Source organism: Accipiter gentilis, chromosome 33 (genome assembly GCF_929443795.1).
Source record: "Accipiter gentilis chromosome 33, bAccGen1.1, whole genome shotgun sequence".
In the NCBI taxonomy this organism is placed as follows: Eukaryota; Metazoa; Chordata; class Aves; order Accipitriformes; family Accipitridae; genus Astur; species Astur gentilis.
The window spans coordinates 17,202,351-17,435,468 of NC_064912.1; the positions used below are offsets into that span (position 1 = coordinate 17,202,351).

The 233,118-nt window shown below is 53.1% G+C and overlaps 8 protein-coding genes across 32 annotated transcripts; 3 read left to right on the forward strand and 5 right to left on the reverse strand.

Annotated features, from left to right (window-relative positions):
- The first annotated feature begins 911 nt into the window (after nt 1–911).
- On the forward strand, nt 912–89,078 carry MPRIP (myosin phosphatase Rho interacting protein). Of its 9 annotated transcripts, none has more exons than XM_049791351.1 (27): nt 912–1,116; nt 12,330–12,407; nt 14,504–14,569; nt 36,097–36,248; nt 39,314–39,398; nt 43,858–44,068; nt 45,067–45,226; nt 45,314–45,583; nt 51,549–51,690; nt 52,230–52,346; nt 54,957–55,013; nt 56,430–56,498; nt 56,726–56,815; nt 57,274–57,383; nt 58,330–58,368; nt 61,815–62,400; nt 63,323–63,439; nt 66,466–70,335; nt 73,264–73,411; nt 74,024–74,141; nt 74,880–75,039; nt 75,175–75,294; nt 75,787–75,873; nt 76,532–76,694; nt 77,118–77,203; nt 78,392–78,457; nt 81,218–89,078. In XM_049791351.1, the coding sequence occupies exons 1-26, from the start codon at nt 997–999 to the stop codon at nt 78,422–78,424; spliced, it is 7,254 nt and encodes a 2,417-aa protein (XP_049647308.1). In that variant the 5' UTR covers nt 912–996; the 3' UTR covers nt 78,425–78,457; nt 81,218–89,078. The 9 variants fall into 9 exon arrangements, with proteins under 9 accessions (XP_049647308.1, XP_049647309.1, XP_049647305.1 ...); XM_049791352.1 differs by having other exon boundaries at nt 78,392–78,453; XM_049791348.1 differs by lacking the exon at nt 78,392–78,457.
- A 429-nt stretch (nt 89,079–89,507) lies between these two features.
- PLD6 (phospholipase D family member 6) lies at nt 89,508–91,389 on the reverse strand. Its single transcript, XM_049791381.1, has 2 exons — nt 90,969–91,389; nt 89,508–90,858 (listed from the first exon to the last, which is right to left on the reverse strand). Exons 1-2 carry the CDS (start codon nt 91,387–91,389, stop codon nt 90,617–90,619), a joined length of 663 nt encoding a protein of 220 aa, XP_049647338.1. The 3' UTR covers nt 89,508–90,616.
- Nucleotides 91,390–91,859: 470 nt separating this feature from the next.
- Nucleotides 91,860–105,118, reverse strand: FLCN (folliculin). 7 transcript variants are annotated; one of them, XM_049791360.1, is made up of 12 exons: nt 104,938–105,118; nt 103,747–104,025; nt 102,784–102,930; nt 101,884–102,105; nt 101,239–101,399; nt 100,373–100,464; nt 99,427–99,617; nt 98,080–98,193; nt 97,599–97,722; nt 97,090–97,221; nt 95,410–95,515; nt 91,860–94,615 (listed from the first exon to the last, which is right to left on the reverse strand). In XM_049791360.1, the coding sequence occupies exons 2-12, from the start codon at nt 103,993–103,995 to the stop codon at nt 94,414–94,416; spliced, it is 1,740 nt and encodes a 579-aa protein (XP_049647317.1). In that variant the 5' UTR covers nt 103,996–104,025; nt 104,938–105,118; the 3' UTR covers nt 91,860–94,413. The 7 variants fall into 7 exon arrangements, with proteins under 7 accessions (XP_049647317.1, XP_049647316.1, XP_049647318.1 ...); XM_049791359.1 differs by lacking the exon at nt 104,938–105,118 and adding an exon at nt 104,811–104,871; XM_049791361.1 differs by lacking the exon at nt 104,938–105,118 and adding an exon at nt 104,819–104,865.
- A 1,258-nt stretch (nt 105,119–106,376) lies between these two features.
- On the reverse strand, nt 106,377–121,450 carry COPS3 (COP9 signalosome subunit 3). Of its 5 annotated transcripts, XM_049791366.1 has the most exons (12): nt 121,351–121,450; nt 118,604–118,733; nt 116,755–116,867; nt 116,604–116,653; nt 115,634–115,726; nt 114,738–114,917; nt 113,350–113,490; nt 111,995–112,168; nt 111,022–111,108; nt 110,570–110,683; nt 109,894–109,974; nt 106,377–109,637 (listed from the first exon to the last, which is right to left on the reverse strand). In XM_049791366.1, the coding sequence occupies exons 1-12, from the start codon at nt 121,403–121,405 to the stop codon at nt 109,584–109,586; spliced, it is 1,272 nt and encodes a 423-aa protein (XP_049647323.1). In that variant the 5' UTR covers nt 121,406–121,450; the 3' UTR covers nt 106,377–109,583. The 5 variants fall into 5 exon arrangements, with proteins under 5 accessions (XP_049647323.1, XP_049647324.1, XP_049647325.1 ...); XM_049791367.1 differs by lacking the exon at nt 113,350–113,490; XM_049791368.1 differs by lacking the exon at nt 111,995–112,168.
- A 340-nt stretch (nt 121,451–121,790) lies between these two features.
- On the forward strand, nt 121,791–132,102 carry NT5M (5',3'-nucleotidase, mitochondrial). Its single transcript, XM_049791380.1, has 5 exons — nt 121,791–123,833; nt 127,252–127,352; nt 127,836–127,896; nt 128,314–128,428; nt 128,636–132,102. The coding sequence occupies exons 1-5, from the start codon at nt 123,570–123,572 to the stop codon at nt 128,791–128,793; spliced, it is 699 nt and encodes a 232-aa protein (XP_049647337.1). The 5' UTR covers nt 121,791–123,569; the 3' UTR covers nt 128,794–132,102.
- Nucleotides 132,103–158,369: 26,267 nt separating this feature from the next.
- Nucleotides 158,370–163,145, forward strand: MED9 (mediator complex subunit 9). Its single transcript, XM_049791382.1, has 2 exons — nt 158,370–158,636; nt 162,321–163,145. The coding sequence occupies exons 1-2, from the start codon at nt 158,473–158,475 to the stop codon at nt 162,535–162,537; spliced, it is 381 nt and encodes a 126-aa protein (XP_049647339.1). The 5' UTR covers nt 158,370–158,472; the 3' UTR covers nt 162,538–163,145.
- Nucleotides 163,146–165,051: 1,906 nt separating this feature from the next.
- On the reverse strand, nt 165,052–167,102 carry RASD1 (ras related dexamethasone induced 1). 2 transcript variants are annotated; one of them, XM_049791372.1, is made up of 3 exons: nt 166,700–167,102; nt 166,640–166,648; nt 165,918–166,331 (listed from the first exon to the last, which is right to left on the reverse strand). In XM_049791372.1, the coding sequence occupies exons 1-3, from the start codon at nt 166,983–166,985 to the stop codon at nt 166,045–166,047; spliced, it is 582 nt and encodes a 193-aa protein (XP_049647329.1). In that variant the 5' UTR covers nt 166,986–167,102; the 3' UTR covers nt 165,918–166,044. The 2 variants fall into 2 exon arrangements, with proteins under 2 accessions (XP_049647328.1, XP_049647329.1); XM_049791371.1 differs by lacking the exon at nt 166,640–166,648 and having other exon boundaries at nt 165,052–166,414.
- An 8,277-nt stretch (nt 167,103–175,379) lies between these two features.
- Nucleotides 175,380–221,835, reverse strand: PEMT (phosphatidylethanolamine N-methyltransferase). 6 transcript variants are annotated; one of them, XM_049791379.1, is made up of 9 exons: nt 219,030–219,059; nt 217,671–217,743; nt 215,962–216,069; nt 195,390–195,505; nt 187,112–187,257; nt 182,598–182,709; nt 178,454–178,528; nt 177,601–177,661; nt 175,380–176,833 (listed from the first exon to the last, which is right to left on the reverse strand). In XM_049791379.1, the coding sequence occupies exons 3-8, from the start codon at nt 216,052–216,054 to the stop codon at nt 177,607–177,609; spliced, it is 597 nt and encodes a 198-aa protein (XP_049647336.1). In that variant the 5' UTR covers nt 216,055–216,069; nt 217,671–217,743; nt 219,030–219,059; the 3' UTR covers nt 175,380–176,833; nt 177,601–177,606. The 6 variants fall into 6 exon arrangements, with proteins under 6 accessions (XP_049647336.1, XP_049647330.1, XP_049647335.1 ...); XM_049791373.1 differs by lacking the exons at nt 217,671–217,743; nt 219,030–219,059 and adding an exon at nt 220,538–221,835; XM_049791378.1 differs by lacking the exons at nt 217,671–217,743; nt 219,030–219,059 and adding an exon at nt 219,410–219,534.
- Nucleotides 221,836–233,118: the final 11,283 nt, after the last annotated feature.

Sequence of the window (233,118 nt, forward strand, 5' to 3'; positions counted from 1 at the left end):
AATGCATGAAGGGGCCTGGGGGAGGCAAGGGTTTTGGGAGGGGGCCGCGTGTGTGTGTGTGGGGGTCAGTGCAAGGGGTGGGGGGTCAGTACGCGGTAAGAGGGGGTCTGTGCACCCTGAGGGGGGGTCTGTGCACCCTGAGGGGGGTGTCTGTGAACCCTGAGGGGGGGTCTCTGCCCCCTGAGGGGGGTGTCTGTGCACCCTGAGGGGGGGTCTCTGCCCCCTGAGGGGGGGGGTCTGTGCACGGCAGGGCTGCGCAGCTGAGCGGGAGGCCCCCACGCAACCCCTCCCGGGGGGGCTGCGCCGAGCCGAGCCGAGCCGAACCGAGCCGAGCCGAGCGGGGCCAGCCCCGCCCCCAGCTGTCAACGCCCCGCCCCTCCACCGCACGACAGAGGGAGGGGCCGAGGCGGCCCCGTCGCGCCCTCCCCTCTCCTTGCATCCCATTGGCCGGAGAATCCTTTTGTTCCGACGGATGCCCGCCTCCATTGGTAGGCGGGGACGTCCTTCCGCGCCGCGACCCCGCCCCTCCTCTTTTCCGCCTGCCTCCCCCGACGCTGGAAACTTTGCGGGCAGCGCAGTCGGCAGCGGCGCCCGCAGCGCCGAGCACCCACCCGGACCCAGCGGGGCCCCGCACCGCACCGCCGGGCACGGCACAGCCCCGCAGGGCGGGCGGGGGTGGGAGGGGGGGCACCGCGGCCCTTTGCACGCCCCTCCCGGCCATGCGCGCCCGCTGAGCCACAAGCGGAGGCGGGCCGCCTTGCAGTTCGCTCCCCGTCCCCGGTTTTAATTTTCTCTATTTATTGTGGTTTTTGGGTGTTGGTTTTTTTTTTTGGGGGGGGGGGGGGGAGTTTGGGTCCCCCCCCGCCGCGGTCCGCAGGCGCCAGGCGGAGGCCGCGGCCCGCGGTGGCGGCGATGGGCGCGGTGGCGGCGGCGGCGGCGGGCGGGCGCTCCGCGGGGCGCTGAGCGGGCGCCTTGGAACGGGAGCGGGGACGCGCCATGGCCGCCAAGGACAACCCCTGCAGGAAGTTTCAGGCCAACATCTTCAACAAGAGCAAGTGCCAGAACTGCTTCAAGCCCCGCGAGTCCCACCTGCTCAACGACGAGGACCTCAACCAGGTGGGATCTTACTTACCACCCCCCCCCCCCCCTTCCCCAAAACCCACTTTTTTCTCCCCAAAATCCACCCCCGGGGCTCCGCCTCCTGCCCGCCCCTACGGCGTCCGGCCCCAGGGAGCCCTGGCTCCCCGTGGGGTGTCCGCTGGCCCCGTGGGTAGCCCGGGGTCCCGTGGATGGTGTAGAGCCCCGTGGGTGCCTGATGCCGCCCCCCCCGGTACCACTGGGTAGCTTAGGGTGCCAGGGGAGCCCCCATGGATAGTATAGGGTCTTTCGGATAGCGCAAGGTCCCATGGGTGCCTGCTGGCCCCATGGTTAGTGTAGGCTCCCATGGGGTCCCCAGGGGTCCCACGGGGTGCCCGCTGGTCACGCAGATATCGTAGGACCCTGTGGGTGCCCGCTGCCCCCATGGGTAGCGTGGGCTGTCAGGGCTGGTGTGGGGTCCCATGGGGTGCCCACCGGATAGCACAGGGACGCACAGGTATCTGTGAGTGCCGTGGGGTGTTCAGGAGCCCCCATGGGTGCTCCCTGGTCTTGTAGGGAGTCAGGGGTCCCATGGGGTGGCTGCTGACCCCATGGGTGGTGTGGGGTCCCATGGGTGCTTGCTGACCCCACCAGTAGCACAAGGAACCACAGGTATCCGTGAATCCCATGGGGTGTTCAGGAGCCCCATGGGTGCTCCCTGGTCCTGTAGGGAGTCCAGGGGTCCTATGGGGTGCCTGCTGACCCCATGGGTGGTGTGGGGTCCCATGGGTGCTTGCTGACCCCATAGATACCCAGGTGTCCCATGGGGCACCCAGCGTCCCCACAGTGCTCACCAGTCCCTTCAGCCATGGCCCACCCCAGTGCCTCCTCCCTTGGGGCCTCACCCCTTTCCTGAGGTCCTTTGGGGACCAGCACCCACATTTGGGGTGATTCCAGCCCCTCTTAGGGTGCACGGTGGCAGGTGGGGGGGTATCCTGGGGGCACCATCAGAAGATCCCGAAAGTCCTGGGGAAAAAAAACTCTGTTGCAAACAAAACATTCCCTCCTGGATGTGCCGGACATGGCCTCCCCGCCCCCCACTTTCCTGGGGGGACAGGGAAGTGACCCCTGCCCCTTCCTGGTGAGGACCCAGTGTGGGCACTGGGGGGGCTGCTAAGGGCTGGGCCTTCCTCCTCCTCCTCCTCTTCCTCCCAGGCCTGATGCAGGCCCTGAGGCCCATGCACCCATGGTGGGGGGTATTTTGGGGTGCGGGGGTCTGTCCGCGGTGTCGGGGTGCAGGGAGCGGGGCCACCCTCCCTCCTCCCACACCTTTCTGGGCCGGGGCTGACATCCCCGCTCCCGATCCTATTATGGCAATGAGATCAGACATATTGCTGCACTCGCTGGGGGGGCGGGGGGGGGGTGTATAATGAAATCTGAGGGCTAATATGGAAAAAATGTAACTGGAAAAAATGCCGTGGTGTGTGCGGGAAGGGGCGGGCGGCGGGGAGCGTCGCGGCCGTGCCCAGACAAAGGAGCCGTCCCGGAGGGGGCTCGGGAGGAGCCCCCCGCTCCCAGCCGGTTCCTTCCCGCTGCCTTGTCTGGGGTTTTTGTTGCCTCCTGGGTGTAATGATTTTTTATTTTTTTTTTTTTTAATTTTTATTTGGGGGGGGGGGGGGTCAAAGCATCGTACGCTGCCCTCCGTAGTGCCCGCCTGCCCCGGCTGCGGGGGGCCTGCCACCTTCCCTGGGGACCCAGGGCCCAGATCCGTGTTTCCCCTCGCTCGCTTTGTTCGCATCAGGGTGGTGGGTGGCCCTGGGTCGTGGAGGGGGGGGTCTGCCACCACAGCGGGTTCCCGTGGGGCTGGGGTTGGCCCCGTGGCCAGATCCAGGCCCTGCGTGTGGGGGCTCCGGTTGGGAAAACAGCGCGATCTTGCTCGGCTTCTCCCTCGCAGCTGGGCTGAAGTAATCCCGCTTCCCAGATAAGATGGTGGCTCTGGTAGCGTGTGATGCACGCACGTACCCTCCCGCCCCGCCACGCAGCCCACCCCCCCCGTACCGAGGAGCCCCCGGCCACTGCCGGCCCGGTGCTTCCCCACCACCGTGCCCACCTCCCCTCCGAATTCGTGCCCCTTGTCGGAGGAGGAGGAGGCAGCTCCGAGCTGCGGCGAGGAGCCTGGCTGGATGTGGGAGTGTGCTCGCTCCGAAGCACACCCAGGAATAACGGTTCATTTAACAGCTCTGAATTTTTTTGCCTTTTTAATTTTCTTTTTTAAGTTCGGTTTGGGTAGGGGGGGATCCCACAGCATAGCATGGGGGCTCCGTGCTCAGCATGTCCTGCTCATCCCGTGGACAGGGACCGTGTTGGTGATTACCTAGAGTCCGGCTAGAAGAGTGTTTTTGAGTCATCTGACCTTTCTACTTGGCTTGCAGGAAAGGTGAAGGTACTTCACACTTACGCACTTGTGTCTTTTTTGGATTTTTATTATATAAAAATACCTGTGTGGGTGTTGGTGTTAGGAGCTGCCCCTCCTGCTTCCCGGGGTGCTCCGGGGTGCTGGAGCTGCTCAGGGCAGAGACTGGTGCGTGCTTGCAAAGAGTCACAAATATTTGATAGTGGATTCCCGTTGTGCTCGGGAACCGAATTAGGAATGGGGCTGGGAGGGGGGAATCCAGCCCCAAACATCAGGATTAATGAGCTGGAGCTCTCTAATAATAATCAGACTTAGTGCTTCCAACTTCAAAGGACTGCGTGGACGCTAAATCCCTAATCCCGGGAGCGCTGCGTTCACGAGTTGTTTTTGTGCGTGGCTGTGCTGCCGGACGGGGGTCGGTGTGATTTGGGACGGCTACGTGTGGTCCCACCACCTGTTGGAGCCCTGGCTGTCCCCCCGCCCCGGGGCTGCAGGTGGGAGGTGATGTGCCCTTGACCCCCCTCCCCACTCCCCCAACCTGCATTTGACCTTCTGGGGTGCCCGCATAACATGGGAAAAACTGGGTCAGTCACCGCGTCTACTTCCCCTTCGGGAAAATCTGTTGCTGTGGGTCTGCCCCAATGAACCCGAGCCCCTGCGTGGGTGCTCAGAGCCCAGTGGTCCTGTGTGGTGGCAGGATCTGGCCCATGGTCCCTGGCAGACATGGTGCTGGTGACGGCTCTGTCCTGGCTGCTCCACCCACCCATCGCCAGCAACCCTTGTGCTGCCCCTTTCCCGTCAAGGGAGAAATTCCCTTTCCATGGGAATTCCCTCTTTCCTGGCAAGTTGTGCCTGCACTGGCACCGCAGGGTCCCCTTTAACCTCCTGCAAACCTTGTGTGGAGGTCTGCTTTCCAAAGCCAGCTCCAAGAAGATGGACGGTTCGCGGGGACCCTCTTCCATCTCCAGGAGAAAGCTGGGCTGACCAGCGGGACCTTCTTCCCAAGGAAGCCACCCAGGGCTCTGCAGGGCCATGGGGGTGTCCCCATGGGGTCCCTGCTCTCTACACCGCCTGGCCTGGACCGAGCCGTGCTGTGCACACATGCTTTTAGTTCATAAGGAAGGTGAAGCCCCCAACAACAGGAACAGGCTGGGAATTAACCTCAAAATTACGCTCGGCCTGAATTGGAGGACAAGCAGGGTGTAAAGCAGTTGCTTTTAATTTTCTCCATGCATGTGCTCTCTCGGGGCATGGGGACTGGCACAGATAGAGGAATTTGAGGACGTCTTTCCAGCTACCAGTGTCTTTTTTTATTTTTTTTTTTTTTTGAGATCATGGCATAGATGCCCAGAGGACCACCCAGTTAGAAAATGGAGCTCGCAGACTTTTCCCACTGCCTCCTCCCACCCTGGCCCGTGACACCCCTGCCCAGCAGCGGGGGGGTGTGGTTTTTTCCATCTCTCCTCTGTTGGACATTATCACTTTCCTACTGTTCTGGATGCTGAACAGCCGGCCGCCAGCAGCCCTGAGGCTGGAGAGTGTCAGCATTGGGTCGCAGGCTTGGCTTTGCTCTGGGGCATTGCATCGATGGGGCCGCAATGCCCTGCGCTGGGGTCTTATCCTGGCTCTGTGTGTTGTCCAAAGGGCAGTAGGGTGAGGGATCATGTCCCGGGCATGCTTTTGCCTCCACCCCCTGCTTCTTGGGGGAGGAAAAGCCCCCTCTTTCCTGGAAGGCAGCCCCCGCGCTTGCATTCCCTGCTCCCAGCTGCTTGTATCATGCTGCAAAAATCTGCCTGTACTTGACTAATTATTAGGACCGAACAGGGGGGAGATTCTCTGCAAATGTCAAACCCGCCTCTGTCGGTGGCTGCAGTGGGCAGGACTTGGGGGGCACGGGCAGAGGAGCTGGGGTGGGCAGGGTCGTGGTGGCTGTCCCCCACGGGCAGCATCCCACCCTGGGGGAGTGGCGTGAGGGCGGCGGGTGCTTGGGAGGGATTTCAGGTTGGGTGCCAGGGTCAGCTTTGGGTGCGCTTAACCCTCTGCGTGGCACAAGGGAAGGGGCATTTGGGTGCTGGAGAACTATCCCCTTTGCACACTTATTTGCTGCTGGGTTTTTTTGCATGGCACCGCAACTTATCTGCTCTGGCACCCAAGGAAGCGATAAATTCCCTTTCCAGCACTCTAGAGAGATGTTGTGGCTTCTCCCAGGCGCCGAGGAAGCCCCGTCGTGGGAGGTGGTTAGATATGCCTGCTTGCTGTGGGGCACGGCAGGCTTTGGGGCTGCTCGAGGAGGGGGAGCTGGGATTGTGAAGCCCATTCCTTCCCACTTCCATTTTGCTGCCACTTGACAAATTGTCTGTGCGCGCCGCAGCCAACCTCTTCCAGCTCTTGCTCTGACTGCCCGAGCCGATGGCAAGCGCTCCGACCAGAGTGCAGCCACGGGGCCGGGGCCAGGGTATTTGCAGAAGGAGACGGGCTGTTTGCACGAAGGGTGAATTCAACCTTTCCCCTTCCTGTTCCTCTGGTCGGTCGGTCACTCCCGCTGCCCACGCGGCAAACTGCCCGGGCAGCTCCTTTCTTTGGGGTTTGCCGACGGCTGGGTCAGGGCTGCTGGTGTGCCGGGAGGGCTCTTCCATCCACGGTGCCTACCAGCTGCCCCACGGCCATGGCACCTTGCGTTCCTCATGCCCCAGGTTCCTTCTGTCTGGTCCGATTTGTCCTCTTCCAGCGCGGTGAGGTGTGTTGGTGGTGAAAGCCTGACCTGGTTGATTTGCAGCTTCGGCAGCAGCCGGCTCATGCCCGTACCTGTGCTGTGCAAATGCGCTTTTGCAGGAGAGCAGGAGGTGGATGGAGAGGTGGCTGTCCTCACGCATCCAGGGGTGTCCCCAGGAGCTGCCAGGGTCTCAGGCTGGAGAAAGCTGAGCTTGGACCCAACCCTGGGACAGAGAGCAGCCGCCTGGATGCGAAGCTGGGGGATGGAGAGTGCTTTCGTGCCAGGAGCGGTTGTGGACGCCCACTGGCAGCACAGCAGCCTCCCGTGCTGGGGTTTGGCCCTGCTGTGCCGCGCGTCGCCAAGTGACATACAGCGGAGGGGGAATACTGTACGGGCAGAGGAAACCGAGATGTAAGAGGCTTAACTGCCGAGGCTGGGATATGTCCCCGTGCCTTGGGATTGCTCCTGGAGCATGGGTTTGCACGGTGGTGTTTGCAGAGCCTCCCACTGGCTGGGGTCGCGGGTGTCCTGCAGTCCATGCGGCATCCTGCTAGGAGCACGTAAAACATTAAGCAATGTGGGCTTCTCAGTTCCTAGAAGCCGTGCTGTGGGCAGGAAAGCCTGGTTGGGTATCGCATCCCATTCCCTGCCTAAGCACCGTGTCACCTTCCCCATTCCTGCCAGGTGACGGCTGCTCCGACTCACCCGTCAGTGATGTTCTCTCTGGCTCCAAGGTGTGCAAAACCGAGAGCGGAGCTGAAACCGCCCCGATTTCTTCTTCTGAGGTTGCAACCACAGCGTTTGTGGTGACTTTCCCCTTGAGCTGTGCCAGAAACAGATCCATGCCTCTGGGGAGCCCCGAGTGGCTCAGGAGTTGGTGCCCAGGGGACGATGACCTTGCCATCTCCGCTCTGGGACCACGCTCTCCTGCGGGTCTGGCTGAGAGCTATAGACCCTGTTCTTGGTGCTGGGAGCAGCAGGCACTGCTGTTGCTGCTTTTGAATATTGGGACTGAACCCATAAAGGTGGTGGGGTGAGAGTTACCATGGGTTCCCCCACGGCCTGGGCCATGCTGGGGACATGGTTTTCTCGCAGGGCTGCTGGAAGCCCCAGCACCGTTTCCCCAGTGCACAAGGCGCTCTCATTCAGTGTTGGAGGCAGAGGCTAAGCTCCGCTGCAATGGTCCATTTTTTTTTTCCCCTTCCCGCTCAGTTGCCAAGCCTAAACAAAACAAGCCCTGCCTCCACCCGCGACAGGCTGATTACGTCTGCCGGCAGCCTAAACAGATTATCCCTCCTGCCACGCGCTTGGAGCCAGGAGTCTGTCCCAGCGATGGATTCGGACTTCCCTCGGAGCACGTTGGGGTGGGTGGATACTGGCTGTGGGTGCATCCCTAGCCCACCCGGGTGTCCCGGCATCCCAATGGGAATGTGGGTGCTCTGCCGCAGGGCTGAGTCTGGACCCTGAGAGGAGACGTGGATGTCGGCAAAGCTCTCCTGTTCCACCTTGTGCAATGAGCTCCTGCGGGTGCTGCTAAGCACCCTGATCGCCTGGCTGGTTTGTGTGCGGGAGGCAAGAGGTGAAGGTACCGGCGACAAAACGCAGCAGGCGTGAAAGCGCATCCAACGGGCACGCTGGTTGGTGTCAGCCCACCTCCGGCCCCCTGAGCTGGTGTTCTGTGGGCTGTCACGCTCCGGTAACCCGTCCTGCCTGCTGGAAGCGGGTGACTCTGCCTTCCCTGCCCTGCAGCCCTGGGGATGTGCAGGGATTCCTGTATCACCCTGGGCTTTGGGAAGTGCCGAGTGGCTCTGCACATCCTTTGAGCCCGGTCCCCCCGGCTGCTGGGAATCGTGTTCCCAGCGCTGGTGGAGCTAGTTGGGGTGGGGTGGTTTGTCCGTGCCTGGGCAGCATCAGCGCAGCAGCCTGACAGCTTTGTGTAAACCGAGCTGGGGCCGCTTCCTTCTCCGTTTCCTCCCACCCGCCATGCTGCCAGCGCTGGCTTGGGGCGCTAGGCTGGACGCATCATCTTCCCCCTCCTTGATGCAGCGCAGGGGCTGCAGGCCGAGGGGATGGATGCGGTGGCCGGGGCAGCGACCCGAGAGGCAGGTGAGGGGCTGCGGAGCACCCGCAGCACAGCTCCGGTGGCAGGTCCTGAAGCTAAGCAGGGCCGGGCGGGATGGGAAGCGGGATACCTGGGCGTTCCCAGAGGTGCGACAGGAACCGGAGCGGTGACGCAGGGGCGTTTCTGCCTGACTCAGCCTCCGCCGGTCCCACGGGACTGGATGGAACTGGGCAATTTGGGGCTCCAACCTGGCCGCACCTCCCACCACGCGGCGGTACCCCTGCAAGGTGCTGTGGCTGTATCGCTTTATTTGGGTGGCGAGGCGCCTACGGATCTCTCCCAGGGCGGCGTGGCAGCGGCTTCGGCACCTCCCGGCCGAGGTCGTGGCGGGCGGTTGGCTTCGTCACCGCGAGCCGTGCCGGAGGAACCGGCTCTCCTCTTCCTGCCCGCCCTGTGAGCGTCATCCCACCCCACCCCAGACGTGGATGCATCGCGCTGCCAGCAGCTGCCCTCCGCTCTTGCTTTCCACGTCCTTTTGCGGCTCGCCCTTCAGCCAGGTACCGTCTGGATAAAAGCAAAGCTGCCCAGCGCCTGAGCATCCCGTGTGGCTGCTACCTGCGGGGAAACCGCCCAGAGCTGCCCTTTGGACATCGCCGGAGCTCGCCAGAGGCAGACAGGGCTCTGCCTGGTGAAAGGCATCCCGGGAACCCTGGGGTTGCTCTAAAGCCATCCCTTAACGTGAGGTTGGACAGATCTGCTTGGACAGGGAAAGATTTTGCTCTGAGCTCTTGCTCAGTGCTAGGCGTTGCGTTTTCCTCCTCTTGCTGAGCTCTCCAGAGGAAGCCAAGCTGGTGCGAAGTGACGTGCAGCTCCAGCTCCATCCTGGTGTGGTAACGCTCCCCTGGACCCGCTTCCCGCAGCGGCATCGAGCTGGTTTATTTTAAACCTTGCTTCAGCAGGGCCATTCCAATGCAGGTGTGATGGGTTTATTTCAAACACTTTGCACGCTAATTCATATCCCTTTTATTTAGGCTTGTACCTCTCTGGGCATTTGCTTGATTTTACCAGTAGCTTGCTCTGGTTTGGCTTTAAAAAGCACTGCTGCGTGTTCATCTGTTGGCGGGTGGAACTGGGCTGCCCACGCCGGCTGGCTCTAATTCATACCTTTCAGCTATTTTGGTTTCAATATCTGAAATTGGACGCTTCTGCCGAAACAAGTATAGCCCACTGGTGCTTTTTTATGATGCCGGTAAAGGAATGACCGTGCTCTATGTTAAGGGCATGTATTTCAGGTGCTCAGTGCTTTATATACGGTCAGTTGAGCCAAAATTGGAGTGGTTGAGGGCAAAATAATGTGTGCCGAGGGGTGTGAGCCGGGCTGAGGGTAGGGCAGGGCTTCACGCCTGTAAAACTGGATTAAGGCTGTTTGTTGCTGACCCTGGTGATGGTGTCCCCTGTTTGGGTTTCGTGGTTATCGCATTCCTGGTGTGGCACTTGGACTTGCCTGTTGCTTGTCACACTGGGGGCTATGCGGGGCTGGATGCTGCTGGGGTGCTTGGGGTTGAGTGGGACGGTCCTGCCAGGAGGGCTGGAGTGCTGTGGCTTGTGTCGGAGAGAGATTTTGCTCGTGGGGCTTTGCTGAGTTGAGCGCTTGGCTGTGCCCAGGCGCTGTGCTGGGGCACGGCGGGGAAAATTGGGGGACGGAGGAGGGCTGAGCCCTGCAAGCAGCTCGGCCACCTGTAGCATCACCGCCGAGGGCTCCTCAGGGTGCCGCCCCGGTGTGGTAGTGCCAAGCGTTGGGAACGCCGTGTCTTGCCTTCCCTGTCATCCTCTTCCCTGTTCCTGGGTGGCGGAGGCTACTCGCAATATCTTCTCGAGCGCTGCAGCTGGTTGCTCAGGGCTCACCACGAGTGCCTCTTGTGGGAATTTGGGGACCCCTTTCCCTGCCGCAAGGACCCACTGAAGGCGCTTCCCAGCTCTCTGGTGGGCCATCTTCAGTTACTTATTTTCAATTTTCCTTTTCCCTCCTGTAAAACAGAAGAGAAATTCAGGAAAGACCATTGCAAGCGACCCTGCCTGGGCCACACGGCTGGCCGTGGCCACATCCCGGCACGGCGAGGAGCGGTGGGAGCCCCCGCTCCAAAGTCCTCCCCTCGCGTGGGCACGGGTGCGTCACGGGCGCCTTTGGGTGGGGGCACGGGGCGGGTTGCCGGTGGGGCGCGCCGGGGGAGTGGCGGAACGCGGCTCACCCCACCGGGCGCCGGCAGCGTGGGCGGCACGGAGCCGGGCGCAGAGCGGGTGCCGTGTCGGCTGGAGGTGGGGGGGGGGGGGACGGCATGGGGGCCACGGGCGAACAGGGTGCCAGCACCCAGGTGAGCAGGACGGGGGGTGGTGAGGAGGGGGAGGACACACAAAGGGGCTCTTCGCCGAATCCGGGGGGCTGCGGTGTTTGCGAGGTGCCTTTCGGTGCCAGCAAGGCCCCAGGAGGGAAGGGAAGCAACTCCCCAAAATTGGATCCCGTTCCCAGCACTCCATTTTCATTGTTTTTAATCCGCCTTTAAAGAGAGGGGGAAGGAAGGAAGGTCTTCTCAAATCATGTTTTCCCAGCTGCTGGGAGAGCAACACCTAGAGCTGATATGTCATGTTGGGGGGGGGGGGGGGGGGGGATAAGGGATTTTGTTATTTCTTTTCACTTTATAAACAGTAAGAGGGCTCCTCCGGCTTGTTTCCAGTTTGCTTACTCAGTGCTTCATGCATTTGACAGTTTTTGGTGCATAGGCAGTTTCTTCTATTGTTTGCAGGGATTTTTCCAGAGGGGAAACTTTTTTTTAACATTACAAAACCACAGAAACTGGCAGGAGGAATCTAGGGGAGGTACCGAATTGGAAACAGTTTTAAGCTTTAAGGAAAAAAAAAAATAAAAAATGAAAGCAACAAGATTAACCAAATAATTTTGTGAGGAGCTGGGAACGTGTGTCCTTGTTGCTGTGGGGCTGGGCTTCGGCCGGGTGTGCGCGGATGTTTCATGGTGGAAAGCAGCGTCCCTGGACCCAGGGGCTCCTGAAGCTGGATCTGCCCTGGGTTTCCTCCCTCCTGCCCTGTCCTGGTACCTCCGTGGAGCCGCCTCACCGGTGTGGCAATGCCTTGCCGCTCTTGCACCAGGATTTGGCCCCAGCCCTTGCCAGGAATGAGGTTGGCTAATAGTTTGCAGCTTGACAGGCAGCAGGAGCGGTGCCCATAGGACTTTGCAGGGGAAGACATGCCTAAGTGCCTGTCCCCATCCCACCGCTCGCCGTCGTGTGGGTCTGTTTTGTGACGGCCGTTTCTGTGCCCAAACCACCGGTGGGAAGAGCCTGGATATTTTTTTTTTTTTTCCATTGATGAACGGCAGTGCTGTAAGGCAATTTCTTTCCGGGTATTCTTTCCCTTTCTCTTCCCGGCTGGCTGAATGAGCTGTTTTCCCTCCGCCTGACTCTGACCTTCCTGCGTGCTCGGCTGTGGGCTGCTGGAAGCTGCTGGTGGGGAGGAGCGGGCTGGCAGGGGCCACCCCTGCGGGGAAATGGGTGTTGGATGTGCACGGCATGGGAAGTGGCTGCGAGCTGGAGAACTGCCAGCGCTGGGTAGTTTTTCCTCTCTTAATTAACAAAAGGAAAACATCGAGCTCTTCTTTGAAGTATGTTTTTGCTTTGGAGTAGAGGCACGCTGCCGATGGCGAGGGGAAGAGCTGTCAGTGAGGACGGGCTTTGCAGCTTAGCAGTACCCGGGAGGTTGGCACTCTCGGCGCAAGAAGCAGCCGAGTTTGGTGTTTGCCGCTGGGGTTTTACCTCTTCCCGAGTCCTCATCTCGGTCCCGTTTGCACGCAGCCTATATAACACCACAAGTTGCCATCAGGCATAGCGTTCCCCGCACTAGCAGGGCTGAGTTTGCCTGTGTGCAGGAGCCTGAACTCGTGCAGCTGCCTTCACGCTGGGTCGTGGTCCCCGACCATCGATCCCCCGTGGTGCTGGTCCACAGTAAGGTCGTTTTGCCTGTGCCTGATGTGTTTCTCTGTTGTTCCTTTGCAGGCCAAACCCATTTATGGTGGCTGGCTGCTGCTGGCCCCAGAAGGAACGGACTTTGACAACCCCGTCCATCGCTCCCGGGTAAGTGAAGCAGAGATGCCCTTTCCCTGTGCCGGTGGTGGCAGGAGGAGCGGTGAGGGCTTGTCCCTGCTCCCGGAGGCAGCTGCAGCCCTGGGAGTGCCACAGGCACCTCCAGGTACCCATCCCCTTGTGCAAACCGGGAAGCCAGGAGATGTTGCCTGCAGCAGGGCTCTGATGCCTTCACCGGGAGCACTGCAAGTGTTGGTCAGGCTCAGTCCGTGCAGTTTTATTGCTTGCTGCTGTTGCTTTTTGATGCCTTGACGTTGCTGTGGTTGGGGTCTGGTTGGACCGACACGTGCCATGCTGACGGGAAGGCTCTCAGGCTGGTGGGGTGTGGGCTGTGCAGCTCTGAGCCATGCTGGGACCATCAGCAAAGCACCCGGTTTCCCTTTGGTGCTTGGAAACAACTACTTTATTTTCTGCAGCTCATCATGGGTATGCCCAGAGCCCTGGAGGGAGTCTGCACCCCACTCCCTAATGTGGATACCCCTGTGTCAGGCACCAAGAGGTGATTCCCTGCAGAGCTCTGAAGCCAAGTGCACTGGCAGCAGAGACCCACAGACAGAGCGGGGCACGCTCAGCTCCTGCCCAAAGGGGTTTGCTCGTGCCTTGCAGAAACAGCAGCATCATGTGGGGTCAGAGCATCCCCCACTTTCCTGCCCTGGGGGGTGGGAGGCCCAGAAGGATGTGGCCAGGCTGATGTCCTTTCACCACTGGCTTGTGACGAGGACTCCCAGCCTGTCCCCAAGCTGCTCTTCCAGGGAACTTGCTGCTGAGGCTGCCAGGACAGGGCTGTCTTGCGCGTGGGAGGGATGGCAATGGTCCGTGAACCCTCTGTCACGCAGCCAAAATGCTCTCAGAGCTGCTAGTAATAAAAAAATCTCTCCCGAGTGAACAAGAATTGGGTTCTGAGTTCAGCCTGGGGTATATGGGTCATTATTTGGAATCACAGCTAGTCACGGGCTTGCTGGCCCAACTTTAAGGGGGACGTGGGACTCGGATGGCAGAGGCTGCCTGCTAAGCTGGGGCATGCGGAGGTCCGTAGGGTCCTTGGTAGTTTTGCTTGTCCCTGAGCACCTTGGACTTTGCCCGAAGGGCTGAGAAAAGCAAGATAAGAATTGCTGCACTGGGGCTATGAATCTAGGACCTTTTTTATTTCAGCCTGCTCAACCAGTTTTTGCTCTTGGCTGAAAACAACCTGGCACACACAAAAAAAAAAAAAAAGGCAGTTTTCCAGCCAGATCAGTTCTCCAATCTGGTTTGCTGTGTGGCTGCAGAAGCAGCAGTGCCAGCCCAGTGCCAGGGGAGGCAGGACCGCCTGGACAGTGCCACCCCCAGAGGTGCTGCCACCATCCAAACTGAGCTCATGCAGTGCTGGGGGACATCTAGTGTGACACCCTGTCATCCTGCAGCACTGGGTGCTGGAATAGACCATGCAGAATGTAGCTGAGGGCTGGGAGCACTTAGCTGGGGGACCCTTCTGGTGTCCTGCAGGTCTTGGGTCTTTTGGAGAGCAGTGATGGGGCTTGTGAGCATCCTTTAGGAGAGGAGGAGGAGGAAAGTCCTTGTTCCAACCTAGGAGCTGGAGTCTTTTGTCTCTGGTTATTTTTGTCCCCTGTATGGTTAAAGCAGGCCAGCTTGGGGTCTGTCTGAATGCAGAGAGGAGCGCGGTGGGGAAGTAACCCCCAAACAAAGCTGCCTCTTGGGTGCCCACGAAGCCAGGCAGTAAATTGGCATTCAGCAATGTGTGCTGGGGTGAGCAGACCTCTGGCAAAGCCCTGCCAAGGTGGCCTGGCAGAGCCTTGCTTTGCAAAGCCCATGTCACCCTGAACGGGTGGGTTTGGGGCGCGAGGGGCTGAGCAGAAATGCTTCTGCAACATTCCTCACCCTTTAGGAACGGTCCCCACAGTGCTGGGGGTTCTCCCCTACTTTTTTTGGCAGCTGTGATCTGGTGCTCAGTTGTCACAGGTCCCCTGCCACGAACAGGTTTCGGTGCCTTTTCTCTGCCCTGGCTTTGCGGTGCGCAGCTCCGGTGCCCTCGGAGAGCCATGGCTGGCGGGCACTGCCATGACCCACCTCGCTGTCTTCTCTTGCAGAAATGGCAGCGTCGGTTCTTCATCCTCTACGAGCACGGGCTGCTACGCTACGCCCTCGACGAGATGGTAAGTGCTGCCCGGCGGAGGTGCGTGGCCGTGTTCGGGCTGTGGGGATCAGCCGGGGTCGCCTTTGCTGCCCTTGGAGGAGGCTGGGGTGATTCTCCTGGTCCATGGCGTGGGGAAGCCTGTGCCAAACTGGTGAAGAGTTGTGCTCGCTGGGTTTGACTTCATGCCAGGCTGGGTTCGCATGGGAGCTTGGTGGATGGTCTGTGGAGGGTGGTGGGTGTTTGAGGTGTGTGGGCCCTGCCTGGCACAGGATTGAGGAGTTCCCGACAGATCCCGTTCTGGCAGGGAGGGCTGGGGTGGGGGGGGTCCCCAAGGTCGTCTCCCCTCCTTTTTGCCCCGTTCCTTGGTGCCAGCTGGGGTTTGGTGGTGGTGACTTGCCTTGGCAGTGCCTGGGAAGGAGGCCCTGCCTAACGATGCCTGTGGAAAGTAGGTCAGCTGGAACGCCTTCCCACCGCTTGCCCGCCCCGGAGCTGCGGCACGCCACTGGCGCTGCTCCCGTCAGTAAAACAGAGGAAGGCGGGGAGACAAAAGGAAGGAAAACCCATCTGCCGCGAGCTGCGAAGTGGGGGCCGATGAGCCCGGTGGGGTCAACCCTGCTGTGACCGCCCAGGGCTGCTGATTTATCCTCCCAGCTACAGCAAGCCCGTGGGAGGGTGCCCGAGGTTGAGCGTGCCGGCATGGCAGGCGCCCACGTGCTGGGATGCGCCTGGGCGGGAGGTTTGCGAAGCCAGGCGCGCCGGGATGCCGGGCAGTGCGAGTGCACACGTGGGGCAGGAACGTGCGGGGACCTGGAGGGTCCCTGCGAGGGCGGTGTGCCTTGGTTCTCCGCTGATGCCTCCTGCGAGGGCACTGTGGGACGGGGAGGCACGGCAACACAGCGAGCGTTGCTTGAGTTTCATGCCTTGTTTGTTTGTATTTTTTTTTTTCTTTTCCTTGGGGTTGATCCAAGTGCCCTAAATAATTTAAATGTCTCGTGTATGAGCAGTGGAGGCTTTTAATACATTTTTAGTGTCTCAGCAACCTGGCTCTGCACTGGGCTGGTGTTTCATGTCCTATGCTGACATGAGAACAGTGTGCAGCTGGTTGGAGTGGGGAGATGCCCCAATCTAAGGTAGAGATGCAACAATGTTGGGAAAGACAATTTTTAATTTTTTTTTTCCTGCTTTGCATCCTGAGGAGGTTGACCTGCCTCAGGTGCTACTGCACCTGGGCAGGAGCAGACAGGCAGTGCCCCAGCCCTGTGCCCCGTGGCACCGCATGGGACCATTGCTGGAGAGCACGCAGAGGTCAGGGGGAGCATCCCACAGTTCTCCAGGCACCTCTTGGGCTTTTTTCCCCTTTAGAAGGGAAAAAGCGGAAAAAACCCCAAACGAAAGGGAGCGTGCACACGTGCAGCGCGGGTTGGTGTCTTGGGCAGCACGCCGTATCACTGTGCTGACACCTCTCCCTGCTGGACCCTTCCTCAGCTGCTGCCAGGTCCCTGCACCGCTCCAGCCCTGTGTGCCCAGTGGGACGGTTCTGACCCAGCAGAGCACTGCTGGGATGGGGCACTGGGATTTGCTGCCCCTGTGGGCTTTCGTGGTGCCGTGGGTCCCACTGGAGGAGGGCAGGAGGACTCGGTTTGGCCTTGCCGTAGCCATAGATGGAGGAGACGGTTGTGGCTCCCTCCTCCTCATCGGGGTCTGACACATGGTGTAAAAATACCTTCCTGACCTTTCTGTAGAGCACATCGCTGCGTGGGATCCATGCTGCAGTTTCCACCAGCTCTGCTAAAGGTGTTTTCTGGCCAGAGTTGGGCACAGCCTCCCCCGGTCCCTTCCAGCCCGCAGCATCAGAGCATCCTCTGCGGCGCTGGCCAGGCTGGGGCAGGAGAAAAAGCCCCTGAGCAGGGTTTTTTGTTGCTGCTCAGCCCATGCAGGAGCAGGGCTGTGGGGCTGAGGAGGAACAGACAGGGACCATCATCTTTTGCACGGGAACATGTCCTGCAGCGTGTCCTCTGCTTGACTTTGGGGGAAGTTGTTTTTCTGCCAAACCACCAGTCCCTGACCCCTCTGCATTGGGTGCCAGTGTGGCTCAGCTGGTGGGACCGGGGCACCTCTCTGGCAGCCCGTGAAGCCCCTGCACAGCCCTGCCCTTGCCCTGTTCCCTGTGGCAAGGCTCGGCTCGCTCCCTGCATGCCAGGAGGCTGCATTTACAGCAGGTCAGGTAACTCCTGCATGGCTTTTCTGCCAGTCCCTTTCAGGTAATGTGTGCCTGTTACAATGCAGGTTTCCACTCCAGCAGGACCCTGATCCCAGTACCCACCAGTTCACAGCAAGCCCCCTTATACCAGAACCAAGTGTCCCCGCAAGTGTTAGCCCTCAGCCCTTGGCTGGTCTGCATGAGGAGGGGGGGACCTGTGGGGAGTAGCTGGGTGCAGTGTGTCGAGCACATCGGGGCTCAGCTACGGTGCAGCTTTCCTGCCCTGGTAATGCCAGAGCCTGGCTCAGAGGGTGCCGTGGCTCTGGTGGGTCTGGGACCCACTGCCACCATCCCACAGCCTCAGGCTGTGATGGCTGAGTGTTGGGGGTGTTACTGGAGGGCACTGGTGGCACTCAGGTCGGGCTGTCGGCGGGGATGTGAGGACCCAGTCCTGTGCCCATCACACCTTGGGCATTGCTGGCTGGGGTTGCTGGGGGACACTGGTTTCTCCTCTAATGTGCTCTCCACCAGTCTGGCTGTGCTGGCTCCTTGCCGTGTCCCTACCACCTCTGTGGGCCAGGGACGAGTAATGGGGTGGGTGCCTCTCTCCCGCACAGCGGGGATACTGGTTTTGTGCATGGGGGATCCACTTGGCACCCCATGCAGGGATGATCTACCCCTAGCGTGCCCCAGTTGCCCCCCTCGGGAGCTGGCTGGGGGTCCTGCGGGGGCCTCGGCACGGGAGCAGCCTCCGCAGCGTGCTGGAACCTGGGCGGCAGCTGGCCGGAGACCTCCCAGGCAGTTGCGAGCAGGGATTGAATTGCTCTGCCTTAAACCTTTTAGACGTTAATTTTGTGGGTTTGGCAATTTCTGGTCTTATTAAAAGGGGGAGGGGAGGGAGGGGTGGGCTTGGGAGGAGAGCCCTGGGCTGGTGGTGGTGGCAGAGATGCTCCTGTGCCCGGCCAGGGAGACTCTGCTCCTCATTCCTGGTGGGTTGGAGAGCAGCGGGGTGTGGAAGGGTGACTTGAAGCCCAGCCATGAGCTGGGGAGACCTTAGGGGGTCCCCAAAGGTGTTGGTGCTGCAGTGCACAGAGACCATGGGACAGGGCAGCCTTGGGCACAGGAGCCTTTTGCTGTGGGGTGCGTCAAGTTTGGTGTTGGATTGGAGATTTTGGGCATGGAAATCCCTTAGCAGAAGGTGGGACAAGCGGGCACCAGCTGCCTCGCTGGCATCTGGCTCCCTCCTGAGACCTACCCATGGATGTCCCTGCCATGTTGATGCCAAGTCTGTGCTCCTGCTCGGCTACCTTCTTTCTGTATGTCCATCCTTCCAGCTGTCTGTCTTTTCTCTGCCATATTTTCACTCTGAAAACTCAAACCACTTCTGCATGATGGCTGCAATGGGGTCTGTGCACGGTCTATGGACCTCCATCCCCTCGGATCCAGGCTGAGCTGTCAGACTCACTCCCCGGGGTCTCCCTCTTTCACATTGGGTGCCATTCCTGCCAGCAGCCCCAGCCTCGTGCCAGCACCCAGAGCCTGCCTGGCCACTGGGAATGCCAAGCAGAGCACATCCCCTTCCCCTCCGCAGCGAGCGTGCCAGCAGCCATTCCCGGCTCTGCCCAGCCCTGGCTAAGCCGAGCCTGCTCAGACGTGCAGAAATTCCTCCTTCCTAACCATGGGTGGATGTGGGGGTTGTGTGATTGCTTGGGGTTGCCTTCCCATGCTGAACTTCTGCGATTACCCCTTGGCGCTGGCTTGCTTCTGCTATTTGATAAACCTCCGTGCTGGGTCAGATGATGTACAGGGGTTGACGTTTCTGTGCAACAGCTGGAGGATGGCAAAACTGCTCTTGCATTGAGTTGAGGGAAGGCAGGAAAGAGGGTGACAGGGAGTCAAGGACAGGCTTGGGGATGAGCTGCTGCCTTTTGAGTGTCCAAGGATGTTTGTCCCTATGTGCTCCCCAGTCCTGTGGCACTTCCTTGGTTTTCCCCAAGAGATACGTTCCCCGATTTCCCATTGCACGGAGTGTGAGACAAAAGCCCACCAAAAAACCTAAGCCAAGCCAAATGCATCCAAATGCTTGTTTTGGAGGTGGAAGAGTCACCCAGAGAGCTTAGACCTTTGGTACTTCAGGATATTTGAAACTAGAGAGGATAAAGTCCTCAGCCTGTGGGGAAACAACCCTGTCCGGGCTGGGAGGGATCACGCTCCATCACTCGAGGGGACGAGGGGGAACCTGTGCCAGGATGGTGAGCAAAACCTCCCCTGGCTGCTGCCTGCCGGGCAGCTGTATCCCAGCCTGCTCTGTCCAGAGGGAGATGCCCAAACTGGTGCTGGCGGCTGCACCCTCTGATGTTGCCTCATGCTGTGCAATGTCTTAGTTCTCCTGGTAAAACACCCCGCGGTCCCCAGTGAAACCACCGCTGCTGCTGCAGTGGGAGAGCAGCCTGGCACCACGGTGCCGGGGCGGTTTGGGGGGTTTTGGTTGAGGTATGAGAGCTGCCACAAAAATAGTGCTGGGGTAAGGGGATGGAGCCAGAGACTGGCAAGTGCAGAGCATTTGGCTCCTTTTGTTTTGATCGCTGTGATCTATAATTAGCGGCCAAGGTCTCTATAAATAGAGCCCTGCTGCGTGGGAACGTAGTGGAGAGGCAGTGGGTGCGCAGGAGGGGATTTGCAAGGACGGAGAGCACTGTTCTGTCCCTCCCCGGACCTGCGGGTGGGTGATGGCTTTGGCGCTGCCTGGGGATGGATCCAGCCCTGTGGCTAGAGCAGGTCAGAGAAGAGAGTCTGGACTGCAGCCCAGCTTCTTAATGTCCCATTACATGTCTGTGGGCCAGGTCTAGTCTCTGTGCTTCAGTTTACCCCTTTGCCACTTCCCTTAGGGTGGGATATATACTGGGTTGGCATTTGTGCCAGCGCTTTGCTGCCAGCGAGAGCTGCAGCCTGCCTGGAGATATTCTCCATCCCACCAGCCCTCCTTTCAGTGGCTGCCTAAGAATATTAATTTTGGTTTTTTTCCTTTGTGGATATGCTGGTTTGAAAGCAGGACAAAATTCAGGCTCACCTGGGAGCATCTGAAACTTGCTGGTGTTGTGGATAGCTAATGCCAAGGTGAGAGCATCTTCTGGATGGGCTTTCCCAGCTCCCCTGCGGGGCATCAGGAGGAGCATCCCTGGGCACAACGTATCCTCCCAACAAACTGGCCTCGCTCCATGTCTGGCGCTTTCCAGCGTGGCAGGGCAGAGTGTGAGAATGGGCTGTGAGCCCTGCCTCTACCCTACCCCTTATTTGCTGGAATCAAGTTGCTTTCTAAGACTGGGGGGGGCATTAAGACCACTGTTTGGGGGCGGATGCTTAAACCAGTAGTCAGCCGCCTCTGTGCTAGCGTTTGATCATGCATATGGGGTTGGGTGGGCCCATTCTCCGCAGCAGCGTTGCAGACCCTTCTTGGGCTCACAGCACAGTAGTCCTGCTCCTAAGTCGGGAACTCGGGCGGATTGTAATAGCGTTAACCTCAATACAATGGAGCAGACACCGCTGCTCCAGCCCGCGATGGCTGGGACGGAGGTCAGGAGGGAGTTCGGAGCTGATAGGACCGGGGTGGGATGAAGAGCAAGACCAGCCCAACATCTGGCAATGGTTAGGGGAGCACCGGGACCCCTGGACTGGGTATATAAATAGAAGAGAGGCCAGCTCAGAGGTGGGAGGTCTGGCACTGCATAGGGGGCTGCTGGGTCACATCTGGAGCCCCGCGTGGCCCCAGGCCCCGCTCCCGACCGTGGAAACGTAAGGAATTGATCAATGGATAAAAAAGGAGAACGGTGTAAGCGTTGGTGGCTGCTGGTGGGGGATCGGAGAAAGGGAGGGGTGCGTGCCCAATGATGCTGTGATGTGTAGGCTCGTGTAATTATTGTTTCCTAATTGACCCCCCTCCAAAATCTTCTTGATTTGGAAGAAAGGGGCATTTTAAAATGTCACCGTCAGCAGAGCTGCGCTGCGTTAATTTTCATCGTAGTTCCCTCCTTTGTCATCTATGTTGTTTTAAGAAGCCAAGAATCTGTGCGTGTGTTTTTCTCCTCCTTTTCAGATCAAAGCAGTTTACTTCAGTCTTGGCACAGAATGGAAATTCATTGGCAGGGATTAAAAACGAACCTTAAACATCCTGGCCTCTCTGTCCTTACTTTTTCCACACGTTTTGCCACTTAAGTGTTTCCAAGCTCTCCCTGCCCCCTCCTTCATGGAAGCACAAGGCTTTACAGACCCCCATTCCCCTCGTCCCTGGTGTTTCCCCCGCCATGGACAATTTTGCCAGTGCCTCTGTTCACCAGATCTTCAAGACTTTCAGTTTCTGTTTAGCATAAAAAGCTTTTGGCCTAAATCAAAGCGTGTTTCAAATTTAAAGCAAGCTGAGAGAGAAAGGGCTGGAGGGGAGCAGCTGTGTGAGGTTTGGACAGTGGCAGGGACCCCCACCCCAGATTTTTTCCAGGACGTGGGTCTGACTTGGTCTTGCAGTGCGAGAACTTTCTGCCTGGCTCCTCTGGTTTTCGATTCGACCTCAATGGAGGGGGGGAAAGCGATCCTTTGCACGGCTGCATCCTGCGACGGTCCAGAGGTGGTGTGTCTTCTCGGTGAATGCTGGTGATAGTGCCCTGCCAGTCCCACCAGTTTATGCAATGGTTTATGCAAGTGGGGGGAATGGCTCCATCCAGGAGCTCCTGGATTCATGGTCGTGGTGTGGATGGGAAATCATGCAGGATGTGAGCTGGCTGGGATGGCAGTGTTGGACAGCAGTGGGAAGCAGAGCTGGGGAAATAAGCGGTTTGGTGGGGAGCAGGGTGGAGGATGATCTGTGGGGAGGTTTCACCTGGGATGTTTAGTGCATATCTCAAAGATGAAGCAGTACAAGTAAGGAAATGTTGGGAATAATTGGGGAGGAGTGATCCTTTCTCCTCCAGGAGAGCTGGGCAGGAGAGGGACCCCTGAAGTTAGGGTGCAAGGAAGAGGGGACAAAGCACATCTTTGTGATTGCTCTACAGAGGTGAAGAGACAGCACAAGTGCTAGTGGTTCCTGACGGAGCTCAGAGATCTTTGGTGGATTTGTTGTGTTTAATTTTCAATACTGCTTTTGGGGGAAAAAAATCCATGAACCTACAGGGATCCTTGGGAATTCGTTCCCCAGGACATCGCTGAAGCTGGGACCAAGCAGCCTTGAAGGGGTTGGGAGGATATGCAGATCTTCATTTGCGGTCTTTCTAATATTAATGTCTTGCTTGATGCTGATCCAGTGTCATTTTGCTTACTGGGGTGGGGCGTGGGGATCCCATAACGGCGGCTTCAGGGGGGTTCATGTCTTCCCTTTTCTGTCTGCTCAAAGTCTCTGGCCCCAGTTGCTGCTGGAGGTGGGTCCTGCTGTCAAGACACCTGTGGGCACCTCCATGAACAGTTTCCTACCCTATACTCTTCTATTTTACCTCTTAGTTTGGTTTAGTGTGGTGTTTGGGGAAGTAAAACTGCTGAGCTGCAGAAGGGCGGTTCATGGGGGCTGAGGGAACAGGGAAAGGCTCCTCCAGGGACGGCTCCAACACTGGTCCTGGCACCTGGCTCTGTGGCCAGGGACCATCGCTGGGGCCCCAAAAGTGCCTGGGTTTACTGTGAGCTTAGGTGGATCAAGCTGGCTGTTTCTGTTCATGTCTTCTCGAGCGTGGACGGAGGACGCTGATGTCCACATCCAAGCCCCCTGAGAAGGGCGGTTGGTGTCTGCAGGACCCACTCGGGAGATGCCCCGGTGTGAAGCAGTCTGTGGTGGGAAGTTTGGGAGTTAACAGAAGGCGAGAGGATGAAAGTGGAGTTGGGAGAGCTAGATACAGCCAGCGACCTCCCAGTGGACGAGCGGCTTTGATGACCTGGCCCAGGTGCTTCCTTCCTGAAAAGAACACAGACCCTATTGTCTTCTGTGGGCTGAGCTGCAAAGCTGGAATTGCTCTTACGCTGAGCGACGAGAACAGGTTCAAGTGGCTCTGTCCCTTCTGCTTTTTCCCTACTCCTCCATCTCTTGAGACCTAGCAAAGATGTTTGTGTAGAAGACAGGTGCAAGAGCACTGAGGGAAATGAGCTGGATTTTAAGTTGTATTTATCTGGTTTATGGGAGGCAGAGTGATACAGGCGCTTGCAGCAGCTGGAGTTTCTTCTTCGTGACTTCTGGAAACCTGGGCTCCGTACCCGTGGCCTCCAGCCTGGCTGCAGGCTCTCGGCGAAAGAAAAATCGTGATCTGCTGTAACATGTTAATGCAGAAATCAAACCCGCCTCTAACGGCATTTAGCAGTGAAGATATCAGAGCTGGTAGCGAAATGACACAGCTAATTCCTGAGCGCACGATTACCCTCACGCAAGCACTTTGGGCCCCAGCTGGTGTTCCCACCCTCCGCCTCGCACGGTGGCCTCGGACCTGCCTTTCCTCTGCGTCCCACCGTGCTGTAAATATCTAACAAAACACAGCACTCCAGCAACGGCCCTGAATGCTGCAGCGGCGAGTGACAGATGGTAGCACTGGTATTTACTATGGGCAGTTGCTCCAGTTGCTTTTTCCATTTTTTTTTTTTTTTTTTTCTTTCTGGTGGAGTGGTTGAAATGAAGGCAGCGGGAGCTCTGCTGTAGTCCCTGCAGGCAGCTGAGCAAGGGGCTGCAGCGGTGGGTGCCTTCGGTGGGTGCCTGATCCCAGCTCTCTGCAAGCCAGGGCAGCACTGGGCTCCCAAGCATCCCCTGGTCCCTGGGTGGCCGTACCCATCTGCGGAGACATGAACGATCGACCCACCCAAGGAACCAACAAAACCACAATTTTTTGGCCCCATTGTTGCTTGGTGCCGGAGAAGGGGGTATGAAATGGGCTGCCTGTGGCACAGCCCCGTACCTGCCGGCTGTACCGCGTGGCAGTGGGGATGGGGCTGGTTTGAATTCTTTCCAGCCCTGTCACGGGCCACCGGCTGAGGTTGGTGAGGACCACCAGTGGGCTGTGGGCTATAGGCTGGGTAACGCTGGGCAATATCACCCCTTTTCCCATTGTGTAAAGGAATCTCTAGAAGAAGTGCCATCCTGGTGGCTGGCAGATCCCTGTTCCTGCCAAAAGTCCCATCTCTGCCGGGTCGTGTGGGGTATCCTGGCCTCGCCTGGTGGGATTTGGTGCTGCAAAACCCTTAGTGACAGCTTGGAGAGGAGGATGAGGACATGAATTGAACAAGGCAACAAAGCTGCTCCAAAAATCAAAGCATGTTCCCCCTTTTTTTTCTCGGCAGAGATCCTGTATTCATTGATTGTTGACATGACATATGTGGGTTGGAGAAAGGCAGCGGTGGCTTCTGGCAGGGGAGGAAGGGGCTGGGGGGGCCGGGGGGGGGCTCTGCAAGCTGAGATGCTGATTACCAGGGGCAGCAAATAGCTTGCAGCTGCCTCCGCTCAACATGCTCTTTGTGGCGCTTGCAGCCACTCTTTGGACGCAGCTATTTTTAATTTCCCCAAGCGCGCGCACAAAGCAAAGGGGGTGGGTGATGCCGCTGGCGTCCCCCCTTCCTGCCCCCTGCTCCCACCTCCTTCCCGGTCAGCCTTGCACTTCCCGGTCTCCTCCCAGCCTCTGGGGAATGGGGGGACCTGCCCTCTCCCCAATTTCTTTTTGGGTCCGCCTTGGGAGCCAGCCTTGGCTTCTCCCCCCCCCCCCCCCCCCCCCGCCCTGCGCCAGTGTGTGCGGGGAGCTGGGAAAATACAGAAATAAATAAATACGCAATTAGGCAGGCGTCCAGCCATGGAAGGAGGGGGGTGCTGCAAAAAAGAGGCTCAGGCCAAATTTTGGAATGCCTGAGAAAGTGGCTGGAGCTGCAGGCGAGTGCAGGGTTGTGGGCTTCCCACCGCTGCTCTCCTCCCGGCGGAGAAGGGGCGGCTGCGGCCCCCCAGGAGGAGGAGGAGGAGGAAGGAGGGTGGCAGCTCCCAGCCTTGCTCTCGGCAGGGGTTTTCCCCCATCTCTGCATTTGCAGAGTCCAGGACAAGGCATGTTTGTGCTGGAGGTGTGATGAGAGCAGGGGGTCTCAGCCAGCCCTAGGCGTGTTCTTGCCACAGCTAAAAAGTAAACTTTCAGCTGGTGTTTTTGGGGCCGAAAGCCGAGGTGTGCACTCTGTTCAAGCAGCAACATGGTTTGGGGTTAATAAATTACTTATTTGCAGTCCTTGTTTCTCTGTTACGGTAAGCCTTAGTGAATATTATATTTCTGCTTTATCCCAGACATGCATTATTCATCAGGTTTGGAGTCTGTAGAAGGGACATTGTCAGGTTAAAACTTGCGTGGAGAGAAGCCGAGGTCTTCAGTGAGGTTTTGTAAACGGCTTTTCTCAGGGTTGCTGAATCCAGGGTTTTTGCAGAAGTCTTTCACCTTTTGTCTGTGCTGTTTTGAGGCATTTCTGGTGAAAAATGAGAATTCCCAGGCAGGTTTTATTATGGGTCTTGCTCATTGAGTTATTATGGGCTGCAAGATACATAAGGTAGAAAAAAAATGCCAGCAAAAAACTGCTTGTCCCTCATGCCAGACCAGGTAACAGCGTGTGAATGTGCTTTTGGTAATACGTATTTTGTAAGACCTTTTCATTTTGCTCCCTCCCTTCAAAGCTGCGGAAGAGACTTCCCTGCAGTCACTGAAGTCTGACTGCAAGTAGGCAACGAGATAAAACAGCCAGTCAGTCTTGCTGAAAGTTAAAATTACCATAGGTAAATCACGTGTGCAGCAATTTAATGTTACCCTTCACCTCCTTCCCGCAGGATCCAGGAGCTGATTTGTCTGCGTACGTTAACGTGGCTCGCACCCTGCCACCCGCCGCGGGCAGCACGGCTCCTCTGCGACCTCTTCTGCTTTTAAGGGAGGGCAGGTCCCTGGGGCAGAAGTGCTGCGTGTGGGCCTTGGGCTGCTCTGGGGGCTGGCGAGAGCTGGGGAAGGCTCCCACCTACCAGGGAAGATTTTTTTTTCCCCTGTTTTCCTGGCATGCACCCCAGGGCCATGCCATATCTGCACTGCCGTTGCACCGCTCGCTGTGGGGATGCAATGCTGGGAGTCCCCACTTGCATGCCCCGTGCTGTGGGTGCTGTGGCTTCAGGTGCTGTAGCTGTGGCTCTCCGTGATTTTATGCCCAAATAGCGCCGTGGGGACCCGCAGAGAGGCTGTGGGCTGCTCTCTTGCTGCAGCCCACGGTTGTCACCGCTCTCCTCTTGGTTTCCATACAGCGATGCTTGCAGTGTTTCCTTTGCCGTGGGTGACAGGGTCCCTGGGGAGAGGAGGCGGAGGGGACAGGAGCACAGGTTGGTTTTAGACATGTCCCGGCAGCACCCTGAGCTTGCACGGGATTTCCACCCGTTGTTATGCTTGCGGCTGGGGAGAAAGGGTGGGTTTTTGGAGCACGCCCAGCCTTGGCCCTTTCCTCCTTGTTTCATCAGCCCTGCTGCAACTGCATCGATAAAGTCACAGCAGATCACCGGGGCACTGGGGAGCTACTGGGATATAATTAGGATTTTGGTTCGCTTTTCTGGCTGCTTTCCCATTAGGGGAGGGACGAGGATTATGGACAGAGCAGATGTGTGGAGGAAGGGGGTGTTTGGTTTGCACGGGCAGTTAATGCCATGCACAGGCTGATGCTGGGGGGTGAAGTCTCTTGTCCCAGGCATGGGGGATGGAGAAACCTCCTCGGGCTCATCCCCTTCAGGTGCACCAGCCCCAGATTGCTTCTCTCCGATGGGGCTGAACGGCTGCTCCCAAAGGAGAGGTTGCGGGGAGTGCTCCTGGGAGCAGCTCACGGCCATGAACTCGCTCCTCTCCCTGAATTCTTCTGCAAGTGCAGGAGCCAGATGGGAGCAGCAGGTTCAAGGAGAAAACGCTGATCCCCTGCGACATGGGGATGGTTCTGGCAGCCTGGTATGTTATTCCCAGCCTTTGTCCCTGGCTGTTGCAGGTGGCCAAAGCACTTTTCCCCTCGGGTGCCGTTTGCCTTTGAACCCGGCGGTGCCTGCTCAGCTAAGACGGCTCTGCTGTCTGCATCAGTGCCTCCACCACAATCTTACATATGGCAGCAAAGCCCACCTTGAATTGTTGCCGGGTGGTCTCTTTGCCCTGCAACAGCTGTGTGTACCTGTTGGGAGCTTTCCTCCGTGGGACTGCTTTTCTTGGCCAAAAAGCCTCCCATTTTGTGCCATTCGGTGGGATGGCTAATGGTCAAAGGTTGGAAAATGCTCTCCAGCTGCTTGCCTTGGCTTTTGGGAAAGTCTGCAGAATCCAAGCTTGTCTGGAAGCTGCTGGGAGCAACGCAGAGCAGGTATGGGTTTTTTTTTTTTATAGGGTTGAGGCATGGGGTGCAGGATGCGACAGCTGTTTGGTTGACCAACCCAGCCCAACGCAACCTCTTCTGCTTGGGTCGCCCTCGCACCTCCAGCTGCAGAACCCTGAGCGCCCTGGGAGCCCGGCTGTGTGGTATTCCCAGCCCAGCAGGAAACTCTGCAAAGCTCATAAGAGCAATGCTGGGGAATAATGAGATTTCCAGGCTAATTTGGCCGGATTCAAGAACTTCCACTGAAGCATCTGCACCCGTGGGAGTTGCCTGAGCCTCCAGCGGATCTGGTGCTGCCGATCGGCTGCGGGGTTGTCCTCTCCTCGTTTGCAGTCAGTGAGCGCTGGTGCAAGATGCTGTATTGACAGACCTCGGGGGTGAAGGTGGGGGCTTGGGGGAAACCCCACCTTGGTGTCAGTGCCGTAGTGCATGGTTCCTGCAGGAGATATCCAACGTGGGACGTAACCGGTGTCCGCTTTGCTGCAGCCAGACTGGAGCCCGCTATTTCCCAGCAGAAGGGAGAGCAGGCGGGCATGGGGTGACCTGTGTAATGCATGGTGGGGTGGGAGGTGTTGGCCACGAATAAATTGCCTTTATCCACTGTAAAGCAAAATCTGCTGAGCAAATCTTCAGTTCAGCTGAGCCCAAAAGCAGCCAAACTGGGGAGAAACCGCAGCCATGGCCCTGTGGTACAGCATTGGGTCAACTGGTCGGATGGAGTTGGGTTGAGTGGGTCTAATCCTGTGTCCTATAAAAGTGTTCAGCAGAGCTTTGCTGAGAGGCTTCTGCTGACTTTGTCCATTGCAAGTTAGTGCTTTCCTTCTTCTATTTCTGTGTTTTAGTGAAAAAAATGAAAATTTGTAATTCATGTGAAACGGAAAGTTTTTTCTTCTATTTGGACACCGGGAAATGTCTTGCCATTTTATTTGCTCTTATATTGGTGCTGTAAATAACGTTGAAGCTAACATCAACTGCAGTTATTTTCCCACTTTGCAAGAAAACTGGCTTCAAAATCAAGCACTGAGGGAGCTTTGCGCTGGGTTCATTTCCTAAGGTTTTCCCCAAGATGCAAAGCCCTTTTCACTTAAATGTCTTTCGCACCTTTGCGTAGCTGCTGTAAGGATCCTGAGTGAGGGCATTGCCCCTCTCACCAGTTTTTCTACCCAACTCTAGGCTCAAAAGCAAAAGGTCTCTGGAGAGTCAATGCAGCAGTCTCAGCCCTGGCGTGACGGGTTAATGGAGCCAGCCTGGGCTGTTGGGCAGAGCCTGCCCCAGTTCGGCCTCGGCTCTCCAGCACAGCCGATGTTGGGGCAGATGCTCAGGCCATTTCCCTCACCCCCATGAAGCAGAAATCCAGTTCTAGCTGAGGTTGAACGGGGCTTGGGTGGCTGGTCAAGACAGGAGGAGATCACCCTCCCTCCATCCAAGCTTTCCACCTCCTGGGCTGTCTCCAAAATTGGCATCACTGTGTCTGTGACCCTCAGCGTGCGGGTGACCTTACGAGTCCTGCTATGGGGATGTGGTTTCTGATGTTTTGGTGAAGCCCTTTGTTCCTGGGGAGGGACGTGTGAGCCGGCGTGCACGAAGGTGGTGGTGAGCCCCCGCACGTGTGTGCCTGGCAGCGTGCGGTGCAGGGACAGCCTGGGACTTGTCTCCTACACCAAGGGGGTGGAGAATAAAGTTGACAAGGCCAATTTGGAACAGTGCAATTTAAAATTCAAATATCAAGATGCAAATGAAGCCCTCCTTTCCTTCCCTTCCCACCCCCAAACGACTTAGTTTCCCTCTCTACGCAACTTGTCTGCCATAGTCCCTGCACCAAGCTCTGGTCCCTCACCACATGTACCGTCCTGGCACGTGGTCTTGCCGGGCTTTTGCGATCGGGCTGATTACCATGACAAGTCGCTTGAATGCTGCAGATATTTGCTTCCCCTTGGCTGTGTAGCTGTTGTGCTTGCATGTCGGGGAGTGGAGAAGATGCCACGCTGGCAGCTGTGAGCAGATGGGGTCGGATCTGTTATCATGTATTCCTCCCACCCCCCTCCTAGGAGGGGAGGAGGACATTTTGCATTTTAAATGCATTTGAATCCTGGAGAGGGAAGAATAACTCTTGGGTTTGCAGGGCTGCGAGATGGTGCCTGCAGCATGGCTGGGCTGGCAAGTGCCTTTGCAATGCTGGTCTTCTGCTTTGGTCCCCCAAGAGCTGAGATGTGGCTTGAGCAGCTGCTCCGAGCTCTTTGTGCAATGCTGGGCTTTTGCTTGGGTCCCCAAAGAGCTGGGGTGGCAGCTCAGAGTGGCTCCTCGACCCCCATTCCGGTGGTACCTTGCTCTTGTTCCCATCACAGTGCCGACGTTCTCTGCATCTTCTGTCCCTCTTCCCCTCCAGCAGCGTTGGACGTGGAGCACGCGTGTGCACGGGTGCAAGCTCCCCTGAAGGGCTCCCTGGATTTGGGGATGCTGCTGAGGACCCGGAGGGTCGGACCCCAGCGCCGAGAGAGGTTGCACCCACTCGGTGACCACTATCGGGTTTGCTGACCCTCCCTGCTTGGTGCGGGTGATTGTGTCAGGACAGAATACGACCATCCCCATCGTGCACAGACCCCTTGGAGGCCGTTCAGCAGGAAAGAGGTTAACAGGAAAGAGGCAGGCTAGGCTCTGGCTGTCAGCTCCCGACCCCGCTTTGGGGTGGGGAGCAGCTGGGAGCTGCAAGAGCGGCGCGAAAATCGCCATATAAGGCCAAGATAAGCCAGCTTCAGCCTCCCGCGCAGCCCCGGTCGGGCTTGCTCTGCTCCAGCGTGTGTTCCCCGCATGGGTGTCCATGGGGACAGGGCTGCGGGTGGGAAGCATGGCCCCAAATTTGCTGCCTTGGTGGCAAACCCCCCCCCAGGATGGGTGCTCCCCGTGGTTTGCTGAGGTTGGTGCTGGGTGGGAGAGGAGCCTGAGGGTGCTCGCAGCCAGTTCGCAGGCAGCTCACGGCCGGCTCGCAGCCTCGCTCAGTGTTTAGACTCGCTGTCTGTGGACGTAAACACCGACTCTGCTTAAAAGTGGCCCCTGGCTGAACTCATCTGCCCAGCCCCTGCACTTCGCCCCCTCCCCAAATTGCTCTCGGGGAAGAAAATTCTTTCCCCCGGGCGAAAATGGAGCTGATGTTGTTTTATCTCTTGGTAGCGGCTCGGGAGGGCTCTATAGGAGCCCGGTGTGCAGGAATAGGCATGCATGGAGCTTGCTAACCCATCCTCCAAGGCCACCTCCCCAAGCTGGTTCCTTGGGGTGGGTGATTTGCGGCTGGGGGGAGCTCCTCCAGCAAAACAAATTTCAGGAGCCTGCTGTCGGTGCCTGTGATGAGCAAGCAGGGGCCAACAGTGGAGAAATGCCGTGATGGGGCTGGGGTAAGCGTTACGGCATTTATCCAACTGGGAGGGTGTTTCTGCATCACTAGCTGCACACCAGGGCAGGTGTCCAGTCCCCTCCTGGCACTGGGACGGGGTGGCTGCTGGTGGCACCGTGAGCCAGGTTTGCTCACATGCCAAAGGCACATCTGCAGAGCACCGGTTGTGCCTCCATCTGTGAAAGGGGCTGACGGCTTCTGGCTGGCTGGAGAGTCCAGGCAGCAGTGAGATGGAGGGACATCTTCCCCTGTTTCTTGCACAGGGGCACGAGGTGCGCATGCAGAGGGATGCGCGTTGCTTGATACCTCTGTTGCGTTCCCTTGCCAACAGTAAAAACCTGCTTTTCTATTGCCTGGTGCACAGCCCGAGCAAGCTGGAGGTTTCTCAGTGGCTTCACTGAGCTGTAGTTGCTGATATGGGAAGGCTGCAGGTGGGAAAGAGCCTGCAGAGGTCGTTTTCATGAGCCTTTGTCTAATTTAATAAATCCAGGATGCTCAGCCTGTTAGACGATCTATAAGTGTAATAAAATCTGCCCACTGCAGAGCTCCGGTCGCGTTGTGGCCATATCGATAGCCTTATGCCTAGTGGCAGGAAGCCTAAAACGCTCATTAAAGCCCTGCTGCTGTGCCAGCCCCGTTTGCCCGGCGCCTGGGCAGCTCGGGGCACATCGTGGCTGCCCTGCCAGCACCGGCAGGCTGGGTGCTCCAGCAGCAGCACCCAGCAGCCATGGTGCATGCACGGGTGCATCCCCAGCTGGGATTTAGGGAGGCCGTGTATAGCCTCGCACAGCTGAAAAGGGAGCTCCCTTTGACTTTTCAAGGAGTTGGTGGTTTCTTGCTGATGGCCTCCGGGTGGGAATGGTGGACGTGGCTGCGGTGCGGGCTCCCCATACCGCGCCGGTGCCGGGAGCTGCCTGTCCAAGCTGCATTGCTGCCCTCGCCCCAAGGCATGGTTGTCTCCATGTTGCTCCGATGCGCCCGTGGCGATGCGGCAGCGGAGTCTTGCTCCCTCCCACGGCGCTGCCCAGCCAAGATCCCGCTCGCATCCCGCCTCGAGCACTGTGATCAGCCGAGCCTGGGCACTGGGGATGGGTGAAGCTTTTAGCGAACACTGCAGCTGCCTTTGCAGAGGACTCGGGAGTGCTGCGAATGAGCAGCGCGCTCGTCGGCAGCCACCCTCATGAATATTTTAGCTCGGAGAATTAACATTTGTCAAGAAGCGTTTATGGAAGCAGCGTGGATGTCTCTTCCCCAGGCGCCGGAGGTTTGCTGCTGCTCTGGGGTGGTGCTGGGAGCCAGGGCAGAGCCAGCCAGAGCCCGAGCTCTTTTCGGGCAACGTCGCAGTGGAGCGGGACAGCAGAGCTGCGATCTCCCCCGGGATGGCCGAGTCCCGGTGCCAAGGCAACCAGCCCGCCATGCGAGATAGACAAATGGTTGTGGTGGTTTTTTTTTTTTCCCTTCCCCTCCTGGTTCTTGGCAGAAAGTAAAATGTCCCTTTTGTTTGGTTTCCTCCTCCCCCTGCCCCATCGCCTTTCTTTAAAGGTTGTGTTCCAGATTTCATTAACCCACGTTGTGTAATAGCTCTGGAGAATGGCGTGGGCATTGGCCGTGTCCCGCCGAGGCCGTGGCAGAGCCGCTCCTTGGGAGCTTGACCGCTGGGTTACCTGTTCAGAAGACATCTTGTGTACAGTTTCTGAGCGAAACTCCCTTGTATTTTGGATTGAGGTCCTACAATGCACACGTGTTAGAAATTATGGGGCAGGTACTTGGAGAAAATTTGGAAATTTTTGAATCTAAATAATCCTGTATTTCTACCTCAGCCCTGCAAAACAGTATGGAAATGAGGGACTCTTGCAGATAAACCATGTTGATTTACAGCATCAGCCCCCGCGCCTGTGAGTTCGTTGCCCACAGAGCGTCCAGCACTGTGCACCCTCCTGCCGCAGCACCTGGGTCTCCCCAGTAATGGGGATTTCTTGGGATTTCTTCCTCTGGGCTTGTAAGAGCTCCCTGTTCTTGCTTTCCCTCCTTTCCACTGTCCAAGGTGGGGGCTGCTGCAGTTGCTGGGCTCTGCATCCTAAGAGCATCCATGCAAAAGTCCCTGCATCTTGTCCGGAGGCTGCTGGGTTTGTGGATGTGGAGAGCACAGCGTGACTTGTGTCCTGGGCACCCAGGAAGGGAGAGGAGGAGGAGGAGAGCGTACTATAGGCTTTGTGTAGTATAGAGGGGGACGCTGCGAGCACGTGTGTGTGTAAATACCGATCTGTCATACCAGAGGGAAACAGCAGCGCAATTGTTTCTTGGCTCTGGTTCTTCTGCTGATACTGGCAGTGTGGAGAGCTGTAGCTGCTCATATGGTGCGGGTGCTGCCTTCCCCGTGCCAGCGAGCGGTGGGGGGCTGCTCCGCTCACCAGGCTCTAAGTGGCCGGTGGCACCGAGGAGAGCTGGTGTTCATGATGGTGCCCGTAATGGTGTCCTCTGCTGGTACACCCTGCTGTGCTTCCACTCCTCCCCCCAGTTAAAAGACATACCCAGGCACCAGATCCAGTGGCGGGGTAGCTGCGTGCTCCATCCCATTGACAACAGCATGGGAAATGGCAAAGGCAGGGCCGGCGCCTGGGGACAGGTCTGTCCCCGAGGTGGGGACCAGCAGAAGCCAGCAGCTGGAGCTGGAGCCGAGCCTGAGCGTCCACTCCTGCCTCACCTGGACGCGAAGCCTCCCCAGGGTCCGATGCTGGGTTTGACCTCGTATCAAAGCATCTGCTCTTCAAAGGGCTGGTTGAAGTCCCAGCCTTGTTATTGTTTTGGTGTCTCTGCTGTATAATACCTCCCTGCTTTTGCATTTATTTATTCCCTTCTAGTTGCCAGAGCCGCGCAGTCCTCACCTGGCCTGGGACCAGCTCTTTTTGTCCTTCCCCAGGGATTCCCAGCCCTGAGAAACCCCCCAGCACAGAAATGGGTGCTCAGAGGCGAGAAAGGGGTCCATGTGTCCTCATCTCCTGCTGCAAAGCCTCTCCCATCTCTCCTGCTCCCATGCCTCCCACCCCACAGCTTTGGCACCACGTCAGGGCTGTCCCTGTTCTCCTGGTTCCTTAGGGAAAGCAGCCTTACGCCGTCAACAGCAACTCTTCCAGGGATCCCCGGCCGTTTTCAAGGTGCTCCTGGGGTGCAGCACTGCCCGAGCCTCGTCCTTTTCCTCGGTGGAGTTTGCATCTGTGCGCGCGCGCGTTTCCACCTCGCACCATTTGCATTTCGCTTTGCTTCAAAGTGCCTGCGCTGCCTCCAAGGAAGGAAATAAATAGTGTAAAGGAATTTACATCCCGAGCAAGGCTGCTGGTCCGTCAGGTTTCATCTGCTGCCGAGAGGTGTGGGGGTGCAGGGGGGGCTGCCATGGAATGGTGGGTTTGTCCCTGGTGCCTGTCCTGTCCCCGGCCATAGATGCAAGGCGGGGGGCAGCCCCAGCTTTGCTCGCAGCCCCTCTCCTGGGATCCTGGCTCGGAGACACGGTGGCAGACGGGGACCCATCCGTCGGGCTGCGTGAGATGCCAGCGTTCACCCTTGCGAGGAGGAGTGTGTTGGCAAAACCACTTCACAGGGCCGGCCCGGCGGTGTGGGGTCCCCAAACCGGCTCCTCCGCTCTGGGCACGCTTGGGTCAGGGCTGGGTGTGAGCGGTGGGGGAAGCCACCCCGAACGCTGCCGTGGGGTTAAAGAGGGAGGAGAGCAGGCGGGTTTTGCAGGGAGTCATCTCCTCCTCTCCTCCTGTGCCAGCTCCCTGCCACGTCCCTGCGGGGCCTCCCGGGGAGTTGAGGGGTGCCTGTGGCAAGAGGGACCGAGTGTTTTGGGGTCCCCATGAGGGACTGGGCCTCCCTCCTGGAGCCGCCCTCATCCCCTTTTTTCCCTGTCTTGGTTGTTTTCCCTGGTGCAAAAATGTTCTGGGTGGGGAAGGGGGTCGGATCCAGGCCTTACAGTCCTGGAGGCCTTGGCTGTGCCAAAGGCCAGCGAGACAAAAACGTTTCTAAGGCTCCACTTGGAACAGGAGAAAGTTTTTCCGTTGGGTTTTTGTAGCTCCCAGAAAATGGGGTTTTATTTTTGCTGTCTAAGACAAAAAAATCCTCTTAGGAGCCGACTATCCGCCACAGTGCAGGGCGGGCGGCTGGGCATGCATCGTGCTGGGGGTCTGGGCTTGGCTTTGCTTCCCCTCCCTCTCTTCATCCCTTGGGGTCTGTGGATGCTGATGCTGGTTTCCACGAAGGAAAAGAGATTTTGGTGTCCCTGATGTACGACCGGTCCCGTTTGTGTGCCCATGCAGGGCACTGATGCTGCAGCACCCGTGATGGCTCCATGTCTCCCCTGGACTGTTGTGGGATGTTTCCACCCAGGCATGCAGATGCAGGGAAAGCCCTTTTCCTGGGGAAGGGGGCTATTTCCTATGGCTCACAGATGGGTAAATCGGAGGCCTCGGGGGGCTGATCTGAATTTCCTGGGGTTGTAGGCTGGGGCCATCGAGCTTTCCTCAATCGCCCCTTCTTTGTGTGGCACAGGCTGCTTTTGGAGAGGTTTTACTGGCAGGGGAGCTGGTTTCCATGGTAAAAACCTTAACGGTGTCTGCCAAAAATCTGTCTCCCCGTTAGCCCGGCCATCTGGAGGGTGCAAGGAAGCTTTAGTGGGGTGAGGAGGTGGCTGTGGGCTGCTTTGGGTGCTCCTTTAGCACTACTGGCAGCTTGGAGGGGTCCCTCCACCCAGTCATTTATGCCCCAGGTTCATCACTGGGATGCAGGGGGGACCCCAGTGTCACCGAACCTGGTGGGGCACAGGTAGGCTGGGGATGAGGGAGACATGACATTGCTGCTCAGGGAGGGAGGGTTACGGGCACCGTGCACTGGGAGCGGGTGGCCGCACTGTAATCGGATGAGCCGCCGCCGCTCCAGATGGACCTGTCAGTTCTTGTCAGTGCTGACACCCCTCCGGGTCCCTCTGCATCCCCTCGGGCCAGGGGGGCCACCGCCTGTCCCACTCCACTGTGTCTGCTGGGAGCAAGGGGGCTGGGAGGTGACTGTGTTTGCAAAGCCCGTCAGACAAACAATATCCCTTCCGTGCTGCGGTCCTTCCCTGGCAAACTCCGTGTATTGTTAATTTTAATGGGAAAAACCTGGCACGCGTGTCTGTCTAAGGTGCCTGAGCCATTCTGTGCTGAGGGCGGTGGGGCCGTGCTGCTTTGCCACCCTCTGTCCCCTGGTGCCACCCCACCATGCCACATGGTAAAATGGCAGCTGCAAACCCAAAGCTGGCGACTCAGTGCCTTGCCTTGGTGTCCCCATGCTGCAGCAGGGCAGCCATCCTTTGTTTGGCATAGGAGAAGTGTCTCGGTGGTAGCAGTGGACTGGGCTGGCAGGGGTCGTGCCTGCTGGTCTCTGTCCCCAGATGTGCGGCACAGGGCTTTGCTGCGTGCCAGCGTGGTGCACAGATGGGCCTGGGTACCCGTGGGCAGAGCATCTTGGTGTGTAGGATCCCACTGTCCACCGTGAGAGGTTTTAGGGTTCAACTCTGCACTCATCTGTTCTTCTCTCCTTAAACATTACTCCTTTCTCCTTTCCCTCGCAGCCGACAACCCTCCCGCAGGGCACCATCAACATGAACCAGTGCACGGATGTGGTGGATGGGGAGAGCCGGACGGGGCAGAAATTCTCCTTGTGCATCCTGACGCCGGAGAAGGAGCACTTCATCCGGGCCGAGAACAAGGAGATCATCAGTGGGTGAGTGCAAGTCTGGGGCTGAGCTGCCATGTGGCTCTTCCCTTAGCTGGGAGGAAGAGGAGGGCAGGCAGGACCTTGCCTAAGGCCGGGTGCTGTGGCAGTTCATACCCAGGCTGATGCCCAAGCGATGATCACAGCCTGCTGCAGGGACAGTCCTGGAGGCTGGCTGTAGCTGCTGCCTTGCAGTCAGCTCCAGTCTCCTCCATCTTTTTGGCAAGGACAGGGTTTCTTTCCCCTTCCCTGCTCCCCTGCCTGGCAGACCCCTGCCATTGCCTGGTGCTCTGCAGCAGAGGGGGGGCCTGAGCCCCCTCTCCAAGCCACCAGATTTATGGTGTGAGCATAAGCACTGACTTCAGCAGAGACCTGTACACCGGCAAATTATTTAAGTCCTTCCTCCACGCCTAGTGTGCGTGTTCAGCCGTGCTGGGCTGAAGTCTGAGGCTTCCCAATATACTGGACACATTTCAGAGCCAGTGCTCAAGGAAACTCAGCCTCTGCTGGAAGCCTTGGCGAGGTGCTGCAGCTAAGATGCTCCTGAGTCACTCGTTACTTAGGAAGGCCACCGTTTTCAGGTCAGTTTTGTTGTCTGCCGTTGGGCAATATCCTGCTCCCCGCTGCAGAACAATGCTCCCAGCGGTGTTTAGCCCCGGATTGACCTGAGCTACACTGGAGCATCTGTGGGATGCTCAGAGGGTGCATCTGATGCTGAGGTGCTCCTGTGCTGCCCATGGCAGCTTCAGCCCCAGCAGAAAGCAGCTATTTACTGACCGGGCTATTTTACTTGGCTGTTGGGTGAACACCAGGACAGGCTTGGAGCTGATGGGTGCTGGGGTGACCCCATGGTGCTTTTAGGACAGCATCCGATCAGGCACCCAGCCTGCCGGCGCAGGTCCTGTCCCCACACCAGCCGCAGGTCCCGTAGTCCTGGGGCTGGCGTGTCCAACCCCGAGCACCATATACCTTCTGGTCCTCGTCCATCCCTGGGCAGACGTGGCCTCCTGGGGCTGCCCACTCTGCATTTACCCCATCCCCATTCAGACTCGCCTTCACAGCACCCACCTCGCCCCGCTCACTCCCTGCGGGCAGGCTGGCAGAGGGGGTGGACGCAGCCCACCCCCCCTGGTCCCAGTGGAGGATCTGACCTCCAAGAACGATTAAAATATCATCACTCACAGGAGCTCCTGCCACTGGGATGCAGTTGCTCAGCAACGCTGAAGATTAGGCCACTAAAATGAGCAAATTGCGGTAGATTTCCTAACTCCAGGTGTTGGATGGTGACCTAGAAACACCCTCGTCCATCGCTCGCATGCCGGCTTGGGTTGAAGCCAGCGCTGGTGAGGGTGCAGAGCTGCAGGAGAGCCGAGCCGCTGGCACTCAGCAACAGACTGCAACAGTGCTGCTGCTCATCTGTGAGCATTTCCCACGTGGGATGTCTGGAGCTTGGTGCCTCCCTCCCAGATTTGGTTGACATTTGAAACTAGAGCAGAAAGTTGAAGGGCTGAAGCGCTCGCTCTTTCCCACTCTTCCCAAGGCACAGCCCTGGCAGCAGCAGAGTCAGTGCTTTCAGTTGAGATGATTTCTATTTCCAAGCCTTTTCTTTGCTTGTGACTCCCCCCGTTTTGGTAAATACCGGTTGAAATAGGTATTTTTCTACCAAGAGCTTGGGATTTTGATCAGATACATGTTTTCATGCGTTGAAACTTCCCTGCTCCACGGAGACATGCGAGCGTGGGTGATTCCCCCTTCCATACACGGCTGCCCCCCCCCAGCCCCATTTGCAGCAGTGGGGTTGCGGCGGCTGTCGAGCCAGGGTGCAGAGGCGTGGGGGGACCATGGCAGGGGGGGAGCTGGTTCCTCTCCCCTGGCCAAGGTGGGAGCGATGGCTGTGCCCCAAAACATGACCAAACCCCATGCCTGGCTCTGTTCTCCCTCTCCCCATGCTCCAGTTCGCAGCTCAGCCTTTTGTTGCCGGTCCTGCCAGCCGTGCGGGAGGGAGAGGCATTGCAGAGCAAGGTGGGGCTGATTTATTGTTCATTGGCCCGGCGCTGGATTTTGAAGGAGCGCGTTTGCTCCTGACTGCAAGCATTAATCATCCCAAAACAGTCCCACTCTGGGTCCAAGCCAGGCGGGTTTCATTTGCAGTTGCAGCACGACAGGAAGATTTCCCCAGCCGGGGGAGAATTTGTTTTACGTTTGTTGCATGCTTCTGGCATTTATTGCTTAACCAAAACCCACTTGATGTGGTCATCTCAAAACGCTTTACAGCAGCAGCGTGCGAAGTGGGGGGAACAGGAGAGGGAAGCAGGGACAACTGAAGCAGGAATGTTTCCCAGCAGTCCACGGATCCCCGTGAGTTCGCAGAGATGCAGGGGCAGGTCGTCAGGCCACAGCGGGGAGGGCACAGGAGGGTCCCCCCAAACAAGCGACTTGTGCAGGGGATGGACTTCGCAATGCCAAGTTCACGCTGCTCTTTCTTGGACAAAAGCGCTTTGTGTGCAGTGTACAGGCATTGGCATCACCGAAGGGGGAAGGTCTTGCTGGAGGCTCTGTCCCTCTCGGCTGTCTTTCAGGATCCTTGAATCCCTGTCCCATGTGAGCCTTGGCCGTGGCCTCACTCTTGCAGCAAGTGGGGTTTGAGCCAAAGCACCCCAGCATCATCCCTCCTCCCCTTCTGTCCTGCCTTGATTTTTCCCCCAGGAGCTGGTTGGGATGATTTCTGGGTACTGTTTACCACATTGACCCTGACCAGGTTGGAGAAACTGAGCTCCTCTGTATGCCCAGCTCCAGCTTGGGGTTGTGCTTATGGTCAAGTTACAAACCCCAGAAGGCTGGGGTTAGGGGTAAACCGCAGATGCTCCACCTCTGGAGCTGCAGGCAACTTGCCCCAGAGGCGGGATGGAACAGTGTTTCAGTGTGGTCAGAGCCACCCATGGTGGGGGAACAGCTTTGGGGTCCTCAGCCTGTGGGAAGCTGCCTTACACCCCGTGGTAGAGCGCGAGCATCGCTCCCGTCCCTGCGTGCTGCCCTTCGGCACAAACCTCACCTTTTCCTTTCTCTGCCTGCAGGTGGCTGGAGATGCTGATAGTCTATCCAAGGACAAACAAGCAGAATCAGAAGAAGAAGAGGAAGGTAGAGCCCCCAACTCCCCAGGTAACCCCAGGGGGACGCATGCTGTTGCCCAGTCCCTTCCCTCTTTCTCAGGGCCACGGCATTGCTCTGCTCCCAGGGAAGATCCCCCCCCAAACCAGCCAGACCAGTGGGCTGCCAGCCCTCTGATGCTGCCTGCACAGAGGGCGAGAGCCTGGGTGAACCAGGGCAGCAGGACGGTGTGAATTAATTCCTGGTCATCGCTTCCCAGGGTCACACGCTGCTGCTGCTGCTTTTCTGGCTGCTCTGGGGCCACGTTTTACCTCCCCGGGTGCTGTCTTGTGGCACCAGCCCTCCACGTGCTGTCCTGGGAGCAGCCGCAATGCCGCGTGGTCCCCGTGGGGGACCGGGAAGAGGTGCTGGCTGTTCACGGGCCATTTCGGCAGAAACAGGATGAAATTCCATCGGGCTCCGGTTACCCCCTTTGAGATGACCCCAGAGATACTGGGAATGAAAGGAAAATACTAAAGGCCAGGGCCAGGCTGGGAGCTCCGGGGGCCGGAGCCAGGCTCTCCAGGGACCCGGCGGTGGCTTCATGCTCACTTTGACTATAAATGGTAAAAAGCGGGGCTGGCCATGACTCACTCGTTCCTCCTGGGCTCCCACGTGGCCAGAGTGGGGGAGAATCCCACAGATGGGGAACGTGACCCCAAGGCCACCCTTGTCCCTTGCCGGGGCTGAGAACAGCCGCGTCCCTGAGGCTGCCTGACCTCCGGGCATGCGTCCCACCGCCGTGGGGGACCAGCTGGGAGGGCTCCTCCGGCCAAGCCGGTCTGCGGCCCTGGGGGACTGAAAATGGCATCGGGGCTCCCCTGAGCCCCGGTTTTCAGGTCTCCTTCGATGAAGTCCCCAGGATGGTCCTGGTGCAGACCTGGCCATGGGTGGGTTTTGTATGGCATTTGTTTGAATCAAGTTTCTACCACTGCACCAGATAAAGAGGTTCTGGGCAATGGGAAAAAAAAATTGGGGGAAGATGATCCTTTTTTGCACACTAAGCTGGATGTCTGAGCCACTCCCTGCCAAGGGCTGGGGTCATCACAGCCCCTTGACTGCTGGCTCTGGTGATGCTCCAGGGAAAATACCTCCTTCCATGGCCAAGAGCTGATGTCTTACGAGTTGCCCATCCTCAAGCCCCAGGGAGGGGGCTGCCATAGCTGGGGCACCCCAGCGAGCTGATGCAGCAGGGCAGGGATGCTCACCCCATCCCTGGTGCAACACTAAACCCAGGCTGCATTCAGGAAGGGGACGGGGCGGAGAGGAGAAGGGGCGCAGAGCCAGAAAAACATCATTCTGGGTTACATTGCATTGCCATGGCAACTTCTTGGAAACCATACAGGATCCGAGCTCCTGAGCACCAAATAAGGGAAGCGGCTGCGAGAAGGATGCTGGCTCCCTGCGGGCAGACAGCCTCCCCAGGTGCTTGGGGATGGGATGAGCACGGAGCCTGGTGGCACTTTTCCCCCCCTTGGCTTAGGGCAGACCACCCCACCCCAAGCCCCATCCTGCTTGCTACCTTCCTTCTGCTCTCTCCATCCCATTGCTTCCAGAAAAAGGCTCAAATTCACTTTTGCAAAACCAATCTCCATGTGGGACCTGCTGCTGGACAGATGCAGAGCTGTGTCAAGCACTCACAAACAACTTGTAGGGGCAGAAGAAGCATCCTTCCTCTGTCTCCCAATCGTGCCAATGCAGGTGGCTGGTCCGGGGAAGGAAAGGGGATGCTGGGGTGAAAATCAGCACCAAATACCCCTCTGTGAAATGGCTTCTCCTGAAGTTGGCTGCTGTTCAGCTCACTCTCTCTGTGCTGGTGGAGAAAGCCTAATTTCCTTCTAAAGACGGCCGCACACTAATCCGGCAGCAGATCGTGTCTGAGAGCCACCCAGGGAGGGACGGATACCTTTGTAATTTAAAAAAAAAACCTTAAACCAATGGATATTTCTGCTTTTTCTCACTCCCGTGTAGTTTTTCCTTGTCTGTGCTACAGCAAAGCTTGGCTGCAGCTGGGCACTCCTGGAGCATCAGGGCTATTTTCAGCTCCCCCCATCATTTTGCATCTTCCCCCTGCAAAATCGCTGGGGTGGGAGCAATGTAGGCGAAGCTGGGAATATTGCTCCAGCTGCAGATTTTTGGACAGGAGTTGTTAGCTGCAATCCTAGAGGTGTTTTCACCTTTGCTTTGCAAGCAGGTTGCAGTCTTAGGGGAAAAAGAGCAGGTTTCTCTTGCAGCTTTTGCTGTATTTTGGCAGCGCAATGCAGGCAGTGGGAGAGAGAGTGGGCTTGCTGCCTTTGCCTGCTGTCCCTGGGAAATCGAGGCAGGATTTGGGGCTGAAATCTGGAGTTTGAGGCGCTGCCCTCTGTTGCAGGACAGGTTTGCACAGGGGTGCGGCAGGCTCAGGTAAGCAGAGCATGCCCAGACATACTTAAAGTAACTGGAGGCTGGTTTTGCTGATTTTGGTGCATGCTCCTTTTTGGAGCTGTTCATACTGCTGAGCAGCAAAGAGTTAATTTCTCTGCTTGCTTATAGACTGCTTTTTGGCCTTCATATCTCTGTCTAATTAAATACATATCTACAAATAATTATATGGGGGCGTGTATAAGGGATGTATAAAAATATATATCCTGAGCTGGTGATTATCTCTGGGCTTTGGGATCAATGAATGAGAGAGTGGTTGAGGTTGGAGGGGACCTTGGAGATCGTCTGGTCTGACCTGCTGCTCAGGCAGGGTCCTCCCAAGTGGGATGCCCACGAACTCTGGATCGTTTACCTCCAACATAGCATTCCTTTAGAGTGACATTTCCCAGGGGATTTTTTTTTTTAAAATTGGGGTCATTTGCTGCTTGTTGTGGCTGTGCACTGAGCCAGGATCCGCTCCCTGGGAGATCCCTTGGTGGCTCTGGTGCAGCCCCGCAAACACCAATTTGGAGGTTCAAGGCTAAAACCCACTGGTGGCTCTGCTGTTGTGGGAGGGGGGATGGAGGTGATGCTCTTCCCAGCCCGTGTCCTCAGCCCGTGCCTGCTGGCGTGGGCGCTCCTGGATTCCCCGTGCCCTGAAAGTGAACAAGCAGCTGGGAAACTTCCCACAATCCAGGGAGTTTGGAGTGGGTTAATTGTCATTGATTTATTGATGGCTTTAAGGAAAATAACCTGCTAATGCAGAAGCTTAATACAACAACAGCAAAACATCTGCTAACGAAGAAAGCCAAACCCTAAATGAGTTGTGAAAGCTGCCGCCACTTCTGGGGCATGCACTGAACCTGGGCTGCCCTGGGCTGCAGCCACCAAAATGGCATCGATATCTGATGGACTCCAGAGCCCCTTGTTAGCTAGAGAAGCATTTCAGATGATGGGTATTGTTTTAAAATAGCATTAAGCTCAACGTGTTGTTGTATTTCCTTTTTAAAACGAGCAGCCTGTTAGGTAACCGAAGCACCCGGGAGGAGTACAGCCCCGGCTGGGTTTTGTTCTTTTTATCAGTGGCCCGTAGCAAACCAGCTGTGACAAACAAACAACATAGCTGCTGGTGGCAGAGAATTAATTTTCTCCTCCATCCCGTGTCCTTTAGCCTGATTTCTTTTGGGTTTTTTATGTTAGTTATAACACTGAGAAAATTCAGTCCTGGCAAATGGGACCCAAGAGAGAAGCCTGGTATTGGTCTGTCTCTGTGAAAGGCAGTGGCTGCCCATGAGACAGCTCGTGGAAGGACCAGGGACATGCAGAAGGACCGGGGACATGCAGAGGGAAATGGGAGATGCTGTGTTTTATCAATTACAGAGTCACCCTAAACTGGGTTTTGGTGGAGGTGAGGGGAGCATTTCCAGGTTCCCTGTGAGTCAGGACCTGACAGACCCATTTCTCTGTGGGTCTACTACGGTGTTGCACGTGAATTCAGATGCAGAGCACCAAGCGTGCACTGGGCTGCTTTTGGGAAGAGCTGCTGTGCTGGAGAGTAAGTGGAGCCGTGTGGGACCCTGCGTGCCGCAGAAGAGCCAGGGCTTTGCTCTGCTTGGGGCCAGGCTGCATGAGCACAAGATGAGCTTTTCCCAAGGAGTTACGTGTTGGTGGCTGCAGCATCGGCCAAAAGTCTCCTTCGTTTGTCAGCTTGCCTTTGCTCTGGATCTTTTCCCAGCTGGATGCATGGGGAGGTGCGGCCAGTTTCGGGAGCCCTACCCAGGGAGGGACAGCGAGGGACGTTTCCTCTCTCGCCGCGAGAGCGGCGACGGTCCCTTTGGCCAAGGAACTCCTGACCCATCGCCCCGCCGCGCTGCCCTCAGGCAGGGTTTCCACCTGCGAGCTTGTCCCTTTGGGAATGTGGCGGTGGCACATGGCTGAGCAGCCCTGTCCCTGTCCCCATTCTGTCGTGGCAGGCGTCGTGGGCAGCACCCAAGCCATGTGGGACCCACGCCTCTGGGGACCCTGGGTGCAAAGCTGGGGCTAACCCTGCTCTTTCCCCCATTCTCTTCAGGAGCCCGGTCCTGCTAAGATGGCCGTGACCAGCAGCAACATCCCCAGTGCAGAGAAGGTGCCTGCCACCAAGTCCACACTTTGGCAGGAAGAAATGAGGGGCAAAGACCAAGCGGACGGAGGCAGTGGCATCAGCCCAGCGCAGAGCCCAGTTCAAGGCCAGGCTGGGGCTACCAGCTCCCTGAAGGATCCCATGCTGGACAGCAAGGAAGGTGAGAGACAGAGGTGCCAGCACTGGTGTGACGCTGCGATGACCCAGTTTGGGCAGCTGAGCTGGCAGAAAACCACCGTAGAGAGAAAAGTTTCCTGCGGGTTTGGTTCCTGGAGCATCCCAGCAAGGATGGGGAGGCAGACCTCGTGCCTGCTGTGCAGGGACCGGAGTGAGGCATTACGGGCTGGAGTTCAGGAAGGAAAAAATTGGCATCACGTGCTGGAAAATCACAGCGTGGGGCCTAATCCTGCCCCGGCAGGGAGACGGGGCTGGCAGCCCTCACAGGCGATGTTGCCCTGGTGCTGAGGGCAAAACGAGGGGGAAAATGCCTTTTCTAGCCCCTCTGCGTCCCAGCCGGGGGCACCCGCAGGGTGCAGGGCCATGCTGCGCTCAGCCCGGCTGTCGGTGCTGCAAGCCCTGAGTGCCGCTTCCTCCTGGCCCCTGCGTCAGGGTCCTGTTTACATTTGGTCTCCCTGATGAGTCCCTGGAAGGCGCCGGGGCTGTGGCATTGTTTTCCCTGGAACAATAAGGGCTGGGGACTCTTCCTGCTGGGGCCACGGACAGGTCCCATGCGCTGCGGCCGTTTCCTTTATCTGCCTGCTCGGATGGGGGATGCTTTCCGCCCGCTCCTGGCTGCCAGCAGCAAGGTGTCCATTGCCTTGCGCCCGCAGAGCTGTGGTCAGTGCTGGACTGGGAAGGACAGAGATGGAAACGGGTGCAGAGCGGTGACTGCAACTGTCCATTTCTTGATTTGAAGGTTTAGGTCTTTCATCTGTGCAAGCCCAACCCAAGGGTTGGACCAGCATCCCCAGTTCCCTGCAGACCATCCTGCCATCGCCATGGGCGTGAAAAGCCAAGGGTGCAAGAGGTGGCACAGCGTGAGGCTGGGGCCCAGACCGTCTCTGCTCTTGCTTCCTGTCCTGGGTGGAATCGGCATGTTTTTTGTTAAAAGCAGAACTTTGACTTGAAACCAAGCATGGTGACTTTTCTGTCCTTTAGATGAGAGCTCCATGAACGGAGACCGGATAGACTGTGGGCGGAAGACGCGTGTCGAGAGCGGGTACTTTTCCTTGGAGAAGACCAAGCAAGACTCGAAGCTGGAAGAGCAGCAGCTGCCGCCCCCTCCGAGCCCACCCAGTCCCAGCACCCCAAACAACAGGTACAGTTATCCCAAATCGCCCTCGCAGGAGCATGCCCAGCCCTTTCCTTCCCCAGGTACCCGATCAGGCGACCGAATGATTCACAGCTTCTCTCTGAACTCCTTGGACTGGAAGAGCAGTTGCCCCATGCACAAGGACTCCAGCAGCAGAGATGTAGGAAAGGGAGCTGAAAAATCGGGGCGTCCCCTTTCTTTTAAAGCCAGCCGGCAGTACACCACCCTGGCCGACGTTCCCAAGGCCATTAGGATCAGTAATCGTGAGGCCTTCCAGGTGGAGAGGAAGCGGCTAGAGCGGAGAACCCGGGCCCGTAGCCCTGGGAGAGAAGAAGTGGCCCGGCTCTTTGGCAATGAGAGAAGGTAAGGGATGAGTGGCTAATCTCCTTGCATGCTTGCAACGGCAGCGACGCTGCGTCCCCGCCACAGCCCTGGACAGAGCAGGCAGTATTTGCCAGGTGAAGCCCCTTTGTATTACAGCGCTTCTGGGTTTAAGGATGCCCATCCGCACCGACCAGGCGGTGGGATGTCCTTAGTCGTGCCATCAGGCAGGTGTCACCCTGCCTGGCTGCTTTGGGGACAGCTGGCTGTGGTGGGTGATGTTTGGTGGCCGTATTTGCAAGCAAGCCCACCCTCCCCATCCCCTCCCTGGCGCGGCACACGCTGGCAGCTGGCACCATTAATTAGTTAGCTCTCTAAATGGTGTTAGTGCCGGGTGCGTTACGCAACTGCCTAATGAGCTGAGAGAGGTTTCAAAATGTCACAGCATTAATCTGGGAGAGGAGAGGCGGGTGCAGCGCCGAGGCAAGGGCTGCAAAACAGCTCAGTGCGGAGGAGGACGGGGAGGGCATCCGCACGCGCGCCTGCACCGCGCACCGGCATGCTCGGTGCTCTCCGGGCGAGGTGAAGGACGGGCTCGACTTGCCCTGGGAGAGACGCATTTGTGTGGTGAGGGCAGCAGAGCAAACCGGGAGACGGGCCCCGGGCGAGAGGGCTGCCTGCCAGTCTGATTTTTTTGCCCTGGTTTTCCTCCGGGCATGTTCTCTCTTGCACAGTTTCAGCAGGCGCTTCTCCTCCATTTCTTCCCAGCCCCTAAAGGACTGTTTTCCAGCCTGGCTTCCGAGAGCTGGGAGCGGGTCTGGGAAGCACGGCGCAACTTTGTGCCGGTGCTGCCAGTCGGCAGGAGGATCCCAAACCCAGCCCGGCAGCATGCGCAGCGAATGCTGGGCTGGGAATAAAGGAGAAGAGCATGGGTTTGGCTTTCTCTGCCTTGGGAATTGGGTATTCCCCAGGGTGGAGGAGAAGGATGCCACATGGGTCCCTTGGCCACCCCGGCTGGGGATGGGGCTGAGGAAGGGCTGGTGACTGCTGGTTTGCAGGCTGAACTGGTGCAGCATGTTGGCTCAGGTGTGGGTGAGATTGTGTCCCCGCACAGGACACCGTGGCCAGCACCTGTCCCCGGTGTGAGAGGACAGCAGGTTCCTCCGGTGCCGACAGTCCCTCGCTCCAGCCCCGAGGGTATCGTGCAGCATGGGGATCCAGCACCGAGCTGGGATGTGCCAGCCGAGGACAGGGAGGAGCAGATTTACAGGCAGATAACGGGGCCTGGGAGAGGATGCTGCTGCCAGAGACTGTCCTTTTTTAATGTCAGCCCCACTCATTGCCTGCTGACGAGTGCCTTTTCCCAGGGAAAGTCTGTTTTTTCCCAGCCCAGCTGGGCTCCTGGGGCTGTTAACAGGTTTTTATTGCCTTATCAGTAATGGCAAAAATTCCACTATGTCAGCCCAGGGCCTTTATCAGAGCAGGACGGGTGTAGGGAGACGAGCGCGAGCTGTACCAGGCACAGAGGTCTTGCTGCCCATGGGGCTGAGCCTGGTCCAGTATTTGGGAGGGGGGTGATGGCAGAGAGCAGGGCAAGGGGTCCCCACTTGCCGGAGGGTTTGGCCAGGGATCAGGGATCACAGCCTGTGGCGCTGGAGGAGCATGCTGTGAGCAGGGACGGCTCAGCGGGCAGTGTTTAGGGACGGGCACGTTTGCTTTCTCCTCTGGTAACCTGGGAATTGGCCCATGTGGGTGGTGTGGGTGGAGAGACTGCGTGTCCCGGAGCTTGGCTGGACTCGGCATGGCATGGAGAGGCAGTCCAGTGTTGCACCAGAGAATTAACATTCACCAGCACCCTGCTCAGCTTGGCTTGGCTGCTTTTTAAATTTGAGTTTACTTAGTCCACGTATCCCTCTCATTTTTCTCTTCCAAGCTCAGCCTGTGCTGTTTGAGGTTGAGCAAATATAATAACTCACTTCGATGCTGTGGGGTCAGCTTTTTCCCCCGGGTTTAACACCATTTCTAATAATCCTTCTCAGTAACCCACTAACAGGTCCGGGAACGCTTGCCTGAAATCGCTTGCCCACATGCCAACCCCATAGGCGCCAGCCAGGCATCGTTCAGATCTGCCTTTCATCTCTCCGTGCAGCCAAATGAACTCACTCTGATTCTGTTGGTATTTTCAGCTCTTCCTCCGGGTTTTTTTTGTTTACCCACCGTAAATCAGTGCAAGTGTCAGAGCTATGGATAGAAAAGAATTATTTTAGGTACCCAGTGCTGCATCCTGGGTGACACACCTGTAGGCTTTGCTCCCAATAAAGCTGTTTTTCAAGGCTTCTTGTCCTCTTATAGTAAGAGATATTGTGACTTAAGTCCAGGACTGTGCTAGAAATTTTCTGTGTTGACCACTTACACCTGACGCTGACTCCACGCCTGATGCAGATGCCTGAGCTCGCAGCCACTCAGAAACATGAATCAGAAAACAGGAGATAATCTCCATGATTTTGGCGGACCGGCAGAGTGCGAGTTCCCTCTGCTGGCACGCAGCAGGACGGGGCTGCCGGCATTGTGCAGGGGTGCCCGACCAGCCTGGGGGACAGAGTCTGTGTCCAGAGAGGTTGAGCCCTGCCTCCCGTCTCCCATCTCAGACCCATCCCTAGGGTAAAAGAGCAGGGGCAGCTCTTTGGAAATCCCATGGATGAATCTCGAAGCCTGTTTTGCACACAGTATCGCAGCTGAAGAGGGCTGCAGGGACGTCCTCGGATATCGGTCCCCGTATCCCAGCGGGGCTCTGCAGCTGCAGGGATAAATCCTGGCACATCTCAGAAGGGTGCCAACGGCTTTGGGAAGGAGACCACCATTGGGTGGGGAGTCCTTGGGGTGCATAGAACTGGAGCCCCTTCCTCTGGGTATGCTGCTGCAGGCTCACCCGCCTCCTGCAGCTCCCCGTGGAGCGTCAGGATTTCTGGTTGGCAAACTCGGCTTTTCTTGCACACTTCCAGGGATGCAGCCTCTAAAACCGTGGCTTTCCTGGTTGACCCCACGTTTTGCTCATGCTGGCAAGAGTCCACTGTGGCATCTGCCAGACCTGCTGTAGGAGTGTGGTCAGGGGGTTGAGGTGTATTTCTAGCCTCGATAAATAGCAGAGCTGCCTGAAATTGCTTGAAAGACTTTTCTTTCTCAAATTCCTTCTCTGGAGCTTCTTGAGACATAAGGCTATGCTCTGAATGCTGCTTCTACCCATAGAGAGGAGTGCCTGCTCTCCCAAGTATAGTTTTTCTTTTCTTGTAAAACTATCCTCTTCATTTTTGTGGACCTCTTGGGGAAATTCCTCTTCCTTTTCCTGACACTCGCTGTCTTTCTTGCTGCTAAATAATGAATGAATCCAATAAAAACAAGCCCTTTCTTCCAATCAAAGAAAATCACTTTAACGATAGCTTGTGCTGGTCTTTATAGCTTTCCTTCCCACTGCACACAGCCCTCCACCTAACAACCAAGATCTGCAGCTTGGGTTTAGTGGCCTGGAAAAGATTAACAGCCTGCATGGCCAAAGAACTCCTTGGGATGAGCTTTGTAGTTGAGAAGGCACTAAATGGCACCGCAGCTTTTAAAACGCTTCTTCGTACCTGTCTGCAGCCTTGTTTTATCAACACGGAGCTGCTGTTCAGAGGGAGCAGCTTTCTCCTCCACGTGGTGGGGAGGAGAGGAGAGCCCTTCCCCTCCCCGTCCCCCCAGGATCTCTAGCAGTAACCTCTCTGAAACGTTGAGCTAATGGGAAAAAACCGATTCTTTCCTGTAATCTGGATGATATTAACCCTTGGGGCTGTGATTTGGTTGCAGTGATTTATTTTTCTCCTCCCTTTTTCAATGACGAATTACTGGAATGATTTTGATTTTGTTTTGTATGTAGATGCAGATATATAATTTCCTCTTCTGTTCATTCATTTTCCAGCCTTGTTTTCTTCCAGGTCTTGTTGCTCTCCACCTTCTCCTGCTGTGTTGCTGTGTGACGTGTCCGCCTTTACTTCGCCTGCTTCGCTACCATCTCATCTCAATCTCAAGCCGTAGAACAACCTGGTGGTGCAGCCCCTTTCATGAGAAATCAACCTGCTTTTGATTTTGTTTTATGTTTTTTGGTTGGGTTTTTTTTTTACTCTTGATTTGTTTTTCTTCAGGCCTTCACCTAGTAGGGTACAGACAATGTTAATTCATGGACCCCTTACTCCCTCCTAAACTGAGACTCAGAGAAGGCTGGGCCAGTGTAAAAAGGGTTAAAAAACAGTGACTCCAAAACAGTTCCCCATCTATCAGTGAACAGAGGACGTGGATTTATTCTCCGCAGGCTGGCTTATTTGAATGGACATCTCGTGAGCAGAACATCCCAGGGGGATGGGGAGCTCTGTGCGAGCCTGGGATCTGCCCGCTCCCAGTCTGCAAACTGGGAGGTAGCAGGGGCTGAACAGATGTCCCATAAAAACATCAGAGATGTTTGAATTTCCAAAGCAAAGTCTTGCCCACCGATTTTGTCCCTTTCTCTTTGGTTGTGGGCTTCAGCGCCCAGTCCTGGCAGCCTGGCTCTGAGCAGCAGTGGGGGGCATCCAGCCCACTGGGGGGACGTGATGTACTCAGACTATTTGTCTCATTTATGGAATTTGGTGCAAATGTTGGTTGAAAACTGAACATCTCATGTTTTTTGAGTCCTTAACAAGCTGTTCCTTTTTGTGGGAAGGGTTAAAAATGTTTTTTTTGGATAACGTGTTTTCCCTCATGTGATTGCTGTTGTGATTTTCATGCACATTAGAGGTTCGCATAGAGCAAGCAGCCCTGAGTTTAGATGCGGCACGTGTGGGTCCAAATTTTGTGTCAAGAACCCACCCAGATTGAGCATTTTGGGGAGGTTCAAAATTGAGCTTTAAACCTCACAGCTGGAGCTCAGCTGGTGTGTGTGTTGGTGGTGGGTTATTGCTTCACGTTCCCAGGTTGTGATTAAAGACCTGAGGTTGATACTTGCCCGAACGCCTGGGCATGCAAACTTAGACACCAGCAGGCCCTTTGAAAATTCAAGTATTTCCTCTCCTGTGGGTCAGTGAGCAGCTTTTCATGCTGAAATGGCGCTTTTAATTCCACCTGCAAAGGCCTGTTGTTTGCTCGTTCTTAGCAGCATCCCATTTGGGTTTGGTCCGGGGTCGGCTCCTGCTCCATCCACATTTCTTCATAGTTCTCCTCCATCCTCAGAGACATGCATGCCACGGTGTGATGGGCCACCGAGGCGGTGTCTAAGAGCCCAGGTTGTGCTCCCTGCTGTCCATACTGGATTTGCAGACCAGTTTGAGAGGAGGGTAGAGCCCCGAGGTTTTGCAGGGGATGTCCTGCTATGCCTGCCCAGGCTGCTCCTCATCTCCTCGTGCCTCTTCGGCTGGCGCACCTTGCGAGCCAGACCCATCGCCTGGAGGCACCTACGGACACTCCTCACTCAGTGCAATCCTGTGGAAGTTACCTGTGTGGGGCTGAGTTTTTAGAGAGTATCTATTGCCATGAACACGCAGGGTGACCCGTAGCCACCCGTTACCTCTGCACCCCAGCTTCGTCTTATGTGTCTCTGCTCTGTGGTCTGGGGGGCCGTCGATAGCTGCAGTGCTAGAGAGTAAAGGCAAAGCTTAAGCCAAAGCTGCTCAATAATCCCTGCTTCTCAAAGGGCTGTAAAATTTACAAAGAAAAAGTTATTTCTGGTTTTGCAAGGGTTTTCTAGATATTTGAGCAGATACTATTTGGGGAGCTGAGTGGTGAGGTTTTTCCCCACTTTGGCTGCAGGTAAAATGGTGTATGTCAGATTGGGGCATTTTGCCCCGATAGAGCTTGCAGAGAAACGGTGACCAAAAGCCAGGTGTGCATGAACACTGGGTCAAGCAATTCTGCAGCCTTAAATTTGTGGGATTGTACAGCTCAGCGCAGTTGCTGTTCTTGTGTTTAAAGTGGCTCTGGTTTCCCCTTTCTCTCTGTTTTCCAGGCGATCCCAGGTAATTGAAAAATTTGAGGCATTAGATATTGAGAACGCGGAGCACATGGAAACGAATGTGTCGGCCGGTGCTGCCCTTTCCAGTGAGACGCGGCAGGGCAGGAGCGAGAAGAGGGTTTTCCCACGGAAACGGGTAAGCTGCTCAGCCGAGGTCTTGTGGTGTGGTTTGGAGGATGGCGTCTGGGATCCAGCAGCCCAGGACAGAGGGTTTAGCTGTAAGATTTAGTTACAGGGTTTGTCCCTGCGTAGAGAAGGGGATCTGGAGTCGCAGGCAGGCTCATGCAAACCGCTGTGTGTGCTCAGTCTGTTCAGGTTTGCTGCTTTCTGTTCTGCTCCCTTGGCCCAGCTGCAGGTCAGAGTGGAAAATCAGGCTGTCTTTTCTCCTTCTTCCAAAATAGAAAGAGAGAAACTTCAGATCTGTCATAGCAGGACACATCAGGATGGGGTAGAGTAACAAAAGAAACAGGCAGTCTTGAAAGTCCCAGATACGCTTAGATATATTGGGAACAAATTAATGCCTGAGAGTACAAAAAAAATGTATTGCCAATGAAATGACACTTATTCTGAGCCCGAGATGCCCCTTAAATATGTGGATTTTTATGCCGTGAGCCAAGAGAGTGGGACTCGCTGTCCTAGTTCCTGCGCTGATCTGGGCTAACGCTGTTTACACAGGACTTCACTTGCGAAGGTTCCGCTGTGGGCTCCATCCTGGATGTGTCTGCGTCTCCTCTGTCCCCGCATCGCCGGGCAAAGTCTCTGGACAGAAGGTCCACAGAGTCCTCTATGACGGTGAGCCGCCGGGGCCGTATCCTCTCCCTTGGGGGAGGACGTGAGAGACCTTTCCTGGGCAGGTCTGGTGAAAACTGTCTGCTGCTTTCCCCATAGCCAGCACGTAGGACATAGGATACGCTCAGATTCGGAGGAGGTTTCAGTGACTTAGCTTCACACTTCACGCTTGGCACGTTAAGGAGAGCTAATGCATGGCCTAGTTTTCTAATGCCGCTTCCTTGATGTTTATGCAGTTGCAAGTGGGTGTGAGTGGGAGGAAGGCTGCGAGGAAGGGCTGAACCTGCCCTCCTGAGCTTTCCTCCCTTTGCATATTTCAAATGCTCACCAGACCTGGAGGCAAACAGTACAGAACAAACACAAAATGCTTTCCTCTCACTTGCCACCCTTCTGTAGGAACAAAATAAATACACTTGCTAATCTCTCAAAAAGATTACACAGCCATTGTAAATACAAGCTGCATTTTTCGTGGATGGACAGCTTCTATTGAAGTACTTCTCAGAAAAATGCAGTAGCTTAGCATTTCTGTAGTAGCTTTTCATGTAGACTTGTACAGCCACAGGAGCGATTTTTAAATTCTTGGTGGTAATAAAAAGGTGCAAGAAGTGCATATTAAGTGGCAATGCACATCGTCTAGTGAAGGCAAGAAAATCATGCAGTCAGTGGGAAGAAAACCTTTTCCTTGCATTAAATATGCTTTTATTGTGCCACTCCTGCTATAAAAGTAGCAACGTAAGAAAAACCTGCATGTCTGCTGGCTTGCAACCGTGATTGCAAGACTCTCCCCTGCCCGTCGGGTTTGCTGTGTCAAATCAGATCAGATCGGTTATTCATCAGGGTAAAAGCCAAGGGAGAGTTCATCCCTTGTTAGGCTCAGTGGGTTACAGCAGAGCTGTGGCTTGCACTGCGTGGGTATCTCTTCCATCAAGTGCTTCATCTGTTTTTGGTTTCTAATGTCTACACCCTTCAGTGGCAGCTGGTTGCACACTTTTTGTGCTCCAGCAGCTTTGCAGCTTCGGGCAAAGCCTGTGCTCTCTTGCCTGCCCAAGCACTCAGAGGAAAGCAAAGGGGTTTGCGTGGAGGAGTGGGACCTGCAGGAGAAACCTTTCCGCTCCAGGTTCTTCTCTAGTGTCTCACGGCAGCCCAGTCTGAAACGTGTGCATATACTGTTTAGCAGCCTCTTTCCTCTCTGGCTGCTTCTATGCCTTTGCTTAAATTTTAAGGAAACTGAGAAGTGTAGTATGAATGCTGTTAAGGAGGGGTTTATCTGCTTTTGCAGAAGATTCTTGCCCTGTGATTCTTCTCAGTTGATAAATAACAAGCCCATGAACAACTGTAACTCTTGCAGGCCCTCAGTTTTCCTTCTCTGCAAAGTGCATGGCTCGGAGCTGGTTATTTTTGATCCAAAATGTATATCCTTTGCTTGATGCTTTCCGGTTGTACAAGTAGGAGCTTAAACAGGACCCAGATCCTGGAAGCCTGATCCCACCTGCACTTCAGCAGAGGAGAAGCAGGCAGGTGGTGGTACTGCTCTCTCAGGGTAAATTAGGGCTGAGATTAGGACGCCCAGCTCTCATAGCCTACTTAAGAGATGGATGTAGTCATTGCAAATGCAATTTTCTCTATAGTTTGTTTGTGGCTTATCGCTGCCTTGTCAGCAGGTCCTGGTGGGGCTCGGCGGGTTTATTGCCTGCAGCCACATCACAGCCAGGGCTGCTCAGGCTGGCGTCTGTCCGCTCCTTCCTCCAGTTCGCTAGGGATTCGGGAAGGGCAAGGTGGCCTTTACTTTCCCCTGTGTTTTTGTGGAGCAGGGCTGGGTTCCCGCCACTGTGGGAGCACTCAAACGTGGGATGTGGTGCCCCAGAGCATAGGTTTAATTGAATAGGCTTCCAGACTCCAGTTTTCCATTGCTCCCCTTGCTATAGCTCATTTCAGAAACTACAGCTGCATTTCACACACTGCTGTCCTTTCCTCCTCCACTCTGCAAGCACATGGAGCAGCTGGAGGAGCTCAGCCTCGAGGGAGTGAAAGCATTTCCACCACATCCTTCCCTGCGTGCGGGCAGGGCTGGGAGGAAGGGCTGGCAGGATTTATCCCACGCTGTCTTGGTTGCTTTTCTCAGAGCTTCAACATCCTGATGCACCCACTTTGGAAGAAAGAGCAGGTGTCGTTTGGGTGGTGCAGTGCTGGGATTCCCTGTATTTCCAGCCTTTGGAACTCAGTCTTGTTTTGAACCCTGCAGCCTTGCATCAATAGCACGTAGTTTGTCCTTCGTGATATAAAATAGAGGGACAAAACTGCCTGCAGTCTTGCTAATTCCTTGCTTCTCCTTCCTCTGTAATGCTGCTGTAGCAGTAGGAAATTACAAGAGAAGTGCTAGGAAGGGGACAGCCTGAATAAACTGTACAGCAGGTCTCTGTTCCTCCTGGGAGCGAATGTTTAGCCACCACGCAGTATAACGATCCAATTTGGATCCAAGGTCCCTTCCAACCCAAACTATTCTATTAATTTAACTGTTGCTGGTCTCTTTTGTTGCTGTGCTGTGTTTTATCAAGGCGTTGCTGATAAGACATTTCTTCCCTCCCCTCTGATTGCCTCTCTCCTTTCTTGTAGCCCGACCTGCTGAACTTCAAGAAGGGCTGGCTGACAAAGCAGTATGAGGACGGGCAGGTGAGTCTGGGGAGTGCTCTGCCCTTCGCCTTGGTCTTTGGAGCTGCTGTTTGTCCCCATTTCTGGCAGCTGACACTCACTCCAACATCCCGGCTGTTCAAGCTGTGCATGGGGCTGCCCTCGGCGCTGACAAAGCCCTGATGTCCTTGCACCGTAGATCAGCATTGGGCCATACTCCAGATGGGGGAAACCAGATGTAGGTGCTTGGGCAGAGCAGCGACAGGGAATTTGTACAACTCTGGAGCCACGCAGCAGTGGTTGTGTGCGAGCCCTGTGGAAACGGTGTTTGTCTTGGCGTGGGAATAGCTGGTGCTCTGTCCTGGGGAGGTTTCAAAGCCCCACAGCTGGATATCGTGTCATGGGTTTTTAGGAAGCTGGGGCAGCTTGGATAGCAGCACTGGTTTCGCGTTCCCATTCTCTTGTTAGTCTCATCTCCCTTGCGACCCAGCAACCTCTTTGGAGTCAGTAATGAGGCTCAGATAAGGTCCCCTGAGTGCTGGGGAAATGGCAGGGCCAAGAAATAAATAAATGCCTCTTGAGTTGGCACTGAGGGAAGCAGCCGCGGCCGCTTCCCTCCTGTCCGTTCCCGGAGAGATGCAGGATGTGCTGCTCTATTGGAGCCTTAGAGATGGGCACTGATGCCAAGGTGGCCTGGGTGCCCTGGCTGCTTGCAAACTGCCCCTTCCCTGGATTTCCTTCCCTCCTGCTCAGCCCGTTGAGGGAAAATGGAGGTGACTCGCCCATGGCTGTGAGCGCCATGGATCAGGCTCCACTGTGGGTACCCACTAGTGCGTTGGGCCTTGGGGCCGAGGGCACGTCTGTAGGCAGCCAGAGGGGGAATCGGCTGCTGGAGCAAGTGCTTTATTAACTGAAAGCTGCATTGGGTAAGACTGTGCCTCGCTGGGAGCATGCAGAAGGCCTGTTTGTATAGAGCAAGGGCCAGGAATAGGCTCCGACTTAGGTACTGCAGATAAAACATGAATGTTTTACTGCTTTTTAAAAATTTTTTTAAAAAAGGTCCCTTGAAGGCTTTAAGTGCAGTCACTAAAAGCATGGTCTTGCCAGTGGAGCTAATGGGAAGGCTCCGACTGCCCTTGTGGCACTCTCAGTGTTTCACCATCACATGCAGGGTTGGTGCCACTGAGGGTCCAGCACTCTGCCAGTGCGGCAGCGCTGGGGAAATCAGTGTCCTGGCAGTGCAAATGATCACGGTGTCCCTTGCATTGCTGCCTGTTCGGGTCTCCCCTTCCTCCCAGGAAGGCCTCTCGGTAAAGCCGGGTGCGGAGCTGGGAGGGGAGAGGCTGCGAGCTGCCTCCCTGCGGGGAATCTCTGCTGAGTGACCTGTGATGAGCTGCCCGGGCGGCACTGGTGGGGAAGAAGCAGGATTATAACTGCCCCATCTTGGTTGTTTCCTAGTGGAAGAAGCACTGGTTTGTGCTGACCGACCAGAGCCTGAGATATTACCGGGATTCGGTGGCGGAGGAGGTAAGTGTCTTCTCCCATCGGTGTTCAACCCATCGCTCTGCACCCCTGGGAGTCCCAGGTGCTCCCAAACTGACCCCGGGCAGGTTGTCTTCCCAGATGCCAAGGTCCTGGAGCACTGCTCTTCAGGGCTTTGTGCTTCTCAAGGACCTGCTGCATGCCTCCCTGTGAGCCCACCGCACTTTGGGATCGCAAAGCATTACGGCTTATTTTACCTCTTCCCTCTTCAGGCAGCTGACCTGGATGGAGAAATTGATTTATCCACGTGCTACGATGTTACCGAGTACCCGGTTCAGCGAAACTACGGCTTCCAGATCCATGTAAGGAGAATGTGGGGAGGAAGAAGAGTCCAGATGCAGGACAGCAGACAGGGCTGCTCCCATTGTGCCGCTGCTTGGGGATGCTCATCTGTGGCAAGGGAAACATTTCCCCAAAAACCTGAGAGGCCACTGGGCATCCCCCACAATGCTCCAGAGAGCTGTGGCCTCGGGTTTGAGAGCCAGTTTTTTGGTTCACAAAAAATGGGGAGGGGGAAAGGGTAGGTTTTGTATCAGCCTTAGGGTCTCGGCTATGGCAAAACTAGCCTGATTGCTGAGAAATGTTAATTCCCACCGTGAGCGTGCTGGAGGATGGAGGGGCTGGGTGCGACCTCCGCGTGGCTGGCAAGAAGTGCCCCAGCGCTGGGTGCATGGGGCTGGATGCTGGGTGGTACTGGAGGGGTGGGAAGGTGCTGATGGGTGCAGTCAGCTGCTCTGAGCTGGTCCTCCTCTCTCGCTAGACGAAGGAAGGGGAGTTCACCCTGTCCGCCATGACATCGGGCATTCGCCGCAACTGGATCCAGACCATCATGAAGCATGTTCGCCCTACCACTGCTCCAGATGTAACAAGGTAAAGGGGGGAGTTTAGCAGCCCCTGCAGTTGTCTGGTTTGCTGTGCAGGAATAACTCTTCCCTTATCCCTTTCTTTCCTCTTCCTGAGCCTGTCCGTTCCTGGAAGCTGCGGCTCTTTCTCACATCCCTCTCTGGGCTTAATTTGGATACGCTTTGTGGGGATGCTGATATGCTGAGTTACTCTTACGCGTGCAGATTTCAAAGCGGGTTGAAAATGTGGCTTTAATTTGTGCATAGGAATATGAAATACTGTTCCTATATCAAGGCTCCTCTGGATTCCCACCAGGTATTGTGAAACCACTTGGATTCAGTTGTGCTGGGTTCCCCCTTTCCTCTGGCTACTGTTCAGCACGAGCTGCCCATCCCCTCCTCGGGTCACGGCAGCACGAGCCCAGGGTTCAATTTAGAAGCTGTTTGGCTCTGATATATTTTAAACTCCAGCCAGCAAATCGTCTTCCCTCCTCTTTTGATCTTCCAGATAGCTGCCGCAGCTCATTCCCCTTACGCGTTAGTAATGCTCGCGTCTCCTCCTGCCGTCAGTGCCAGAGGAAGGGACCCCCCCGCTTCACAGAGTACCTTCTGTGAGCGCTTGCAGCTGCGGGTAAAGGGTGTTTGACCTCCTCACAGCTAACCGCGCCAGCCACACTCGTACGGGCCACCTCTTACAGGCTTCATGGACACGGCCGCACCATTAACTCCGTCTCCTGTCCTTACCATAGCTGCAACGAGCAGGTTTTTGCCAGGTTTGTCCCTGCATTGATGGAATGGCTCTTCTCACCCGGTGCTGTTGACCTGGAGATGCTCCAACCTCTCCTTCCCCATCCCGCTTGGCACTCGGCCACCGTTTCCCAGCCCTGCCCGAGCTCTGGTGGATCTCGCGGGGGTCTCGGGGAAGCCGCCTCTCTCCTCACTCCTGTGTATGTTTGATTTCCATGCAATCCCAGGAAAAACTTCTCTTTGAAACTATCCGTGCTGAAGCCCAGGTTGGAAAACTGTGTTCTCTCCTGTATTAACGTTTTGTGGTTTGTATATCTCGTGATTCACTGCATGCTTCTCCTTTTCTGCACCTCGGATGGGAAGTCCTGCAGTTTCCATTTATTTTTCTTTTCTTTTTTTCCCTCCTTTTTTTTTTTTTTTTTAAATAAAAGCCAGAGAGAAGGGAAGAAGCAACCTGGTCTTGACACTTGATTTCCCCACACTGGTATCTTCCGATGTGACTAGATGTGAAGATGAAGACCAAGGAAATTTGAGGGGACTTGTCTGCCTTTAAAGAGCCAGATATATTTACAGCCTAACAGGTTACTGCACCACGGTAGTCCTGTGCTCACTGTCTTTGCATCTGCCCCAAGCCCTCGCGAAGTGGTTTGACTTGGCTTACCCTTGTGAGAGGGTCCAAGCGCAGGCACCAGTTGGGCAGTAACTTGTTATGCTGCATAAATAGACTGTGAATCTCAATCCTGAGCTGGGGAAAAGGAAATTATAGGTGCACTTCTGTCGTTTTCCACCGAGCTGGTTTTGGATGGGGTAGAGTCTGGCATGGGTTAGTCACTTTGCTGAGAAGTTGTTGCTGTGAGCTGGAGGGCTGCACCGTCTGTGAAGCAGGGCTGTGTTCACCCAGTGCCTGCTTGCAAGCCCTTTGCCGCGGCGTGGGGTATTCCAGCCCATCCCACCTGGCTTTGGGCACATCATTAACATCCACACCTGGGGAGCATCTTGTCAACAGGGCTGCTGGAAAGCTGAAGGACAGACTGCCAAAGGCTCATGATGGAGAGGTGGCAAACGTCTGCACAGCGTGGCCAGGGTGCAAGAGGGACGTTAATCTGGGTGCTTGGCTGTGCTGGGAGGGCAGTAGTGTTTGCCCCGTCCCTGGGACCAGTCCGACTCCACACACTCCTGCAGCCCTCTGCTGTGTGTCTTGTTAACCTGCTGCCTTGTCTCCACCAAGCCAAACACACTTTTTCTCGGTTACTCAAGTCCTAATTACTGTTTATATTGCTGCGTGTGTCAGCACCCCAGGCGGGAGGGGGGGGTGTGTGTGTGCAGATGCTGCACTGCTCCCTGCCCTCAGCAGTGCCCTGCAGTCTGCAGAGACACTAATTACACTCTGCTAACGATGACCGTGCAGATACAAAATACCCACAAGAAAGAAGGTGGCTGCTTCAGCGCTGGGTCCTTGTTCAGCTTGTGGCCCCAGTGAGGCTGAGCTCCCCAGCGCTCCCCCAGTTCCCTGCAGCCTTTGTGTGCTTCTCGCACGCTGCCGCAGCGTGCTCGGCTCGCAGCTTGCACCACTCCCACAGCCACCCATATTAAAAAACACAACTTTTTGTTTTGACCTCTAAATACCATTGTGAGGCAAAGACACCCCCCGCCCCATGTGATGTGAATTAATTTGTCTGGGATGGAGGCGATGTGAAATGCTTGAGCAGAATTAATAGCCATGGGGTATTTGCAGGAGATGAAATGAGAAACTTTGGGTCAGTCTTCTGAGTATCTTAACTCAGTTCCCAGCGGCCATCCCTCTGCTCCCTGACATACATCCCATGCCCTTTGGAAAGCAACAGAGGAGAAATGAGCTCGCGAGAGTTGTCACCTCTAGAAATGCCGAGATTCTTCCATGTGGTATTTAGAGCAGCATAATTTCTGTCTCTCAACAATGTCCGAGGGGCCCCAGGACCCCTTTTTTTCCTAGCGCTTTTCTCCATTTTAAGACTCCATCTCATCCCCGCTTTCCTTATTTAAAATGCAGCTGTAATCACTAACTGACTCCAGATTGAGCGCCTGGCTGTGGAGTCATGCAATATCTTCTAATGGTTGAGGAGTGAGGAGGTTTCATCGTGGTGCCTTTTGGGTTTATTTTATTAGCTGCAAGTGACAGAACTGAAGAAGGAATTATCTCTGAGCTGGTTTTAGCCTGTAACTGCCAGAGTTTCTTGAAACCCAGCTCTACTGAGCCCGTGGTTTGATCGTGGATGAAAGTGCATCGGAAGATACTAGCCCCGGACCCGTGCAGAGTCATCTCTTTGCTCCATTCTTTGTTTTGGGCCTATGCACATACGTGAGGTTGTTGGCTGCGGGAGCTGGGGTGTGTTACCAAGGCAGGAGGAGAAGCCGTGTTGCTGCTGCTCCCTCCCGGTCGCAGCCGTCTCAGTGCATGCGGTCCCGTGGGTCAGAGCCCCGTTAGCGGTGATCCGCCTGCAGCGAAGGGCCCGGGGACCTGCTTTCCAGCTCTTCCCACTGCACCCTTCTAGAAAGCTTGTGGAGGCTGCGCTGGAGGCTGGAGCCCAGGGGGATGCTGTGGGTGTACTGGAAGGGGGGAGAGCTAGGAGGCAGCCTGAGCAGCAGGGCTGTGCCTCGGGAGGCATCTCGGGGGCTTCTGATAGCAAAGAGGGTTCAGCAAATGCCTGCCGCTCTCTCAGGATGGGCTTCCTCTGCAAAGTTAGCATACTGCTATTTTCTTTTTTTAATTTCGATCTGCATGTTACAAGGCTGGCATGTCTACGTTTAATAAGCTAATACTGCATTATGGATTATCCTTAGGTTGGAAACGGTATTGCCTTCCCCCGTTAACTTTCCCTGCTTGATGAGTATGTTTCCCCTCTCAACCTACCACCTTCTAACTCAGCACTAAAAATCATTCCTTGCTTGAGAAACCGGCATTTTCAGTGACTTCCATGGTGTGCTGAATAACTCTTGCTCTCCTTGCTGCACCGACAACTGCACATACGGTGTGCAGCCCCCGTGCCGGGGCGGCTGCCCGTAAGGCTGGTTTCCCCGGGGGAGATCTGTGCCTTCAGTGCAGATAGTGGCACGGAGAAGTTTTCGACCCGTTCATACCCCAACTTTGCCAAGCTCGAGGAAAAACTTCCCCCTGTTACCCAAGACCTCTGGGAGCTGCTCTGTGCTTCTCCGCCCCGCAGCTCTGAAGCCAGACTGACTTTGGTGGGACTGGTGGCATCTTCCCCGCAAGCACGTGATTATGGCCGCATCGACCGGCGTGTGTGCATGGACCCCCAGAGCTGGTGGGCCCCGGAGGAGCTTTTGAAGCCTCTTCCCCACCTGGCACGACAGTTCGGGGTTGCTGCCTCGGCCACGGGCTGCTGCTGGGTCGTGGTTGTCGGCCCTGGGGTGGCCGCCGAGGAGATGCGAGGTCGGGATCGGCTGCTCTCCGGGGGTCCGTGGGTTGCCCAGGAGCAGCCGGGGCCGCTTGCACCATGGCTTTGCACACCAGCGTGATCCCCGGGGAAGGGCAGCGGCGGCTCCTGCGCCCGAGAGGTGATGGGAGACGGAGGGGCAGGGGGGGCACCCACGTGGCATTGGCTTGGGCTTCCAGCAGCCCCTTTCCACCCAGCTCTTCAAGGCATGCGTGGGAGTGCCCGGCCGTCTGGAGCACCCACTGATGCTTTCCTTCACCCTCTCTCTGTCCTCGCAGCTCCCTGCCAGAAGAGAAAAGCAAAACAAGCTCTTCCTTCGAGACTGGTCCAAAGCCGAGCGAGAAGCCAGATGCGGAGCAAGCTGAGCTGGACCCGGAGCAGAAGCGGAGCCGTGCCAGGGAGCGCCGGCGAGAAGGACGGTCCAAGACCTTTGACTGGGCTGAATTTCGCCCCATCCAGCAAGCCCTGGCGCAGGAGCGTGCAAATGCTGCAGACTCCTCCAAGAGCGGCTCTGCCGCCTTCCCCAGGGATGCCAGTGCCACCGATGCCGACCCGGGAGAGCTGGAGCGGGAACGGGCCCGGCGGCGAGAAGAACGGCGCAAGCGCTTCGAGATGATCGATGCCGTGGACGGGGCAGGGTCGGAAGAAGCACTGAGAATGGAGGTGGACCGGATCCTGCCCGTCCCGGCGGACATCAAACCGCAGAACGTCCACGTGGAGATTGAGCAGCGCTGGCACCAGGTAGAGACCACCCCGTTGCGGGAGGAGAAGCAGATCCCCATCGCGCCCCTGCACCTCGCCCACACCGAGGACCGGGACGAGGGGCTGACAAAGCAGCACTTGACCACGCTGCTGGAGAAGGAGGTAAAGTCGGATGTGTGGGGTGCAGGCTGCCTGCCGAAATGGCCTTCAGGCCACTGCAGGAATTGTAGGAAGCCTGAGCAAGGCTTAAAAAAGATGCATTTATTCCTGCTTTGTAATAGCAATGAGTGGGGATGCTGTAGGTTCCCCTGGGGAGCTGGCAGGGCGCAGATCCACGTCCGTTCCCGTTCAGCCCTGCTGACAGCTTTCATGTTCCCACGGCTGCAGAAAGGGCTGTTCTTGCAAGAGTGGTACTTCATTACCCCCTCCCAGCCAATGCAGCCTACGCTTCTGTTGGTCGTTAGCCAGCCTGCCTCTGATGAGATGGGTACGATTGATGTGTATCGGCCAGACTCTAAATGCAAATTCATAATTCTGTGTGCCTCTGCAGCTGTAGAAATTTGGGTCTTCAGTTACGTCTGCAAAACTACAAACTGGCTTGAGTTGTAGCACACACCACAAAGGTTCCCTTTTTGTGGAGCCTACATTGAACAATCTTATGATTTTAGGAAAAGAAAGGAGACTCAGCTTGCTTGGAAGAGGTCCATGCCTGGGATAACAAAGGTGGTTGTTTGTTGGGATTAAGGTGTATTAGCAGGAATGAAAGGGGTGCAGGCGTGGAGTAAGCAGGAGTATCACCGATCTGAACTGGGCTGGGATTTGCTGGGGTCATGCCTGGCACGAGCTGGTGCCGTTCATCCTTTGCTGCAGTGAGCTTTAGGAATTAAACTAACGCGTAACTTAGTTCTTTCAGAGGGGAGGGATTTTGCCTGGCAAAATGAAATCCAGATCCCAGAGCGGAGCAAAGCAGCGGTGCCATCAAAAGCCCCGTTCATTCTGCTCTACGTCCCCTCCACGCCGCTTGCTCCTTATGGCTGACCCCCTGCCCACTCCCTGGACGCTGTCTTTGTTCGTGTCCTTCCAGCTGGAGCAGAAGCAGAAGGAGGCCCTAGAGCTCCTGGAGCAGAACCGGCACCTGCAGGACCAGCTGAAAGTGGCACTGGGCCGGGAGCAGAGCGCCCGGGAGGGCTACGTGTTGCAGGTAGGAGTGTGGGGAGGAGAGAGTGATCCGTCTTCCTCTGTGTCCGAGGGGGACCCTGGTGGGCTTCAGTCCAGCGTGTTTGTGGGGGCATACGGGTTGACGCAGAGGTGTGTACCACTGAGTAGGCTCCACGATATTTGACCTTCTTGCAAATATTGCTAATTCTGTAGCCTTACCAGGATCATCTGCTTAACAAAACCTCTGATCTAGGAGGTAGTAGACAGAAGATAGCATTACCTACTAGTGTCCCCAAGGGAAAATAAAACACAGCCATGGTAGACAGATGGGACCTCAGCAAAGTCCACCTCTGATCCATCCTATAATGTGTTTGCTTATGCAACAGCCGTTTCCCCCTTTCTGTGCCCCAGATATTCCCCTCAGGCAGTGGGGTGCACATAAGGCTTCTTCATAAGCATCTAGTAGCCCAGCAGTTGCTCCTGGCTGGGGAGTTTGTGTGGCGGTTCCATGGGCAAGCACAGCACATGCAGGCGTATCTCCCAGGCACGTTCCCCACAGCCAGAGTGGGATTTGCACGGGGACAACCTGTTGTCTTGGATCACTTTGGTGGTTTCTTCTGTTTCAAGATGCCTTGCCTCAGCAACACCTAGAAGTGTGTTTTGGAGGTTCTGGCAAAAGAGGCGAGAAAGTCTCTTGGGAAGCCTTTCCTCCCCTCCTCCAAAGAAAATGGACTTTCTGCAGTCCTTTCTCTGGGAGCATCTGTGCCCGGAGGAGCCGTGATGCCTGCAGGGCAGTTTCTGGCTGCTCTCATGGGTCCGTGGTCCTGTTTTGTGCAGAGGCAGCATTTTGACCTGCTCAAATCTACTTGGCCAAACTGGCTCTGGATCGAAGTGGCCGTGCGTGGCCACATGCTGCGCTCCCATGGCAGCAAACCCGGTGTCAATGCTGAACCTTGCCTCCTTATTTCTCATGGGAGAAATTGCCCCTGAAGAAGTTACACAGGCGGTGGAGCCAGCCCAGGTTGGGGGGCATCTTGTCTTCCTTGCTGGTGATCTCCTTGGAGGAGTTATTAATGCATTTATTTCTGGAGTCCCCAAGCTGACAGTGCTTGCTCGATTGGAGGAATTCCATTTTCACTTGGCAGTGTTAGAAGAGTAACTAACTCCCACTTCCCTGGGGCAAAGGCATCCGACCTCCCTTTGCCTGGAGCCTGAAAAAACCAGGGAATGGGGCTAAAAGCTGGATGCCAAATCCACTGTCAGATTGGCCATGTTGAAGTTGGCTGTAGCACCTCAGTAAGAGGAGGGGGGGGCAAGAGGGGAAGTCTGCAGAAGGGCTGAGCAAATCATTACTCCAGTGAGAAGTGACCCAAACATTGACCTAGAAGTTGGAGAGGGTTTTTGGAAGGGTTGGAGGCTTTTGCTTGCTCCAGTCTAATTGTTCTGGGGATTTCCCTTCTGTTTCCCCGGGAACAGAGGGATTAAAGTCCTGAAGCAGAAGGGAGTAACCCCACCAAACCCTGCTGGGGTGGAGGGAGTGGAATCGCTGCGGGAGTTTCTGCAGCCCCAAACTGCGAGCAAACATCACAGCATTTTTTTGGACAGACCCTCTGAATTTCATGTGCCCCCACCTCCATCATGCCTATTTTCAGAGAGGTTCCTACATTGTCCACAGGGAGGGACGATGAAGGAGCCTGACTGCTGCCAGCCCATCCCTCTGGAACTGCCCAGGGGGGCACCACCCCCTCCTTGGCAGCATGAGCATCCCTGTACGGACCCCCAACCACTGCCCCAACCTAAAAGAGTGCACGTTTCATAAGGCAGCCACTGAGATACCCACCCCGATGCATGTGCCGTGCACCAAAGCCTCTCCGGCCTCGTGTAACCCCTCTCTCGCTCTGAGCTTCCTCGGGATGGGGTACCCCAACTTCGGAGTGGAGAAACGGCGGGGGCTCCTGCTCCTTGCAAAGGGACCGGAGACATCCCCTGGCTCCGATCACGGCGGGCGGGAGGGGTCACGTACTAACATGTCCCGGGCGGATGTTCTTGCATGTTTTTGGTGTAAAGCATGAAATTTAACTTAACGTAACTGAGTGTCACATCTGTGGGCTTTCCTTATCAGCAACCAGAGTACAGCAAGGCAGGCCAAATTCCTAGGCTTAACGCTGTGCTTCTCTTGCCTCTTCCTGTCTGTGTATTTTTTTTAAAGATACATAATTTCTGTCGCCTTTTGCATGACTCTCTCTGTGAGTTTTCTCTTTGCATGCCACATTGCTTTGGTTTGAATCTCACAAAGGTTGGTTTCTTTTATTTTACATTCTCGTCACACCTTTTCCCTCCCTTCACTTGTCGGGCTTTTTATTTTGTCCTTTGTTGGTTTTTTTTGCAGGTAGAGAAATTAGATCCTCCCTAGTCTTAAACTTTAGCATAACAACATCTCTTTAATGCGATGAGCAGCCACTAAGTCCTGTCTGGCAGTCACAGAAATGACATCGCCACGCCGGCTGTCCTGTCTCCCTGCGTTTGGGTGCGATATGATGTCATTTGCTGTCACCTCACTTCCTGTTGTTGCTTTTGGTCGGTAGGACTGTGTTACCTGAACTGTGCACTTTTTGTTTCACAACAGAACGAACAAACACACTAAAAAAGCAGTTCCTTTCTTCTCGACCTGTTCCCATCCCCTTCTCCTTCTCACCCTTCCCATTTTTCTCTTGTCCGTCTGTCTCTGTTTTACGGCTGGTGTTTCTTTTTCATTGTTTTTTTGGTTCTATTTGATTTTGGTTTTTTTTTTTCCTTTTAGCCTGTTACTGTACAGCTGTTTTGATGTTGTGGTCCATGTTTTCTGTTACTGGAAAGCAGTTGTCGCTCATTAAAAAAAAAAAAAAAAAAAAAGTTGGTTAAAACAAACAAAAAAAATTGTGCCAAGAACAAATCATCCCAATTGGAGCATGTGGGTAGCAGCCAAATCGCTGCGAGGAGCTTTTCCGTGGCCTGCCTGGCCAGAGGTGTGACACTCAGAAGGGAGAGCCAAGAGTGTTACTAATCTAGTATTTAATCAATTTTTTTAAGACCGAGGTGGCCGCCTCGCCATCAGGTGCCTGGCAGAGGCTCCACAAAGTCAACCAAGACCTCCAAAGTGAGCTGGAAGCCCAATGCCAGCGTCAAGAGCTGATCAATCAGCAGATTCAGTCGCTGAAGCGCAGCTACGCCGAGGCCAAGGACGTGATCCGGCACCACGAAGCCGAGATTCAGAGCCTGCAGGCGAGGCTCAGCAACGCGGCGGCCGAGCTCTCCATCAAGGAGCAGACCCTGGCCAAGCTCAAGAGCGACCTGAGGAGCGAAAAAGAGAAAGCCAAAGAGCAGCTGGAGGAGTGGCAGCACGGCGAGGCCACGCTCAGCTCCCAGCTGAAGGCCAGCGAGCAGAAGCTGAAGAGCGCGGAGGCTCTGCTCCTGGAGAAGACCCAGGAGCTGCGGGACCTGGAGATGCAGCAGGCTTTGCAGAGGGACCATCAGAAAGAGGTGCAGCGGCTCCAAGACAGGATCGCGGACCTGAGCAGGCAGCTGAATGCCAGCGAGCAAACGCGGATCCTCATGGAGGAGAAGCTGCAGAAGAATTACGAGGCTTTGCTGGAGAGCTGCGAGAGGGAAAAGCAGGTTTTAATACGGAGTCTGAAGGAGGTGGAGGATAAGGCCAACGAGTACGAGAACCAGCTGCAAAATAGAGAGCAGCAAATGGAGATCCTACAGAAGGAGAAGCTGAGTGCAAAGTTTGAAGGCAGCGAGCTCGTCCACCAGCTGGAGGAGCAGCTGGTGATGAAGGAGGCCAGCATCCAGAAACTCGCAGAGCACATCAAGGAGCTCGAAAGAGAGAGAGATCAGATCAAATGTCGGTTCCACGAGCTCATGAATCAGGTTGCCGAGTCAGATAACGAAGTTGCAAAGCTGCAAGCAAAGTTGAAAATGGAAGAGACCAACTATCACAATCTGGAACAATCATTCGAGGAGGTGTCGGATCAGTTCCAGGGTGTGCAGAAGGTGCTGAAAGAAAAAGAAGAAGAGCTGAGACACGTTAAGGAAATGCACTTGAGAATTGTGGAGAAGAAAGATCAAGATCTCAGTGAGGCTTTGGTTAAAATGGTTGCTTTAGATAGCAGTTTAGAGGAGACTAAAATAAAGCTAAAGGCCAAGGAGGAGGCTTTAAAGAAATTAGCTACTGTCAGCACAGGTCCATGTGCTGAGGAGGCAGAAGACCTTGGCCCCAGTCTCGAGGCTGACGAAAGTCATCCATCCCAGCTGGGGCAGCCTCTGCAAACTCAGGATGTCCTCCCAGCTCTGACTTGCGCACTGAAGGAGGAGGAGGAGGAGGAGGTTCTTGAGTCCAGCCAGAGGCAAGCGGAGGAATTCGGCTCCCCATCCAAAGCTGTAGAGCTCCAGGACCAAGAGCTGGTTCAGAAAGCCTTAGCAAAGCCTGATGTAGGAATCATGGGGGCCAAGAGGCAAAGAATCCGTTTCTCGAGCATCCAGTGCCAAAAATACATCCATCCGGATGGATCAGAGAAAAACTGGACAAGCAGTACCTCTTCAGACACGAGCCAAGACAGATCGCTGTCTGAAGAAAGCATGTCATCAGAGCCAGCTCTTGGTTACCCATCGTCAGGGACAAGCGATTCTGAGACCTATCTCTCAATCATCCATTCCCTGGAAACTAAACTTTATATTACAGAGGAAAAACTCAAAGATGTAACGATGAAGCTTGAAAGCCAGCATGGCCATAATCAGGAGACACTCATCGCCCTCCACCATCAATGGGCCAGCACAGAGTCTCAGCTGCGGGAACAACTTCAGACCAGCTTATCCCAAGTCAGTGCTTTGATCTCACAGCTGGAGAGCGAGAGGCAGGAAAAGTTCAAGCTCATAGAAAATCATGTTAGCGAGCTGGGAGGTTTCCAAATGAAAAATGATCAAGCGCTGACTTGCTTAGAGAAGTGCAGGGAGCAACTAATATCTTTGCCCAAATCAGAGAAAGAAAAAGAGGGTGATTTGTTCCTTGTTACTCTGTCCAGCATGGAAGCAACCTTATCAAACGCAATCCAAGCCTTGAGAGGGGCGCCAGTCCCCTTGGAGTATCAGCAGAGTGAAAGCCTTATCGTGGAAAGCCCCGCTCCAGAAGGAGGTTTTTTGGGAGAAGAGGAGCACGTCTCCAAGGAGCAGCGAGTGGAAATGTTTGACGCCGGCCAGCTGAGATGGCTTTCTGAGAGAGTGGCATTTGAGGCCTCTCTCATCAACCAAATAGCAGAGTCTTTGAAAAGTGCAAGCTCTGAGATATCTCGGCTTCTGAGAGAGATCCAGGGAACGGCTGAGGTGGTTTTGTTGGAGCCAGCAAATGTTTCTCATACAGCCATCGATTTGGCCAGCGTCCTATCTAAGAAGCTGCTGCTGGAAGGGGAGTTCTGGAGCCAGGTGGAGGAGCTGAGAGTGCACTTGAGCACCAGAGAAGGAGAAGCTGAGGGCAAAACAGAAACAACAGGTTTGGGCTTTTCTCCCTGTTTTCTCAGTGCTGTAGCAGACGCTACATTGATCAAGGCAGAACTTGGGTTTGTTGCACAGAAAATGAGAGAATCTTTTCATCAGAGATTAAAAACAATCGAAGAAGACCTCCATAATACCAAAACAGCTCTCCAGCAGCATAAATGCATGTTGGAGGAGATCATCAAAGCGTACAGGACTCCTGATTTTGACAGAGTTATGCACCAGATTTCTGAAGCACTTGAAATTCAAAAAGATGCTTCAGAAAGAACCCAAACCTCCTGGGATGGGAGCTGTCTCCAAATGGTGCCGTGTCAGGAGTTAGCCAAGGTGGAGGAGATGGGCAGCCTGCCAGACCGTAGTAGTGAAGCTCTTGTTTCCATTCAGGAAGATCTTGCCCAACAACTAAAGGACAAATCAAATGTTCTGAAGGAGATATCTGTTGCCTTACTCTCTCTGCCTCCTGAGGAGGCAATGAGAGACTGTCAGAAGCTCCTGAAGATATCTCAGAGTCTTTCATATCATTCGTGCATGGGAGACCTTGAACGGTATTCTTCTTTGTTAGTCCACGATGCAATTGTTCAGGCTCAGGTTTGTTATGCCGCTTGCAAAGTCCGACTGGAGTACGAGAGAGAGATGAAATCCTACAAGGAGTCCTTACAGAGCATGGACGCGCTTTGCCAAGAGCGCGTGAAGACGGTCTCTCTCCTTCGGGACGAGTACGAAGACTTGCTTAGAAAGCAGCAGGGTGAGTATGGCGAGGTGATCGCCATGCTCGAAAGGGAGAACGCCGATCTCAAAGCGAAGGTGTCCCAGCTTGACAGTCAGCGAAGGCTCTTGGAGGAAGAAAAGCGTAATCACAGCAAGAGCTTGAGTGAGTTACAGGGACGGTATGAGGAGGAGATTCGAAACGTGATAGAGCAACTCAACAGGACAGAGGATGCTCTGAAGGCCGAGAGGACGGAGGGCCTCAACCAGCTGGACGCCATTGTCCGTGACAAGCAGAACATGGAGCGGTATCACCTGGAGCAGATGCAAATGCTGGAGGACAAGTTCCAAGCCAAGATCAAGGAGCTGCAGGTCATCCATGGCGAGGAGCTGCAGGCGCTGCAGGAGCACTACAGCCAGAACCTGCAGCGTCTGCAGGAGACCCTCGACGAGTACCAGAGGCAGCACCCGGAGGCGTCCCCCGCGGTGGGTCCGGGCGGTGGGGACGCCTGGGCGGACGGTGAGGCGGGTGGCACCGGGCAGGGTCCCGGCGATGACCCGGACTCCATGCACGGCCTGAGGGAACGCATCCAGGAGCTGGAGGCCCAGATGAACGTCATGAGGGACGAGCTGGAGAACAAGCATCTGGAGGGGAACGCGTCCACCTTGAGGGAAAAGTACCAGAAAGACTTTGAAAATTTAAAGGTCTTGATAAGTTTAACGCTTTACGCTTTCCACAGCTGAGTGTAAGGGAGGGTCCGTTCGGACCCGGGGTTTGCTTGCCAAACCAAGGGGCATCCCCCAAAAGAGCCAGCATGCTGAAGCGAGCCCCAGAGTGTTAGAAAGGCCTCTGTAAAGCATGGCGTTTCCCTTTTCTCCATGCTGGGGTATTCTAAATGCATTGCTGAGGGCTTGGGGGGGGTGTGGTTGATTATTGGAGGTGGTCTCTGCTTGTAGAGGGAGGGAGAGTTTCAAAGTCGTTTGATAACGTCACGCTCTCTTTCAGTATGAAGACCGTAGTGTTTCTTCTCATACCCGAGGCGTACATTTCATTCGTGACTTTCCTTTAAAAGCGTTCCTCAGCTCTTGTCTTCCCCAGTCTGATCAAATCTCCAGTTTGTCTCTGCTGCCCTCAAAAACGTAGGATGAAATGGAAACTTAATGCTTTCAAAATGTCTGTTCCTGGGGGAAGTAGCTGCAAACGGATTCCAAATTCTGTAGCAAAGCAAAGCTCCTCTGCACGAGGCCGCGAGGAGAACGGCCCTGGTGGTGTACACCAGTGATTCTTTACACAACAAACAGTGCACAGTTACGGGAAACCCGGACTAGGTGCAGGAAAACCCAGTGGCAATTGAAGTGCCATCATTCGGATTGCTCCACCAGTCAGACTGGCTATAAAACTAACCTGAGATTGTAAAGCATCTAAAAAAACCTCTTGGGTTTGGTGTTTCACTTTTGATCGGAGAGCATTTCCAGTTAGGAAGTGGGTTTAGGGCAGCAGAGGACTCTCGGAAGCACCAAGAGAGGCTTCCAGGTTGAACAGGCAGCCGAAAGGGCAGCGATGCAGCCTGTGCACAGAGGCTTTCATGGAGCAGTCGTTCTTCAGAGTCAGCAAAAACGTGGGAGAGCTTGCTTCCAGCCATGAGATCCTCATCGGGCATTTGGGCTGGGGGTAAAGCGTGGCTCAGCTCCAGCCAGAAGCTGGTTTTAGCCTGGGGAGAGCAGTAGTTCTGCTGCATCCCGTCAGGCGCGAATCGGGTGTCCAGGGGAGGGAGAGCTGCTGGAGAGATCGGAGTGAAGTGGTGGTGTTCACTGAATGCTGTCTCCTCCATCTTAGCCCTTAGGAAGGAAAAGCCCCTCTTAAACCCCCCGCTCAGGTCAGCGGGACACACAGGTAACACCTTGTCCTGCGAACCAGGCACCAAACAGGGTCGCTTGTACCGGGGGATGTTCTTGCTTTGCCAGAAGCAAAAAGGCAAGAACCAAAATAGAGGCTGAAAAATAAGAGCAGGGAATGAACCTGACGTCCCGCCTGTGTTTTCAACTTTGCTCTACCAAAACTCGCAGTTTGCCTGGTGGGAAGGCAAGCAGCATCTTCTGGGAAGAGGGGTCCAGGAGGAGAACAGGACGAAGCAGCCTGTTTGTGCATCTTTGTAGGAAGCAGAGGGACAGACAGCAAAATAGAAACTTCCCTTGGTTAGAAAGCTAACCAGCTGATTGCAAACCTGTCCAATTTATAGGTTTAAATGTGCTTGATTCTTCTCTTCTGAACCTGATGGAGAATGTAACATCAGTAACAGGAGATGCTGGTTTGTACATGTTCAAATGTCCCGGATTTATAGCAATGCATTTACAATACATTAAATACTGACTCTACAGCCAGACCTGTGGAGGAGCATTCGCCATTTTCCTCCAACGTTAGAGGTGTAATGAAGAATCCTGCAAGGCTGCTTTGTGCCACTCTGTAGTCAGCCAAGTCCAGACAGGTTCTGGCACTGAGTTATGAGGTTCAAAAAAAACCAAGGCTGAGAAAGTGAAGAATGCCTCGGGATTAAAACTTAAAGGGGAGGAGAAAAAGCACCAGAGCTGAAAATTGGGAATGAGGATGGCATAGGTTACAGAGCATCAGACAACAAAGTGATGCTGAGGAGTGTAGGTCAATGGTGTTGGACTGTCGTGAGCAGTTCTGTCACTGGGGGGGGTGAATCTGCACCCCTTAAATTTCCCGTGGAGTCCCAGTGGTCCCTAGATGACAGTTCTCACTTCCCCTGGAAAACATGACTGTGAATCAAGAAGAAATCCATTGAGACCAGGAAATAAAGCCAGCCTGTGACGTTAAGAGCCCAGTGCCGTTCTTGGCGTTAGGGTTGCCCCCAGATGTCTGACGGGGCTCATGCACTGCATCCCTGGTGCGTGTCCCTTCCCGGCTCGTGGCTTGAGCCTGCCTCTGGCTTTGCTCTCCTGCCTCTGTCCTGCAGCCGTGTGTCCGTCCAGGATTGCGATGCACTTGATGGGGCAGCCAGGCTGGCAGCTGAACTGGTAACAGGCTTTTGCATTTGTCCCACTGCAGAGGCAGGAGCGGGGTCTGTGCCTGGGGCAGGACCGGGCTGGAATTCAGGATTTCAGAGCTGGTGACTCCTGAATCCCCAGAGCGGTGCTCCCATATCCTGGCCTAAGTTCAATCCTTGTAATTCAATTAGCAAATAATTGCCTATGCGGCATTTGAAGCAACACTCAGTTGGGAATTAAGGTCCCGTTGCTGTCACGAGTCTTTTGTTTTCCACCCCAGAGGTGGCCACATAAACTCAGGCATTGTAAAAGAGAGCAGAAGGGGCACGGTAGGCTTTTTCTTGTTTTTAACATAAATTTGCATTCCCCAATCGGGTCTGACCCCTGACCTCCCCTGTCCTTCCCTTTCACCGGAGCTGTCAGGGATCGAGCCAACAGGACAAGCTCTGGCCTCACGAGGTCCGTCCTCAGCCAGCTCCTCCGTGGTTGGGGAGGGAGAAGACTCCCGCGATGGAACTTGGGTGCCGACCTTCCCTCTGGTGTGCAGCTCCTGGCAGGCTCACCGCCGCTGTGATGCCGACCCCACGTTCCCAGGCCAACACTTTGCCCTCGTCCCTTTTGCAGGCAACATGTGAAAGGGGCTTTGCAGCCATGGAGGAGACACACCAGAAGAAGATCGAGGACCTGCAGCGGCAGCACCAGCGGGAGCTGGAGAAGCTGCGGGAAGAGAAAGACCGCCTGCTGGCAGAAGAAACGGCTGCCACCATTTCAGGTATGGGGACACGCCTGAGGGTCCCCCATGGTGGGGGATATTGATGGGGACATGGAAAGGGCGTTTGGTCTGGTGGGGAGGAGCAGAGCGTGGGATGGAATTAGGGCTGGGTGCGGATCACAGGGAGATAGGAGGGGGTTGGTGGGAGAGACGTTTTGGATGGAGGTCCATCTCCTGGTCTTTCTCCAGGGTTGGTACCCGTATCCTTGGCTGTAATGGGGTCTGATCTGTTTTCCGTTTCATCTCAGAAAGGCATTAGTCGTTCCTGTGGTTAAATTATTGCCGATTCCACACTGAATTGATTCTTCAGTGCACCGGGGAGTTTTAAAGCACCGGAGCCCAGGGTCTCTGCATTATGAGTCCCACAGTTCAGGAAAAAACACGTAAATTGGACAATCATTTGGGCTTTATTAAGAAGTGAGCTTTGCGGAAGCCCCTTTGCCACTTTGCAGCCAGGGGCACAGACTGAAGGGGCTGCAAAGCAGTGGGGGGCTCACTGGGACAACTCGGTTCTTGTTCCTTTAAAAAAAAAACAAACAAAAAAACACCTCCAAAGAAACCTGTTCTTGGGGGACGTGGTGCTGGGTGCTAATGCTCTGCGGTCCCATACAGCCATCGAAGCCATGAAGAACGCACACCGGGAAGAGTTGGAGCGAGAGCTGGAGAAATCCCAACGCTCCCAGATCAGCAGCGTCAACGCCGACATCGAAGCCCTCCGAAGGCAATACCTGTAAGACCGTTGTTGTCCTCTGTCTGTTGCTGTGTCTTGCAGGGAAAGCGCGTGTGTGGGAGACCCCTTTCTCCTTTTTAATTTTGGCAATGAGTTAGGGGCAGACCTGTCATCGCAGGGACCTCTTCCCTTGGTCCCGACCTGGCTGTGCCTATCAGAGGCTCCTGGTTGCCTGTAATCTTTCAGGCTCCAGGCGAATGTCCCCCCCCCAAAATTCAGCTGCTTTATGGTCACCAGAAGTAGCAGATGTGCAGACACAGTGCTGCTTTTCTCACAGCTGCAGTGGGAGGGTTGCTTAACCACATCTAACGAGGTGAGGAGAAAGCCCTTAGCTTTTCATGGCAAGGCTGTCCTCATGTGGGAGCCGAGCAAAACAGCCAGGCAGCTTTATGAACCTTGATGCATCTATGTAGAGATGTGTAGGTGTGCAAATACACCCAGTCCCGAGTGCCCAGAGCAAACTTGATAGATCTCAGCTCAATTTTTGGAAACCTGAGGAAGTCCTGCCATTAACCTCCTAGGGAAAGACCTCCCATCCCCTTTGGTGCCCAAGCACCGCTGTGCCAGGAGAGGGAAGGGCTGGCTTGCTCTGGGCTTGAGTTTTTTTTCCCAAAACGAGTATGCAAGTCCTCCTCCTCAGTGCTTAGATCCCTGTTGCGTTGTCCTGGGGCGCTGGAGGAAGAGTGGGCACGGGTGGGTGTCTACAGGGGGGGCACTACCCGGCGTGTGTTTTGCCAGGGAGGAGCTGCAGTCGGTGCAGCGGGAGCTGGAGGTGCTTTCGGAGCAGTATTCGCAGAAGTGTTTGGAGAACGCCCACCTGGCGCAGGCGCTGGAGGCTGAGAGGCAGGCCCTCCGCCAGTGCCAGCGGGAGAACCAGGAGCTCAACGCCCACAACCAGGTGAGGGTCTCCGCTGTAGCCGGGGCAGCCGCTGCAGGCAGGGGGGGTCACGGGCCGACGGGCAGCGCGGTGGGCTCCACGCCGAGCCGTGGCCGTGCTTCCCCCTTCCCATAACGGCTCTCCTCCTCTTCCCAGGAGCTGAATAACCGCCTGGCTGCGGAGATCACGCGATTGCGGACCCTGCTGACCGGGGAGGGTGGGGGAGAGGCTGCTGGATCGCCTCTCACGCAGGGCAAGGATGCCTACGAGCTGGAGGTGAGCTCTGCCGCTGCTATGCCGAAGGGACAGCGTTGGTGGGCACAAGTGCCTGTGGACCCCCGGGAGCATGCCACAGCCATCCATCCCTCCACGCATCGGGTCCGCTTGGCTGCTCAACAGTTTGCATCGTGGGGTGCGATAGGGCCGGGAGCTTTTGGAGTCCTAATCTTCCGTCCTCACCATGTCGAGCCAGACACCTGCTCTTCCTTCTCCTGCCCCTGTTTGTCCCCTGGGATCCAGTCCACGTAAAGCAGTGGGGACAGAAAACAAGGGGTGTGCAGAGGTCACATCAGTGGTGCAAGTTTCCAAGACACCCAGGAGTAATTTTCTTCCATGAACCAGAAGACGGGTGAACCAGCAGCTTTGCAGTGCTGGCGTGGGGCTGAGCCTCTGGCCCTGGCTCGGTTGTTACCGGGCACAACGGGCGAGCATCTCGGGATCGTGCTGCATCTGCTTGGGTGCGAACACGCGCTGCTTTTGTTCCCACAGGTCCTGCTGCGGGTCAAAGAATCAGAAATCCAGTACCTGAAGCAGGAGATCAGCTCCCTCAAAGACGAGCTGCAGACAGCACTGAGGGTAATGCCAGGGCCATTTCTGCAAATCCTCTTATGGGCTGTGCTCTGCTCCTCTGTGTTTGTGCTTAGATTTCAGCTCACTTATACCTGGATTTGAAACAATATTTAATTTTTCCCCTTTTGGTGTCATTAGTAAAGCACTTCACGCCTGTATCAGCTTAGGACTTAACCAACAAGGGAGACCATGTGGGAAAACATCCCCTTCAGTGTTTTTTCCTCATTTCCTGTCACATCAGATTTAAGTGGCAAAAATAATCAGTGTTAGAGATCTGCCCAGCCTCCGAGCATCAGATCTGGTTTGCTCTGGATGGCCTCTTTGCCAAGGCCATTTCTGGGAATTCTGCTTCAATTCTGTGTCTTCGCTAAAATTAAAACCCACAAACAAGTAATCCTGTTACGAAGAGGCTGCATGCACGGGTAGCGCTGTATGCTTGCTGCGCTGGGCTCACAGCTTTCTGCCTGTCTTAAGTCCCGTACCGCTGTTAGACACGGCTTCGAGAGCGCGTGTGAAATGCGTGCATTGCCCTGGCCGAGCATTTCTACCCACTGCCGGCTCTTCTTCCGCCAGCATTTGTCAAGCTCCTCTTCAGCGCATTCACAAACCCCTCGGCTCCAGCTGTCTGTCTGACGCCATTGGGTTGTTCTTGTTCCTTTGCCAGGATAAGAAATACGCCAGCGACAAGTACAAAGACATCTACACGGAGCTGAGCATCGTGAAGGCCAAGGCAGACTGTGATATCAGCAGGTTGAAAGAGCAGCTGAAAGCAGCCACAGAAGCTCAGGGAGAGAAATCCCCTGTGAACACCACTGTATCAGGATATGGTCAGTCCTCCTCCAGCAGCTCTAAGCAATCATGGGTTTCCCAAGCAAACACATGCATCCTGGCATACAAAGCCCTTGTGCAGTAACGGGTCCGGGTGTGGGACTTGGCATGGTGCTCTTTTGCTGTTTCATGCTGCTTCTCACCTCCACTCCTTGCAGACGGTCTCACCAGAGCTGCCCTCCCGTGGCAGTTCCTCCTTCCAGCCCGCAGATGGGAAGCTGATGGGCTTTGAAAGCCTTCTGGCATTTTGCATTGGGAAAACCTTGTGGTGCACATGGTGCAGGGGAGCGGAGACCCCCGAGAGACCCCCCTGCCCTTACGGGGCACTTGCCTGGGCTGGGCGGGCAGAATTGCCCCAGCCCTGCTCCTTGCAAGAAGGCAGTGGGCACCACGCTAATGCCGTTTCTTTTTCTTCTTCCCAGATATTATGAAATCAAAAAGCAACCCTGATTTCTTGAAGAAAGACAGATCCAGTGTTAGCCGGCAACTAAGGAATATCAGGTCAAAGGTGAGCTCAGATCTCCTGCCCCGTGTGATGGGAATGCCCAGCGTTACTCTCCAGTGGGGGTCCCAGGTGGGAAGAAACTGGTAGGGGAAGAAAACTGAGAATTTCCCAGTCACTAGTGCTAGCCTGGATGGCACTGGGAAGAAAAGCGAGCTTTCGACTGCAAAACAGCTGGCCCGCGATGCCCGGCAGGGCACACATACTCCTGACCCTGCTGAGATCGAGGCGTGAAGCTGCTCCCCGCTTGAAAAAAATTATGAAGTTCACCCTGTTCTTTGGTCTTTCATAGGAGGACTCTCCCAGTATTTGCTCCCTGTTTTCAGTTGAAATTTAGGTGGTGTCAATAGGTGGGAATGTGCACATCATTCTAGGGTTTAGTGTTCACCACTGCAAGACTTTTGGTCTTTGTATGGAACAACGATGCCTTGGTCCTGGGCATATTTAACACACGCTTTGCTTGTGTGTTAACACGGTGCAGATGGCCCTGCGTTTCCCTGGCCGTTCAGTAGTTGCTCTTGCTCCCAAAGCCCAGCGATGCTGTGCCAAGCTCACCTGCTTGGCCTGCTGACAGCCAGAGTTAACATCGTGTTACACACTGGCTGTTGCTGTGGGACCTCGGGGCTAAAAAGGGCAAATAAAGCCGCTCAGAAGTCATCGTTAAACATAGGTCAGTTGGAAGGAAGATCAGCATGGGCAAAACCTGCTTTGCCTCTCACCACTGGATACCCAGGGTCTCATGCTGACGTTTGAAGTGGTTGGGACCTTGGGCAGAGCGAGAAGCCGGGCAGGCAAAAGGCTTCTTAGCTCTTCCCCGTACTGGGGAAACGGCCACCACCCGAGCTCTGCAGGTCAGCAGCTTGGGGTGTCTGCGCTGCACCCAGTAAATACAGAGAGCATCTCTCTGCATTTTCAGAGGTGGCGCAGACCCGCTGGGCCAGGTCTGATGTTGAGTTTCCCTTCGCCACTTCAACTCAGACCACTCACCGTGTTGGTCCCCCCCCGTGTGTGTTGCTTGGTGGGAGAAGGAGGAGAGGAGAGCAAGCATGGGCTCTGCCTGGGCGCGCTGCCTGCTCGCATCGCTGCCGGGGCGGGGGGGCTGGGGCTGTGCGAACGCCAATGCAATTAGGATTTATGAGCTTCTTGTTTTGTTTTGTTTTGTTTTTTTCTTTATTTTGCTTTTTCCTCCAACAGTCCGTTATTGAGCAGGTCTCATGGGATAACTGAAATGAACCCGAGTCCAGGTTCCCTGCCACGTAGGTAAACAAACCGGCACCCACCAAGCGACGCAGCTGCCCACTGGAGCGGCCCACTTTTGCATGCACTGCTCACACCTCCATGGCAAAGGAGAGCCCTTCTTCTTTTAATGACTGACTGGTTTATTTACGGCTAATTATTTTATTGGGGGAGGGGGAAGGGGAGGGAAGAAGTCAGCGTACCCAAGATCCATATGAAATGCAGTCTTTCTGGCTCTTCCCTGGGGAATCTGGCTTTCTCGTCTTCCTGCTCCTCCCACCCTCGCCAACACAGCTAACCGTCACGGAGAGGATTTGGACACGGTGGGACACATTTTCCTGTTTGCTGTGTTGGGAGTGCGGGACACTGAGTGTGCATGCTTGAATGACTCTGCATGCCTCAGACTAAACTTCAGCAACATCCAGGTCTTGTAGGAAAAATAGCCGTTTTGCTGTTAGCCAGGCGGAGGAGTGGGTCAGTGATGCCTATAAATGCCTTTCCCACAAAGGCTTGTAGCATGTAAAATGGTGGCCCCCATCTCAGCTGCAGAGGGGATGTCCTGGGCTGCCCTAAATTTCCCTTAATAAATTTCCCATAATTGCTGCCGCTTTAGGTTGATCCATGCCTGAGCAAAAGAGTCTTCCTTGCCCAGTAACCTCCTCCTCCTCCTGCTCTCCAGGCTTCCTCCAGCTCCCCGGTGTCCACCCCGCTGCTCTCCATCCCTTGGCACTGTGCCTCCATCCCACACGCTGGTCTGAGACTTCCGAGCTCATCCAGCAAAAGGAGGGACCTGATGAGAAATGGGGCCGATCCTAATGACCCAGATATCTCAAGTAACTGGAGCAATAGTTAATTTACTGGCCCATGGTAAAGACTGAGGTTAGAGCAGTCCCTACAGAGGGAGGTTAGAGAAAAGAGGGGAGATCCCCAGCACGGTGGCAGAGGGGTGGGTGGAGAGCCCCAGAAGTCTGATGGAGGATCCCTTTATCACAGATTTCATCCTACATTAGTCTCCCTTCTTCAGGCTCCCCTCATCAGCAACTCAAATAGGTTGTGAGACTGCCTAAGGGGTAAATTTGCTGGAATTTGTACCATCAGGCAGAATAGTCTAATGGTTTCTGTTGTCTCCTTCCATCTAATGAGAAATCAGATGTACAGACTGGAATGCACGGGTTTGCTGCCCGTTTTAAGAGGCCCAAAGTAAACTTCCTTTAGGAAGTGTGTGCTCAGAGACTCGCATCCCAAGAGACTCTGCTGCCTGTTGAAAAGAAAGCATACAGCATTTGTAAATTCAAACCAATCCATTTTAGTGGCTTTCATTTCCGTGCTGCTTCCCAAAGCCGTTCTGTATTTGTGGGCCTGTGGGAGGAGAAACATTTAAAGAAATACAGTAACCATGGGAATCTGCACAGCCTCGGGGCAAGTTTATCATGGAGTCCTGCCTTGATAAACACATGTTAAACAGAACTCAGCCCAAAAGTCCAACCTGCTGCTCTGATCGTAAGGTCCTCTGGCACCATGATCAGAGAAATAAAAGCGAAAGGGGCGATGGCTGCCTGTTAACAGAAGGGGCTTTGCGTTCAGGACTGTGCCTTTTGAAGCTGCCACATCTTGGTCTGTAAAGCAAATACGGTGTTTTATAGCACTGCGGGGTGCAGGCAGGCAGCTGGCTGCCTGGCCCAGAGCAGGTACAGCCCGGCAGCGAAAGCCTTTGCAGCGCGGAGGGGCAGAGCCATTGCTCAGTGGCCCTGGCTGTTGGTTAGGGAGATGTCTGTGCCCTCTCAAAAGAAGCAAGCAGGGACAACTCACTGTCTGGTGCTCTGCTCCCCTGAAGCTCTTACGCCACAGCTTTGGGGCTGCGGGAACTAGGGGAGGCTGGTTTTAGGCTTGTGCACCTCCTCGGGCTAGTTTCAGGTTAAAGCTGTTGTACAGGGGGCAAGCAGTTTGCTTCTGGGTTTCTGCCCCTCACATTGCTCTTCTCCTGGGTCCCCACATGTAGGCGAGAGATTTCACAAATCCAAATGCCGAGGGCTAGCGGGGCGGGCTTTTCTGTTGGCTAGCTGAGTGTTCTGCTTTGAAATCTGGATGCTGCATCTGAACTGGATCAGCCATCAGATCCTGCTAGACCTGAAGCAAGCATTTAGCAAGTCCTCTGTCTAACCTCGTGCAGTAGAGGCAGCTTTGGCTTGGGAGAGCCCCCAGGCTGGGGTTAGAGAAAGGGTGGGATTGTCGCTGGCAACAAAAATGCAGTTTCCAGGGCTGCTTGAGCAAAGCCTGCACGTTGACCAGAGCCAGGACCATCCCAGACGGATGCACGTTCAGTCAATACCGCAGTGGCACGGGCAGGCGGGGAGGACCGGCGTGCAGGTCCCGCTCGGCAACATGGTGCTTTAGCGTAGTAGATCCAAGCTGACCTGCCCGGGGCTCCCGCAGTGCCGGAGCTCTGCCGAAATTGCCCCAGCCACCGCTGCACCGCAGGCTCTGGGGGTCATTTTCCAAGTCGAGCTAATCCCGCTTGCAGCATGGTGTGCCTCTCATTTGCTTCTGGTACGTCGCCTGGTTCATTTGCAATCTCACCCTCTCTCTAGGTGCCATTCACCAGTAACCGCCCTTCATAACCGTGTGTTTTCTCTTAGCATGTCCCACTAATCTCTGTGCCACGGAGGCCATTCTCCCGCTGCCCACGTCTCCTTTGCCTGAGCATCGCACCCTTTCTGTATGCCAGATACCCGCCACCTCCCTCCCGCCCGCGTCCGACGCTGTCTTGTCTTTTGTCTCTCCCAGAGTCTGAAGGAAGGCCTGACTGTGCAAGAACGCCTGAAGCTTTTTGAATCCAGGGACTTGAAGAAAGACTAGTTCTCCCCGCTCCGCTTGACCACGCGCACCTCCCAGCTTGAGGCAGCACAGCACCAGCACCGTTTGTCTCTCGTTCCTTACGACTGTCCTCGCTGTCGTTCGTCTTGACCCCCCCGACGGGACCCGGCGCCGCGGTGGCGGTGCCCCCCGCCGCCCCCTCGCCTCCCCAGCTCCTTTCCCTGCTTGTGAGACGCTCCAGAGACTGAGAGGGAGAGGAAGGGATCGGGGTGGGGGGTTTTTTTCCCCCCCTCTCTTCAGCGCTTTGTAGGAGAATCCTTCCTTTACTGTAAACCATTACACTAAGTGTCAGTATTAAGGCTCAGTAGCCTGTTAATAAGCTAGCTCTGTCGTACCAACCGTTTTGGTATGCAAGCAGGGCCTGGGTGGTATCTGCCATACCTAGCTCTCACTGCTGTCAAGAGACCCAGTGCTCAGAGCACACCAGGAGCCTAATCTAACCATTGATCTCGATTGCATTACTTGCACCTACAAGGGGGGGAAAGCCTGGGGGAAGCTGTCGGGGAGCGCAAGTCCGTGCCGGCGTACGCAGCCTGGAGGTACAACACTGACATCTCGCTGGAGAAGGATGCAAGAAATGATTCTCCTGCCCCGTGACTGTGCTGTATCCTGAATGTAGGCGATACCAAAGCCCAGCGAGCTTTGGTGGCCGCCCAGGTGGTTATGGATAGGGAGCTGCAGATACTCACGTGCACCGTCGAGTCCGCCCCATCGGCGTGTCTTTGCCTCCCGTCTCGCTGGTGGTCGGAGTCGGTGTTTCGGGGGCCGAGCTGTAAGATCACTTTCTTGCTTCTGTTAGATCAAGCCCAGCACTCTCTTTTTTTTGCTGTTACTCCCTTCCTCTCATTGAGTCCCGTGTATCCCAGGGTCTGTGCGCATGTGAAACTCCCTTTTCCTAGTCAAAGGAAAGTAGAGTAGAAAGTAGAGCCAATATTGACTGAAAATGCACAGTGCTCAATGCATATAATGCTCCTTTTTTATCAGCTTCTTGAATTCAACTCTTCTTGTCAGCAGGGCAGCTCCTATTTTAATTCTTTAATCTTTTCCTGAAATAAAAGTCTCAAAACCAGTATGTGCTTCAGACCTTCTCAGTCCTAATAGCTTTTGTATTTAAAGCATACAATTTAGCACCGTGAAGCCGATAAACAGATACAAACGAAAAGTGAGTTGAGGGAGCTGGTAGCACTAGATAACAGCACACGGCCAGCCGAGCAGAGGCTGTCTTCCTAGAAGAAGCTTACGCTGCTTTGCAGCGGGGCTGCCCAGGCACGGTGGCTTCATCCTGGGCTAAATTTCAAGATGCCACCTGTAAAGACCCCAGGTCCTGCCTCACCGGGAGCAGGGCTGAACCAGCGCTCTGCCACGTTGGCTTCCCAGCCCCGTTCTCGCCGAGCGACCCGCATCGCATCGGGCCGGGCTGTTCAAGATACGCCCTAGCCTTCACGTGGAGCAAAGCTTTCTCTTGTCTTTCGGGCCCTTAACGCGTGGTTGAAGCCAGGCAGCTCTGTGTGGTTTCATGGCTGATTTGGGGTCCGCTAGGCGGGCGGTACAAGTGCAGCCGTCAAGAGCAAATTCTGGCTGCAGGTCTGAAGCGGTGAGCGCCGCGGGCCTGGTGACGGCTCTGTAATCTGTCCCTGGGTGTACATGGAAGTCCTGGAGCTAGGAGCAGGGTAGGAAAGATGCTCAACCACTTGGATACAAAGGCTTTTCCCTCGTCAGCAGGCACGTGCCCTTTAAGATGTTTTGATGTGCAGCCACTTGCCCTAATCTGAGCTCACCGTAGCGCTTTCCATAATCTGAGCGTTGGACGACCCAGGAGCCTTCCCAGCCGTGATGCACCTGGACTGCCCCTCCGATCAGCCATTCCCAGGAGTCTCCGTGCTGCTCCTTGCATTGTGTTTGCTTTCACCCATCAGTCAGCAGCTGCCTTAGTCCTCCTCCCGTCCCACCGTGGAGGAATGTGGCCTGTGCACCCAAAGCTGTTCGCCATCACCTTCTTGTCTGCATGATGGGAGTCCAAACTGGGGAGTCCCAAAGTGGAAATGGGCACCTTCAGGCTGTTTTGGGGCTGTGGAAATAACCGCTCTCACCACGCTGAGCTAGCTAATGGCCATCTGAAGCAGACTGTTGATGAGAAACCCATGTATCTTGGTAACACTTAGCAGTGGCTTTTTAGAGCCATGGCAAGGGGTCCTGCTTCCCTTCCAGCTGAGGAGATCCAGATGCAGCTCTCCCTGGTTGTAGCACTTCCCAAATTCAGCCTTCTCCAGGTCAAGTGCGCATGTGTTGTGCTTAGAAGGCCACTTGTGGAAGAAGAGGGTCCTTTCTCAGTAGTCGTGTGCGGGGTTTCTCTCTTTCCCTGCCGGCATCTTGCACTTGACTGAAGTGAGAGGTCTGGGTCGCTGGTATAACCTCACAGTTGGGTGAAGGGTGCGTGTTCAGGTCCCCATCCTCACAGCAGCTGGGAACGTGACACTTCAGTGGCATCTACGAGCAGTTAAAGGCAGTCTTTAAGTTAAAGCAGGGACACCAGCGCCTGCCAAGCAGGGTAGATTGCAGGACCAGCAGAGATGTCAGTGCTGTGGCCCAGGTTCATTTAAATTCGGGCTATTACTTGGGTGGGAAGGTGACTCCATCCACTGTGTTTTGTATATTGTATACGCCTTTCTGACCGTGTCAGGAGATGGTCCCCTGGCCCAGGTGCCTGGCTTGGTCCCATCCAAAGTCATCTGTCCAGCTCTCAGCAGGGATAACCTTTACACTTCATCCCCGGCTGCTCCGGGTCCGTGCTGAGCTCTGCTCTCTGGCAGCTGTGATCTCCTGGCAGAGACCTTGGGACACAGCATTAGGATGACACGTAGGCCTTGTCATTGTCATTGCTCTTCCCTTACAAGACGTCACTGGTTCCAGGAGGACGCCCTCCTCCTCCTCCTCTTCTCTCAAGACATTTGGTGGGACTTTGTCCTTTTTATTCAACTGAGCAGAACATGCGCTGGTCTCCTTCTCGCCATGTGGACCCTGACCTTTCTTACGTCCCCTAGCAAATCTTGCTTTTTCTTTGCATACTTCATTTGCTCAGGAACACTTATTTTAAGCGCGAGGACTAGAAGTTTTGTACCTTGCTATTTGCCTTGGCACATCAGTGGCGTAGAGAACGCAAGACGGACCCTTTCTGATACAGGCTCATGCCGCTGAGCATCTTGAGGCTCCCCACAGAGGGATGTTTTCTGCTGTACGCTTGCTCATACCAAGAAATCCTCTCTTGCAGCTTAGTGTCCTGCCTGGGACTAGGTATTGAGCCTGACGAGTAAGAGCCCTTGATTTCTTTGCCAGTGCTCCTGCTTCGAGCCTTGTTTCTTAACATAGAGAACAGCTGGGTAAGTGCAGGGCACACAGAGTGATCAGGTGGGGATCATCCCCAGCTGTTGACTCAGCATGTGTAAATACATTAATAGGATTTTTTTTTTAAAAGGAATGAGGATGGGCAGAAGGGCACTGCAGCGTGTTGGCAAAGGTGGCAGCACTTTGGTGGTGGATAGTGCAGGAAGGCAGAAGAAGGTGCAATAAAAATGCAGTGGCACAGGGAGCTGTGCAAAGCACGTGGGTACTGAAGACAAGGAGGGTTCAGAGATGTCTTTTCTGCTTGTGCTTGGGCCCTAAATTGCCCTGTGAGGAGAGGTTGTGGGGGGAGCATTCTTATTTATACACATCTAAAAATATACTGATGTTCAGTGTGTGTGTGGGGAGTCACCCAAGAATACTTGGACAGCTCTTGCTCCTTTCCCATAGACGTGCCCATACACTAAGCAAGAGATCATATATAAGGTCTGGGCCACTCGTGTCAATTCTTCACCCGAGGCAACGCACACGGTGTTTTGCATCTCTCCAGTGAGGCACTGCCAGGGATCCAGCACCAGCTGGAATGAAGCTGCATTTTGTTCTCCTCTCTTTCCTCTAGTTTGCTTTTACCTTATTGTACAGAAAACGTCAGTCCTTGCATCACCCCGTCCTCCCCTTTTATGGACTCCCTGAAACAGCTGTAAAAGGATTTGAATTGAGGTTTGCTAGGACTTCTGTAGGAACAGGATCAGACCTGGGGCATCAGCTAAGCAGAGGTTTGCTGTTGGGGAGCTTTTATTTAATACATATGGGCCAGCTTCTCTGGACCTTCAAAGAGCTGAGAAAAGCAAACCAGGCAGGTTTGCTGGGAAAAAAACCCTGGCACCAACTACAGGTATAGCTGAAATAAAATGTGTTAGATGGCAGGAGGACAGCCGCAGGGAACACAGCAATGCCTAACAAGCCACATCAGTTAATCTTACTGCTGAATTTCATGGGTTTAAAATATTTATCGCTAACCAAAGAGGTGTTTTATGAACATGGTGGTGGTCTCGTAGGCTGTAGCTTGTAGGAGCAGCCATCTTCCACTGGGGAGTTAGGCTCCTTGGAAAATTAAAACAGAGAACCTGGCTCTGCTGTACAGAAGGTGCATCAGGGGCTGAGCCGCGACTTCTTGGCATCGTCAGGATCAACCTCCCCCTTTGAGGCAGCACTTCAGCAGGTGGGAACGCTGTATACGATGTCTTACGGCGGTAGCTCTGTGTTCTGGTGGTCACGAAGAGGAGGAGGAGGAGGAGGAGGAGGGAAGATGCTGTGGTATGCAGACAGCTGTTTGTAACTACTGCTGCAGGCTCTGCTCCAGGCTTTGGGCTCTGCTCCGCTTGTATCTAAGCATCTCTCCAAAGCAAGAGGCAGTACATTACCTGCCTTTCCACTAAAGAAAGAGAGAGAACCTGCAGCACCAATAAACAGCTGAAAACTAAAATATCTCTGCAGAGAGCAGTACTTTAAGGGGGGGGGCGGGGGAAGAAAGCCAGCTGGAAAGCCTTTTCCTGATAGCAATGGCCCTTAGTTATCCTATTGCTTCTTCCTGCTCCAGGCTTCACCCATCTTCCAACATAAATCAGTGGCTATTTAAATTAGAAAGTGTGTGGAGAGGGAGGGAAAAAATACGAGGAGGAGAGGGCAAGCTCCCTGCCTGCTCCAGAGGCTTTCGAAGTCCAGCTGCATCGTCCTGCTGCCCAACGCAGTCGCTTGGCATGACCCTGGCCACGGGCTTCGCCTTTTGGTGTGGTCCTGGTGCCTGCGGTGCACAGCGGAGAGAGACCTTGTAGGTATCCTGCTTCAGGTGCTCGCCAGGGCACCGTATATACACTGCGTGACACGCGAAATGCAAGCTGCTGCATTTTACACAATCCGACACTATTGATAGTACTGAAATGTGAGGTCTAGCAAAAGTCAAGTGCAACGAAGGTGCAGACACAGACGCCTTCTAATTGGCTCCAAGTAATTATTTTTTTTTCCTGCGTAAAAATTTTCCTACCATTTGCACCGTTTCCCCCGAATCCTTCTTTAAATGTGACCTTTTCTTTGCTCACATATAAAAAAAGAAGCAAATTGTGTTAATTTGCTTCAAAACTAGAATTGTGTGCCGACTCGCAAACCAGAAGTCGTTGGGGTTTTTTTCTGTAACAGAGGTGGACTGGACTGCATAAATAGTGGTGCTCCCAGCACTGTAAAATCTGTCACTTTTATACCAACTCTATACAATTGCACTTCCATTAGACCTTTGCATTTTTTCATGGTTCGGATGCAGTACTTAGTTTGTTGTGAACACTTAAGCACATGCACGCTTGGTGTAGCTTGCCTTTCCTCTGTAATTTTTTTCCATTTTTGTAGAAAAAAAAGCTTTGTTATTCTTCTCTTTTAAAAAAAGTAATTTAAAACCTGTATAGTATTCAAAGCACGCAATGTAAATATTTATTACTCAGAAATTAGTGGAGGGTTCTCCTTTGTGACTAAGTTGTGGTTTTGATTTTTAAATCTTGTTCTAACACAGACGTCCCATGCGCGGGTTGGGAGAGGAGCACCGAGTGTAATGTGTCCAACCCACTCCCTCTGCCCTGATAAACTGTTTTGTTTGGTTTTGATGACTGTTATAAATATCTTTTCAAACCTTTTCTGCTGACCTGTACCTTTAGTTTTGAAGATACCTGTCCAAAGATTGTGTATAGTCTGTTTGAGAACTGTAATCTTACTGCGCTATAAACTTGGGGTTGTTTTTTTCCATTCAGAGAACTCAGTAATCTTGTATTCGATAGTGGCATTAACACCATGCACGTGCAAACTGTTGTTATACAGCGCAGCAGCAGCTACGTGGTTGCAGTGAGCGCAGCGAGCCCCCGGGTCTGGGAGGCACCGGTGTAATGCTGTAACTCGCTTGCACCGCACATTCAAGATGCTCTTGGACTTTACAAGGGACCGAGAGACCCCGCTGCACAGACATGCATCCTACAGCAGCACGGACGTGCACTGTAACTTACAGTATGTAACTTTAAACGTAACTTTCAGTACAACGTAGTTACTACTGAGTTGTACTTACATGATCCTGTGACACAAACCATTTCTTACAAGAGGATGCAAATACACTGCTGCAGGAACAGGGAGCACCAGGCTGGAAACAAGGCAGGCATCAGCCCTGCCTCAGTTTGAGACTACTAAAAGGAACCGAGGGTGTGGGATTTACTAGCAGAAACCTGATGAGCCGGACAAGTTAGTACCAACTGAACTAAGCCAGCTGGCCATGAACTCGTAAATAATGAGTGCAATTACAATTATTTTCTTCATGCTTTCTTCACACGCTGCCTGTGTGCAGGATTGATAAGAACACTCGCTCTGTTCTAAACTAGAGACAGCAAAGTACATTGTAAAATACTAAAGGCTATGCTAAGTAGAAAGCAGATATGAATGTGCAGTCTGATCTGTGTCTACCCTCCTGGAGTTCTGGATGACTTGGGAGATTTTAAAGAATCATTTATTTGAAAGGATGAAGTTTTGGGGAGAGAGAAGGAATCTCTGCAAGTCTATGGGTAGTATCTGAAGTGGCACTGGCCGTTCAGGTGCTAACGGTCAGTCTTCCTCCTTTGTCCTAACAAGAACAGAAAGCTTGCCTTAGTTCTGTCTGAGCACACCTTTAACTGACAACTGACCCGTAACCGTAGAGTACTCGTTCTGCATTAAAACCACGCACGCACCACGTTCTTACCATGTGTGCTCTGCAAATGACCCAAAGGAAGTGTGAGTAACGAGGATGCAACACTAACTTCCCAGTTTCTGCGACGATGCAACGCAGCAGCCAGCCCTCCGCCTCCGACCTGTGGATGTGGCCGAGAGGAAAAGCGGTGGTGGAGCAGGGAGAGCGGTACCCAGGCAGCACTGGGAAGCTGCAGCCTCTCGGCTACTGGAAATCCCTGCGGCTCAAACCCAGGAACGGCCACAGTGGGAGAGGGGAGGAGGAGGAAGAACAGTTGTCCTCGAGCCCTGTCCATCCATAGGGTGGAACGGCTTCTTCTAAGAGGCATTTTCCACACGGATTAGCCTGGGAAATAACGTCTCGTGCGTGATATTTTCCCTCTGCAAAGGGGAATGGGTGTTGGAGGCTCCAGTTTCTCTGTATGCGTGAGTTTCTCTGTCCTTCCCTTCTCCCTTCCACTCCAGTTTGTTTCAATGCTTTTTTAAGAGCCCCTGTTCCCAATCAACTGCTCACCATAATAGAAATGTCACTTTTTCTCACAGTATTTATTCCTTACAAAATCTCGTGTGACATGCTAGGTTCCCATGGATGTAGCTGATCATTTTTATTTTGTAAATATAATTACCTAACTTTACATTAACTATATCGTAATAAACTATTTTTGCACCACCCTTTGCATGCTGTGTAGTGAGGCGTTTCTTTCAAAAAGGACACTACTACAGGAAGAACGGAGCAGAGGCCAGAGCCTGAAAATGAGTGAGCTGTTTGCTTTTGTAGTCACACTTGAGAAAGAAAATGCAACAGGTAGCATTTTAATAGCAACAACATCTTTAAAGTAGTCTAAATCTAATGCTGCTGAATGGGATGTACTAGGGAATGACCTTCCTCAGCTTCTTCTACAGTTGCTACACCACAGATAACAGAAATGCTTTTTCCCCCAGACCCATGCCAACTTTCTCAAACAGAACAGATCACATCTGCAATCTGTTGGTTACTCCATGTATCCTAAATAACACCTAAGGATCTACAGGAATTTTTTAATGATTTGGCTCTTTAGAACAACCAACCCACAAGGACTGTCTGGAGTGCAAAAACCAGAAGATGATGTTGAGGTTTTCTGTGAAAGTAGTTTATTTAATAGTGCCAGTCACAGCACTACTGTATCAAGCAAAACTGGTAACAAAATGTTAAGACCTTTCTTAATTTTGAGAAATTTTGAGGCACTTTATATTTGGTATAAAGTAATTCTTACACGGACGCTATTTAGAGTTTTGAAATTCTTAAGTTTACAGCCATCTGTGTTCCACCCTGAGCTGTAGGGACAGAGATCTTTCTTACCTTCCTCCCTTTTCCTCTTCACTCACTGTCCCCCACCCTGCTGCTGCCAACACAGGCGGCCAAAGTCACCAAAGCAGACCAGGATACGATGTCCCACCACCTGAATGAACCGGGGTTTCCCTCCACTGCTCTACTCTGAAGTCAGTGACCAAACTCCAGCCATGTCTGCTCTCAAGACCAACCAATCCCAAAGAACTGTTTCTCCCATTTCTTTCCAGATTTCCCTACACTTGCTTGCTGGAAGATGAGCTGTCATTAGTATCTGTTCTCTTGCTTTTATGCTGGAGCTCTGCTAATCTTAAACCAAAGGAAACGTGTACACAATCAAAACATACTTCTAATTTCTGCCTTCATATTTCCCACAACTTTCCTTTTACAAACTTCCAACAGTTAATGCCAACAAGAAACATAACTAAGGTGCTTAATGTCTCTATCCAAACTCTAGCTTTGCTGCAGCCCTCTTAACTCTTCTTTAGAGTTACTGAAGTAGAGGGACCAATGGACTACAATTCCATTCTCCAGTACCCCAAGTTGGAAAACATCCATTTCACCGTTGAAACACCTACCCAGCACCATATGAACACACCTTGTCTGCGCCAGGGGACAGCAACGAGCCTGCCCATAGTTTTAAGCTCTATGAATGCAGTCCTATCACACCTATCCTCACAAAATGACTCACCAAACAGCTGAGTCATTCCCTCTAGCATGGGAACGACCCACAGCAAGGAACCTGCAGCACTTTAGGGTAGAGAGCACTTTGCTTCTCTGGAGGACCTTACCTAAATTACACCCAGATGGATCATACAGTGATGTCTATACATAATGATAAAGTCCATGAATGCTATCTGTTGAGTACTCCACCAACCCTGTGAGGCAGCCTAATCATTTGTTGTCTTTGGAAATCTGTAGTTGATGGGATTGTACTCTTCCCAAATCCTTTCAAACTCATCCAGAAAAGGCTTCACGTACTCGGTGTCCTCCACGACCAGCACGTTCTCCCGGTTGTTCTGGATAGCTTGGGTGGTCCAGTTGAGGGAGCCTGTGATGAGAATCCTCCTGTCCACGACAGCAAACTTGTGGTGCATGTAACCGTTCTCCTGGTCGTGGCGCACCTGGATCCCTACAAAGACACAACCAGGCCTTTCAGCGAAGCTGTCACCCAGGCCACAGCCACCCCGAGCGCCGTGCCCTACCCCACACAGCCCCCTCGCCGAGGCGAGGCCGCCTCACCGGCGTGCCGGAGGAGGCCGATCTGGGAGCCCGGGAGCCCCATGTACTGCGCGTCGGTGACGACGCGGACCCGAACGCCGCGGCGGTGAAGGAGCTGGACAGCGCGGCCCAGCTGTGGGCTGGAGAAGGCGAAGAGGCAGATCTCGAGGGAGCGGCGGGCGGAGAGAAGATGGCGGAGGAGGCGACTGAGGGAGCTGTTGCCCTGCGGCAGCGGGCAAGGGCAGGGCCGGGCCGTCGTTCCGAGCCCCGCCGCCTCGGCCAGCAACGCTTCGGTGCAGCTGGGCGGTGAGGGGAAGAAGAGCACCTCGCGTACGGGAGGACGACGCCGCCGCCAAGCCGCCAGGGCCAGCACCGCCACCGCCGCCGCCGCCGCCAGCGCCAGGCCCGCCCGCCGCGGCTGCTGCGCGCCCGCCGCCCACATGCCCCCGGCCGCCTCCCCCGGTGCCGGCCCGGCGCATGCGCAGTCGCTCCGCGCAGGGGAGCGCGGTTATGGCGGGAAGTTTCCTGAGGGGAGCCGCCGGCGGCGGGTGTCGAACGGCCCCAGAGCCGACCGTCCTCTCGGTTCAGGGGGGAAACTTGGGCTGCTTCGGGGTGGTGGTGGGGGGAAAGGTGGCTGGGTGCTTCTGGATGAACCGAGGAGCTGCTCCAGGCAGAGACCCTTCCCCAAACACCAGCCGGCTCCACTCCATCTACTCAAGGGATCCTTTAAGGTGGATCCTGCCTGGCTGAGGTGACAGAAGTGGCAGAATTAAGGCAAAAAGGCTTTGGCTCTAAGTGCAGCACAACCAGCTGGTCTCTGCCCTGTCAGCCTGCAGCTGCGGCGCTCACCGCTCCCACCTCCCTCCCAGGTACACGCTGCTCGGCCACGCAGAAAAGGAAATCACGCCAGAGTAAAGAAAGTTCCTGCTTTAATCAGTTTGTCTTTGAGGCGTACCGTTTAGAGGGAAGGAGGGTGGTGAAAGATGGCTGCAGACAGGCTTTTTTGTTAATTAAGTAGTGCTAAGAGGAGCGTGCACATTCCAGCTATCGCTGACGGCAAAAGGAGCGCCTGCAGCCTAATCTCTGAGCTGCGGGAACTTGCCCAGACAGTTATTTGGTAATCCCATGTATAGATCTGTTCTGGCAGGCGAGCGCATCTGGTTTTAGGCTACGCAGGAGCCCTGGGTTCACAGACTTCAGCAACTCTCCCCCTTCTTTCTTGTGGGTATTTTACACCTGTTAAGTTAGTGGTTTCCCTGATCTGGCTCAAAAACTATACGTTACCCAGAGCCTGGCTGTCTGTGACACAGCCCTGTTTCGGACCAGAACACTGCGTACAACTGACCGCTCACAGAGGCACATGGAAGAAGAAGGTGAAGCCTCAAGCTTGACCTTGCGATCACTGTTTTGGAAGAAACCACATCTTTGTTCAGAAACATGGGCTTTGCTAACGGGTGCTTATGCACCAACTGCAGGTTAGATAGAGACTAGGTTTTAATGTTAGGGAAAGCTATTCTTAAACAGAAACAGTTCAGCAGTCAAGAAGGTCTAACTGCCAAATAATGTCTTGCCTGTTGTGTTACACAGCTCTGAATTGGACCAGAATAGCTTTCCAGTAGAAGAATGAAGAGCACTAGATCACGTACAAGGCAGCCACAAGAGCAAGCACCAACCTAGCACTAGGAATTCTGATTTACTAGTCCATGCTTTTCTAATTACTTCTGTCACTTTTATCCACCTGGCAGTGGGCTTTGTTCTTCCCTCATGACTAGCACCCAGCACAGAGGAAGCAAGATGCATATATTATTCAAAGCTTCCTTTCCTGTGGACAGAGCTTGAGCACCTCTTTTGTCTCATGTTTCCTTACTGACAGTTGGGAAATGCAAGCCTTTTTGCAAACCCTGAAATTAAATAAGTGGTTATTTTTTGAAGTAACAGAGTAATGCCTTTTTCCAAGCATCTGTTTGCAGTTTGAATATCCTGCAGATGTTTATGTCCAGTCAAGCATTTTCAATTAACATATCTGAGCATCTCTTGCTCCATATGTACAAGAAACTAATACTTACAAAGTTAAGAGGAAAAGACCTGTTAAATTCTGTAAATTAGATCAAGGCTGAGATGCAGGAATTACCTTGCGGATCAACAGCTGCTTCCCCCACCCCAACACACATGCACATTGAAAAATCAACACAAAACTAGGCTTTGTCCATTTTACAAAAATAGCTCTTAATGAGATTTAATGCCTGTCGCCATTTTACAGATGTTCCAGACAAAAAAATCAACCTGCATATTTTATATATAAGAACAGAACTCATGACAAGTTGGAACATCCCCTCTGAGCTTGAGTCTTGTTTGAATGAGTGTAGAAGGTCACCTGGTAAAACCTGCCTCTAGCTTGTTAAAAATGTCTATAGTAACGTCAAGTTTTCCCAATAATGATCTAGAAAAAAAAAAAAAAAAAGAAGACAAAAAGACTTCACAACAGAAACAGTAATTCCTTACAATACAGATAAGGATTATCTGTTTAGGTAATTAAAAAAATGCACCAATGTTTCCATGAACTATTAAGCAAAAATGGCTACTCTAGAGTTATATAAGAAGGGAGCACCTACAGGTTGGATCTTTTCTGCTTAATTTAATTACGAAGCTAGAAAACTATTTCTGAAGACAGAGGAACACCAGCAACCTTATCCTGGTGAGGTTATCTTCATTACCTGGAAGTTTTGCAACCACAGGCAAAACAAGGCGAGTATTTTACCCTCGAGAGAGGCAAGCAGGCTGCATTTTGAGACTTCTTATATTACAATTCTCCCTCCCAGACAAGATTTCCAAAGCAAATGCTGAAACTGTCTCAAGTTAAGATATAAATAAATAAAGTGGAGTGACAGGACTCTGATAGGATATCCTGACTTATGCTACAGCAGAAAATAGTCTCTTCTTAAATCCGAGCATAAAGTGGTTCGAAGTAATTTACATGTGAGCCATACCCTGTGATGTGTCACTTATTTTTGGTTCTTCTCTTGCACATTTAGGAGATTCATGTGGGATTCGGAGACATAACTATATCCACTCTCAGGAGTTCTGGACGTTGTCACAGGTATCCGAGTCTTGCCAATGAAATCTAAACCCGAGGTCTACTGCCACACCATAATGCTTAATGATGACAGTAGGGTATCTTAATTAATTCCTGCTGATTCTTTGAGTGTTGCTGTATTTTAGTCTTGAGTGTGGAGGTCTAGATTTAGAGCTGAGTTTCAGGACAGACAGCAGCATTATTTATTAGCACTTATTAATCCAGTCTCACAGCAATTAGAAAAGACTCGAGTCACTCTTCAAGTTAGTTTGAGGACCAGAAGAATAGTGATGAAGTTTCACTATCCGCCTAATGCACATGCTGCAGGCTCAGCAGTGGTAACTCAGGGTTCCCTGCGATTATCTGAAGGCAGCAAGTGAGGTTGGGCACCCTTTAGTTCCGGGACTCTGAGGACGTTGGGCTGCGAACGGTTGACATCAGGTGGGACTTGTATGTCTTGCTTAGGCCAGTCATCCAGAACTTGAGAAGCTTGACGTTGTCCTCCTCTGCAGCTCCCAGAATGCTCAGCAGTTTTTGGGTATCCTCCTTGGGTCTGCTGTCCACTTTAGTGAATTTAAAGAGGACCTTCACTTTACTGCAGAAACAAGAAACTCCTGTCACTACTCCAACGGACTTGCATGCATCAAACAGGAGTAAGCAGTAACTGTAGCTTCTCTTGGTACCTACTGCTACTAAATGTTAAGAAAAGCTTCAAACAATATTCCATGGAACCTACTCTCATGCTTTGAATGAAGAAGGTGGGGGGAAGCAGAGTACAAGAAAAGGGGGGATTAGTTAGGGGGATTACTCATTTTCAGTAGTAATACGCACAGTTTTAGTTTGTTTTTTTATTCTAGCGGAAAGTAAAACAATTAATTGTGACAACTGAGAATCTCCCTGGGAGACACACCTACTGCCCATCTGGCCTTCAGGTAAATTCACAAAATTGTAATGTTCCATGAATTATTTCACACGACTATCTGGTCTCCCTTTATAACTACTTGCACCTTTGAAATGTAGTGCCTGAAGGTGCAACCATGACATCCGTTTGGCATGTTATCTTTACTGGAATATAGCGCGCATTGACAGGCATAGATGTATTTGCATACTTAATCCTCATAATGTATGTAAGGCAGACAAGTATTGTCATGTAGGTAACCTACAGATGTATGAACTGAAGCGTAAAGGTTAAGAACTGCTGAAAGCCAAAAAAAGAGTTAGGACTAGAGTAGGAGGACTTTGATATTCTTAGCTCCCAACAGCAAAGTCAACTACTATCAATACTACAGCAGAAGTTACCTGACTACAAGTTTGTCCTGTACTCTGCTGTAACCATTCCAGGATTAGTGCCAAAGCTGTTTTCTCTGAAAGCAATGTAGTTGTACTTACTTCATCCATTCCTCCTTCAGGCAAACAAGGCACTGATCCACAACATCTACAGAAAGGTTCTGGTTGGTCAGGGCAGCTTCGATCTTGTTCAAGATTGTTGGGCCAACTACAAGATCAGGAAGAGGGGGAAATGGGCGAGAAAAAGGACACACATGTTATAGGTTACCCACTCACACCCTTACTAGTAATTGTTAGCAAGGACTAGTCCATTTATTTGGTGACCTGGGCCTGAATACCTGCTGGAATTACAGACAAGAATACACACTTGTTCTACCTCTTACTCTGTTCAAGAGCACTAGCCTTCGCTCATGTTTCATAGTACTTTGGTCTGGTGCATTAATGCAGCTTCCTCTATATGCAGAAAGCTACACTATTAGTAACAACACAGCCAATTTCAACACAGAATTTGGCTTGATTAGTCACAGACAATAATATTTCTCGAGTCAGGAAGAAACCTACCTATTCTACAAGGTGAAAAAATATACCCCCCAGTGGCCTGCCTTGATTTAATTTCGATGGAAGAGGAGCTAAAGACCATCCCGCTAGAAAAACACCTGACCCAAGAAGCAACATGGAATTTTGTGAAGGATCCTGGGATCTGCACACATGTTCAGGGGCCTTTGTTTTCTTCAGACCCACTTTTAAACTGAAGTTGTTTAGATTTTGTTGTTTCTAGTCCCATATCAAAAGCTCACTAAACAATGCAAAGTTATGAAAAATCTTCATGCCTTGTACAACATACATTCATATATATAAAAATATAAAACCTCAACTTCAGAGTCTCCACTTACTCTTGATTTAACGTTCCTCTTGTTAAGGGCAGTTCCAGGATATAGTATAAAAACAAACGGACAACCAACCCAAGGCATTCCTTTCCCGGACCGCTTTTTGGAATGCCCTAGGACGCTATTTTCCCAGCAGTCCGTGGCCTAATAAGTTTGATGCTGTGGTGGAGAAAAGACCTTTCAGTGACTATTTTTGTCCAGAAGATTCTGGACATGCCACTGGTTGGATGGAAAGTAGACTACTGTAATTATACATGTGGGATCTACAACAGAAAGAACACTACAGAGAGAGTAAGTCTTTGCTTTGCATTGTACCTGTACATTCAGAGGACAGAGCAGAAAGGATTAGTGACCTGCCAAGTGTTTGGAGACAGTCAATGAGGCCAGCTCATCTAAATGAAGACTTCCCAGAAAACATGAGACTGATGGACCTGACTCAAATCACACGTAGGTGCAAGTGCTCAAGTCCTTGAACAAAGTAGGCAAAAAAAAAAAAAAAGTCTAGGCATTTCTGTATCAGTCATACTTGTCTATCAAGTGGAACACAGGAGATGAGTAATGTCACAGTCCTTATAAGCTAGACATATTCAAAATAAACACACAAGTATTCCAGGATAGAAAACATTAATTGTGGGTTACAGAAGAATTTCCCCATAATTGCTACTATACTCATTACAGAATTCGTTACTCATTTCTGAAAATTAATAAGCAAAATGCTGATCTGGTAAAGCAAGCCCTTTGTAATTAAACAGACCTCAAGTAACAGTAACCCAGTTCTACCCAGACTTCCTTAAGGGCCAGTACATGAACAACATAAAAAAACCCAACAGTTAAAAGATCAAGATGATCTTTTAATCTCAGTGATACAGGTTCTTTCTGCTTTCAAATCACCCACCTCGATCTGCTGCAACAGGGCTACCACTGGTGACAACAAACTCATACTTGTTGAGGGACTGCTCATCATCAAATAGAGTTGGGTAGAGACTGGACCGGGTAGCAGTGCGAACTTCCACAAGGACCGCAAACTCTAGAGCAACAAGAGCCCAAAAGAACATGAACTGTACGAGCCCAGATTTTAAAATACAGCTAACACACCCTGCTCCAAGAAAGCACAGCTCTGTCAGCTTACAATATTTGGCCCAGCATTAATGTTTCCTCCACAGGCACCAGGACTGTCAGCTATAGTATGATCAGTGCTTAAAGCAGGTGTCACACCTTTCAACTACTGCGCAGGCAAGGGTATAGGGAAAAAAAAAATAATTAAGCAGTACAGGTTTTGGTTCATGCAGCATTGTTAGAATATCTGTCAATAGTTAATTTAAAAAAAAAATAATAAAAAAAAAATCTTGTGTCCTTTAACATAAGATGATAGGGAAAGAAGAGGGTTCTACAACAGGTTCTTACCAGATGATAATATGTGAGATGGAATTTGGACGTGTGGGCTAAGCCCTAGGAAGTTACACCGATACGCCTCTTCATACTGGTCACTGTAGGGGATGATCCGCACACAACCAACAGGCAGCATAGTCTAAAGAAGGAAGGAAACATGTGAAGAGAAACATGGGAGCTAAACCAGTAAAGTACCATTTTCTCCCTGACTTCCAGGGCCAGTCAAGACTTGGAGAACTGCTCAGGCAGATGCTCCTGATTTTGAGGATCAGAAGTATCTTGCTCAGCTTGAAAGACTATGCAGTTGCCGAGGACAACAAGACATCCAAAGGTTGGGGGTTTTTTTGTTTCTTTTTTTTTTGTTGTTTGTCTCTCTTCCCCAAACCACATCATTTAATATGCATTCTCCAAAAGATTACATGTCAGAGACAGCCTGGACTACTACAGAAATATATGTAAAAATAAGCAGTCAGAAAACAAAGGAAAAGGTTTCTACCCGTAGCACATCAAAAGCAGATTGGACAAGATCCATGTCTCGAGCTTTCCAGATAACCTGGTTCCCCATCAGAACATGCCAAGCCAGCATGCGGAATGCTGATGCCCCAAGAACCTGGAGGGGAAAAAAAAAAGAAAAAAAAAACAGAAAAAGAGAAAAAAAAAGAAAAAAAAAAAAAAAAAAGAAACCAAAAACATTCTGCATTGATTATGAAAATTAGTGAAATGTCCAGTTTGCCCTGAGAAATACATGAGTGCCACCTAAGAAAATGGCTAGAACTGAACAGCAGAAACAAACATGAAAATTTAGCAGGTCTTGTGCACAGAGTAATAGCTCTAAACCACAGCACCTAGATCAAGTATTTCTTTGACAAGTGTGAAAGGCATCCGACTATCATGCCAAAGCGATATTCGCCCCCATCTCTGGTTTCAAGAACAAACAGCAGCAAAGTACCACTTTTCCAACATGCCTAATCAATGATCCAGTTCGCTATCAAGCACTTTAAGAGAACAACAGTTTCATTTCTAGGTTGCTCCAGATTCTTCAGTGCTCTGGCTAGACTGCATATATCAGCCCACTTGTTGGCCAAATTAGCTGTTTTGTTAAGATGGACACGGGCCTGTTTGCAATGGGACCGAACAACTTCTATTAGATGACAACAACTTTCAGGCATTTCTCTGATCTGGGTTATGTTCACAATAGTGATTCAGGCACAGAAGATGAAACAATGTTCTCACACAAGCCTCCAAAGGCACACACTTGCAATACAGTGATGTAGTTCAATAGCTTCAAGCCTTCTAAATTGGGAGACAGTAGAACAAAAGGAGGCTGAAGACATAAAGCAGGTATTTGCCAGGAGTGTCCAGGAAAACAAGCTGGTGTGAAAACAGACTGCGGGTCAAATGCACTGAACTTTCCCCCTCAGTCAGGTAACTTGAAGCACTAGATAAAAGGTAGATCTGTACACAACCATTTGTTTTGTTTGTCAAGGAATTTTTTCCCTCTGAAACACTTTTGGTTTAGGCAAATAATACTTGGCTTTGAAGATGCTGCACAAACTTTGTATTAAACTGTCACTGCTCTTGGGAAGATGAAAAGTGCAGCATTTGAGAGAAATCATATGATCCCTTCCCACATGACCAATGATCACTAGAGGCCCATGTGATCTCAGAGGAAGGGAGCGTCCTCAGAGATGCAGTTAACACCGTGCTACTAGCTGTGCAGGCACAGTGTTGAACACAGAACCAGCAAAGAAGGAAATCAATGTATCTTTTCAAAAAACATTACCAGGAGAAAAGAGGTTGTTAGCTTGTGAATGCAGCATCAGAGTAACTGCTCCTCTCTTACCTGTCTCATATGCCTGAGAGAGCGAAAGACAGACAACCTTCTGTGAGCTACATTCCAGCTATTGCAATCTGGCATCAGAGATGTTTCAACTGAGCATTTAGATAGTTCCTGCCCTTCCACAACATCTGGCTGGGAAGAAGGCTTCTCTTCTTCCTCAGAACCATCCCAGCCTTCCGACTCTTCTTTCAGATCTAGCAAAAAAAGGCAGAGTGGTCATAAAAATTGCTGCTCTCTAGGAATGGGAACTGCCTTAAAAGTGCCTACACATGCTGCAGCCAATTGATTTTGGCTGTTTGTGGGAAGACAGAGTTCAGAACACAGTAACTGCAAGTACTAGCATCACAGACACACCTGAAGCGTTAATGAAGTTTATTAGTTCAGGCATAAGATAACCACTGAAGGGTCAAGAAGGAATTTTCATCTCCTACAGACCACAAAGTCACATCTTTTGACCAGCTATGTGTTCTATATCCATGTTTTAAAGGTCACGACCAAAGCTTTGAGGCAGGTTTTGTAGATTCTAGTCTAAATGGATTAATAAAATAATTCAATGCAAGAAAAAATTATGGTCCTTTATATTACAGAAGTTTTGTAGAAAAAGGAGCAAGAAGTCCATATGTTGTGGCTACAAATTCTTCTGGCTGTAGAGATTTACCGGGAGGGCCAACTCAGCCAGATAGAACAATAATCACGATGATGCAACATTGCTACTCAAGTAACAAACACCACATGTGTGTGCAGAGAGCCTACGAGGCCAAGGGCCTTGATTTCACATTCATGTCAGGGTCATCTCCATATGGCAGAGTGCATCAGCTACTGCAGAGACCACCACTAGAGTAAAGGTGATGAGAGATGGCTGTGCTTATGACACTGATGAAAAGACTTGGTGTTTTACTATCCAAAGCGTTCTCAGAAGGTTTTCCAGCTCTGGAAATGTCTATCTCACCTGCAAGTTTTTCCATCTGAACAAGGGTGTCTTCTGTTGGTGCTCCTTCCAGAAGCTTCTCTGTAAGTCGGCTACCACAAGCTTTCAAAAGCCTGGAGACATTGAAAGAAAGAGAAATAGCGTTCATTAAGCCTGCTTGCTAGGTGCAAAAAACTTGGTGCGATGAGGTCAACAAAAAATCCAACCACCAACCAATTTCTGTCTCCTTTCAACACATCGCTATGCTTTCCTTGGTGTGGTAACTATCAACACATCTTAGAATCACTGCCACTCAAAGTCACCGAAAGACCTACCATTTTGCAATTACTTTGTGCAACATACTTGTTCCCCATCCAAGTCACATGCCAGTGTTGCAACCCTCTCTGTGGCATCTTTCCAGGGAAGTTGGATGAGCAAGTCAGGCACTGGAGCAACCGGACTCCCACAGACATACTACTGTGCTAAATGGCTGCACCTCCCACACCGCCTGTTGCAATACACGGGCACTTCCAGGTGAACAACCACTGTATTTCAAGCGTGGATCCGACATACAACACACTGGGTGTAGGAGCATCTTTTCTTGCTTTCTTCCATACTAACTTTTATACTGCAAAGCCCTTCCATCTAGATAGACATGGCTTCCATTAGCAGCCACATTAGTAGGTTTACTTCACAACAGCAAGAAATTTTTTATGTCCTAAAGGCATCAACAGGCTGCTGTCTTTCTGTGCTTAGCTCCTTCCCATTCAGAGACTACTAAGCAAAGTCCAACTTACTATGTCAAGAAAAAACACCCAAACACTCAAATCACATTTCCACCCTTTCAGAATATGACAATATTCTCTTCATGATGGAGTTGTAGAAGCCAGATACACAAGTGGCATTACCAAGCAAAGGAAGTATGCAAACATGCCCACAAGTTTTCATCGTTGGTCAGTGACGTTAAGGAGCGGGCTGCATTGCCGTTCCGCTGGTGCAGGAAGGGAGTGAAGGCTGTGTTCATCCGCTGGGCACGCTGAGGGCACCCATACTGCTCTGCTTCAAACACCTACACCACAGAAGAAGAACAGTATGAGAGACTGAAAAAGATAAAATGCTTACCTAAAGCTGAGCCAAAAAAAGCAACAAAAATACGAAGTGAAAAGGCAGCGTGGCAGACCATCATCCAAAATACACTGTAAATTACGGGAAAAGAGAGGGAAGGGACATCTTATTCTTCAATTGACTAAAATTATCATTAAGTAACACTTGTGCTCCAAAACCATTGTCCTTCACAACTTTAGTCACTTAAATTTCTAACAGAGCTACTGTCTAGCAGCTAGGTCTGCGAAAAGTGTTACAAATGGCTTAAAATGAGAGAGGCACCCTTCTCTCCTACACCCCCCAATTCACACCATCCTCTTATCCCTTTTGTCAACCTTAATGACCACCTGGGCTGCAAAAAGCTGGATCGGCTTTTTGACTCAGCTGTAAATCAACTACCATAAAGTTTTACTAACTTTGAGTCAAATGGACTCTATGCACTGACCTACCTTAAGTGCTTTGCCCTGAAGCTCATCAATGATGCCTCTGATTTTTCCCAACAAGAAAGGCCAGGAGTTGATGAGGTAAATCCGATCCATCATGATAGTGATGATGCTGTACCAGCGCTGGAAACCTCGAGCCAGGCTGTCTTTGATAAAGAAGGTGTGGCTGAACACAAAACCATGCTGTTCATCTCCGAAAAAAATAGGGCCTTCACGTCCTGGGCAGACCTGAAGGGGAGGGACATATACATCGAAGTAGTTAAGCACATCATGCAGCCGAAATGACAATAAACTGAACAAAGCTTCTTGCTCTTTAACACATACTTGGTGAATACAACAAGCCTTTTTCAGGCTAATATCCAAAACCCAGGGTCAAACAGATTTCCAGAGGTACCCTACAAACACTACAAAAACTTCAATTTAACTGTATTTTAAGAATTCAGCTCTATTCAACTACGATACCGTTAAGAATCCACAAGGGATTTTGCTGAACCTGACACAGGATCAATCTGTAAGATTCTCCCTTCACTTCCATGAGATACTGAATGTTAACGGTCTACAAAGATCAAGTATTTCTTGGCACTAAACAACAGATTCCAATGTTTTTACAAAAACAGTTTATCTTACAAAGAAAAACAATAAACACATAGGAGCAAAAAAAAAGAAAGGGAAATTTTTGGTCTCACGAGCTGAGAGGAAGGAACCCCCAAGGTTATCAAAGATCAACCTTAAAAATTACCATCAATCTCAGAATGAACAGACTTGTGTGTGTCTGTCTTTCCACCTCCATTCCCTCCTTGTTTCAGGCTGCACAGAGCAACCAGGATCAGCAAAGCACCATCTTGGATTTGAAACAATACATAAGGCCATAAACAGGTTTTCTCCCTGTGCTCCCAAGGCAGTTACCTCACAGCTCAGACTGCGAACACAGGCCTGGCGCACGATGCTGAACAGCTGAGGGTGGTTCGGGTGTTGGTGACTGACGTACTTGATTGAAGTTTCTTTGTCGTGGCTGACATATCCAGGATGTCCTCCTGCAAGAGAGCGGCAACCCTGAAGATAGAAAAGCAAATCCAGCCATAAATGAGCATGCAGTTATCTAAGGTTTCCAAAGGCCTCTGCATATTCCCTTCAAAACGTAGGGAAACGTTACTTACACAAATCGATAAGAACTTAAATACTTAGAAGACAAGAAATATGAATCAGGATCAGGATTTGAACCCAGCTCCTCACATAAAATTCTGTGTGATACACTTCCCTTACTCTTATGCTCATTTTTCATTATTTAATTTGATTGTAAACTTGGTGCTGGCTCTACAAGCGGTAAAATTTGGTTAACAGCAGCTGTGAAACCAACTGGACTAATAAAACTGGCCATAACCTAAAGGAAAGTAAATAACAAATACTTCAGAACAAGTACTAACAGTAGACAAGTGTGAGAACAACAGAGAACGTATATTTTCTCTATTGTTTTAATTGCTTTTGCATTTTTTTCCTAATCAATACTGCTCTTAAAATTACTATTAATAAATGACCAGACCTAATCTAACAAAGGAAGTGCTCTTCAAGGATAAGGAAAGCACTTCTCAGCCACAAGAGAATAACAGATCACAGGGCTTAAAGACACCTCAAGACACCATCTTGTCAAGGTCTATACACTCCACAACAGTTCCTTCATCCTCTTGTCATGGATCATTACAGTTCATGAGGACTTAGAGGTCTTCTGGTACTAACAGTCACATACAAAATAAGTGCACTTCACTTTTATTTTTCTTCTCTCTTAAACAATGCAATTTGCCTTAGAGATTCCAAGAGCCTTTTAGTTAAGCCAAGGACCACGGATGTCCGCATGCAGACCTTCACACTTGCCTCACACATGTCTGACTTCTTTGGCCCTGGGCTGCTGGAATCGGCGCTGGCACCTTCTGCTGGGCTGTGCGAGCGGATCCGGCTGCTCATCTGAATACCACCTTCCTCCTCCTCTGCCTGCTCATTCTGCCCAGAGATGTCCCCGCTGCTCGCGCCTTGGGGAAGCGGTGAATGTAGAACCTCAGTACAAAAGAGGGTGCGAGGACCGTGGAGCTCACAAAAATGGCAGAGGGCAACAATAGCATTCATAGTGAGAGCTCAGCACATGCGCCAGGCCTCCTGCGGGCAAGGGAGAAAGCACACACTATCAGCACAGCAGATATTAAAGCGTCTCTTAGGCCCGACTGGTGCCAGTCCTGCTCTGTATCCTTCCAAGGAGCAGCTGGCCTTACGCTTAGCCTAAGCGACCAGCACAACTCCACCACGCAGTGCCCTGAAGAAGGACCAAGCCTTCGTGCCCTGGTGGGACGGGACTGGAGCTAGACCGATCCTCCCGCGCCCGGGTCCCTGCCTCTGAGCCGGGTACACCGCAGGTCCCGCGGCGGTGGAACGGGACTGGGCCGGACACCCCCTCCCCGTGCCCGGACACCTCCGGCCGTACAGGGACAGGCCGGGGTCTGACAGACCAGACCTCCCTGCCGGGCCCGGCACAGCTTCCTCAGAGGCCTCAGGCCGCAACGGGTCGGGACCGGCCCTGCTCAGCACCCCCCAGACCCGAACGCCTCAGGCCCAGCCGGACCCGGATCTGGGCCGGTCTCCCCTTCCGGGCCCTGACCCCCCAGCTCCGAGACCGGCCCAGCCCAGGCTCCCCGTACCCGGACGCCCACGGCCCGGTCCCCGCTCACCGCGGCTCCGGGCTCCCCCGCCCCGGCCCGTCCCGTGTCCGCGGGCGCCTGACACAGACTGACCCACCGGCCCGTACCATCCCTACCGGCAGCTGGGGGGGGGGGGGGGGGAAGAAGAGGGGCAGACAGCTTCCCGGCTGCCTACCCGGCGCCGACAGGGAGCAGTGAGAAGACGGAGCAGAAAGAGAGAGAGAGGGAGGAGGAGGAGGCCGTTCGTACCGCCGTACCGAGCCAGTCCTTCCCGCCGCTGTCCCGAGGAGCCCGCTCCCCCCCACCCCCCTCCCCGGGTGCGGCAGTGACTCGGCCCACGGCCGCCCTGTCCACAGTGGCTGGGCAGAGCTATTACCTCTAGACGAGAGGGGGGAGCTGAGAAGATCCGGGAAACGCCTCCTTCCTTCCCTCGCTATCCCCGGCCCCACCGCAGAGACCGGACAACGGCGTCCCAGCCTCGAGAACCGAGAGGGGACGAGCCGCCGCCTACAAACCCGCGGGCGCCGCATCGGGAGCGGGCTCCGCTCCACACCCCCACACCCCCCCCGCTTCCCCCTCCAAGTAGTGCGGGCCGCATGGCGGGTCACGTGACCGGCGGCTTCCGAGAGGGGACGCGGGGCGGGCCGTGCGCAGGCGCCGTGCGCGGGAGGGGCCTTGCTGAGGTGAAGCGGCCGCCAGCGCCCGGCCTGGGGCGGCGGGTCCCGGGCGGAGGAAGGGGGCTCGTAATCGGGTCCCGCAGAGCCCCTTTTCCCCTCCCGTCTGCCCCCACAGCAGGCTGGGCCCCGGTTCTCCGTTAAAGACACCGAGTGCAAGGACGGGCGGCAGCCATCATCTGCTTTAATTCCTTAAACTACTTAGAATGTGAGATTAAGGCAGAGGAAGGATCCATGAAGTATTCTCGTTCCCCACTCATTTATAAAGCAGGTGTAGTGCGAGATTTACGCAGGTAAAGCCCAGGTTAGAAGGGTGAAGGAAGGGAGCAGACGGGAGTTACACAAGCCAGTTCTAGGCTCTTCAGTAGAGATCCCCTCTCCATTAAACTACTTCAGTTTTTCTTTAGGGTATCAAGTTTTATTAGAGGATTATTCATCTCTAGAAAACCATGATAGATAAATCGAAGTTCATATGAACTATTAACCCTTTCAGGCTTCAACTATAGTACTGGATTTACTGGATTGCCCCCCCCCCCCTTCCCTTTACAGTGGGGTTTTAAATACCCGAGTCCGAACAAAAGCAGTAACTCTTCCACAAGGTAACAGCATAGATCAGTCAGCTGAGTAACACTTGTACATAAATCCCAAGAAAGACCAGCTACCACTGATACCACCACAATATATGCCTCTGGATCCAAGCAGCCATGCATGGACTAATAATTACGCCTCTAAAGAAAACGATACTCAGATGGTCAGCAAGACGGACGATTATTGTAACACAAAGATCAGATATGAATGGAAGCATTTGATCCAAAGTCCAGCTAATCCTGGAGCCCATCTCGGTCAAAGACCTGTAGCAGCACTTCCCAAGAAGGCACACTGTTGGCACAAAAAGAACTACGATTTCTACTCGAGAGTGCTCAGGAGAGCTCCAAGAATCCACCAGAAGAGCTCGAACAACTCCTGAGCAGAGGGCACTGCCACACACAGCAGACAACTAGCAGCCTCTCGCCAGTCAGCCAGAATCATGTGTCCTGAGAAGCGACAAAAACAAGAACAAAAGGACCCCCCCAAAAAAAACCAAAGGAAAAGCCAAATACAGAAGACCTACTATCTCATTTAAGACAAACTAAGAAGAACGACTCATTTGTTATCTTTATTTTCCAACAGTACATTTAAACAACTTCTCAGGACTAACCTCCTCAGCCAGGTTGGCCATGCAGAAAACATTTCCTAGGTTATACAGACCGCCTACGACAACACATACAACGGGTCGCGGTCGTACGGTAGACTGGAGAAGGGAAGTTGTAGAGGAGGCGGCAGCTGGAGTTTCGCAAAAGCATGTGGCGCAATGGCAGTGCTACAGGTGTGTTAGCAGAGGTCACTAGCTGCGGCTCCTCAGTGGCACAAAAAGAGGAGGGGGGCTGTACACAAACAGCTTCTAACCCGTTCTTCTAGACACATTTCAAATACCTGCTAATAATAACTGAACTAGAGACCCCTCCTGTGGCTAAGAAGTGTAGTTGCATGTCTAATGCTACCTTCAGAACTGCATTTTGTATCTTTTGCTAATTAAGATGCATGGAAATAGGAGTTAGATATCAAAGCATGCACTCAGTACTTCATGAACACATCTTGTGGCCATGCATGACAGGAAGAACTAGCCACAGGACCTTTGAGAGTCTTAAGTTCTTATATTCGATCAAAAGTCCTTCCCTGCAATAAATAAAAATTAAAACCAGAGAGCTCAAGTGTTCTCAAAGTGTCTCAGCTGACCACAGCCCATGCAATTAACTCCAAGACTTGAAGGAGCTACTTCATTAAAAATCTGACTTAATTTCAACAGTATCTCAAGACATGCAGATGCCAGACCCTATGCATTTAATCAAACTATTACTTAAAAGCCCTTCCCTGAAGCACTTTCGGTGAACGCTTTATCTACTGATTCTACAGGTGGGACCCGACTTTGAATTTTCAACAGCAATCGGAGTTTAACGGCACAACTATCCACGTCAGAAAAGGAACCTTAGCAGTTCTCTAACTTTAAAAGCATTTGCCCTCTTAAAAATCAGCTTAAGAAAAATAGCATAATATATAATTTTAAACTATTACATAGCTATTTCTACCATCCTTTTGATGTGAGGATGGATTTATTTTATTCACTTTAGGCAAGAAGGAAGAGAAAATGTAGCTGCTAATGGCCAGCTGCATATATTCGTTTGCTTCTAATTCCACAGATAGAAAGCCATCCTGCAGCTCTCAGCAGGGAAGTCCATGCTCTCTAATAGGAACTAGCGGTATAAAAGCTCAGCCATTGCAAAGTGGACATTTCTGGTTCTTCTCCAACATCACGAAAGCATCCTGCATACATTCTCCTCTGGCAAGTGAGCCCTTGGCAACGGAAGGCGAGCGATCCACATTTTTGTATAGGTGACAGTTTGGGGTTAGTCATTTGCAGTCCTTTCTATGACTACCACACTTGGTTGTAAACACTTTTGACAACCCAGCTTTGTGCTTGAGCCCACAGCATTACTAATCTACTAATTTAATACTTCCACAGTACCAGAGAGGAAAATTGCATAAGCATGTTCAGCATTGAAATCACTGCAGGAATAACTAGGAAAAAAAAAACCTTCAAAAATTATAAATATCTTTAATTACAAGACTAGTAAGGCAAGTTATGAAAAAAAACCCCAAGGTTTTGCTTTAAGATCAGGTGTAACAGTTGCCTGCAAATATGGAAGTCTCTATAATAGGAAGCACAAGTACTCAGTGGTGAACTACTAACACTATGGACCTATGCTGTGTTCAATACTAAACTGCTATTTTATACTTTTAAAAACATCATTCACCACCTAGACAACAACCTGGGGACATATCTTCTACTAGAAAGCATACCGCTGTCACAGAGGCTCTGCTAGAATTAAGACACCGATTTTAAGTGAAAACCGCAACAGTTCTGTATCAGCACTGGAAGCACAAATGGAGTATTTTCAGCCATGGTTGACCTCAATACATACAAGCTTCACACAGCAAGAGCGGAGAAATGCTTAGCTCCCACTTAGACTCCTGAAAAAAAGCCGGCAGGTTAGCAGCAGCAAGCAGCTCCTAGTCAGGTGTTTAAGTAGGAAGCACTGGATGCCAAGCTTCTTGCATTCTGACTTGATGACAGGTTTATTTACGCCCAATAGTAGGAGATTCGCACTGACATTATGTGTTTCAAAGGTGTTTGAACAGTGAGAATCTTCAGATACATGAGAACTACAGAAAATTAAAGAGCCCATTCATTTAAGGGGTGAAGCACTTAAAAGAATCCTACAACAAAGTTTTTACGTTTAAAATAGCGAATTAAAACCCAGACAGCATTCCAGTATGTTATCTCCAAATAAAATCCTGCATTTTGAGAGTTGGATAGAATTCTATGCTCTGGGTAGAATTATTTTCTTTGGAAACAAAGATCGATAGCATTGCCCTCACTTAAACTTATTTCCACTGCAGAAATGTATTAGCCTGTTGAATACCTTCATGCCAACTTTATAGAAACAAAAATTCAAATTTCTTTCAGTATGAACAACTACCTATCTAGCATCCTCCAGAACACTAATGTCTTCTAAATACCCTTTTGTTTAGGTCTAATAAATTTGATCTAAGAGTAAACATTATTAGGAGATATTTTGTACCAGAAACTTAAAATCATACATAGCTGTTACGTATGGTTTTCCTATAGTGATTTCTGCTTTTCAGCAGAACTGCCTTACAAGGACTTTTTAATATGCTCATCCTTTTGGGAAGAACACAGTTCTTATTTAATTTAATAGACAGTAGCCAGCTACACCAGGCATATGCAAATTATAATGCAGAGAATTTACTTAAACTCTACCCCTCTTCCCCCACCATACATATGATAAATCTGCACTTTGAGCCAACTTTAAATACAGAATAATGAACCAGTAATTATCTTGTACGTGAACCACCACTAGTTTGTATTCTTCCCTGAATAACACTTTTTTTTTTCAGAAGAGAAAAAAGGACTGCTACAGAAACACAGCAACATTCAAACCCTTTAAAACAAAAGGTAGATTATTTAATGCATTAACGATGTTAATCTGAAGATAAATAAATCCACAACAGACTTTTAAGTTTCTTTTGAGATTTCCTTTTTCTTTGCAGAGAATATTTCTGATATTATACAGTACTGAGAGGGTGTTCTTTTATTTTCTTAATGTCCAGGTGAAAAGCAAAGCTCAGTTCTCTCTGCCCTCTTCATGGAACTCCTCAATGCCCTATTCCAGGCGTGATTCTTTTCATAAGCTTTTACTTGAAAGCGGAGTGGTGAACAACATTAATTTCAGGAATAACTGGATGGTTTGGTCCCTGAGTCATCTTCTTGAGAGCCCATACTCTGGAAGGGAGAGAGTTATTTCTTTTCAAAAACAGGTCTGAAGGTTTACCTTTGAGACAGACAGTTCTTTGAAGTTAACAAGTAGGAAAATAAAGTGCATATGAAATAACATGCACTTCCTCTTTGTTTTAAAGCATGGTGTTTATGCAAGTAATATTATTATGTAACTATTAACACTGTAAACACTGACATTCAGTGCAACATACTCACTGCACTGAATCTCTTACATACTCTTACAAGATGTTAAATCAATTACCTTCTGCACAAACTGAGGATTCACAGTGATCTCTTGATCCATGGCTTTCAGTCGTTCATCAAGCTCTATACATTTCAGCATCTTAAAAATATATTTAAGTTGATTACTTCATCCAGCTTGTACATGACCTTCAAGACATTTCATGGCTGTGCTATGTAGAACCAGTAACTTTTGCCATCACAAAAGTTCCATGTCAAAATATTCTCATCCCTCATCTACCAAACAAGGCAATAAAAAATGGTCTGGCACTTTTGTTTTGATCCATTTCTTCCTAACGATCCTAACGGCCACTGATAGACAGTCCCATGTAGGTCAACCACCTCAACCTACAGGCAGGTTAATTGACAGCCAGTGGAAGTGATCCTTGAAGTCTAAAACTCTAAAAACAATCCTTCTAATCAATTTGATTCAAGGAACTTCACATCACCAACATCAGGCAGTCAGTCTACTGAAACATCTCAAGCTGTACAGAAAATACAGCAGGGAACATATTGACAGTAATTGACTATCAAGCTAAAACCTTTAAATACCAGTATGGTAAAATACTCAAATAATGACTCATAGTCCTCAATCTCTACATTTAAGTTACCTACACTGGCTTCTCCCAGCAGCTCTGATTACAGACTAAGGTTCTTCGGTAGGAATTCTAAAAGCAGTTAATATCTTAAAGATTTACCTCCTGATCAATGTTATGAAGCATAGCTGGATTGTTATATTTTTCAGGATTATCATGGAAACAGACCATACCATCTTTCTGATTAATACTTGCAAAGATTTCACCATCTTCTATCTGAAATGAGAGAGGGTTTAATTTAAGGTATCACTAAGGACAGAATTTCAGATAACTACAACACACAGACTCCTTGTGGAATCATCTTTAACTTGTTTGCTTTTTATTTCCTAACAGCTTCCCAAAGACAAATGATGCATGCCTTATCTTCAGCAGGGCACATCTTTGAAGATATTTTGAGAACAGTCTAAACACCACAGCAGACTGACAGTATTTCCTTCACCCTGAAAAAGGTGATTCAGCCATTCAGAACATGGACTGCCAATCCAAACACTTAAAGAGTCTTGCGTTGGATCAATTTTTAAATTAGGATAGTTTACCCAATTCACAAGTCTTACCATGTGAAGGACATATTTTTCTGCTTCTTGAGGCCCCGACAACTGCACTCGACTTGCCATGTCTTGTAATGACAATGTTAAAAATGTCTGAAATTTAGAAAGTACCAAACCATTAAAACTAGATGTTAAGAACTTTCCCTATCAATCCTTCATGGCCTATGCAATCTTATTTTTGAAGGCCGATGGGAAGAAACAAGTGGAACGCATAGTTATTACTTACAAAAGCATCATGAGAGTGGAGTCAGTTCCTTCTCCAAAGGCATTAATTTGTTACTGTGCATGTATGCAGGCCAAACCAATGGAGTCATTACTCCATTTCTGCAATTCCTTTTTACCCCAGACACAGTCCTGACCACGTCCAACCTCTTCCCTCACCTTTTTACATGAATAAGGTGACTGTCCATCCCTTGAATTTCCTTCAAGAGATGCATGTATTACATTCGTCTGAAGTTAGTTCTACTGCAACAAACATTTGAGCTTGCCAAAAAAGAGCTTTCTTTTAATCATCTTTAAGGATTAATCTGATCTCTCAGCTGAAGGAGCACATCACTCCACTGCTTCTTGCTTTCCTTTTACTTCAGACACTTCCAAAATCTGTCCTGTTCACTCACTCTTCTCTAATGAAGTAGCCTGTAAAGTTCAGTTTTCCTATTTTTTGAATAGAGATGAATGTCATTGGGTAGCAGTGCTCACAACCTTTTTGATCATGTGTGAAAATCTCATGGGCAAACCTCTCTGATAGACAGACATATTGAACCACCTTTTAAATAACGCATAAGTAACCAACTGAATTGGTTTTCTATATAGAGCATTTTAATCTCATTTGCTTCAGAGACAAAAATCTCAGTTTTAGTCATTTCTCCATGACATTACTACATTATCATTTTGCTCTGAATCACATACATTTCAGAGATACACTCTTTGAGAAAAACTAATCACAATTTCTCAGCAAAACAAAACCCCTACATCTTACCTTGGTTAGCCTCTGAATGTTCTTTTTGTAGAGAGATGACAAGCATTGCTTAACCAGCCCCATATTGTTATCCCTTGTGAATGTTTCACTGTGTTTGTTCACCAGATTTCGAAGCTCCGAGGGTTTATTGGTTGAATAAACTTGCGCTAATTCATGGTAAGCATTGCTAAGGGGCTGCAATTAGAAAAATGAGAACCCTTCTTAAAGAACATGGTGTTCAACCAGCCTCACAAAATCTATTCACTACTTTAACATTAGAAGCTATGCAGGCATAAAAGTAAATTTATGTAAAGTAAAAGTAAAAAAGTAGCTCAAGCATCTCTCAAAAAATGTGATGCTCATACATGGCTTTATGGCAGCAGCGACAGCTCCCTGTACACTACATCTGTAGTACTGCAATATAAGATTTAGTAAACATCATTCAAGGACCTCTGTGTGACAGTTCTAGTTACGGCAGCACAAGAAAAAGTCCATTAGCTGACCAGCACACAAAGTAAGCTGAGTTCAAGGTAAGTAGCATATTGACTAGTCACTGCCCATCCATTACATTTGTTCTACCCTCTAAGACAGCGTCATCCTTCACCACAATGCATCACAGCATAGACAACAGAGAATCAGAGGGTGAAGGCCAGTTCACCTCAATTACTTTAAAATGGCAATTGTTTGAGCTTGCTTATTAGTATCTGAAGTTAGGAGGAGATTTTTGGAACTCCTTAAAATTTTGGTCACAAATCAACAAACTCGGTGTTAAATGAGAACTAACTACATTTTTAAAGTGTGTTATTTACCTAGGATCAAAACCCTCTTGCTATCCGTGTTGTCTTCCACACTACACCTCCTAATCAGAATGCTTATAGACTCCAAACTTGCAGTTTTTTCAGAAGCTTTTATTTTTTATAAAGCTGGAGTTTTGCAATAAACTATTTAGCATTTTGTACTTCAACTAGATGAAGTTAGGGGTTGAATGTTTTTACAAGGACACTGCATACTAAAAGCCAAGTGAAGTCTGTGTCTTGAGTTCTAAGTTAAAGTCCTACCAAAGGATGTGCAGTATCAGTGAAGAGAATATTGGCAAGTACTATTCAACCCTGAAGTTTTTCCAAGTTTAAGTTTGAAAACCTGTATCACAAATATGAACAATACAGTTTGTTTGTAATAGATGTAGAAGTTGCCAAACAATCTTTAGCTATTGTACACTAGAAAGGCAGCAAGAGATTGTACTCTGGCACACTGTGCATTGTTGCCCATGATCTGCAATGTTAAACAGTAGCATCAAATAAGGGTAGAAAAAAAAAAATATCATTTACAAATTCAGATTTGTTGTTCTATTATTTAGCTGTATTTGCAAGACTTACCTTAATGAATCTACCAACTATCTGGGAAGTGTATTTTGGTAGCTGCTGAACTTTGCCAAGTAGTATCAAAGAAACTAGAATATACTTTTTGTATGATTCCAACATAATATGACTGACTGCCATGGCTGGAGTAGTTATTGCCTAAGCAAGCAAGAAAGAAATGGAATAGAAATTTAGTATACTTACTGCTAGATCCTGGTAGCTACTGCATTAACAAAAATCTCAGTTTAAAGCTGCATGCAGAAAGGATACAATGACATATGGAATTCACCTTTGAGCATTAAAGCTTAGCTAACTTCTGTCAAAATCAATTATCAAAAAATGTCCTGAAAAAGTAAATTCTATACAAGCTACTCAAAACATATCATGTTACAGTGATGCCTACCTTAAAATAACCCTGTTAAGATGAAATCAAAACTTCTTGCCTTGGTATATATCTAAAATTGTACTAGAAATCACCTGTAGCTACCTGTTACCAGGCACTATTACACAGTTCCTGTAGAACCTGTATTTACACAGATCCTTAAAGAGGATTCATAAAGCTGTTCCATCATCAGATCTCATATTAAAGTATGCTGAAAGAGGTCTGCAGAATAGGGAAAAGGGATTTTAGTTTACTATAATACTGCTAGCTACTCCCAAGATCTGACCCTTGTTTACAGCAAAGAAAAATGCTGCACCAGTTTATTTTGCACATTTGACAGCATTTCCCTCTCATACACACACAAAGTTTTCCCAATTTTGCTCTTTTCTCTTCTTTCACAGAAAAAGAGAAAGCAGCAAATATTGTAATAGCCTTGAAGAAGTGTAACCCCCCTCATAAAATTAGCAACAGTCTTCACAAAACCACTGGACTATTTTTTAAGAATACACAATTTTGAATGTCAGCCTGTGAACTGTTTCTATGCTAGCAGTAACAAGCAGGCATGTGAAAAATATTTATAGTGAGATAAATTTAACATCAACCTTTGAGTTGCATAGTTTTATGGTGCAATAGTTACTTGGCTGTAAGAGACCTTCTTAAAGGAAAACACCTCTAAAGACAGTTTGCTTGTTACTTCACTTTATACACTAAAGAGTACCATTCAGGCTGTACCTTTCATAAAAGAGCTAATAGTGAACACTAACCCAAATCTGGTTTTATGTATTACTATGACGAACACACATACTAAACCAAAACCTATGTGAATGATGAACAGCAGTATAGATCTGTTAGTAGAATTATATCCTTAAGATTAAGAATGCTTGTACTTTATGTTAGGTTCACAGCTTTTGTTGCTATCCTTGGCGGCAATTCAAAGATGATATGTTCTCTGAGCACTATTACACATGCTACCTTTGCCTTTCAATTGATCACACTTTAGACTTACCATTTTAGTTAAAGTTACCTGTTCATAAAAGTAGAGTGCTCTTTCAAAGTTCTTTAGCCCAGTGTATATCATCCCACCATAGTAGTAGTAACATAAAAAGTGCTTCGCATCATATGCCCCATTCTCTTTACAAATATCCATCATGTCCACATCTAGATACGGGAGGGCAGGTTTAAAGCATTTTGCTAACAAACAGAGCTACAAGAAAATAAATCAAGTTTTCATAAATTAGCCATTTCCTTTCAAATTTCCACAAGGAAGAAGTTGAAACAAAATTCATCTAGTATTATTAATAAACCTCACTCCTCCAAGAGTGAAAAAACAGTGCATGTCAGTAGTTCTGTAACACAGATTATACATTGTATCATGATATTTGGGAAACCCTTAACACAGATTGTGAACTGTTGTAAATTATCCAAATCTTAAAGAAATTAGACTCTGACAAAGCTGCTTGAAACTCCAGGCCTTCCAGACTACCATGCTGGCAGCACTAAATATTGCACTAAACGTTCCTGTCCAACCCTAAATCCCAGGAGTCAAGAATGAGACAGAAGTGTAAATCCAGGCCAAAGACATCGAGACAAACATGCCTTTTGTCAAACTTGAGCAAACTGAATCCAGATATTACACTTATACTGCCTAAGACAAGCTGTGTGTGACTTTCAGCCCAGAGAGAAGGGATGTCAAAGGACTTTCAGAAGTCATCACAAAACCAAAGACCTGGGGACATGCACTGAACATTTAAAATTAATGGAAGCGGATTTTATTTCAGTATATCATATTATTTATTACTAGAAAAAAAAAACAGTTAAAAGCCATTTTTACATTGCAATATGTGAACATACATTTCCTCAAAGGGTTATAGGCATTTTATAAGCTTTTACTCTCATAAAAAGCCCTTACAGTGCCCTTACCTGGCAGAGATCTGCATGTATTGAGGTCAGCTGGTTTGTGTTCATCTGCATCTTGTCTATGGCTTGTCTGAGAATGCTAATTCCTCGCAGGGGCTGTCAGAAATTACATCTCTTTCAGATAATTTCTCATAGATGGCAGCACATTGGATCTTATGTTGACACTTACAAATGAAAAATAACACTAATTGACAGGTTCCATTAAGTAATAGTTAATTTGAGGTTCCCTTTTTGTAGGATACTGCAGTCTCTCAGAAAATAAAATTAACCTTGGCTATACAACTTCTCCTGATAAACTAAATGAAGTCATCAATTCTGCTCCACAAAGCCAATCTCCATCAGGAATACAGTAATTTGTATCAATAAGAAAACCTTTCTTGACCCCATGACACCATCTAAACTCCCACCAAATAACAAAGGCAAGGCTCTTGCTTTACTCCACTTAGACCAGACTTGATCTCTACTTTTATTTCAGGCTAGAGTTCCCTAAATTGGCCTGAAAAAAGTCAGTATCTTAGCAACAAAAACATTGGTCAAATATTTCTTAAACAAGTTTCCTTTTTATATTTTAATACATTTAATTAAGAACATTATATAATTCTGGTAAGAATAACTAGAACTGAAACTAGTATCACTGACTCACCAGCACTAATCATCTTTGCAGCGCTCTCCCTACTCACACACACATTGCCTGAAGAACATTCTTGGTACTACACAAACTAGGAAATATGTGAGAGAGCATGTTTTGAGGTGACTCTACCCCCTCCCCCCCAAATTTATCTTCCTTACATTTGTCTTAAAGAAATTGAAAAAATCTTCATTTAGGTTTATTACCTCTCAGTAAACAAGTAAGAAGCTGCACAAAAGTACTTAAAGTGGCAAATCTTTATGAAGCTAGTAAGATACTGGTAACATCCCCTTTAAGAGCTTGGATATGTAGGTAGCTTATTTGTACCAGATGATACTTGCTCACCTGTTTTCTCTCCACAAGGGCATTTGTTAACTGGTGGCACAGGCCAGCAACTAAATACAGTAAAACACAAACAAAAAACACAACACAGTGAAAAATCAGTAATACCAAACTATCAAAAAATACATAAAGTCTAAAAGTAAGCTTAACTTACAAGTGTCTGTTGCATATCTAATGTGTTCTCCATTACAAGTGCTGATAAAAAGCTGCACCTGTGAGAATAATGTTTCGAAGTCAGGGATGCTGGGCATAGAAAACTTCACAAACCTGAAACAAACAAACAAAAAGGTTTAGCACTTTAACATTTGGAGATTAATAAAAAGAGCTTCATCTTCATCACTAAGTCTCTGCAGATGCATGTAGATGCTTGCAAACAAATCCGAGGTGTTTATGACAGATGGCATACGATCTCCCCAAGAGCTGCACAACATTTGAAAATACACTTTTCATGCACACCCCCATTCTCTGTCTAGTGCAAACTACAAACTACAGTTTAGAACAAAAAATTATCCTTGTTTGCCAAAGTATCTGGTACAATAGTTACAATCATAATAGAAACACTGGCTACTGATGATGAATTATAATACTCAGCCACGAAACTTCTCTGGATGCTTTTGCCTATGCTACAGCCATCTCCTGCTTGAATGTGCTCAAGATTTCTCAACTATTAGATTATTAGATGTGTATCTGTTGTTAGGAGCTCTTTCTCTTCACTTCCAGTTTCTCTCCATCTCTGGTGGTTCCTTAGCACCCTATAGGCTGTAGCCTTGCACACTGCTGCTTCTGTAAGATGAACTATGATTACGCAACGAACTATGAGGGCAATGAAAACTCTAGCTATGCATCCTACAAATGTCACAAAGACATACAGAAAGAACTGTTTAATGCCGCTGGAAGGTACCCAACCCTGCCCATACTTCAGTTGCTATACACTGTAATATGCAGTTCAAACCTATCTAGATCATGAACTGTCCTTCCCTACAAGGCTTATGGCTGTCCAGGTTACGTGCTGCCACCCCTTCCCTGTCTCTTCAGAGAGTCTTATTCTACCAGCATAGGAGTTTGCCATGTCACAGTTTCAGCCAGGAGAGCCTTCCTATATGCTCCATTGATACCATCTCTTCAAATAATACATTTTACATATTATTTCTTACAAACAGTTATCTTCCTTCCTCTACCTGTTTTAATGACTGTTTTCATGTACCCCATGATATGATTCTCCTGCTAACTGCTCTGCTTTTTGTAAATTCCTTTTTGTAAATTCCATAATGCATTTTTATGAGATTCTAGTGAATTGTAATATTAAGTGCACTATCTCTATGTATTACAGTCATTTCGTTTCAAATGGGTAGCAGAACACAAGTACTAGAATTCTGATCCTTCCCTTAAAACAGAACTTTAAAATAATAGTGGAACCTGTAGATGTTTCACTTGCAGTTAGGTACAGCTAGAAATAATAGTTTGAGCTTCAGGGCCAAATATCATTACCCTACCTCAGCATCACCAAGGCAATTCAGGTATTATCTTAAACTACAGACAGCAGCAAGAGCCTCAATGCTGTCTAGAGACAAATACCCAAGAACCATGATAAGAACCCATGTTTCACTGGAAAAGAGTGTCGCTTCAGGCTTACAGTTCAATGCACTACTGCCCTGCCAGTCAAGTTGTAAAAGTTAGTTTTATACCTTTTTGCTGAACATGTACGGAAAAATAAAGACAAACACAAGAAATAGATACAGCCTTAAGGAAAACAAACCCCCAATATTACCATTTGACAGTAATGGCACTTACAAGCTCCAAAGGTTTTTTTTTCTTTTGAAAATACAAATTTGCCTTAGTATTTTTATTAATAAAATGTGCATCACCAAAGGAAAGTAAGCACCATTCTAAGAGATGCAGATTGAAAACATTTAGGTCCAAAAGAAAAACATTTGGTTGACAATTCAGCATGTTGCCTGAAGTTTTAATACCAAGATATTCAATTAAAAGAAAGCAACACTTACAAGACAGCAAGAACGCCTAGTGAGTGTTCCTGCACATCCAGGGCACCGAGCACTGTATCCAGATGGGAAAGATTTTTTGCTAGTAGTTCTCCGCTTTTATTGATCAGTTCACAAAGCTGGGTCATTTGCCCTGAAATATAAAACATCGTTGTCAAACTCTAATTAGAGAACACTCACACATTTCCATATTTCATTACACCTTGCTTCCCTATATAACCTGAGGAAAAAGTAGTATCACCCAGAGAATTTATTTTTCTTTAATATGATAGGCATTAGTTTCCAACAAGTGTATTCACCATATGTTTTTTTATAAGGTGACAGCTAAGGTTCTGGCCTTTAGGATTGCAAAGGAGGCCCTCGGAACACAAATGTAACATGAAAAGTGGCATCAGCTCACCTCTTTAGAAAGGGGGCTTCAGGGTTTCGTATCAATGCCAAGCTCCATCTAAGTCAAGTCTACAAAGCTTTGACCAGCTTTTGTGATGCAAAATTTTGCCTCATGTGGATAAATTTACCTACATTTGTGCCTTCTAGGTGTTATAAGGGAAAAAACAAAACCAAAACAGTACCAAAAATAGTTTCTTCCACTTTCCAAAAAATCCCAATACCAGAGCTTGTTCCTTGCTGCTTCTCAAATGCCCTATCCACTTTTCAGGTCTGCTCATAAGCACTTTTTTAAAGTAGACATTAAAATTACAACTATGTACCTAAAACAAAAGGATTTAAATACCTGTTCTTAAATTTACTTCAATTAATTAAAACTACAATGTTATTCTATTGTTGTGAGCTATGAACACAGCATTAAAGGCAACTATTTTGAATTAGGAAGGTACAGTAAGCCCAGAAAACCTTACACAGAAAGCAGACCAATTATCATGAACTGCTTTCAAACTCTTCTTCCCCCCCACAATTACTTGAATTAAAACTACCCCTTTCTAAAGCAGAGTATTGTTTCAGTGTTCAATCCTTGCAGATTAGAGAGAAAAAAACAGAGGTTCTCTCACTCTTACAAAAATCTTCATAAAATGAGGAATAGTGCCTCCATTCATAGAGATTTACACTATCCTCAACTCTCTGGCCTTTTCTTTGGAAAAGAAAACCTGGGAAGCCCTAGCAATGAAACAGAACTTTTGATCCCCCTGTTACTTCAAAGCCAACAAATGGGGGACCAGAGCCCAGGAAGTCCAGAAACCCGTCCCCAAAACCATGCTCTCCATACGGAATTAAAACCCCAGGCATAAGCATGGAAAGGAATAGGGCGTGTAAAATGCTCTGTGGTTTGACAACAGTATTCAAGTACTGCAAAACCTTAGTTCTGGTGTCCTCCCTAGTAGAGAAATCTACCCGTTCTACAACAATCATCTAGCATTCCCCTAAAAAACAAAGCAAAAAAAACCCCAAACAGCCCTCTACCCACAAAAATGCACACTGAACAACTTGTAGTCTAAGTAGAAATATGCATACCAGGCCCACCTAAATGTCCATTTATGTCACCTCCCATGCAACCAAACGCTGATAACCAGAAACCAACACCATGGCAAGTACACAGACTTCTCCTGTGTGCTTTCATAACCTCCAGCAGCCTGTCTGGTGTCTGGATTTACTTTCTCAAAGAGAACATCTATCTGGCTCATCCATAATGGGAGAACTTCCACAAAGTCAACCAGTCTCCCCTTGAGCCCTTTGCATCCACAAAACATCGTAATAAAAAGTTACCCAGCTAAACTACATGCCTACAAAGAACCATCTTTCATCTGGTTTGTACCTGCACCTTGCAGGTATAATTTGTCTCTTGTATCCGATATCCCAGCAAAAATACTCTATATTTAGTAAGTTAAACCAAACTAAGAGAAAGTTGGAGCTCCACCCAAAAGTAACTAACAGAGACAAAGCCTGGAAAGCAAAGAGGAAAGCAAAGCATCAATTTTTGATCAGTTCCACCATGCAGAGAAACACTCAGAACACCTTTTAGGGAGCATCAACACATAAAGTTCAAGAACTAGGAAACGCTGTGCCCACACACAGGAAAATTAGGGGTCTGGCAATAAAACTACAGAATTCTCACTGTGGTTATTAAAACACTTTCTGAACACTTGGTTATGGCAACTCCAACGTCCAGCCTCAGGCCTCCTGTCGCACACTTCCGCGGGAAGGCAGAACTCTTCTGTCCCCAGGAGCCAACATTTCCAAAATGGATTTTAAAACACACGTGCCACAAGTTGCACACTCATCAGTTAGATGACAGGCTGGGCTACACAATGCTAGTTAAAGCCCCTGCGATGCCCGCTCCTCCCCGCCCCGATTTTGAAGGCTCATATTTTGGCACGGCCGCCGGTGCCGGCTTCACTCCGCTCACCCGGGACCTCCACTTACCCAAAACCACTCGCTACCTTCCCGCCGCCTTGGATGAAGGGCACAAGCCGGCCCTTCGTGCCCTGTCAAACCGGCGGCACCTGAACCCCGCCGGGATCCCTCCGAGGCCCCCTCTGCCTGCGGCGGAAAAACCCTGAATTACAGCCCGGGCGGAGGGCCCCGCCGGAGCCACCAGCCCATCGGGGCGAGCAGGACCGCCGGACCCGCGCCTGAGGGAGAGCCGTGAGAGAGGGGGCAGGCCCCGGCCCACCTCCACACACATACACACACCCACGCGGGGCTCCACCGGCCGCCGCCCCCTCCTCCTCCCCAGGCCCCGCTGGTTCCCCGCCGCCAGCCGGGCCCACCCGCGGTTTTCCTCCCCCCACGGTCACCTTGGGCCGAAAGCTGCCGGACGCTGTTGACGAACTGCTCCAGGGCCGACGCCATCTTGGCGGCTGGCGGCGCGGCCGCGCGCGCTGGGGGCGGGGCGGGGCCGGGGTGGGGGGAGGGAGGGAGGGAGGGAGGAGAGAGGGGGCGGTACTGAGGTGGGAGGGCGGGAAGCGGGAAGCGGGAAGGAACGACCGCTACGGGCGCTGCCGGGCCGCCAGCCAATCAGGCGCCGCTGACGAGCACCGCGCGACGCGTCGCTTCCGCCGCTTCGGTGGCTCTCGCGAGAACCGCTGTCGCTATAGCAACGCCCGCCCGGAAGTAGCGATCCCGCGTCGAGGCCCTCTCAGGGCGAGAAGCCGTGACTCAGCAGGGCGAGGGGGGGTGACGTCACGATGGCGTCACCACTCCGCCCCGTGTCGCGACCCCGCTGGGCCACCGCCCCTCTAACGGCTACACGGGGCCCTCGGCGGGTGTTGAAGGCCTGGCCGTTGTGCTGAAGGGATTTAATTCCTGTTATCCCCTCTGAGGGGGATAATATGGTGGCTGAACGTGGTGGTTGTCGTCCGATCCCATGTAATGTTCGTCCTGCTCTCAGGGAACGGGATTGGCGTCCTGCATTCAGGTTGATTCGGTTTATATAAATGGAAGTGTATTTTCCATCCCTGCAGGAGCTGAAGCGGTGAAGTTACGCGGCCCTGAGCTGCTGCGGGCAGGGAATTTGTCGGCCCTTCAGTATACCATGAAGAAGAAGAAAACCTTTCTGCCTGTCATGGGGATGAGTACGTATTCTCTTGCCGCTTAGCGAGAAACATCAAGTTGTGTTGAAATCCCATTCCTGGCAATAAGCAGCATGCCTCCGGGGCAAGTGAAAGCAGAATACAAACTTGAAACTTCACAGGTTTTCCCTCCTAACCTCCCTGTTACATGTACTGTCACGTACAGCCTGGCTGCCAGTTCTGCTCCTTCCTTCGTTCACGCTATGACCTTCCCCACACCACCTGATCTCTACAGCTCGTTTGCCCTTTCTACGAAAGAAGGACAATATATTCCACTGGAAGACATTCTGGAATTGAAAGATGAAATATTTTGGAACCGCTAAGCTGTATTATTGCTGTCAACCAAAATCTTTTCTCTCCCAGCTCAGCAGTTGCCTAATCCTGTTAGTCACACTCGGAGGCCTCCCCCTTCTTTAGCAGCTTTAATCCCCATGGTGTTTTTTGACCAGAGTGATCTTTGGTCCTGTGTCAGAACATGCAGACCTTCATGGTGTGCTGTCAGCGCTGCTTCTGGGTCCAATTATTGTCTTTTAAGGGTTCCCGTCACCCGTGGGCGCAGAGCTGTGTCACAGCGAGTGAGATCCTGGGCAGAGTGTGCCCCCTCCTCATGAACTGGTAGAGATGGGTATATTTTATGTCAAGGCTTAGCTGCAAAAATCACATTATGTATGCCCCCAAACCATGCACAGTTGCCCCCAAAGACGTACCCAACCCCTGCTCCAGGCAGAGACGGGTATGGGGGCAGCGGGGGGGGGGGAGGTATCGGCAGCGGCTGGGGCAGAGGGAGGGTCCCCAGCGGGCAAGGGGAGACGGAGCGGCGGCGTGGGGTACCCCCGAGGCTGAGAATTAGGGAAACTGAGGCAGGGGCTGGGTTCCCCGCCGGATTCGGCACCCCGCCGCCCCGCAAAGCCCCCCGCTCCGGAGAAGGGGAGGGAACGGGACTCGGGGCAGGCTTAAAGCGGGCGGGAGGAGCGGTGGAACCGCGCCGTCGCAGGGCGCTTGTGCCGCTTTAAGGCGGTGCTGCCGATCCGGGCTCGGTCAGGCACCGGGAAGAGGAACTGGGCTTTGCACTGCCGGGTCGGGGCGAACGCACCGCCGTTGCACCGGGTGGCCCCGGTTTCCCCCCCCCCCCCCGCCCCCCTCCACCCCACCGCTGCCGCCTGCTCCGCTCTCGCTGCAAGGGAGGGATGGGGCGGGGAGGGAGAGGAGGCGCTGGGGGCGAGGACCGGCCTTTGCATCCCCACCGCAGCCCCTCTGCAGCCCCTCTGCTCCCCGTTGCATCCCCTTTGCATCCCCTCCGCTCCTTCCTTCTGCTGCGAGGGGACGTGCTTGCCAGGGCCGCCTGCTTGCAGGGTGCGTGCTTGAAATAAAAGCCCCCCCCCCCCCCACCACCACCCGAAGACACCCACCCCCCCCATCCCCTGCCCCGAGCCCTCTCCTCTACCATGATTTTGCTGAGCAGCTTCTTGCACCTGCGGCCTCGGCGCTGCGGCCCTTTCGCAGGGCTGGGCAGGGGCTCCAGCCCCGCAGCGGGGTCCCGCAGGGCTCTGCGGGTGCTGGTGGACATGGATGGGGTGCTGGCCGACTTCGAGGGAGGCTTCCTCAAGAAGTTCAGGGCCAGGTACCCCGACAAACCCTACATTGCCCTGGAGGACCGGAGGGGCTTCTGGGTGTCGGAGCAATACGGGCGCCTGGGACCTGAGCTGAGTGTGAGTTTATGCATCCCCTGGCTCCGCGCGTGGCTCTTGTTCGCTCTGCACCGTGCGGCTGGAGCTCCGGCCCCGCGGGACCCACTGGCCCTCAGCTTGCGGGTGCAGCGCTGGGGAGGGCTGCGGGTGCTGGCCGGAGCTCCCACCGAAACACAGGCACAGGTCTGCACGCAGGAGGGCTTCCAGCGGTGCCTTTTTCCCCAGAAATCCAGCATTTTTCATGCACATCTGTCTCTTTTCCCCTGCATGCATGGATGGAGATAGATGCAAGGAAAGGAGATCTTTCAGAACATCTGTTTTAATATACCCCAAATTGCATAGCTGAGTTTTTCTAGCTCTGATTTGGCCAAGCTGCATGGATTGATACTGTTCCTAGATGGATTATTCAGTTTCTCAGCAGCAATGTGAGGGGTGGGATGCAGCAGAGAAGCTGAGAGCAAACCATGCAGTTGATGCTTCATTTGAGGGCTTACTTAAAATTAAAACAACCCCGAGCCCTCCCACGCCTGAAAATTATTGTATTCATTTTAACAATTAAAGCCTAAAAGCAGAAGCTCTCTTTCCATTGTACTTTATCATTCAACGAGGGGCTGAGTGCTGCAGAAAGTCGGTTTCTGTCTCTACAAGTTGCCTATCTCAATGGGATGTCTGTTGGCTCATCTGCGCATTGCAGTTGCACTAGTTGAAACGTGTTACAGCAAATAAAAGTACTCTTGTCGTTAGTGGTATGATGGTTACAAGGAAGGGAGTATGAATAAGGTCTGGGGCTCTCCCACTGGCAAAGTCCTGAACAGCTTGATGAGCTGAACAAATAACGTGTCCTCTCTAGCTGGGATTGATGAAAGGGAAGTGGAGGACATCGTTCATGCAGTAAGGCAGATGCTAAAAGTTTGGCAGGGTTAATGCATGATAACTCTTTTTTTTCTCTTGATCTCAACTACTTTCGATGTGTTAAATGAAGTGAGCTCATCTTGCGTCTGCTGTGATCACCTAACACCACCAAAACCTTGGGCTGAACAAGTAGCAAAACTTCGACAGTCCGACCTCAGGGCAGCCCTGATTTCACCTGTGGTTTCAGAGCAGGCATAAAGAGAATAGGATCTGCTCTGTGGCTACAGGCACATGGGCCATTCCAGTCCCCCATCGTCAGAGCCTACCATCAACCTGCTGTAGAAGACCAGAAAATAGGAGCCAAAGAGTCCAACGAGCTGAGGTTCCCAGCTCTGCAAGGGAGAACAACAGGTCGACAATATGCCAAGCACACAGACCTGGAAGGATGGGGAGCCCTGGATGGGCAGGGAAATTCCTCACAGGGAGAGATGAGAAGAAGGAAATGGAGGGTCTGTCCTGCCTGGCACATGGTGGGATTCCCAGCCTGGGGGATTTTTCCATCTGCTGGGCAGCATGCTGGCTGCAGTGCCAGAGGGAATTAAAAGAGCCAAGTGGGTCTTTTCTTCAGGATGAACTTAGTTCTTCCCCCATTGAGCTTGATTGCAAAATGCTTTTTGACATAAGTGGAAGCTGAATAGCTACGGAAGTCCTTGCTGTAAGAAGACACTTCAGCACAATTTGAAGTGCTTTGCTGCATCAGGCCACATTTCTCAGGTGTCTCTTGTGCGACTACAGTCAGTATCTTAAAAATAAAATGTCATTGCTCACTGGTCTAAATCAGAGCAACTGGAGTTTGAATGTTTGCCTGGCCCTGTGGCAAACTGTTAGGGTAGCTGTTCTTGTCATGGTGCCAGCAGGCATTTCTGCTGGCTCTCTTGCACCAAATCGGCGTGTTTCATTTTGAACATGTACGAAGAAGGCTTTTCTTCCCTCTTCTGAACCACCAATGTTTTCTGCTGCTCAGGCAAAAGGGAAGAGTGCAACAGTTGATCTGAGTAGTCTCTCCTTTGAAGTTGGGTGCCTGGTCTTCTCACATTATCTGGGGTTTTTTGAGAAATACAGGGTCTGATTCTGGCATGTCATGTTAAATGCTCAGTGCCCAAATATGTAATGGGTTCATGCATTCATCTTCCCAAGAGCAGGCAAGGTGTGCAGCCAGCGTCTTGGCACAGGCAGCCAGCAGGATGAAGCAGAACATGACTCCCCCAAGTGAGCCCTGTGTTTGCTTTGCGGCATTGCTGCCCTGAGCCTGGAGTTACCAGCAAAGCCCCAGTTGCTCCTGCTTGCCTGCTTTCTTCCCCCAGTATGGGTGTAGTAAAGGCAAAACGTGGTGGTTATGCGCGCTAGATTCCCACTCATCAGGCAGGTGGGAGCTGCAAGTCTAGCTGGCATGTCCAACCAGCCTATTTGTTGCTATGAGCTGTAAGAACCAGCATATAAGCATCACTGAGGCTGCTCTCCCCTACCCTGATGCTCTACTGTGTGATATAAGAAGGCCAGAATGGGCTTAAAGTTCCTTTTGTCCCTATTGTCTGACCTCAAATACAGAAACAGAGGTGCTGAAAATTAAGATCAATCCTTCAGGGCAGGGCTTCCTTCAAAACTTCTCCCAGCTGCATCTGTGGATGCTTGGCTGCATTGCAACACCGGGAGAGGTCTGCTTCCTCTGCCTGCAGCCACGTTGCAGCACTCCCAGGCTCTCCTCCCTGAGGACCCAGTGTCTGTGCAAAATAATTGCTTTGCTTGGCAGCTGACAAGCCATTACCTGTTTGAGGGAGGCAGGGGATGCTGTGCCTTAGAGCTGTGCTGGACCCATTGCAGGCAGCCCCTGGACTCTGTCCTTGTCCCAAGGTTTTGCTCCCCGTGGTCTCTCTCTGCTTTGCTCTCCCTTTGCACCATACTAGTGCACCCCAGCTGCTAACCTGGATGTTAAGTGTTTCAAACCCTTGCCTGCAGGTACTGCATTTGCCTGGTAGACCTTGCCCAGGCATCCCTTAGGAAGAGCATCTGCATTCATCCTGACATGCATTTCATCCTGTAATATACTTTCTCCATTGAGAGCAGCCCCACTGCTATTTTAAGTGATCTGATTGAGACAAATAGGCCAGAGAGCATCTGGAGCTGAACAGCATCACATTACAGCAGGGCTACTGGGCCACGTCAGCCAGATCCACGTGGAAATGCCCCTCCAGACGCAGACCTGGGGTTTGGTTCAGTTCTGGGCAATCTCATGTGGTTTGCCTTGAAAGAACGTGCTGCTCCCTCTGTGTCTGGGGCTGCACAGGCAAAACCAAGCCTGCTCCAGAGCATCTCCGATCTAAATTGTATGGGACGGGTGCAGGTTGGCAGGTGGGAAACAAAGGCACCCACAGAGGCAAGGCGGGTTTGCAGGAGAGGACCGGAGCCAGCCCTCCCACCTTTCTCACTGTCACCATCCTCTGTCCTAGGAAAGGGTGGGGAAGATGCACGTGCAAGGAAAAGAGTAGCAAGAAGCCCTGTGCAGTAACAGCTCTCTTTCCCCTCACAGGAAAAAGCCATCAGCATCTGGGAATCCAAGAACTTCTTCATCGAGCTGGACCCACTCCCCGGAGCTGTGGAAGCTGTGAAGCAAATGGCAAATTTGGCGGAGTGAGTAGGAACCTGCCCTTTTTGGGTATGGACAGGGGAGCAGCAGTGGCTTTGCAGGCTCATCCGCCTTCTGGCAGAAGCGCTGAATACAACATCAGCATTAAAAATACCACCTAGCCTGCTGGGTGTGGGAGGAAAGAGAGGGCTTTGGGTCCTCAAGCAGTCACCAAGATAATCAGCCATGTGCAGCCCCTTACCTTCAGCTCTCTGCTCCCAGCAAGGGTGGTGAAAAAGGGAACATGCTTGTGCCATGGGTGTGGGTACATGTCCTGGGGGTGGGATCCTGTGAGATGGGGGATTAATGTCTTAAATCACCCTGGTTTGATCTGCGTGTGGCGGGGGGTCTGCTTTGGTCACCTGCCTGCTTAGGCATGGAGTGGCATCTCGCAGAGGCAGCCAGGTGTATCTCAAGAGGGAGCAAGGTCTGATCAGTGTGTTTGGCCACCAAGTGACACTCTGCCCCTCTTTTTATTCTCATGGCAGCACCGATGTGTTCATCTGCACAAGCCCGATCAAGAAGTACCGCTACTGCCCTTACGAGAAGGTGAGTAGGTCCAAATCCCAGCTCCCCCTTGTGTACTGCGCTGCCCGGTGAAAGCCATCTGACCCCCACATGCCTCCAGCTGTCTGGCTGTAAAATGGCAGCGATATTTCCCTGCTCCACCAGTTTTGTTCCTAAGCATCTTCGCAGAGCGGCAGCTCTGCCGTTGGCCGAGCTCTGCCATTTGCATGTACTGAGGTGCTTGGTCTTAGTATTTCATCACGTCAAAAGCTGCTTGGCTTTAAAAAAACTTGTGCTCCAGCAGCATCCAAATCCTTCCCATTAATGAACTTATTAAGAGAGATGTCCTCCCTGTGTGGGGGCCAGGGCTCATGCCGTGCGCTGCTGCCACTCTGCTGAGCAGCCCCTGCTCCATCCATCAGCTTTCCCTGCATTCACCGCTCGCCTCTCGCCTTCCAGTACGCCTGGGTGGAGAAGCACTTCGGCCCTGAATTTCTTGAGCAGATTGTTTTGACGCGAGATAAGACGGTGGTTTCTGCTGATCTGCTTATAGACGACAGACCTGATATAACAGGTAAGGGAGGTGTGGGGTGGCAGGAGTGACCAGAGGCAGCCTCGAGGGGCAGATGGTATCCGGGGGTGCTGGGTGCTGGTCCCTCCCTGCTTGATTAGGCTCTCATTAGGGGTTCGTGTCCGCAGGCTCCTCATGTTGGAGTAAGGTCAACCTCTGCGTCTCGCAGAGGAGTTGTCCAGCGAGCTGACCTCTCTCCTTGCTTTGCAGGGGCCGAGCAGAACCCCAGCTGGGAGCATGTGCTCTTCACGGCCTGCCACAACAAGCACCTGCAGCTGAAGCCCCCCAGCCGTAGGCTACAGTCCTGGACTGACGACTGGAAGGCCATTCTGGACAGCAAACGCCTGCCGCCGGGCCAGGCCGCCTAAACACCAGCCTCCCACCGCTTCCCGGGGATGCGGCCACCCGCTCTTGTCCCTGTGGAGTCCTGCTGAAGGCTGAAACCACAGATGGACAGACAGACAGACACTGTCCGTGCTGCGGAGAGGAAGAGGAGGGTGAACTGAAGCGCCACGGCCACCCAGACCTGGAGAGTGGACCCCAGCCCAGCCATGCCACAAGGGACCAGCAGCAGGATTGGCCCCGTGCACTCAGCAGCCCATCTGGGCAACATTTCCCCCTGGCTTCTGGGGTCTCTATGTGGCATCTACACCCCCTGAGAGGCCAGCCTGGCATTTCTGGTGGACGAGGTCACCCTCAGCATGTCACTGTCCAGTGCACCGCATGGCACAGAGCCACTCTCCATCCTCTCTACGTTATGGTCGGTGGTCATGCAGGTGGTTTGTTTTGTCCTTGCAGGGCTTCATACTGAGGGGCTGCCTCGGGGGATCTTTCCTCCCAGCCGGTGGCTGGGGTCTGGGGAGAGGAGCAGCTGGAAGCGCAGGGGGAGCAGGCTCCCTGCACCGCCTCAGCTGTGCTGTTCCTTGCAGCTGATGCAATGGGACAGCTACGTAGTTCCCTGCAGGAAAAGTCCCTGCAGCGGGATATGGGGACATTACCACTCCTCCTGTGGATCTGGCCTTGGGGAGAGAGCCCTGAGGCACTGTCACACCCGAGATGTAGCCGTCCTCCAGCTGGGGGGAGGGATGCCCGCTTGCTCTCATCCCTGAGGAACTGCTGCAGCTTTAGAGCTGGGGCTTTAGAGCTGATTTGGGATGATGAGAGGGGCTTTTTTCCCCACCTCCTCATCACTTGTGGGCTGCTTACCTGGGGCATCTCTGGGGCAGCGAGCAGGTAGTGGCAGTGCCAGCACCAGCCCTTCCTGGGATCCAGGCAGTTTCTGCAGGAGCTCATGGCTCACCCTGCCAGCCAGCGATCAGACGGTAGCTCCTTGGATTTCAAAGCCAGGAAGGTCTGCGCATGCAAGCTGCATGATCACATCACCCCATCTCCCTCCTCCTGGTAGTGTCTGACATCAGCCTGCCAGGAAAGCTCTGGGTGTGCATCTGCCAGGCACCCTGCTTCCACGCAGGTCCTGGGTGCTGCATCCCACCAGGGTCAGGCGCTGGGACAGTTGATGCCACAGAGCATCCTCAAGCCTTCGGTGTGGAGCTGGGTGGAGAAGCGGGGCTGGTGGAGGAGCTACAGCATCGCTGAGAAGTGGGTAAAGCAGAGGCACCATGGGTGTCCAAAGGGGTTGCGTTGGTGGAGGATTATCACAGCTGCATCCGTGGATGCTGTTTTCAGTCCTCCCATACTGCAAGGGAAGAAGTTGAGGGGACGTTGCTGTTAAAGGCCAGGGAACCCATCACAGGCACCCACAAGGCTGTATCACAGGCTTAGTTTGTTCTGCAGCTGCCTGCAGCTCTGCCACTGTCCCGGCTCTGGATGTCTGGGGATGGAACATGCTGCCAGCCACCCTCGCCTTGTGTTGGGACCCCTGAGGTGAGGTGTTCGGCCACCCGACCGCTACGAAGGGGCTGCAGCATACGTGGCTGTCTGTGCCAGCCGCCACCGCAAGATGACTGTGCCGGGGCTGAGCTCTGGGAGCAGCCAGTGCTGCTGGGAAGCTGCAGCTGGGCACCGCAAAGGGAGCATTTGGACCAAGGGGCAGCTTCAAGAGGGATGCTTTTTGCATAACTGTACCCACAGCTTCTTCCCCTGCCCGGTTCGTTCCTGTCTTCCCAAGCCCACACCAGCCAGGCCTTGAACTGCAGCAACCCAGCTGGCACCAGAAAGCCGCCACTGCTGCTGCTGCTTTTCCATCCAGCCCCATAGAAGAGACATCCCAGCTGCTGGGAAGAGCTGGGTGTCCCTTCCCTGCCTCCAGCACTGCCATAAGGCAGACATGGCCCAGCCGTCCCAAGCGGGAGCCGGTGCTGGGTTTCCCCAAGCAAAGCCCCGGGGATGCGCCGGCTGCGTCAGGGCCGGCATGCGTTTGCGTCACTGCTGACATTGCGGAGGCCGTGCGACCCCCTGCTCCTGCCTGCCCCCACCGCCGTCTGGGATCCCGCTGCGCGCTCCTGCTCTCCTGGCCCGAGGACTTGCTGGCTGCAGGAATAAAATTCCCCACTGGGACACATAGCCCCACGGGCAGGGGCGGTAGCCAGGGCTTGGCTGGAGTTAGCCACCCCACGCTGCATGCTCATGCCTTTGGCTTGCCTCTCCTCTCTCCTATGAGCCCCCCATCAGCAAAAAACGATGTGAGCTTAAAGCTACATAGCCAACAAATAACCTATTTCAGCAGCGGCGGCTGGCCCCCCCACCATGTCGAGGACCTGGAGGGGCTGGTGAAGTCGGTGCTTTCGAACCTGTGCCTTCCCCGGCTGCTGCGGGGTCAGGGATGAAGGCTGCATCGTCTTAGGTCTTTCTGAAAGCTGCCCCACCTCTCGGGATGAGGTGCATGCATGAAGACGGCCCATGGTGTTGGGAGTTCCATACCACAAGGACCTTTTATTTTTTTTTTTTTCTGTTTAAACCACTGTGTGCTTCTCCGGGTGGTGGGTTTGGTATGAGGGGGTGTATTTGGGAGGGGTGTTTGCAATGTGCACCCACCTTAGATGCAGCCCCCTGGCCAAGAGCTGCCTTGGCCGGGGGTTTGCAGGCAGGGAGCTGGGAAAGCAGGTAAGCTCCGTGGGGAGCTGCTGCGGCTGCTGAGCACCACATACCCCTCCGCTCTGCCAGAGCCCTGCTGGCTGCCGGCCCCTTCGTGCAGCTGGTGGGTCCTCATGGGGTCCAAGCTGGTTTTGTTTTCCCAGCAGCACCATTTGAACATGAGTTCCCCAAGCCCCCCGGAGCCTTCTCACAGCCCATCCTCAAGCCAAAACGAGCCGGCGTGTCATTACGGCAGCTGCCCAAACCAGCCATCTTCCCCCGAGGCTGGGGTAGACCTGAGGGACGTGGGTCTCTGGTGACCAGTGGGTCTTTCCCCCTTGGTGGGAGATGTGATACCGGAGAGACCGTGTGGCTTCACGCCAAATATACTTGAAAGGAGAGCCGGAGTTTCTCACGCATGAGGCTCCGACTTGACGCACAGAAACCCCGAGCAGGTAGCTGACCTGTTTGCACCCGCCGAGCTCGGGGCTGGGAGGTGGCTCTCCGTCGCCCGACAGATCGACCCTTTCAATGTTCGAGCCCTTCTGTGGCCAGCTAAGACGCACAAAGCTTTTATTTTTAAATGCACATCTATAAAGCCGAGGCCGATGAGGAGCACTGCAATAAACACTGGGTTTTATTGGCATCCAGCTTCCTAGAAACGGAGTTTGGGTTTTGCAGTTTCCTGCCTGCGGCTTTGCCCTCCGCGTGGGGACAGGGGGGGCTTCGCCTGTGGGCCTGGGCAAGTCCCTGTGTCCAAAAAGCCTATAACCAGCCCCCAGCAGTGCCATTACCCCATTAGACAGAGTCCCTGTGGGCAGAAATAGGGGTGGGTTTAGGTAGAGATGAGTTTCCTAAAGATCTTTTATAATAAATAAAGCCATAAAGCGTGTCTCCCGTTGGGCCACAGAGCAGAAGCAATAAAAGGGGCTGGAGCTGTCACAGGCTGGCTCTCCCGGGGATTTTTTATCTTGTCCATTGCTGTGGGCTGGTCCACATCCACGCACACTGGTTGCGAGGTGTCCACAGGCTTCCCCTGCCCACCGTGGGGCCGTGCCACGGGTGACCGCTGCGCTTGACCGGCACTTGCGTGCTGTAAGCAATGCCGTAGCCCTGCCAGACACGCAGGATCCAAGGTGAGGAGGGAGGACTGCAGGAGCATCCCAGCAGGGCTGGGAAAATCCCCATTTCTGGATCAGGCTCTGAGGAGTGATACTCCAGTGGCCTGTCTGGGGGCTCCCCCTGCCCTGGCCACAGTAGCTGGCATCAGCACACCATGGATGCTGGGACAAAGCATGGGAATTCTTTTTTTCTCTGGTAGTCAGTGCAGCCCTAATTCACTACTATGTACAGCATTAAAACCAGCTTGATTTGTCTCTTCCAGCTCAGACCACTGCATTAGATAGTTGCAAACACTCAGAGGTTAAATTAGCTTGTTCACTGGCGAGTCCAATCCTGCCACAGCTTAGCCCCAGCCTAGATGCTACAGCAAGGAAAAACATGGTCTGTGCCATAGCTCATGCCTGAAATGAGTGTTTCTGGGCCTGAGCAGCTGGACAAGGTCTGACTCTGCTCCCCAACACTGGAGTCAGGAGTGTCCCATGGGAGGCAGTGACCTGCCCCAACGCACCACGAGACGGCGGGGAGAACGGAGCATTTGCACTGGAGCTGGGATGCGTGGTCCTCGCACTGGTGTGGCTCCAGGACACGACACGGGATGCGAGCAGGATCGCATCCGTGAGCTGGAGGTGCTGTTCTGCTGAAACCGGGACACCCAGGGAGTCCTGGGCAGCATGGGGGACAGGGAAATTCAGACGCCAACTTGGGCAGCACAGCCTGGACTGGGTGTGCATCCCCCCCCAAGACGCTGCTGTGGGGCCCATAAAGCTGCCCTGGGGCTGGTTTGGTCAACAAGCACCTCTCTGCCCTTGCAGCTGCTTTTTGGGGCTCCCTGCAAAGCCTGGCAGCACGCGTTGGGCCCCAGCTGCCTCTCTTTCCCCCCTACCCTCGCCCTGCGCTGGAGATCCCAGCTTCCCAGAGGAGACGCTGTCCTTTCCCTGGCACAGGGACAGAGGCAGCGGGTTTGACACCAGCTCTGCTCTGAGCTGGGGCTACCAGGAGGTGGCACTGGGACCAGGGCCACATGTTTCCCAGTAAAAGATGGAGCAAGGTGGAGGGACCGCATCCCCACCAGCCCAGGGAGGGTTGGTGGAGGAGCATCACGAACTGCCGGCTTGCAGCTGAGCTGTGGGTTCGTTGCTGTGTCCGCTCCTCCACGCTCTCCAGCGTGCCTTTTTTTCTCCTTGAAAAGCCTCAGGTTGCAGATATCGCATATCTTCCGGGTGACAAGCACAGTTTCCAAGGCAGGCGGAGGTGGAGAGGAGGGGGATGAAGGTTGTGGTGACCTAGACCTGGCCCTGAGCACAGGGGAGCACCCTGCATCGATGCCGGTGGGAGCATTCGCACCCTTCTCATGGCCAGGGGCTGCTGGGTGAGGGTGGCCCTGGCCAGAGCAGGACCACCGACCGTGGAGAAAAAGATGTCAAAAGCAAAGACGCCGTCTCTAACGTGTAAGCACTGCCCTCGGCTGGGTGCTGAATTTTGGCATTGCCCAAACTCACTGGAAAAGTTCCAGGAGGTTTGGGTGCCATCCCAGCAGCCGGCGCAGCTCCCGCGTGAAACCCCTCAGCTGCCTGGAGCGGGGTGGGGGTGCGAGCACCCGACCCCCTTAGGGAATTCACCGCGAGAGCAGCCCGCTTCATCCCGGTCCGAGCTGGACCAAGCTTGCAGGACCCAGCAGGGTGGGAGCGAGCGATGCTTGCGCCTGGACCCCTCGGAAAGTTGTCGCCACGTGGGTGTTTGTTAGCTCTTTCTGACGTTGGCCGATACCCAAATAACTCCAAGCCGGTGCAAAGCTCGGCGAAGGGGGAGAGCGAGGGCTGCAGGGGCTGGCTGGCCCCAGCCCTGACGCAAGGGCGGTGGGTGGCGTGGGACGAAGCCAGGGCAGGGGACGGAGAGAGGATGAGTCACCCAAATACGCAGGAGGGGAAGGAGCGGAGGCAACGACGGCTCAGCCCACGGCAGCAGCCAGACCAGGGCTTTGCCTCTTGCAGGGCCGCTCTGCCCGATTTTGGGAGAGGAGCGGGATGGTGCCCTGGCGTCACTGCTCAGGGCCAGGGTCCTGAGCCCAGTGCTGCCCGCACACCGCGGGCAGGACAGACGTGTGGATGCAGGAGAAATATCCACTAGAGGGGACTGTGCGATCGTGTGTGGGAACGTGCAGCCGCCAGCCTGGCTCTGTAGAGCAGGATGCGGCTCCTCTGGCCGCAGAGCCAGTGCTCCATCCAGCCCTCAGCCTGCTTGGTTATCCCAACCCGGGCTCCCAATGCCCTCCGCATCACTCCCACTGGGCACTGCATCCCGGGGGAGCACAGCTTACCCAGGGCCAACCGGAGTACCATGGGGTACGGAGAAAGCAGTTGCAGCTGAGGGATGGGGCAGAGAATGAGATGGGCAAAAGCATGAAAAACTTGTGGGTCAGTAGAGGAACTGGGGATCTATAGGGTCCATATAGAAAATACTCCTGGAAAAAATGCAGGCTGAAGCCCCCTGGCAACTCAGGACATCCCCCCTCCTCCTCCATACCTCCCTGCTTGGCTCTGCCCCTTGCTCCCCCCCGGGACTCCACAGCTCTCCCAGGGCTGAGACTCTTCATCCTGTCCCTGCAAGCCCAAAATCCCCCAAGGACCCAGGGCTGTTACTTTGCTTTTTCCTCCCGCTCACCCTGAAGCTGGAGCCCATTGCGTGGGGCAGAGCTGGGGGTGCCGAGGGCAGGCAGAACTGGGGTGGTTTCTGGTGGTTTCCTCTCACCGTCCCTTTGTCCCCCAGCAGCACGATATCGTCTCCCTCCCGGTAGGATTAATGGGCTTTGCTTCTCTATTTGTTACACAAGGACTTAAGTAATGTACTCCCCAGAGAGAAATAAAGCTTCCTTTGCCCCAGCAGTGCTGGAGAGGCCAAATCAGAGCCCACGGTGATGGGCTGCATCAGCTTTCTCATGTCCTTCAAGGCTCCACACGTTAAGCCCATCCTTCTGGCACAAATCCTGCAAAACGTTTATTTGTGACCGTGTTAACAAACATGCTTGTGGAACATGTTGTGTTTAGATGTGAGCATGCCACCTTCTCCCTGTGTCCCCAGGGCCAAGCTTGTGGGCAATGCAGCGCCAGGGTTCACAGCTGCCAAAAACCGGGCGCTGATGCTGCTGACGCTGCACTCGCGAGCACCACGGGGACCAGCAACCCCGAACACGAGGCCACATCTCCTGCTGTTCCCATCAACCACCAAACCTGCCAGCAACATCCCGCTAGCTGCTCTTTCCTGGAGGTTCCCAGCTCATGGTCCCGGCGCAGGGATGCAGCCAGGGGCAGGGTCTGACCACGATCTCATACAGCCCTGGTGTCCTGCAGCTGCTGGAGCACGGACACAAGGGCTCCAGGGATCCCATCCAGCTCCATAAATACCTGTCACAGGGGAGGACGCTGGTCTCAGGCCACCCCATGGGCAGACACCCATGGAGCTGAGCTTGCACATCCTGCTCCCACAGCCACCCTTGATGGGTCTGAGCCCATCCCCGGCTCCCTCGACCACCCACTAATCCTCGGCTGGTGGTACCAGCAATGCTCCCGGGATGGAGAGGGCACTTTGGGGAAATGGTGCTGCTCCTCTCCCAGAACAGATTTGCCCTGAATACATACTACTTTAATTTGCCGGATTTTGGGGGAATCTTGCTTCGCTGTGTCTGGGTCCAATCCCCCATGTCCCAGAGCCAACATTTGGCATCCCCAGGTAGCCGGGACTGGAGCCGCGTCTGGTCTCTCAAGATCCAGGGAAGGGAGATTAACAGCAATAACTGAAAGGCTGTTAGTGAGGTACCGGGTGAGAGCACTTGAGGATCTATGGAAACATAGCTGGCTGTCCCCAAGGTCCACAGGTCCCCCGTGACCTGCTCGGTGCCTGTGGCGTGTTTCCATCATGCCAGCCCAGTGGGAGCCCCAGCTGGGCAGCACCTGTGCTGCCTTCAACGCTTGCGGTGATGACGGTGAGTCATCCAACGGCTCCCAGGGACGACTCCAAAACACCGGCAGACTTTGGGAAACTCCCAAAGGTGCTGGGATACGCAGCAGGAGGCAGCTGTGGATGCCAGGAATCGGCCTCTGTTTAGTAAAGGGGAGGCGAGGAGGCCCCGCCGTGCGTGCCGGAGGATGCGCCACGAACAGGGAGCAGCTCGTGCTGCACGAAGCGAGTCCTTCCCAGGTGAAGGGATGGGAAAGGCAGCGACCTGCTGCTCTTGGTGCTGCAAAGCCACCTGCACACGCTGCCAATGTCACCCGAGCGAGGCTCAGCACCGTCACCACCGTATCGGTGCTGAAGGCACCGGCTGGGAGCAGGCGGCAGCCGGTGCCTGCTCTCGGCCAGCTCTCCACCGTGGTAGGGCTGGGATCGCTGCTGCCTGCGTTACCCTTTACGGCACCGTGCCCGCCTGCATGAAGCTTTTGGCTGGGCACCAGCTGGGAACCACCTGGCTCATCACCCCAACCCGGCGGGGGCTGCTGGGTTGCCGTGCCCCATCCTGCCCAAGGGCTCTGCTTGCTTCCCCTCCCAGTTACAGCCGCGCCAGTTTATGACTCCATCAGCCCTGAGGAAGCATCGCAGGGAGCAGGTCCCCGAAGGTTTTCAGGTGTTACCACCCCCTCCTCTTGCAGGCATCGGCCCCAGACCTCCCCACAGCCTCTGGAAAAACAAACGCATGCCTTGGATGCCTGTTTTATTACAGGTTTTCCCTTTCCAGCCCAGCAGCTCAGTCTCACGGCGGTGCTTCCTGCTCCTGCATCTCGTACAGATCCTTTTTTATCATGGGAAAAGTGCTCCCGGGATGGCTCCTGGGGATGGGCACTGGTGCAGGTGGCAGCCGCAGCCCGGCCACGCACAGCCCCGAGCTGCAGCTCAGGACGCAAGCGCTGCCATGTTGGGGCTGCTTCGCCCTTGCACTGGAGCTCCTTTCTGCAGATGCTGGGTTATTCTCTGCAAGACATAGCAGCCTGTTAGGAAACACGTTTGACTCTAAACCTCGCTTGTCCAGCACCTCCTTGGTGCAAAATCGGTCTCTAGTGACAACTTTTCAGATGATGAAAGTGGAGGCACAAAATATGTTATAGTTACTTCATATATAGCAGGATTGAGACTGCCCACGCCTATGGGTGATAGGAAAATAGGGAGAAGAGTGTCCCACCCCAATCGGCATGGGTCTGTGATGGGGTCCCCGCTTTTGGGTGTTCATAAATAAAGACCACAAAGAGTCCATGAAAAAAGGGCAAAGCTTCATGTCTGCTCCGCCTGGTGTGGTCTTGGAGCACGATGCCGGAGTCCAGCATCCCCCTCATCGGACCCCCATGCACGGGGCTTTTGCAGCACTGTTTTTGCGCTAAAAGGGTTTCAGAAGTGCCTGAACTTTTAGGGCTGCCTGTTCCCAAGAAGCCATAAACCCTTCTGCATCTCTCCCCACAAATTTGCAGCATTGCAGCCCCAGCAATGACCCAGCACCCATCCAGCCCTGGGGATTCCACTGTTTTCTGCGCTGCCCAGCTTTGCGATGTGTCTATCGAACACATCAAACGTGCCAGGAGGAGCGTTTCTGGTCCAGCACCTGCTTTCGGTGTGCAGCATTGTTTCCCCAAAGCCCAGGAGAACAGCAGCAGCTCGATGCAGTCTGACCCCCGTCAGACCCAACTGGCTCCGTCCTGCCCAGAGATGGTTGTTTCATCCCAAACTAGCTAATTCTTGCTGCTTTTTCTATTCTTGCTTTTGAAGGAGGGAGGGGAGAACAAAACAGCCCTCAGGGTGAAGTTACCTTCTTAATTAACGAGGCTGAGAGCTTTGCAGATATTGTGCAGAAGGAGAGAAAAATAAGGAAAACTGGGCAAAACCGGAAAGGATTGGGTTCAATTGTCAGACCAATTAACCTAGATCCGCGCTCTCCCTCTGGATGAATAGCTCGTTATTATGTAATTGCTCGGGCCCAGCTCCTGATGGAGAGAAATTAAAATCAGACACTGAACAAGGCAACCTGGTGTGGAGACAGGACGTGGGAGCTGCCCGGGGAAGCCGTCCGTAAGGCAAAACCGAGCGAGAGCCCAAGCTGTGCAGGGTGAGCTTGAGCCTGAGCTTAGAGGATCTTGCTGAAACCAGTATTATCTGGACCATTTGCACCATCCTGGACCCAAAATGTGGCCAGGCTGGGGGATAATTTGGAAAGGCCCTGGAGATGGTGAGCAGGCGGGAGGTCCTGGTTTAGCCAAGCACTTAAGCATCTGCGTAATTGCAATGTAGCTGCAAGTCCAGCTCAGCTCAGCAAGGGATTTCAGTGAGATATGTGGTGTGCTCAGTCAGGGACAAAGTGGTTTGGGAGCTCTTTTGACTGGAGAAGAAATAAAATTCATTGTAAGCCCTACTTGACCCTTTCCTGCATGCTGTGTGTTATGACCCATCTGCCCAGAGAGGAGGAAAAATTCCATGATTACAGACTTTTAAATCTATACCTAATAAAAAAAGGACACTAATCCTAATAAATCAGCATGAGAAAACTAGCCATAGCTGAGCAGGGTTTTCCATCTGTAAGGTTGATGAGTTCATATGCAGTGGGAAATTTAAATGCAGTGTTTGGGAAAGGACTGCAGGTTTCAATATTAGCTTAAGAGCAGACAAACATGTTTTTCTGCTGCTGAAGTGGAAGGGGATCTCCTTGCAGGAGGGTTGGCCTTTCCCATCCCCTGTGTTTTCATCTACCTCTTCTCCTGCCTGCAAATTATCCACAGAAGGGAGTGAAAGCTGCAGAAAAACACCACGCACGGCTGCACGCCCCGCACGCCGTTTGTGCTGCCGTCTCAAGGTACGATAGCAGCTTTGCTTCCAACCAAACCGTGCCAGTGCTGGCTGGCTGCTGCCCACAGCTTCTCGCCCTCCTGGCTTGACATCCTGCAATATCTGCATTTCCCCAGGGACGTTTTGGGGTGCTGCTCCTGCATCTGGCTCATGCTAGCATTAAAGTTTTTTCCAGCCCCATGGCTGAGCCCGCAGCTCTGATCCCCATCCTTAGCAAAACCCCACTGCAGCGTGTGTTGCAGAGATGATGTTTGCTGTGCAATACAAAGAAGGTATCTTTAAAGAAAAAAAACACTGGATACCCTAAATTAAGCAGCTTTAGATTATCCTAGTACCAGGCATCCTTGGCTGCCGTGTCCTGTGCCCACACATGTCCCCAGGGCTGGGACAGCCACCCCATAGGGCTGAGTGCCAGGTACAGCTTTAACCCACTTGACTTGCCCCATCAGTCTTGGCAGCTGCTCTAAGTTTTGCTAATTAACTGGGTGTCCCAAAAAGTGCTAAAAACTGCCACAGATCAAGCAGAGACCAGCAAAGGGCGAGAGGAGCCCAAACAAACCCTCCATCCCCAGCTGGCAAACCCCAAAGGCTCCAGCAACACAACATGTCTTTAGGGAAACCACCAGCAATCTGGCTACACCGCGTGTATTTATTGACATGGAAAACAGCCGCCCTATGTTTTCCAGCTCCGTGCCCCGGACATAACCCGCACTCACCAACACCCTTCAAAACATCCTTCTCCTGAGATGTTTGGTGTCTGCTGAGCTCCGAGAGGGTCTGAAGGGCCCATGTGCGCTCGGGCGGTTTCATCCGATACTGAAATGGGCTCAGGATTTTCCTACAAATGCCCCAGGATTAAATTAAAGAGGGTTTAAGCAGATGGTCGGTTCTCTGCACTTCATAGTTGGCAAAATGGGAACCATATCGCTGAATTGTCTACCAGCACTAATTAATGTTTGTAAAGCGCTCTGCTCTGCAAACTGCTGCCTACGTGCTAAGTGCTATCATTAGTATTATTACTAAGCTATTTATGCCTGTTCCAGTGCTTTCTCTTCCTTGTCCCAAAGGGCTTTTCCTCTTCCTTGTGCAGATGTACTGGGGCTGGGAAGAGGAATCAGCCCTCCCAGGCTCCGGCTGGCTCTAGCCCAGGCTCAGATCCTCGGTTTGCCGGCAAAACCCTCCGTTTGTGCCAGCACCACCGGGCTGGAGCCACCGGCTCCACAGTGAGGGCAGGAGCAGCCGGAGACTGGGAGGATCTGCCCAGAGATGGGGTTTAGCATCATCATGCCCAACCGCGGGTGAGATGGTTGTCTTGCTGCCTTTCCTGCTTGCAAAATGGACATGATGCTGCTTCCCTGTGTCCTTCGTGTTCCCACTGGGAAAAGCTTTCTTGGCTCGTAGGGGCTATTTGCATCCTTCTCTCTGTCGCTGCATGGCAAAGGGTTTTGCAAGAGAAGGGAGGGATCACACATCCTTCCTAATGACCTAAGAGGAGACTGAGGCACAGAGGAGGTTCAGTGATGGATGAGCTCAACCGTGGTCCATGACAGGCCCTTGTCCCCGTGCAACAAACGGGCAGTGACGTCTGCTGCTGCTGGCAGATGGGACAATGCATTTCCTACAAATAATCATCCTTGCAAGACGGTATTCTGCAAAACTGCAGGATGGCTTCTCCCTTCCCTGCTCAGTGAAGCCATCATCAGAGAAGCAGCTCACAAGAAATTGCGGCTGCTGCCTCTGGAAAGCAGTGAGAGGGCAACAATCCGCTTGTGGGTGCACGGAGCAGCCAACGCTCCCCACAACCAGCACCGAAACTTCGGAGCACAAGATCTTTACCCCGGTCAAGACCCTGCTTTGAAATCCTTTGCTCAATTAACCTAATCAGGCAGGACGTTCCTGAGCATGCCCATGACATCGTTTTGATACAAGAGTGGCTTTCATGACTCAGTCGGGAAAGAAACTGCCCAAGACAAGAAACTGGGGAGAAACCGACCGAAATACCGAATGCGCTGAGCCAGGCACCCATCTGCTACAGGGACACAGCAGGCAGCATCCACACCCCTGAAAATCCGGGATGAGGAGGGCACCTTCACTGCCGTCACCTGCACAACCAGCAAAATAGCTGAGGACCGATGCTATGCTTCTGATGGGAGGTTTAGGGCATGAACCATCCTTTTTTTTTCACCCTGTAACAAGTGCATGAGATGAAATGAGGCTCAGAAAGCTGGATACGGGATGCAGGCAGAGCGGGCAGCTCCCGGAGCGGGAGCAGAGCGGAGCAGAGCTCGCTCCAGCGAGGGCAGGAGGTGGCACAGGTAACGCTGAAACACTATGGCCCTGGGCCAGGGTGCATTTGCTTTGCAGAGGTTGTTCAAAAGAATAGCAGAAAAAACAGCTCCAGCAAGCATGCGATCAACGTTTTCTGTGTGGTTCGAATTATCCATGACTTTTGACCCAAGATTAAATCTAGTGTGTAACTGGTGGTTATATATTGAGTCATATGAGCAGGCTAATCGCAGGAACCCCATGTTCTCCAAACAGCCTGCGCCCCGCCAGGGCCGACTGCAAACCGCTCACGTTTTCTAGCCAAAGCACCCTGTGGCTTTTGCATCATCCTTTTAATTCAATACTTACAAAGCACTTTTTTGTCCGACCGGTATCTCAAGCCCAGAACAAAACAAACCCAGCAACGCCGTGAGCGGCCAGCCCAAGGAAGCCAAATTTCCCATCAAGTTTTGCTACTCGGTGGCTGCTCCGGTGTCTAGTAAAGGGCTGGGCTCATGCTGCAGTGTTTTTCTCAGCAGGAGCTGTCTCTCCTCTCCATCAGCAATTCTCCTGACGTGCATAGAAATAGCCTTTTGACTTCTACCTCTGTGTACAGTTTGGGTGAAAATGAGCACTGGAGTCAGAAAGTATTAGCGGGGGGTAAGTGGCAGGTAAATGTGCTCTCCCAGGGTGCGATGCCTGCCACGATACCCACGGGGAAGGCAGAAGGGCTTGGCACAACCTGGCCCTGGCTCTCCCCAAACTCATTTTTTAGCTCTTTGCACCTCCCTTCCCTTTTCTTAGGGCTGTGGGAGCCTGAACCAATTCACTTCTCCCAGAGAGCCCAGGTAAGAGCTGTAAAAGGCTGTTATCAGCAACAGTGATCAGGTAATACTCCTGTGAGTACAATCCTGTGGGCTCACTGGGGTGTTTCCCAGAGCCGGTGACTGGGACAGGGCTGGCACAGCCTGTGTGTGCTGGAGCCCTTTGCCTTCCCTCTGTCCGGGCAGCCTGGGAAGCGGGGCCAGCCTGGGAACCCAGGGTGGACCCAAAACAGGGCTGATCTGGGGTCTGCCCAGGTTCCTGAAAGGCTCCATCGAGCGGGAAGTGTGTTGGAAGAAGTTTGTGATGTGCAGGGGGTCCCCACCGGCCCACACACGCCGGGTTGGCAGCGGGGACCTTGCAGGAGCCAGGCAGCGAGGGATGCGTGGAGGGTGCAGGGGTGAGGGTCCCACCGCCCTGGACCCGTGCAGGCTTGGGGCTGTGGGGAGAGACACCCGGCTCTTTGCAGCAGGGTTAAATTAAGGCTAAATCATCTCTTTTTCCCCCTGCAATAACTCGCTGGCTGATAGAAACCCAGTGGGAAGAGCGTGACCTTGGCACGGGCTGGTTGTGTGTCTGGCCACGCTGGTTCGGAGCTGCTCAAGAGGCATTTCATCACCAAAGGCTCTTTGTCTGGAAGGCCAGCCACTGTCCCCGACTGTCCCAGGAGGGGTGCTGGTGATGCGGGAGGCGGGGGACACCTCCACCCTGGGTTCAGAAGGGGGACAGCCCCATCCCGATGGCCCCAGGACCCTCCTGAGATGCCCTGAAGGATGGAGGTCCCCAGCAGTCCCCCAGCCAGCGCTGGTTTTGGTGTCATCCCACGTGCCCCAGCACCCCAGGTGTCCCCCAGCTCATGGCAGTCCCCAACCCTGCACACCCGATCCTGCCGCAGGGACCTCCCTGGGTCCCGTCCCACCCTCCGGCAGGATGCCCAGCTCCTTGCTGGTCTGAACTGGTGCAGGCATCAGCGCTGGGCTTTCACCTGCTCTCAGCCAAGGTGGCTCTGCATTGCTTTGCAGTGAAAATAAAGAAGCAGCTGGAGGGGAAAAATCCATGGTTACTAAACAGAGCTGAGCAACCGCAGACCTCTCACCCAGGAGAGGAGGAGGGCAGGGAAAGCGGAGCTGCCTGGGGGCACCCAGGGCTGGATTTCGACACCCTGCAGAAGACAAGATGCTTTTATTTAATCGTCTGGGTCCCAACCTTCCCCGTGCTGCCCCACGTGCGGCGGCGGCGGGGGTGGCTGTTTGGTCTGGCCGCGGAGCCCCGTACCGATAAGGAAGAGCCGGACGGGAAGGGAGCGGCGACGGCCGAGGGCCAAGGGGAAGTGGTTGAGATTTGGGATCGGCTCCCAGGTCTTGCTTTGCCCTCTCCTCTCCCTGCTCCCCCGCAGAGGAGGGTGATGGTGCAAGGAGAAGAGGTGCCTGGAGGATGTCCCCAGGCCCCCCGTTACTCGGTAGCCCCTTATTTCCACAGCCCCCTCTGCTTTGCTATATCGCTTAGCTGATTTCCCTGAGTCCAACACCACGTCTGCTGCCACTCGCCCTGATTTGCGTTGTCTTTGGGTCACCCGGTGTCCCTCCTGGCAGTGCCAGCTCCCACCACGTCCCTCCTGGACCGGGGCAGAGGACCAAACCCCTGAAGCAGAGGCAAAAATTTGCGTTTTAAAATCTCACGTCTGTTTTTTTTTCCCAGGAGGGGGACCGGTGACTTTGAACATGTGCACTCTGTCACCTATCCTGTGGATGCCACCGCTGTCCTCAGGGGATGCTTGTCTGTCCCCAGGGCTTTGCCCTGCATGACCAGGTAAGGTCACGCCGGGACAGTCCTGATGTTGGTTTCCTTCGGTGCCGGCTGCGACGGCTCCATCCCGCTCCACCTCCAGCATAAATCATGGCAAGCTATAAATCCCTGCCAGCCCTCAGGGACCCATCCCTGGCAAGGGCAACGGTTCAGCCCTGAGGCAGCAAAACCAAAGATCATGTTTTTCACAGGGTCGATATTACCCGCAGGCACAAACAAGAACCCGGAGCAAGGAGGTGCTGGCAGCGTGGCACCTCGGGCCGGCACCGATCCAGCCGGACCTGTGCAGGGACGACTCGAGGCGCAAACCTTTGGCAGAGTGGATGCTTCCAGCCGGATCTGGTCCCTGACCTGGCTGCTGCGTGAATCCTCAAGGAAAAAGGACTGATCGGGGCAATGGGGACAGGAATACGCAGCGTTGGGGGGTTCAAGGCAATGCTGGGTGTTACTGCACTGCGGAGGGGCTGTGACCAAAGGGGACAGGGATGGAGCTGCCCCAGGGGATCCCCACTCCTTCCCCAGCCCCTTTCCCAGCCCCACGCTTTACAAACCCTCTTATTCCCAGCCCCATAGCTGCTCCCGGCCAGTGGGGACCTGTCCCCACCCTGTCCTGGCTGAGCTCTGCCAGCAGAAGGATTTGGGGAGATTTTGGACCAAACACCACAGGACACACAAACAGCCTCACACCAGCTTTCTGTGGCACAGGCAGTTGAGAAGAGGCTTTATTTTTCCTAGTGTACTCCTCAAGTCCCTGTCTGCTGCTGAGATTACCTGGGAATCTTGATTTTCTTTTAAAAAAACATGTTTCCCTGCTGTGACAGCTACCACAGAAAGCCTGAGCCTGCCAAGGGTGCCATGAATTTGTCACTCAACGAGATTAAATGGGCTCTCGGCACACGAGAGTGGCAGGCAACCCTGGCAGGCGAGCACGAGTGGCTCCCAGGGAGTTATCGGGCACATCCCAGGGATTTGCCGGGAAGTGCTGGAGGAGCCTCCGCACCAGCTGCAATTGCAGCATGCACCGACGTGGCAGGGCCCGTGTAATTTCTCATCACTGGCTGGCTCCGCAATCTCTTATACAGGAACCCGGCAGATTATTTCTCCATTTGTGGATGTGGGAGGTTGATAAGGAGCGGGGCCAGGAAGCAGAAAGACACTGAGCTTTTTGTCCTTGGGACTGTTCCGGGGCAGGCAGTGGGTGACCGTGAGGTGCCAGGTCTCCACCAACTATCAGGGAGATGCGGTGATTTGCCTTTTCTTCTAGAAATAGCCCTTTCCGCACTAGATGAAAAAATCCCCTCATCATCTGCTGCCTGCTTGCCTTGTGGTCAATATACCGAGCAGCAAACCGGTGCTAGCCCTGTGCAGGGAGAGGCTCCCCAAGGGCATCTTCCTAATTTTGGTGGTGCAGGGTCATATTGTCCCTAATTCCTGCGACTTGAAGGTCCCCAGGTCCCCGGGTAAGGACCAGCCGATGCTGTTCGTGGCTGGATGCGGGCCTCAACCCGCATTTTTCCCCATGCGATGGGCATAAGCATGACCTTGCTGCAAGCTACAGCCACTCCCTGCCCTCCTGTCCCCAGCTGTGTCCCCACAGCATGGTCTGGGGTCACTGGCCAGTGGCTGCTTGGTGGCCACAAGCTGGGTTTTAGAGGTGAGACAAGGTGGGGGCACCCGCATTCCTTGTACGCTGGTTTTCTAGTTCAGTGCCCTGTGTGACTTGAGGGCAACAGTCATGTTTTGCATCGAGCAGCGGCACAAACTCCCTGACCTCCCCGGGGCTCACCACGCACATGAGCCGTGGTGAAAGCCGGTGGGGTTTCCAGATGAAGGCTGTCCCTTTGCCAGAGCTGCTCGTCCCCACCGGTGGCCCTGGGGGAGCACCCCCAGCTAGCATGGCTGCAGGAGAAGACAGGGAGAGCTTTGGGCTCGGCCACCGAAGGATGAAATGGGAACAGAGCAAGGGTGCAGTGAGGCTGCCTGCTGCGTTTGGGGTGTCGGAGAGGGGTGTTGTCCCCCCCACACAACAGCCAGGATGCCGTAACATCCCAGGAACAGCCCGAAGGTCCTGTTCCAGCTCCCGACCTGAAAACAAAAGTGCGTCTTGTTCCCATCGTGTTTTCAAAGCCAGAAAGGTCGGGGCCATGAGAGCCCTGCCAGGCTGGGCAGCACTGCCAGCTCCTGCCGCCCGTCCCGACCTCAGCACACGCCGGGACCGACGCGTGCCGCTGTTCCTGCCCGGCTGCAATGCTGCTTGCCGGCAGTGCCGGGCTGGTGAGAGCCAGGGGCCTCCCTAAAAAGCCCATGTTTGGAGAATCTTGCAATCTCCAAACAATCCATGTTTGGCGAATTGATGCTCTCGTTCCTGCTCCCTGCACTGCATGGGGAGAGAGAAGATGCGTGGGAAAGCTGTGTCCAGGGGGACCACACCACGGACACCCTGTGCCCAGCACAGCCCTGAAGGCTCCAAAGCCACCGTGAAGGATTTCCTAATTCAACTCCAAATCCCTCTCCAAACCCAGGAAGGTTTTGTTCTCGTTAGACGGGGCCATCGTTAGAGGGGCTGGTGCTGCCGGCATCGAGGGCTTCATGGCCATCCTGCTGGGATGGGTTGGGGAGAAATGCAAAGGATCTATATGGCAGGAACAGCAGCGTGGCCCTGCCATCGCCACGTCAGGCTCTGAACTATCCCCCTCATCCCCGTGCTCGGTGCATGCATGTGCTGCTGCCTGCTCAGCGGAGATTATTAGCAGAGAAAATCGTTATGCACAGGGATAGGAGCTCAAGGGACACGCGAGCACCTCTGTTACTTGGAAATCAATCCCAGCTGTCTGCCCAAGCCGAGTTTCCTCCAGCCCAGCTCAAAGCGACAGCAGTTTCTCTCCACTGGGGAGGATGAGGAGGTCCGACCGGAGCAGATGCTCGTCCTGGTCCTGGTCCTGCTCCAGCCTTGAGCCCTGGGGAGCTGCTCCCAGCCTGGGGTTCTCTGGGACTCTCTGCCCTCCGGATCCCAGAGCAAACGGCTGTGTTTTGCCCATGGACCTGGACCAGCCTCTACAGCCAAGCCCTGGGAGGAAAATCCTGCACCGGAGCCCTGGGGAAGAGACAGGGCTGGGCTTTGGAGCCAGAAACTGGAGGGATCTGGGAGGCTGTTGCGGAGGGGCATCACAACCTGCTTACCTCCTCGCTCTTCAGGAGTGGAGAGGGGGTACAGGGAGCTCTGGGCTGAGCAGGCAAAGCTGTTTGCACACCATGATATTATTATTACTAGGGATAGTTGCCCTGCCCAGTCCTGCAGCAAGCAGAGCGCGTTTCAGGGGCTCCGTGCCTGTTGTACAGGGAGCAGCATACCCGACAGCCGTGACCGTCCCTCCGAGCACCCTGTGTCCCCAAGGCAGCTTTGGCATTCTTGCTGACTCAAGCCGACAGGGTATTGACATTCGTTTTGACCTTTCGAATCACAAGGATGTTCTGTCCTTCCCGGCCAAGTACAGCCTGGGTACCCTGTGGGTGGATTATACTGTATATACAGTGTCTGCAAATATGGAGCTGGCAGAAGAGAAACGTGTTTTTGTGCTTGCAGGGGTGCAGCAGTGGTGGGATCGGAGTGAGAAGCTGCTGCCGGTGCCCGGTTTTCCTCCCAGGATGCCCAAGCAGATGCAGCACACCAAGCGAGAAGGACGGTGATGGTGGCAGGAGAAATACCAGCAGCTGGTTTGGTGGTGGTGGGGGAGAGAAAGAATCCTGCAAAAGCAGGAGCCACAGCCCAGCCCTTGAGCGTCCACCCCCTCGCCATCAGCTCCGGAGGCTGCTCCTGGCTCCCCACGTTTCCCGTCCTCCAGCTAATTAAGCCTTTTGCTTTGAGAGAACATGAAGAACTGCAATTAGAAGACAACATGCAAAATCAGCCACGAGGGCCCAGCTGGCTCCTGGGGACAGTGCTTTCTCTCTCAGTCACCCAAAACTCCACTCTGGGCAGCAGCAGCGGTTGTTTCAGTACAAAACCTACCCCAGCCCCAAGAGCTTGAGCTGATACGAAAAGCAGTGCGGAGAGGGGCAGAGACTGGGGTGCAGGTTGCGTGGGGTTGGGGGGACCCATCTCCATCGCCCCTTCCCCTCACGGCCCTTGGGAGCCGGAGCAGGTCCCTGGATGGGGCTACCTCCTCCCCGCCCTCTGTAGCCAGAGGGTTTTGGCAGAGGGCTCCCATACGGCTCTTTCCAAGCTCTGCCAGCAAGCAAGCTTTGCTGGCTCCATCCAAGGCTGTCACGGTCCGGATCCGGCCACCCGGCAGCCCCATGGCGCCAGGGAGGCTGACGGCTTCGTGCTCCCAGCCCAGATGCGCTGCTTATCTCTCCCTTCTCTTGCCCTGACACATTTTTTTCTCTCTCTCCTTTCCCAGCCAGCTCATGGGACTCTTATCTCAAGCCGCAAATCACCCTTTCTCAAGGCACGCTCAGCAGCATCCTTTGCGAACCCATTTCCAGGGACTCGTGCATGACGTTAGGGGCACAAGTGACAACCTTGCAGTAAAACCCTTTTGCTTTACATCTTTATGCCATATTGATTTCCTCAACCCCCCTCCAGCAGCCAAGGCAGCGTATGGTGAAGGCAGCTTGGCTGCAGTCGCAGGGCATAGGCAGCAGAGCATGGACACCAATGCCCAGCATTGCCTCCTTGCCACTGGACTGTGGCCATGCAATCTCCAGAGCAGGGGAGGCAAAAATAGTGTTCGAAAGCTTCTGCAAGCCCAAAAAACCCAGAGGGTTAATTCAAGGCGTGCTGCTCTGAGAACAGGGTTTGCACTTGACAGTCGGCTGCAGCCTCATGGTTTGTGGAGAATAAATAAAAAACAAGCGAGGTGCAGAGCCCAGGGTTGGGTTGGGAGCTGTGGGATGGGATGGGATGGGATGGAATGGGAGCTGTGGGATGGGATGGGATGGGACGGGATGGGGTGGGACGGGATGGAATGGGATGGGACGGAATGGGAGCTGTGGGATGGGATGGGATGGGATGGAATGGGATGGAATGGGAGCTGTGGGATGGGATGGGATGGGATGGGATGGGATGGGGTGGGATGGGATGGAATGGGAGCTGTGGGATGGGATGGGATGGGACGGGATGGGGTGGGACGGGATGGAATGGGATGGGATGGAATGGGAGCTGTGGGATGGGATGGGATGGGATGGGATGGGATGGGATGGGATGGAATGGGATGGAATGGGAGCTGTGGGATGGGATGGGATGGGATGGGATGGGGTGGGACGGGATGGAATGGGATGGGATGGAATGGGAGCTGTGGGATGGGATGGGATGGGATGGGATGGGACGGGACAGGATGGGACAGGATGGGACGGGACGGGATGGGATGGGATGGGATGGGGAGCCTCTGCTGATGCTGCCCCAAAACCACATATTTTTGAGCATGAGCAGAGCAGGGATCCCACAGCTGTCTACTCAATACACCCTGCGGCACCGAGCAATTACCAGCAGCACCTATGCCAGGTGCTGGACGGGGTGCAGGGAGCAAAGCACCACGCTGTCGGCTAGCTCAAATGCTCGCTCCTGCTGCCAAGCGAGCCTCGTGCATCAGAGCAGCCTTGGCCGTAGTCAGTCCTGCCCAGGAGGTGGTGGGTTCCCGGGTCTTGCAGAATGCTTGTTGGTAGAGGAGAAATCAATGCTCAGTCAGGGGTTTCTGCCCTGTGGCTGGTTCATCCACCTTGTTGCTCCAGGGAAGAGGGTAACGTTCACTGCGGTCCCAGGCTGCGTGTCTTGCCAGCATGGAGTAGGTCTTCCCGGTGCAATGGTGTGCCAAAGCTGCAGCAAGCTCTGTGGTCTGCAACAGCATTGCCCAAAACGAGGGGCACCACCGGACCGAAAGCAACATGATGTGTTTGAGAACACACACAGCTCATTACACCGAGCAGCAACCATGTACTGTAAAGGCTATTCCTTGGTTTCTAAGGGGAGGACGTTTCTCTCTGCTCATCTGCCAGCTCCCACCCCTGCAACTGCCCAGTTTATGAGCCTGTTAGGGAGCTTAAAACATTCTAAAATTTAGCAAAGGGAATAAAAGAGGGAACTCAGAGATCCTCCATTCTCCGGAGCTCATGGACACCAGCACCCGTGCAAAGGAGAGATTCAAACCGCAGCCCTCACCGGGGAAGGCTGGAGCAGGAGCCCACCAGGTCAGCAGGGAAACAGGACTGGGAGTTCCCGGCATGGGAGTAGCTCTGTGTGTACCCCCCCCCCCCACACGCGTGTGTGTTCACATGGACGTGCATGCCTGCGTGCTTGTGTGCATCCATGTGCATGCACATCCATGTGTGTGCATGTCCATGACTGTGCATGTGTATTTCCAGCCCTCTGCATCCCACAGGGACAATGTTGTGTCCGGGTGGGAGAAGCCCCTTTGGAGACCTGACTCCCTGGGGATTTGGCCGTGTTTCATCCCCACGCTGAAAATCCCACATTTGCACACCCTCGTGTCCAGGCTGCCTCTTGGGAATAGTTCCTGATCCGCACCTTGTCCCAAAGCACACTTGCAAACCGGCACTGCTGTCAGCGGGGGCTCGGTGCGGGGGCTTTGTTTCAGGTGGCCGGATCCAGCCTGGTTCAGCCTTTCCTGGCTCAGAGGAGCCACTTTCCGCCCCTGAAATAGCAACTGAGATGATGCTCTCGGCAGCTGGGGATGATGATGCAAAATGCTCGTTATCCAGCAGGAACAATTAGACTTATGGCAATTATCTCTGCAGTTGCTGAGAGATGCCGGAACGGGCCGGCCAGCAGCCAGCTCCTGGTGTAATCCCTGGGCAGGAGAGACGCCGGCGCCCAGCCTTGCCAGGAGCTGCCATTGCCATGGAGGAAGAGCAAAAACGTAGCTGGAGCATCCGAAGAGCCTCCTGCAGCGCCAGGAGGGCTGGTTTTGTGCAGGAGCAAGAGCAAGGACGTGCAAGTGTTTACCTGAAAGCCAAATGCCCCTTTCTAATGAAATTTGTTTGCATTCCAATTAATGATGAAATGGGCTGAGCCACGCTGGGTTTAGAAGATGGTGTTATGGACTGAGTTGCTTCGCGTGATGCGCCGACCTCCCTCTGTGCCGACTGCTGTCGCAGGAGAGGGCAGGCTGGGCTCAGCTTTATCCGCAAGGTAGAAATGGGCAAAAGTTGGCTCCAGGCTGGGTCGAGCCGTGGGCACCCGATGGTCACTGAGCTGGGCAGCAGCTGCTGAGCTGGGCTTTAGGACACATTCCTTTGGAAGAAAAAGTTAGGCTTCTGGCTGAGAAATGCCTATGGGGTAAAGGCATAAAGGACAACTTCACGCATTTCTCAAGTCAGAGCAACAAAGAGGGTTCTTCTTTTCCCCCTTGACATTATTTGAAAACTTTATTTTGACACTGCTAGAATGAAGCAAGCCCTGCTCCCCGACAGCGGCTCAGAGCCAAAACTCCAAACCAATCCCAGCTTGATAAACAACTCCTCCTTGGATAAATCAGAGCAGGGCTGGGATGGTGAGAAAGCTTTTGGGCAGGATGGGATGCGGCTGAGCACTGGATCACCAGCTGATGCCCGAGGGATGGCCAGGAGCGAGGGAGTGGGAGCTGGAGGGGTGCGGGGAGCCTGCTCTAGGAAAACCCAGGCCATTTTCCATTAAAAACTTTATCCGAGGCAAGCATACCACCAGATCCTGGCATTGTTTGTGCTGCAAGAGCCAGCAAAATTCCCAGGAAAGCTTAGCTACCTGGTCAGCAAAACCTCTCTGATACGCTTTGTTTATTAGCGGCTAAACATTAAACCCTTGGCAAACAGGGCTTCTTGGGGCCAGGGATAAGTGACCGTGACAAGCTGCCCCGGGGGCTGCCAGCCCCAAAAACAGGCGAGGGCTGCCGTCACGGCCGAGGAGGGGGACAGGTTGCTCCAGGTAGGGGGGACAGCAGTACCCTGGGGGTCCAGGCTCAGCTGCATTTGCCAAAGGGAGCCCAGGGCCAGGAGGAGGAAGGCTTACCAAAACATTGCTCTCGCCATGGCTGTAGTCCTGCAGAAATGCACCTTTCCCCAGGTCAGGAGAAGGATTAAATGGTTTCTCGCTGGAGCTGGATGGAGACTTCTCCATCTCCCAGTGCCTTGATTTGCAAAAGAGATGTGTCTCCCATGACGCCAGCACTGCCCCAGAAACCCACTGCTCTGGCAAATAAAAGTGTATTCTTCAAGGACACCTGATTCATCTTGCAAAGCCCACGTAAAATTTGTCTGTTTTCAGTAATTAGGCCAATTATAGCAAAATGGTATTTGCAGTTCGAGCAAAGGACAGGCTAAAATCTTAACCTGATGCCTTTTCAGTGGTGCCAAAACAAAGTCCAAACAAAGCTCCTTTCCTCTCCCCCTGCATTAAGTAACCAAAGAGCGACATTTTGAAGTGCTCAAACATCAGGTAATGGCTTTTCCTGACACACTTGAAGAGAACCTGACAAACACACAAACAAAGCCTGACCCACTTTAGCAGAATAAGAACTACACCAAGAAAGGGAGCAGGGATTTCAATAAAGTCCCTAATGCAGCCTCATTAGCAAGTCTCTGCTACATGCATCCAGATAAATTTGTCTTGACAAGTCTGTCCTCTGAAGAGAGCAAGCTGTGAAACCCGCACTGTGCCCATGCGCAGGGCAGCGCTGCTCTGGATGCACGAGCACAGGGATGCACACGCGCAGGGATGCACGAGCACAGGGATTCACATGCACACACACAGGGATGCAGGAGCACAGGGATTCACATGCACACACACAGGGATGCAGGAGCACAGGGATTCACATGCACACACACAGGGATGCAGGAGCACAGGGATTCACATGCACACACACAGGGATGCAGGAGCACAGGGATTCACATGCACACACACAGGGATGCAGGAGCACAGGGATGCACACACACACACACACAGACACAGGGATGCAGAAGCACAGGGATGCACACACACACACACACAGAGGGATGCAGGAGCACAGGGATGCACACACACACACAGAGGGATGCATACAGGGATGCGTGCGCCCAGGGATGCACACGTATGTGCTGTCCCACTCCATCACCTTCCCAACATGCAGGGTGTGCATCCAGGAGGTCCGGGAAGAAATCCTTGCCCGCGCCAGGCACTGGGCACTGCTTCAGGCTCTTGCAGCATTGCTTCAAGGCCCTGATTGCATATCGAGAGGACAAACGCCGCTGCCTCATGTGTTTCGTGGCACGTGTTTTGTGGCTAACTCATTATTTGTAAATAATGGCAGGGATGTTGCTAAGTCACCTCGCTGCAGGTGAGAGCCAGCAGGGATTCGGGGCTGGTTTTGCCCAGTGGTAACAAGGGCACTTCCCTCTGCAGGGGTAGGTTTCCTCAGGGACACCCCAAATTCACACACCAAGCTGGTGCCTTGCTCCTGCGAGGTGACTTTTACCCCTTTGCACTGGGTGGAAACTGAGGCTGGGAGTGCTCGAGCCTGGCTCTGGGATGAACTTGGTGGGACCCTGCAGGGACTGGTGGCTCCCAGGACCCACCACCCCAAGATGCCCCACAAGCACAGCACTGCCCGACAGAGGCAGCGAGCTTCAGAGCCACCTGCGCCCAGAGATGGGCCAGGCTGGAGCCTGCGGCTGATCCGGCTGCCTGTTTTCCTGGATCCGTGCTTCTGCGTAGCTGACCTTGCGCAAGAAGCCCTCCGTGTTCCCCTTGCCCGCGCACTAGCTTGGTTGCCTCCCCCGGGGTGGCACGCAGCCTGGGCCAGCCTCCGTGTTTGCTCAGCGGTGGGGTGGCATCAGTGAACATCACGAGATCGCTGGACACTCCCTGCGCCCTTGAATTGTCCCCATTCTCCCCCCCCCCGAGGCTTGGGGAGTGCTGGCCTACATGGCCGGGCCAATGCCCTGCAGCTCCGACACCCAACCCGGAGCTACAAGCAGCTTGGCCAAACCTCTCGTGCCACCTCTTGTCCCCGGCTCTGTCCTATATGCCGGGCTTACTAGGAGAGGCAGCCACTATTCTTGAGGATGGCATGTCCTGGGCCATGGGATGATGGCCCTCCTCCCCATGGCAGCCCCGGGATGGGCCACCGCCGAGTTTCCCCAGCAGCCAGTGGCTCTGCCAAAGCACGGTGGGCTCCAGGAGGGACTGGGATGCTTTGGATGTATTTCCCATCGGCACCCCGCAAGAAGCCTGGGACACCAGTGCCCTGAAACAGTCCCTGAATGATGCCAAGACTCAAGAGAGGGCAGAGCCCAAGACAAAATTCCCATCTGGTCAAAATTAGGGGGAATCTTGGCCAGGAACCTGAGCAGTTGCAGGATCACAGCCACAACCTAATGAAAAGGTCCAACATTTCTGAGCAGCTGACCACAGCCAAGGGCTGGAGCTGTATTTTGTCATTCCTATCACCACATCCCAGGTAGCCACAACCCTGACAACACCTTCCCAACTTAGCAACACAGATTTATCCCACCACGGCAGCTTAGCAAGACTTAAATAGAAAATTCAGGCTGCCGATGCAGTGCAGGAGCAGAAGGAAGAGATAAAGTTCAACCTGGTGATAGCCACATAGTAAAACATGGTAACAGAGCTGGTGGCAACAGCACAACAAGCTCCAGATGGTCCGGCAGTGAGAAGCAGAGCCCAGTGAAATGCCAGACCATCAAGATAAAAACGTCGTCATTGTAAGGAAATGGTGAAAGGCACAGATTCACCTGGTGCTTAATTAAATAACTGGTGGTAAATCCCTCAAGAGTTACCTTTGGAAGCAGACAAGAGGTGCAATTAGTATAGAAATTACAGAAACAAGAGTAGCGTCGTTATCGTAAAGGAAACAGGCAATAACAAAAGAGGCTCTGGATACGGATTATTGGATCAGCTGTTTTTTAGGATAATGGGTTAACCAAATGTTTGGGTGAGCAATGAGTGTACATGATGGCTTTAAGATGTGGGAGATCAGATGGTTTGGAGACATTTGCACATTTCAGAAACTGGCTGTCCAGCAAGTGAATTATACAAAAAGCCACAATCAAATGCGAGGAACAGGTTGATCATTTGCACTTCAGGTTTGTTACCAAATCCAGGGGGAAATTACTCTTTTCATTCAACACTAAGCATCTTTGTTCATGTTTTAGCTGTCTCACTAGGAGTTTTCATAGGTTGCTCATTCAAACCCTTCTGCTGAGGAACTGACAGGGGGTGAAAAAATCCAGACTGAAAATTAGGAAGAACTGCAAACAAACACCAGCTCCACATGAGAACAGGAGATGGTCAGGCATACAGCCTTTCCGTCTGAGATGGAAACCTTGACGGGACTGCGAAGCGATGTGGATGGGGAAGACGATGTTGTTAGCGATATCTGCTAGGAACTGCATCACAAGGATGTAACCCAGGTCATTGAACAGTCACCCCATGGTGACAAGGGTCTCACAGCTTGGAGCTCCACGAGGGCAGGTGAAGATTAGGGTACACCAACACTGCTCCTCACCTGAGGTCAACACTCCTCTGCATGCCCAAAAGTATATCTTCTCTTCCCTGCCAGACCTGTCAGCTGGGTCTCGCCTCTCCCCGCAGTCCTCACCAGGGATATGGACACGCTGTCACAGTACAGACAACAGCTCTGCTGTGTCACTCGCATAGGTTGACACTCAAATGGTGACCACACAGTCTCCTCCAACCAATTCACCAGCATCTTCAGTGATGGAGGAGCCTGTTGAACCACAACCCTACCACAAAACATCTTTGCTCTCCCCTGGACTTGCCATGAGACATGACAAGACCCAAATGACACAGATGGGTCACCTGAAGTAGCTGGAGGAGCTGTTCCCACGAGAAAGAGAAGGTGAGAGGCAGGGACAGGGAGGAACCAGACAAAGCTGTGTGTTCCAGCTGCTGTGGGAACACATGACCCCAAATGGGAACTGCATGGCACAAAGAAATGCTGGCTGACAGCACTTGAGGTACGGCTGAATGGTATCTGTGTGTTGTCACCTGCTCTAACGACTACCTGACTCAGCCATCAGAGGCAGGCATCCAGCAGCCTAGCAATTAGCTGCCCTCCTCCGTAAAGTCAAGGGGAGAGTTAAAACCAGCACAGTACAGAGGAAAGTGTCCCCCACGGAGCCTGAATCAAGTCTCGCTTTAGAAACAGCCCATAAAAAGTGACAGAAATGAACCTCTTGGCTCAGCCGCATGCAAAGGACGCAGCATCCTGTACCTCCTGCTTGGCTCAGCCAAGGACCATAAATACCACCAGCCTCCCTGCAGGGATCTGCTCAGTGGGACCTGGGCTCCCCCGGGCTCCTTCGCACATTCCAGCATCAGCGCCCAAGCCGGGATCTATTCCTGACAGCAGGAACAAAGTGAGTGGTTGCATCTGCTATATTTAGAGCAAACAGCCAATACTCCACGTGTTTAAATGGTTACCAGCATTCTCATTTGACATATAAATAGCCTCTGTTTGCTTTTCAAAAGAAATTGGTTTAAAAAAGAAAATTGCCTTCCCAGTCGTCCTCAGCCCGCAACTGTTGAGCAGGGGGGCCTATTTCAAATGAAAAATTAAATTATGCATTTTCTCTAAGCCAACCCGGGAAGAAAAACTCATGACTGTGGCTGGTATTATTAGCGCTGTGCTCTTTTGTGTTGATAGAGGGGTTTAAACACAGTGGCAGCAGCTCTGAGGCCATTTGGTGCAGAGGGGCATCGCCCTCCATCTCCCAGCCTCCACCACATGCCATCTCCAGCCACCTCTTCCATCCACAGGTCAGCCACGCCAGAGTCCCATTTCTTGCCCCTCTCCCAGCTTCACAGGAGTCCCAGTCCTGACACCAGATTTCTGTCTTCCTCCAGATTCCTCCAGTTTCCAGCCCAGGCTCACGGGCAATGTTCCAGCTTGCTTTCCCTCTGACTGATGTCAGCCGTGCTTCCTTCCTCGGGCAGAAAGCCTGGTCCCGCGTAAGCATCCGTCTTGAAGGCGTTATGAAGTCCCTATCCCCGTCACTCAGCCCCCTCAATGTATTGTCCCCAGTTGCACTGAAGTCAAACTACGGACACCAACTCATGAAAAACCACAGTGGAAAGCTGAGATCTAAAAAAGACAGCGGAACTGTTATCGAAATCTGGAATAAAACTCCTTAACACCGATGTGACATTAAGAAGCAGGCGCTTTGTTTATTGCAGCGCTGGGGACACGGGGGATCGCTCCTCCAAAGGCATGTCCAGCTTAACATTAAATTAATCAGTTTTTGTAAACTTTTTCTGTCGTGTCATTGTTACATAAGCTCTTTACATAAAAATGCATACTATGCTCACTCTTAAATTTAACCTTTATAATGATTGGTCTTTTGATTATATCACCTTATCAATATTCTTCTTTAAAAACAATCATTGGTCAATTTCAGTTAGCTCTACTGATTGGAATCCTCGATACTCAAATCGAGGTGGGAAGGGTAAGGGGGTTTCCAAACAGCAAACTGGTGTCCATGACGGTTTCCTTAGTTTCTTGAAACAAAACGTAAGAAAACCAGTTAAGTTCCTGGTGAAGTTTCTATGGTTAGCTTATTTCAAACTTAACAATACTAAGGCTCCTATGGTCACACATAACACAGTTCCTAAAGTTTCTATGACTACATTTCAAACCTAACACTCCTGTACATTATGCTTCACGATTTTCTATTCCTTAATCAAACCTAACTCTCTTCTATAACCGAATTTTAATTTCTTTATCAGAGTATTTGCAACAGAACCTTGCCGTGGGTGTTGATTTAAGACAGAACAATGCAATTTTCCCCCTAAGATTTGGCTCCAAAGGGAGGGACACACGCAGGCTCGGAAGCCACTGCCAGGCCAACGCGGGATGGTTCCCGGGAACCCCTCTCCGGGGTGCGGGACCCCCCTTTGCCCCGCTCTGTCCTTCCTCCCCCCTGACTTGCTGGGGAGGGGCGGCGGGGGTCGCAGGGGCACGGCTCAAACCCAGCCCCAGGCCCGGCTCCAGGCCCAGGCCTAGGCCCAAGCTCAGGCCCAGGCCCAGGCCCAGGCCCAAGCTCAGGCCCAGGCCCAGGCCCAGCCCAGGCGGGAGCCGGCGGCTGGCGGGGCGGCGCGGCCCAGCTCCGCCCCGCTCCGCTCGGCTCCGTCACTGCGCGGCGCCGCGGTCTCCCTCCGGCCGGGCTCCGCCATGGCTTCGGGGGTTGCCGCCGCCCGCTCCGCCGAGGAGCCTCCACCGCCGCCGCCGCCGCCCGAACCTCCCGCCGAGCAGAAGCCGCCGCCGCTGCTGCCGCCGCCGCCGCCCGCCCAGGAGGAGTTCTCCTTCCTACCGCTCGTCCACGACATCATCAAATGGTAACGGCGGCCACGGCCGGCACCGGGCCTGCCCCGTCCCCGCCGGCACCGGGCCTTCCACCCCTCCCCTCCCCGCCCCAGTCCCCGGGCATCGCATCGCGGGAGCTGCCCTGCACCGGGCACCTCGTCCCTGCTCCAGCCACCCCCCCTCTAAGGATGCTGTCTTGGCCTCGGGGTGCCCAACATCCCCAGGGTGCAGGGCAAGGGGGTCCCCCCTCGAACGGTGCTCTCCCACCCCCAGCATCCTCAGGCATGCCCTGGATGGGGAGCAGGACAATGGGGTCCCCCCCTTTAACGATGCTTTCCCACCCTCAGCATCCTCAGGGTGCCCTGAACAGGGAGCAGGGCAATGGGATCCCCCTCTAATGTTTTCCAGCCCCCAGCATCCTCAGGGTGCAGAGCAAGGGGGGTCCCCCTCGAACGGTGCTCTCCCACCCCCAGCATCCTCAGGCATGCCCTGGATGGGGAGCGGAGCCGTGGGGTCCCCTCTTTTAACGACGCTTTCCCACGCTCAGCATCCTCGGGGTGTGCTGGACAGGGAGCGGGGCAATGGGATCCCCCTCTAGTGATGTTTTCCAGCCCCCAGCATACCTGGGGTGCCCTGGATGGGGAGCAGGCCAATGGGATCCTCCTCCTAATTATGCTTTCCAACCACCAACATCCTCAGGGTGCCCCAGATGGGTGGCAGGGCAATGAGGTCACCCCTCTAGTGATGCTCTCCAACCTCCCAGCATCTCCTTTGCCCTTTTTCTCCTAGCTAGAGTTTCTGGGAAGAGTGTCAGAGGGAGCTGGCACAGCCCCAAGTGCATCTCCGCTCTGAGTCATGCCGGTATCTGGGTGCTGTTTGGGTCAGTCAGGCGGTGCACGTGCTCCCATGGCCCAGGTACACTGCCCCACCATTAACACCCAGGAGCAGAAGCATTGTACTTGCGCTGGGTTATTGCTGCAGATAACTGTACTGTTTGGCTGATAACAGCCTCAGAAAGTACAGGCAGTGCCGGGACAGGAATGCAGCCTGTTTCTGGGGAGTTGTAAAAAGGGGGATGGCTTCTGCGGTGATATGGCTTAAATTGTTCTCTTCCCAGTTCAAGATAAGTACTGTAGGGGTAAAAGGTACTTGTACAAGGGTTCTGAGAACTGTGATGGTTTTGGCCCAGGATAAGCCCTTCAGAGATGCTTGTCTGAGGTCCCAGTAGGGGCATGGCTCTGCCATGAAAATCCATCCAGGCCAGCTCCGTGCGCTCACCTGGGCACAGCGCAGGGTAAGGCAGAGGGGATGGGAAGTATGAATTCCCTTGTCACTGGCTGTAGGCCTGGCTGCCCTTTCCCTGTGTGCTTATTTAGGAGCTGAAGCTGGTTTGCGTCCTGCTGGTGTTTCACTTGCAGCAAGCATGTCTGAAAGGTGAGCGAAGTTCACCCTTAGTGGCTCTGCAGCCTTACCCATGGCAAGGAGAGACTAAAAACCTCTGAGACGCCAGTCCAGATACAGAATGGATGAGAGAGTGCAAACCCTCTGCTTTCCCTCAGCTTCCCAGTTGTGCTGGGGGTGGGTGGTTGCACCTGACCTCGATCCTGCCTGATCTGTCCAGACCACAGAAGTGAGGCTAAGCCCATTTGCCAGGTACAGGCATGTACATAAGCAAAGTGGGCAGTGGCCATGGGCTGAGACCTCCCAGATTCCTATATGTCACTGAGCAGGACATGGTGACACACAGATGACAGTCCTAAGGATATCCTATGTCCTGTCCTGCTGAGCCACTCATTCCCACTACCCAGCTGCCTCCCTCAGCTTCACACATGGCATTTTCTAGGCGGCTTGAGCAGACGTAGGTACGCTGAACAGTGCTGTAAATGGGTAGGACCACAGAGGCAAGTGGTGGGATGTGTTGCCTCATGTCTCTGACAGATGGCAAATGTATTATCCTATGTGCTGCTAGTCGCAGAGCCCAGCCCTGCTGTTTTGACACTGACTCAGCCGTGAAGACACATCTCCAAGGTGACTCTGTGCTCGGGAGTGAGGATGTATCGCGTAAATTTGCTTACATTCAAGGACACGTGCTCTTTCCTGTTGTTCGGGTCTGGAGAAAGTTTTCCCAAGCAGCGCTTGCTGATATTTTCAACCTCGTACAGTCAAATGGCATCGCTGCTGAGGTCCCAGCTCGCGGCTCCACCCATGGGGGGTTGTGCTGGTGTAATGAAGAACACTGTGCCTTAAGGCAGGTCTTATGTGCAGTCCGTCAGCACAGGCTGTGGTTGGACGTTGCGTTGTATCCTGTGTTACTGCAGGCAGCTGCAGTCTCTTCCAACACCTCCTCACCCCTGCCTGTGAATGCCCTCAAAGAAGGAGTCACTTCAGTGGCTTGATCCAGCAGGAAAAGCACCCATCAGAAAGAAAAACCACCACCGAACCTGAAATAATTACCCCTTTAGATCAACCAGCCAGACAGGCAGCCATCAGTTCTCTATGTGTGGGGAAGGGAACAAGACTCGGGGAGACCTGGAGCGAAGAGGACGTCCATCTCAAAGCCAGCCTGCAACTATAGTGGATTAAAGACAGCATCAACCCATCCTTCCCCAGATGTGCCATGGGGTTGTATGTGTGCCTGTATTTTTCCGCTGCCGACCTGACCGTGAATGCCTGCATAATGGGCATACATTGTAGTACCAGCTGCAGTTTTATTTAGAAGGGAGTAATGAATATTTTGTTCCAACAGGCTTTTGAAACGAACGGAGACCATCTGGTTAAAAGTTTTGCTCTCAGCCATGTCACGATTCCCCAAAGTTACAGTTGAGCACCTCTCTGCCCTGGTCCTGCCAAGCGGATTTATTTTTAGGTCTGGCTATTGAACGGGCTCCAGTTTACAAAGACCATTAGAATCCCGCTCTTGTTATTAACAGGCACCCTGGAAGTGGGGACTCACTTTTGCCTGGAATCGTTAAAACTTCTTGCTGGTGCTAACAAAGCTGCGGTAGATACTAACGAGGGTTTGAGGGCAGACACTGCCTCAGACAACACTGATCCTTGAAAAACACAGAGCTGGCTGCAGAACCAATTGTGCTGCTCTTAGGAAAAAAAAAAAAAAAAAAAAAAGCTGTTGCTTCTCTTTTATTAGGTATATATCCCCACAGAGTCATTTTAAAGCTCCAAAGTACCATTTTCTCTGCCATTGGATACTCTCTGATACTTTGGGGAACAGTTTCTATTTTCCGCTGTCAAGCTGTTTGACTGCATTGAATTTTTGTCTTACAGCAGCAACAGGTCACGGGTGAGACTGAAATCTTTTTTTCCAGGTGCCTACACACAACATATGTATGTAATCCTACCTTCCCCAAAGAGAGATACGGGAGTTGAAACCGAGGGAGAATTTAGCCTGCTCCATGGTAATGTTTTAAAGCTGCAGACCAGCTCCTAGCCCAATTGATGGGTCCTAAGGCAACTGGATTGTGTGCTGGAAATTAGCAGGAAACCAGTTTGCCCCAGAGGCTACCCAGTCTGTGTATCTATCTGTGTCCATTTTATTGGGATAGGTGAATTAGGAGTGCGTAGGTAGATACCAAGGGCAAAAGTTTCCCACTGGATTCCAGTTTAAGCTCTAGTTGCACTGGAAATGACAGTCGTCCCAGCAGGTTGTTCACTTTCCAATAGGAGAACTGAATAGTGTCTCCGTTTTCTCTTCTCTGCAGCATGGACAAGGACAGCCAGGATGTTCATCAGGTGCTGAATGAGCTCAAGAACAAGTTCCAGGAGATGAGGAAGCTGATCAGCTCCATGCCCGGCATCGGTGTGAGCCCAGAGCAGCAGCAGCAGCAGCTGCAGAACCTGCGGGAGCAGGTCCGGACGAAAAATGAACTGCTGCAGAAGTACAAGAGCCTTTGCATGTTTGAAATCCCCAAGGAGTAGGAAGGGCACAGGTCTGCTGTCCACGTCCGAGATACCTCTTCTTCTGGCTGAACAGGAGAGAAAAAGGTGGCAGAAGTTTACTTTTCTTTCTTCTATGCTTTCTTGATCCCCTTGCTCTGAAGTTGTGTCTGTGTGGATCGCAGGCATGTGACGCCGAACCAGAACACTGTGTGCTTCACACATGATGATTACAGCAGTACATTCGCTTTGATCTGCTGTAGGACTGTGCATTTATATATGCATCTCTTCTGTTTTTCTCTTGGGATGGGGTGGTTGGGGTTTTTTTTACATTAAAGCAAGGTGGAGACATTATATTTTCTCCTCACTAAGGGTCGAAGTACCTGCTGGTTGACTTCAACAAGAAAAAGGGGGCATTTTCTGCATTTTTTTTTTCACTTAAGACTGGCCAAACATCAAAAGGGAGCGTAAGAGGGAAGGGTGAGCTGTTTGGCCCTGTGCCTGGGAGGGGTCTCTGGGGCACTTTCCGGTCTCTGTGTGTCAAAAGAGGAATGATGGCTTTCAATTACTTCTGTATTTCTCTTTCTCTTTTTTTAAACAAGTGATGGTTGTGTCTGAGGTGAGTCAAGTAAAGACTTAGAAATTCCAAACTGCCCCTCTTGTGTGTTCACTGAGTGGATGTGGGCTGAGCTGGGGCAGGGCTTTGGCAGCACGGAGGACGTGTGTAGCCTGGGCCCAGCTCCTCTGTCTTTATCTCGCTTTTTTGGAAGCAGGGTGACTTGGGAGAGCAAAGCAGAGACTGCCAGGGGAATGGATTTCAGTAGGCTTTGGGTGCGTAAATCTCCTTGGGTGAGTGCAGCTTGTAGGCAGTACTTTGGGCATCTTGCTCTTTTAACGCAGAGGAAGGGCAAGCAGAATCAAAATAAAGGACATAAATGACAAGAGCGTTTAGTTATTCCATCCGTGACACAAGTCAGGCTCAACAGGATGGGTAAGTTCCGCATCCGAAGTGCTCCAGGGGCTTCCCGCAAACACAAGCATTTGAGCGGCTTGAACGTTTGCCAGCGGCTGATGGAAAGCTCTTGAATGTTGTATCGCATTCAGATGGATCCCAGGGCTCCCTGCCCTCTGTTCCCCTGCTGTTAGCTGTAACGGTGGCTGACGACAACCTGGTAAGCAGCACTACGTCTGGCCAACTAACAGAGATGTGACGGGACCTTGAATCTCACGATGCTCTGAATTATGCTGAAAGATGGTGCAGGTCAGCAGTGGAAGAGGTAAAAAAACAGCTAGTGAAATACCATATCCATTGAGAACCAGCATCCAAAGGCAGGTAGCACTCGTGCCTTCAAAAGAAGAGAAGCAAGGTCTGTTTGAGTAAGATTTTCCTTTCCTAAACCAAGAGGCAAGTAATTCTGCTCGTTGGGAGCTGGGATGGTTGCGACTCACCTATAGCGTAGAGATTACTCTGTTCCCGCTGGAATGCTTTACTAGTACTTTCTTTGGGAAGGTGCCAGTGTGTAAACTCTGAGTAAAGCAGAACACCAAGATAAACAAAGCACAACGTACACTCTTTTTATTACTGAAATTTGCCTTTCTGCCAGCCATTCCCTGTCCCAGCTCAATAAATTCTTGTGTCTCATGCCTGGACGGTGGTTTCCGGTTTTTTTGCCAGTTGCTGTTCCTGTGAAATCAGGGCATATGTGAAGCTGGAAGAAACATGTTTCCAAAGAAATGTCTGGCACTTAGCACAGGAACAAGTTAGCTCTGTCAACGTGAATCCAAGTTTCAAACGGAACTGAAGCGGTAGATTGCAGTCTCACTTACCCACCTTAGTTTTGTGGCTTCGAGAGAATTTTTTGTCATTAATATCTATGAAACGTAGATTTGTTCTGCCACTTGCAGGGGGAATGGGGGCTGAAAATGAACTGAAACAGCAGCTGGAGCCAGGGAGAGCTGTTCTTTGAAGAGCTTTTCCCTTTCCCTTTCACTTCTAGCAATGGTTACTGTGACTTGTTATTAGGAAGAGATTAAAAACCATCAGATGCAAAGGTGACCTTTCGAGCAAAGTACTTCCTTTACTCATATTGCAAAATAAAAACAATATCCCGGATGGGGCACGAATGAATCACTCTCTGTTGACATCATTAAAATGTGCTTAGTTAATCGGGAAAAAACACAAAATACAATCAGCTCTTTATAACCAAGTGATGTCAGTTTGCTCGGTTACTGTGGCGAATGACATGCCAATGCCCGGAGTGTCATGGGGCTGGCAGGATCGTCACTTGGCGTTAGTGGAGTGAGGAAAGAGTCCTGGCTCGATGACCCGTTTGAGTAACTAACTCTGTGCGTGGCCCCTCGTTACCCCGTGTGGCAAGAAATTGGCTGCTTGCAGAGGCGGAAACCTTTGCACTGGGAGTCGGAGAAAATGGGGTAATAAAGGGATTGAGTCGAGAGACCGTTTTTAGCACCTCGGAGTTGGGCTCAGGTCTTGGTTTAACAGGATTTGGTTTTGCTATAGGGCAGGGCGAGGAAGCAAAGGCAAACCTGCAGATGTCGTTTTAAAAAGATTTTATTAATTTGTAGAAAAAATAAAACATCAAGTTTCACCCACAGTAGAAACACTTGAAGATTTTTTGTTCATGTCAATGACTAACAATACCTACATAAAGTGCCTATTATTTTATTTTAAAAACCCTTCCCACTCCCCCCACCCTCCCCAAATCTTGTAAATCAGACAAGACAAATGTAAACAAGAGTCATTTTTTTGGTCCATCGGGGCTGTAACTCTGCAATGTCTTTGCAACAGCTTAGGAGTGTCTTCTGCACGTGTTTTGCAAACACAGACGAACACGCAACACAGAGCCGGAGTCCGTGCACAGCTTCTCAAGTTAAAAAAACAAACAAACAAACAAACAAACAACAAAAAAAAACGAGCCCAAAGCCCCAAGCAGGCGCTGGCAGGCCTCTGCCCTCTCTCCTGAAGGCAGTGCCTGAGGCTGGGTGGTTTGGGAGGGAAAGAAACGCCAAACTCCGTGCCCTCCACGCTCATCCTCCCACCTGGCTGCCCAGCAGCTCACCCTTTCCCCATCTCTCTGTCCAGAGGAGGCTGGTCCCAGCAACACCCCCCTTCTCTCCTCCAAAGCCTCCCCCTTCGCATCCCTCGCTCCCAAAATTCAGCCCCGGGGAGGGAGCCGATGAAAGCGATCCCTCGGGAGGAGGGAGGCTGGGGAAGAGGCGACCCCATCTCTGCCCCGGGTGGGTGCCTGCCCAACCTCCTGCCTGCCCAAAGTCAATTTGGAAATGAGCATCTTTCCCCCCTCCCTTCTTTCCTTCCTTCCTTCCCGTCGCGGGGCGAGCGGGGGCTCCTAGCTGATCACGCAGCGGTCCTTCTCCTTGCCATGCCCGCCGCCGATGGCTTTCTCCCGGATATACATGAGGTCGCTGTGGACGCTGGGTCGCCGGGCGAAGGGGGCCACGATGCCGTACGCCTCCTCCGTGCTGCCCCGGCCCCCCTCTTTCAGCAGCTTTTTGCCTTTCAGTGCCTTCTTATGCAGGATATCGCAGTACTGGACCGAGACCTTGCGGTGCAGGTCGGGGCTCATCTCGCTGGGCAGTTTGGCCATGGCGAAGAGCGCCTGGAACATCTGGTCCAGGCTGCTGTTCTTCTTGGCCGAGATTTCGAAGTAGGCGCATTTTTTGGGGTCCCCTCCCACCAGCTCCTCGATCTCCTGGGGTTGCACCTCTCGGTAAAAGTCCCGGTCGCCCTTGTTGCCGCAGATGACCAGGGGCACCTCTATGTTCTCCTTGGTTTTGTTCTTCAGGCACGACTTGGTCTCCAGGATTTGCTGCTTCAGGCGCTGCACCTCCTCAAAGGAGTCCCGGTTGTCCAGGCTGAACACGAGGATGAACACGTCTCCTGGGGACAAAGAGGGACCGTGAGACGGCTGCCGGAACGGGGACACGCAGAGACCTGCTGCCTAAGTCATAGAGAGACTTGGGGAGGGAAGGACTGGGCAGCATCTGGGTCCGGCATCCTCCTGTCCACCCCGTGCAGGGAGCAAAGTCGCCCACCCCATGCACATGCAAAATCCCACCTCCCTCCTCCCGAGACTGGAAAAACATCCCCAAATTGGGCAGGAACACCTGAGATCTGGCAAAGGAACCCCCCCCTCCTTCCTCCCGGCGCTCCCCAGCCAAGTACCTGTGAGGATGGAGAGACGACGCATGGCTGGGAAGGGGTGGTTGCCCGATGTGTCCAGGATGTCGAGCTGGTAGACCTCACCGCGGATGCTGTAGAACTTGCGGTGGAAGTCCTCGATGGTGGGCGTGTATTGCTCTTCGAAGCGGCCGGTGAGGAAGCGCGAGACGATGGCCGTCTTGCCCACCTTGGAGGAACCCAGGATGACCATGCGGTAGCAGTTCTTGGCGGGGATGCTCAGCTCGGCCTCGCTGGGACACATCTTCTTGATCATCGCTGCCAGTTTCATTGAAGCCGGCGAAAGCGCAGCTGGCGCCGAGAGGAACGAGGAAGAGGAGGACGAGGAAGGCGATGTGTCAGCCCGGCTGCTCAGCCCCTCTCCCCTCGCAGGAAAGGGCCGCTGTGAGCTCTGCACGGTCGCAGCCGCCGCCGCGTTATATGGAGGAGGCAGCGACCGCCCCTCGGCGCGTCACGGCCCGGGGCGGCGGCGGCGGCGGCGGCGGCGGCGGCGGCGGCGGAGTCAGTGCGCGGCTCCGCGCCCGGCCCGTTCCCCCGCCGCAGCCCCGGCTCCGGACTCCCGGTCCCGTTGGCAAAACCGATCCCTTTGCAAGCAAAGCCCAGGAATTCGGGGCTTTCCATCTTGTCCCCGTTCGCAGTCCGGGCTGGGTTCCCGGAGCTTTGCAAACGACTCGGGGTTCCCGGGGGGCCCCGCACGCCCTACAGCGGGGGTCCGACCCCCCCCCCCCTACCCTAAGCGGGACCCCTTTGCCGACTCAGTTACCCGGGCCAGGGGTGATGGTGGTGGTGGGGGGGGTACAGAGCTTTCCCAGCCCGCTCCCCGACGCCCTTTCGCTCCGTTTATACACTCGCTCTGGGTGCAAAACTGGGTGTGCGAACCCCCCTCCCGGCAAAAAAAAAAACAAAAAAAAAAACAAACCCAAAAAAACCTTTACGGCGGCTCCTCCGAGACTCGGGACAGGGGAGAGGAGCAGCGAGAAATCTCCCTCCCTCTCCCGGTGCCTCCTCTCCCGGTCCCCTCCACCCCAGCCCCGACCCCAGCCCCGGGGCGCCGAGCGCGTTGCAGCTCCGATTCCCCCCGCTAGGGGGCAGGCAAGGGCGCGGCAGGCAGCGCGCGCCGCGCGGGCAGCGCAGGCAGGGCGGGCAGGGCGGGCAGGGCACCCCCCGGTACTGCCCCGGGTAGGGCTGGGCGAAGCTCAGCCTGGGGCCATGAGCAGCAGCACAGGGCACTGCGGCCCCTGGGGGGCTGCCAGGAGGAAGAGGAGGAGGAGGAGGAGGAGGAGGAGGAGGAGGAGGAGGAGGAGGAGGAGGAGGAAGGATGCTCGGAGGGATGCAGGCGAAGTGCAAGGCAGCAGGGATGCTCCCGAGGAGGGCAGGGGGGCTAAATCTGGTCGGGTGTTGCGTTGGAGGGGTTTGCTGGAGCTGGGTGTGAGGGCCATCCAAGGCAGCGTCGCCTCCGGACACCGTCCAGCCGGGCAATAGTCCTTGGGGAAATGGGAGCGTTACTGAGGGATTTCTGTGCCATCCACGAGTGAGGGACGGGGCCCAGGAAAAGCCAAATTCCTCTTTCACATCAGGCTGATGAGAAGGTCTGACTTAAAAACACCTGTGAGGATCTATTACCAAAAAAACTTAGCGAAAGGTGATGCTTAAGTAACATTCAGGATAGCAGAAGCTTCACCTACAACACCGAGAGGGACCTCGGGGACAGCTAGAAGACACGAATGTGTGGAGCGCGGTGCATTTCTTCAGCACCGCTTGAGAAACGGCTGCTGCTGAGCTTTTCATCTCCCCCGAGTGTGGTCGCACACTTGGACATTAATTTAAACGCTGTCCAAATGTTTACGGAGAAATTGCAGTTGTCTGCAGGGTGGGAGGGAGCAGCGATTTAAACAGCCCCTTGCAGCCCCATCCCTGCCCGGCAGCAGAGGCGCAAGGACACTTTAGGGAGAGAAAGTGGGACAGTTTCCCATGTTCATTGATCTGTGTGCCAGACAGCGAAGAGGTTTAATAGCCGATTACAGAGCACAAATGTATCACCCCAAAAATAACAAAAAGATCATTTAATTGAAGAGGTTGATGGAAAACAACGAGGGGAATAGGAAGTGCCAACCTCTAGGGGACAGACAAATCAAATATCTCGATTTGGTTGGACTAGATGACCTTTAAAGGTCCCTTCCAACCCAAACTATTCTACGATTCTATGATTGGTGTTTATTGTTAACCATACAACTATTAATAGTGCCAGGAATGGGTAAAAATAGCCTGCTTGAAGCCTTCTCTTAGGTTAACAGGCTTCAGTAATGGAAAATCCATTTGCTCCCTCCAAAAGGCTCTTTGGTGACAGCACACCACGAGGCAAATGTGCTGCCGGGGTCCCAAGGGCTCAGCTCAGGGGTGAGCGGTGCAACCAGAACCATCCTACCAGTGACCCCTTGGGATCAAGGACAGGGATCCCGGGTGGGTGGAAGAGATGTGATGGCTGCAGGAGCTCCTGGGGAGAGGACGTGGGCACTGCCTGCGCTGTGCCAGAGCCCAACTCCTCGCAGAGTCACGAAGAGCCTGAGAGGAGCATTACGAGGCATTAGGCTGAGTCCCCTAAGATCATCTAGAAACTCGTCTCCTGGTGAAGCAGAGCACGTTTGCTGGGAGACAGCTGCCAGTGATTGATGAGAAAGGAACCACCTCGCTGCGAGGCAAAAGCCTTCCCACGGTTATGACTCTGTTAAAAATCACTACCTATTTCTGACCTGACTGCAAATAGCCCGAGTCTTGAACAGGGGCAGGTAAAATAGCATTTTGCCCCACGGCTGCCATACCACCTGCGCAGAGTTTGATCTTGCCATTTGTGGGGTGGTTTTGCTCCTTGCCCAGTTTTGGAGGATACAAGCTCTCTGCTCGCTCACGCAGCAGCTCGGTACAGCAAAAGCCGCAGGCAGGTTGCTGTGCACAAACCCCAGCGACTGCAGACACCTTTAATGGAATCAAACATCTTCGGTACAGATCAATCCCCGGTTTCTTGCTATTTCTTTCCCTATTTGCTCCCTCCTGGGTTTACCAGCCACCTGCCAACGAACAAAACCTGCCCAGCCGCTGTGAGCAAGTGGCTGAAGAAAGAAAATTCCACGAAAGTCACACAAACATCCCGGCAACAGAACATGCGGCTCCCCAGGGTCCGGCTTGGACGAACTGTGCAAGCAGCAAAATAGAGCTCGCAGCATCACCAGCCTCTGCAAAAATGTAGGAAGCAAAATGTACCAGGAGGCAGAAGCGTGCATCGCGCTACCCAGTCCAGGGACAGGCGAGTGGGGGGATACTCGGAAAAGAACGATTACATCAGAACATGACTTTGATTTCGGAGTGTGCTGCAGAGCCGGGAAGTATCATCACCCCAGGGTCGAGCCGGCCTCGGTTCCCGGCTGCGTCCTACGGGTCTAAGCGGTGAAAAGTCAAGACTGGAACAGCCGTTTGTGCCTTTCCCACCCCAGCACACGCAGACCCCAAGGCCTCTCCCAGGCCACGGAGAGGACCACATCCAACATGAGCTCCTTATCGTTGCATTAAGATGTTTCACGTCCTACCAAGGGCTTGTCCCCTGCACATGGCGTTCCCTGGCTCCGGAGCGGGGCTTTGCGGGTACGCACATGGAGCCAAGCCCGCTCCCCAGCCAGGCTTTCCTGGCTTCCCAATTCCTGATTTTTTTCCCCCAGGACAGGGACCTGTTCTTCAGACAGGGACCCTCTCTCTCTTCGGTGTACAGCATCCCGGTGTGCTGCTCATTAGGCCACTCACAAATAACCACAGCGTGGGCTGTGCGTTTCCCAGCAGCTGCTGGTGAATAGCGGGGTCTTGTGGGACCCCAAATCCTGCCCTGGCTGCTCCCCTGGGATGGGAGGAGCGGGGGGACAGAGGAAGAAGGGAGCAGCTGGGTAGGGAAGGGAAGGGAGGCTTTAGCTAGAGCTCTTGCTCGTCCCCCTGGGGAAAAGCATCTGATTAAATCAAGATGCAGCATCCAGGGTTGCTATTCATTCCCTATATTATTAGCTTGTCTCATTTTATTAAATCTCCTTTAAGGCTTTTCAAAAGAAGCACGTAATTCACAACATATAATTTTTCCCAGATGAGATATGATGCAGAAGCAGGCTGCTCTGTCGCTGGGGACCAGGGGGGGTGGGTTTATTTGTTTCCTTCCCCCGCCCCCTACTTCTTTAGCAACACTTTTCATGTCTCTTGATTCCTTTTAGCATTTGGGATTTGATTAACAGAGAATTTGAAAGCCTGAGACATGTCTCAAATCCCTAATTCCTTGAGTCATCCAGGCAAGGGGTGGTGAGAGCCCCCTTAGAGACACCATCCCTGCGCCCGGTGAGATGCCGTTCCCGGAGCAGGCTTGTGCTGTGCCGTGGTCTCCAGACTTTCTGTATCTATTCCCCTTCTCCCATCTTTGGTGTGTGCTTGCCGTGATAAACTTGCCAAAAACCCACGACAGGGGCTAAATGCCCGTATTACGGTACAAAGCCGGAGAAACGGCACGCTCCGGCAGATCGCTTGGTGCTGCTGCTTTCCTTACCGGCAGCGCAAACACGTGCTGGATGGCTGAGCACATGGTGAGACCTGGGGTTTCGGTGGCACCGCTCCGCAGGGAGACTTGGCTTTGCCGCCTGGCTGCCCCGGGGATGATGCCCCACTCCCCCGCCATGGAAACATCTTCCTTCTGAGTTCACCGAGGTGACATTAACTCATCATCGATAACCACGTGGCACAGCTGGGTCAAGAGCTCCGTACAGAGCAGAACTGGGGTTCCCTGAGCCGGGGGCACCCTGGGAATTCTCTGTTCCCAGTCTCCATCCCATCTCATGCCATCCTCTCGCCTGCGGTTTGCTCGGAGACAGCAGCATCCCGCCAGCATCCGGCATGGACAAAGGCGTTTGCGTGTCCTGGACGTGTCCCCAAACTCCAGCACCTTCTGCTCCTTTCCAAAGAGCGGCAGCCTCCCTGGGATTAGAGAGAAATGTCACCTGTAACCGGAGACGGGCAGCAACTGGGCTTGGAATATAAGGCACGGGAGAGAGGGAGGCTTGGTGTCCCCAGCAGATGCGTTGTTACAGATTTCAGGAGGGTTCCCATGGAAATAGCGATGGCTGCCGGGGTTTATAGGTATATAAAAGCCCAAGAGGAGGCAGGGAGCCGGCCGGGCAGTGACGGGCTGGAGCTGGCAGAGGGATGCGCAGCCGGTGCTGAAGGCTCGGAGCCTGGAGGTGTTTCGTGTCTAGGTCCCGCATCTGTCCTCGCTGCTTCGGCTGCAGGGACCGGAGGATGCCGAGGCCAGCGCAGGGTTTGAGGCTGCAGGTGGAGGCGTTGGGGTTGGGGAGGGTTGAGCTGGATGAGGGCTGAGCCCCGCTCAGTGCGAGTGCCCAAATTGAGGACCCTCAAGGCTCTCGCAAATGCTCAGCCCTGGTGCAGCAGCAAAGCAGAACTGCAGGCAGAGCCTGGCCCCAACATCTCCTTCCCGGGGGCTCTGCCTCCCTCCTGCGATCCTGATTCAGAAAGAAGCCGCGCTCCGTAAGCAATTCCCCTCCGAAGAAAACACAACATGGAAAAAGCAGCACATTCCTCGGATTTTTTTTTTGAAATAAGATCCAAGGAGGATGCAGCGCAGCGTGGCCAGCTCACCGGGCTCTCGCCGGGCGGCTTTTTAGTGTGCAAATTAAAGAAAACAGCCTCGTAACTTGTCCTCTGGCACATGGTGGGAGCTCTGTGCGTAAAGGCCCCTGGGGTGGAGGGCGGAGGTGGGCTGGGGTGGGTTGGATGACGTCTCCGTGCTGTCCCTGGCAGGATTGATGCGGAGGGCAGGGTGCTGGTGCTCTCCCAGCGCTGGGGCTCATTTTGAAGCATCCCCTGGGCACCCAAGAGATGGGGGCTGCCTGCATCTGCAGACCCCAGAGCAGGAGACTGCCAGTGGTGCCCATGCAGCTCAACCCCAGCAGGACGGATCCTGGTCCTGCCGCAGGCATTTGTTTGGGGTCCAACACTGGTGGTTTCCCACCTGGAAATAGCTTCCCACCAGGGCGTTCTTCCCATCGCATTTTTTTGTGACCGTTTAAAGCCCAGACAGCTTTCCCTACGCAGTGGGGATAGAGGAGACTGGTTTATTCCCCTGTAAAGATAAGTCCTGTCATGTCCCGTCTGCCTTCTCCGGATTAAGGGGTCTCCGATAAAGCAGTTGGTGCACAAACTGCCCCTGAAAGCCCCCGTACCGCCTACACTCAAAGCTCATCTTTTTTATTTGCGTCAAATCCCAATTGCTGGCAGAGAAGCCCATCTCCCCTGCCCACCGAACGGCCGGGCGGAGGATCAACCTCAGCATCGGGATGGGTGCAGGAACCACCTCCAGAGCCCTGAGCCCCCCATTTCCCTCCATCTTCCCAAATAGCAAAAGTGCAGACTCAGCAAGCCGGGCCTGGCAGGAGCCCGATGAGAATCGTGACATCTCCATCGCTCCATTGATGTGACATTGCTGCCTTGATTGCACCATGTGTTTATTCTCTGTTCCTGGCTAATCGTGTGTGTTTGCCACCTAAGGGCCAGTGGCCATCCCTCCCCTGGGTGAAGGCAGTGCAGCTCCGCTGGACGAAAGCAAACAGAGGTGTGGGATTACGGGTAGTCACAACGGAGAGCAGGGCTTTTGGGGATGTGTCCCTGGTTCTAGATGTCCCTGCCATCAGGTCGTCTTCAGGGAAAGGACCTCAAGATGTAGTCTCCATCTCCCAAGGCGTCCTTGGGTGAAGCATCCCACCAGCGTGGACCTGGCCCCGCATCATGTGCCTGTCGCTGGGGCCGTTTGGCTTTGTACGGGGGATCCCCCCACCCCCAGAAAAATTACACGTGGTTTCAAGGAGGGGAGACAAGTGCGGGGGAGCCATGCAAGAAGCCACACTGAGAAAACCCGGGCGGGCACAGCCACTGCCGGGGGCTGCGCGGCAGGACGGGTGACCCGAGGCAGCGCGGTGAGATGGACTTGGTGACCCTGCCATCCCTGCCAGGCAGGAGTTGAGATTTAACTAATTTCTCCTTTCTCGGTGTTTGCTCTGGAGAAATGTCCCGAACATCAAGGGAGGTGTTATCGGCAGCATCTGCACACAGCCTCACGTGCGGCATTTCCCAAGGCTGCAAACAAACCACCCTGCCAAACTCACATGGGCCCAGCAAACCCCACACTGGATTTTTTAAGCCACGAAGTTCTGAAAATGGACCCATGACCACTTTTCCAGGGACCCCCACTTGGTGCTCAACACCTCCCCAAGAGCCAGAGGGATGCGCCCAGCCGTGCCGGCACGGCACCGGGTCTGCAACCGGCTGGGCCTGGGGATCGTAGAGTGCAGATCTCTCCTTGGGAAGCAGCAGGAGTCCCACGTCCTGCCCTGGAGGCCACGAGGTCCATCCCTGAATCAATGCAGGATACGGCCCAGCTGCAGCCAGGCACTGGCCCTGGGGATGGGAAGGGGCAAAATAGCTCCAACACCACCGATGCGTCGTGCTCAGCCTGAAGGTTTCATCCCCACCCTCTGTAATCTCAAATTCTTAGAAATATTAGGTAATTGGAGAGGAATCCATCTTTTTCCTTAAAACAGGCAAAGGAGAGTTCCTTAGTCCCTCAATGTTAAGACTATAAAACAATATAAATAATGGTCTCTCTGTTTTCCTCCCCACAGCACCGGTGTGCAGCACAGCACCGCCGGGACTGGCCCCAGCCAGAGCCAACCCCCCCACCCGACGACCCCACGAGATGGGCTTGAATATCACCTTCCAGCTCCTCGGTTTTGCTTTAGGGAACAGAGCAGATGCCTCTGAAACGTCAAACTCCAGCTTTACGGCAGCCAGAACCAGTTCTGCGAACGCAGCGACACATTAATCCTCACTGGCTGCTGTGGGAAGAGCTATTAAAAATGGGGATATATCTGGCATAGCCCCAGAAAAACCCTTGTGCAATGCAAAGCCGACACGGAGCGGCTGGGAAGTGAGAAGGGTTGGGTTTGAAATGGCAGATCAAGGGGGAAGGAGTCCATGAAGCCGGTCCCAGCTGCAGCACTAAACCCCTGTTCTTTTGGGATGCTGTGGGCATGGAAGGGGAAGCAGCCGTCATTGGGGTGACAGACACCCATCTAGGGGGGCTGATCCTGGCTGGGGATGGGAATGGTACAACTGGGGTCCCCCCGGCCTCGCAGTGGGGACAGGGAAAGGCGTACACGGTCTCCAGACTGGGAATGAGACAGCACGAATACAGCCCTCGCTGTGTTCTCGTTAAGATTAATCCTTCCTGAACAAGCATGTGTCTCTTCGGTAAATACTGATTTCACCTATCAACAAATCTGAATTTATTTACATCAGAGACTTTGAGCCAGGACTGCCAACTCTGACATAAATTGTCTGAATAATGCAACGTGTCCTCTCCTTGCTGGTTGCTATGGGTACTGGGCTGTTTTAGCCTCCTTCTATAAACATTAACCATGAAGGGGATGTGGAAACTTATCTAAAAATAAAATACTATGCCCAAATCTTTTAAGAGGAAGGTCATTGAGATGGCGATAAAAAAAAATCCTTGTGTGGTTCTGAAGCAGTGAAACACAGCATCCGTGAGCGGGGCCGAAGGAAACAGAGGCTGGACTGAAAAGAAACCAACACTTTTAATTCCTGCTGAGCAATGCCTGAAAGGTGAATTACAACATGCAAAAGCAAAAGGAAATCGGACCGTTTTGCAGAGGTGACGCTGAGAAAAGGGAGGACCCTCTGCAGAGGTGCCTGCGTGGGAGCCGGCAGCAGCACAGCTCCCTTCTCCAGCGCCACTGCCGGGGGCTTTACATTGCTTTTTTTTTGGTCATTTACAGCTTATTTCTCAAACTGTTCTGGGAATCTGTAAACACTGAGCCTGGGTCTGGAGCATCACCCTTGGGATCGTCCCGTTCAGGGCAGGATCCGGCACCAGGCTCTTTGGGACTCGCTGAGGCTGGTGGCAGGGGCGGAGGGGCAGATCCGTACCCGGCTGCTGCACAGCGTGGAAAGCAGAAGCAGCCCTTTCCCTCCCTCCCACCCACTGCCCCTGCAAGGCAGTGAAAAATAGCTGGAAGGCACTGGGTGATGGGGAAAGGCAGGCAGGACCCTCACGTGGTCCCTGGGGAAAAGGAGTGGGAAAGGTTGGGGGGGTGCGGAGGGAGCCAGGGCACGGGAACGGCCAGGAATGGGTTATCTGCTGGGTGCGGATGGGGACTGACTCTTCCCCTTGGTCTTCTCCATGCCAGGGCTTCCCCGTGGGATTGCTGCCATCCTTCCATCATCCCCCTTGGCCGGTGGTTTAGGTCATACGTTCACATCTACGTGCTTTTCAGTCACCTTTCTCGGAGCCTTTGCAAATAGCGTGGAGATGCTACAGGGCTCTGCACAGGTGGGAAACCGCGGCTCTGGACGGGAAGGTTTCCCTCTCCCAGAAAAGAGCGGGTTTGTTGTTGGGTTTGCAGCAGGTTTTTGTAGTTGCTGAGTTTGCAGCAGTTTCCCCTCTTCCTTCCCCAGCCGTGTTTGTATGCCTCAGGGGTTCCTGAGCCCTCTCCGTTGCTTCGCCTGAGCTTTTGTTTGCTTCCTGTGGCTCTTCAGCAGCATCTTCAGATGATCTTCAGGATCAGCCGGAACCGGTGCTTCCTTGTATTCAGAGCTCGCTTACGAAAGGCCCCCGGTGTCTCCATCGTTGACTCTGCTCGCCCTCCAGTCCGGGGCTGGAGCTGGGTTGCTTTTTTCCCTGCAGATCTCCAATAATCGGTGTGGGAGAAGAGGTTGGGAGGTCCCACACCATGTGGCTCCAGGGAGAGCATCACCTTTGTGGCAGGAGCCACAGTGACCCGGCAATGGGGACAAGGACCTGGGGACAGGGACCTCCAGCTCCCAGGGGCTGCAGCGAGGAGATGCCACCACGCTTGGGCTGTTCCTCTGATCGCTTCCAATACTGCAGGGTGCTCAGTTGGCTCATTAAGGGTTGCTGGGCTAATTAGTAGGATACATCTCAGTAGGAAAACGGGCAAATCGGACAGCGTGGGGACTGGAGAGGCACGCTGTGCCGAGGTATCCGAGACACTGCTTTGCAAAAGGCAGAGAGACGAGAGTCTGTTAGGGACCTCACCGGTGCTACAGCATCTTAGCATCTACAGCATGGCAGAGGCTACGGGGCTGCCAAAAACTCAGCAGTGCCCTGTGCTCGTCCAGCCTCTCCAACCGCCAGCTGGGAGACGCACCGGGAGGTTCATTTAACCCTAGGGAAAGGAGTCTGGGCAGGAACTTAATCTTTTGTAGAAACTTTTGGCCCCAAAAAGCGAACCCAGGCTGAGTTTCTGGGGTGAGTCGGTGCAAGCCCACATCCAGAATGGTCCCAGCTGGGGCACGGAGCAGCCTGGAGAGGGGATGCCCCATTTCCCTGTGGGGTGGTGGGGCACGCGTGCCCTCTCACACCATCCCTGCCGCTCGCTGGAGCATCCCCCATGGCCAATAGCTGCTTTTTTCTACCTGATTTAGACTAAGCCTGGAGCCTCAAAGCTCCCCAGCAATTTTCCCTCATGCTGACTCTCAAGTATATAATCAAACCAATTTGGGGGTTGCTGGTCGAGTGCCAAGAGGCGGACACAACCACCACCGTGTAAAGCCTTCCCGCCTGGGTTTTTGTGAAGCTTTGAAGCCCAAATCCCTTGAGAAGTGCAGGAAGGGCTCTGGAGGAGCGGGGGAAGGCAGGGCTGGGCAGGGGTGCGCTGGGAGGGCGGGTGGTGCTCCCATCCCCATCTAACGCGCTCGTAGGTGGGGGAGCCCGGCAAAGAAGCCCCTCTCGCCGAAACACCGATCGGCAAACATACCTCTGGCTACTTGTTCTTCACTCCTTTCTGTTTCTGCCGATATATTTCCTCTGTGAAAGGCCTGTGGTTGGGAGGATGGGAATTTGGGGAGAGAGGGGGCAGAGACACAAGAGAGGGGCAAAAGAAGGGGGGGGGGAGAATTAAAATCAAGACTACGGTGTGCTCTCCTTCGGGCTCAGAAACTCTGCCCTTCACAGGTTGGCACAGTCTGACTATTCCTGTGCCATGGCAACCCTCGGCTCGGTCTCTCTGGACCACGGAGCAGCTTCAAGCTGCTCCCACCTGGGACCAGCCCTGCACCGAGCAGGATGAGGCTCAGCACACGCTCAGACTCCCCCTGCACGCAGACTGGCCTCGGCTCTCTTCATTTCCTCCTCCCTTGCAAACACAAAAGAACTTTTACTGCTGAAGTACAACCGCTGCTTCTGGGAATAATTCTAGGCTGCTCCGTCCTGGGCTGCTGGGCTATTGTTGCGCAAAATATCAGAGAAGCCCATCCGAGGAACAACAAAATGCAAGTTCTTTTTGCAGGGTGTCTTCAGATGAGACAACGAGTCCTCTCACTGCCTTGCTTATTGTTCTTGTATAGACAGAATCAGGCACCCAAAAGAAAAAAAAGATCTCATTTTGGAAAAAATAAACAAATGCATAAATGTTCCTAGAACTCAGCAAATTGTTTCAGAGAGGAATCTGCCCATTATCAAAACAATTGAAAAACAATCCTCTGTTTCCCTTCCTCCCCACTGAATTAATTGGAAAAAAACCCACCTCTACTTCTGCAGTTCCCCGAAACCTCGGGAGTTAAAGCTGGTAGAAATAATTAGAAGCTCTCCAGTTTTACAAAGCTACTCACCCCTCATACAGCATTGCGATTGTGTAGGAAATTGCCACTACAGCTGTCAGCAAAAGGCCAGCTGGGCTTGCATGCCTGTTTTGAAAGAGAAGGAAAAGATCAGGTAAGTACCTGGGCTTATGCAAGACCTGGTTTAGAAAGTGAAATGAGACGCTGGGCTCCATGAGAGCACTCTCTTGCTCATTAAACAGAAGCGAACAAAAGGGTGGGGGTTTTTTGTACTTAATGTTAAGTGCCTTAGACAGATGTTCCTTGGCAAAGACTCTTCCACAGCCTACTTCGGCGACTTCTTTTAAGTCTGATCCCTGCTCGTCTCTGCTAAGAGAGCTTCTGCTTTGATGCTAAGTCCTGAGATTATAAGGCTGTTTAATAATAGCTGAGCAGCTGCTTACGTACGGCTGTGGCTCCCAGCCAGCGCGCTATAAGGGAAATGCCTGGTGTGCACCGAAAGATGGGCCACCCAAAGTGCAGGAGGCACCTGGCAGACGGAGCAGCGTATGGTATCGTATACATCGAAACTGTAGCTGAGCCAGCACAGGGCTGGGGATGGAAAGGGATGGAAACGTCCATGCCTGCCCTCTGAAAGGTGCTGGGGTGGGTGCTGTGTCAGGGCCGGGTGCGTGGGGGCTCAGTTCACATTTAAACCCATTTCAAGATACTTAGGGATATGTCCCGTCACCTCCCCAAGGCCCAGATGAATGGTGTCCTTCAGCAAGAGGTCACCAGGCACAGCACGGGGGACCGATGCCACCCACCGCACCGCGGGGTTATGGGCGCAGGTCCTCGAGGGCTGGGGATGCGACGGGAGCAGCTGTTCCTTTTAGCACCAAGGCCAAAGAATCGGGACCAAAAAATCCCCATCACCTCCTGGTCTAAAGAGAGAGGTCAACGTAGGCAGCAAACCTGCACCACCCACGTGGGGCCACTTCTTTGATGCTCACCCTGAAAGTGAGATGCCAGCGAAGGCAGCGGGGGCTTTGCTGAGGCGCCAGGATTTCAGCGAGCAGGTTACAGTCCTCAAACCAGATGCCGACATCATCCCGGGGTGTGTAAATTCCCCCAGGTGAGAGCGGCCCCACCAGCAGCCCTTTCCCACTTGCTAACCCAGCACCCACGAGGTCCCAGCCCCATCTCTCCCCAGCGAGAAGCGTGGCTGTGTCTGGCTCACCACAGGGACCAGCCCCCCCTCCCCAAACACCCTTTCTGCACCCTACACCTCCAGCTAACGGCTGGAAGTGTTGCTCTTAATTAAGACACTGCTGATTGCCTTTAATTGCTGGTCACAGCTCAGCTCTGAGGGAGCTGGCTGTCAGCAAAATAAAGTACTGAGCTGGTCCTTGGCGAGGATTAACGTCCCACAAGCCTCGTGCAAGGAGACTAGCCCTGTCAGGAAAACGTGCCTTCAGAGGAGAGACCAAACCACCTAAACCTCGTGCTGGACCTGCCGTCAGGTGCTGCCTGGCCACACCAGTTCCTGGAGAGACGCACACAAATCTTCACCTTTTCACTGTTTCCATTTTGCAATAAGTTTTTCCCTCATTAGGAAGCATCGGGCAACTTCTTCCTCTCCCAACCCCCTGCTATTATATGCTTAGTCATGTCTCCTCCTTGATTCCTATCAGAGAGAACAAATTTACATGATTGTTTGTTGACAGCAAGACCTCTAATTGCATCATTTGGCTGCGGCTCCAGCTCTGATTTACACAGCCTGTTGCCATGAGTTAAAACACTTCCCTACCAGAGATACACAAAGCTGTCCCCAAACAGCTAATGCTCCATTTGTCTTTCAGGAGAAACGAGGTTGCTCGACGCGGGTGATGAGAAGCATTTGGGTGAGTTGTTTCTCTCCTCTTAGGAGCTCGACCTACTTATTGGGCAACGGCTCGTGTTGTAGCAGCATTGACAATGAGTCAGCCAGGAAGGTTTCTTGGTCCTGGTAGGACTTTTCTGGGGTAGGAAATCTGTCCGTCCCCAACCCCTGCTGCAGCTCGCTGTGGGTTGTCTGCAAGAGCAATAGTGTGGGCTCGCATCCTTCCCCACTGGTCCTGTGTGTTGGACGTGGAACACCCACTTTGCCCTTTCCTCTTGGAGCTCCTGTTTTCGTGGTGATCAGCAGAGGTGCCTTCTCCAGTGTATCTGGCAGACACATTTTTGGCTGCAGAGCTGCCATTAGTCGAGCTGGGGATAGCTGCAATGTCATGCAAGGGAGAAAACGGCGGCTCTCGCCCCACGCGACGCTTTTAAGGTTGGACCGGAGTTGGAAGGCAGGCTGGCTGGTGTGCTGCCAGGCTCGCTTACGTTATGTGGTATGTGCACTTACAGATGAAAATGAATCAATCCTTTGGGCTCCGATGCCACAATATGGAGCGTGATACATCACCAAGGGAGGACAAATATGCTTTACGTTTTAGGTCTGACCAGAACCAGACGGCAGACACATTCCTCCGGCATCCCTCATGCTGCCACGGAGCTGGGGTGTTAGCTCTGGCCTCCGAGGGCAGATACCTAACATCTTCTGGAAGCCCTGGGATCTCAGAAGAGACCTGGGACTCCCCCAAAAAATCTCAGCAACCTGAGCTGAGATCCCAGGGAAGAGAAAGAGTCAAAACCACCACGTGAAAGGTTGTGCAGAGCTTCCCCAGGGCAGGCGGGCGGTGTCCTGGTGCCACTTCGCACAGCTCCAGCAATTTGTTAACAACAATTATTTGTCATGCCTCGCTGCCCTTTATGGTGGCAGCCTTTTAATGAGAAAAAGGAGGCAATCGCACTGTTGTCTCGAGCCACTTCAAGCGGCTTTCGCCCAGGATTGCGGTGGAAGACCAAGCGACGTGCACCTGGTGCGAGGCTGCTGTCTCGTGGCGGCAAAGAAGGGATTTCTGTGCCAGAAACAGCTCGGGAGGGTTCAGCTGGTTCTGCAAAGGTTCTAGGAAATAGTTTGATGCTGATCTTAAACAAATAAAAACCTCCTTATAATTCCTCCTGGTCAAATTCCTCCTTCTGTGCTGTTGTAGGGGTAGTGGTGCTGGTCATCTCCAGTTGCGGTACAGTACGGGGGGGCTCATCCTGCCCCAGCTCTGCTCCACTCTCCCCAGCAATATCCACGCTGCCAACCCCATGGCTGGCTCTCCTGCGCTTTGCTCTGGCTCTTGTGCACCATTTCCCGGGGTTCAGACCCCATCCAGTGTCGTGGGTCTGCCAGGAAGGCAAACAGCCTCGCGTAGCCAGCCCTGACAGCACCGAGAGGAATTTCAAGTGCAGAATGAACAGCAGCAAGTCTCAGTGGAGACAGGAGAGAAACCATCAGCTTTTACCATTTACTTATTACCAGAGTCCAGAAAGCACTGCACACATGGCTGACAAGGTGACCAGAAAGTGGCCAAGCACTTCATTTTTTCCCACCGAAGCAGAAGAGAGCTGGTCACGCTCAGGAGCACCAATGCAAAGTATTTAGTGATAAAGGCCCACAGTGCTCTACAGGCTCCTGATGTAACACAGCCAGGGTTTTTTCTCCTGGGCAAATAAATAAAATGCGATATTAAATGAAAACCACATAAAACTTGTTACACAGAATAGAGTATATTGCTCATTTGCTGCTAAATTACAGCCTATTCATTTCCTCCTAAGCAGGCTATTGAGCCGTGTTGTATCACATGAGGAGTGTTTCGGAAGTGTTATCACCATGCAGTGGGGGAAAGGGTGTGTTGGCTTATTTTGCTTTTTTTCAGAGGTAATTACAGGGTCACGCTGATCCCCCCCCGTATCAGTGCCCTGCCCCTGCCGAGTGACACCCGCCATGAATTCGGCCCTGACTGTTGATTTTTCCACGTGCAGAGCCTGCCAAGGACCTCATTCAGCTGCAGAGCATTTGCTGATACTTCCTCTCCCCAGCACTTGGCTGTTATTTATTTTTCTACAATTAATGCTGCCAGTCTTATATGACAGCAGAAGATTTTGCACGCACAAAAATAGTCAGGAAGCAATAAGTCAGGGCATGTTACGCTTTCCCTGCCTTTTTTTTTTTTTTCTGACTGCCATCACCGAGAGTTTCTTTGGCCCCTGATGCAGCCCAGCACCTTATTCCCTGCTGAGCACAGACCCCTCTACTTGTCCTACAACCGGTGCTGCTTGCAGGGCACGTACTTACATGAGGGACCAGCCCAGGTAGACGGCTGTGCTGCCCCAGTACATGGGATTATCCAGGATGCTGAAGGGGAAGCTGGTCACTTTTGCCTCCATCAGGATGCCAAAATAATCACCTGCAAGGCAAATAGAGGGTTTCTGGTTAGGCTCCATAAAGCTGGGAGTCGTGGAGGGCTTTGGCACTCCGCTACCCTCCCGGTGCCATGGGGCATCCCTGCCAGGGATGCAGAGCGAAGGTGAATGAGGGGTTTTGCTGCTGACTTCCAGGCTGAGAAAACAGCAACAAACAGGTTGGCTGTTTACTCGGTATCTATCAGCTTTTCCAGGAATGGCTCTTTGCCCACGAGGAAGGTTTGTGCATTGCAATGAGGCTACAGCAGCCACATCCCTCATCGGGAGGCAGCTCTCAAGGTCCCAACTGGCTTATTCTGGCTTTCTCATTTGAAAACTGCCCATCTGATGCCACCTGACAAGGAAGTAAGTGGATAGGATCAAATTCATTTAATGGGGAAATAAGCCCAGTGCACTGTAATAGTGTTTTGAGATGTTATAATCACGACCGCCACCACCAAATGCCCTCATTCAGTGTCACCTTTATCTCACAGTTCAGAGAATTTCTCAGAATTTCAGAAAATAGCACCTCTGCCTACAAAACACTCAATTATCAGCATGATGGTGATAATAGGTGATTGTCATCTGTAATGAGGAAAGCTTTCAGAACTGTCAGCATCCAACCAGCTTCCTATCTACCTCGGAGTAATCCTTCCACCCTCCTGAAAGGAGCCTGGCAAAGAAATGACAAGCAAGGAGATGTTGTGCAGTTTGTGAATGGCATTTTGGGGGGAGAAAGGGCCAGGATACAGATCTCTGACTTCTGTTGGTCTTACCAGCGAGACCACAAAGCACAGCAAGGAGTTTGCTCCGTGTCCGCTGCACAAGACGCAGCATCAATCAGCGAGGAGCAGTGCCGGTCATCAGCCCAGGGAGCTGCCACTGACCCGGGTCACGTTCCCAGCTTTGCTGCCAGCCTGTTCCCTGACCTTGGGCAAGTCTCCTCTGTCCCTCCCGGTGCTATTGTGCACCGATCATAATATCCGTCTTTCTTATAGCACGGAGGGTGGTGAGGATTAATGTATGGTGAGAAAGTGCTTGGAAATCCAGATAAAAGGCATTACAGGAGTGCAAACTATTCAAGGTTGTTATTATTATTAGCTGGATCGTAGTGTAATTTCTTTGACCTCACATGGTGCAAAAACATTTATTTCTAAGGATAAACAGCGCCTGCCCAATTAGACAATGCTTTTGGGCTTTAACTATAGGCCACTAAGTGAGATAATTGCCTGGTATTCATACTATATGTTCTCACAGTTACTTGGCAATGCATCTCTGAGATTGTTCTGGTAGAAAGAACACATCACCCCCTGCCACAGCCCATTTCTGTGCTTTCTTATGTGTCAAAATGCTTCATTATACCCTGCCCGCCTTCGCCTTTGGGCTGAACACCTCGCTGCCCGAACGGTGCTGGCACCGGGCAGGTTCGCACAAAGCCCTGGGTCTGTGGGGCTGGCAGGGGCTTATCTGAGCCCAGCACCAGTGGGGCCGTGGGACCCTCCAGGCAGGCTCCCTGCAAGCAAAAGCACACAGCAGCTGGGGGGAGCAGGCAGCTCTCCCAGGACACAAGCTTTTCCGATGTAAACCCTGCCTCCAAACCCACACAGTTAAATGAACGTGACCACCAGAGAGGACCTACGATATTTTTATATTCAGGCAGGTGCTAAGGGAAAGAACCGTGCATCAGTTCGCACACCAGCAGCCTGAGCATCTCCAGTGCCTCCGTTAAGCCCTCAAAACAGGAATCCGCTCCTTGTCAGGCTGAGGGCCTTTGGCATCTAATTTGGGTTCTTTTTTTGCTGGACGTCAGTGTAACCATCTTGCTGCACAGGGTAGACACTTTGGATCGCAGCAGCAAAAAGCCGGTTGATGCACTCCGCAGGGACCCCCACGGCCCCTGGAGCCCAACCTGGGCTGAAGCACCACCTCCGCTTCGCTCCGGGGAGCCGCCGGCTTCACCATAGCCCAGTGACAGACTTCGGTCAAGTCAGATTTACTTGAAATCTTGGTCAGCGCTGGAAGGAACCGCGCTCGGGCGCGAGACAGATGGGCTCAGACAGCCAGAGCCGCCTCTCGGTGCCCGTGCCCTCTGGGAAGCCAAGCCCTCGTTACTACGTTTGTCAGGAAATAGGGCAAACGGTGAGGCAGACGGTGCTGACCTGATGCCCGAATCCCTGCGAGGGCATGGTGCGGAGACGGGGTGCCAGGAGGATTGCTCTGCACGGGAGAAGGCTGCTGGGGCGAGGGGCCGCATCCAGCCACTGCAAACAGAGGCTGGGGTCGGTGCTGGTGTGCGGGAGATAGGGTAGCACAGAAAGGCTTCTTGCAGAAGGGTGACTCCCGCTGCACCGTTTAGCCCACACGTAAGAGACAAAGTGCTCTGCAGCCGCTCCAAAGCTTAAATGTCCTCTTAAAGAGAAATCTAACAGGCAGCCCCAGTGCAGTCTCTGTGCCCTGCATGTTTTAGCCCTCATTGCCATAGGAAAACCCAAAAAGGAAGGGTCAAATGCTGTTCTAATAAGTTCTTGAAGCACTTGGGTGTCAGAGGCGCTCTCAAAACTTTTTTTGAGCTCAGATATTGACTGTGAGAAGAAGTTGGATGATGCTATAACCTCCTTCTTACCAAAGCAGTGCAGCCCTTTGCTAACGTGGAGGCAGAAGTGCTTTCGCTGCTGGTGCTGCTCCTCCCGCAGCACCAGCACATCGCTGAAACCCTGCGTGCAGGAGGACATTGGAAGTACCAGTCCCAAGTGAGTCCTGAGCAAGAGACCATTCCAAGCGAGATCCTCGGAGAGCGGCAGACCCCTCGTCTTCCCCACAGCTGGGTAAGAAACTCTGCTGAACAGCATTCTCCACGAAGAGTTTGCTGACTTGGACTCGTGGGGGTTGCATGGAGCTGAGAAGTCACGCTCAGTCCCAGGATGGATGCTCCGCAGGGCTCGAGCTGGGCCATGCCTCTGTGGCACAGAGGTCCTGAGCCAGCCCAGCTGCACCAGCACACGGTCTTGGCATCTCCCCACCCTGACTCAGCTCTGCCCGAGTGGCCGTCATGCCCCAGCTAGCAGAGAGAACTGGCCTCGCTCCCTGCTGTGTCATGCAAGACTCGGAGCCACGCAGACTCAACCTGGTGCGCTGCCGGTGGCAGGGAGAGCCTCCGCTGGCTGAGAAAATGGAGCAAAAGTGCCCGATACGGGCCACTAACGCCTGCCTTTTCCCTGCCCCGGGGGATACCAGAGCCTCCCACCGTGCAGAACGGAGCGGGACAGGGCCACTCTCACCACTTAACACTGAGCCTGACTCACTTGTTTGCTTTCCCCCAGCCGTTCAAATCCGGTGGATCTCCTGGTTGGATGAATCAGGCTTTACGTAAACAACCCCAGACCTGGCTGAACCTTAGGAGCATTCGAGCAGCTCTTGCTGGTGGGTTCTCCTATGCCCAGCCTCTCTGGACATGTCTCCGCGGGCACCGCATCGCTCCTGGGGCCTGCGGGCGATTCTGGAGGATGCCGGTGCCCGGTAGCTGGGGGACGGGGGTGTAACACGGGGCGAGGAGCGGGACTGCACAGATGAAGTGTGAGGGCACACGTTCAGGAGTGCTGAGCTCTATTTCTGGCGGCAGGATCTTGGCCAACTCAACACATTTCTTTACAACTCCACTTGAAACCAGGAAGGCTTATTACCTCCCTCTCTTCTTCCTGGTGACGCTGCAGGAGCTAATTGAATTTGGTTTGTAAAGCACTTGCAAAAGCACAGCCTAAATGCAGTGTCAAAGCTGGGGCTGTGATTATTTCAGCCAGCGGGAGCTGCCCCTTTCCTTAGATATTTATTGTTCCTGTCTCTATTTTATTTTTATGAATTCCACACATACTGGCATGTTTTTAAAGTCAACAACGCTAATAGAATTACTCTCTAAATGGGAAAGCAGGCACAGTGGAAAATGCCTTCTGCCATAAAGCGGCAGATAAAAGAATCTGTCAACGAACATCAGGTTTATTGCAGAGGGAAGAGCAAACGAGATCCTGCCTCGGCGCAAGTGCCGAGCGCGTGGGGGCTCAGAGCAAGGCTGCCGGACAGCTCGTACCTGCTGTGCTGCTGCCAATGTGCTCGTGGGGTCTGCACTTGGGGTCCCGTTTCTGGAGGGCATTTGGATGGTCAGAGGATCAGCTGCTTTCCATAATTTCAGGCTTGACACGGAAGGTGATGGGACTCATCGTATAAACCACTGCACCATCTTCTCCGTGAGAGGTAACAGCATGGCTAGATCATGCTTTGGCATCATAAAGACCAAATCTAACAGCCCTGAAGGCAAGGACAAGGAAATTCTTACTGGACTCTGCCCTAGCGCAAAAGACCCCTGCAAGGATTAAATGCACTTTCTGGTTAAGCTGTTGAATTTTCAGTGCTTACCTAGGAACGTCCCGGTGAATCCCAGTGCTAAGAAGCTGGAGATGACAAACAAGGTCCCTACGGCCAAGACGGCCAAGCCTAAGTAATAGGCCCAGTGGCAGTCCAAGCCCTCCAGTTTCGGCTGGCTCTTCATGGCTTCGGTGAAGCTGTCAGAGAGAAAACAAGGGCTGTTAAAAGCAGCGACTCATTACTAACACCACTCACCTCTCCCTGGGAGATGTGGAGCTTTGGAAGAGGATGCTGCTGAGGAGGACCCTTCACCAGGTCCTTTTTTCCACCTGGATCTACTCAACTTCCCAACAGGAGAAGCAAGGAGCCAAAGTCTTGTGAGCAGCCACGGCTTGACCCAGGGCAGCTATTTCTACTTGTAACCCTTACTCACTCGTGGAAATACCAACCCCACTGAACTGTAATATCAAAAGCTTTGCCTCGCTTGCCAAAGTCCAGGTTTTATCGTGACCGGGAGCTCTGGGAAAGACGCCCTTGCAAATGCTGGAGGCTGTGATGCCTCGGCACAGGACTTGAAGGGTTGGGAACAATCGGCTGGGTTATCTATCTCATGCTCCCACCCCCATTTCTCTCCATCAAAATATTTTGCAGCGTTCATGTGTTAGCCACGTGCCCAGGAGTGATTCACGGCTGATGCCTGACAGTCAGGGGGAGGATTGGAATGGCGAAAGGAAAATACTAGAGACACGCATTTTCAAGTGCGAATGCAGCTTCTCAGCTCCAGGCTTGTTCAGGCATTTCAGGTCTGACCTTCCAAACACTCGTTTGTGAAGTGGAATAATTGTGAACCCTCCCCTCAGCCCCCTGAACTTTGCCCGGAGCAGCGCTTGGCAGGCTCAGCATCAAACATAGCTCCGATACAAACGTACGACTACAAAGGAGACAACACCGTGATTAAAAAAAGATGCCCATTAAGAATAGCAAGAGGAGATAACAGACCCGCAGAGCCATACGCAGTGTTTCTCCACATGTTGCTGACACATGAGGTAGGAAACTTTGAGTCTTTTTTTAATGAGCACCCTGGAGGCTGAAATTCAAGTGGAATAACAGCTCTCCCGTGCCTCCTGCCACCGCTGCCTGCCAGGGCCGGGCCAAGAGAGCTGCTCCCGCCCGCTCTCCCAGGCTCCTCGGCTGGAAAATGCTTCCATGACGTTACCTGTAGGGCTTGGGAGAGGTTTTTTCCCCTGCTGTCCAGCTTCCCCAAGCTCTGCAAATTCCTGGATTTTTTCTGTTGCCCCAAGTGAAAGCTGAGAGAGACAGTCCTGCCTGATGGACAAGCAGCTGGAAATGCACCTTTTGAAGGCTCAAAGACCAGATGGCAAGTTACAGGCACCAAGCAAAGTCCAGGATGATATTTTAAACCTCATGGTTTAGGGACCTGGATGATATTTTTTGTTTTTCTTGGAGCTCATTCCTACTAGGTTTTCTATTGTCAGGGAGTTTTTAGGACCCCAGAGCAAGCCATTCAATCTTCACTTTGGACTGGAGCGAGGAAACAAAACACAGAATAAAAGTAACGTGCTCGGAAGCGAGCAAGAACACAGCATCTTGGTGATTTACGCTCTGCCCTGCCACACTGGAAATTACAGGGAAATTCCCTTTTCCAGGGAGCAGAGCACAGGCAGAAGAAGGACAGCATGGCCCCAGAAGATGTAATGACACACACCCCTGGGGCTGGTCCTCCTCCAGCACCCAGCACATTTCCCTGCGCTGACGGTGGTTTAGCTTAAAATCATTACTGATCGGAACACGCAAATCTGGCTGCAACATGAAGCAGCAGCAGCTGCACAACCTTTCGCACGGTTTCCCTGGTATTTATTTTTAAATGACACAAGCCTCCCCTATGAGGAAGCCCAAATCCACATCCCTGCTGCCAGCGCTGCCTGGGATTGGGAAGAAAGCAATCCCCCTGCAAGGATGTGCCTTGAGCAACCCTGGTCTGGCCGTGCTCTCAAATCACAACGTGACATCCCCGGGGATGCTCTGGAGCAATTTGCTCCCACAGAGGAAGATGCTAATGCCTTTTCACAGCATTGGGGGGTTGATTCCGCAGCTGGCCAGGACCTCTCTGCGGGCCATTAGCACCGGGAAGGAATCTCACAGCAATCAAAAACCGCTGCTGCTGATCCCTGGGGAAGCAGGTCTGGGAGAGCAACGCTGAGCCGGCCGCTGCCTGGATCCCAGCTCCCAGCAAAGAGATGGCAGAGCAGCGAGAGGTACAGCTAGAGCACAGCACTCGGAGGCTGCTTCTCACTCCGGATGAGCTGGATTTGTGCTATCTTACATCCTTGAGGCTCTTCTATCCTATGCTAGTGACCTGACTTGGCCTTGGAGCACGAGAATAACAAAGGTGGCTTCAAGAGCGTGAACTGGCTGACTGCAAATCAGCCTTGGAGGTTTTGCAACCAGCACGTGATGTGGTTTGTTTTGGCAAAGCCGTCTCCCCTGCTCCAGATGATCCCATCCTTCCTTTTCATGGTCGGATAGGCCTGCATTAGTTATCCTCATCAGCATGTCTTGCTCGGTCCCCTGCTGTTTGGCTTACAGCTAGAGAGGGAGGTGTTTGCACGGAGATAATGGACTGCCTTTCCCTCTAGTAATGTTTTATATCTTCCTAAACACACTCTCTATTTGCATTAAACATGATGCACACAGGAGTTTTCAGAATTGGTAAATAAACCTTTTAAGCATTTATGATGCTGGGCCATGACAAGCAGCACGGAGTCGTCAATTATTCTGGCATCCGCGACTGCTCCTTGGTGGCAGAGGAGCCTCACCGCGCCGCATTTCACCCTCCCTGGCAGGGGGAGGACAAGGTGTTGGCCATCCCCCCCCTGCTAGGGGAGCCAGTCATGCAGCCAATCTGTCATGAAAGCAGTCCCTTTCACCATGTGCCTCTGAGTCACGTTTGTTAGAGCATTTATTTCTGGCTGCACGACAAGGCAGAGGCCCAGCTCGGTACCCAAGAGGACACCAATTAAAGCCATGCTTTGTCCCAGTACCTGGAAATGCTTTATGGGCAGAGCGGAGCGATTGCCATGGTGAGGAGCATCCCTGTTACCAGCACAGGGGAGGGGTGGGTGGACTGCAACCTACTTTAATCACATATCCAGCTGCTATCACGAGGATGTCTGTCATCAGTGGTGGGAGGGGGGCTGGAAGGTGCCCCCAGCTTTGGCAAGTGGAAATTGGGAAAACGGGGCTTCCCCTGACTTCTCCCCACGCTTGCCAGTGTGAAGCATGATACCAGGGGAACCCATTCTCCATCCCAGCAGGGAAAAACCCAAATCCATCAGCTCTGCTCTGGCCGAATTGGCAGATTTGGCCAATTCCTGGCAGGATGGGAGCAGCCGCAGTGGCTGCAGTGGGGCCGCACAACTGCCAGAGCGTGCCGCAGGGTTTTGCGTGGGGAAACCAAGGCAGCGGGTGTCGTTCCACCCACCCATCCCAAAACAGAGATGCGCTTGCTCAGACACTCGGCTGTTGCTGCTGCTTTGTGGGGATCATGGACTGGTTTGGGTTGGAAGGGACCTTTAAAGGTCATCTAGTCCAAGCCCTCTGCCATCAGCAGGGACATCTTCAACTAGATCAGGTTGCTCCGAGCCTCGACCAACCTGACCTGGAATGTTTCCAGGGATGGGACATCTCTCACATCTCTAGGCAACCTGCGCCAGTGTTTTACCACCCTCATCGTAAAAGAATTTCTTCCTTGTATCTAGTCCGAATCTACCCTTTTTTAAGCTTACCACGTAAAACCACCTGAACTGGAAAAACACTCAAAAAGAGGAACTGAAGCATGGGGATGACATCACACCAGTGGGCTCACTGGAAGAAAGCGGGAGTGAAAGAAATCAGCTGCAGGTCCTCTCGCTGAGACACAGAGAGGACACGCAGCCAGGTTTGCACAAACAGGCGCCGATTTATTCAACCAGACAACGGCAACTGCAAGACCAGAAAACTTATCAAACCCACAGCCCAAAATACATCCCCAAAGGCCACGCGGAGCATGAAACAAACCTGGAAATACTGTACTGAGAGAGAAGCTGAGCTTTTTAGGTCTCTAAGCCTCTCTCGGTGGCCCACAGCAAGCATATTTTGTAATCCTTTCCCCGCAAAGGAGGGCAAAGACGTCGTCCAGCAAACTGGGTCGCTGCTGGGAGCAGCCCAGCAGTGCTCCCTTTGCCTGATCCCAAAAATTAGCCTGGAAACTGGGTCTGGCAAATGCAATTGGGGCAGAACTGGGCCAGGGACGGCAGGCAGCGAGGAAGCAGCGGTGGTGCAGGTGGCCAGGGTTTCGGAGGCAGCAGCTGCCGCTGCAAGGTGCCGTGCTTACCACGCGGGACGTCCGTCTGTCCCCCACGCCTGAGGTTTTGTTCCTCTCGGCAAAAGGAGGCAACGGGGGTAAAACCATCCGGTGGTGCCCAGCAGCACACACTGCAACAAAAGATCTTGTTCATTTGAAAACAGCAACTTCAACAACACTAAAATCGTCCTGCCGATACCACTGGCAATTGTTAGCCCAGTCATCATCTTCACAGCTTCTTTTGCCAATAATGACTTTGCTTTCCTGACAGCGCCGGTGTGCATGTTATTTAGGTCAGCTGGGGGCTGTGGCAGCTTCTCCCCCCGCCTCGCATCTCAGCTGCCCGGTTTCCTCCTCTGGATGCCCGTCAGCCATGCCGGCGGGGCCAGGAGATGCTGTTGGCCACCTGGGGCTTTTCCCAGACACCCATCAGAGATTGCTGGCAGCGTGGCTCAAAGGGGACATCGGCTCCATCAGGCCACACTCAATTTGCATCATCAAACTTGGTCACTTCTGCACAAAAGGCCACGTGGTTCTCAGATCGATACCGTTTACACCATGCTCGTTCAGGGTACTAGCTCACAAAATTAAACAGCATTGACCATAAAGCTGAGAGGCACTACCTGGCAATGACAAACAACCCCTTCCCTGTGCAAAATCCCGTCCCAGGGTGGATTAATTTTCTCGGAAGCGTCAGCTTCAAGCGAGAAGCCCGTCCATGTAGGAGACAATACCCAGCAGGTGGCATCAACGAAGGACTTCGTGTCAGCCGGCTGCGTGGTACCCACTGAGCACGTTGCCAAAGGCACTGCTCTCGCTTAGCTTCCGCGGGGCTCACTCGCGGCCCCAGGCACCCCGAGACCCTCGCATCCGCAACCCCCCCCATTCAGGGTGTGCACGTGGGTCTTGCCTTTACAGCTCAGGCGAACACCCCGAGACCCTCAAGGTGGGAAGTTCATAAGCTCCCTGAGTACAAAACCACTGGCACACACCTGCCCCGAGGGGAGTTTGCCAGGGTGTGGGAAAAGGGAGCGCAGGAGGGCTCAAAGGCAGTGCCAGCGGCTAATTGTAGAACTGATGCAGGGAAAGATATCAACAACGTGGTAAGGCAGGAGAGAGCGACACTGGATGTAAGTCTGGAGGACAGTGAAGGTTGTCACGTCCCGTGTCACACAGATAACAGTCATAAACCGCTAGGGTAGCACATGCAGCGTAGGTAGTTCAAAAGTTCAGGAATTGTTTTCACAGATAAGAGCCTCAGTGATGGAAGTTCCCTGTTTCTTGCAGAAAGAACATGGCCGTAATGAAAATAATTATTGCACCAAAGCAATTAAGCATGCTTGTCTTGTGCAGTTGACTAAGCAGGTCCCCCCTGGTCACAGGTCATTCTGGATTGCTTCTCAGAAGCAAGCCAAGGCTGATAATGAAGCTCAGAGCTGGGAAGCACCTAATTGCTTAACTGAGCACAAGACATTCCTCTTCTTACACCCAAGCTATCCCTTCGGAGCAAAGCTTGCACGAGAACATCACAGTACTGAACTGGGGACAGGACCACAGCAGAGACCCCTGCACAGGGTGGGCGACGAAGCAACCGCGCAGCCCAGCTCTCGGGTGCTTTTAGCTGCAATGCCAACCCACTCGCAAAGTTTCTGTCTGCTCTGCCCTCCCCTCCTCCACCTGCAGCTTGGAGCCTTTCAAAAATTCAGCTGAAAAAAGGAAGCAGGTTTTTAAAAACAAAAGAGACATCCCGTGGGCTCCTCAATAGCTCCCTGGCAGCCCCCACCAACATAAAAAGTTCCCAAAGCACGCAGAGAGGAGTTTTAAAAGCTGGATTGCAGCACTGGGGGTGGAAGGACCCCCTGAGGCTGCCTTTTCGCTCGCTATCAGCAGCCAGCACGCTCTGCGCAAGCAACCCTGACCACCGCGCGCAGCCGAAGCGCAAGGCACAGCTTGCGCTTTGCCGGCTGGATTGCCTCCACGGGGCTGAGGAGCGGAAAACCTGCTTTCATCAGTGCACTCGGAAAATAAAATAAAGGGAAAAGAGAAACAGCAAGAGCGTCCCTCCTGCCATCGCTGGCCACAGAGATGACAGTGCCCGTGTTGTATAACCTGTGAACCCCCTCTGGCCAGCCAAACCCCGGTTTGGAGCTGGCTGATACCTTCATGCAAGGGCAAGGGGCAGGATGAATCCTTCCCAAACAGCACAACTTCTCCAGGCTTGAGGAATAAACCTTGGGCAGCTGTGGAGGGCTCACTGTGCTGGGAATTGAGGCAGGGAGTCTCCGAGGTGCATTTCAGGGCAATTCCACTAGTTGCTGCTCTGATGTCCACCTTGAAACCATCTCATCACTCCCACAGTAAAGGGCTTACCTTGCCTGAACAGCCTCCAAAACCTGCTAGCCATCACTCGGGCCAAATTCAGTGCGAAGGAAAGGTAAGGGAATACCCAACCATGTTGAAACACCTAGGCGAAATAAACTTCACACTCCAATCACCTGAAATGGCCTTGGCCCATCGTGGTGGGCTGGCATCTCCTCCGTGTTCTGCTGGGGCTGAGCTGCCCCATCTTCTAGAGCTTCTCCTCCAAAACCAAGGTCCAAATGAGGCTTTTCCAGCCCCCTGGATTGACCTTGTTGTTTCCTTCAGGACCCAACTCACGGGCTGCGCAGGCAGAGCCACCCCCAATGAGCCCCACAGCACTCACAAACTCATGACATAGAGCAGAGCCAAGACAGCCAGCAATGCCGGCCCTGGTAGGGCACTGAGGGGTCTGTAGGGGGAAAATGTGATGTAGTGCTGGGACAGATGAGGTCTCTTTGGCTCTCCCAGCAGTTCCCCATCAGTGCCTCACTGTGACCCAGAGATCCTTGCTGACCCAGGAGCCAGCAGGACCACTGGAAACAGAGACTGTCTTTCCATCAGCTGTGTTTTTAATTAAAAGCAGGCACAAGGCTTTGCATTGCTTCCCAGACAACAAGTGACTATGTCATCTGTACAAGAGACTGCCGAGACATTCCCCAGCGAAATCCAAGCCCACTGTGACACTAAGACACCAGCAGAACACACACATTCCCTCTGCATTGCCTGCATTCAATTACAGCCCCATCCATTGCAAGCTTTCTTACAGTTTCTGCAATAAGCAGTAGCTGGGACAAATGCAGAAGGGCAAGGGCAGGTCTTGGTGTCACTTCCAGGAAGGCAAAGCTCTTAAATACATGTACAAACTCCAACCCGAGATGTCTGCACCTGGGAAATTACCTAAAGTACTAAACAACCCATTAGCTCTGACCCTGGCATAATTGAATCTGGGAATTTAGTAAGAGAGTCTGTCTCTCCTAACAGCGCTGAAGATAAAGCCTACCAGATCGCAGATAAATTGCTGGCATTGAGGAAATCTTCCGCAGTAAACCTCTCTGCTGCACTCAGAACGTCAAAGGACGTATTCCCATGGTGTATGGTGTATCAGTCATACAATACTACTAGCTAGCACAGGTGGTATTTAAAGAGATCGTAGATAAGAGTTTAAAGAGACTGCTTGCTAACTGCACAGATAATCCTGCTCTTTTACACAGGAAACTGTGGCTTCTTAAAGGCAGTTTTAATTTTGTTTGTGATTTTTATGAGAAAATTAAAAAATTCTGCTGTTACATATGATCCATCCTGTGCAAACAGCCCTCCTGTCACCTGAGCTGCTCTCAGGGCAGGGGAAACTGCCCCCAGAGAGCAGAGCAAGGAAGCCTGCGACACTCAACGGCTGTTGACACTGATGGTTTTGGCCACACTGCCGCATCCTTTGTCTTTATTACAAATCCTGGAATAAATCTGCTGCTGGCTGAAGGTATCCAACCACGTAAAAGCAATACGCTGGGGCTGGATCCAGCGCCGCAGAGCAAATATCCATCATCCCCCCCACCCTGTAGGGGCATTTCTTTGCATCGACACATAGCAGTAGGGTTAGCTCCTTACCAATGGCTCCGCACACAGTTAAGCATCAGGATAACAGCGCCCAGGCAGTAGCAGGCAGCACGTGGAGAGCCGAAGACTCGGCTGAGCGCTCGCGTTTTGTGCTCCCATCTGGCTACCTGAAGAGACAACAGAAAAGAAAGCGGGTGGTTGGAGGTGCCTGGGCACGTGCTGCCCCAGGAGCGTGAATCCCACGGCCTCGGCCCCACGCCGGGGGACGCACACCGTCTGCGTGGCTTTGTGCAAGAAGCAAGCGGAGGCCACTGATGAGACATAGCTTCAAACAAGCCTGGGGATGAAAGCTCTTTCTCCTACCCATGCCAGCCCCTACCAGTGCTTGCATTGCCCGTGCATTGCTAGTGCTTGCATTGCATATGTCCTTGCATTCCAGGCCAGCCAGCAGCACCGAGGCACAGGGTCATATTAAAAAAAAAACAAACAACAAACAAAACCAAAAAACCCTACACATCAGTTTTGGGGAATATGTGGCTTGAACCACATGTGTCCAACAAGGCTGAGAGCATTGCTAAGGCTGCCCCCAGGCCTCCAAAGCCAACAGGCTCCTGCCATGGAGCCTGGTATTGCTCTCCTGGAAGGAAAACAGATCCCTGAGTAAGGGATGGATCACAAGGACACCCGGCTCTCATTTTCTGGGCTCCATCATCTCCTACATCCAGCTGTAGGGATTATACCTGACAGGAACAACCCCCTCCCTGCCCACTTCCAGAAAAGTTTGCAAGCACTCCTCCCCCAGACAAGATCTACCAGCTTCACCCAGTGAACTGCTTCCACTTGTACAGGCTGAACGAGCTGGCCTTCATTAGCACTCAGCAATTGTAGCCATTAAGGGCTCACCTGCAATCCTCACCCACCCCTGCATGGTTGTATCACTGCAACCCGTACAGCACGTCAGTGACAGCCCAGGACTCGCACCTACGCAGGCAGCATCTCCAGGGAGGCATCGGCATCCTTTACAGCACGCTTTTCTCTGGCTGCAATTTTAAGCTCCGCGTTCTGTAGAAGCTGATGGGCCCCTGCCCAAAACACTTCGCAGCTGAGGAGGTGCCCTCTCAACCCGGGAGGCTGCTGCAACACAGGTGGCTGGAGCTGCTCCCAAAATCTGCAGGACTGCACCCACCCAAGTCACCAAATCCAGGACCCTCATTCCCGAGCCAATGAAAATCCTTATAGCTACTCTGTTTTCTACCTTTCCTGTAGCCCTCAGAAAGCTGTCGCTGTATTTATTGCCTTTTTTTTTAGGCTCCATTTCCAGGCACCACGCCTGGGGTTTGGATCAGACCCTCCATTCAAGCTAAGCAGGGCACACCTGGGCAATGAAGCGAGAGGTGGGAGTCAGCAGAACATCTCGGCACCAATTTGCTTCTCAGACACGGCTGGCACTTCATTAGCTTCAAACGCACTTCACTCCCTCGCATGGAGCCTGGGCAGCTTTTGGGAGGCACCTGCAACCCAGCTATTCATCTACTCTGAATGTATTTGGTAATTTATTGGCTCTATTTGAGCAGAGAAAGGCAGCTTTGCAGGTCCCGCTTTCTTCCCAGGCTAATGCAGAAGCACAAAGTGCTGCTGGTGGAGGGGGACTGCTGGCTTCGGGAGGGGAGAACGATGAAAACCTCTGATAAGCAGGGCACTGATCTCACATGCTGAGAGCTGATTCAATTAGTTATGCAATGATTGCTCTGAAATTACAAATCCACTCATGACAGAGAGAGCTGCTTCACTGCCTTTTTCTGGCTGGTATAAATAGTTTGTATTCTAAATTGAATTTAAAATACCGTGCGTCATGCTGCTGCTAAAATGGGAGCCGCTGTTTGAATGCTGAGAGAGTGGAAAAAGAAATATAGGGTGAGTTACCACCTTTGGAAAGTAAAAAGAAGTGACCGTACAGGTGACTGAATCACAGATGGAAAAATGGAGCCACGTGCCGGTTATCTGTACCGACTTCCTAATTCCCTGGAAATTATTCTGCCGGCGTTTGCACGGATGGCAGCTCCTGGTTCGCTTCGAGAGCTTCGCAAAAGCCTCTCAGTCGGCGGCAGAGCTGAAGCTGAAAGAGAAGGCAGCGTCGCCGGGATCAGAGGGGAGAGCCTGCGTGCCTCTGGGAGCCGTCAAGGCGGCCTCGTAATTACCCTTGCCTTTAGAAAAGCATATCTGGGCAACGACAGAGCGCAGCGGGGCGAGGGGACACGTTCCCGAGCCCTTTGGGGCACCAGCTGGCTCGGCTGCTTTGGGATTGCTCCCAGCAACAGCCCAACTCACGCTGCATCACGTCGCTGCCGACTCCCCGGCTGGGACCGAGACGCCAACTTTTATTTAGCTGTCACAGCCTTCAGATGGGACCCCGGGCTCTTTTTCTGAGCCCACGCGGGAGTCATCCCGAGCAAAGCAGAGCGGGAGCCTGCGTGGGGCTGGAAGCGGCGGTGCCCGCCAGGCCCCGCGGTGATATTTCAGCAACAATTAATTTGTTCCGGTTCTGGTTCTATTCCTTGAACAACTAATTAGTTCTGGCTCAGTTCTAATTTTCTAATTTTAGTAATTTCTAGCTAATATTAGCTCTCGTTCGACCCATGGCTACGCAGCTGGCTTAATGGCTTTATAAAATCATGAGCTGATGTGTTATTATTTACTGCATGACGGATGCAAAACGCTTTTAGCATCCTCCGTGGCCGTGTGCGGGACACGGCAGGGCTGAGACCAGTGGCCTCCTGGGGAGGGCTGCAGCCGTTCCCAGTGTGCTGTTTGCCCTCCCAGCCAAAGCCAGCATCGTGCTGCCCGCAGGCGAGCACAGCGTCGGGGAGGAAAAGCCCCACGGCCACGGCTGTGTGTCCCAATGAGGGAGAGAAGGACGCATTTTTATTTTTCTTCCAACCTCCAAGTTTGGAAACGGAGTTAATACAAAGTTTCCTGACTTACCCAAGGGTCAAAGCAATAGAAGAATTCAAGGCTCCCTTTCCAAAGCTCCCAGCCCTCTGCTTTCACTTTAGGATACTTGGTGAGGGCTGTAAGTAATTTTTTTAATGTTTCCCCCAATGCTCGTTATTGAAATAAATCAACGAGCGGATGTGGCTGCAAAGCTGGGAGTGCTCTTGGGTCCCATGTTCTGCCTTTGGCAGGCCGTTTCGGCGCTCGTCGGGGGCAGACACAGCCGGCTGATGTTCCCAGGGAATCGCCGCCTCCTCTACGTAAATTCAGGGCTGATTTCTACATAACCGAACCGAGCCATCTCCCCAACCGCTTGGGCAAGTGCGTAAACAAAAATGAAAGCACCAGCACGCATTCCCAGTGGCTGCCCGGCTGCAAAATGGAAATGCTCTGATTTTTCTTTTTTTGGGCAGGCAAACCTTTCTGAGCCACCTCGAGAAAGGCCACAAATAACCATTCGAAAAGCAATTTCATCTCATGAACCTGTCTCCACAGCTGATCAACAGGAAATGCTCTTTACAGCTCTGTGTGCATGGCAGACCATTGCCTCTCATTAATATTTAGTATTTGTTTCAAGGAAATTGATTATTTTTGTCTGCCATCCAGGGAAGCTGGCTTTTGAACACGCTACATTTTAATTTGCTCAACCCCAGCTCTGAAATAGAGACTCTGTGCTGTTTCGCGTGACTCCATTTCTATATCTGGCTCGCCCCAGAGATGGGGAACGAAACCAGATAGCCCAAAGGCTCAGGTCTAAGGGACATTTTGCATCTCAATGCTAATCAGCCGATCTACGTCCTCACATTGCCCCATTGCCATACTATCCGAAGAAGACGGTGTGGGGCACGAGTGAATTGAGCCTTGCGGCATGCCTGGGAGGCTGGGATGGATTAGCAGCTCCCTTCAACCCAAGGGAAACTGAGGCACCGGAGGGTTGAGGCAAGCAGCTCCTTCCCAGTTCTCCAGGGAGCAGGACAGAGGGGCTGTACCCTCATCCCGGGAAATCCTGGACCCATTGCCCACTCAGGGGCATGCTCTGCCCACTTCTGGGGATGCTCTTGCCCTGGCCAAACTGTTGGCATAAAAACATTCAGTGCCCAAGTCTGGGCTGTAGAAAAGATGGCAGTGAATAGGATATGCTACCTTCACCAGCCCTGCCTTGCAGTATTTGCCATCGTGAAGGATTTTGCCCCATCATGTGGGGTCTAGGAAGCAGCCCGCCAAGGGACCCAAAAGTCAGAAATTTCATGAAAAGCCAAGAGGAAGAACAAACAGCTCCCCAGGGTATGTCTGCCCCCCAGTCCCAAGAAGATGTGCGTGGGTAAGGTGAGCCCTGGATGCATGGATGATTCAGCCCTAAGTGAAAAAAAAAAAACCCTTCAGACAAAACCGACCTGAGCGAATTTTTTAACTTTCTCCTTCAGTCTGGCCTCTTCTAGGCCAGCTGTGGGGGTACATACTCCTGCAGGTGCTGGGGCAGGAGAAACCCTGACTCTGGACTTAGCTGGCTCTGTATGAGCATCTCCCATCGGGGCAGACGTGCCCTGCCTAGCCGGTAACCTGATGAAAGGGCAGGAAACCTGACGTTACCCTTATTTCACCTGCGAGGCCCAGAAGCACCGACCTGTTCCCCTGTTACGAAAAATCCATTTTTCCTTTCTGATTCGCTGGAATCCCTCATTAAAATGTAATGACGTTCTCCGTCACTGCTTGGATGCTGGAAAACAACCCTGCTTGCAGCTACTGCATTTATCTAAAAGACGGGGAGGAAAAAGATACACCCGAGCACCCAGACTCTGACTGTGGTGTTCCTGGGAGCGAGCAGGGAAGCAGAACCAACACAGAGCCCTGCAGCAGAGCAGGCTGCAATGTAAATGCACGTCCACTGCCCGCCTGCGAGCGCTGGGGCTGGCTGACCTTTGCCGAATGCCAGAGGAGCCAGCCTTTCTGGCTGTCCAAGTGACCGCGGAAGAAATGAGGGTGGTCTGACCTTATCCCTCCTAACGAACCGTGCTCGAGCCCCTCTGCGGTCGGCAGCGCTTAGTGCAGACAGTTTATTGCCCACGTGCCGGTAGGGAATCGTCGATAGTGCTGGTTGAACACCGCGGCCAGGCTGAAAGCTCCAGCCTGGGCTCGTACGGTCATTCAAGGCAAATGTCCGAGTGCTCGTGCTGCTCCTAGGTGAGAAAAAAAATCTGCTTTTCTAGGAGAAACCTCAGGAGAGACGGGAGGGGAAACTGCAGGGCTGGTCCTGGGGAAGATCGTGCATGGCAGCCCCGAGAGGCGTCCAGGTGCCGCTCCTGCCGCTCGCCGGCACAGCACCGAGCCCCTGGCACAGGAGAGGCTGGCATGTGCCCATGTACAGCCTCATCCAAAACACCAGCCCGCCGAGCACCCACCCCAAGCACCGGGCACCGGCACAGGCTTTCCGAAGGCATGTGCAGAAAACGCCCCAGGGACTGGTGTGCCACTGGCAGCAAGAACATGATTAGCAGGAGCTCTGGGCAGCGAAGGCAGGAGAAAAAGAACAGAACAAACCACGGTTTAATTTGTACAAGCTGGTAATTATAGTTGCTATCTGTCTGAAATCTCTATTGAGTTTATTTAAATATGTTCTCCGTGAAGGCCATTCAGACAGGAATTATCAAGGTGTTGCAGCAGAGGAGATAATGCCATGCAGTTTTCAACAGATCAAGGGCTGATTAGGAGGAATTAATTAGCTGCTTAAACAGTCCTTGACTCAGCTGCAGCAATTAGCCGTCACCTCCCCACAGTCACGTTCCTGGTGCAGCAGTGGCAGGGATACGAAGCACCCATCAGCAGAACTGCCTTCCCTGCGCCGCCGATGAGCACCGGGTCAGCCCCGGGTGGGTGCGTGGCCCCGGGAAGGTGCCCTAAACCCACAAGGTTTAGCCCGTGGCCAGGGCTTGGCAGCCAGGCAGCGGTGCATTAGGGCTGCGGTGACTCCCTTGCACCCGCCGTGACGCCCATCGCCGGTCGGTACGCGTCCATCCGCTGTGATTCCCAAGATGAGGCGGACAACGGGTATCTTCCCTCTTCCAGCCTTTAGCGGGCCAGTCTCTCACGCATCCCCCATCCACCATCTCTTATATGTTATGAGCCACCAGTTCTCAGCCGCGCTCCACCGCTGGGGCCAGCTGATCATAAAGCAGCCTTAATCCCACGAGCCGTCCCTTTGGCAGGGTGGGAGCATCGTCCCCACCTCTGCCCATCCGAGCCATCACCCAGCCTTCCCCAAGCCCTCATCCCAAACCCAGCCCTGCCTGCTGCAGCCCCTCCGTCCTGCCGCAGCACTGCTCGGGGTCCCTTTGCTGCTCATCCCTGTCGTTCCCAGTGCAGCCCATGGCCCAGGACCCGTCTGCAGGGTGCAGCCAAGGTGGGCACCGGCTCCAGGACTGGCTGGGACTGGGTGCCACAGGGCAAGCACTAAACCATGGCAAGCTGGCGTTGCAGAGCTGCCTGGGGAAAGCAGGCTGAGCTATCCCCAGCTGAACACTTTCCAGAGGCAGGAGGAGAAGCCGGCACTTGGGGTGACTATGAGACCACCTTCTTGTCCCTTCTGCCACCACAGAACCCTGGGGGAGCCGGTCGCAGGCTGCCAGCTCCTGCCAGCACCCCGACAGGCTCCACTTTGTTTAATTGCTTCCTGCCTGCACTGGGAAGAGCCGCAGTGGCTCTGGACTACCTGATCTAGAGACCGAGTTATTTCTCTGAAGGCTTCTCAACTCACAGGCACTCAATTACAGAGAGCCATAAGACGGTAATGGAGCCTGAAAGCTTTTTAGCAAATGATTAAAGCCCTGCGAAGTTCCCCCACTAAGTACTGGAGCAGCAGCTTCCAGTTCATGCAATTAAAACACTGAAGTGGTATTAGAAGAGACAGGCACCGTCTTAATGGTTTCATGTGAGCTGTAAGGCAACGCAGGCCAGCGATTTTGCCCACACAGCTTGTAAAGGTCTTTTTTACGGTAAAGCACCAAGAAAAGATAGACCCAGAGATGGACTGCTGATGAGCAACAGGCACTGGGGACAACGGGTGACAGCCCGTGCCCGTGGAGCCAGAGCAGGACAGGGACTCCCATCGGAGCTTGGAGGCTGCGGGCACCCCGATCTCATGGGCAGAGACCTGACAAGTGCCCTGAGAGACGGGGACAGGCTGGCTCGGCCAGGAAAGGTCTCTCCAGGAGGCTACACCAGTTAGTTTTTCCCCTTTCCCATTCCCCACTGGTACGATGGCAATAACAGCTGTCAGTAAGCCGCAGCCAAGGAGGACGGCTTAGCTCGTCCCTGCCTGCCAAGGGCTTTCAGTTTGGAAAGGAAGGCGTCAATTTGACTCAAGGAAGACTTTTCCATTGCCTTTCACGGGCTCTGGATGGAGGGGGGTTGTTGTTTATTCCAGCCAAAAGAAACAGCAGCGGGGTTTCGGAGAGAGAGGGTTTCACTATGTAGACTGGCTACGCAGCGATACTGCGGCACAGAACAGCCAGTTGGAACGACGGGACTGTACACCCAAGTGAAACGGAGTTTCACGGAGGGAAAAACCACACGTTTCCAGGCTCTCACAGTGGAACCGGAGGCTTGGAAAGCACAAAAGGCTGCAAAAAAATGAGAACATCCAAGGGGCTGAAGAAGAGAACTATCTACAAGAGGAAAGCAGGGCAGGCTCCTCTCCAAAACCAAGGGGCAGGTTGGGGAGCCGCAGTGCTGAGACAAGCCGGCGTGACAAACCCTCACTGCCTGCAATGTTGATCGCCCAAACGAGTGAGTTAAGAGGATGAAAAGCAAGCTGGAGTGCCTCTTCTAGTGACTTCTCCCCGACAAAGCCTGTGCACCACCATCAAGGGGGTCAATGGGGTCTAGTCTGAGCACTTTGACTCAGGGAGAAGAAGTGGCTCCACTTCTTTATAAGTGGAAAGATGACTACTGAAGAAACCTAGCCTGCCTCTACCACGTATGAGTTTAGCCTAAAAAATAAAGGCCCCCCCGCATCCATCCCCAGTGAAAGTAATTGGACTGAAATGGCACAGGTCACCTCAGCTAACAGCCTTGAGTTGGGGAAACAAAACAAGCCAGCAGGTAAACAGATAAGGGTTTCGTAAGGACTAGGTACGCTTTACCTCAAAGCCATCCCTTGAGATTACCTCCACATGAGCCTTTACCTTGAATCCACTCATGATCAACAGCTAGATAATAAATTTCATTTCTCTAATAGTGTTTATGTGATTTGTCAAAGTACCATCTCATTAGCTGGTTGTAATAAAAACAAGCCCCTGCTTAACGTATGCCAAGGCAGCCCAGGTCCATCGATGTTCCATGAGCCACATCCTCTCCTCTTCAATAATAACAAAAATGACACGCAATATGGGCTGTATTTGCTAGCAATTTCCAACACAAAATCTGAACAGTTTCTCCTCAAGGCAAGGAGCTCATGATTTATGTCCGAAGAGCTGGAAGCTGAAGGCAGGTGATTTCGAGTAACCCAGAATGAGCTGTGTTAATTAATTTTGAGAGTGGACATAGGAATCCCTTATGAGCAGCTCCCCAAGACTGAGCAGGGGGAAGGCGATGCGCTCCAGCTGCAGGGAATCAGCCTGCACGGCCCAAACAGACTCTCCTAGCCAACAAAACCCATGGAAAAAATATCTGGGAAATAATGATTTCTCCAGAGCACAGCATGGGATGGGGAAGGACCTTTCCAGTCCTAGTCTGGGATGCAGTGGGGATGGCCAAGTACTGGGAGGGACATGGGCTGCGTGGGGGAACGGGGAGCAGCTGGGACCCACCCAGCTCCTCTTATCCTGTAATACAACCTAATAAACTAAAGTCCCGAGATTAGGGAAAGGCAGAGGCTCCCCCTGCACAAGTATTTGGGGCTCTGCTGGAGCCCAGAGGGAAGGCCAGCGCTGCCAGATGAGCATCTCGTGCACAGGACAGTGAAGCATTTTGCCCGGTGTTTTGCCGGTTTCTTTTTCATCTTCCATGCCCAGATGACTTGGCCCATACTCAGCTATCCATTGCACATAGTCCCCATCCAGAAAACCATAAACCTCGTATTTTCATACATTTTTCTGAAGCTCAGAGCATTTTCTTTGAGCAAAACAGGTCTGATTTTGCTCAGGCAGTCCATAGCAGGCACCTTCCCAAATCAACCAGAAGCAAAGGTGTGTGTCAGTCTCTTGGGTGAGTGAGACTATTCTGCCCATCTCACATCCTGTATTTGCTTTTTTTTTTTCTTCTGTTACTCATGCAACACTAAAAAAAGCAAAGCTGGGGAAAGTGCTTGAAGTGTAATACACACAGCCGCTTTACCGAAACAGGCCGTCTACCCAAAAGACCCATTTTCAAACAAAGCGATCCAACAATAGCACTGACAATGTTTGAACTGGCATCGATCTAGAAAGACAAGCTCTTTGCTGCACCACACTGTCAGCAAGCGTTCAGTACAAATGCCACGTTACAAGACAAACGCCTCTCTTTTTTTTTAAGACTTCCCTTCTATTTTCGCACCTCCGCTCCCTTGCGTTATTTCCAGATCAAGCCCTGGATCCCAGCAGATCCACAGCGATGAGGTCAAGTCCCTCTGAATTCGCTGCAGACTTCGGCACCTTAGGTTTGGTTTTAAAAGTGGGGACAAAGCTTTCTATCTTCGTCACAAAGCATCTATCCCGCTCTTCAAAGCTTTCCAACGACTGCTGCAAACATCTAGTTCAAATTGCTATCGCCGTTGCAAATAAGGTCAGCCTGATTAAAAAGCAGTTATTCTAGCTGGAATAAAAATGGACAGTCTTCAGCAAGTGCATCCTATGTAAGAAATATCCTCTTACGGAACTGAGACAAGCCTTCACTGGCTCCAGGTAAAAGGAGATTGAGGTCACCTAACGACTCTGACATTTCTTGCAGCCTCTGATTCATTGCAAAGAGACCATATAAAGCTATACGGGAGATGGAAGCTAATTCAAGTGCCTTTTTGCTCTCCTGTATGACCTGCATTTAGTTGCAGATACGTGTTCAGGTACCAGCATGAGCACCCAGCTCTGTCACCATGTCCCCAACCAGCTGGACCTGCAGATGTGCCCCTGCCTGCAACCGAAAACTGCAGCTGGATGCTGCAGGACTGCAAGTCGGGCAATTCTTCAAGCAGATGGGAGTGGAAATACTTTGGCTCTGCTGTCTTAAAGATTAAATCAGAAGCTCCAGTCCACCCAATGTATGAGTAAGAAGGAGCTGGCAGGAGAGAAGGGGATGGAGAAAGGCTGAGGGTGATCGGCAAGCAGAAGCCTCTCGAGACGCAAACACATCAGCACACAACCACACAGCCCCACGCAGAGGAAGAAAAAGCAGCCAAGCCATCCCAGCGCTGCCTGGGATCTTGCCTTTGATGTGAGGGTTTTCAGACCCGGGCATCATCTTTGCCGTTTGCTCTCGTTAATAGGTTTGCTTGGATTCCAGCTCAGCCCAGCTCATTAGCCACACTGCCGAATCTGACACTAATTCTGGATGACTCCTATTGCTACAAATAAATAATAAAATTGCCTCCACGCAGGGGTTGTTTTCTTCCTCTCTCCCCCTAATTCAGGTCTGGTAGCATCGCATGTATCTGTTAATGAAGTCCATTATATCCAGAGTTTCTCAGCAAGTAAAAATTACAATCATTAGCCAGTGACTGATGAGAGACAGAAACACCATTTCTGCCCGGGCTGGCAATAACAGTACGCCAAGTACACGTCCCAGCGAGTCGAGCCTTGCTCTCCTGTAATATGGTACCCAATGTTCTTCATTAGCATTTCTCTTTTTAATAGAGCAAGACAGCGTCCTGCGGCAGGTCGCAATTACACACAACAATTAATTCAGGGAGAAACAATGACTGGTGTCGCAGAGTCACATTTTGCAGCGGGGTTGTCAAAAGGTGAAGTGGAAGATGATTAGGAACATTTTAAAGCCCTGCCTAAAACCAAAAACAAAACAAGTGGAGGCACAAGTGACAGCACAGTAGAGGAGACATGGCTGGTTTCCCTGTACACTACTTTGCAATTTTTGTTTTAAATAGTAAAGAAACACAGCAATTATTCTTTTGGTCGTAATACCCCAATGACCAGGACCGGCAGCCTCAGACCAGGACTTCTTGTGCCATTTGCAAACAACACACAAAGCCAGTTCGGCTTCGCCCAGAGCGGCAGCCGTTCTCTTGCTGCCCTTTTGTGAAATTAGGGTTTAATTCTCTGGAATAAGTCTGCTAATAAGGACTCCCAACACACCCATCCTCTGGACAGCGTGTACTCGCTCATCGCTCCCCCAGGGGCTGTGACGGGAGGGGGAACAGCAAAAGGGGGATGAAAAAAAAATAAATACGCCTCGCAGAGCACAAAATGCAAGAGAAATCTAATACCCCTTCGCAGAGTAGTGAGAGTTCGTTGGAAAAGAGGTACTGGTTGCACCGGCCACGCTCAGCGGAGCGCCGATTTTGGCTGGAGGGCCTCCCGTCCTCTCGCTGCTCGACATATCACGTTCCACGTTCCGTGTTAAGCCTCCCCGGGGAACATTTCCCACGGCGCCGAGGACACGCATGTTTGCGATGCTGCTGTCGTCCCGACGGCCAACAATAGAGAGGGACAATTTGATCTTTATGTAACGCGGGCAGCCGCGCGCTCTGTTCCCCTCTCCTCGGGGATGAGATGTTCAAACCGCGCGGCACAACAAGTAATAACAGTCTGAAGGGTTAAATACAACCATCGAACCCCTCGGGCTTGCTGGTGTTATCAGTGGGGTTCCTGTGGGTGTTAGATGGGTGTAACCACGTGCCCCATGGTATTTGTTCAATGCAAGAAACGTAACCCAAAAGCTGAGCGAACGCTCAATCATCCCCGGTCCCAGTGATCTGCACCCCAGGGGAGTTTCTTCCCCCTTTTGCAGCCTCAAAGCCCGACGCTGAGATGCATTTACGAGCCCTGCACGCAGTGCTCAAACCCTTTTACAGTCTTTTGCTCCATGCATTTGTACCAGAGCCCTGCACAGAGGTGGATGGGAGAGGCTGAGCAAGTCCTTCCAGCTAAGGATCCCCACACATCCGAACCAGGGACCAAAACCTGATGGGTGCAGGCAGGAAAGTAATATTCAGTTGGGCAATGCACTCACTTTGGCTTCCGAGTACATCAATCTCTGGAATATGATTGCATGACAAAGTGTTGAAATGAAACTAATTCATTGCTGCTCTCCAGCCTTGGGAATCAAATGAGTAACTCTACAGTCATTAAAACAATGTGCTGGTAAAAATAAGCAGGAAAGGGTACTTAATAGGAATGCTTTGTAGTTAAAAATATTGTATCTTGTCTGAGGTCATTCAGTTTTTAACAAGAACAGCCACACGTGCCCCAAGGTGATCTGGTTTGGTATTACTCCAGTCCTGTTATGGGTATACACTGTAGTCACAGACGGATGGACAGGGGTTTTTTTCCCAGCTCAAAACCCTCCACGGGATTTTGCTGACTTGAGCATCTGCTGTCGGACTCACCGCAGAAAATACAGCTCTGAGGGCAGGAACAGGAACATCCAAGTACATGGGGAGATTTGGGGTCCCGCTTCTCTTCACCCAACAAGAGTAACGAGGAGGATGCTCAACTTTTTCTTTCTAAAAGGGGAATTTCTATAGCAAAGGAGAGGCTCGAGACAGAGGGGGTCACACTGAGCACCAGGCAGGCACAGAGCTGATGCTGGAGAAAGGGCAGGAGGTGAGAAAAGTAGGCAGAAGGAGTACTGTATAGGATCATAAAAGCTGCATGTACATTTTCCTTCCCTGAAAATGTCTTTGTGCTTTTACGGCAAGGAGCTGCTACGATTACAGCTTCTTTTATAAGCGAAGCACAAACCAGATAATGAGCAAACCTCCCACTGCACAAAGGAGGCAACGAAGGCGTTCTGTGAGCCCTGACGGTCAGGCTTCCCCACAACAGCCAAAGGCAGAGAAAATTGCTAAAACCCATCTTCATTTCACCCACTTCAGGGGTGTGAGCTGCTCGCAGCCTGCTTTTTCTTCCCAAAAGCGCAAAAAGGATCACACCAAAAATGATTGTGCCTACACAGACAGCAAGTGAAAACCCTTCAGCCAGACAAAGCAGCAGCTCACATGTCCTGACCTGCAGAACAAGCCCACAGCTGCATCATCCCTGGTCTGGAGGAGTAAAGAGAGGGAACATAAAAGGTTTTGCAAGGCAAAAAAACCCCAAGCAAGATATTGCCAAATCCGGACGACTAGGTAATGCACCATGGAGGTTCACGATTTTAATGACACATGGGAAAATCAAGAGCTCCCATCAGCCTTCCTCTCCCTGACCCCAACATTCGCTGGGAGATCAGAGGAGTTTGACGAAGCCACACGCAGATGCACAAGCCCGGGGCTTCCAGCTTTTCTGGCAACCAAATTCATAATTTTCTAAGAGAGTTGCCCCTCTTTCCCTGCACGTGAGCAAGCACAGAGCTTCGGATGGCTTGGCAGCGAAAAGAAAAATCAGGCAGCAGCTCGCTGGGTAGGGCTATTTCTCACCCCACTCCACAGCCCTTCCCCTGGGTCAGGGCCACCCTCCAAAATCAAAGCTCCTGGCTCTGAACAGCCGGTGCACCGCTGCACCCATTCTTCTGCAACGTATCAACCAAAGCCACTGCCCAGGCATGCTCTATCTCCATAGCTCATGTCCTCCATCAACGTAATACATCAGCACCAGCTTCCAAAAATCAACTATTTCTCTCTAGGTTGGGGTTTTAAAGCTTTGTCAGGATGCCTTAGAAAAGGGAACGTAAGGGAGCTGCCGCAGGCAGGCAGCCCTGGGGGGAATGTGGATACTTGTTTGCTTAACTGAGATGAGGCTCCTAATATTTACCAGGAACCGGTGCCCACCAAGCGCTGCTGTCATCAGGTTGCTGAACTACCTGGTTTCACACTCAAGAGAGCAGGGATGTGGGATGCTCCTGCCAAGTGCCATTTCCAGCTACTTATGTCACTGGGGACACAATATAGGCGCAAAAGAGAAGGAGGGTTTTGCTTTACTGATTTACTAATCTACTTTACTACCCATTTGCTACTGCCATGTGAGCAACTGGAGATAAGTGTCCCCTCGGAGTTCATCATGGGGGAAGAAAATAGAGAAAACGAGGAAGCATTTTCTTTGGTGTGCCAACCCTGCGTGCCACCAGCCTGCCACTAGCCAGATCCAGCACCCCCGCCATGAAACCCCAACGCCTCCCTCCCCACCACGAGTCTCCAGGCACGCAGGAGATGCAATTGCATCACGATGGAAGCCGGGCAGCGGACCTTACGGAAATAACCTCCCAAGAGCACCCACCAGACTGCGTATCTCTGCATTTCTTTGTCAAAGCAGCTGGAAAACACCCAGCTCACGCCTGTGATTGCAGCAAGCACGCAACCTGGGAAGCTCCCGTCCGGTCCCCGGACAGCCGATGTCCCGGGGGAGGCAATGGGTTTCCCCACTCGGGGCTCCAGCAGCTCCCAGCCCAAGGGCTACGCAAAAACGCTGCCAAAGCCCAGGGCCACACGGGAGGAACCACTGTCTTCCACACCTCCTGGTCTGGGTAGATCATACTACTTTATTTTTTGCATTTTTTGCCTTGTCCCGTGGGATGCAGGTGGTCATGGACTTGCCATTTCATAGACTAACATCTTTGAGCAGCACCTCATCAGCAGGAGAAAGTGTTTAGCAGCAGCATGGCAGGATAGGGATGGAGTGGGACAGAGAGGAAAGGGCCTCTCCCAACTTCTAGGGTCTACAGATAATCTTCTTGTGTATGGAAACAAGACTCCTGGCTTAAATATATTTTTTCATCTTTTGTGCACATGCTGACTTATTCCAGCAGGCCTGCCAGCAGTCCGCAGTTTATTTTTAAAACACTAAACAAGAAAAGTCCAGTATATACAACAAACACCCTGGGAGAAGCATTTTTAGAGAAGCATTCTGCAGAAGCTAAAAAAAGAAGGTTGCTTTTTGGGTCAGCTTGGCCATGATCCACAGGGGACTGCGAGGTGAGAAACAGATTCTGACCTCGGCTTAGAGAAACACTGAGCAAGCACGTCGCATACCGGCTGGATCCCAAATCCACGCTAGGAACGGGCACGGCAAGGGTTCAGCCGTCCAAGCACACCCTGCCTTGGCAGGTACCCACGCACGGTGGCCAGGCAGCTGCTCGAATGATTGCCACCACCCCGCCTGGAGCCCCGAGGGCTGAGATCCTGCCTGGCTCGACACACAGATGAAGCATCTCAGTTTACAGCTGCCCAGCCAGGCTGGGCTCCACGATCCCCCCCCTCTACGGCAGGCAGCTCAGCCTGCAAGGACATCATAAAAAGATATTGCACAGCTTCTTAAAGAGGGTTTAGATGAAAACACCACCACCCCTAACTGGGAGGCTGCAGGGAAGCGGTGCTGGGATGAAGGATGTGGCTCTCCCTCAAGGTGACAGCGCTCCTAATTGTGTCACTCCAGCTGGCAGGCCGGAGGATGCGACCCAGTTTTGGTCCCTGTTATGTGGCTCGCAGCGGTGCCGACATGCTGGAAAAGCTAAATTTAGGAGCCAAACAGGCGCAGTGTTACACACCCGGCCAGGACTCTCTCTGTTACGAGACGGCTGGCGAATCGATGCCGTCCACTTACCGCACACGTTACAGCATCGCTGCAAAGCCCTCGCCGCCTGAGTGGGAAGCGTTACCAAGTCACTCGGAATAAAATTGCCACTAAATGCTGTTTGGGGGGTGGAAAAGAAAAAAGAAAGCAAACCCTCGCTCTCTCTTAGGCATTGTACAAAATGAAAATGGCTATTGCTGCCTGGTAGAGAGTCCAATTACAAATAATGTGCATCCTCTCCCTGCACAAAGGATGAAAGGCATCAGAGCTGGTGGTGACATTTTAAGACAGGAGATGTAAGAGCAAATCCAAGCGCGTTGCAAGCCCAGCTTTACCCCAATAAAGAAACACTTTCTGCAGTCAATTGCCTTGCAACGTAGCTTGAAGCCCCACTATTGATCTAGCATCTGTTATAAGCAGATAATCATCGTCACTGTGCCGTGGCTTCTATGACAGGATCTAAAAGCACTTTCCAGAAGATGGTTGAGGGCTGTTTTTCTGCTCTCACCTGCGCTTGCAGGCAGGCAGAGGTTTGCAGGGGAGCCCACAAAACTCTCGCAGGTTTGCAGAATTTGAAGGCCAGAAAAAAAACCCCATAAATCAATCCAACTCATTCATCTCCCAACCCTGTAAACTTCAGCTAACGGAGGTGTACTCCCCACGAGGCTCTGCCTGCCACTCCAGCCCCAGCCCTTGCACAGCCATTTCATACCCTGTAATTTCCTTTTCCCAGCAAGGTGCTAACACACCACCATCAAGCCACCGCTCAATCCTTCCCTTCTGCAAGACAGACAGCGAGAGCTGCTGAAATCCCCCAGCATCAGGCAGTTTTCTCCTGTCCCCAAAAGGTTTCTTGGAGTTTGACTCACTGAGGTCTGAATCCTGACAGCTCCTGACCACTTCCCAGCACTGTGGGGAAGTTTTGGGCCAGGTACCTTCCTCCGAGTTTAGCAAAAACTGGTCAAAGGTAGATGCAACCGGGCTTCCAGCGCCTGCAAACTCCCCCCCCTCCCCACCGGCGCAAGCACTTCTTATCCACTTGGCAGATTCCTTCAGTCTCCAAAGAAGGAGAAAAGGATGGGAAATTAAAAATAAATGAACCAAGAGATACACATCCATCAGGAGCCAGGCATTGTCAGCCCAGGTCCCTGTGCGACTACTTTAATCAAAACCTCATGCAGTTTAAACACTTGACAGAAGTTTAAAACAGAGATCTTGTAACCCTGAACTGGAAAAGCTGCAACCTTGTACAATAAAATCACGTTTTTCTGATGGGGTCTATTTTCTTTAAAATCATGCTAAATTACGCTAAGGCTGTTCCTAACCATGACATTTGAGGTTTCACCCTGCAGATTCCTGCAAGATGCATGGGTGTCTCGAGGTGGTCACCGGAGGTGACGGGAGAAGCAAGCTCTCGGGTGGCAGCTGAAGATGTGCCATTTCTAAATCAGTCCGTGACGCCAGCCGTAAATTTTTAAGACACTCAAATCAAGAAAAGGATTGCTGATGGATGCGCTCCCCACTTGAAACTCACTTGCGTGGTGATGGACGTCAGACTACCTGGCTCGTGGCTATGCCACTTGCTTGTTTGCTATTGAGAGTGTCAGAAACCTTCCAGCTTTCTAGAACCTCCCCATGTGCCAAGGCTCAGCGAGCTCTTTAAAGCCTCCCGCATGCAGGTTATCTGCGTCTCCTGGCTTGAAAATGTTTGTCCCCAAGGAGCTGTTATTTAATACCTTCCTTAGTTACCAAGGGATGGGAAGTTTCTCCCATCGTTCTGCGGCTTTCCAAACACAGATGGGATTTATTGAAGTTTCTGCTGCTTTGACCTCATTAACGTTTTACAGCACGGCTCCAACGATGTGCCTACTCCTTGATGGGTGCCCCTCTACAGCCCCACAGCGGTACAGGTCTCCCAGCTACGTTGAACATCCTTGGGGAGTTTTAAGTGACTGCATCCCCAAAATGGCTCCGCTGCTGCCTTTCGGGACCTCGCCTGCACCCTGCCTCATGTGGGACCACAGCTCCCAGCAGCTCTTTTCATAACAGCCACGGCGGGTGGGAAAGCAGAGACAGCATGAGGAGAAGAGAGGAGAAAAAAAAAAAAAAAAAAAGGAAAAAATCCCAGAGAATAGTGCAGGAACACATCCAAGCTGTGCCATAACCTGGGGGCCACCTGGGGACGGGTAGGATTTTAATTGGCATGGAGAAAGGGAAGCAGAAGAGGGGGTGCGAGCCCTGGGTTTGGTGGGGAAACGCAGCGGGCGACCCTGGGGTGACACTCATGGTACCCCCTGGTACATGCCTGCAGGGGGGAGGCTGGGAATCGGGAGTCCTGAGGCTGTTTTTGGAGAGCTTTTCTCCCCTGCGGAGAACAGGAGGCAGCATCAGCATAGCCCGGCTGGAGTCCTGCAAATTGCCCCACTTAGGCTCTGGTCCTCTAAATTGCTCTCTTAACCAAAGTACATAAATCGACTTGATGAGCATCAGGGTTTTCTCCGGAGCCATGCTCCCCCACAGCCTCCAGAGTTCACGCTTCATCCCCAAAGCCTGCAGGTTTTGTCCCAAAGAAACATGCCTGGTGCTTACCAGGGCAAACGCCTCGCTATGCTTGTAGCCTCAAGATGTGCCTCTCCATTGGCCGAGCATGGCACGGAGCCGGGGTTTCCCCACCACATATTTATTCAGAGGCGCTGCACAGCAAGGACAACTCGGCGCCAAACTTTGCAAGAGGCAGACCTGGCCAGAGTTCAGCAAAAACGGGGAATTAAGACACTGAACTAAATCAACGCATCGCCACCCAATTTCTACCCAAATCAGGAATTTCATGCACAGGAGGGTTTTTGACCAGGGTCCCACATTACTTATTAAGTACAGAGAGCAGAGAGTGCTTGGCACGGCACAGAAATCCACTCTTTGCACTAAAGCTCTTGCAAGCCCAAAGTAATTCAGATGCAGAAGCAATCTCAGCTGCCGGGAAGAAACTCGAAGAGCAAAACACAAAGGGAGCCTGTGCAGGGATATAGAGAAAGAAAGAAGAGCTGCTGGCTAGATGCAAGCAGGGGACACCGATCACATGGAAAAAAGGATGGAGCGGAGGTAAAGGAAGCAGGTCAGGGAAAATCCAAGGATGGCTGGGGCCACTCCTGCTAAAATGCACCCGATAGCGGGGGCTTGCTCAGGGCTGCAGGTCCCACAGCCCCCCCCGCAAGAGCCTTCCAGCAGTGCCTGCTGCGAGCCATACACCGGGACCGGCAGAGCCTGAAAACACCGGGGAGATGCTCGGAGACCCGGGCAGAGCAAGCGTATGGACGGAGGCACCCGGCCTGCAAGAGCCACCCGGCCCGTTACAGCCGGGAAAACATCTAGTGCCACGCTCACCTCCCCAGAGCTTGCCACCAACACACCAGCTCAGGTTGCTCACTGCAAACCCATGCAGAGATGCCTTCTGCTCCCAGGCGCAGGCCCTGCACGTCTTGCTTGCAGTGCCACCTGCCGCCAACGGCAATGCTCTTCAGACACTGGAAGGGGACAACAGCAACGCAGAGCAATGAACTTCCTGCTGTTACATCAGCTTTCCCTGTCCTTTAACAGCAGCCAAACTCTTGATCCAAAAAGCAATGCTATTTCCCAAGCTGCAGGCGTCCCACAAGTCGCAGGCGTAGCAGCAGACGCTAATAAAGTACTTTTTTTTTCTTTCCCTTTTATGCAGTTTCTCGCTGGAGCCGGTCTCTCCCCCCCAGAGACCACATCCTGAATCTTGTTCATTGATTCTTTATGCTAAATGATGACTCTGCAGTCGAAATAATGTGGCATATTCTAGTTTGCATTTCAGGCACCGTGAGACTTTTTAATAATGAGTTGCATGAAAAATTAGGGAAGCTGCAACAAAGAGCTCCGACAGAGGTTTCCAAAGTGACTCACAGCCAGGAGAGTCTCGCTTTTCCAAAGCCCAGCATGAGACAATCTCAAGAGCCCCCACGCTCAGAGAGAGCCGAGCCCTCCCCCTCTGAAAAAATAAGGCCTTTTTGAGGAGACTTCCCCAGGGTGAGAATCCCTGCAGGGAGGTTTGGCGGGCGGTTTTGGGAATCTTGGCTGAGATGACATCCCACTCCCATGAGTGCTCGCAGGGAGAAGGTTTTACCCCACACCTCAGCAGTGCTGCGGGATGGGAGTCACCTCGTCCTTCAGCCAGCCTGGGCTCCCCCGCTTGGCACACTGGCTCTCCAACTCTCCAAAACAGGGCCAGCAATGATTCTTCCTGCTCTCGCAGGGAGGTAGCAAACCGCAGCGGTAAAGGGCAGCGAAGACTTTTCCAGTCTCGGCTCCCAAAGTGGTATCGCACCCAGCAGATGGTATGGCACCCACAGGGACAGCGAGCATCACCCATGCACAGGTATCCCTGCTCCTGCTTGGGGCTGGCTTGCTGCCAGCTCTGCAGCTTTTTGCCAGACTTTGCAGCATGATGGAGGGGGAATTTCTTCAGGTTAACTTTTGGCTGGTTTTGCTTCCTACCATCCACATAACCAGCTGCCAACATATTTCAAGGGGAAGCAGCAGGCAACATATACAGCGCAGCCCACCGCCGGGGGTTAATGCCATTTTTGCTCAGTCCCAGTGGTGGCCAGTGCCTGGCTGCTGGGGTGGGAGGTACGGCAGGAGGCGGCTGAAGGATGGGTTTGACTGCTCTGCCCCCTCTCCCAAGCTCAGCTCCTAATTCCTTCTGCATCCCATACGGGATCCCACCTTCACCTCCTCTGTGACACCCTTCACAGCTGTCCCCAGCCCCAGGAGTTCTCTCTGCAGCACAGCTCCCTGCTCACCCACTTCTAACACCTAATAACTCAACACTGCTCTCCCCACCCAGCCCAGCAGACTTCCCCAAAAGAGGTTTTTCCTCCAACGCTGGCCAAAGGAGACCGCCCTGTAGCTGGCAAAGGAAGACAAAAAAATGAAGGGGTGGCTGGCGCGCAGGCAGCTCTTACCACGTTCCAGAAGAGCGGGTTGAAGGCGATGGAGAGGACAGCCACAATGAAGCCAGAGTCGGTCACATCCACGTAGCCAAAGAGCCGTGCCATGGCTGTCACATCCACCTGGGGGGAAGAGCCAGTTACTGGGGGTGCGGGTTCCTGCAGGAGCACCAGGCGTTGTACCCGAATATGGGGCACTTCATCTCAAACCAAACACGTCAGCTGCCCTGCGAGAGTGGACAAATCTTTTAACGGCCCCGAGCAACACGCTGTGTCAGGGTGCAAAGCCAAGAAGAGGGATGGGGGGTCCTCCAAGCTGTCTCCCCCCACACCTTGGGGGCACAGGGCTCTCGGGGAGCCCCACATTTGCAGCAGTGCCCAGAAGGACACAGGCACTGCGAGGACACTGCTGCTGTGAGGACGAGAACCAGCGCTACGGGGCAGCTGCCAACCCAAGCCCGTTTCCAAGCCGCAGGAAAGGGAGCACCGTTTCACAGCACCTCGGCGTCCCCAGGGACGGAGAACTGTCCCAGGGATGCTGGTCTGCGTGGAGATGCCAAGCAATGGACTGTGTCAGCCTCAAACTTGCCTTCCCTAAAGTAAGGGTGATGCAAACCCCCTCTACAGTGAGGGGGGGTGCATTTGCACTGTAAGAAGCTGCAAAAGACTTTCCTGTCTTATTTAATGACAACAACAACAAAAAGCCCTTAAAGCTCACTGTTCTTCCTCCTTTCTCCTTTTAAGAAAGAGATATTTTTCCCAGGACGGCTCCCTGACATTGTCAGCATTTTTACGTGCAATAAGCCATGCTGCTTCTCCCTCCCCGCCCCCTCTCCCAGCAGTGGTATTTGGATGAAAAACAGCCAGAGCCTTTCTTTTTTCTTTTTTTTTTTCCTAAAAAACTTTGAAAACAAAAGACAAAATAGCCCAGCCCAAGCCCTTCCCTCGCTTGAATCAGAATCAAGACAACATCGAGACGTGGAAGGTTTTTGCTTCCCAAACACAGCTGTGTTTGCAAGTCCTTCGGATGCCAGGGGACAGGAAAGGCTCAAAAAGGCATCAGCTCCACCTCACCCCTCTGGGAGAGAAATTCCCACTGGCTCCTCACGGGTTCTTTGAAGGAATCAGAACTGCAGTGGGATTCACGGAGAGGGGCTGCTAAACCTGACACCTCTTGTAGCCAAGAGCAGAGGCCCTGGGAACGGCTCCCGTGCTGTCCTGCCCCCAGTGCAAAGTGCACGAGCAAAGGCCATACGGCCCCAGGGAAATGGGGGGAACCTTACGGGGGTCCGTGGCTGCCTTCAAACCGCCCCAGCTCCCAGGAACTCCTCCATCTGAGCCCTCGGGATGCAGTTGCTGGCAAAGAATGAAGGGAACAGCCCCCAGGGCCTGATCCTGACCCATCTCCCCCTATTCCGACCCTTCCCGGCCTCTATTCCCACCCTTCCCGGCCTCTATTCCCCTCCCTTCACCCCCGAGCAGCCCTTCACCATCAGACCTCGTCCCTTCAAACCGAGTGCTGCCCAGCCGTAACCTGGGCACCCAGAGAACTGCTGGCGCTGGGGCCAAACTGTCTGGTCCCGCTTGAGTTGCAAACCCGTGGGACTAGGACAGCTTCTTTCCTCTCGTTTTGTACAGAGCTGAGCACATTGCCAGCACGGGCTGAACAAAAGCTTCTTGACCTACTAACTCCCGTCTGGCAACATCGTTAACATTGCACTCACCTTCTTCTCTCCTCCTCAACAACCAAATTTGCCGCTGCCAGCGGGAGGCGGATTGGCCTGTGCCTAGTATGTGCTTTTAGGGATAAAAGAGGAGCCCATTAGGATGAGGCGTCTCTGCAAGCTGCGGCGACAGCCAGGTAACAGGCACAGAACATTCAACTTTGCCCCCTCCTCCCCAACAGGGGATAAATAACGGTAGAAAACACTGCCCGCTTGCCTGCGGCCCCAAGGTCAGGGAGGGTAAGAACCGCACGGGCACCCGGGAACTGCATGGGCACTGGGGCAAGAGCTGCATGGGCACCCAGGCAGGGTCTGCACGGGCACCCACGAGCTGCATGGGCACCAGGGCGAGAGCTGCATGGGCACCCAGACTGGGTCTCTACGGGCACCCTGGTGGGAGCTGCATGGGCACCTGGGCGAGAGCTGCATGGGCACCCGGGCGAGAGCTGCATGGGCACCCAGACTGGGTCTGCACAGGCACCCAAGAGTTGCATGGGCACCCTGGTGGGAACTGCATGGGCATCCAGCTAGGAGCTGCATGGGCACCTGGGCGAGAGCTGCATGGGAACCCAGAGAGGGTCTGCACAGGCACCCAAGAGCTGCATGGGCACCCAGACTGGGTCTGCAGGGCACCCTGGTGGGAGCTGCATGGGCACCCAGGTAGGGTCTGCATGGGCACCCAGACTGGGTCTCTACAGGCACCCTGGTGGGAGCTGCATGGGCACCTGGGCGAGAGCTGCATGGGCACCCAGAGAGGGTCTGCATGGGCACCCTGGTGGGAACTGCATGGGCATCCAGCTAGGAGCTGCATGGGAACCCAGAGAGGGTCTGCACAGGCACCCAAGAGCTGCGTGGGCACCCAGAGAGGGTCTGCATGGGCACCCTGGTGGGAGCTGCATGGGCACCCAGGCGAGAGCTGCACGGGCACCCAGGCGAGAGCTGCACGGGCACCCAGGTAGAAGCTGCACAGCCACCCAAGACCCGCACACGGGCGCCCGGCCGAGCCGTGGGCTGCACCCACGGGACTCCCGTGTGGTGCCGGTGCAGCCGCTGCCACGTGGCCGGAGCGTGCGGCGCCGTCGCGGCCCGGGTGGAAACGGGGCCGGGGCCGGTGGCGGGTGCTCCCCGGGTAGAGTCCGCGGGGTCCGACGGGGTAGTGGGGGGGTGGGGGGAGTCACGGCCACGAGCTCTGCGGAGCCCCGCCGTGTACACCGGGAGAGGCCGGGGCGGGGGGAGCTGAGGGAGGGGGTCCGGTGTAGTGTCCCCCCACACACACACAACCGAGCGGCAGCGCTCCAGGCCCACGGCGCTCCCCGCCCGCCCCCCCCGCCGCCGCCGCCGCCCCGGCCCCGCCGGTACCTGGCCGTACTCCAGGCCGCCCAGCCCTTCGCAGCACTCCCGCGGGAAGGGCCGGCCCCCGCCCGCCGCCGCCGCCGCAGCCGCCGCCGCCTCCTCCTCCTCCTCCTCCCGCCGCCCCTCGCTGGGCCCGGCCCGCCCCGCCATGGCGCAAGGCCGGTGGACCGGGGGGTCGCCACCGCCAACCAACCCACCCACCCCCCCTGCCCTTTCGCCGGGGCCTGGCCGAACCCCGCGGTGGCGCTGACGGGAAAAGCGTAATCCCGCCTCCGCCGCCGGCAAGGCCCCGGTAACGACGCGGGGGTAAGGGGTTACGGAGGAGGGGGGGGGGGGGGGAACCGGGCCTGGCGGCCGGGCCTAAGCGGCACCGGGGAAGCACTGACCTCGCCGCGGGCCCGGCCGCCTCCGTCGCGGGCTGCCCAGCGTGTAGTCCGGCCGTGGCGGCGGGGAGGGCGGCCCGTTGTTGTCGGCGTTTGGACTTCGACCCTGCACGGTGAAGCAACCGGACCGCGGCGCGGGTCGGTCGGGACAACCCCTCCCCGGGCCACGGTGTGTGTGTGGGGGGGGGGGGGGGGCTGACCGTGGGGCCGTGGGTGGGAGTGGGGGAGGAGGAAGGCCCCAGAGGGGAGAGTGGGCAAGAAACCGAGGTGCCGGTGCTGCAGCGGGGGCAGAGACCCGGCCCTGCCTGTCCCCCTTCACCGTACCCCCTTCCCCTACCCCTGCCCGTACCCCCTGCCCGTATTCAGCGCTCCCACCAGGGCCAGTGGGAGGGAAACGGGCTCCAGTGGTTTTCTGGTACCGGAAAGACTGTGGAAATTAAATGTTGTGTGCCTGGTATTACTCATTCCAGGGCAAAAGGTAAAGCCATCAAGCCTGGATGTATTTTAAGGACAATTCGTTGCCGCCTACTCCCTTCAGCAGGTGTAGTATTTTTATTTTTTTTTATTGCTGTTATTATTCCTACTAATATTATTTCTCCTCTTCACTCCTCTCTAGGATGTTTCTTATGGGCTGCAGTCGCGGACCTGCCTGTGCATGGGAAATCAGGTAGTATCATCCCCGCAGACCTCTTGAGGGTCTCTGCATGGACCATCCCCTTTTGCAGATCCTCCTTTGAGGGGGAAATAAATTTTCTTCAAAAAGGAGTTTGCTGCAAAGGAAGCCTCATGGATGAGCTGCAAGAGTTCCTCCCAGAGGTCTCACGGGAGTGGGGAGGGGATGGGATGTCCGAGCGCTCGTGCCCTGGCAGGCACCGAAAATGTACATGAGTGATGGCTCACACGAAACCCTCCCTGGCGAAATGGCATCCTTGGAGGTTGCACTTCAGGAGACCCAGGGGATCCCAGCTACGACTCCTGGCCCCACGGGAAACCGGCTTTCCTTAGTTCTGCTTCTCCAAACCCCTCACTGCAGCAGCACGTCCCCACCTCCCTGCCTGCAGGGTCGGCTCCTGCACTCGGGGTGCTTGCCCAGGGTTGGACCCCATCCCGTCCGGGCCCGAGCACACTCACAGTATAAATTGCAGCGCCAGGCTGGTTTGGGATGAGGCGTGCAGGAAGGCGCCGTGGGTGGGAGCAGTGTTCCCCATGGATGATCTCCAGCTGCTTCCGGCCTCTTCTCCCTCGCGCTGGATAATTTTGCTGTGCCGAGTGTGTAATTATCGCCTCTGTCATCTCCCAGGCTGGGGCGCGGGAGCAGATGGGAGGATGTTTATTTTGCGAGTCCCACCAGCTGGGTGCTTGGGGCAGCGGGGAGGGCAAAGGGGACGCAGCGGGGAAAGCAATGATGGCTGTGTTCAGAGAGGAGGAAACATCACCCCGGGGAGGGAATTAGCAGGGACAAACCTTTCCAAACTGTCCTCCCTGCTGCAAGGGGAGGATGTCCCGGTGCTGCCAGCGCTGCCAGCTGGGAAAGGACAAGGATGCCGTGGCAGACTGGGAGGAGGAATGGCCGAGGGACAGAGGGAAGGATGGACGGGGAGGACATGCAGAGGGGTGAGCTGTCTCGCTGGCTCCTTGCTCGAGGCCAGCAGAGCTGGGCTGTCATGGACACGTCTGTCCTGTCACCCCAGTGAAGGCATGTGCTGCAGGACCCAGTGCCCTACCACCAGCTCAGCTGTCTTTGGGGCAGGGAATCGCACCGGAGCCCCCACGCTGTTCCCAGTGCCAAATCCCCTGTCCCAGGAACATCTTCTGCGTAAGAGGGACGGGGGGTGTTTGCAGCGGCAGAGCCCCTCTGCACTGGCCCCCATCCTGCCTCGGAAACATCCCAGCAGCTGGGAAGGAGACAAAGAGGGCTTTCTGCAGGGCTGGATTTTTCTTTGTGTCCCCATCCCTCCCCTTCTCCCCGTGGCATGCCTTTTATCCAGCTCTCTGTTTCCGAGCACCGAGCTAAGGAAGAGGGCATTGCCCTCAGCTTTCCCAAGTCCCTTCTCCGCTTGAACCCCCCCAACGCCCTTTGAAATCCCACCACAGCCCTGAGAGGTCACTGATGAATATGGAGTTGCAAATGCCTGCGTGGGCAGAAAGCACTTAAATGAAGTCATTCGTAACGGTGGCGATGAGCTGCCCTGTCGGAGTGAGGACCGGGAGCTGGCTCGCCAGTTGGCAGCTGTTAATGGCACACAGGGACCGTGCAGCCGCCGTTGCTTCTGCTGGCATCTGCTGCAGCAGCACCGAAGGGTTTCCACGCATTTGACACACTCATCGTGTGTAGCTCAGCAATGCATGTGTGCATCAAGCCGGGGAAGGATGCTCGCTGTCTGCGAGTTAGCGGGATGCTGAGGCTCAGCAAGCTGCTGTTTGCTCAGGAGCGTTTCAAACACAAGGAGACCCAGGGGACTCGGGACTCGTGGAAATCCAGGGCAGAGAGTGCCGTCAGGTGGGTTTCCCTTAGAAATGGGACATTGGCTGGGAAACAGCGGCCAGGTCAACTTCAGTACAGAGGGTCGGCTCTCCTTACAAGGCCAAGAGAAAGCTTCCAGGCCAAAGGAACCGTTTTCTTGCTGAGAAAAAGGAAAAAAGGAGATATAAAGCACCTACAGCTTCCACTCTCCGCAGATGACTCTTGCTGCTGTCCTTTGCGAAGCAGGACAAGCTCATTAACTCCTCTGCTTGCCTGCAGCTCATATAAGCCTGCTCTCACCCATCGCTTCAGCCAGGTGAACCAGACTTTATGGTTGTCCCCAGCAAGCCTTGGTGCTCACCAGCAAGGGCTGCTTTCTGTTGGCAATCTTGGTTTCTCCTGTCTGAGCTTGCAATCCGCCTGGTCCCACCCCAGCTATGTCCCTTGCTGATAGAGGTCCCATGGGCGCAGCGAGGGGCTGGGGCATTTTTCCCAGTCCTTTGCATCCCGTTCCCCGAGGGCTGTGTCATGGTCCACATGTTCAAACCTGCCCTGAAATAAAGCTGACCCCCAGGGGTTTAACCCTTGCAAACCTGCAAGGGCTTGGACTGACGGGTCATGGAGATCAAGGACAGAGCATCAAAACACATGGTAAAGGACGGCATCGCAGGCCTAGAGAGAAGAAAATAATGCTGGAGCGCAGAGATGAAACCATGGGCAGAAGCAGCGAAATTGCAGGTACTCTTCTGTCCTCCATCAGATAACACGTTGTCACCAGCGGTGCAATGCTGCAATCCAGACCTGCAACCCTAGTGGAAATCCTCTAGTGTTTGTGCTGGAGGTTAGCTCTATTTATATTCTGATGAATGATTTACTCGAGTAATTGGCACACAGCTCCCCTATTACAGATCATAAAGAATTAATCACGAGATTTTCAATGCTCCCCCATCAATTTTATTAGGCTTGATTGAACGTGGTGGATTGGGAACATATGGTATGTGAGTCAGACTCTGCTCCCAGTTACACCCTGGTTAATGCTGGGGACTCGCTCGGCTGCTGATCCCTGTAAATCCGGAGAAGCAGCTGCTCCTTTCCTTCTTTCCATGCCCTGACTGCTCCCTGAGTTCCCTTAAATGCCCAGGGATGCAGAGAGCAACCAAGATCAACTCCATGTACCTAAATTCTCCAAAAGGCTGAGATGCTCCCAAACTGAAAGCCAGGCTGGGAAGAGGATGCTTTACTTCCAGCTCCTCCATGTATCGGCATGAGCCAGAAACCGGAGCCAAATGCTTGGGAGCTTGAGATCTGCCCCTACAGCAGTTGTCGAACAACAGCCCCTGCGAAGGGGACGTGTCACGGCGTGGGAGGCTTGTCGCTCTCGAAAGTTGAGGATGCTTGTCTTGGCGTCCAGGTGTCCTGCCAGGCAGGTTTGCCCACGGGAGATGCTTTCCTGAAAGAATTAGCAACAAGAAGTCCTAACACCCGCAGGAGCAGGATGACACATCCCTGCCCCCAACCAGCAGCATAGCGTGATTCCCTGGAGGAGAAACCTCCTTAAAAGCCACATCCCCTGCGTGGCTCTTCTCACGCGGAGAACCAGGAAAACCTCCAAAATTTCAATGTCGAAGGCTCCCTTGTTTTTTTGCCTGTGGGTGTTGTTATCGTGCTAGCTTATGCGCAGAGTCGTGATGCCGGGAAGGGGATGGTACGGGGCCCTGCTCCGGCTCGTGGGCAATGCTCACCCCTGGTGAAGCTGTTCCTGCTGTGCTCCCAGTAACTACACCAGTATCTCAATAGGTATTTATAGGAGGGAATGGGAACTTTGGGTGTAGATGGAGTTACTTGCATAAGCCTAGCGTATCCTGAACCAGGCTTACAGAGCAACCAGTCTGGCACAGCTACAACCCACGTCCCCATCTGCTGTCTTGAGCAGCTGCATTGAAGGGCACCGAGAAGTTATTGCCAGTAACTCTTGGCAGGAGCCAGCGAGGAAACCTTCCTCTGGGGAGAGCTGATCTGGGGAGGGCAAATCAGAAATGCAGCAGAGGATAGAGCAGGATCTGTCCTTCCTGCAGGCAAAGGGGAATAACAACGGCCCCTTTGCCTTTACGGTCAAAACATTTTGCATACACAAGGTCCTGGTTCGGGAGCAGAACGGGCAGGACCTTGCACAAGGCTCTTGCCAAGCATCACTGTGCCCCCATCGCCTGGGGCTGCCTCTTCTCTGCCCTGCCTCTGCTGCCTGCACCCAAACCAGGTCTCCAAGGCCTTGCCGTGTCCGTGTTTCTGGATGAAACCCCCTTGCGAACAGCCCAGGCTCTGGGAACCCCACAGCTGACTCCAGGTACACCTTACATCGGCAGCTCGGAGCTGGGGAGCACCCCCACGGGTCTCGCCTCGGTGCTTTGCCCTGGCAAGAGCCACAGCTTGCATTGCTTTAACCCAGGGCATCGTGTCCTCGTCACGCATCGGTGGGGAGAACCGCAGAGGGAGGGGACGGACACAGAGGCACTAAGGTGCGTCTTTCCAGCCTCAGCCTATTTCCAGGGAGCTCCGGTGCCCCGTGGAGCCGAGCGTGTGATGGGTGATGCAGGAAGGAGCAGGCTCCCTCTGAAGAAAGCCATGCTGTCGGAGGAGCTTCCCGGCATCTGCACTCTGAGTCTGGTGGAGACAACATTTAGGGAAGGATTCACAACAGCTTCCCCACTCCCCGAGGCCACGTTCATCACCAGCATGTCTCTAATGAAGCGGAGGCTTTACTTTCTGGGATCAATGAATCCACCGATCGTGACCTGTCTGTTAAGTGGGAAATCAGGTCTCTCCTTCCCTGAACTCGTCTGAGCTCAGCTCAAACAGCAGGCTCTGTCCCCAGGGTACTCCATGTCACTTAATTGCAAACCCTGTGTCTGATTAGAGAGCAGCAGTGAGGGCGTGCAGAAGCCCTTACTACCGCAGCCTGGCAGAGCGGCGGCTGCTCACCCAGCCTGGGAGATGGCTGCAAGGAGGGAGGATATTTGGGGGCTCCAGGAGGGTGGAAATCCCCCCGGCTTTCTCTTCTCCAAAAGGTCCTGACTCCGCACAGCTGGCTGGAGGGTTTATTGCCAATCTGCTCTCTCCCAAAGCCCTAAATCCCCCAAACCATTTAAATCTCTTCAAAGTACCTTTCATAGGGACAGATGCTTTAAGAGAAGCTGAGGCTTCCCAAAGCAGGAGGCAGCTAGAAAGGTCACTGCTACCACGTCCCCTGGCCACAAGCATGTCCCATGCCAGAGCGGGGGAAACAACCCCCATTGCCCCTGGGTCCATCCAAAGAGGCTGAGCAGCTTTCCCTAACGCTGCCTGCACCTCCAGGTCCTCTCTGCACCTACGAACCACCCTGTGCACCCCCAGCACCTTTGCCTGTATGGTGCAAGCTGCAGAGGGCTGAACCAACCTCCAAAAAACTTCCCTGCACATCCTCAGCCCAGGCATATGGGGCATTGCCCCAGACACATAAAATCAGGGTGTCCCCATTAGCCTAGCAGCCAGGTTTCGGATGCCAAGCCATCCAGACGCTCGCCTAATGCTCGCCGCAGCAGGGGTGATGGATGGAGCTGAGTGACGACACCCAGCATCACCTCCACGGCCATCTCTCATCCCTCGCTCCGCTGGCGGCCGACTTTTCCCAGGCAATCAGCCTTGCTCTCAGATGTGACACCCAGGAGGGCTGTGGAGAGAAAAAAAAACCTCATTGAGGACTCAGAGGGGGGGAAAAGCCTGGTAAGTGGGGGCTGCTTCGTGCCGCACGTGACGGCCCCCGCAGCAGGCGCCTGGCCCTGGTGCTCAGCGCCACGGAGAGCTGGGCTCGGAGCCTATTCAGGGCATCAGCCCTTCCCGGAGTAGTGTCTAAAAGCTGCAGCGATGTGCTCTGCCTCTGGGCTTAAACCACTCGGGGAGCCCCCGGGGAAGGGCTGACTTGCAGGTCTCGGACAGAAACACGTGCTCGCAGGAGCCAGGGAAGGGGCTTCCACGGGGGCACGCAGGTTTATCCCGAGGAACCACAGAACTGGCTATAAATACCTCCTCAGGGCATCACTCCCCCTCCTCTTTGATGTTTTGCTGTTATTTACTTCAAACCCACTCCTGCTGCTGTTATTTTGATCTTCTCTGCTTTCCCCTCTGCTTTTGCGGCTGTTTATGAGCTGCAGCGCAGAAGCATCTCAAAAGGAAGATGGAAAGAAGGTTGGGGACCCTTGGAAGAAGGTTGGGGACCCCGGGAAGAAGGTTGGGGACCCCAGGAGGGCAGAGGCCCCATGGCCAGCGAGCTTCCCATCTCCCAGCATGGTGCCCTGGAGCAACATGCGATGGGCAAGAACTCTGCCCTCACGTCCCACCGGCGAGGGGCACGGCAGCCTGCCTCGTGCATCCCAGGGGCTTTCTGCTCCAATTCCACCCAACCTTTGGCCAGACACTTTCCTCCGCCGGGATGAACTGGTCCCGCTTGGCTGCAGCCCAGTACCAAGCGCTGTCAGCTCCTGGCAAGGCCAGCTCCCCGTGCCACCCCTGAATCAGTGGCTGGTCATGAGGCAGAAGGTCCCCATAGGACCGATGTGGTGGGCGATCAAAAATACCTCTCACCACGGGAACAGGGCTAACAGGGTCTCCCGCTGCTCTCCAGCCACCGGCATTTGTTGAATTTGCAGGAAATTGGTCTCCCTGCCATGCCAAACCCCTGCCAGAGCCAAAGGAAACCAGGCAAGCGGCTCAGAAATTAATGACAGTGGAGGTGATGTGAGTAGTTAGACACAGACAAGCTTAATTCCCTTAAACGAATTAAAAATACATTGCTCCTCACCACCATGAGCCCAAAGCCCTAAATCGCTGTGGCAGGAGGGGAGGGTGAGCCGTGAGCGCCAGTCACCCCACCGACCCCCTCTCCACCCAGCCATGGGGTGGGGGGGGATCCTGCCTTGGCCCTTGGACCCCCCCCAAATTGAATGACCAGGTTTTGCTGCCACGACCCTCCCTGTAGGCAGACTGGGATCTGGGGGGCATTGCTGGGTGCCATCGCTGGGTGCCGATTCAAATCGTTTCAGCAAAAAGAAGCTGCTGGAGCCAACTTTAAATTTTTTTTCCATCACCTTTTCAGCAAGATGAAGAACACTGAGCACGAACTGATCTCTGCTTTGTAGAAAACAGGGCCTGAAACAGAAGGTCTGGGGTTTCCCCACCTAAACCAAAGCAGACTGTTTACCTTGTTTAAGGTTTAAGGAGTTTAATCCCCTTATTGCTAAAGACAAGATGTTGTCCCCACTCCCTCCTCCACGCATCCCTCCTTCTTCCCACACCCGGAGAAGCCAGAAACCGCCAGGAAGCACCAAAACCCAGATGTCCCCTTTGCCAGAGAGCCTGCCTGCAGCATCGCCCACTTGCCAAGAATTGGGTTTTTTGGGTGTTTTTTTTTTTTGCAGATCCCCATAAAAAGGGCAACCGGCTGGGCTACAGGTCGCTGCCCGGGCAGGGGTGCAGAGGGTCCGTGCCAGTCTCAGCTGTCAGGAGGGATGTTTTCTGCTGCGGTTTGTTGTTGCTGGTGGGGAGCCCCTGGGGTCCCATTTGGACATCGGCTGCTGGGGGAGAAATTAAATCCAAAGGGCAGAGGGGGAAGGAGGAGAGGCTGGAGCAGGGCTGGGAGCATGGGGCGGACCCAGCACCCACCGACCGCAGCCCCATGGCAGGGCACGGGACATGGGCACAGCAGGGGTGGGAGGAGGACAGCCTGGCTGGAAGCGTGGCCGGAGCAGGAATAAGGAGGGTTTGCCAGCAGATGGGTTTAGCGGGGTCTGCCGTGAATTCTTCAGCACGAGGAAAACTTTAAATCCCAACAGGCTGTTCCTCTCCAAGGTCTGCTCCAGCCCAGACGGGCAGGCATCCAGGGGAGCCTCCTGGCCTGGATTGAGCCGGAGGTCACGGTTGTCCCTGTGGGCTCTGCGAGCTGGAGCCCAGCGAGGATGGGTGCCGGGTGATGGGAAACCACGCTCGGGGGTGACTGGGCACAGGGACCCTCTGTGGGGGAACCCAGCGACCTGCTCCCCCTCTGTGACCGAGGATGCTGTGATGGGAAGCGGCTGCCCTGGGCTGGGAAATTCCTGGGTCGCCTCTGCAGGGGGGCTGCTCCTGTGCCATCAGAGACCCCGCTGCTGGCATCGGCTCTGGTTTCCATGGCAGGGCTCAAAGCAGTTGCCTCTCCTCCTCCCTCGGTGCCAGACAGTGTCTGGCCCGCACTGACTGCCGGGGATCTGCGTTGGGCTGCAAACAAGTCTCAGCTGCGTGGAGAGCAGTCGTATCCCGCAGTTGGTAGGGGCATGCAGGACAACGCTAATTGGGAAGAGAAATTACCGCCTTCTCCTTGTGCCTCTTATTAAAGCCAAGCCTGGCAGCATGTGCTTTTTCTCCCAGGCGGGTGCTCAGTGGGGATGTGGCCAGGGGAGACACGGGTGCGTGTGGGGATGAAGGCAGGATCCAGCCACTTTGCAGGACATCAATGCATGGCAGCCGGGCATCGCCTCCATGGTGCTCGGCAGGACTCTGAGCTGTGCTGCACCCGCTGCAGGCCAGCTCCGGCTTTCCTTAAATGCTGCCTTTCATCCCTCCATGCTGGATATTCCCATGCGGTCGCATCCGGATGCTTTCCCCCTACTCCATCCACTTACAGCATGACGGGACAACCGAAGCAGGCTCACAAAGAACCAGGCGCAGCACCCAGGGGTGCAGTGGGTGCAGGGATGGGGCACGAGGCCACAGCAGTGCTGCAGCTGCCAAGGAGTGTCTCGGAGTTTCGTGATCAGCCCCAAATCCAGCCTCACACGGCGCTGGTGAAGGGAAGCTGCCTGCAATCTATCACCTCTCCGCCTGGCGCGTGGAGAGGAAAACAGGCTTGGGGGCATGCGGTATGGGTTCAGGGCGCGCTCTCTCTGCTTGGCTAAAATGACACTAATTAAGCCCCTTGCAGTGTGCAAAAGCTATTCCTACAGGGCAGACAATTAACCTTGAAACTTGGCTTTTAGTGCTTGGAGGGGAGCGAATTTTTCATCCTGTTATTTCCCTGTGCTATTAAGCTAATCCTAGAGACCACGAGGGAGAAGCGGTGTTACACATCTGCAGCTCCCAGCCTTGCCAGGAGCACAGCGTGTGGCCAGCAGCCTCATGCTCCATCCCTCCATCACGCTTACATTTTCACCCACGATCTCCAACAGCATCATCATCGCTGGGGAGCTCTGGGAACGAGGGATGTGACCAAGAGCACACGGCAAGCCTGTGGCATTAAACGATTATTATGGTCAGAAATAAATCCAGCCTCCTCTGAGCACGCTGGACATGGTACCAGCCTGGCCTTGATTTTTCAGGGAGTTTTCCCTGGAGGGACAGCATGTTCCTGGCTCTCCAAGGCTGTGTCTGCTGGCACGGCATCACCCCAGCCCAAGCTCTGCGGGACATGAGCCACTGAGGTTTTGTTTTCCTGGAGGAGGAAGAGAAGGATGAGGGAGGTGGAGAAAGGGTGAAGATCTGGCCCGTGGAAGTCGAACCTGCCTTGGGGAGCTGGGATGTCCCTATGTCCTCCCCAGAGCTCGCAGCTCCTCTCCCCCCCCCCAGCTCCCCTCTAGCCCCCCAAAATGCGGCTGATGACAGCGCTGAGCTTGGGGACGCTGGGGACAGGAGCTGGCAGCTCGGCCTGATCCTGCCATCATCAGAGGCGAGGGGAAGAGGAGGACGGATAACCCACAAAACCCCACCGCGGGCTGCCACAGAGGCACACCAGCACATATATAACATGTTTAACCACTAAAAAAACCCAACCTGAGGATGTTTGTTACAGCAAGCTGCAAAAAGGAACCAAAGTGTCACTAAATTGCCCCAAAAAGAGAGCACTGGGAGAGCACCGACGGCCACCCGGGCATCAGGCAGGGCTCTGGCAGTGCCGCCGATCTGAGCCAGCCGTGCCGGGGCAGCCGTCCCCACAGGTGAGCCCCTGGGGAAGGCGGACAGGGAGGGGGTGAGGGGGACCCCAAAGCCACGAGACACAGAGGGCAGAAGCCAAGGGGAGGGCTGGGAAAGCAAATTTCTCCACCCGGGAGGAGACACATCTGCCCGGCAAAGGTCTCAGAGGGTCTTTGGGGCAGGGGAAATGGGTGAAAGCCATCGGGAAGGGAAACGGGAGCGTGTTTTGGGGTGTGACACCAGGAAAGATCAATGCCGGCCACATGCCCAGATTGAGTAGCGTTTTGTGAGCAAAATGCACCCGGGGTGATGAGCAGCATGTGATTGATTTGGCGAATGCAAATCATTTCCCCGCGGCTCAATCTCAATTAACACTTGCACAGGAAAGCCTTTTTCCCTGCGGTCAGTCTTGGGTTAAAACCTCCTTTTCCACCCCATCAGCTGCTCCTGAGCAGTTCTTCTTCAGCTGCGAGGTGGGGAAAGGGTGGCCCTGTGGGTCCCCCACCTCCAGGGATGAGGATGGGGCATCCCGGTGATGTTGCTGCCAAGAAGCAAGGGAAGACGTGCAAGATGTGCTGCTCCTGGCAGCGATGGTGCCGTGAGAAAGTAAATCAGCCTTTGGGGGTGCCCAGGGGAGACCTGTGCATGGTGGGACCTGGCTGTTTGCTGGGGTGATGCAGCAGGAACATTCCCCCAAAAATGTACGGAGAAACCCACAACGTTGAGACCACCGACGAGATGAACAAGGCACAGGTGGAAAGCCGGCCGAGCCAGACAAGAGACAGCTTTTGCCTGCGGGAAGTTTAAAATCCTTCTGCACGCTGGGCTGGTGTTATGTGTCAGCCCAAGCCATCCCGCACCCAGACATTTTCCCAGGTGCTCTTTCAACCAGGCCGCTCGGCATCCAGCCCAGGAGCTGCAGCTGATGCTCATCTCCCCCAGAGAGGTCTTCCTCATCTTCAGCAACCCCTTTCCCACCAGTGGGACCTGCAAACCTCCCCCTGACCCCCCCCACCGAGCTGAGCGCTGGCTGCTCGGCTCCTGCTCCCAGCCTCAGCACCCCAAAATAGCAGCAAACCTCCCACCTGAGCACTACTGGAAGTGCTCTCCCGGCTTGCTGCGCTAATTACTTGGCCTTTAAATCAGAGAATGGAAGGCTGCAGCAGCCCTCAAGGAGCCATTTTGTTATGTGGGTGCTGTTTCTCTGAAATGGCCTGGTTTTTAACTGCTTTCCTCTTTTTTTCTTGAGGGGGTGGTACATTATGGAGGCTGGATAAAGCGACTGAAGGGAGAGCTGCACCGTAAAAGCCAGTCTGCTGCTAAATCTGTTGAAAAAATGATGCTGCAAAGTGCCTTTGCAGTTGTTTAGTCATTTGTTAGCCTGGCCAAGGGGTGATTTGTGCGGCCGTGCTCTGCTTGTGTGCACGAGCACCAGCTGCAGAGCATCATGTAGGGTAAAATGCCCTCAGTGTGTACGGGCACCAGAGGAAGGATCAGGAAAGGAGGATGAGAAAGCACTGAGAGGAGATTTTCTTTTTTCTGGGTGACTTTTTTGGCTTGTCTGCCTCACTCTCCCATTTGCAAAATGATGCTCATCTTCTCCAGGGCTCCCATGGAGGTAAATTCAGCTCCCACCGCCTTGCAGCTTTTGCCTCCCCAAGAACCATGCCTGTGAAAGACACTTTTCCTGCAGCCCTGTTGTTTCTCACAGTTAGCTTTCATGCTTTAATAAAAAAAAAAAAAGAGTAGGTGCCTGGGGTAGCAGATGGGACTGGCTTCTCCTGCCTGCTATAAATCACAGAGGAGGTTTTACCTTCCCAGGATGAAGCCATGCTCTCGGAGCACCGACCCTGCTGGAGTCGGCCGGGGAGCGGCGGCACGGCCGGCTGGCAGCACCATCACCGCTCATCGCTGCATCTTTCTGGGAGAAGACAAACCGACCTGCTGTGCCTCTTCTGCAGAAGTGGCAAGGACCTAATGGGATTGCTAAATCATGGCCGTACTTTGGAGCGTCCTTCTGCCGGTGTAAATCAGCCCCGCTGAAATCGCCTGCGTTGTGCTGATTTACACCGGGGAGCGGGGGGAGCTGCTGGATGGTTCATCTGAGCATCCCCGTCCTCTGAGCGGTGGCAGGCGGCCACAAATTGTCTGGTGGCGATGGAAATAACTCAGCAGCCTGAGCTTGGGCATTGGGATGAGGGAGATATGTAAAGTCAAGGGGTTTCGAGGTGGCTGTGGGAATGAGTTTCAAAATAGAATAGAATAGAAGAATAGAATAGAATAGAATAGAATAGAATAGAATAGAATAGAATAGAATATTTTCAGTTGGAAAGGCCCTACAACAATCATCTAGCCCAACTGTCTGAGCACTTCAGGGCTGACGAAAAGTTAAAGCATGTTATTAAGGGCATTGCCCAAATGCCTCTTAAACACTGACAGGCTTGGAGCATCGAGCACCTCTCGGGGAAGCCTGTTCCAGTGTTTGACCACCCTCGCAGTAAAGAAATGCTTCCTAATGTGTAGTCTAAACCTCCCCTGGTGCAGCTTTGAACCGTTCCCACAAGCGCTATCGCTGGATACCAAGGAGAAGAGATGTCCCTGGAGAACTCCCAGGCCTGCTGGATGCTGGGTTTCTCCAGGATTTTCGGGGGGTTAGCGTGTACCTCATTTAGTTTGCAGGAGATGCAGCCTTCCCAAGCGTGGGTGGTGCTGGACGGGGTGAGCAGGCACCGAGCTCAGCCCCGGGCTGTTTGCAGTAGGGCAAATGGTTATGAGCGGTTGGTTGCTCCAAAATTGGAAGGGATAAATGTGGAGTGGAACGTGTGCCAGCCAACTCGGCTGTGTTAAACCCGGCGTGAGCGCTTAGCTGTGACAAAGCATCGGCATCGAGGGGCTTACACACGCGTGAGCTGGCGGCCGGCGAGTCGGGCCGTGCTTTATCGGTATTTGCAGCTGCAAAGCGGCGGCACCGGCTCCGGGGAGCGAGGCTGGCTGGGACCTGCCTGCTGCCAAAAGCCACCGTGTCCTAGGGTAACCATCAGCTGTACCTGTCCCCAGCCCAGGGGAAAAACTGCCTGCAGCCCTGCAGGTTGCATTTATCCCTCTAGATGACTACAGAGTCGAGGTGCCTATGTAGTATAGCCTGCTATGTCTATTTTATAAGGTCCGTGCAGGATTGTATTACCTGCACGTGCTGGGGTAGACCAGGGCTGGGGAGATCCCAACCTCCCACACGGCATTTTGTGCCCTGATGATACAGGACAGGCTGCAGGAC

Excerpts from the sequence above, each read along its gene's own strand:
- MPRIP (XM_049791347.1), top strand. The coding sequence starts at position 997 with ATGGCCGCCAAGGACAACCCCTGCAGGAAGTTTCAGGCCAACATCTTC. Across the intron at positions 14,570-36,096 it reads GCTACGCCCTCGACGAGATG|CCGACAACCCTCCCGCAGGG; the intron begins GTAAGTGCTGCC and ends TTTCCCTCGCAG. Across the intron at positions 56,499-56,725 it reads GGGATTCGGTGGCGGAGGAG|GCAGCTGACCTGGATGGAGA; the intron begins GTAAGTGTCTTC and ends TTCCCTCTTCAG.
- COPS3 (XM_049791366.1), bottom strand. The coding sequence starts at position 121,405 with ATGGCGTCGGCCCTGGAGCAGTTCGTCAACAGCGTCCGGCAGCTTTCG. Across the intron at positions 115,727-116,603 it reads CCCTTGTGGAGAGAAAACAG|CCCCTGCGAGGAATTAGCAT; the intron begins GTGAGCAAGTAT and ends AATTTCTGACAG. Across the intron at positions 112,169-113,349 it reads TAGTTGGTAGATTCATTAAG|CCCCTTAGCAATGCTTACCA; the intron begins GTAAGTCTTGCA and ends TTCTAATTGCAG.
- MED9 (XM_049791382.1), top strand. The coding sequence starts at position 158,473 with ATGGCTTCGGGGGTTGCCGCCGCCCGCTCCGCCGAGGAGCCTCCACCG. Across the intron at positions 158,637-162,320 it reads GTCCACGACATCATCAAATG|CATGGACAAGGACAGCCAGG; the intron begins GTAACGGCGGCC and ends TCTTCTCTGCAG.
- FLCN (XM_049791360.1), bottom strand. The coding sequence starts at position 103,995 with ATGAATGCTATTGTTGCCCTCTGCCATTTTTGTGAGCTCCACGGTCCT. Across the intron at positions 97,723-98,079 it reads CTGCTTTTGATGTGCTACGG|ACTATGCTGCCTGTTGGTTG; the intron begins GTAGAAACCTTT and ends TTCCTTCTTTAG. Across the intron at positions 97,222-97,598 it reads ATCTCACATATTATCATCTG|AGTTTGCGGTCCTTGTGGAA; the intron begins GTAAGAACCTGT and ends TTGTTGCTCTAG.
- NT5M (XM_049791380.1), top strand. The coding sequence starts at position 123,570 with ATGATTTTGCTGAGCAGCTTCTTGCACCTGCGGCCTCGGCGCTGCGGC. Across the intron at positions 123,834-127,251 it reads GCCTGGGACCTGAGCTGAGT|GAAAAAGCCATCAGCATCTG; the intron begins GTGAGTTTATGC and ends TTCCCCTCACAG. Across the intron at positions 127,353-127,835 it reads CAAATGGCAAATTTGGCGGA|CACCGATGTGTTCATCTGCA; the intron begins GTGAGTAGGAAC and ends TTCTCATGGCAG.
- PLD6 (XM_049791381.1), bottom strand. The coding sequence starts at position 91,389 with ATGTGGGCGGCGGGCGCGCAGCAGCCGCGGCGGGCGGGCCTGGCGCTG. Across the intron at positions 90,859-90,968 it reads CGGCCTCCTCCGGCACGCCG|GGATCCAGGTGCGCCACGAC; the intron begins GTGAGGCGGCCT and ends GTGTCTTTGTAG.
- RASD1 (XM_049791371.1), bottom strand. The coding sequence starts at position 166,985 with ATGAAACTGGCAGCGATGATCAAGAAGATGTGTCCCAGCGAGGCCGAG. Across the intron at positions 166,415-166,699 it reads TCGTCTCTCCATCCTCACAG|GAGACGTGTTCATCCTCGTG; the intron begins GTACTTGGCTGG and ends CTTTGTCCCCAG.
- PEMT (XM_049791373.1), bottom strand. The coding sequence starts at position 220,699 with ATGACAGAGGCGATAATTACACACTCGGCACAGCAAAATTATCCAGCG. Across the intron at positions 216,070-220,537 it reads CTGGCGCTGCAATTTATACT|GTGGATGTGACAGCCATGGC; the intron begins GTGAGTGTGCTC and ends TCTTCCCCCCAG. Across the intron at positions 182,710-187,111 it reads ATTCACCGGGACGTTCCTAG|GTGATTATTTTGGCATCCTG; the intron begins GTAAGCACTGAA and ends TTTGCCTTGCAG.